Source organism: Stomoxys calcitrans, chromosome 5 (assembly GCF_963082655.1).
Source record: "Stomoxys calcitrans chromosome 5, idStoCalc2.1, whole genome shotgun sequence".
NCBI classification, from domain to species: Eukaryota; Metazoa; Arthropoda; class Insecta; order Diptera; family Muscidae; genus Stomoxys; species Stomoxys calcitrans.
The window spans coordinates 156,706,078-156,994,435 of NC_081556.1; the positions used below are offsets into that span (position 1 = coordinate 156,706,078).

Genomic DNA, 288,358 nt, shown 5'->3' on the forward strand with positions numbered 1-288,358 from the left:
ATTATTATTGTGGTAGTTGTTGTCGTGGCCCTAGTTGCCGGCATGGTTGCGGTAGTTGTTGCCTGCCTTCTTTTTTGTGCAGCCATTGGCAATATGCAGTTGCTGTTTTTGTTGCAGTCACTGTCGTTGCGGCAATACAGTTCTATAAATATTTACTATCAATCGGGACAACAGCAACAGCAGCAACAACAACAACAGCTTTTGATGTTTACAGGCCATACAATCCAAGTTTTTTCCATAACAATTCCATCCCACACACAGTTTTACACACCCATACAGCATATGCCTTGAACATTTACGCTGATGTGATTACATACCCTTACCCCGTTGCTGCTCCCGCAACATAAATATGTCAGTGCACATAACTGCATACCTTGGCTACTCAATTACATGTACAAAATTGTATTGTTTTTCAAACTAATTAAAATCTACACGTCCATATGTTTGTATTCGCCATAACAGGTACAGGGTTGTACATGTGGTTATCGTTCCTAAAGGTATGCTCTATTTAATAATGTTGTGTATTAGGGTGGCAGTTGGGAATAATTGGAGTTGAATGTAAAAAACTACATGTTGATGTTGAATTTGTTTGACCTAAAGGGTGGCCTAATTGTAATGCACGATTTCAGTTGTATGGGAAAACAAACATTTTTCAGAGAATTATTTTTGCAGTTTGTGTAATCACAGCAAGATATTTGACAATTACGTATGAAACCAAATCTAGGCCAAATGCAAGTCACCTTACGCCAAGATTTGACTCACTATGAACATTGATCATTATAGTTTGGCCCAACTTTGCAAGCAGGCGATACAAAATTTTGGCTTAAAATATTTATTTTTATACCCTCCACCATAGGTGGGGGTATACTAATTTCGTCTAAGACTCGAAATATGCGCCAAAGACTCCATAAAGTATATATATTCTTGATCGTCATGACATTTTAAGTCGATCAAGCCATGTCCGTCCGTCTGTCTGAAATTGCGCCTTGTAGGGGCTCAAAAAGCAAAATCAGGAGGTCGATTTATATGGGAGCTTTATCAAGCTATTTATCGATTCAGACCATATTAGACACGTGTGTTAAAGGTCATGAGGGAAGCCGTTGTACAAAATGTCTTCCAAATCAGATGGGAATTGCGCCCTCTAGAGGCTCAAGAAGTCAAGATTCCAGATCGGTCTATATGGCAGCTATATCAGGTTATAGACCGATTTGCGCCATAGATAACACAGTTATTGGAAGTCATACCAAAACACTACGTGCAAAATTTCAACCCAATCGGAGGAGAATTGTGACCTCTAGAGTCTCAAGAAGTCAAGATCCAAGATCGATTTATATGACAGCTGTACCAGATTATGAACCGATTTGAATCATACTTAACACAGTTACTGGAAGTCATACCAAAACTCCACGTGCAAATTGCGCCCTCTACAGGCTCAAGAAGTCAAGACCCAAGATCGGTTTATATGGCAGTTATATCAACAGATGGACTGATTTGAACCATACTTAGCGCTATTGTTGAAAGTGATACCAAAACACCACGTGCAAAATTTGAGTCAAATCGGATGAGAATTGCGCCCTCCAGGGGCTCAAGAAGTCAGGACCCAAGATCGGTTTATATGGCAGCTGCAATCCCAACCGATCTACTTTAATAAAAAGTAATTGTGCAAAGCTTTACTCCTTCGAAAGTTAGCGTACTTTCGGCAGACAGACGGACGGACATGGCAAGATCGACTTAAAATGACATGACGATCAAAAATATATATATTTTATGGGGTCTCAGATGTATATACCCCGATCCTATGGTGGAGGGTACAAAAATCAATTTGTTTTTGTTTGCTGGTTTGTTTGTGTGTTCCTTATAGACTTAGAAACGGCTGAACCGATTTTCTTGAAATTTTCACAGATGGTGCATTATGATCCCGTGGTGAAAACAGGATACTACATTTTTTGATATCTTAAGGGGGGGGGGGGGGGGGGGGGGGCCCTTACCCTAATTTTCAGAAATGCCAGATCTCGGAGATGGGTGGTGCGATTTAAGCGAAATTTTGTGTGCTCTCTTATAGTAACCTACAAACAAAAATTTGGTATCCAAATTTCGGTTGGGATACCTAGGGGGGACGCCCCACCCCAAAAAACCTACCAAATGTATTTATACACCAATCACAACAATATGGGACTCAAATGAAAGGTATTTAAGAGTAGAAAACCTATCTGATATCCAATTGGCGGACCAAGTGTTAGGGGTACCACCCAACCCCTAGAACACCCCTAAATCGGACATATTTAACGACCATGGCAATATGGGACTCAAATGAAAGGTATTTGAGATAAGAAAACGAATTTGATAACAAATTTTGGGGCTATGTGTTTGGGGGACGCCTCATCCTGTGAACTCCCCTTAAACCAATGGAAATATGGGGTCAAAATAAATAGCATTTAAGAGAAGAGTACGATGCTGATATTTTTACAGGACCAAGTTTCTGGGTCCGTTGCACCCCCGAAGATACCCTTAAATCAGACATCATGAGAATATCGGGCTGAAATAAAGTATTTTAAGAATGGATTTCACCTTACATCCAAACTTAAATTCGTTGACCAATAGAGATCATATGGGATTCAGATAAAGGCCTTAAATATTGTTTAACTGTTAGTCAAGCGATATACTATTTTCGTAGCATGGAATTTCACCAGAAGCTCTTAAATAGTCGAAAATAAATATTCCAAGGAAAATTTTGTCCCATGTAAAGTAAAAGAAGGCGCAGCGGAGCGGACCCGGGTCAGCAATTAAGAAATATATGCGACTTCGTTCTGTCAAGAAGCTTATGTAGGCGGCTGGTCATATCGAGAACTGCAACCTTCAATGAGATCGCAGATCGATACTTCGTGGTGTTACAAGTGGAATGACTAGTTGAGTACATTCACCATCCGGATGGAAGCATCCTATGCCACTGCCGCTATAATAACAAACTGTATGAAAAGTTTGATGAGTGTGTGTGTGTGTGATTATTTACCTGTGTTTGCGTTGGTTGTTACACTTAATGATGTTATTTGTGGTGGCAGTGACTGTGATGACGGCGAGTATTGGTAGTGACAGTGGCGTTGTTGTTGATGATGATGGCTGTGTGATATTTAGATTGAACTCACAATAATGAAGATTGCTTTACAGCATGCATTCTTTGTTGTTGTTGTTTTACACATTTTTATTAATTAAATACAATTTAATTAAATGTTGTTATTCATTATAAAATAGATCAAATTCATTTGGTACAAATGAAAAACTAGAACATATTTATAATCAAACTCACTCGCTAGAACTAACATATACTAGGAATGGCGTAGTTGCAAAAACTCAATTGAATTTCTTTTGTTTCAACCTCATTGTTGCCTTTAGCATATTTTTATATCATGAGCTTAGCAGCATATATCCGAAATATCATATTGGTTTAAGGTTGTCAGGTAATGCTGGCAACATAAGCTGGATTGCGATATTAAGTTGCGCATTTGTGTGTGCCTTAAATAGTGAGTGCTTTACAAAAACTGAACTGAAGTCCTTTATTCTTTGTAAATTTTTTAAAGCATTTGGTTTTGCATTGTATTTTATTGGGTGTTTATTACAAGTCTTTGCATTGTTTATGGAGCTATTAAAATATAAGTCTCAAATTTATTAAAAGCAAACTATTCATTGTTCATCCTTATATTTAAGACAATAAAGAAATATATATGTAGACAAAAAATTATATGTGCAAAAAAGAAATTTGCTGTTTTCCATGCAAATGAAACCAGTAATTGAACAACAATTACGGGATAAAATTTTCTCTTTGCCATTCCATAACCAATTCTCCTTTTCAACATCATTCAAAGTACCGTTTTTATACCCACCACCGAAGGATGGGGGTATATTCATTGTGTCATTCCGTTTGCAACACATCGAAATATCCATTTCCGATCCTATAAAGAATATATATTCTTGATCAGCGTAAAAATCTAAGACGATCTGGCCATGTCCGTCCGTCTGTCTGTTGAAATCACGCTACAGTCTTTACAAATAGAGATAATGAGCCGAAACTTTTCACAGATTAGTTCTTTGTCCATAAGCAGGTAAAGTTCGAAGATGGGCTATATCGGACTATATATTCATATAGCCCCCATATAGACCGATCCGCCGATTTAGGGTCTTAGGCCCATAAAAGCCACATTTATTATCCGATTTTGTTGAAATTTGGGACAGTTAGTTGTGCAAGGCCCCTCAATTTGGCGCAGAACGGTCCAGATTTGGAATAGCTGCCATAAAGACCGATCCTCCGATTTAGGGTCTTAGGCCCATAAAAGCCAAATTTACTATCCTTTATTATATTTTGCTGAAATTAGGAACAGTGAGTATGGGCCAAATTGATCTGGGATGTCGACTGGCCTAAAGCCGTCCGTCCTCCCTTCCGTCCTTCCGTCCGTCCTCCCGTCCGTCTTGGGGATTGCGAATAGGCCTTATCGGTTCAGATTTGGATATAGTTCCCATATAAACCGATCTCCCAATTTCACTTCTTGAGCCCTTACCAGCTGCAATTTTTATCCGATTTGGCTAAAATTTTGCACATAGTGTTCTGTTATGACTTCCAACAACTGTGCCAAGTACGGTTCAAATCGGTGAAGAACATGATATAGCTCCAATTTAAACCAATCTCCCGATTTGACTTCTTGTGCCCTTACCAGCTGCAATTTTTATCCGATTTGGCTGAAATTTTGCAAAAAGTGTTCTGTTATGACTCTCAAGAACTGCGTTCAGTACGGTCCATTTCGGTCTATAACTAGATATAGCTCCCATATTTTAGCAGAATCCATGGTGGCGCACAATTGTGGACAAAAATCTGGGGTCAGCAACTTGGGGGAACGCCCCACCACAAAATCCATCGAAAAGCACATGTTAACCGAATGCGAGTATCAAATGAAATGTATATGGAAGTAGAGTATGAATCTAAAATAAAAATTCGGCCTGAAGCGCCCCATCTTTCAAAAGAATTGACATGTAGGCTTATAGGGACAATATGGAACGAAAAGTCTTTAACAGTAAAGTAGAGTCTGATGTTATACAAATCACTCAATCGAATCATTCCCCCAATAAACACTCCGACAGTACATTTAGGCCAATCGGGATGCTAGGGAAATCAAATAAATGGTATTTGAGAGGCCACCGTAGCGCAGAGGTTAGCATGTCCGCCTATGACGCTGAACGCCTGAGTTCGAATCCTGGCGAGACTATCAGAAAAAATTTTCAGCGGTGGTTTTCCCCTCCTAATGCTGGCAACATTTGTGAGGTGCTATGCCAAGTAAAACTTCTCTCCAAAGAGGTGTCGCACTGCGGCACGGCGTTCGGACTCGGCTATAAAAAGGAGGCCCCTTATCATTGAGCTTAAACTTGAATCGGACTGCACTCATTGATATGTGAGAAATTTGCCCCAGTTGCTTAGTGGATGTTCATGAGCAAAATTGGACCATAGAATGGGAGATATACTTATTTCGACATTCCGTTTGTAACACTTAGCAATATTGATCTGAGACCCAACAAAGCATTCTAGTCTAATGTCTGATTTAGTGGTGTTTTCGGGGGAGAGGTGGTCCCCCAGATACTTGGCGTTTGTGGGATATTTCCCAAAATACCCCAAAAACATCAAAATTTGGGGTCAACTTTCAGGGAGACCTTTTTTGGCTGAGAGCTACACAGCCGCAAAAGGCCACCGTAGCGCTGTGATAAGCATGTCCGCCTATGACACTGAACGCCTGAGCTTGATTCCTGGGAAGACCATCAGGAAATTTTTCAGAGCTAGTTATCCCCTCCTAATGCTGGCGACATTTGTGAGGTACTTTGTCATGTAAAAATTTCTCCCCAAAAGAGGTGTCGCTCAGCGTCACGCTGTTCGGACTCGGCTATAAACAGGAGATCTCTTATTGAATCGGACAGCACTAATTTGTTTGTGAGAAGTATGTCCCAGTTCCTTAATGGAATGTTCATGGGCAAATTTGCATTTGCCAAACAGCCAAAGAACCTCAAGCTGATATTTTTGACGATGGAGACAATATGGGACAAAAACAAGTAAGAGCGTGCTAAGTTCGGCCGGGCCGAATCTTATATACCCTCCACCATGGATCGCATTTCGAGTCGAGTTCTATGCGCGAAATCTCTTTTTAGGCAAACAAAGAATATTCAATAAGAACTGTTATGCTAGTGGAGCTATATTAAGTTATAGTCCGATTCGGTCCATAAATGAATGCTGAACATTGTAGAAGCCATTGTGTAATATTTCAGTTCATTCGGAAAGAATTGCGCCTTGTAGCGGCTCAATAAGCAAAATCGGGAGATAGGTTTATATGGAAGCTGTATCAAGCTATGGATCAATTCAGACCATATTAGACACATATGTTGTACAAAATTTCTGTCAAATCGGATGACAATTGCGCCCTCTAGAGGCTCAACAAGTCAAGATCCCAGATCGGTTTATATGGCAGTTATATCAGGTTATGTACAGATTTGCGCCATACTTAGCACAGTTAGTCATAACAAAACACCTCATGCAATATTTCAGCCAAATCGGATGAGATTTGCGCGCTCTATTGGCTCAAGAAATCAAGATTCCAGATCGGTTTATACTGCAGTAATATTAGGTTGTATACCTACTTGTGACATACTTAGCAGAGTTGTTGGAAATCATAACAAAACACCTCATGCAAAATTTCAGCCAATCCGATGAGAATTGCGGGCTCAAGAAGTCAAGGTCCCAGATCGGTTAATATGGCAGTTGTATCAGGTTATCTACCGATTTGCGTCATACTTAGCACAGTTGTTGGAAGTCATAACAAAACACCTCATGCAAAATTTCAGCCGAATCGGATGAGAATTGCGCCCTCTAGAGGCTAAAGAATTCAAAATCCAATATTGGTTTATATGGCAGCTATACCAGATTATGAACCGATTTAAATCAAACTTAACGCAGTTGTTGGAAGTGATATTAAAACACTACGTGCAAAATTTCAGTAAAATCGGACTAAAATTGGGACTTCTACAGGCTCAAGGAGTCAAGACCCAAGATCGGTTTATATGGCAGCTATATCAAAGTTATGGACCGATTTGAACCATACTTAGCGCAGTTATTGGAAGTGATACCAAAACACCAGGTGCAAAATTTCAGTCAAATCGGTTAAGAATTGCGCCTTCTAAAAACTCAAGAAGCCAAGACCCCAGATCGGTTTATATGACAGCTATATCAGGTTATTTGCCGATTTAAACCATATTTGACACAGTTATTGGAAATCATAACAAAACACATCATGCAAAATTTCAGCCAAATCAAACGAGAATTGCGCCCTCTAGAGGTTCAAGAAGTCAAGACGCAAGATCGGTTTATATGACAGCTATATGAAAACATAGACCGATTTCGCCCATTTGCAATCCCAACCTACACGACCTACACTAATAAAAAGTATTTGTGCAAAATTTCAAGCGGCTAGTTTTACTCCTTCGAATGTTAGAGTGCTTTAGACAGACAGACGGACGGATGGACGGACATGGCTAGATCGACTTAAAATGACATGACGATCAAGAATATATATACTTTATGGGGTCTCAGAGGCATATTTCGAGGTGTTACAAACAGAATGACGAAATTAGCATACCCCCCTCCTATGGTGGAGTGTATATTTAAAGGTATTTGGGAGTAGAGTGCTCATATAGTAACAATATTTGGGGAAAAGTGTTTTGGAGGTCGCTTACCCCCAAATGGACACCAATAACGTTATGGGCAATATAGATCTCACATGAAAGGTATTTAGAGGGAGAGTGTAAAATTTTGTATTAAAATTCGGTATTCAAGTGTCTTACAGCATATACCTCATAACCCATCCTCAACACACACTTTAATCGATAGGAACCCTACATCTTATACTCAACAGAGTTTAAGAAAGCCGTCTTTTTTATTCCACGATAAGTGTTTTAAAGCAGCCTATATTATGTCGAATTAAAATCAGTGATTGTGTTCATTTATTATATCTCCTAATTTACTATATTGGCAATGTGTCTCTGTGGTGAATCCATCTGTTAAGTCTCGACTGTCTTTATGGACTGTCTAATGCCTCAGCATGCTATGGTAAACAAAACTGAATTCATTCCAGGCCATATTAAAAAATTGTTTTTAAGGATTATTTGGTCATTTGAATTTTATTTTAAGACCTTAAATATATAAAATGTTGCTTTCAAGAGCTGACACATAATTGTATGCTACAAATGGAAAGGAAAAGTGCTTGAGAATGTCCAAAATGCAATGACATCATCTAATGACAACAATTTTATTTAATTAATTCTTATTTAAAAGCTTTGCATAAATTTTGAAACGTTTTGGTTGACCTTTCACATTTGTTATGTTTGTTTTTGTAGACCATTTAATAAAATTAAATAATCCTTATCTGAAAACTAAAATAAACAATGGGGGGATAGGAATACAATCACATTTATTAGTTTTTCATGTTAAAATTCCCATCATCATCATCGTCATCGTCATCGTCATTCGCATAATCAACGTTTTTTATTCACTCTGCTACCATAAAAACAGTTTGAAAGAATACATGAAAGCCTCTTTTGAGTCCCCTCCCCCTCTCTCCCATTCCATAGCATACTCCGTTTTAAGAAACACATGTATGCTGCCACATACACCTACACCCATCTGCACACACACAGCATACACAAATTGACATTCACACCTACCCTGAACAATGACCAAAGACCTTAGAGAATCTCAAAAAAGGTAGGCAAGGACAGATTTCGTTAACTTTTCACAATTTTGAGTTCGTTTAGGGATTTGTATTTGAATGTGATTTCAATGTTTTGCTTCACTGACTGCCCAATCAACTGGCCAAAGAACTTTTTGGGGTAAATTTTTGCATCTGAAGTAGGGTCAGTTTTTGTGTGTGGTCCAGGTTTTTGTTTGCAGTTGTTAGTGGTAATTGGCATTTGGCATTTTTTGTATTGGCCACACACACACACACACAGATGTAACTCTCTAAACATATGTAGGTATTTATGTGGGAATATCTGTGTATGCAGATTTATCCTATTTGTAATATTTATCCTTCAGTGTTATAACACCAGTTTACAACAATAATTGGCTGCATTAGGAATCTCTATTGTGGTGTCCAGCCAATTATCTTACCAAGTTTATTTGCTTAATTAAAAATCTTTCAATTACTAAGGCATCTGTCATGAAGACAAATATTTTCGGTTTTTATCAATTCAATTGTAGGGTGGATCAACATTTAAGATGCTCTGATAAGTTAGCGACTTGAGAGCAAATAGATGTGATCAAAACCTCAATGGGAATGCAAATATTCAGACAAAATTCTGACATTTCTTAATGGAAAGTGATGTCTTCATAACTCGTGTCCAAGATTGTGGACTCTAAAACCATTCTTTTGTATGCTGAGGTTCTAATCATAGGGAATTTGTTCTTCTAGTCCAATTGCGCAGACCATCGGATGCAAGTGCCTAATAAAAATATCACTACTGGTCTTAGATAGGTGAATGGGCAACCCATCGACACTTGCTACCTTGTAGGCGCTGTATTTTCTATATCTTTATCCAGAATTGGATCATCCTCGAACTCCAACAACTGGGAAGAAAGTTCTTGCCATATGCCAAGAAGAGTGGGATAGAATCGAAGAGAAAATAGTCAAAATTCTGCCGTTTGGAAACGGTATTAACGAGATCATGTGCCAGGTCACCCCGGTATTTCGAAATTTTTTTCGGCATGCCAAATCTTCATAAGTGGTCTGGTTTCTATGTTTATGCCCTGAACCATATGATGGGGGTATACCAATTTCCGTTGTTAAACATCGAAATATTGATCTGAGACCATACAAAGTCCGTCTGTCGAAAGCTCGCAAACTTTTGAAAGAGTGAAGCTAGGCTCTTGAAATTTTGTACGAATACTTCCTATAAGTAAAGGTCGGCTACGTTTGTAAATGGGCTATATTGGTCGATGTTTTGATATAGATGCCATATAAACAGACCTTGGATATTGACTTCTTGAGCCTGTAGAGGGCGCAATTTTTGTCCAAACTTATGCACGAAGTTTTTTATTTTGATTTGTAAGAGCTATGTCAAATATGGTCTGAATCGGTTGATAACCTGATATAGTTCCTATAAAAACCGATCAATCGCGCCCGATTGTTATCTAATATGGCTGAAATTTTGCACATATCGTTTTAGAATGACTTCCAACAGTTGTGCCAAGTATCGTCTAAATCAGTTCATAACCTGATATAGCCGCTGTATAAATCACCTGGTTTGACTTATTGAGTCTTAGGCGTCGCAATTCTTTGGTCGTTTTGGTATGACTTCCAACAACTTTGCCTAGTCTAAATCGGTTCATAACCTGATATAGCTGCCATATAAACCGATCTCCCAATTTGACTTTCTGAGCCTCTTGAAAGCGCAATTATTAATCGATTTGCCTGAAAATTTGAAGGTGACATTTTTATATGACTTGTACGGTATGTCAAGTACGTCCATATCGGTCAATAACTTGATATAGCTCATATATATTTAAAAAAGTCAATCAAAGAACTTGACAAATTCGATCCATGGTGAAGCACTCTAACTTGTTTTTTTTTTTTATAGTTCTACATCCAAACCGGGCCCGTTCCGCTGCGCCTTCTTTAACTCTGTAATATCTTCTTAGGGTGGGGACACTTCGCCTTGAATGCGGATATCGAATTCGTGCCATTGTAGCCTTTGGCGCTGAACGCGTTCGAATCCTGGCGAGAACATTGGACAAAGATGTGTTTATTCCTTCTTAATGTTGGCGACATTTGGGAGGTACAATGCCATGCATGGTCATTTAAAAATGTCCCCAAAGGGGTGTAGCACTGCGGGAAGTTTAGGGGGTGCTTTAGGACGTACCCCAAAACACTTGGCTCCAAAATTGGATATCAAATTCGTTTTCTACTCCCGAATACCTTTCATTTGAGTCCCATATTGTCATGATCGTCAAATAAACCTATTTTTAGGGGTTTTGGGGCAGGGGCGATCCCCCTGGTACTTGGACCCAACATTTATAATGAAATTCGTACTCTACTCTTGAATAGCTTTCATTTGAATCCCATATTGTCCCGATCGGTCCACTTTTATTTTTGGGTAGTACTTTTGTGGTAAGGGGGAGGGTCCGCCCCCCTCCCGATATCAAAAAATTATATAGCCAATGTGTCCTTCCAGACCAACCTACACAAGCTCTTCACTAGTTTTCAAGATATAACACTTGAAATCGGACCAAATTACCTAAAAATTACGTTTCGTTTTTGAATTGAAAGTCGGTCATCTTTGAACGGTCATATCTCTTTAACTTAAAATCTGGCATTATTGTGGGTAGCATTTTTGAAATCGTAGGAATGTTTTACATAAGATAGGCTTTTCTGTGTTTTTTTTGGCCATTGTGCATCGCCTTGATCTTAGCATATGGTTTTCAATTCCTCCTCATGCAGAATCCTTAGTAGACTATTTATGGTGATCACCCATAGCTTCCTACTAAGTGGTGGATTTTGGACTTGCCAAGAAGTAGGTCCCTTATTGAGCATAAACTCTAATAGGGCGGCACTCACATTATAAGAGAGGTGTCCTTGTCCCAGAATGGTTTTAATGTAATAAACAGTACTATGGCTATTTATTCTTGAGAAATATGACCGTGGTCTGTGATCTTCTGTCGGGGTAAGCACTCACAAAAAACTGTTGTGGAAGAGTCTACGCCGCAGGTTTTTTTCCTTATACTTGTACTTACCTTAACCAATAGCCAGTACTGTATACTTACCCTCTTATTTAGCTGTAATAGGATGTGAATCCTAGAAACCCCATTTTGGTAGGCTAGTGTAAACCAATACTTTTGTTGTTGATGGACAGACGGACATTAAGTCACAAGACAAGATGTTATTTTCTTTTTGTATAGTTTTTCTTCATTTATTTTTGGTTTATTTGTATATTTACGTACATTTGTTGGTTTTTTCTCTTTTGGGTTTTTGTTGTTCTAGTTGCTGCGTGTGTGTGTGTGTGTGTGTGTATGTGAATATATGTAATTCTTTTGTTACACCACACTAATACACTTAAGGATATGCAAAGTAAAGGACATTCAGAGAAATAGAAATGGTCGAATAGATGAATACACGATGTGGTGGTGGTGATGGTGATGGTGATGGTGATGGTGGTAATGGGTGGTGATAGTGAGTGAGCGAGAGTGAGAGAGAGAGAGAGTAAACAGAAAAAAAGACCATTGACTTGACACACTGATTAAGAAAACTTCCATCAAAGATTATTTGTTTTTCTTTATACAATTTTACATTAAGTTTTTGTCCATGCTTGCCTTCATTTCAAACACACACACGCACACACACACATACATGCCTGCAGACATTCACAAACATTCATACCATTTAAAATACATACACACACACACACGCGCTTACAAACAAATGCACACACAGTTACAGATACACGTAGAGGTAAATATAAATATTTATTTAGAGACAGGACTTTATCATAGTTTGCAGTGTGTGAATGAGTGAATGAGCAAGTGATTAAGTGGACGCGGGGGGGGTGGGGGGCATACAGAGAGTAAGAATAAATTTTTAGTTAGTAGTAGTAGTTGTGTATTTAACATTTAAATCTTTGTTTAACTAGCCTATGTGTCGTTTTTGTATTACCATATCTTAAGAAGTAGTGAGGGGCGGGTTGGTGTGCGTGTGTGTGTGCTTGTTTGCCATTTAAAATCAATAGACATTTAGTGTTGATGCTCAGGTCCTTAATTGGATTTGAAGAAGTTGGCCATAACCTTCTGCGTTGGCCATTTCGGTTATTTTGGGCTTATATGTACATGCTCAAGTCCTCGTAGAAATCTTGTAAATATGCAATTAATTGTGGAAAGGACGGTCGTTGTTTTGGGTCTACGAGCCAACAGCAGGACATGACGGTAAAGCTGTAACGAAATAACGCAACAAGACAACACAACAACAAATGCTTGTTAATATAATTTTTGCATTTAATGAAAGGTAATTTGGTAAAATCTTATCGACATAAATGGAAATTTTTGCAAAATGTTAATAAATGACTCAAAAGGCTTTTACTTTGAGAATAAATTTAATTTGTATGCTTAAAGGTTGGCTATTTTTGTGTATTACAGGTTATAAATAAAGGTTATGAAATTTGATTTTCTACTCTGCAGCATCTAAAATTATAATTATGGTATGTTGTTAAGAGTAAAGGGTCTCTCAATAAGCCGACCTCATAAAGTAAGGTCTTTAGAAATGCTGGTGGGTGGTGTTGCTATAAGGAAACAACTGATCACCAAAAATGCAGCTGCCGTTTGGTTTATGATATCAGGTCAATTAACTCAAGTGATAGCTTATCTCACAGTACAGGCAGAGGGCATTATGGGTTTAGTTGGGCCAAGCCTTGTGACCCCAGAAACAATGAACTTTATTTATGATTAAAACACTAGAAGCTCGAAATAAACTATGGATGTACATATATCATAAAAATTATTGGTGACATTGTGAATGGTTAGAAAAAATAGCCAAGAATAGAGCTGTCTTTACAAACTTATAGCTCGAGAGAGGTATCGCAATGCTGTTTTGATTGGCACAACGTCAACATATTAAACTACTACAAAAAGTTATTTTTGCCATACAATGCCTTTTTTTTTTGGGGAAAACTGGCTTGTGAGAATTTAGCAATTTTAAATAGCTCAAAAATTAAAAAAAAATATCTGAAATTCCTAGTGGTGAGATTTCTGAAAATCCTGTTAGTTTCTTTGATGGTTTCTATATTCACTTCTTTTGACTGCAAATGCAAATTTGCTTTCCATTAAGGAACAGGGGTATACTTCCTCACATATCAATGAGTGCTGTCCTATTCAAGTTCAAGCTCAACGATAAGGGGCCTCCCTTTTTATAGCCGAGTCCGAACGGCGTGCCGCAGTGCGACTTCTCTTTGTGGAGAAGTTTTTACATGGCTGCCATACCAAATGGTACAATACCTCACAAGTGTCGCCTGCATTAGGAGAGGATAACCACCGCTGAAAATTTGTATGATGTTCTCGCCAGGTTTCGAACCCAGGCATTCAGCGTCATAGGCGGACATGCTAACCTTTTCGCTACGGTGGCCTTCTTTTGACCACGTGTTCGAATTTATGTCAAAGTCATTCAAATCTATCTTTCAATCGCTAAATGGTCACAAGATGTAAAAAAAATATTTTTTTATACCCACCATCATGGATGGGGGTATGCTAATCTAGTCATTCCGTTTCTCCGTCCGTCCGTCGGTCGAAATGAAGCTTGAAATTTGGCACAAAAACTTCTTATTGATGTCGGTCGCTGGGATATAGACCCCATATAAATCGATCACCCGATTTGACTTTCTAGGTCCCTAGAAGCATCAATTTTCATCCGATTTGGCTGAACTTTGAACAAAGACTTTACTTCCAGCATCCATGGCAAATATGACCGTAGTCGGTCTATAAACTGATATAGCCCCCATATAAACCTATCGCCGGATTTGACTTCTTCAGCCTCTATAAGCCTCAATTTTCCTCCGATTTAGCTGAAATATGCATGCCAAGTATGATTCGAATCGGTCTATAAACAGATATAGCCTCATATAAACCAATCCCAGTTTTGACTTCTTGAGCCCTAAAAGCCTAAGATTTCACTGATTTGGTTGAATTTTTACACAAAAAACTTTCTTATGACTTTAAACACATCAGTGCTAAGTTTTATCCGAATTGGTAAATCTGGTGATATAGGCCCCCCTAAGTACCGATATCCGATATGAATTCTGGAGACCATTGAAGCCTTAATCTATTCCCGATTTGATTGCTACACACAGATTCAGATACACATATTCTTTTTTTTTTTCGTCCATAAACGAAGATGGGCTATATCGGACTATATCTTGATATAGCCCCCACAAGACCGATCCGCCGATTTAGGGTCTTAGGCCCATTAAAGCCACATTTATTATCCGATTTTGCTGAAATTTGGGACAGTGAGTTGTGTTAGACCCTTCGACATTCTTCTTCAATTTGGCTCAAATCGGTTCAGATTTGGATATAGCTGCCATATAGACCGATCGGCCGATTTTGGGTCTCAGGCCCATAAAAAGCCATATTTATTATCCGATTCTGCTGAAATTTGGGACAGTGAGTTGTGTTAGGCTCTTCGAAATCCTTCGTCAATTTGGCCCAGATCGGTCCAGATTTGGATATAGCTGCCATATAGACCGATGGGCCGATTTAGGGTCTTAGGCCCATAAATGCCACATTTATTATCCGATTTTGCTGAATTTTGGGACAGTGAGTTAAGTAAAGTCCCTCGACATACTTCTGCAATGTGGCACAGATCGGTTCAGATTTGGATGTAGCTGCCATATAGACAGATCTCGCGGTTTTAGGTTTAGGGGCCATAAATGGTGCATTTATTGTCCAAAAATTGAGACAGTGAGTTGTGTTAGGCTCTTCGACGTCCTTCTTCAATTTGGTCCAGATCGGCCCAGATTTGAATATAGCTGCCATATCGACCGATCTCTCGATTTAAGGTTTTGAGCCCATAAAAGGCGCATTTATTGTCCGATTTCGCCGCGATTTGGAACAGTGCGTTGTGTAAGGGTTTTCAACATATTTCATCAACTTGCCCAAATCGTTCCAGATTTGGATATAGCTGCCATGTAGACCGACATCTCGATTTAAGGTTTTGGCCTTACACTGAAATTTTGATACTGTGACTTATATTTATTAGGCTTTTCGACATCCGCGTCGTCTTTGTTTCAGACCGGTTTAGTTTTAGATATGGTTACTAAAAAGATCAAAATTTTGTTATACGCAATTGAACAATGACTTGTACTTATTGGTATTTGGTCCAAATCTATGGGGCATAGGGTATAAATTTTTCACCGGATTTTGACGAAAGGTGGTTTACATATATACCCGAGGTGGTGGGTATCCAAAGTTCGAACCGGTCGAACTTAACGCCTTTTTACTTGTTTTTTACTTCAATTATGTATCAATTAATTTTATAAACCCCCACCGAAGGATTGGGTTATATTCATTTTGCCATTCCGCTTGCAACATATCGAAATATATATTTCCGACCCTTTAAAGTGTATATATTCTTGATCAGCGTAAAAATCTGAGACGATCTAGCCATGTCCGTCCGTCTGTCCGTTTGGCCGTTGAACGCTACAATCTTTAAAAATTGAGACATTGAGCTGAAACTTTGCACAGATTCTTTTTTTGTCCATAAGCAGATTAAGTCCGATGCAGACCATATTTTTCAAGTATGTTCAATTATAAAAGAAGTCGTTCGGCCAAATCAATTGGGAGATTAGTTTATCCGGATGCTATATCAGATTTTAGACCGATTTGTTGGAGGTCATAGCCGTAGTTATTGTGCAAAATCTCGTCGGATTAGAATTGCGATCTATAGGGGTTCAAGAAGTAGACTCGAGAGAGATGGGAGCTATATTAGGTTATGAACCAATTCATACCAGACTTGGTGTGTATGTTAAAGTTCATAGGAGAATTTTCTTGTGCAAATTTTCAGCAAATTCAGACAAAAACTGAATTCTCTAGAGGCTAAAGAAGTGTTATCTGGAGATCGGTTTATATGGGAGCTTTATCAAAACGGGGACCAATGGCCCATTCCAACCGACCTACACTAATAGAAAGTATTCGTGCAAAATTTCGAGCGCCTAGCCTAACTCCTTGGAAAGTTAGCGAGCTTTTCACAGACGGACGGACATGGGCCCATCAACTTCAAATAGATAACTTCAAATATATATACTTTATGGAATCTTAGACGAATATTTCAATGTATTACAAACGGCATGACGAAATTAGTATGCCTCTATCCTATGTTTACATAGGAGTAATATCGAAAATATCATTAGCCAAAGTAATCCCATCGAATTACGACACTTGTATGTTGCGCTCTCGATACGTTATAATCCACTGCATAGACAAACCTTGAATTTCATAGAGGCTTTCATATTATTCCAGCAAAAACTTGAATCCATTTCCATTATTTTTTCCACGAATTCCACATTTCAATAGTTGCGAACCAAAAACAAAAGGGCAAAAGAATTTGAGGAATTTTGCTGTAGTTTGAAAACTTATTTTTGACCAGCTTTGTTCGAAATTGACCTATTAATGTTAAAATTCCTGAAATTCCCATCGACAGAAATACATGGTCCCTTAAAGATTGACGCTGCAGCAAATAACAAAATGAAACAAAAATGCATTTAAATTAAAATTAAAATTTTATTTGGTACACAATTAAAAGCATTTGAACATACAATTCAATAGTAATCTCGTTTAAAATGCAACGCATAAATAAAACCGTTAATAAAATTATGAAATAAATTAAAAATGTTATTAAGTGGCCATAGATTTCTCTCCAAACCAAAGCAAACTAAAGCTAGAATAAAAACGAAAAAACAAAAACAAGTAAAAGCGTGCAAAGTTCGGCCGGGCCAAATCTTGTATACCCTCCACCATGGATCGCATTTGTCGAGCTCTTGCCACGGTGTCACTTCTTAGGCAAAAAGGATAAAAGAAAAGATTTGCTCTGTTATTAGAGCGATATCAATATATGGTCCAGTTTGGACCACAATTAAATTATATGTTGGAGACCTGTGTAAAATGTCAGCCAATTCGAGTAAGAATTGCGCACTTTTGGGGGCTCAAGAAGTAAAATAGGGAGATCGGTTTATAGGGGAGCTGTATCAGGATAAAGACCGATTCCGACCATAATAAACACGTATGTTGATGGTCATGAGAGAATCCGTTGTACAAAATTTCCGCCAAATTGGATAATAATTGCGCCTTCTAGAAGTTCAAGAAGTCAAGTCCCCAGATCGGTTTTTATGACAGCTATAACAGTTTATGGACCGAATTGAACTATTCTTAACGCAGTTTTTGAAAGTCATAACAAAACACGTCTTGCAAAATTTCATTCCAAACGGATAAGAATTGCGCACTCTACATGCTCAAGAAGTCAAGACCACAGATCGGTTTACATGACAGCTATATCATTTTATGGACCGATTTGAACCATACTCAGCACAGTTTTTGAAAGTCATAACAAAACACGTCTTGCAAAATTTCATTCCAATCGGATAAGAATTGCGCCCTCTAGAGGCTCAAGAAGCCAAGACCCAAGATCGGTTTATATGGCAGCGATTTGAACCATACTTGACACAGTTTTTAGATATCATAACAAAAAACACGTCGTGCAAAAATTCATTCCAATCGGATAAGAATTGCGCCCTCTACATGCTCAAGAAGTCAAGACCACAGATCGGTTTATATGGCAGCTATATCAAAACGTGGACCCATATATAGCCCACTAACAATTACAACCGACCGACCTACACTAATATGAGGTATTTGTGCAAAATTTCAAGTGGCTAGCATTACTCCTTCGAAAATTAGCGTGCTTTCGACAAACAGACGGACAGACAGACGGACGGACGGACAGACGTACGGACATGGCCAAATCGGCTTAAAATGTCATGACGATCAAGAATATGTGTACTTTATGGGGTCTCAGAAGAATATTTCGAGTAGTTACAAACAGAATGACGAAATTAGTATACCCCCATCCAATGGTGGAGGGTATAAAAACAAACGAGAACACTGCGCAAGTATGGGCTACTGGACCACCTGCAGGGCGATAATTAGCAAATAGCACAGCGCACATTTTGCAATTATGCCATGCAGCGAAGTATCATTCAAATGTGTTTTTACGTGACGTTGCATTTAAATGTGAAAAGGCGTAAAAGGAAAAAAAAAAAATGAATGAATAAATAAATAAAAATAATTTTATTATACGTTATTGCATGCTTTTTTAGATTGGCATTAAAAACGACCAACCAACGCAATACTAAATACAAAGTTATAAAAAATTAAAGCTGTTATTGCTTTGAAGCGCAAAAAAAAATTGAATTAGAACAAATATTTCGCATTTAATCCGCAAAATAAATGTTTTCACAGTTAGTTTTAAATAATAATAATAAAATATAAAAGGCAATCATGAAACAAGCATAGTTTATCATCCCACCCCAGCTGCCTTTGAAAACAAAAATTGCTCATATCATAGCCCAACATATTAGGAAATAGTTGCAATGATTTTTTTATTGATTCTCAAATGTCGTTGAAGCTTGCCATGAACATCAAAGTTCAACAAATTTTCCCATTATTCTTTAATTTAACAACTAAGAGCTAGAACTTAGTCATTGCCGACTGTGTGAAACCCTATTCCTATTGGTGAACAATTTATTCAGATTGGTTTTACATATGTGTCATACTTACAATTCATCTGGACAATTGATGGGCTGTGCCAAACGGAAACCATCACTCAGATAAGGTGTCAATTCGAAAATATCCACCTCTTCAAAGGGGGTCAAAGCCAAAGTGGCCAACTCCCAAAATAGAACGCCCAAACTCCAGATGTCCGTCTGTTGGCTATAGAAATTCTTTTGCTGCAATGACTCCAAGGCCATCCATTTGAGGGGACGATTTTCATTGTCACACAAGCAGTGATAGTCATCGGGGAAAAGATCGCGTGATAGGGCATTATCACATATTTTTACATAGGAATCGGAATCCAAACTGGAAAAAGTAAAAAAAGAAAACAAACAAAATTGATTATATACAACGTTTAGGTGTAGAAAATATATGAAATGGTATATTAGGGGTTGAGTCCTTCTTTTTTGATTTTCTTTTTTGTAAAATTTTTTCTCAATACTTACTAGCAATTCCTGGTGGCAATATCCCTGTGTAGTATGCCCACCGAATGCAGATGGGCCAAGCCCTTGGTTACATGCAAACCAAATTCCACCAATTGACGGGTGCTCAAAGGTGTATTCATCTCACGAGACTTTTGTAGGAATCTATGAGAGAAATAAAACAAAACAAAAATAAATAAATAACAAGTGAGAGCGTGCTAAGTTCGGCCGGGCCGAATCTTATATACCCTCCACCATGGATCGCATTTATCGAGTATACCGCGCAGGTATCTCTTTTTAGGCAAACAAAGAATAATGAAGAAGAACTGTTATGCTATTCGAGCTATATCGAATTATAGTCCGATTCGGACCATAAATGAATTGAATGCTGAACATTGTAGAAGTCCTTGTGTAATACTACAGTTCATTCGGATAAGAACTGGGCCTTGTAGGGGCTCAAGAAGCAAAATCGGGAGATAGGTTTGTATGGGAGCTGTATCAAGCTATAGATCGATTCAGACCATATTGAACACGCAGGGGAGAAGCCATTGTACAAAATTTCTGCCAAATCGGATTAGAATTGAGCCCTCTAGCGGCTCAAGAAGTCAATATCCCAGATCGGTTTATATGGCAGCTATATTAGGCTATGTATCGATTTGCGCCATACTTTACACAGTTGTTGGAAGTCATAACAAAACACCTCATGCAAAATTTCAGCCAAAACGGATGACAACTGCGCCCTCTAGCGGCTCAAGAACTCAAGATCCAAGATGGGTTTATATGGCAGCTATATAAGGTTATAAACCGATTTGCGCCGTACTTAACACAGTTGTTAGAAATCATAACAAAATACCTCATGAAAAATTGGACGAGAACTGCGCCCTCTAGCGGCTCAAGATCTCAAGATCCAAAATCGGTTTATATGGCAGCTATATTAGGTTATAAACCGATTTGCGCCGTACTTAACACAGTTGTTAGAAATCATAACAAAATACCTCATGAAAAATTGGACGAGAACTGCGCCCTCTAGCGGCTCAAGAACTCAAGATCCAAGATCGGTTTATATGGCAGCTATATTAGATTATGAACCGATTTGAGCCATACTTTGCACAGTTGTTGGAAGTGATACCAAAATACCTCATGAAAAAATTACAGCCAAATCGGATGAAAATTGCGCCCTCTAGCAGCTCAAGAACCCAAGATCCAAGATCGGTTTATATGGCAGCTACACCAGATTATGAACCGATTTGAACCATACTTTGCACAGTTGCTGGAAGTGATACCAAAATACGTCATACAAAATGACAGCCAAATCGGATAGGAATTGCACCCTTTAACAGCTGAAGAAGTCAAAACCCGGTTTATATGGCAGCTATATCAGGTTACGAACCGATTTTCGCAATACTTAATACAGTTGTTAGAAATCATAACAAAACACCTCATGCAAAATTTCAGCCAAATCGGACGAGAACTGCGCGTCTACCGGCTCAAGAACTCAAGATCCAAGATCGGTTTATATGGCAGCTATACCAGAATATGAACCGATTTAAACCATACTTAACACAGTTGTTGGGAGTGATACCAAAATACCACATGAAAAATTACAGCCAAATTGGACAAATTGGAAAATTGCGCCCTCTAACAGCTGAAGAAGTCAAAACCCGAGATCGGTTTATATGGCAGCTATATCAGGTTATGAACCTATTTCAACCATACCTAGCGCAGTTGTTGGAAGTGATACCAAAACATCACTTGCAAAATTTCAGTCAAATTAGGCGAGAATTGCGCCCTTTAGAGGCTCAAGAAGTCAAGACCCAAGATCGGTTTATATGGCAGCTATATCAAAACATGGACCGATTTGGCCCATTTACAATCCCAACCGACTTACATTAGTAAAAAGTATTTTTGCAAAAATTTCAAGCGCCTAGCTTTACTCCTTCCAAAGTTAGCGTGCTTTCGACATGCAGTCGGACGGACGACGGACATACGGACGGACATGGCTAGATCGACTTAACATGTAATGACGATTAAGAATATATATACTCTATGGGGTCTTAGACGCCTATTTCGAGGTATTACAAACAGAATGACGAAATTAGTATACCCCCATCCTATGGTGGAGGGTATAAAAACACATTGGAGCTGTTATTACATGATCAGACATATCATATGTATCTTATATACATCAAATACGAATAAAGCGCGCTCTAATCGGCATGTATTTTCATATGCATTGTACTTTTTTATACCCACCACCGAAGGATGGGGTATACTCATATTGTCATTCTGTTTGCAACACATCGAAATATCCCTAACAATTTAAGACGATATAGCCATGTCCGTCCGTCTGTCTGTTAAAATCACGCTACAGTCTTTAAAAATAGAGATATTGAGCTGAAACTTTGCACAAGTCCTTTTATTGTCCATAAGCAGGATGGGCTATATCGGACTATATTTAGATATAGCCCCCATATAGACCGATCCGCCGATTTAGGGTCTTAGGCTCACAAAAGCCACATTTATTAGCCGATTTTGCTGAAATTTGGGTCAGTGAGTTGTGTTAGGTTAGTCAACATCCTCCTTCAATTTGGCTCAGATCGGTTCAGATTTGGATATAGCTGCCGTATATACGGATCTCTCGATTTAAGGTTTTGGGGCCATAAAAGGCGCATTGATTGTCCGCTATCGGCGAAATTTGGGACAGTGAGTTCTGTTAGGCCAGTCGACATTCTTCTTCAATTTGGTCCAGATCGGTTCAGATTTGGATATAGCTGTCACATAGACCGATCTCCCGATTTAAGGTTTTTTACTCATAAAATGCGCATTTATTGTCCGATATCGGTGAAATTTGGGACAGTGAGTTGTGTTAGGCCAGTCAACATCCTCCTTCAATTTCGCTCAGATCAGTTTAGATTGGGATATAGCTTCCATATAGACCGATCTCTCGATTTAAGGTTTTGGGGCCATAAAAGGCGCATTTATTGCCCGATATCGGCGAAATTTGGGTCAGTGAGTTATGTTAGGCCAGTCAACATCCTCCTTCAATTTGGCGCATATCAGTTTAGATTGGGATATAGCTTCCATATAGACCGATCTATCGATTTAAGGTTTTAGGGCCATAAAAGGCGCATTTATTGTCCCATGTCGCCGAAATTTGGGACACTTAGTTAAGTTAAGCCCCGTGTCATATTTGCCTGATTTGGTCTAGATCGATCAAGATTTGCATATAGCTGCCCTATAGACCGATCTCTCGATTTAATGTTTTGGGGCCATAAACGGCGCATCTATTTTCCGATTTCGCCGAAATTTTGGGACAGTGAGTTGTATAAGGCCCTTCGACATTCTTCTTCAATTTGGATCAGGTTGGTCCAGATTTGGATATAGCTGCCATATACTCAGATCTCTCGATTAAAGGTTTTGGTGCCATAAAAGGCCATTTATTGTCCAATTTCGCCGAAATTTGGGACAGTGAGTTATGTTAGGCTCTTCGAAATGTTTCTGCAACTTGGCCCAAAGCGGTCCAGATTTGGATATAGCTGTCATATAGACCGATATCTCGATTTAAAGTCTTGGCTCCATAAAAGGCGCATTTAGGACATGTGTCCAGATGAAATAAAAATCGATTTATTTCAATTCCATTTTGATTCCAAAATCCATTTGTATAAAATTTTCAGTGTTGTTGTTTTGAAATAACATGAAACAACAAGGCTGTTTCATGTAATATCAGCTTAAGTTCGGCCGAATTTAGGACACCCGTCACCATGGATGTATATGGTATTCTATTTTGCTATATCTCTACTATTTCTATATGTTTTATTATCCAATTGTGGACCGATTTGGATCATATTTGATTCAGGTGTCGATAAGCCTTATACAAGTGATAGTTTAGAATTTAGGCGTATTCTGATAACAAAAGAGGCTTTTATGGGCCTATGAACTTTAATCGCCAGATAAGTCTATATGAACGCTATACCCAAAAGTGGTCTGATGTGGATCATACTCGTTTCAGATATTGGGTGGTCTATTGCAACTCACCGTAGGCCACGGTAGCGCAGACGTTAGCATGTCCGCCTATGACGCTATACGCCTGGGTTCGAATTCTGGCTAGACCATCAGAAAAAATTTTCAGCGGTGGTTTTCCCCTCCTAATGCTGGCAATATTTGTGAGGTACAATGCCATATAAAACTTCTCTACAGAGGTGTTGCACTGCGACACGTCATTCGGACTCGGCTATAAAAAGGAGGCCCCCTTATCATTGAGCTTAAACTTGAATCGGACAGTACCCATTGATATGTCATGGACAGATTTTCACTTTACAAATAGAGTGACCAGATTAGTATACCCCATACGGTGGTAGGTATAAAAAAAATATAAAAATTCTCTAAAGTTTAAGGATTTCTTTATTGCTGCTCAACTTACATTTTCAAGTTTCCCTTGCAGGGATAAGGATAAGCGATTTCCGGTGGGCCTGGCAACTCGGTGTTAGCCAGCATGGGAGCCATTATATTCTGATGGCCCACTCCTATTAGCATGGAGGCATCCTGCAGCAAACAAGCCACCTGGGTCAGCGAAGCTCCATCCACCACGGTCTTGATCAGCACATCACAGGAATCGCCCAATTTCCCGGCATAAATGCGACCATAGGTGCCCTCCTTGATGAGCTGTTCACACTCCATGGTGCCCGGCTGGACATTGGGTATGCGACGCATTTTATCTTTGCTGCCGGTATTGCTGCCACCTCCGGTACCAGTGCTGGCGCCTCCAAAAACACTGCCATTGCCACGACTTGATTTAGGAGTGGACATGCTGTACACCTACAAGAGAAAACACAAAAAGAGCAACGATTACAATCGATAAGAGGGAGTGGAAATTAATTTTTTTTTTGCTGTGGTCTATCCACCCAGCGAGGCTGGGCCATCAGTTACGCTTGAAGAAGCAGGAAAGCGAAATAGCAGCAACACTTTCCTTTACCCTTGACATTTAATTTTTACGCTCTACGGAAGAGTTAATCTGAACACTAAATCTATGTTGGACACCAAAGATCCACTGCCCTTGGCCTAGCCGTGTCCTGCAATCGAGCACTTCAATATGGAAACTCATAAATCTTTCGGTGTGGCCATTATGTCCAAACCACAGAGGAGAAAGCCGAACGGGAGGTGTAAGTGTAGCAATAAAACGAAAATAGGACCCTCTGAAATATGTTGGCCAATCGTGTGGCAGGAGCCTACAACAACAACAACAAGAAACCAACCCATTCATAATTATAACTGATGGCTGTTGCTCCAACGGCTGGATGACTGGCTAGCTGGCAGGATGTCTGTGTATAAATGTTAAACGGAAACAATAAAAACTACAAAAAGGATATGGCTGGGAGAGTAATAAGAGCCGCCACGTCTTTTGCAGGCACCGGCCACGACGATGACGATTTCAATGCTGATGATATTAATGGCCATAAGGACGACGACGACGACAATGACAACGACAACGGTGATGATGATTATGATGAGCAGACCCAATTTAACCATGGAGCATTGAAAACATTTTGCGTCAGAAATCATAGTCATCCAGGCTCAATGCCATCACTTCATTTGGTTAGGATCATTGCCTTTGTCATCATCATCATCCTCAGAATCATCGTCAACCCAAGTCATTCACTTTTGTTTTTTGTCCTCTACCTCATTCTTATCTTCGTCCATGCGGTGGCTCTGTGTGCGTCTGCTACACCTAGTAGTCGTCGTTGTGTGATTCTTGATGTTAGTGGCTGGCGCGGCATGGTAGCCAACCGTGGCATTATCACTTATGGGTCGTACATTTTCCACGATTAAAGTGTACACGACCACAATATGGACAATTTATTTGTGTTGTGCCACAAATTGCTTAACATTCGCCGCCTGTTGGCATCACTTTAAGTTGCTACATAATAATAATAACAATTCAGCCAGTCAGATGATGGTCGAGTCCTGCAAACACCAAACAATTTCAGCGGCAACAGCAGCAGCTGCCAACGTTGAGGTCAGGTCAGGAGATGAGAGGACATTCATTCATTTTATTCCTTCGTATCCGATGGCCAACAACGGCAACTCAACTATGTGACCCGATCTGACCAATTGTCCTGCAAGCAGCCACATCAGCAACATCACTAACAACAACAATGGCAGCTGGCAACAGCAGGACAATGACAATGAAATCATTTGTTGTCCGGGGGCCCCAGCAACAAAAGCATTCACAGCATTCAAAACAACGGCCGGGGCATAAATGGGGACAAAGCCACAATGACCAGACCATTGCCTGCCAGTCAGTCACTCACTCACTCACCCTGCCACCGAAAATGAGTTTAAGAATCTAAAAGTTGGTCATAACAGCACAACTATGCTTGGAAAGTCGCCTTACAATCGCAATCACAATCACACCAAAATCATCAGCAGCCTTGCCAACTCCACCTCTATTATGGCGGGCCATGTTGGCCATGTTTACACCCTTAGTCTCAGTCTCAACATATTCTACACCCACCATCTCTGGTGGCCTTGTGTCCCTTGCTCATTCCCTTTGCTATCATTTTGAACGAGTGCAATAAAAGAGGCCTGTAGGCCATAACTTTGTCAAAAAGATAACTATCGCCTCGATACAAGGGTGGGCCGAGCGAGCTGTGGCATGTGCAAAAGTTCTACGCAATGGGCTAATTGAAGTGTTAATTTCACAATTTGTTTCCAATTTGATGAAGAAAAGTTATGTGATGACTAGAGCCATTGACTTGGCTAAAAGTTTTGGCTTTTACTTTTGATGGGGAACAAAAATTAATTTCTCATTTCGGTTGATGGCCTTGGGGCGAAAATTTGATAAACTCGAAAATTTTCAGTAGGAGTGGGATAGCAGGGATTTCTCAAAAGTTTGAATGGAAGTTTTGTTACTTATTTTTATCATAATTATTTAAAGCCAGTGAGGAAGGGCAAAAGTCGGGTGGTGCCGACCGCATAATACCCTACACCTACCCTGTGGCACCTATATCCAATTCTGAACCAATTTTGATGGACCTCGGCGAGCAAATATGTTCAAACTGTAAAAACTACGGTCGACAAATGACAGCATTATGGCAAATTACCCAAAATCTGACTAACATATCAATGGAAGCTGTATCTAATTCTGAACCGATTTCGAGCAAACTTCTCAGATAATGTGGTAGTCGTCGAGGAAAGCGTTGTGCAAAATTTTTGCAAGATTGGTCAAATAATGCGCTTGCAGTTGCTCTTGGGGTGAAAATCTGGCGATATACATATATGACAGCTATATCTAAATCTGGGCCGATTTATATGAAATTTGCCAGTTATATTGAGAGTCATACGAAAATTCTTCTTGCCGAATTTCGAGAGAATCGGTTAACAAAAGATGATTTTATTGCAATATTACTGCAAATCGGACGAACATATATATGGGAGCTATATCTAATTATGAACCGATTTCGAGCAAACTTCTCAGATACTGTCACAGTTTCCAAAGAAAGCGTTGTACGAAGTTTTGGAAAGATTGGTCAATAAATGCGCTTGCAGTGGCTCTAGCAGTAAAAATCGGGGGATATATATCTAAATCTGAACCGATTTCCATGAAATTCACCAGTAATGTCAAGAGTCAAGAGAAAATCCTTGCTAACTAATTTCAAGAAAATTGGTTAACACATGACAATTTTACTGCATTATTACTGCAAATCGGGCGAATATATATATGGGAGCTATATTAAAATCTGAACCGATTTCTATTAAATACTTCAATTGTGTCGGGAGTCATAAGAAAATGCTTCCTGCCAAATTTCGAGAGAATCGGTTAACAATTGACAATTTTATTGCATTATTACTGAAAATCGGACGAACATATATATGGGAGCTATATCCAGATCTAAACTGATTTTTCCCAATTTCAATAGGCTTCGTCTCTAGGCCGAAAAACATGCCTGTACCAAATTTGAAGGCGATCGGATGAAAACTGCACCTATAGTGTACACAAATTAACATGGACAGACGGAAAGATAGACGGACAGACAGACAGACGGGCGACAGACAGACGGACAGACAGACGGACAGACAGACGGACAGACAGACGGACAGACAGACGGACGGACAGACGGATGGACAGACAGACGGACAGACAGACGGACAGACAGACGGACGGACACGGGTTAATGCCCACCCTGCAGTAGCCTCATTACCCCAAAGCTAATTTACGCCTGAGTAGTTTGATGGACTGCGTTGGAAAAAAAGTGCAACATAAGGACAATACAACAGCTTCAGAGAACATATTGTCTTGGCATAGGCGGGGAGTTGTGATCTATTTTTAATAGGACACTGGAGACTATTCTAGATATCTAGCCAAGAGACATACAGATTAGAGTATGAGAAACCAACTGTGACTATCAGACTTAAGATGATGGAAGAATGGATAGAGGATAGGAACAGGTCATATCATCGTGGTATAATCGAAGCGAAAATAGGAAACCCGGGTGGATTAGAAGAGGTTTTTTTTCAGACTCCTGCGACGACACTTGATGTGCGAATGCAAGCACTACTGCCACCAGCACGGTGATGGATTTTCATCTGGAAATCCATGCTATACAGATTAATCGAAGTCGTAGGACAGATTGGGCGCGGGAGTACATTAAGGAGCCAGGGACTTAGATCTGTTTCGTGCAGGCGGTGATACGGGCGTTAACGGAACACGTCAGGGGTATGGTGTTGATGCAAAGATGTCAGGCTATAGCAACCAAGACAGTGACTTCAAGGACGGTCTTGGATTATAATAAGACTGCTATGGCCCCAGCGGGCTATAGGGGAATAAAAGGGCAATGAATTGGCTTCAGAGACCAAAGGATTGCCTTCAGAAACTTGCTGAATATGAAGCCTTTCAGGGCGACACTGCTTTGAGGAACAATAAAACAATAAAAAATCGAAAAAATTAGTAAAAAATATGCAGTGTGAGAAGGGATGGGATATCATCTTGAAATTTGGAATGGTGATAACGAGATTGTGTTAAAAATTCATGGTCTTAGGTTGTCCGGGCGCCTTTTAGCAGGACCTTACATTTGGTTGGGGCTGCCAAATATTTGTTTGTGGTCCGATTTTGCTGGATAGTGCTCAAAAATCCATACAAAAAGTCCGATTGGGGTCTACAGGTTTCGGGGATATTCGACTTCTTCTTTCTTGGAAATTTGACCGAGACCTGATTGGCCGGACCGAACTTTGGATACCCACCACCTCAGGTATATATGTAAACCACCTTTCGTCAAATCCAGGTGAAAAATGCATACCTTTTACCCTTATAGCAGCTATATCGAAATATGTTCCGATTTCAAGTGTGTATAACAAAATATTGGTCTTTTTAGTAGCAATATCTATAAATAAATCGATCTGAACCATATACGACGTCGAAATAAGTCACTAATATTAGCCGCTGTGTCAAATTTCAGTGAAATCGGATTATCAATGCGATTTTTATGGGACCAAGACTTTAAATCGAGCTATATCTAATCTCAAAGAGCTTAACGCAACTAACTGTTGCAATTTTCGGCAAAATCAAATCGAGAATTCGGTCTATATGGCAGCTATATTCAAATCTGGACCGATCTGGGTCATATTGAAGAAGGATGTCGAGGGGCCTAACACAACTCAATGTCTTAAAATTCGGCGACATCGGACAATAAATGCGCCTGGTAAGGGCTCAAAACCTCAAAACGATAGATCGGTCTATATGACAGCTGTTTGCAAATCTGGACCGATCTGTACCATATTGCAGAAGTATGTTGAAGGGCTTAACTTAACTCACTGTCCCAAATTTCGGCGACATCGGACAATAAATGCTCCTTTTAAGGGCCCAAAACCTTAAATCGAGAGATCGGTCTATATGGCAGCTATATCCAAATCTGGACCGATCTGGGCCAAATTGAAGATGAATATCGAAGGGCCTAACAGAACTCACAGTCCCAAATTTCGGCGACATCGGACATTAAATTCGCCTTTAATGAGCCTAAGACCTTGAGTCGGCGGATCGGTCTATATGGCAGTTATATCCAAATCTGAACCGATCAAAACCAAATTGAAGAAGGATATCGAGTGGCTTAACACAACTCAATGTCCTAAAATTCTGCGACATCGGACAATAAATCCGCCTTTTAAGGGCCCAAAACCTCAAATCGAGAGATCGGTCTATATGGCAGCTATATCCAAATCTGGACCGATCTGAGTGAAATTGAAAAACGATGTAGGAGACCTAACAAAACCCACTCTCCCAAATTTCGGCGACATCGGGCAATAAATGCGCCTTTTAAGGGCCCAAAACCTCAAATCGAGAGATCGGTCTATATGGCAGCTATATCCAAATCAGGACCGATCTAGGCCAAATTAAAGACGGATGTCGAAGGGTCAAACACAACTCAATGTCTTAAAATTCAGCGACATCGGACAATAAAAGCGCCTTTTAGGGGCCCAAAACCTTAAATCGAGAGATCGGTCTATATGGCAGCTATATCCAAATTAGGACCGATCTAAGCCAAATTGAAGATGGATGTCGAAGGCACAACTCACTTTCCCAAATTTTGGCAAAATCGGATAATAAATGTGAATTTTATGGGTCTAAGTCCCTAAATCGGCGGATCGGTTTATGTGGCAGCTATATCTAAATCTTAGCAGATCTGGGCCAAATTGAAGGAGGCTATGGAAAGGCCTAACACAACTCACTGTCCCAAATTTCAGCCAAATGGGATAATAAATGTGGCTTTTATGGGCCTGAGACCATAAATCGGCGGATCGGTCTATATGGGAGCTATATCAAGTTACTGTTCGATATAGCCCATCTTATAACTTAATCTGCTTATGGACAAAAAAAGAATCGGTGCAAAATTTCGGCTTAATATCTCTATTTTTAAAGGCTGTAACGCGATTTCAACAGACAGATGAACAGACGGACGGACATGGCTTAGATTTTTACGCTGATCAAGAATATGTATACTTTATAGGGTTGGAAATGGATATTTCGATGTGTTGCAAACGGAATGACAAAATGAATATACGGCCATCCTTCGATGGTGGGTATAAAAAAAAAGAAATACTTGTTGTTATTCACATATACATAAGCATATTTGTCCGATTTGGAATAATATTGCAATAATGTGCTCATTTTCTAACCTGTTTTCACGAAAATTTGCGAATTTCATCGAAATCGGTCAAGATTTTGATTTTGAGAGTTTTTGACAGTGAATTTCGTAACAGTTTTTCTCAACAATTGGCAAAGTATTTTGTTCTTATAACCCTTACTGTGTGTACTGGTTTTTGCCGAAATCTGTTCAGATTTAGATATAGCTCCCATATATTTTTTCATCCGATTTTGACTAATACTGTAAAAAGTTTTTGTTTTGTTAACCGATCCTCCCAAAATTTTCCACTAAGATTTCTTCTATGGCTCTTCAGATCTCGGGTGTATTTCATTGAAATCGGTTCAAATAATAATCTCCGCCCGATTTTCACTTTTAGGGCATTTCGTAGCATAATCAACCGATCTTGCACAGCAATTTCCTTTATGACTCCCACAATATATACGAACTTAATTCGAAATTCTTCATTTCAAATTAGAGCACATTTTATTTCCGATGACTTGGCATACATACCCAATGTGGTGTAGGGTATCAAAAGGTCAGCTTTGCCTGAATTTAACCCGTCCCTATTTGTTTTTACTTGTTATCTCTAATTGTTATATCTATAATCCAAAGGTGGTTTAAATCACCTTTGAACTGCTTACTTAACACAATTTAAATACGATCTCTCTTAAACGTTTAATTCAAATCAATTGCTAGGAGTTAAGAAGAAAATCAAACCAACCACCCACTGTGTTTTATTAAATATCCACTGTGATGATGATGACTAAGCTGCACAATAGGCCAAACACAATGTGTTCCCCTGCCCACACACCCACACACACACACACACACGCTATCTTTATATAGGTGGAAGGGAGTGAGAGTCCAATTGTTACACTGCCCACTGTCATTGCCTTTTGTGGCTGGGCATTGTTGTTTTTACTGTTTGTGATTGTTATTGTTGCAAACTTTAACGAAACAAACAACACTCAACCCATCACACACACACACACACAACCAAATGACCAAACAACTCTGGGCCATCTCACTGTTATGTGTCGGATTTGGGTGCGAGAGGGGGGATGGGGGACATCTTCATGTCGTTGTCCGTGCGAGTGTCATTGTGTTGAACAATAAAAAGCCTCTTTTATATCTGTTGTCGCCCAAAACAGTCCAGCCAAGCGTCCAGGAAATGGGATGTCCATTCAATCGGCCTCACTTGCCCCAAACTCGGTGTGGTTTTTATCTTATTCGCAATTTATAGTTGCTGAGTGAAATGAAGAAATTTTCAATTAAAATGAAACAATACTCGCACACTTGCACACTCACTCACACACAACCATCGGCCATGTTCCTTTGTTCTCATACAAACGGAATATAGAGGGCGCTGACGCTGGCAAACTCGCAGACAATTGAACTTCCTCCCCCCTCTCCACAATACTTTCAGCGGCTCACGATTTACTGTGTGAGCAACTGTGAAGAGGAGTCCTTGGTGATAAATCTTTGTCACCAAATAAATACCAAAACAAGTAACGAAACTTCGCGCTTTTTCCATTGCAGAGCAACACAAAAGCCAACGTATCACAGAATCATATAGAGAAGGTAACAAAAACCGAATACTGAACGGTTTGGGAGAAAGTGAAACGGGTAAAAAAGGAACTATTTTGTATAAAAAATAAATTTGTAATCGAGAGTTAGGTTAAGTTGGTTGCTTGATCAAACAACCAGTTCGGTTGAAATGGCATCGTTTCCCACCCAAGGTTTTGGTCTGCCGCTACTATGGTGTCGCAATGGACTAAAATTGACTAAGTTTAAAGACTGTCACTCTAACCTAACTGTAATCCAGACAGTTAAGGTTATAGTGGCTGTCTGACATCAGATCTACTTGGGCAATATTTGATTACTTGGATTCCGCACTAGCCTAGGCCTCTACGGTAATTTTTTTTGGAAAAGTTATCAAAATTTAGTTATCTTAAAAAATTTCGTAAAATTCCCTATTTACAGAAAAACTTCGTAACTTTGGAAATTCCAAGTAAAGGGGTTTTTTGGTAGTTAAAAAAAATCTCAATTTTTTGGGATATATGACCGTTAACAATGAAAATAACATCAACCTAATGGTCACCACGACCACACTTACAGAACCATATCCTTTTCATGAGATTTTCCATAACCAAATCGTTAAGTGGCTGCCCTATGTGTTCAATACCCTCACGAATTCTATCTTTGAGCTGTTGAATCAATGCTGGGCTGTTGGCGTACACCTTATATATGACCCCATAGCAAGAAGTCGCAAAATGTTAAATCACCAATTGTGGAGGTGATCATTTCCGGCCGGAAACTTTTTCCAGTAAAATGGCAATAATTTTGTTGCTTGTGTGGTACATAGTAAAGGCTTACACATGTGACATTTTTATTATACCCTAATTTCGTCTTTCTGTTTATAACTCCTCAAAATAGGCGTCTAAGACCCCATAAAGTATATATATTCTTGATCGTCATTACATTTTAAGTCGAACTAGCCATGTCCGTCCGTTTGTCCGTCCGTCTGTCTGTCGAGAGCACGCTAACTTTCGAAGGACTAAAGCTAGCCACTTTAAATTTTGCACTAATACTTCCTATTAGTGTAGGTCGGTTGGGATTGTAAATGGGCCATATCGGTACATGTTTTGGTATAGCTGCCATATAAAACAATCTTGGGTCTTGACTTCTTGAGCCTCTAGAGGGCGCAATTCTCGTCTGATTTGACTGAAATTGTGCACCTGGTGTTTTGGTATCACTTCCAACAACTGTGGCAAGTATGGTTCAAATCGGTTCATAATCTGGTATAGCTGCCATATAAACCTATCCTGGATCTTGAGTTCTAGAGCCGCTAGAGGGCGTAGTTTTCATTCAATTTGGCTGAAATTTTACATGAGGTGTTTTGGTATCACTTCCAACAACTGCGCTGAGTATGGTCTGAATCGGTTCATAACCTGGTATAGCTGCTATATAAACCGATCTTTGATCTTGAGTTCTTAAGCCACTAGAGGGCGCAGTTTTCATCCGATTTGGCTGAAATTTTGCACGAGGTGTTTTGTTATGACTTCCAACAACTGTGCTAAATACGACGTAAATCGGTACATAGCCTAATATAGCTGCAACATAATCCGTTCTGGGATATTGACTTCTTGAGCCTCTAGAGGGCGAAATTCTTATCCGATTTGTCAGAAATTTTATACAATGGCTTCTCCCCTGCGTGTTCAATATGGTCTGAATCCATCTTTAGCTTGATACAGCTGCCATATAAACCAATCTCCCGATTTTGCTTCTTGAGCCCCTACAAGGCTCATCCTTATCCGAATGCACCGAAATATTACACAATGACTTCTACAATGTTCAGCATTCAATTCATTTATGGTCCGAATAGGACTATAATATGATATAGCTCGAATAGCATAACAGTTCTTATTCATTATTCTTTGTTTGCCTAAAAAGTGATACCCTGAAGAGAACTCGATAAACGCGATCCATGGTGGAGGGTATATAAAATACGGCCCGGCCGAACTTAGCACACTCTTACTTGTTCTCTTTTAATAGCATCTGTCAAAAACTGCTACAATATGCGATCACCAACGCAACGACAACAAAAACACAATGGCACACAGCGAAATCGGGTAATAAATGCAGCTTTTATGGGCTCAAGACCCTTAAGCGGCAGATATGGACCATATTCGGTTTGAATATCGGGGCCCGTTGAACAACTCCCTGTTTCAAATTTCAGCGAAATCTGACAACAAATGCGACGTTTACGGGCTTAAGACCCTTAAATCGCAGATCGGGATCGGTTTACATGGCAGCTATATCTAAATAAGGTCCGATTTGGCCCATTAAAGAACTTAACCTGCATATAGGAGAAGTACGAGTCTGTGCAGATTTCAAATCAATATCTCAATTTTTAAGGACTGTAAAGTTTAGTATTTAGTCATAACTTTGCTATTAACAGCATTTATAGAGATATAGTAATTTATTTAATTTTTTCAAACAATTTTTTAAAATTTTTTTTTTGTAATTTATAGAAAAAAAAATCTTTTGATTTTATCAGTTATCGAAATACGCGAGATTTTTTGCCCTGTCAGCTTTGACAGCATGCCACTGTCTTGTTCAGTCATGCGGTACATTAACTATCAGACCACAGGCCACCGCAACTGCATACTACACTCACAAATGCATGCAGCGAAGTCCAACAGCGGCATGACATGCAATAACAGCGACATGTAGGTGACGATCATCTCAGATCAAAAATAAAACAGCATGCCCCTGGCAACAAATCACGCTTGATGGCATGCTGTTTTTTTTTTTTTTTTTTTGATCTGCTGAGATGATCGTCACCTACATGTCGTTGTTACTGCATGAGTGTAGTATGCAGTTGTGGTGGCCTGTGGTCTGTTAGTGGCTTTGTGCGACATGATTTAACATGACAATGGCATGCTGTCACAGCTGCCCAGGGTTCATTCAATTCGTCTTGTGGGTAGCGCCATCTTGCTAAGTAAACGTTGTCTACACTAATACTAGCCAACTCCCACCATTAAAATTATTAATCATCTCCCGATAGGTCCAACGACCCGGCTGGACCGTAAACCGCACCAAACAGTCACATGTTGAGTATGGAGGGGCTTGTCAACAATAAATTTTGGGTCTTCTGAGCCCAGATTAGAACTCGGGGTGACAATGGGCCTCATCAGTCTCAAGATGTGACTGCTAGTTTTCACCATTTTTGCAGAGACTTTTTAAAAATGAAATGCATTGTTGACGCTGGTATCGTTTTAGTATTAATAATGGCATAGTTTATACCAGAACAAAAGTTTCAAAAGTGATAGTCACCGAAATACCGGCTAATTCAAAATAACACCAATATTTGGAAAACCCTTTACAAACATCTCTAAAACTTGATTTCCACCAACAAACATTTGTCAGTCACCTTTTTGGTGAGTTAAACGAAAATTCGGTTGTTCGGTTACGAATGCAGTGCCCTCTTGTATGCGAAGTGGATAAAGACGAACTGCCTGAAATTGTAAGCCTTTTCACTCTGTGTTGGCATTGTCGCACACCAACGGGAGTGTAATTAAAACTTTTGACTAACGATGATAACCCGAATAAACTGTAACAAGCAGGGAAACTCACACAAACAGACAAACAGCAAAAAAAAACAAAACGTGAGAAGGAATACAATAGCCATGGCACAACGAGGGAAAAAATGGAAAGCATGTTGGTTCCCAAAAGGTATAGGGAGACTAGGGAGGAGCCAGGGCGGCGACGCTGTTGGAGGAGGGCAGGATGCAAACCGCCATGACATTGTCTAGCAGATGGCTGCTCTTGGCTGCTGTGGGCTGTTGGCATGGCATGACATTGGACGTACTGCAATTTCTGCCAGCATTGGTGGCTGCTGTTGCTGCCACATGGCTATGACTTGTGGCATTGGTGATGACTTGTGGCATGCAGTTCTGATAAGCATACAGACGACATACACAAAGAGAGAGGGAGGAAAGGAGGTAGAGAGACTCATATAAATAGAGATATAGACACGCACATTTATTATGGCCCACACCACCCTTTGGCAAATAAAGAGATACACTCAAAAACTCCCCAGTCCCCCCCAACAGGGAGACTGTTACAAAGCCCTGCCGGCAGACAGACATAATAATTATAAAAATTGTTGTTGTTTGGCTAGTAAAACACTTGGGTTACTTACAACAACAATAACAATTGGCACGACCTAAAGTTGCACAAAGCATTGTTTGTAGACACCGAAGCCCCTCATCCACACCTCAGAGGCAGCCAACCTCTGCAATCACTGTAAACTAAACCACCTTTTACAACAACACCTTAACAAATTTCCACACTCTTAGTGGTGGTAGTGGTGGGGATGGTTGTGTGGGCTTGTGGCTTTATTTCTTGTCTGCAAGCTGGGTTGTTGGGTTGCTCAGCTGAATGAAGTGGCACACGGTGACACTTGTTCTCGTTTTAATGGACTTTCATTTTATGACTCTCTTCCGGCAGCAGCAGCAAAAGCAGCATCACCACAAACACAACATTCAAGGATACTTTTTCAATTAAGCATTTACTTGTGTTGTTGTTGCATGAGTTGTAAGAGAAAATTAGCGCATCCTCTTATGAAATATTGCAAAAGAAAGTGATTTATGAGAGGCTCTTGTTGAGGTGTACAAAGATTTTGAATTTCGAGAAGAAAGCGAAAAATTGGAAAAGGATAAAGGCAAGACACCCTTTTGTTGAAACTTATGATGAATTTTAGTTCAAAAGAGTATCGGGTAGAAGCAGGTCGTTGATTGCACAGTGGGATGGGGAATAAGAAAATAGACATTTTATTTTTTACCTATAGAGATATTTTTACGACATTTGAAGAGGGAATAGTTGAAATGATAAGGGTCCTAGATGGTCCGGGGCCCTTTAATGGCTTCTCTGAGTTGGTTTTTTTTTGGTTTTAAATTCCAGAACAGACAAATCATTGCCAACTCTAAGGCAAATACAACAAATCCCGTACTAAACGCCTCCGTTCCACGGGTATTTAGGGGAGGCCATACATTGCATTAGTCAAGTTCTTTGGCTGATATTTTTTTTTATAGGCAAGCAAAGGATAATGGATAAGAATTGCTAAGTTATTTGAGCTATATCAAGATATGGACCGATTGGGGCCATACTTGATTTGGCTGTTGGAGTCCATATTTTTGTTGAAAACTTTTTATAAAGGGTGATTTTTTTGAGGTTAGGATTTTCATGCATTAGTATTTGACAGATCACGTGGGATTTCAGACATGGTGTCAAAGAGAAAGATGCTCAGTATGCTTTGACATTTCATCATGAATAGACTTACTAACGAGCAACGCTTGCAAATCATTGAACTTTATTACCAAAATCAGTGTTCGGTTCGAAATGTGTTCAAATTTTGACAAATTTTGTTCAGCGATGAGGCTCATTTCTGGTTGAATGGCTACGTAAATAAGCAAAATTGCCGCATTTGGAGTGAAGAGCAACCAGAAGCCGTTCAAGAACTGCCCATGCATCCCGAAAAATGCACTGTTTGGTGTGGTTTGTACGCTGGTGGAATCATTGGACCGTATTTTTTCAAAGATGCTGTTGGACGCAACGTTACGGTGAATGAACACATTTCGAACCGAACACTGATTTTGGAAATAAAATTCAATGATTTGCAAGCGTTGCTCGTTAGTAAGTCTATTCATGATGAAATGTCAAAGCATACTGAGCATCTTTCTCTTTGACACCATGTCTGAAATCCCACGTGATCTGTCAAATACTAATGCATGAAAATCCTAACCTCAAAAAAATCACCCTTTATTTCAGGAGTAGAGTTTGAGAAGTTCACCGTGGTGCAGACGTAACAATGTCCTATTATTACGCCGAATGCCTGGGTTCAAATCCTGGCTAAGAAAAACAACAAAAAAAGTTTTTTCTATAGGCAAACCAAGGATAATGGATAAGAATTGCTAAGCTATTTGAGCTATACCAAGTTATGGATCGATTGGGGCCCTGTGTCAAATTTCAGTTAAATCGGATTATAAATGCGTCTTTTTTGGGGCCAAGACTTTAAATCGAGATATCGGTCTATATGGCAGCTATATCCAAATCTGGACCGATTTGGGTCATGTTGCAGAAAAATGTCAAAAAGCCTAACTCAACGCACTGTTCCAAATCTCGGCGTAATCGGACATTAAATGCGCCTTTTATGGCCCAAAAACCTTAAATCGAGAGATTTATCTATATCCAAATCTGGACCGATCTGGGCCAAATTGACGAAGGATATCGAAGGGCCTTACGCAACTCACAGTCCCAAATTTTAGCAAAATCGGACAATAAAAGTGGCTTTTATAGGCCTAAGACTCTAAATCGGAGGATCGGTCTATATGGTAGCTATATCCAAATCTAGACCGATCTGGGCCAAATTAACGAATGATGTCGAAGTGGATATTTCGATGTGATGCAAACGGAATGACAAAATGAATATATCCCCATCCTTCGGTGGTGGGTATAAAAACTATTTGGAAATTCTGACTAAAAACATAGATTTGACAGCCCGAAAATTTTTCGAATTGCCGAGGTGACCTAATTTTGGGACCTGCCAATAAAGGCCCGGACCACTTAGGGCCGTGATGTTTTGCACATGATCTCGAAAGCACCGCAGCTCTAACCATTTAAAATTTCATAGAGTTTTACCTTTACTTTCTCAAATGAAATATTTTTGATTAGTCTCCTCTCCTCATCTTTTCAACATGCCCTAAACACTCTGTCACTGGTCGCACCCATTCTGATTCGTATTAATTCCGAAAGCAATACTGACTTCGTTTTTTGATTCCTATCAATAATAGCCCCGTCTTCTCATGATCAAAACCTCCCTATGGGATTTTCATCGCCTTAAAGACCTTTTAACTTTTCCAAAGTACTACATGCTAGCTCGTCCCCTACGTCTTTAAATCGTACTTCGTCGCCCGAAAGGCTTCACACTTACCAATTTCAAAGATGGCAGCCCTCTGGCACTTATGGCTTGTACGTCTGCTTTTTCGTTCCCCGTTACTCCGCCATGGGTCAGCACTGAAACGATAGGGATCGTGCCATCCAGAGAGAAGGCTAATCTGCCTCTTACACTTTAAGACCGATCGTGACTCTACCGCCCTACCGAGCTCGTTGTTATAGCCCTGATTGCCAGTTACTCTCTGTTTACTCAACGTCCTCGCGATTACTGCATTTCACTTTACACATTTCATGATCGCCGGATCTCAGGCAGTCAGACACAGATCTCAATCCCTAAGTCTTCAATGTAGGGACCCAGAACCACTCTGTTCTCAAGCTTTGATCCATCCGTGTAGCATAAACTTCCAGATGACAATACCAGAGTTCCGTCAATCCAAAGACATCCGATATGTAAAGATGCAGTATTTGATTGCGCCTTTTGGATGACCGATGACGTTAGTAAAAATAAGCCCCATCTTCCAGTTATATTTTAGTTACAAGTGGTGGTCTATAGTTGTCGTTGGTCACGAATTTTCTAAAATTGGATATTTAACCTATAATTTTGCATCAGTGAGCCCTTAAATAAATATATTTATGGGTAAAATTAATCCGGACATGCACTGGGCTAATATATATGTATTTTTGTAGGATATGTGATAGTGGTGCCATCCCAATGAATACAATGCCATCTATGCGTTCAAAATTATCCCTAATCGACTTTTTCAAATGCCATATCTTTAAATATTGAAGATATTTCGTCAAATAAAGTGCATCTGGTAAGAGTGTATCTCACTTGACATCGACTTGCGTCACAGCCACCCAATCCTAAACTTCTTCCATTTCATCCAGATTTCCTATCGCCTCGATTATACCACGATGCTATTATTGGCTTTTTTCGTCTATCCATTTTCTTAACGCCTTAAGTTTCATAGCCGCGGAGGCTGCCTTATACTTAATCTGTATGTCTACGGGTCGGATACCTAGAAAAGTCCCCAGTGACCTAGTGGGTGTGGTCCTCATCGACCAGCTTGTGTCAAGACAACATGTTCTCTGATTCCATTCTAGTCTTTATGTCGGATTTCTTCTCCATCGCCGTACACCAAACTACTGGGACGTAAGGTAGTATTGGTGTAATCATTATCCTATAGAGCCAGTGAACTAAGTGCCTAAAATATGTGAGCCTACTCGGTACGCTCCCGAATTTTTCCAATTTTCTGTCGAAGAGCACTTCTAAGCATTTGACCTTGTCGTATATCGAAATCGTTCTGTTGAGGAAACGTGGTGCTTAAAATAAGCCCACCTTTGTCTTTCTCGTAAACATGCAAATCGCAGTCTTATCTGGGCTTTCGTTCAGATCCCCAGGTCTAGGCTTGTGCTGTGACATCTTAAGATCTTTTCGGGTTCTCTGCAAAGCTGATTCGGATTCCTATCCCTCATAAGTGTTATAATGAGGCCACCGTAGCGCAGAGGTTAGCATATCCGCCTATGACTCTGAATGCCTGGATTCGAAACCTGTCGAAAACATCAGTGAAAAATTTTCAGAGCTGGTTATCCCCTCCTAATGCTGGCGACATTAGGAGGCTGTTATATGGCAGCCATATAACAACTTCTCCACTTCGGCACTCCTTTCAGATTTGGCTATTAAAAAGAGGCCCCTTTTCATTGAGCTTTGGAAGCCACCGGCGCCGAGGTTAGCATGTCTGCCAATGACGCTCTAAACGCCCGGGTTCAAATCCCGGCATATACATCAACAAAATTTTCAACCGTGTTTATCCCCTTACTAATGCTGGCTACATTTGTGAGGTATCCTGCCATGTTAAAACTTCTCTACCAAGTGGTGTCGCTATGCGGCACGCCGTTATGACGCGGCAAAAAAAAGGAGGCCCATTATCACTGAGCATAAACTTGAATCGGACAGCACTCATTGATATGTTTGCCCCTGTTCCTTAATGGAATGTTCATAGGCAAACTTGCACTTGCGGTCTGAATAGCAGACGGGTTAAAAATCCACCTCAGTCTGGGTCCATAGTCAGGTCCCCCCTATTGCATACCCTGTACCACATTGACCCTTATACTTGTGTCATGGTAGGCACAATTTATCCACCTATTCCTTAGCATGTGTTTTAATCCGTCCCTAAGAACCTGATCCACCTGCTACTGGTCTTAGGTTTGGATTAGAGTGTGTCGGGCCTCACATTATTAAAAGCAGGCCTGCGGAGTTTGACCCTCGACTCCGACCTCGGAGTACGGTTTGGTGTCGATGCAAGCATGTTCATCTCCGAATCGTACTCCCACTCCGGCTCAATAGTCAGACTCGCACTTCGATTCCGGTCTCAAAATCTCGACTCCGCAGCCCTGGACCGGTGTCTACAGTTAGAGTACAGGAGTGAATGAAAACTTATGAGGTATATGGGATAGGGTTTAACTCCTGCTGTAGTTTTGGCATATAAAAATCGTTATTGTCTTCAACCTACGGTTTTTTTTCTTAAAATTTCTATGTTCTTTTGCTAGAACATTTTCATATCCAACTGCTGCAAAAGTACTGCTGATAGCCATTTGAAATAATTGACTAAGGAAGTGAAATATCGCACACGTCTTCATACCACTCTTACCTACCCCCCACAATCATGTGGTTGAGATTATCTCATGTTGCCATCAACAAATGGCCCCTTTAAAGCCTATGAGAATTTTTGCTTAAGTCTTCAGCTGAACATAAATCCGAAGTGACAGTGACATTGTTGTTGTGACAACATAACATTCCATGCTATGCGACACCTTTTGTTTGGCTTTGTCTTTGTTGTGCATATCCTGCCAAGGATGCTACTACAAAGGATTCAAGCATAAAATTAAATTGTACAGCCATAGAAATATGGATTGTGTGGTGCGTAAAGTGTGTGTGTGTGTGTGTGTGTTTCAGATAATTTTGCAACTTCATTTCCAAATGGTGTGGCATTGGCACCCACGACCAGTTGGGAGACAATCATAGATTGCCACACTTTATTAGTGGGTGGTGGTGGTGTACGGATGGGTTAAAATCTTGCAAGGAATCTCAGTTTTGGTGTACACTAATTAGAATTGTGATTAGAGATGCTGAGATATCATTTAATGATAAATATGCGGCTGGGCTGGTTGCCAACCAAACCAAACGCCTGCCATCCAGCCCACAATGTCAGATGACACCAGCCGGGAACATAATTTTCAAAAATCACTTTTTGTTCTTGTGCTATGATTCTGCAGGCTGTTGGTAGTCAAGCACATTGTCAAGATGCTGGCTGCAGCCATGGATGTGCTTGGCGTTGGCAAAATCAGTTTGGAGGGGGTGGGACATTTGTTGTCGCAAGTTTCGACAACAGTTTCTAATTTATTTGCCATTATGCACCACGTGACACAAACACTATTCCATATCGCCTCATCCACACACGCACCCACGCTGATGAACCAGGACATCTAGATTTATATGCCATAACTGCGCTCACACAAAAATCTTTAAAGTTGTGAAATTTACCCAAGAAACAAGCAAATGTTCAATGAATACACCAACACCTTCACAGAACCAGAAACAGTAACACTCCTCCTATTCGGATAGATAAGCAAGCATTTTGGGTGTTGCATGCATCAGCCAGCCTGCTGTTACAACCTTGGTGATGTTACTGATGTTGGAGATGTTTTTGTTGTTGTTATTGTTTTCATCATTGCTGGCTGACACATCAACTATGACACATCATCATAATGCGAATGTGTATCAAATCACAATGTCACAACGTCATCGTCATCTTTGCTGCGACATCGTCATCATCATCAGAAGGATCGTCCTCTTTGAAAACACCCACCAAGGCATAACATGAACAACTTCGCCCATCCCCCGTTGCCTCTACTGCTAACATCAAGTTCAGTTTCCATGTCACTTTGTCGGATCCCTGAAGGCGTTTGTCAAACAACACAAAAAAGGACATTCACATTCACATCCACATCCACATCCTTATTCTCTATTCTATGCCATGTCATAAGGCTACGCTGGTTTGTATGAGCGTTTGTGCCTCTGCATGTTATTAAGTGCTCTCTCGCATTGTTCGCCAACACTGGCTGAGTATTGGTTACATAGGTAACCGTTGATTACATGTCCTGCGGATGCTATGAATGGGATGTCTCTATGTTATATACCCGGATTTAGAGTATGGATGTGTGCTGTGCAAAGCTCTGTGGGTGAGTGGGCGAGTGGGTGGTTGGTGTACTTTGACCGAGTGTCTCTTGTTAGCCTTGTTGTTTATGGCTGCAAGTGACACACGCTTATCAAAAAATCAACTTTGGTTTGTCTAAACACTGGATGTCTGAATGCATTTGGGTATTTGCATGGGTCACAAATAAAAAGGGGGGTGGCTATGCCTTCGTTTCGTCAAATTGGAAGAGATTTGTTTCAGCATACCTTGGCACCATAGAGACCATCACCACAAACAAAACACTTTTGACGAATGGTGGATAAAGTTTTGACGAAAATGGAACACAGGCATGAAGTTAAGCACATTTCTGAGATGATTACAACACCGTTGGGTTGTCAGAGCATCTTTGACCTATTTTGTTAATGCCTCGATACAAATGCAAGGAGTTGTATTGAGAAGACAGAAAGAAAGGTACGAAAAAAATTCACTTTAACAAAATCAAGAATGAAAGGATTTAAGAATCAAAGGACTTGAATGAAGTGAATATTTTATTCTATGAACTGTGAACTATGATGTTTGTCATAAAAGAGATTGGAATTGAGGTGTTGACTTTAGGAGTTTGAGTGTCTTCAAACTAGGGTTTTTAGAGTATTTATAAATATTCTATAAACGCCTGAGCGATGCATAGCCCAAATAAGAACGCGTTTAGATACCTCTGCCGTTTATAATTTGAAGTTGTTTTGGGACTCCCCGACATTGCTGCTGAGTATGGTTGAGATTGGACCATATTTGGATATAGCTGCCTTTATAAGCGTAGAAAGGCCTCTAGGGGCACGGGCTTAGCATCCTCCTGAATAGTGTGGAGGAGGGCTTCCAGAGTTTCAAAAACTATTTCGCACAATGATATGGAAAAACAAATAACAAAAAATCTGCCACTTTAAAACGGGTGCAGATAGCTCTTTTAATCGTATTAACGATATCATGTGTTAACGATACTAATGACAGCTACACAATATTTGTATTATTAACAGCTCATTATATATTAACAAGCCATTCAGGAAGACAATTGTTCGTGATGAAGTTCAAGCGTATATCTTTGGCATATGCAAATTTTGCCCATGAACATTCCACTAAGGAACAGGGGCAAACTTCTCACATATCAATGAGTGCAGTCCGATTCAAGTTTTTAAGATCAATGATAAGGGGCCTCCTTTTTTATAGCCGAGTCCGACCGGCGTGCCGCAGTGCGACACCTCTTTGGAGAGAAGTTTTACATGGCATGGTACTTCACAAATGTTGCCAGCATTAGGAGGGGAAAACCAACGGGAAAACCATGGTCTCGCCAGGATTCGAACCCAGGCGCTCAGCGTCATAGGCGGACATGCTAACCTCTGCGTTACGGTGGCCTCCATCTTTGGCTAGAAAATCATTATCAATCATCCATATTTGACTAGAAAATCACAAACGGCTGTTGTTGGCCAACTCAAACACCTTAAAGCATTGCTAAACGCCTTGATGGCGATCTAATAAAAAACAAATAAAAAGGCATTACTTCGGCCGGGCCGAACTTTGGATATCCACCAACTCGGGTATATATGTTAACCACTATTCATCAAAATCCGTTGAAAATTGCATAACTTATGTCCCATAACAGTTATATCGAAATATGTCCAGATTTGGACTGAATATTAATAAGTTCAAGTCATTGTTTAATCGTGTATAACAAAATATTGGTCTTTTTAGGAGCTATATCTAAAAATAAACCGATGTGAACCATATACGACACGGATGTCGTAAAGGCTAACATAAGTCACTGTGTCAAATTTCAGTGAAGTCGGATTATAAATGTGCCTTTTATGGGGCCAAGACTTTAAAACGAGATATCGGTCTATTTGACAAGTAAATCTAAATATGGACCGACTTGGGCCAAGTTACAGAAAAATGTCGAAAAGGCTAACACAACGCACTGTCCCAAATCTCGGCGAAATCGGACACTAAATGCGCCTTTTATGGGCCCAAAACCTTAAATCGAGAGATCGGTCGATATGGCAGCTATATTCAAATCTGGATCGCTCTAGGCCAAACTGAAGAAGGACGTCGAAGAGCCTAACACATCTCACTGTCTCAAATTGCGTCAAAATCTGATAATAAATGTGGCCTTTATGGGCCTAAGACCCTAAATCGGAGGATCGGTCTATATGGCAGCTATATCCAAATTTAGACCGATCTTGGCCAAATTAACGAAGGATATCGAAGGGCCTAATACAACTCACTTTCACCAATTTCAGCAAAATCTGATAATAAATGTGGCTTTAATGGGCCTAAGACACTAAATCGGAGGATCGGTCTATATGGCAGCTATATCCAAATCTGGAACGATCTGAGCCAAATTAACGAAGGATGTTGATGAGCCTAAGACAACTCACTGTCTCAAATTTCGTCAAAATCTGATAATAAATGTACAATAGTTTTTATGGATCTAAGACCCAAATCGGAGGACCTGTCTATATGGCAGCTATATCCAAATCTGTACCGATCTGAGCCAAATTGAAGGAAGATGTCGAAGGGCTTAACCTTACTCACTGTCCCAAATTTCGGCGACATCGGACAATAATTGTGCCTTTAATGGGCTCAAAACCTTAAATCGAGAGATCGGTCTATATGGCAGCTATATTCAAATCTGGACCGATCTGAGCCAAATTGAAGAAGGATGTCGAAGGGCTTAACCTTGCGCACCGTCCCAAATTTCGGCGACATCGGACAATAATTGCGCCTTTTATGGGCCCAAAACCTTAAATCGAGAGATCGGTCTATATGGCAGCTATATTCAAATCTGGACCGATCAGGGCCAAATTGAAGAAGAATGTCGAAGAGTCTTACACAACTCACTGTCTCAAATTTCGGCAAAATCGGACAAGAAATGTGCTATTCATGACCGCAAACCCTAAAACCCAAAGATCGGTCTGTATGGCAGCTGTATCCAAATCTAAACCGATCTGTGCCTTATTGCAGAAGTATGTCAAAGGGCTTAACCAAACTCACTGTCACAAATTTCTGCAAAATCGGATAATTAATTGTGGCTTTTATTTGCCTAAGACTCTAAATCGGAGGATCGGTCTATATGGCAGCTATATCCAAATCTGGACCGATCTGGGCCAAATTGACGAAAGCACAACTCACTGTCCCAAATTTCAGCAAAATCGGGTAATAAATGTGGCTTTTATGGGTCTATGACCCTAAATCGGAGAATCGGTCTATATGGCAGCTATATCAAAATCTGAACCGAAGGGCCCGACACAACTGACTGTCCGAAATTTCAGTAAAATCGGATAATAAATGTGGCTTTATGGGTCTAAGACCCTAAATCGGCAGATCGGTCTATATGGAGGCTATATCAAGATATAGCCCATCTTCGAACTCAACCTGCTTATGAATAAAAAAAGAATCGTTGCAAAGTTTCAGCTCAATATCTCTATTTTTAAAGACTGTAGCGTGATTTCAACAGACAGACGGATATGTCTAGATCGTCTTGGATTTTTACGCTGATCAAGAATATATATACTTTATAGGGTCGGAAATGGATATTTCGATGTGTTGCAAACGGAATAACAAAATGAATGTACCCCTATCCTTCGGTGGTGGGTATAAAAAAAATTATCGTTTGAGTTGGGGTAACTTCGTGGCATCTACCCTATAAGTCGGCCATTAGGGCTACAAAAACGAGGACGGTAAGGTCACGGAGGTTTTGACCCGCTAGAGGGCGCAATTCTCATTTTTTGCATAAGGTGTTTTGGTATGGCAAATCGGTACATAACCTGATATAGCTGTCATATAAACCGATCTGGGATCTTGACTGCTTGAGCCTCTAGAGGGCGCAATTCTCATCCGATTTGGAAGAAATTTTGTGCAACGGCTTCTCTCATGACTTTCAACATACGTGTCTAATATGGTCTGAATCGATCAATAGCTTGTTACAGCTCCCATATAAACGGATCTCCCGATTTTGCTTTTTATCCGAGTGTACTGAAATATTTCACAATGACTTCTACAAAGTTCAGCATTAATTTATGGTCCGAATCGGACTATATCATGATATAGCTCCAATAGCATAACAGTTCTCATTCAATATTCTTTGTATGCCTGAAAAGAGATACCGCGCATAGAAATCGACTCGAAATGCGATCCATGGTGAAGGGTATATAAGATTCGGCCCGGCCGAACTTAGCACGCTCTTACTTGTTATTGCTACGCACCTTTACGGAAAACCCAACAGTGACCATCTGTGGCATAATAAACCCTTAGCTGTATTGCAAATATAAAGCCTGCCTGAGAACACATTCATCTGCTCATAGCAACATTTCAAAAAGACAAAGGATATCGGCATCTATGCATCTCCTCAGCCTCATGTTAATTGTTGAAATCACCTACAGCCTCTCTAACCAAAAATCCAAACGGCAATTACTCTCCCCTGGTGACATGTTTTCTATGTACTAGAGCCAAATTTGAAATTGGAATGTTTAATATGTTGCTTGGGCTTACATTTACGTATGCTCTTCGAGTGACAGCTCATTACCATTCTTTAACTGCTGCGAAATAATTTTAATAATGCCCCCCAGGATAAAGGACGTGGCGCCTTGATAAAATGTGATGACAAGGCTCCAAACGTGATTGCCTTACAGACGAGAGAGGAAAACTCTTTAAAAATTATTTCAATTTCATTTTGGCTTGGCTTGAATCCTTTAACCTGCTGCCTCCCTGGCAGGCGGCAAACATTTCTCACCTCGTTCTTTGTCGGTGTCATCACCTTTTAACTGTGGACCCTTGTGGCAGCGCCATGCGGAGGAGCAGAATGGCGAAACGCAAATTACCATAAATTATAAAACGAGTACGTCGAGGATGAAACATGTTATTGCCTTGGCTTGGTCTTTTCATTGTTGTTGTTGTTGTTGGGCAAATTAACATACGATTCGTTTTAATGTACAAAGGCCGGGAAATGCTGTGGAAACCCCTTTTTTACAGCCATTTAGCTCCAATGGAGATTCCAATAAAATGGGCTGTGTTGCTGGCGCCATTGCAGCCACCCACCACCAACCAAACAAACAGCCAACAACGACATTGTTGGGTTGTTAAGCAAATTGAAAGATAATTGTTCATTGGGGTGCGTGTGGGAAGCCTTAGCAGGACCAACAAAGGGAGGAGGACTCACACGCTCCATTCCTTTGGTGAGCCTTCTAAGAGATGATTAAATCTTTTGCCTAGATGAGATGAGATTTCTGGTTGTAGTGCTTGGCATGTAAATCCAAATGTGGATCTTGATGTTGTCATGTCGAGCTGTCTTTGCTTTGGCAAACACAGCGACACCTTTTTTTTTGGTTTCTTTTCTTAATTTATGCACAGCAAAATGTGTTTCTTGGTGTACACAAATTTCTTGTACATTTTCAACCATTTGGCTTTCCATCTGTCCAGGCGAGTTGCTTTATCTGTGTCTTCTTTGAGTTGGTGTAACCCCTTATAGCCACCACCTCCACACCAACAGCGGCAGAAGCAAGGCAACATCCTTTTTGACATAGTTGTCATTTTCCTAGCGCTTATCCTTTGAAATTGTCTTGGCAGTGTTGTTTTATGCTTCCATTTCACATTTGACTACAAAATATTTAAATTCTCATTTGTCTTTGGCATCATTGTTACCCTGCCATATTCTCTAGCAGCTCTAGCTGGGTCGCCCGTCTTAATAAGGATGCCAAGATGTAGCTGCAGACGATGGTGTGTTGCCATTGTCGTTGTTGCTGAGCAACATAATTTTGTCAAATCTTATAATTAAGTCTCGTGTCGTGTGTCATGTCGTCAGTGTCGTCGTTGTTCATTGTGTCCTGGTGTTGGCTGTTGTTGTTGTTGTTGTTATTATTTGTACATCCTGGTGTTTTACGGTGCCTTTCGTTGTTGTCTCCGGTTGCGTGCGTATATTTATGACAGGCGAAATTTTTAGCACCTCGTTAAGATTTTTTGGGGTTTTACCCCCCACCCCAACAGTTCGCCTTGCTTTTGAAATTATTCAACTCCAAAGATTTTTGTCATTGCGATATTTAAAATTTGTTATTTTTCAAGCTGTGGAGGTCGTGGCTTGTCATGACGTTGCCATGGTAGGTAGCTTCGGTAACGTCGGTGAGAAAAGGGGCGGATGTGTTGTCTGTTTTGTATTATCCCACAGTAGATTTGAATTATAATTTAAAATTTTATGTGCTGAACCATCGCAAAAAGCCACACCATAAAGAAGGGAAATCATTACAAATAGTAATCGCTGCTTAATGATGATGGCTGGAGATATATGAGAATGTATATGGGAGGATGTCATTGCCCAAACATACACGCACGCACATGCATTTATTATAAAACAAGTAAAAGCGTGCTAAGTTCGGCCGGGCCGAATCCACCACCACACCACCTCCACCATGAATCGCATTTGTCGAGCTCTTGCCACGGTATCTCTTTTTAGGCAAACAAAGGATAAAAGAAAAGAACTGCTATAATATTGAACCTATATCAGTTTATGGTCCGAATTGAAGATTGGAGACCATAGTAGAAGTCATTGTGTAAAGTTTCAGCCAAATCTAGTAAGAATTGCGCACTTTTGGGGCTTAAGAAGTAAAATAGAGGAGCTGCATTGGGCTGTAAACCGATTCATGTCATTTTCGACACGTATGTTAAAGGTCATAAGAGAAGACGTTATACAAAATTTCGGCTAAATCGGATAATAATTGCGCCCTCTAGTGGCTCAAGAAGTCAACACACAAGATCGGTTTATATGGCAGCTATATCAGGTTATGGACCGATTTGAATTATTCTTAGCACAGTTGTTGCAAATCATAACAAAACACCTCGTGCAAAATTTCAGCCAAATCGGATAATTATTGCGCCCTCTAGTGGCTCAAGAAGACAAAACCCCAGATCGGATTATATGGCAGCTTTATCAGATTATGGACCGATTTAAACCATACTCAGCACAGTTGTTGGAAGTCATAATAAAACACCTCATGCAAAATTTCAGGCCAATCGTATAGGAATCGCTCCTTGTAGAGGCTCCAGAAGTTAAACCCAAGATCGGTTTATATGGCAGCTATATCAGGATAAAGACCGATTTGAACTTTTCTTAACACAGTTGTTGGAAGTCATAACAAAACACCTCATGCAATATTTCAGCCCAATCGGATAGGAATTGCTCCCTGTAGAGGCTCAAGAAGTCAAGACCCAAGATCGGTTTATATAGCAGCTGTATCAAGTTATATACCGATTTATACTATTCTTAACACAGTTGTTGAAAATCATTACAAAACACCTCATGCTAAATTTCAGATAAATCGGATAATAATTGCGTCCTCTAGTGGCTCAAGAAGTCAAGACCCCAGGTGGGTTTATATGGCAGCTATATCAGGTTGTGGACCGATTTAAACCATACTGGAAGTCATAATGAAACACCTCATGCTAAATTTCAGCCCAATCGCATAGGAATTGTTCCCTGTAGAGGCTTAAGAAGTCAAGACCGAAGAACGGTTTATATGGAAGCTATATCAAAATCTTAACCGATTTCAACCAAACTCTTCAGGTCATGGAGAGCATGGTTAATCACCATCTTGTGAGGTATTTAGAGTCTAAGTGGCCTTCTTTGCGACCAATAGCATGGGTTCCGCAGAAATCGCTCTACGGGGGACATCATGGCACTTCTGTCGGAACGTTGGAGCCGCTCAATCCACCAGTTTGGTGAGAGTGAGGTTGTGGCTCTCGATATTTCCAAGTCATTTGATAGGGTCTGGCACGGTGCACTACTATCAAAGCATGTCGCATTGGTGTCGGTAATGGCTTCGTTCGATTTATTTCAAGCTTTCCCGGAGATCGCACTATTCGAGTCTTTATACATGAGTTCTCATCCAATGAGCACAAATTGACCGCAGGTGTATCCCAGGGCTATGTTCTTTCTCCTTCTCTTTTTCTTATTTTCATCAACGATCTGTTTGGTCAGACATCGATTCCGATCTACTCATTTGCGGATGACAGTAATCTTTGTCATTCGCACTCATTCGACCATAGGCCGAGTCTTCGAGAGGTTGAGGACAAGAGAGGGATTATGGACGATACACTTTGGCAGGATTTGCTGGCCATTTCTGAGTGAGGTCGAATGAATCGAGTAGATTTTGATGCACGGAAAACTCAGTGCTGCATGTTGTCAAACAAACGATTCGCTGACCCATTATCATCATCTTTGTCTATCAACGTAAGAATTACTTCACTGCGTCTGATCTACACCACTTTCATAAGACCGAAAATGGAGTACAACTTACATGTATGGGCTGGAGCTTCAAAATCATCCCTGAAGCTACTGGACCGACGCACTGTGGGTTGTTTGGCGCTTTTCTATGTGTACTTTCATGGTTTGTGTTCGTCTGATATTCGTCTTATTTTATTTCCAGATGTAAGGATGTATGTCAGGGATACTAGACATTCCAGGAACTCACACCCGTATGTAATTGATTGGCCAGCGGACGGCACAATGCATTATAGAGAGAGTTCTTATTTCGCCCGAAATGTTCGTATGTGGAATCGACTTCCGGCTAATGTTTTTCCTAGATGTCGAAGGGCCTAGCCAAAACTCAATGTCCCAAATTTCGGCGACATCGGACAATAAATGCGCATTTTATGGGCCCAAGACCTTAAATCGAGAAATCGGTAGAAATATGGCAGCTATATCCAAATCTGAACCGATCTGGGTCAAATTGAAGAATGAATTCGAAGGGCCTAACACAACTCACTGTCCCAAATTTCAGCAAAATCGGATAATAAATGTGGCTTTAATGGGCCTAAGACCCTAAACCGGCGGATCGGTCTATATGGGGGCTATATCAAGATATAGTCCGATATCGCCCATCTTCGAACTTAACCTGTTTGTGGTCAAAAAAAAAAAAAGAATCTGTGCAAAGTTTCAGCTCAATATCTCTATTTTTAAAGACTGTAGCGTGATTTCAACGGACAGATGGACGGACGGACGGACCTGGCTAAATCGTCTTAGATTTCTATGCTGTTCGAGAATACTTTATAGGGTCGGAAATGGATATTTCGATGTGTTGCAAACGGAATGACAAAATGAATATACCCCCATCGTTCGGTGGAGGGTATAAAAAAAGCTGCTTAAGTCAGTGTAGTGTTAACCTTCACTATTATTGGATAAATTTGCCTGGATTTTCATACTGACCTATGGCAAAGGTTGGAGGCCACCGTAGCGTAGAGGTTAGCATGTCCGCCTATGACGCTGAACGCCTGGGCTCGAATCTTGGGGAGACCATCAGAAAAAATTTTTCAGCTGTGGTTTTCCCCTCCTTATGCTGGCGACATTTGTGGGGTACTATGCCATGTAAAACTTCTCTTCAAAGAGGTGTCGCACTGTGGCTCGCCGTTCGGACTTGGCTATAAAAAGGAGGCCCCTTATCATTGAGCTGAAACTTGAATCGGACTGCACTCATTGATATGTGAGAAGTTTGTCTCCGTTCCTTAGTATAATGTTCATGGGCACAATTTGTAATTTTCTATGGCAAAGGTTACAAGTGATGTTTCTGGGCGAGAAGTTATGACTCCCAACTGGTTGATGTCAACTTTTCAGTTTCCATTCATCTTTTTTAAATGGGCAGCATAGCTTAACAAAAATGATAATACTCGGTCTAATGACCTAATTTCGAATATCCTTTGTCTTATTAAAGTTTGCATAAATCCTTGTTGATAAAAATTTAAATATGGCAATTACTGCGATACAATTTCAACTCAATATCATTAAATTGTCATCTTTTGGCACGACGACAGACATTTTCTCTCCCTCCACTCTATTCCTAGTTGGCATCATAAAAAGTCATTTCAACACTGTCGTTAGAAACTTCAGGAATTTGTTGTTAATCAAATTATCCAAATCTTTAAAAATTCCAACGTGCTCTGTCATTGTTGTCGTGAAGTCGGTCCAAAATGGATGGGATGGATGGGATGCGATGCGATGGTGGGAGATGCCTAAAAGCCTATGCATAATTGAGGCTCAAATAAAATTTAGTTTGCTAAAGACATAATTAACGAGACAGGTCGGTCGGTCGGCTGGATGGCTGGATGGCTGGCTGCCTGGCTGGCTGGCTTTGATGTGCCCGCCGCAAATGAAACGAAAGATAAAAGGGAATTACGGATTCCAATCTGTCTGTCATTGCTATTCAATGGCTGTGTGGTGCGGGTTGAAGTCGTTGTGGGTGTGGGTCGCGATTGTCGCGACAACCACTGAAGCGTGCTGCGTTGGCACCGATGACAGACATGATTGTCAAGCATTGCAAACCAATCAAATGGAGACTAGACCACCAAAGCCGAATAGAATGAAGTAGCCGCGTAATTAAAAGGTGTCACTTAAAGGACGTTCTATACATAAAACATGACCGACAAACATACATCCAACCAGCCAAGCAACCAACCATCTATTCATTTGTTCACACATTCAAAGCGGCAGGCACAACAACGCAAGGTCCCATAATTATTACTCCTCTGCCAAGAGGGAAGAACAGAGATGTACACGCCACTCCAAGGGATAAACGTTTTACCTAATAACACGATTTGGCATAAATATTTAAACGCTCTCCTCCCCAGTACTGAACATTGTAATTTTGGGGGAGTTACATTTGTCGCCGAAACAAATGTTGATGGGACACAATGACAAATAGACTTCCTGCAGGTATTTGGCTGCCTAGGGAGAGATAGAGAGAGAGCAGTTAGACTTTAAATGCCACATAGTGGCATATGTGCGTGTGTGTGTGTGTGTTTGCAAGTGTTTGTAATTATGTTTCCATTTTCAATCATACACCTACAAGTACACCTACTAAACGTAGCGTTTTACCCATCCTATATTTAGATGATGATATGATGGTTACCATCTCCGTTTTGTCAAATGGGCTGTTTCTGTAGTCAAATGTGGGACAGCAATTGGGCAGTGTATAACAACTGATTTAAAACTAAATTGGGTTAGAAAAACAGGTTACGCATTTAAACTCGCCCACGCCCCACATTGGAAATAGGACTAAGACAGGCTTGTTGTGCGCTCTAAATACCGGAAAGTATCCCCGAAAAAAACAATGATGGGAATTGCATGGTGCTCACAAAATCCCTAATCGTTTTTTGGTTCAAGTTTGGAGTGGTAACCGCACCAAAAATTCGGAGTCTGTTAGCCGCGAAAGCTCGGCATTGGCTCATCATCATCCCCAAGCCCTATGGCTTGTAGTTGTAGAACTTTGGATACTTACCACCTCGGGTATATATATGTAAACCAACATTCATCAAAATCCGGTGAAAATTGCAAATTGTTCCGATTTGGACCAAATACCAAATATTGGTCTTTTTAGTAGCTATATCTAAAAATAAACCGATCTGAACCATATACGTCACGGATGTCGAAAAGCCTAACATAAGTCACTGTCCCAAATTTCAGTGTAATCGGATTATAAATGTGCCTTTAATGGGGAGAAGACTTTAAATTGATATATCGGACTATATGGCAGTTATATCCAAATCTGGACCGACTTGGGCAAAGTTGCAGAAAAATGTCGAAGAGTTTAACCCAACTTACTATCCCAAATTTCGGAGAACTCGGACAATAAATGCGCCTTTATGGGCCCAACACCTTAAATCGAGATATCAGTCTATATGGCAGCTATATCCAAAATTGGACCGAACCGAACGAATTGAAGAAGGACGTCGAAGAGCCTAACACAACGCACTGTCTCAAATTTCAGCGACATCTGATAATAAATGCGCCTTTTATGGCCCCAAAACCTAAAACCGAGATATCGGTCTATATGGCAGCTATATCCAAATCTGGACCTATCTGTGCCTTATTGCAAAAGTATAGCAAGGGGCTTAACTTAACTCACTATTCCCAATTTCGGCGACATAGGACAATAAATGCGCCTTTTATGGGACCAAAATCTTAAAACGAGAGATCGGTCTATATGGCAGCTACTTCCAAATCTGAACCGATCAGAGCCAAATAGAAGAAAGATGTCGAAGGGCCTAAGGCAACTCACTGTCCCAAATTTTTACGATATCAGACAATAAATTCGCTTTTTATGGCCCCAAAACCCAAAACCGAGAGATCGATCTATATGGCAGCTATATCGAAATCAGGACCGATCAGTGGCATATTGCGGAAGTATGTCAAGGGGCTTAACTTGACACACTGTCCCAAATGTCGGCGACATCGGACAATACATGCGCCTTTTAGGGGCCCAAAACCTCAAATCGAGAGATCGGTCTATATGGCAGCTACATCCAAATCTGAACCGATCAGAGCCAAATTGAAGAAAGATATCGAAGGGCCTAAGAAGACTCATTGTCCCAAAATTCAGCAAAATCGGATAATAAATGTGGCTTTTATGGGCCTAAGACCCTAAATCGGATGATCGGTCTATATGGCAGCTATATCCAAATCTGGACGAATCTGTGCCAAATTGATGAAGGATGTCGAAGGGCTTAATACAACTTCTTGTTCCAAATTTCTGTAAAATCGGATAATAAATTTGTCTTTTATGGGCCTTAAACCCTAAATCTGAGGATCAGTCTATATGGCAGCTATATCCAAATCTAGACCGATCTGAGCCAAATTGAAGATGGATGTCGATGGACTTAACTTAACTCACTGTCCCAAATTTCAGCAAAATAGGATAATAAATGTGGCTTTTATTGGTCTAAGACCCTAAATCGACCGAGCGGTCTATATGGGGGCTATGTCTAGATATAGTCCGATATAGCCCATCTTCGAACTTAAACTGCTTATGGACAAAAAAAGAATCTGTGCAAAGTTCCAGCTCAATATCTCCATATTTAAAGACTGTAGCGTGATTTCAACACACCGACGGACAGACTGACAGATGGATGGACATGGCTAGATCGTCTTAGATTTTTACGCGTATCAAGAATATATATACTATATAGGGTCGGAAATGGACATTTCGATGTGTTGCAAACGGAATGACAAAATGAATATACCCCCCATCCTTCGGTGGTGGGTATAACAAGTAAAAGCGTACTAAGTTCAGCCAGGGGGAATCTTGGATACCCTCCACCATGGATCGCATGTGTCGCGTTTTTTAAGCGGTATCTCATTTTAGGCGATCAAAATGAATAAGAACTGTTATGTTATTGGAGCTATATCAAGTTATAGTCCTATTCGGACCATCAATGAATTGGATGCTAAACATTGTAGAAGTCATCGTGTAATATTTCATTCCATTCGGATAAGAATTGCACCTTGTAGGGGCATAAGAAGCAAAATAGGGAGATCGGTTTATATGGAGGCTGTATCAAGCTATTGATCTTCTCCGACTACATGGGACACGTATGTTGAAGGTCATGGGAGAAGCCGTTCTACAATTTTGTTTGCCAAATTGGATGAGAATTGCCCCCTCTAGAGGCTCAAGGAATCAAGATCCTGGATGGGTTTATATGGCAGCTATACCAGGTTAAGTACCGATTTGTGCCATACCTAGCGCAGTTATTGGAAGTCATAACAAAACATCTAACGCAAAATTTCTGTCAAATCGGACGAGAATTGCGCCCTCTAGAGGCTCAAGAAGTCAAGACCCAAGATCGGTTTATATGGCAGCTATATCTAAACATGAAACGATTTGGGCCATTTACAATCCTAACCGACCTACACTAATAAAAACTATTTGTGTAAAATTTCAAGTGCCTGGCTTTACTCCTTCGAAAGTTGGCGTGCTTTCGACAGACAGACGGACATACGGACGGACATGGCTAGATCGACTTAAAATGTCATGAGGATCAAGAATATATATACCTAATGGGGTCTTAGGTTTATATGGGAGCTGTATCAGGCTAAAGACCGTTTCCGACCATATTTGAAACGTATGTTGGAGGTCATGGAAGAAGCCGTTGTACAAAATTTCAGCCAAATCGGATAATAATTACGCCCTCTTGAGGCTCAAGAAGTCAAGATCCCTGATCGGTTTATATGGCTGCTATATCAGGTTATGGGGCGATTTGAAACATATTTGGCACAGTGGTTAGAAGTCATAACAAAACACCTCATCGTAATAAAACACCTCGTGCAAAATTTCAGCCAATTCGGATGAGAATTGTGCCCTCTAGTGGCTCCAGAAATCAAGACCCCAGACCCCATATAAACCCCGGTTCATATGGCAGTTATATCAGGTTATAGACCTATTTCAACCATATTCAGCACAGTGGTTAGAAGTTATAACAAAATACCTCATGCATAATTTAAAACAAATCGGATAAAAATTGTGCCCTCTAGTGGCTCAAGAAGTCAAGGGAATAGATCGGTTTATATGGCAGCTATACCAAAACATATATATATATATATAGACATGGCTAAGTCGACTTAAAATGTCACGACGAACAAGAATATATGGGGTCTTTGTCGAATATTTCGAGGAGTTGCAAACAGAATGATGAAATTAATATATGCCAATCCTATGGTGGAGGGTATAATAAACCCTTTAGAAAAACCTCAAAAACTGGAGGAGAAGCACAACAATAGGAAATCGTTTCTAAGTTCTGCTCCGAACTGACCAAACGGAGTAGATTTTAAAACTTAGTGAATTAAATAGTTTGTAACATCCAAGAGAGTGAGAGATAGAGCCATTGATAAGTATACCGATCGACTCAGAATCACCTTCTGATTCGATTTAGCTATGTCCGTCTGTCTGTCTGTCCGCCCGTCTCTCTGTCTGTCCGTCTGTCCATGTTAATTTGTTAAAAAGTAGAGGTCGCAGTTTTCATCCCATCGTCTTCAAATTTGGTACAGGCATGTTTTTCGGCCTAAAGCCGAAGCCTATTGAAATTGAAAAAAATCGGTTCAGATCTGAATATAGCTCCCATATATATGTTCGTCCGATTTTCAGTAATAATGCAATAAAATGGCCATTTGTTACGCGATTCTCTCGAAATTTGGCGGGAAGGATTTTTTTACGACTCTCGACATTACTGGTGAATTTTATGGAAATCGGTTCAGATTTAGATATAGCTCCCATATATATGTTCGTCCGATTTGCAGTAATATTGCAATAAAATGTTCATTTGTAAACCGATTTTCTCGAAATTTGGCAGGAGGGATTTTCTCTTAACTCTCAATGTTACAGGTGAATTTTGTTGAAATGGGTTTAGATTTAGATATACCTCTTATATGAATATATCGGCCGATTTTAAATTCCAGAGTCACAGCAAGCGCATTTATTGATCCATCTTGCGAAAATTTTACAAAACGCTTTCCTCGACGACTGCCACAGTAATTGAGGAGTTTGCTCGAAATCGGTCTAGATTTAGGTATAGCTCTCATATATAGGGTTCCCCAAAAGTAATTGCGGATTTTTCATATGGTCGGCGTTGACAAATTTTTTCACAGCTTGTGACTCTGTAATTGCATTCTTTCTTCTGTCAGTTATCAGCTGTTACTTTTAGCTTGCTTTAGAAAAAAACGTAAAAAAAGTATATTTGATTAAAGTTCATTCTAAGTTTTATTAAAAATGCATTTACTTTCTTTTAAAAAATCCGCAATTACTTTTTGGGCAACCCAATATGTTCGTCCGATTTTGAGAAATATTGCAAAAAAAAGTGCTCATTTGTTAACCGATTCTGTCGAAATTTTGCAGGAAGGATTTTCTTATGACCCTCAATATAACTGGTGAATTTTATAAAAATCGGCCCAGATTTAGATATAGCTGCCATATATGTATATATGGCCATATTTTCGCTCCAAGAGCCATTGCAAGCGCATTGTTTGACCAATCTAGCCAAAACTTTTCACAACACTTTCCTCGACGATTACTACATTATCTGCGAAGTTTTTCTCGAAATCGGTTCAGAAGTAGATATATTGCTCCCATATATATGTTCGTCAGATTTTGGGTACTTTGCCGTAATGTTGCCATTTGTCAACCGTAGTTTTTACAGTTTGAACATATTTGCTCGCCGAGGTCCATCAAAATTGGTTCAGAATTGGATAAAGGGTAGGTGTATGGTATTATACAGTCGGCACCGACCGACTTTTGCCCTTCCTTACTGGTTTTTTTTTTATAAAATCAAAGTTATTCAATAGCTTATCATGGCATGGAAATACTTTAGAATATCTCAATTCCTTTGATTGTTTCGAAAATATTTATGGCAAATGGTTGTTTTGAATATTCCCCATTTAACGACGAATAAACTCCTGAGTTATTTATACTGACTTCTATTTAGGCACCCTCCCATATCATCAACAATTAGTGGCCAATTATAATTTAATGGCCACCAACTGTGGCATTCAACTGGGGCAAATGTTTCAGAGTATCTTCATTTATTAGGAGTTGCATGGCTTGTAAATTGAATGTGCGTGGCAAGGTAATCGCTCACATTCCATGTTAGAGACTGGGTGTTGGGAGTGTGGGTTTGGGTTCGTAAAAGGTCTTTGAAATCCGTTCTTACAAATGATTGTGCACTTAGGCATGTTCTCCCACCCCCCCACCTAATACCATGCTCAATTATGGTGTATGTGTGTGTGTGTGTGAGTGAGTGATTGTATGCGGCATGTTTTATTCGTTACAATTAAAATCAATTTCCGTTGAATTGATAGTAATTTACATAAATAAATAGATGATGATAATAATAATATTGTAATAATAATAATAACAAGCGATGGCATTAAAATTCTATGCTAGTATCTGTGTAGGCCACCAATGATGATGATGATGATTAAGGAGAAGTGTTTGTGTGTGTGTGTGCGAGTGTTTATGTTTCTGTTTATTTATTTGTGATTGCATGTGATTATGATTTCATGTTTGACTACTCTCCCCTTTCACAGGGATTGTTGGTTGGTTGGTTGGTTGTATGGTTGGAAAAAGGCAACAAGACTCTAATGCATAGTCTATTGCTTTTGAATTTGAAATGCTTTTAAAAAAGGATTCATTATTGCCATAATGGCCGAAGCCACCATTTCAACTGACCTCCCTGAAGGTTGAAATGGGTGTAGCAACGGGCGTTTCCCTGTCGCAGTCCTTGGCTTTGTGAATGTGTGGAAACATCCAAAACAAATTTTTCATAATAAGGCAAATCGAAGCTGACAAGAAACATTTGAAACTGTTGCCACTTCGTTTATTATGATAATTTAAGAGCATGCTGCACTGCAACTGAAAGGCCATTTGGATGGTTGTTAGCCACTCACTCAGCCACGTACTCACCCACTCATTGAATCACCATGTTTGTGTGGTGGCGGCTGACTAATGTGCTGGAGTTGCTGGCAATTAAAAGCTTCCGTTTCGCCCCATTAAGCACATTAAGTACACCATTTCAATTAATATTGGCCATAATGAATATCTCTATCATTAAGAATTTATGTGCTGTCCACTCTCTACGCCTAGAGACACTTAAATGTCCCCGAAATAATTTGTGGTTTGCTACATAAAACAGAAGGTGACTCCTAACAGTCGCATAGCCACAATTGATTTGAGTTTGGAAGCAATGTTACATGAAATTGTATTCTATGGTCTCTCTTTTTGTGGGCCATTAAGATTAACATACATCACCCAACCAACCACACATACACTGCCATTTAAGATAACACCACAAACGAGAGGTAATTCATTTAAAGGATATGTGTCCGATATGTTGTCACATATTTTTTGTATGTTTAACGAGTGAAGTGGAGTGCTCTTAGGCCATTATGTATTAGATTTAAATTTGCCAAAAATACAAAGTGGCGTAAGGGATGTTCAACATCAAGCATTAGATCCGATCCGAACCACAGTACCTCAAAGGGAAATTAATATCTGATAATGCTTATAAACTAAATTAAAAAAATTTTACTTATAAACTAGAGTATATACATATCCTCAAAGGAGCCCAATGCTCCCGCAGAAGTCCGCCTACTGGGCAGTGTTGTAGACCAGTTCCTCAATACCGGTGGATACCAACCTCCTATTATAGAACAGGAGTCTGCCATCCCTAAAAAGCAGGCCCTGTTCCTCCAAATCCCCAAGGCACACCGGCGGCCGGTGCGGCACCTCCAACAAACGTCCAGGACTTATGCCGCCCCTCACCAAACCATTGTCCACTGTGGACGCCATCCCCAAGAAACCCAACGCGCACCTGACAAGGAACAAGTATGGAGTAGACCGTCTCACAGGACGGTCGGCGCAGTACCCCATCGGGGCCCATAGCAGGTCTGAGGCCCAGGTAAGAGGCGAGGATCCTCCTCTCCCAGATTTTTAACCTTTCCATCTGGTGGGACGTTTCCGTCGAACCATACCGGAAAGGCGTAGGCGGTGATAGGCCTGATGATCTGCTTAAAGATCAGCAGCTTTACACGCCTACTGAGACCCCCTGAGGTTCTAAAGACCCTCAGGTAGGAGAAGAAGACCCCTAGGACCTTGTTCAGCAGATAATCAATGTGTCTAAGAAAGGTGAACCTTTCCTGGAAGACAATGCCGAGATACTTAATGCTGTCGCGGGTAGCGGAGGCCTGATCTCCAATGGCAAGAGCGGGTTCGTACGCCCGAGAACGGGGGTACAAGTTCGGCCTCTTGCCCTTGAAGATCATGTCTTCGCATTTGTCAACATTAAGCTTCAGCCTCCATCTGTCAAAATAGACAGAGAGCTCCTCCAGGTAGTGGTTCACTCTGGCATCCACAACCGCAACGTCTGGTCCAGATGCCGCAATGAGAATGTCATCGGCATAAGCAAAGAGGAGATCGCCAGCGGGTGGTTCCGGAATGTCAGACATAAAGATGTTGTACAAAATTGGGCCCAGGAGAGCGCCCTAGGGAACCCCGGTTCGCACGTCTACTCGTATTCTAAAGGTTCTGCTACCAAGGAAATCTCTGACCAACCGGCAGAGACTTGTGTCAAAACCCAGGATCCTCATCTTGTACATGATAGCATCATGCCAGACGCTATCAAACGCCCTGGAGAAATCAAGGCCCACGGCAATCGTGACGTGTCGCCGGTTGACAAGACATGTCCGTCCGTCTGTCTGTTGAAATCACGCTACATTCTTTAAAAATTGAGATATTGAGGTGAAACTTTGCACAGATTCTTTTTTTGTCCATAAGCAGCTCAAGTTAGAAAATGGGCTATATCGGACAATATCTTGATATAGCCCCCATATAGACCGATCCGCCGATTTAGGGTTTTAGGCCAATAAAAGCCACATTTATTATCCGATTTTGGTTAATTTTGGGACAGTGAGTTGCGTAAGGCCCTTCGACATCTTTCGTCAAGTTAGCCCAGATCGGTCGAGATTTGGATATAGCTGCCATATAGACCGATCCTCCGATTTAGGGTCTTAGGCTCGTAGAAGGCGCATTTATTATCCGATTTCGCTGAAATTTTGGGATAGTGAGTTAAGTTAAGCTCCTTGACATACTTCTGCAATATGGTACAGATTGGTCCAGATTAAGGCGATCCTCCGATTTAAGGTCGCCGAAATTTGTGACAATGAGCTAGGTTAAGCCCCTCCCGACATACTTCTGCAATGTGGCACAGATCGGTTCAGATTTGGATATAGCTGCCATATAGACCGATCTCTCGGTTTTAGGTTTTGGGGCCATAAAAGGCTCATTCAATGTCCGATGTCGCCGAAATTTGGGACAGTGAGTTAGATTAAGCCACTCCACATATTTCTGCAATTTGGTCTAGATCGATTAAAATTTGCCTATAGCTGCCATATAGACCGATATCTCGATTTAAAGCCTTGGCCCCAAAAAAGGCGCATTTATAATCCGATTTAACTGAAATTTGACACAGTGACTTATGTTAGGCTTTTCGACATCCATGTTGTATATGGTTCAGATCGGTTAATTTTTAGATATAGCTACTAAAAAGACCAATATTTTGTTACACAATTGAACAATGACTTGTACTTATTAGTTTTTGGTCCAAATCGGAACATATTCCGATATAACTGCCATGGGACATAAGGTATGCAATTTTCACTGGATTTTGATGAAAGGTGGTTTACATATATACCTGAGGTGTTGGGTATCCAAAGTTCAGCCCGGCCGAACTTTACGTGTTTTTACTTGCTCTTTCTGTGTATGTGTGTTGATTTTGGTTAAAATTGGTTAAGATTTAGATAAAGCTCCCAAATATATGTATCGCCCGATTTTAGCTTCTAGAGCGTTTGCATGCACATTCAACAATCGATCTTCTCGTCATTTTGCACAATGCCTTTTTCCATGAGTACGGTAATGTATATGGAATGGGTTCTGCTTAACATAGATGTAGCTTCTAGTATAGTTTCATTTTTCATTTCATTCCATTTTTACTAATAATGCAGTAATTTGGGATTTGTCAAATGCCATATAGACCGATCCTCCGATTTGGGTCTTAGGCCCATAAAAGCCACATTTATTATCCGATTTTCCTGATATGTGCGACAGTGAGTTGTGTTAGGCTCTTCGACATCCTTTGTCAACAAAATTTGCCACGAAGGATTCACTTATGACTCTTCAGGCCATTGGTGAATTTCATAGTAGTCGTTTCAGATATTGGTTACATAAATATACGCTCTCAGATTGCACTCATCTTATCTTTCTGATGTACGAAGCAAGGTTACCAGCCCTATGCTTGAAGCTAAATATTTGTTATGGGGAACTTGCGGCATACAAATCTTAAAGAACAATCTTCTAAATTAGATACCGCTGCAATTTTATGTCAGGGCATGTTTCTTCGGAATGAAATGAATAACCAAAGCCCACAACTAATTTTAACCCACTTTGATGAATGAAATCCTTTGGAATATCTGTGTATTGTTACGATTAGTTCAACTACTTATCCTTTTGCTACAGTTTATGTTATAGAAATTCATCCTTATACTCGTACCTAATTTGGAATTTTCTACGAAAAATCCAAAACATCCAAAGTGTTTCATTTATGCATGTACTACATCTGTGTGATATCACTTTGTCACATAAATAAATCACATCTCTTGGTAGGGAGTCTCTATGCAAAGTCACCCACCTTCACTACCATAAATGTTTAGATTTGCTTTCTCACAAACACCAACAAGTTCAAGTGAAATAGTATTTCAGTCTATTGAACAAATAAAACTTTCTGTAAGCAAAGTTGACAAGTGTACACAAAACAAAACAAACTGTACAGCAAGAAAAGTTTTAGTTTTCTTTTTTCAACTTTTGACATTTCTTTTCGACTGGAAAAAAATATGGGAATTAATTAATGCAATTTGTTTTAAATTCTGTCAGTTTTGGGTATAAGAAAGGCAAAACTTTTTTTTTTCTTGCTGATTCACACTTTTCCTTCTTAGTAATGTCCTTGTGCTGGCAACAGAGAGTGGGGTAATTGTGTGAGTGTGACTGCTTAAATGTCAACATTGCTTGACAACTTAATATTCAGACATTTTGGGTTTTTTACTACAAATGCAGTGAGTTGTTACTGCTGTTGTTGTTGTTGTTGTTGGTAGTGAGTAACGAGTCAGTGTATGGTGGTTGGCAGTCAGTGGTTGCCTGACGACTGCCCTCTCTCGCTCTCTCTCTCTCTCGCTCTCTAATTGAGTATTTTGCAATTTCAACAAAAGTGATCATTTGCAGTTTTCTTGCACTGACCTTTGTGGGGAGGATGGCACCGGGGGCAGAGAAATGAACTAATGTTGAACATTACCATAGACCACATGCATTCATACTTCCCAAAAAGAGACACAGCGCTGACAAAGCCACAGAAACACGTAACCAAAGACATGCACACACGGACATGCCAGCATACATATGTGCATGTAGTGCATTTAGCCACAGATATACAAAATACTAACAAATGCATGCATGCGAGCGCAAAGCTACCTTAACCAAACTGAACTCAACTGAGCACATGTGAAATGAACCGAGTGAGAAACTGACCTACATAATTTAACATCACACATTGATTTCTTTAGAATGAACAAAACCGACCGAAATAACAAAACCGCACAAAATTTACATGAAAACTAACCGACACTCTTTCCACCACACATACCCACATACTACACTTCTATACACATACATACATACACTTGTGCATCTGCCGGCTACATTTGAGTTCTTGTGCTCGTATGCTGGCACGGACACAAGGACTTGCTAGACTACACACAGGGCTTGGATTCGGAAACGAACATAAGAGTAACAAACCACTTGTCCATGCCTGAAGCCTTTGAGATACACAGAGAAACAAAATGAGATTGCTGTTATTGTTGTTGTGGTATTCTTGTTGTTATTCCATATTCGGCTGAGTGAGTGTTGTTGCTGTTGTTGTAGCAACTAAAGTGTCGAGTGAGCGAGTGGTAAGGTTTCAGTTTATGAAAAAAGTTCAGAGCAAAAAAAACAAAACATACAAATCAGATAGACACACATACTGAAATCAACATTCCAGTATGCATGAAATGCATGCGTACATTTGCCTATACACTGAAAGAAATACCAGCATCTTCTTTCGTTATGTACAAGTCAAAGTGTTGCGCTTTGTTTTCTTGTTTGTCTCTCTGTCTCAGAAACATCTGATGTCGATTTTCTTGACTAAGCGGAATTTTCACTGATTGCGTAGGATTTTCTAGAACGAATAATAGGCTATATCATTTTTTGATATTGGAAAGCGGCGAACCCTCCCCCTAACTCAAAAATACCACCAAAACTGAAAAGTGTAACGAATCTAGTATGGTCAATATGGAACTCAAATGAGTGGTGTTTAGGAGTAGGATACGAATCTGATCTCAAACTTTGCCGCAACATATCAAGAGGCGGCAATTAATTTTTTTATTCATCCAATTTGAACAACTAAAAAGGCGTTAAGTTCGGCCGGGCCAAACTTTGGATACCCACCACCTCGGGTATGTGTAAACCACCTTTAGTCAAAATCCGGTTAAAAATGCATTTCTTATGCCCCATAGCAGTTATATCGAAATATGTTCAGATTTGGACCAAATACTAATAAGTACAAGTCATTGTTCAATTATGGATAACAAAATATTGATATTTTTAGTAGATATATCTAAAAATAAACCGCTCTTAACCATATACGACACGGATATCGAAAAGCCTATAAAATCGCCTATAAAACCTAGCCATATAAAATTTCACCAAAATCGGATAAAAATGTGATTTTTATGGGCCCAAGACCCTAAATCGGCGGATAGGTTTATATGACCGTTATGTCCAAATCTAAACCGATCTGGGTCAAATTGAAGAAGGATGTCGAAGAGCCTAACACAACTCACTGTCCCAAATTTCGGCGAAATCGGACAATAAATGCGCCTTTTATGGTCCCAAAACCTTAAATCGAGAGATCGGTCTATATGACAGCAATATCGAAATATGGGCCGATCTAGGCCAAGTTGAAGAAGGATTTCGAAAGCACTTACACAATTCACTGTCTCAAATTTCAGCAAAATCGGATAATAAATGTGGCTTTTATGGTCGAAAGACCTCTAATCGAGAGATCGGTCTATATGGCAGCTATATCGAAATCTGGACCGATCTGGACCAAAGTGAAGAAGGATATCAAGGGGCCCAACACAACTCACTGTCACAAGTTTTAGCAAAATCGGATGACAAATGTGGCTCTAATGGGCCTAAAACCCTAAATCGGAGAATCAGTCTATATGTCAGCTATATCCAAATCTTGACCGATCTGAGCTATATTTAAGAGGGACATTGACTGGTCTATCACAACCCATAACTCACCCAAATTTCAGCAAAATCGGATAATAAATGTGGCTTTCATGGGCCTAAGACCCTAAATCGGAGGATCGGTCTATATGGCAGATATAACTAAATCTGGGCCGATCTGCGCCAAATTGAGGGAGGATGTCGAAGGGCCTAACGGAACATACTGTCCTAAATTTCAGCAAAATCGGTTTATAAATGGGACATTTATGGGCCAAAACCCAAAATCGGAGGATCGGTCTATATGGCAGATATAACCAAATCAGAACCGCAATTGAAACAAGTAAAAGCGTGCTAAGTTCGGCCGGGCCGAATCTTATATACCCTTCACCATGGATCAGATTTGTCGAGTTCTTTTCCCGCCATCTCTTTTTAGGCAAAAAAAGGATAAAAGAAAACATTTGCTCTGTTATTAGAGCGATATCAAGATATGGTCCGGTTCGGACCACTATTAAATTATATGTTGGAGACTAGTGTAAAATGTCAGCCAATTCGAATAAGAATTTGGCCCTTTGGGGGTTCAAGGAGTAAATAGAGAGATCGATTTATATGTAAGCTGTATCAGGCTATAGACCGATTCAGACCATAAAAAAACACGTATGTTGATGGTCATGAGAGGATTCGTTGCACAAAATTTCTTCCAAATCAGATGAGAATTGCGCCCTCTAGAGGCTCTAGAAGCCAAGATCCCAGATCGGTTTATATGGCATATCGGGTTATGAAACAATTTGAACCTTATTTGGCACAGTTATTGGAAGTCATAGCAGAACACGTTGTGCAAAATTTCATTCCAATCGGATAAGAATTGCGTCCTCTAGAGGCTCAAGAAATCAAGACCCAAGATCGGTTTATATGGCACCTATATCAAAACATGGATCGATATGGCCTATTTACAATCCCTACAGACCTACACTAATAAGAAGTATTTGTGCAAAATTTCAAGCTGCTAGCTTTACTCCTTCGAAAGTAAGCGTGCTTTCGACAGACAGACGGACGGACGGACATGGCTAGATCGACATAAAATGGCACGACGATCATGAATATATATACTTTATGGGGTCTCAGACGAATATTTCGAGTAGTTACAAATAGAATGACGAATTTAATATACCCCATCCTATGGTGGAGGGTATAAAAATCTCAGATTCACTTGGAAATGATTGAATCAATTAATTTTTTACTTGCAAACAATTTTCTGTTTGCGCTCTTTTATTTTGACCTTTAAAATCTTTTCATGATTTTTTGAACATCTTTCAGCTCTAGATCATATTCAATGCTTTTTCTTCAAAGAATAGCATGGCAAAGAACTGATAAAAGTTGATCAAATGCGTGTTATTTATTCAAAACACCTGGACTGATGATTTCTGATACGCCATGTATCTTCATCAACCTCCTTGTCAAATTGATTAAGGTGCCCTACATAAGCAAAGTCTATTGAGTACGGTGTAGAGCACGCTTTTGTTCTGAAACAGGGCTCAATAAATCCTCTGAAATTTTTAATTGCAAAAATGTTTGTGATATTTTTCTATGTACTGTTCTTTTGTGATTTCGAACACCACACAATGGGATAGAATCAAAAAAAAAATTTACAAATATGCCGCGAGAACGGATACAGCTATCTCTTTGAAGTTTGGAATGGTTAGAGATGAGGTGTTAGCGAGATTTTATGCAAAATTTCAAGGTCCTAGATTGTTTGGGCATCTCTTGGCAGGCCGCTAAAGTTGATCATCTCGGTATTCCAAAAATTTGCTGGGGCTGCTAAATCATTGTTTGTTGGCCGATTTCCAAATATTTCTTTGCTGCATAGTGTGGCAAAACTCCAAATAGCCCGCTTTGGGTCTACAACATCTCGTCTTGTTTCGGGGATATTAAACTTTTATTTTTATTTGGAATTTTGAACAGATCGGACCACAAACGAAAGTTTCGCATCCCCATCAAGTTTTTTTCGAATACCGAGGAACCAACTTTAGCGGCCTGCCAAAAACTGCTCGGACAACCTAGGATCTTCAAATTTTGCACACGATCTTTACCAATAACTGTTCCAAATTTCAATAGGATATCTATATGCGTTCTCACACGGCATATGTTTAATAATTTTTGCGGTTCTATTCCACTGTGCGACAGTGTCAAGAAAAGTCCAAATAGTGTAAGTTGCGTTAGATTTAAGTGGAAATCTACCATCAAGCTCATTTAGACGTTTTTGTCCATTGTGATACCACAGGAGAAGGAAGATGCCTTATCGTTCCAACCGTAGAACCATCCAGATAGCTTCAAAAAGCCCAAAAACTTAAGTATGTTCAGAAATGAGAACCTAAGGTGTGACACCCTTTGACTGCCATTGCAGCACATACACACAGCAGTTGTTCCATGGTCTCTTCTTCCTCGGCTTACTAGGTATATAACCTGAAAGAGCCCCCATTAAAACAGATTTCAGATATCGAAATTTTTATCCGATTTAGCTGAAATTTTGCATGTAATGATTTATTATAACTACATCTATGGTAAGTCTTGTCCAAATAGGTCTATAACCTTATATAGCTCCCATGTAAACCAATCTCCCGATTTGTCTTTGAAAACCCCTGGAAACTTAAATTCTTGCTTAATTTGGCAGAAATTTGGTATACAAAGTTCACATAAGGCCTTCAACTAAGTTCTTTTGTTTAAACTTTTCATCAGAATCCATGGTTGTGTGTTTCCAAGATTCTGGCTGGGCGAACTTATTATGTTTTTACTTGTTAGTCCTTACGTTGCTTTTGAAAATGCCCCGAATAGAAAAGTCCATCGAATTTCTAACCGGAAAATTGGCCAGCCACTGTGTGGAAGAAATAAAGGGCGGAACATGTTTTTAAGCCATTTTGCGTGCTTTATGCGGTGCTGAAAACGATTTCGTTGAATTTGAGCCTTCTCTCGCCGAACCATTTGAGGTGTTGTTGCGGTTTTTTGGACCACCCAATGACCTTTGGCAAGGCCACCATTATCATTTTAACGTAATATGGTGCGATGCACAAACATTTTGTTCACTTTCAAGTGCTTAAGTTCACCAACAATAGCCGGTTGTAATATTCCAGCCAAATGTAACGCAATCACAGTATTACACTTGAACTCTCTATAATTTGCGTTTTGCTGGCGCGAGCAATAGTAAGAAAACCGCTACCACTAAAAATTTTTTCTGATGCTCTCGTTAGGATTTGAACGCTGAAGCTTAGAACCATATGCGGAATAATGGCAAGGATTTTTTTTATGCCTCAAACCTCAAAATCCTCTTTATGAATTTTTATTTTAAGGTTAATTATTTTGTTTTCCATAATGATTTAGAACTATTCCGTTTTCTTTCAAATTTTCTCAGTGTATAAACCTTCACATATTAGTCCATGTTCACTTTTATATGTATGCACATACCGCTGACTAATGGAAGACTGTCTCTTTGAGTTGCAGTTATTTTCTGTTGTTTTTGCTCTTCAACAGAAGCATCAACTTTCTGTTGCTTAAAAAAAACACACACAAACAAAAAAGCAGAAGAAAAAACAAGAGGAAATAAAAACAGCACAGCAACAACATTGACAAAGTGAAGGCAACAACAACAGCTACGGGCAAAACCACAAACATAACAACTTTATAAATAATGCATACAACAACAACAACAACAACAGCTACAACTATACGAAGAACAGCAACCGTACAACAATCGACTGCACAATGGAATTGCTCAAAATCGTTTTAACACTTTTCAAATAAACACACATACATGGACACTTTCGTATTCTCATTCACACACACACACACTCTAACAAAGCAAAACGGAAATGGCAATAACAATGCTACAGCAACAACACCGGCATTTGGCAAATGTGTACAAAACACTAAACTTTCACTCCACTTGATATTCCCCCCACATTTGTGGCAAGTTCGCTTCATTTGTTTGTTTGTTGGCGTAGTTTTTTTCTGCTGCTTCGTCAAAAAAAAAAAAATAAATTTGTAAATTACAACAACAATGCCACCACTATGACAACCACAAGTATTATGAGAAATAAAAAAACAAGGACAGACAGGATCGTACTAACATACTGACATTCATAATGAAGTGACATCTTACAAGGTACAGCGGTTGGCTTACTAATCAACTTGAGCAGGAAATACGTAGTGCAACACACACAGTGCATCAAAATTGAAAATTTCGGTAATTTTGAAACTTTTTTAAAGGTTTGCAGGATGGTTGGTGTCGAGTTGGTCAGGGGCGGATTTTTATACCCTCCACCATAGGAAGGGGGTATACTAATTTCGTCATTCTGTTTGTAACTCTGCGATATATTCGTCTAAGCCCCATAAAGTATATATATTCTTGATCGCCATGACATTTTAAGTCGAACTAGCCATGTCTGTCCGTCTCTCCGTCTGTCCGTCCGTCTGTCCGTCCGTCTGTCCCTCCATCTGTCCGTCCGTCCGTCTGTCCGTTCGTCCATCTGTCCAACACATACGTTAAAGGTCATGAGAGAAGCTGTTGTACAAAATTTCAGCCAAATCAAAGAATACTTGCGTCCTTTAGAGGCTCAAGAAGTCAAGACCCTAGATCGGTTTATATGGCAGCTATATCAGGTTATGGACCGATTTGATCTATTCTTAGCACAGTTGTTGGAAGTCGTAACAAAACACCTCATGCAAAATTTCAGCTAAATCGGATAATAATTGCGCCCTCTATTGGCTCAAGAAGTCAAGACCCCAGATCGGTTTATATGGCAGCTTTATCAGGTTATGGACCGATTTGAACCATTCTTAATACAGTTGTTGGAAGTCATGACAAAACATTTAATGCAAAAGTTGAGTCAAATCGGATAGGAATTGCTCCCTGTATAGGCTCAATAAGTCAAGGCCCCAGATCGGTTTATATGGCAGCTATATCAGGTTATGGACCGATTTGAACCATTCTTAACACAGTTTTTGGAAGTCGTAACAAAACACGTCATGCAATATTTCAGCCATATCGGATAATAATTGCGCCCTCTAGTGGCTCAAGAAGTCAAGACCCCAGATCGGTTTATATGGCAGCTACATCAGGTTATGGACCGATTTGACCCATTCTTAACACAGTTATTGGAAGTCGTAACAAAACATCTCATGCGAAATTTCAGCTAAATCGGATAATACTTGCGCCCTCTAGTGGCTCAAGAAGTCAAGACCCCAGATCGGGTTTTATATTTATATGGCAGCTATATCAAAACGTGGACCGATTTAGCCCATTAACAATCCAAACCGACCTACACTAATAAGAAGTAATTGTGCAAAATTTTAAGTGGCTAGCTTTACTCCTTCAAAAGTTGGCGTGCCTTTGACAGACAGACAGACGGACTGACAAACGGACGGACGGACAGACGGATGGGCAGACGAAAGGACAGACGGACGGACAGACGGACGGACAGACGGACGGACAGACGGACGGACAGACGGACGGACAGACGGACGGACAGACGGACGGACAGACGGACGGACGGACAGACGGACAGACGGACAGACGGACGGACAGACGGACGGACAGACGGACGGACAGACGGACGGACAGACGGACGGACAGACGGACGGACAGACGGACGGACAGACGGACGGACAGACGGACGGACAGACGGACGGACAGACGGACGGACAGACGGACGGACGGACAGACGGACGGACAGACGGACGGACAGACGGACGGACATGAAGAAATGAACCATGACTTGATATTGTTCCAATAACATGGCAATTCTTATACATTATCCTTGGTTTGCCTTAAAAGAGATACCGTGGCAAGAGCTCGACAAATGCGATCCATGGTGGAGGGTATATAAGATTCGGCCAGGCCGAAATTAGCACGCGTTTACTTGTTTAAACTGTTAAAGAACATCAGGGATATTTCTCTCAAACTAATGCTGTATGGTAAAATATTTTAGATCAATAATTAGGTACCTTCTTTTAATAGTCGATTACGAACGGCGAATCGTAGAGCAACATCACATAGTCAAGAAGTTTTACAAGGCTTAATACCTCATATACGTATGTAGTCTGCTTTAGTATGGGGATATTCGACGCTAGACATTTTTCGTCTGGATTCGAACTGAGGCGTTTAGCACACTGACAAGGTAACCTCGGTACCACTTTGGCCTCTAACATGCATACACATAAAACACATGAGAAATATTTTTCAAAATTTTCGCCGGGGTTTGAACCTAGGAGTTCAGCGTACTAGACGGTTATGTTATCTGTGCAGAATTTTTATTTTTAAAAAGTTTTCGAAATCCTTACACCTATTCTCCCTAATAAATGTCCTTTGTGCTAGTTTCCATACCCGTCATGAACTTTACATATCTTGTCCTTATTCACTGACCCAAGGCTGTGAGGGGAAACAAACAAAAAAAAAAAAGCAAGAGTCTTCATGCATTAAGTAAATGTGGACACATTTAAGTGGAATATTCATATCGCAGATGATGACAATGATGGCGATGATGGTTGGCAATGTTGAGCTTCACGATGGTGTTGAGTGACGTTAAGGCAGGAAGTGGAACAACAGTTTTTGCAATTGCCAACTCTCCGCCAAGCGGCAATACAACATTAAAAAAGTGAATTGCATTTGCTAGCAAGCAAGGAATTAAAATGTCGACAACGACAGCAGCAGCAACAACAATCAACAGCAAGCATTAGCAACATGCCACATCTTTTTGGGGTCAAAAGTTTTTTTTTTTCGTTTCGCTTCGTTTTGCATACAAAAATGTTGTTCAGACCATCGCTTAGTGTATTGTTTTGGACTCTGGAGGACACTCAACAAAACTATGCTAATTGCAGTGACCGCCATCGTTATGATGTTACAACCATTTCATGGCAGCAGTGCAGTACTGCATGTTGTTTTCAAATTCCATTTTGCTGTGATTTTTATTTTCCACCGTAAAAAATTATTCGAATAGTTTTTGAGTTCATGGACATTAAAGACTTTGCCTTTCTTATGGTTGTGTCGTTGCCTTTTAGGCAACTCCTCCTCTCTGGTTTACTTGGAACGGATGGCACAATCCTATACCTATGGAAATGGCGAATCAATTTGCGTTCCTTCGCAAGGTTCATAAAAAGCTTCTGCCAAATGACAATTTAAATGCCAAAAATATTATTTGAATGCAAAATTATGCATAGTGCGGCAAGAGGGGAGAAATGGTAATGGATGTTTGGTTTCCACTTGGGTAAAAGGACAATTTCGATTCGAAAAAAGACGTTTATCAAGAAATTGAAAAAATTGTATATTAATTCAGTGAAAATTGCCAATAATGAGGTGATCTGGGAGTTGAGGCGAAGAAGGTGATGACAGTAACTCCCCAAGAATGACCGTGGGAAATGACAATAAAGCCACATAATGAGAATCTCTAAGAAAAATAAATGCTGCATGTTTATATACAGAAAAAAATATTGACCGAATATTTTAGATTTTTCCTTAATCGTAGGATTTTCGCCGGTCCGGACCATATCTTAAATTATATGTTGGAGACCTATGTAAAATATCAGCCAATTCGAATAAGAATTGCGCCCTTTGGGGGCTCAAGAAGTAAAATAGAGAGATCGATTTATATGAAAGCTGTATCAGGCTATAGACTGATTCAGACCATATAAACACGTATGTTGATGGTCATGAGAGGATCCGTCGTACAAAATTTCAGGCAAATCGGATAATAATAACAACCTCTAGAGGCTCAAGAAGTCAAGATCCCAGATCGGTTTATATGACAGCTACATCAGGTTATTTATCGATTTGAACTTAACTTAGCACAGTTGTTGGAAGTCATACTGAAACACGTCGTGCAAAATTTCATTCTAATCGGATAATTATTGCGCCCTCTAGAGGCTCAAGAAGTCAAAACCCCAGATCGGTTTAAATGGCAGCTAAATCAGGTTATGATCCGATTTGAACCATACTCAGCACAGTTGTTGCATATCATTCCAATCGGATAAGAATTGCGCCCTCTAGGGGTTCAAGTAGTCAAGACCCCAGATCGGTTTATATGGCAGCTATATCAGGTTATGATCCGATTTGAACCATACTTAGCACAGTTGTTGAAAGTCACACTGAAACACGTCGTGCAAAATTTCATTCCAATCGGATAAGAATTGCGCCCTCAAGTGGCTCAAGAAGTCAAGACCCAAGATCGGTTTATATGGCACCTATATCATGTTATGAAGCGATTTGAACCATACTTAACACAGTTGTTGGAAGTCATAACAAAACACGTCATGCAATATTTCAGCCAAATCGGATAATAATTGCGTCTTCTAGAAGCTCAAGAAGTCAAGACCCAAGATCGGTTTATAGGGCAGCTATATCAAAACATGGACCGATATGGCCCATTTACAATACCAACCGACCTACACTAATAAGAAGTATTTGTGCAAAATTTCAAGCGGCTAGCTTTGCTTCTTCGAAAGTTAGCGTGCTTTCAACATACAGACGGACGGACATTATTGATATATACTTTATGGGGTCTCAGAGGAATATTTCGAGTAGTTACAAACAGAATGACGAAATGAGTATACCCCCATCCTATGGTGGAGGGTATTAAAATTCTATGCTTGAGGCATACCATTATGTTTTTGCCTCACTACTCTTTATACCCTACACCACTACTGTGGTACAATGTATTATAACATGGCGAATTAGTTTGTAACACCCAAAAGGAAGGGAGAAAAAGCCATCCATAAGTATACCGATCGACTCAAAATCACTTTCTGCTTCGATTTAGGTATGTCCCTCTGTCTCTCTGGCTGTCTGCCTGTCCGTCTGTCCATGTTAATTTGTGTACAAATTACAGGTCGCAATTTTCATCCGATCGTCTTCAAATTTGGTATGGGCATGTTTTTCGGCCTAGAAACGAAGCCTATTGTATTTGGAAAAAATCAGTTCAGATTTGGATGTAGCTCCCATATATATGTTCGTTCGATTTGCAGTAATACTGCAATGAAATGGTCATATATCAACCGATTCTCTAGAAATTTGGCAGGAGCGATTTTTTTATGATTCCCAATATTATGAATGAATATCATTGAAATCGGTTCAGATTTGGATATAGCTTCCATATATATGTTCGTCCGATTTGTAGTAATAATGCAATGAAATGGTCATTTGTTAATCAATTCTCTTGAAATTTGGTAGGAAGGATTTTCTTTTTACTCTCGATTGAATTGTTGAATTTCATAGAAATCGGTTCAGATTTAGATATAGCTGTCATATATGTATATCGCCCGATTTTCACTTTTTGAGTCACTGCAAGCGCATTTATTGACCAATCTTCCCTAAATTTTGTACAGCGCTTTCCCCGACGACATTCACAATGTCTATGAAGTTTGCTCGAAATCGGTTCAGATTTGAATATAGCTCACCTATATATGTTCGTACGATTTGCAGTAATATTGCAATAAAATGATCATTTGTTAACTTATTCTCTTGAAATTTGGTAGGGAGGATTTCCTCTTGACTCTCGACATTACTGGTGAATTTCATGGAAATCGGTTCAGATTTAGATATAGCTGTCATATATATATATATATATATATCGCCCGATTTTCACTTTTAGAGTCACAGCTAGCACATTTATTGACCAATCTTGCCAAAATTTGGCACAACGGTTTCATCGACTACTACTACAATATCTGAGAAGTTTGCTCGTAATCGGTTCAGATTTAAATAAAGCTCCCATATATATGTTTTTCAAATTTTGGGTAATTTGCATCCTTTGTCAACCGTGGTTATTGCAGTTTGATCTGTATTTGCTCGAAATTTGATAAGGATTGTTTAAGAACCCATTTGAAAACGTCCACCGTGGTCCATCAAAATTGATTCAGAATTGGATATAGCTTCCACATTGTACTTATAGTGTAGGTGTAGGGTATTATACAGTCGGCACCGCCCGACTTTTGCCCTTCGTTATTGGTTTTTTAATCAATCCGGGTTTCAACTTTCTACAAACTCGCAACTGTTATTGCTCCCATTTTGTAGGTTATTAAGGTCAAATGGATTTAATTTTGGCCTTCATAATACAAAAGCATAATAAGAAGCCTACTCAATGTGATTGTATTGCTGTTCACACACACACACACACACACACACACACACACAAAGGCATTTGAATGCCAATAAAGTGCTTATTACAGTCCAATAATCAATTCCTTCAAAGTTCAGTAATCTAAGCTTTGGCGCTGATTGATTAATGGCTATTGTTGTTGCTACTCCAAGAAGACCTTTTTCTCAATAGCCAGCCATTCATTCAGGGAATGGATAAGTTCCAGATACATTCAATCCAATCATGTTTACTGTAAATAACACTAATCCAATTAATTAACGCAGCGACGAGTAATTTAAAATGACTTGAAACTGCCATTCTTCATTCACTGCCGCTGCCGCTGCTGCTTTCACTTCTTCTCAATCTTAAGTCATTGCCTCTTTGGGATTGTTTGTTGTTGGCACAGCAGATTATTTAATGGCCCTGCAAGGATTAAAGGGGAAATGAGTTCCATTCAAAAGTTCAGTGAAAGGAATTGAATGCGTTTATGCTAATCCTGAATCAAATTTCAAGTATTGCTGCTAGCTGAGTGGGAGGCGCACCGAGTAGAGAGCAGATGTCGGGGGCAAAAGGCTATTTTAAAGCTAAATTGGTGGCATGAAATCCTTCACTTGCCCTTGTACACGCTGCGATCGTCGTCGTTGCCTTTGAAGGCCATTATAGGGGCATTATTCCATTTAAGCTTTTGTTCGCTCAAAGTGGGAAATTGAAAATTCAACCGCATTATTTAACACTTTAATTCCCGGCCATTGTTTCGCTGAGCGCAGCATTGTGTTGCCTGCTTTGTTTGTGTTTTTTCTTTGTGTTACTTGCCTTCTCTTTCATTGTAGCTGTTGTTATCCTTAGCATTTACTTCAGATTCACATTCGGTTTTATTCCTTGTGCTTTGTGCCAAGGCTTAACCTTGTTTCCAGCAAATGTAAGCCATTCGAAAGGAGAACAAAACAAGAAAAGGAACGCACAGGGAAGGGGCGAAACAAGTACAACATAAGGACCATGTTCAAAGGATTTTCAACACTGAACTTGAACTGAAGCCATTTCCTTGTAAAACAACTCGCACAAGATTCCTACACATGCTCATGTGTATGTAGGTAAGCGTGTGTTTGAGTTTAAAGGGACACATGAGCATGCTTCTGTGCTTTCGTTAAAGGACATTTGTTTTGTAATGAGAATTATTGCTTGACATTCAACATAACTTTTTATTTCAATTGTCTAATGTATGTTGTATGTGTGTGTGTGTGTGTGTGGGAATGGAGGATTTCCAGATTGGCAAGGAGTAGGTAAACTTTCACTAGGCCTGTGTTTTGTGTTTGAGTTTTTTTTTTTTTTTTTTGGATCGAGGTACCAAATATTTACAGGTCCTACTCTGTGTGCCCCAGCAAAGTTCATAAGAAAGGCTTCTCCATTGCCAACATAAGCAAGAACTCTTTGGGCTGCTTGCAAGTATGTCCTTAGCAAGCAGGAACCCAATGATTGCCTTATGTTGTTGCTGTAGAAGCTTTTAACAAACCCTTGCTTTCGTTTTTTTTGTACGCAGCCATTGCTGATAGACTCCTAGAATTGTAGCCTTTAGTAAGGAACAATGAAAAAGGAAAAAAAGTTCGGTGGGGGAATGCCCATTAAGTGGATTTAATGGGGCGACAACATTTTTAATTAGCACCTGTTGTTGTAGTTGGTATGGTTGTCGTTGTTGTTGTTCTTGTTACCCTTAATGATGAAAACATAGACAAACATTAAAAGTGTTTCTTTGTTTGCGTTTTGGTTGGAGCCCAAGACCTCAATTACTTATCCTTGCACCCCATTGCCTCAGACAAGACGGCACTTGCTGCTGTCCGGCCAAATGGATCAACTAGAAAACATATTGCCTGCACCCAGGGGGAAAGACTCCAAGAAAAAACAAAATCTTGCTGACTTATAAGCGACATTGTTTGCTGTTTTATGTCCTCATAGTCATTTTATAGTTTAGTATAGTCGCATTAAGTGAACAATGTAAGGAAAAATCTAGCAGATATCGTCTTTTAGAGTGTTGGTCGTCATGGCAATGCAGTTCACTTTAATTTCTAAACGTTTTACTGCATTTACCCATTTTAATTTGTGCCATTACAAATGGCAATAAAAACAAGTCTTGGTTAATTTGCTGAAAATTGCCTCAAGGATGACATTACAGAGGGTTGATGTAATAACGCGTGGAGATGAATGTAGTAAAAATGTACTAAAGACAAGTAAAATATTGCTTAGTTAGGCCGGGCTGCACGGTTTCTCCAAAAAAGAAACTTAAAAATGATAGTTAGATGTGAAACATTAAAGTCCAAGGATTTTTTATACCCACCACCATAGGATGGGGGGTTTACTAATCTAGTCATTCTGTTTTTAACACCTAGAAATATTGATCTAGGACCCCATAAAGTATATATATTCTTGATCGTCTGATTCGAACTAGCCATGTCCGTCGGTCGAAATCACGATAGCGGTCGAACCCGTAGAAGTAGCCGCTTGAAATTTTGCACAGATACTTCTTATTGATGTAGGTAGATCGGTTCAGATTTGGATATATCTCCCATGTGAAATTTTGCACATAGTGTTCTGATATGACTTCCAACAACTGTGTCAAGTACGGTCCGAATCGATGTATAATCTGATGTAGCTTCCATATAAACAGGACACTATATTCAAAATTTCAGCCAAATCGGATAAAAATCGCGGCTGGTAAGAGATAAAGAAGTCAAATCGGGAGATCGTTTTATATGGGGTTGTTGTTGTAGCCAAATGTCTATATGTGGAGGTGGCGTTCCTCATCTAACTCCTATAGGTGAGCAAGCTCGTTCCGGTCCAAAGAACCGATGACATTATGGCCATTGGTTATTTAAAGGCGCCACCAACTCGCCTTGCCATATCGAGCATCATAGACACTCAGTATTTAAGCAAGAGCCGGCGCCACTCGGCCTCTCACTGAGACTCTCCGTTCCATACCGCAGATTGTGTGCGACTGCAATTGCAGCTACTCCGTATGGAGTATTCCACTATCCGCAACCTGTGGATGCGACCGGAAGCTCGCTGCTAAGCTTCTCGTGATAACAATGAACGCCACACAGATCGTAGCTCAAAGTGCCAGCCTGTGTGATGCTCATAGTTATGCCGTGCTGGACTTATATGGGAGTTTTATCAGGTTATGAACCAACCGGAACCATATCAAGCACAATTGTTGGAAGTCATAATAAAACGTGATGTGAAAAATTTGTAGCCAAATCGGATAAGAATTGCATCCTCCAGAGGCTAAATAAGTCAAATCGAGAAAAAAGGTTAAGGTTAACAGGTTTTGGACCAATTTGGAAGAAATCTCACTCAGTTGTTGAAAGTCATAATAAAACGCCACATGTATAACTTCGACCACATTGGATAAGAATTGAGTCCGCTAGAGGCCCTAGAAGACAAATCGGTTGATAGGATTGTATGGTAGCTATATCCAAACATGGAGCGATTTGGCCCATTTACAATCCCAACTGGCCTACACTGATAAGAAGTATTGGTGCAAAATTTCAAGCAACTAACTTTACTCTTGTAAAATTGAGTGTGCTTTCGACAGATGAACAAACAGACGAACGTAGATAAATCGACTTAGAATATCAAGACGATCTACCCCCATCCTATGGTGAAAAGTATGAAAACAAATCCAGTAAAATTTGAAAAAAACGTTGGAATTGAGGATATTGAACAGAAAATTTAAACAAAAAAGTTTCTTACCATGAATACCTTAACTTGAACTTTATCCCCCAATACAGGCCCATCTACCTATGTAAAGTCTTGAGCCCATAAAAGACGCATTTATTATTTGATTTTACAAAATTTTGGTGTGGAGAGTTGAATTCGACCCTTCGTCATCCAAGTATGGTATGGATCGTATCATATTCGGATCAGCCCCCATATTGACCGATCTCGAGATTTTAGATCATATTCCATAAAATTAATCGATTTCGCTGAATCTAAGCACAGTGAGTTTTGTTATGCCTTTTGACATCCTTGCCAAGTAAAGATTATTTAGCACCATATTTGGTGATATATAGACCGATCCCCCGAATTAAGGTTTTGGCTCCATAAATATAAAATTGTTTACCAGATTCTGTCAAAACTTGGTGTAGTAAGTTGCGTTAGGCACCTTGCATTCGCACAGTGTACTACTTTATTCTACTCTACCCTACTCTACTCCTACTCTACTCCTACTCTACTCCTACTCTACTCCTACTCTACTCCTACTCTACTCCTACTCTACTCCTACTCTACTCCTACTCTACTCCTACTCTACTCCTACTCTACTCCTACTCTACTCCTACTCTACTCCTACTCTACTCCTACTCTACTCCTACTCTACTCCTACTCTACTCCTACTCTACTCCTACTCTACTCCTACTCTACTCCTACTCTACTCCTACTCTACTTCTACTCTACTCCTACTCTACTCCTACTCTACTCTACTCTAAAAAGTGTTTTTACAACCGAAATAATAAAACCTAAAAACATTTTATGTGTGCCAAAGAATGATTATTCAGCCACCCCTTTTTGTTAAGGTCTAATTAAAGCGGAATGCTCATTTGCCACTACAATTAAACACTCTTCAATTAAGCTGGTGCTGTTTACTTTGAAAGGTCTTGAGGCCGGGCCCCATCAATTATCCTTCAATGGCATTTGCTAGCCGAGTAAACAGCACTGCACTCGGCTCAGACATCTAAATCCGGTAAATATTTAGAAAATCATGTAAAACTCCAGCTATTAGGCATCGTAAAACAACTTTATGGGCAAACATGATGGTGGAGCACCCTCCAACCCCGCCCCAAGCATACATAGCTCCAATGCATAAACATTTCAATGCCGCCTTCTGTTGCAATGTCTGGCGAAACACAGGACGATGACTGAGTGGCAAAAAGTCATGTTGCAACAGATGTGCGGATTGTTTATTTAGCACACAACGCCGACACAACCTCTGGCATTTTGGCCCTTTTCTGCTGCCGCGGCACATACCTCAGGCATCTGTCTGCCACCGCCGCCACCCCTGCTGCTGCAACATAAACAATACACTTGACTTCCCTTTCCGGGCTCCATATGTGCCGCTCCATGTGACGTGCTTGTATGCGTGTTAATTTTATTATGGAGAGTTTTTTTTTTGCCTTTCCTTCATTCGTTCTTTGCTTATTCTTCTTCATTCCTTCCGGTTGCTCTGTTGGTCGGTAATTATTGCCCTTGTTGTTGCTGTTATTGTTGTTCTTGTGATTGTTTTTGTTGCCGGGGGTTTTCATTTCATTTTCGTTCTGGTGCTAAATTCTTAAACGTTTATAGACTGATTTAATGGCAAGTAAATGTTGTAAATGACTCCTAGAGTTAATGGGGGGAAATGAGCTCATTCTCTCTCTACCACTCCACTCCACTTCTTTCTCTCTGCTACACAGACAAAGGTTTATGCATTGCAAGGCTCGGAACAGACAAACATATGCACACAACTCCCGCTATTACAATGTCGCACACACACACACACACACATTCTCTGGCTGTCGCCTACTCACTATTGTCAATTGAGAATTGAGAACGATTGCAAGTCGAACAAAGTTTCTGCTTTTGACGACAACAATTACAGTTTAGTCTAATTTCATCGTCAGGACATGGCATGCTCTGGCAGCAGAATGGGTAACATGAAAACAATAACGAAACAACATTTACTCCATAAACCTCATTACCCCCCACCAGCTATGCTTTTAGAGCCAGAGGCTCAACCCTCATCCCTGACTCCCTTGCCCCACTAAATCTCATTAAAGGATCCTTCGCCATGCCGACTTGACGCATCGTTGCTGCTCTTTAGGTTGGTTTAAGTTGTTGACGACAATGGTAGTCCTCGTATCCCCTTCTCCCCACTGCAGCCCATCCTTCAGTGGCATCATCCTAGTAAGACTTTTTGTATGTGTGCTAATAGTGTGGGTGGTTGGTTCACGGTTGGGCCAGCATGGTTTTCGTTCTTCTTTGCGCTGAAAGTCTAGAAATTCATTAAATTCTCTTTCGACTGGTTGAATGGGAAAGTACAGGAGTAGGCACGAGAATATGTTTATAAATTACATGCGCCGCCAACATCCGCACAGAGAGTGAGTGATACGCGTTGCAATTACATACGAGAGAGGTACGACCATTTGGGTTAATGGCTTTAATTTGTATGATTGTTGGAAATCTAATTTTTTGGATTAATTAAAATAATGACGGGCATAATGGTTAAAGGTTATGGAGTACGAAAACATTTAAAGAGTGCTTGGTTGAATGGAAGGGGAGCAAAGTTTTGAAAATGCCCATAATGTGAAAAGCCAACAAGATTTAAAAGCAATAAAAGTCGGTTGGGCCGAATCTGATATACATTTCAAAATGGATCTTTTTAAACCTTTCCTCTACTGTCGTAGATTCGTTTGCCAGGAAATGTTATAGACCTATTAAAATTGGGTTGCCCAAAGAGTAATTGCGGATTTTTCATATAGTCGGCGTTGACAAATTTTTTCACAGCTTGTGACTCTGTAATTGCATTCTTTCTTCTGTCAGTTATCATCTGTTACTTTTAGCTTGGTTTAGAAAAAAAGTGTAAAAAAAGTATATTTGATTAAAGTTCATTCTAAGTTTTATTAAAAATGCATTTACTTTCTTTTAAAAAATCCGCAATTACTTTTTGGGCACCCAATAAGTATACGGATTGACTTGTTATTCAATCTAGCCATGTTCGTCTGTCTATCTGGCTGCAGGTCCATGTGAATTTGGGAACAATGTCAAGATGTTGTTCGTATGACCGGTGAAAACAGCGCCAGGGTTGTTGCTGTTGTTGTAGCCACATTTGCATATGGAGTTGGTGATCTTAGTCGAGCTCTTATAGGCGAGCTCGTTCGGTCCATATGACCGATCGCCGCGAGCACATGATGGCCGTTGATTATTTACAGGCGACAATAACTCGCCTTGTCGTATCCATCATCATAGGCACTCAGTATTTATGCATGAGCTGGTGCCACTCGGTCTCTCACTGAGACTCTCCACTCGATACCGCTGATTGTCCACGACTGCAGTTGCAGTTACTCCGTATGGAGCAGTCCACTGTTCGCAACTTGTTGACGCGGCCTGTAGCTCCAAGCAAAGCCTTTCGTTATAACGAAGAACACCATACAGATTGGAGCTCAAAGTTCCAGCCTGTGTGATGCTCATTGTTATACCGTGCAGGGAGGGCCAGGGTGCAATTGCTTTGCTAATTTATTTAGCCTATCTAAATATTATTCTTCGTTTTATTCTCCGAGGTATATAAAAATTGCTGACTTTCTGAAGCTTGTAGATCCCATCTTTCGTTGAATGCCCGAGTTCACTTAGCCGAGCATTAATACAATCTACTTTGTTTTAACTCCATTTACTTGCAGACTTACCTTCTCGACCTTTTCAACAGGGCGGTGACTGTTTTCAACGACCGACCCATTATAACGATGTCGTTGGCATAGGCGACCAGTGAGTCATGCCTAGTTACACCTGCATCTCATATAATCTTCTAGAACAAGATATTAAGGAGATCACCCCATTCGCTGCCTCTCTTTTTGAAACTCAGTTTAATTCTAAATGTTTGGAAAGGAAAAGTTGGGATACCTTTCTCATATCAATTGTTGTCGGATTCAAATTTTTGTTCAATGAAATGGAACCATATTTGTATAGCCGAGGCAGAGAGACTTACCATTAAGGGAGGCAACTTTGAAGGGAAGCTTTGTACGTCTGAATATCACATAAATACCGCCAGCATTACTGTGAGGATAAAAACCGCGAAAATTTGGTTCTCATGTTAGAACCCGATCTCCCGATTTAAAGTATTGAAGGCGTAAAAACCGAATTTATTACCCGATTTCACTTTGATACAGTTGGTTGAATTCGAATCTTTGATATCCGTGCCAAGTATGGCCCAGATAGGACCATTTTTGGATACATGTGCACATGTAGCGGTCATATCGCGCACTTATTACTCGGCTTGGCGGAAATATGGATGTCTTAAGCACCTTGCGGAGTATGGTCCAGATCGAACCAAATTTGGATATGCGGCCATATATTCCGATTTAAGGCCGTGGGCCCATAATTATTGCCGATTACTTTGAAATTTTCACAGATAGTGTAGGTTGGTCTGGAAGGAAACATATGATATATAACTTTTTATATCGAGAGGGGGGGGGGGGGGGGGGGGCGGACCCTCCCCCTTACCACAGAAGTACTACCCAAAAATAAAATTGCAACGTTCGGGGCAATATGGGATTCAAATGAAAGGTATTCAAGAGTAGTGTACGAGTTTCATAATAAAAGTTGGGTCCAAGTACCTGGGGGGCCTCCCAGCCACAAAACCCCTTAAAATAGGTATATTTGACGATCATGACAATATGGGACTTAAATGAGAGGTATTCGGGAGTAGATTACGAATATGATCAGGAAGTAGGAATAGGCTTTATAATTTATTGATAACGGAAGGGGGCGGACCCTCCACCGTTATCCCAAAAACACTACCCAAGATCAAAAGTGGACCGATAGGAACAATGTGTGTATCAAATGAAAAGTATGAGGGAGTAGATAACGAATCTGGCATACAAATACATGTCGAAGTATAGGGGGTCACCCCACACCCACAAAAACGACCAAAATAGGCACATTAGCCAATAACGGATATATGGGGCTCAGTTTGTTTGACTGAAAAACGACAGAACCGATTTTCTCGACATTTTCGCATATTGTGTAGGTTGGCCTGGAAGGAAACATAGGCTATATAATTTTTCGGTATCGGAAGGGGGACGGACCCTCCCCCTTATGCCAAAATCAAAAGTGGACCGATCGGGACAATATAAGTAACAAATGAAAGGTATTGGAGAGTAGAATACGAATATGGTATTAAAATTTGAAACTTGGGTACTTAGATTCGAACCGGTTGGGTACTTAGATTCGGTTCGAATCCTGGCGAGACCATCAGAAAAAATTTTCAGTGGTGGCTTTATCCTCCTAATGCTGGTACTATGTCATGTAAAACTTCTCTCCAAAGAGGTGTCGCACTGCGGCACGCCGTTCAGACTCGGCTATAAAAAAAGGAGGCCCCCAATCATTGAGCTTAAACTTGAATCGGGCAGCACTCATTGATAGGTGAGAAGTTTGCCCCTGTTCCCTAGTGGAATGTTCTTGGCCAAAATTTGCAAAAAAAAAACTAGCAAATTGCGAGAGAGTTCTTTAAGAAGCCTGTGTTTATCAAACATAACTCCAAGCTGCCAAAAACATATGCAACTACCTTCGGATGGGTGATCCACGGCATCTGGTCAGGATGCGCTCGTGTCAGGCACGAGGACAAGAACCCCATACGCTTGCCATCTCGACGCGGGAGTATGTTAAAGCCAGTTCAACAGCATTGAAATGCCCAACTCTGCAACTACTAAGCTCACAGAGAGCATCCATGGATTCGCTCCAATTTTCATTTACTTTCCTCTCTTTGAAACACCGAATTTATGCTCGTGAAGAGCGGCTCTTACTTACTTTGATTGATTGATTACCTTGATTGTCATTCTTTCTCATTTTAATTTTTTTGAAATAAGTTAGTTAAGTGTATCACTTCAAAGTGTAAAGTTTTAAGTCAATACAGTCCACTCAAACCAGGGTCCCATTGGCCTCGTAATAAACCACATAAACCGTTTCATTTCATAAAGTTTGCTTGCGGTCTCAAGTGCATCAATTAACCAAGGGAAATAGAAGACCCTACGATCTATCAACCGCTTGTCGAAGGCCTCTCAACATACACCGATATGCCGATTTAAGTTCTTGGGCCCATAAAGGCGCATATATTGTTCGATGTCCCTGAAATTTGAGACAGTGGGCTGTGTTAGGCTCTTCGACTTTCGTAATCCATATGGCCGAGATCGTTCTCAATTAGATATAGTTGTCATGCAGACTGATCTCCCGATTTAAGGTCTTTGAAGGCGCATTTATTGCCCGATTTCGCTGAAGTCGGCTCTTCGATATCCGTGCCGAGGTTAGCCCTGTCAAACTTATTGCCTTTTATCTTGTAACTTGTTAAGATAGGATTGAAATCATTCATCCGGTATGCTCCAAAGTATTTTGTATGCGATGGGAAGAAAATTTTTCACCATATGGTTGGTACATAACATCTGGTCTATTTCTTCGCGTTCGGAATAAAATATCGAAGGCTTCAATCATTGGCTATGAGTACTTCTAGTCAATGAGCTGATGCGTGCGCTTCATTAGCGTATCGTATCTGGTCTTAAAAAGTTTACCTGGTAACCCATCGGCTCCAGTTGCCTTGTGGTTGTTCTTCTGTCGGGTTAGTGTTAGGCTAATCTTATTAGATTATTTCTGGCATATCCTCGTTAGCGGTAAGGTAAAAGTCGGGTCGGACTAGATGATACCCTGAATCTACTCTATAATTGCTAATTGGGCGATTTAATTATATAGACGCTATATCTTATTCTGAACAAATTGTGATGAACTTCGCCAGAAGCGTTCAGATGGGCAACAAAACCTCTGTACCAAATTTCAAACAAATTCGTTCAAACTAAGGCTCTGTAAATGTTTATTGGGCAATGTACATAAATGGGAGCTTTATATTTATCTAAACCGATTATGGTTAGAGTAATAAGAGTACCATAGCAGTGGTGTGGGATAAAAATTTTCGTTCCATATCATAAGCTCACCATTTGTATTTGTTTCCGGATTTTCTTCTCTGCCTCTTCGGGTGCCTGCTGAAGCAAAGCCACCGGTTTGATGTTTAATTTTTGGGGAGAATATCCTGGCAGGAACATCAGAAAAATTTTCAGCGGTGGTTATCCCCTCCTAATGATATTTGTGAGGTACTTTGCCATGTAAAAAACTTCTCCCCAAAGAGGTGTTGCTCTGCGGCACGCAGCACTCATTGATTTGAGGGAATTTTGCCCCAGTCTTTTAATGGAATGTTCATGGGCAAATTTCCAATTTGCATTTGCATTCGGACTTCAATCTGATCCTAAACATCTAATTTCGCTCTCACGCATGTCTTTCCATTTATCTCTTCTTTCTGTGGAATAGATGTTGCTGCTCTTCTCTTGAGACCTCTTCGTCTGGGTGGTTGCTACTAACTGGAGGGTTGCTTCATTCTTGGCCATGGAGTGGGCAATGATGCCATGCCATGGCACCGCGATATATATTGTGGGTAGAAGTGCTTTTTCCAAGCAATCGGTTCAGTGAAGTGGAGTATGTCACCTATTTTGAAACTTTTCAACGTCCAACTTCCTTTCAGAATCAGATCGTTTGTTATTTTCTGCGCTCTCCTCCGCTGCAAGAAGGTAATGAGGCAAAAAATGCCTTTATGAGGATGTGGCTAACCTTTCTACCCCGGAGTACTTAGTCTCCAAGCCAAACTCTTGTCTCGTATCATAGCAACCATAATAAAATGCGTCAGCTTTCGTTGCTTTTCAAGAAACAACTCCCAAACCATTGCACTACAATTAAGGCCTTAATATTGGCCTTGTAGTTTTCGAATACATGCGCCATACTGCATCGCGTTTAGATTTGGCCCATTCAATAATCGACTATTTAAGGTTAAGGAACATTTAGCCACTTGTTTACCCCAGCCTCGAAGAAGGCAGTGAGTGTTTATTAAATTCTAAAAAAATAAAATTTTTTCTTCATAATTAATGATATGCTTTAAAGCCAATTAACCTTCCCGAACACTCTGCCACCTCAATCTGAATTTCTTTCAAAACTTCATCAGAACGTGCAGGAATGTTTCGTCTTTTATGAGTTCAGTATGTTATTGTTCGGGTGCTAAGGGAGGTTGGTAGAGCTGCTGTGGCTGCTTGTTGCCATGGATGATTGTGTGCAAGGCAAGCATTGCAGTCAGTCCCTACTAGAATGCTTTCAGCAACGACTGAAACTCTAAATCCCATGGAGTATCACAAGAGGCAGCTACTTTAGCAAAACCCACATAGCCATCTTCCAAACAAGCGAAACGCCAAAACCATTCATCCATCCAACCGTCTACACAATCCATAGCTATTTGTGCAATCTGCTTGAGCTAGACTTTCAGCTAACCATTCAAGCATTGAGTCGATGCATGCGTCGGTTGATTGCTACAAAAGTATGATGAGAGTCCATGACTAAGTAGATGTGTGCGAGTATGTATGTGGTTGGATTTACACACATACACGTGTGTGTGTAAGTGGGTCGCTGTGTATCCTGGCATTTCTTTTAATTTCTGGATTTATTAAAAAGGCATAAAAGCCCAAGAAAAAGAAGCAGCTACATTGCACTGTGGCCTATGTGGTGGAGCTGAAGGCTAATCTTACGAAATGGGGGTGACACGGTAGCGTAGTGATGGTATTTGTGTTAAAGCTTGTTCCCCTAAGCCTATGCCGTTGCCGTTGCCTCTGCCCATGTCTTTATTCTTAGGCTACAAATGTATGCGTCTAACGTTGTCCTAAGTAATGAGGGTGAAATTGAAATCTAAACAAATACAAACAGAAGCAGTCACACACACACACACACTCACACACTGGCAAGGCTACGATTTAAGCAAACATTGTTGGCAGAAAATTTTTCCAGAATTTTGTATCCTTATCCCAAGGAATTGCCAAATAAGCATATGCATAAGGGAGATGCAAATGTTTTTGTGATAAACACAGCCACACACACACACTTACACACTTACTCATACATAAACATTTATAAGCATAAAGACGCCGCAAACATAATCAGCCTGATATGAACGAATTTCAAAGGAACTTTGCTTAATATGTTGTGCTTATTCGTCTGTAGAGAGAGAGAGAGGGAGATGGAGGTTGCATGTCAATGGCAGCGGCCAACAAATACCGACAGACGGACGGACGGACGGACTTGAATATTTATGCATGTAAAGTGTTTGAAGTCGTAATGATAACCTACAATTCACTCATGTCCAGGCACATATGAATGGTCTTATTTACACTCACACACACACACTTACTTGCCCATGTGTTGTGGTCTATAGGCCATTAATGCATTTCGACGAGCAGGCTCTGTAAAGCAGAAAAATATTCCGACTTTATTAAGAAGGAAGTATCCTTGCTGAAGCATATGCTTATCCGGCTATGCCAAGGGGGTGACAAACGGAGAAGCCTTAATGGGAATTCTGTTTCAACGCAATCTACAGTCCTAAGATATACTACAAATGAAACTTATGGATATATGTTAATAAGTGTTACTCTATGTCATGTTGCCAAAGCCATGTTCCAGATAAGCCTGCACTAGAGACAATGTTTGGGGGGGGGGGCTATACAAAATTTCTATGAATTTTAGAAATTCTCTTTAGGCTATCCTAAAGTGGGGTTGTCATATTATCACCATGTACGCATAAAGATAATGCAAAGACATTTATTTTAGTAGTTTGATATGGAGAGTAGTTAAAACATGGCCATGACATGTGGGAATGGGAATTAATAGGATTTGTATTTGTAAAAGTGGTTCAAGTGGTTTGGTCAAACCTTATCAGGGGATGAGGGTTATAAAAACGTCTGGATCTGTTTAGGGGTCTCATGTCCATCCATCTTTATTTTTAGTCGATGTTGCGATAGCGTGGGAAGTTCCAAGGCACCAGCTTTAAGTATGCCACAGATGCTTCTTTGTAGTGTAGGGTTTTGCGACTGAAATACCGGTAGGCCGCCCCATTCTCAAATCACAAATGGTTGAATTTCTATTAATAGCAGATGATAAATATTTGGTAGTTGAGTGTAAATAAAAAATCATATTTTGGGGATAGAGGTTCTGGGGGCCGATTCATACCCCAAACCTCACAATCGCATATGTGGCCGGTAACTGACTTTAAGGGGCTTTAGTTTTATGTGGCAGTCTGCCATCCGACCCACTTTGACCGTTTCGTCAATTGTGATACCACAGGAACAGAAGAAGGAAGATGCCTTCTAGTTTCTACAGTTGGACCATCCAGATCGCCTTAAAAAGTCCAACAACTTGCGTATGTTCACACCGCTAACTCAGACAGGTTCTCAAAGAAATGAGAACCTAAGGTGGAACTCCTTCTAAGTCCCCACAGTTTCTGCAAAAGTCGTTAATGGCAACCTTCAGTCTGTCGGCATGATTTCCAATTAGACAGTGACCTGTCATGACGGACACTATGACTGAGACATCTGTTCTAGCCCAATGACAGCAAATCGGTAGACCTCTTCAAGTCAAGATAGGGCCACATGGTTTTGTAATGATCACTGCCCACTCTATGTGACGATCTATCATTCGTTGCCCTTCGAGCCAGATCCTGAAAACTTAGCATTTATGTAGCTAGAGGCATACCCACAGATTAAAGTTTCCCTGGAAGGGAAATCTGAAATCTTCTCAGTCGAAAAAATTTCCAAGGAATAAAGTTCAATTACATTTTCTACAACCAGAATCATGTCTACCATGAATTGTCGCTGGAAAAAACTGTCATTACACGAAAACACATGCACTGGTAAAAGTACAGCTAATAAGCAGGGTTGTCGAGCGTGGTTAATGTGGTATTTGTATCATAGAGGCGTTTTTGCATAAAATTCGATTCAAATACAACATAAAAATTTCCGATTATGAGCTCGCCTCGAAAGAGAAACAAACCAATATTGTAAAATTCGATGATGTTCGCCTTAACAGGAAAAAAAACTTGAAAATGAAAAAAATCGGTATAACCCGGCCGGAATTCCATCCTGAGCACACGTAGCGACGGCGAGAGCCGCTGCCGTTGTCTAGCGTTCGAATACATCAATATAACTTCCAACAGATGCACAAGTCATGTCTATCATGAAAGTAGTGTAATTGTCGCAGGAAAAAAACTGACATTACACAAAAACACATGCACTGGGAAAAGTACAGCTAATAGGCAAGGTTGTCGAGCGTGGTTAATGTGGAAATTGTATCATAGAGGCATTTTCCCAATAAATACGAATCAAATACAACGTACCAACCCACGGCCCTTGAAGCCATCACACGTAATATGGTTGAAAGTCTTCTTACCAAAGACGAAACGCGTTCCATAGGGGTTGGTGTGTTGCTATCTCTGGCTTTCCTTTTCCATTTGCATCTTCGATCATCGAGTTCGTCTCGAAAGAGAAACAAAACAAGTATAAAGGCGTTAAGTTGGGCCGGGCCGAACTATGGATACCCATCACCTTGGGTATATATTTGAACCACCTTTCGTCAAAATCCGAAAAATGCATACCTTATGCCCATAGCAGCTATATCGAAATATGTTCCGATTTGGAGCAAATATTAACAAGTACAAGTCATTGTTCAATTGTGTATAACAAAATATTGGTCTTTAAAGAAGCTATATCTAAAAATAAACCTATCTGAACCGATCGAAAATCCTAACATAAGTCACTGTGTCAAATTTAAGTGAAATCGGATTATAAATGCGCCTTTTATGGAGCCAAGACTTTAAATCGAGATATCGGTCTATGTGGCAGCTATATTCAAATCTGAACCGATTTGGTCCAAGTTGCAGAAAAATATCTAAGAGCCTAACTCAACTAACTCTCCCAAATTTCGGCGAAATCGGACAATAAATGCGCCTTTTATGGCTCGAAATCTTAAATCGAGAGATCGGTCTATATTGGTCAGAGGATTGGTCCATATGACAGCTATATCCAAATCTCATCCGATCTGGGCCAAATTAACGAAGGATAGCGAAGGGCTATCTAACTGTCTAAAATTAAGGCAACTAACTGTCTAAAATTTCAGCAAAATCGGATAATAAATGCGCCTTTTATGGGCCCAAAACCTTAAATCGAGAGATCGGTCTATATGGCAGCTATATCCAAATCTGATCCGATCTGGGCCATATTAACGAAGGATGTCGAAGGGCCTAAGGCAACAAACTGTCTAAAATTTCAGCAAAATCGGATAATAATTGTGGCTTTAATGGACCTAAGACCCTACCCGAGGATCGGTCTATATGGCAGCTATATCCAAATCTGAACCGATCTATGCCCTATTTCAGAAGTATGTCGAGGGGCTTAATTTTACTCACTGTCCTAAATTTTGGCAACATCAGACAATAAATGCGCCTTTTATAGGCCCAAAACTTAAAATCGAGAGTTCGGTCTATATGTCAGCTATATCCAAATCTGAACCGATCAGGGCCAAACTGAAGGAAGATGTCAATGGGCCTAAGACAACTCACTGTCTCAAATTTCAGCAAAATCGGATAATAAATCTGGCGTTTATGGGCCTAAAACCTTAAATTGGAGGATCGATCTATATGGCAGCTGTATCCAAATCTGCACCGATCTGGGATATATTGCACAAGTATGTCGAGGGGCTTAACTTAGCTCTCTGTTCCAATTTTTGACGACATCGGACAAAAAATGCGCCTTTTATGGGCCCAAAACCTTTAATCGAGAGATCGGTCTATATGAAAGCTATATTCAAATCTGAACCGATCTAAGCCAAATTGAAGAAAAGATGTCGATGAGCCTAATACAACTCACTGTCCCAAATTTCAGCAAAATCGGATAATAAATGTGGCTTTTATGGGCCTAAGACCCTAAATCGGAGGATCGGTCTATATGGCAGCTATATCCAAATCTAGACCGATCTGGGCTAAATTTACAAAGGATGTCGAAGGGCCTAAGACAACTCTCTGCCCCAAATTTCAACAAAATCGGATAATAAATGTGGCTTTTATGGGCCTTAGACCCTTAATCGGAGGATCGGTCTATATGGGAACTATATCCAAATCTGGACCGATCTGGGCCAAATTGACGAAGGATGTCTAAGGGCCTAAGGCAACTCCCTCTCATATATTTCAGCAAACTCGGATAATAAATGTGGCTTTTATGGGCCCAAAACCCTAAATCGAGAGATCGGTCTATATGGCAGCTATATTCAAATCTGGACCGATCTGGGTCAAATTTAAGATGGACGTCGAAGAGCCTAACACAACTCACTGTTTCAAATTTCGGCAAAATTGGACAATAAATGCCACATTTATGGCCCCAAAATCTAAAACCGAGAGATCGGTCTATATGACAGCTATATCCAAATCTGAACCGATCTAAGCCAAATTGAAAAAAGATGTCGATGAGCCTTATACAACTCACTGTCCCAAATTTCAGCAAAATCGCATAATAAATGTGGCTTTTATGGGCCTAAGACCCTAAATCGGAGGATCGGTCTATATGGCAGCTATATCCAAATTTAAACCGATCTGGGCCAAATTTACAAAGGATGTCTAAGGGCCTAAGACAACTCTCTGCCCCAAATTTCAACGAAATCGGATAATAAATGTGGCTTTTATGGGCCTAAAACCCTAAATCGGAGGATCGGTCTATATGGCAGCTATATCCAAATCTGAACCGATCTGGGCCAAACTGAAGGAAGATGTCGATGGGCCTAAGACAACTCACTGTTTAAAATTTCAGCAAAATCGTATAATAAATGTGGCTTTTATGGGCCGAAGACCCTAAATCGGATCGGTCTATATGGGGTCTATATCAAGATATAGTCCGATATATCCCATATTCGAACTTAACCTGCTTATGGACATGAGAAGAATCTGTGCAAAGTTTCAGCTCAATATCTCTATTTTTAAATACTGTAGCGTGATTTCAACAGACAGACGGACGGACATGACTAGACCGTCTTAGATTTTTACGCTGATCTAGAATATATATCCTTTTTTAGTCGGAAATGGATATTTCGATGGTTTGCAAACGGAATGACATAATGAATATACCCCCATCCTTCGGTGGTGGGTATAAAAAGAGCTAATTATCACGAGATATGTTTAGAGTTGAACCATTAGTAAGAAACCCGTTACTATTGACAAGTATACGATTTATAAAAAAAACCTGAAAAATGGCTTCAAACCGAAAATCCGATTCTCAAAATCCAAACTGATCACCCTACTACCAAGAACCAACTTTTGATATAAACTCCATTCTTCCTGGTTTCCTGAACTAAGTATCAGTAATTTAGGTTAATAACTAGTGGCTAAGAAAAACATTTAATACGTCATTTGAAAGTTTTTACATCTGATCCTTGGCCAAACTTCTCCACAGGGGCTAAATGTTCTCATTTGCCATCTTTGTTTGTTCAAGGCAAACTTTTAACGGCAGCAGTTGGAAGTAAAAAAAAAAACAAAAATAATTCTATCATTCATTGGTACTGTGGTATCTTTAAACTGGGGTGCTTGCTAATTGTTGAGGTTAGATTCTAATCGTGGCCAGTTTTCGCTCCTGCAGCAGCAACAGAAAAGGACAACCAAGAGAAACAGGGGGAGAGAGCAAAACTGAACGTAGTTACGCAAATCGTTTTGAAATGTGCAATGCAAGCAAGAAAATGCACATTAATAAAAGATTTTCACTCTTCCTATCTTTTTCGTCGGTCCCCCCCATGAACATTTGTGGCGCCATTTATCCCCATCAAAAGACAAATAATAAACTAAATTTTCATTTAGAAGAGCAGGGCAGTGCACAGCAGAGTAGAGTAGAGTTAAGCGGTAAAAGAACACCCAAACATTTGTTATCTTTGTAAAAAGAGCACCAGCCAAAGGCGGAAAAAAGGACTTAAAAAGCATTCACACACACACACACACACTGCCATGGACAGGAGACGTAGTTAGTAAAAGTGGAACACAGATTGGTAGGAAAGGCACAAAAACGCGATGGAAATTAAATAGCGATATATGAGATGAAAATTCCCAAAAGGGAATTAAATATAACTGCTTGCTACAACCCCCAACCCCAACCCCTCCAGCACCCTTGATTCCGCTTGCATTTTCAGGACTAGCATATCTATGTGTTTATCAGCTCTTCTTCCGCCAGAGCTGGGGTAAGGTTGTAAGACTTGGGTTTGTGTGCCTTTCCTTTGTTGGTGTGTGTGTGTGTGTGTGTGTTTGTATGCTATTTTTTGCTTACAGGTTTCACTTGTACGCGGTCTGAATGAAAAGGAAAAAGAGTTAAAGTTCAAATGTTCAAGTGAATTACAAAAGGATAACCCACCGCTTGAATTCTCTGCTGCTGCCGCTGTTGACGATGCCGTCTTTGTGTGTGAGGTTCTATAAGTGGAAATGTTCTTTTGGTGTTTTCCGCCACATTTTCCCTTGAAGAGGCAACGAAAGGCTACATCCGTCGTGCACAAAAAAAAATGACACTGTTGTTGTTCACAATGTAATGCTTGTTTTCGCTTTTGCCAGGATATTAAGTATGTGTTACGCGGAGCTGAGTTACCATTAAGATGAATTTCCAACGAACTCGGAAAAGTACAAAACCTACCATAAACCTATTAGTGGTCGTAGTTAAGGGAAATTTATTATGTTGAAGGATTTCTTTTCGACAACAAATGTGAAATTTGATATTAAAATTAAGTTTTGTCGGAGGTTTAAGCTTAATTTGATAATTTCCTTTACATACTTCAAAGCTGGTACCTACACGCAAAAAAACTAGTTTGAGATATTTTTACAGAAATCAAAATACTTTTATTGCAAAGTTTTTCTTTTGTTGTAACTGTGTTACGTTTCGTTTCAACATATCGAACATTTGCCATAAACGTAGTATTACTGAACGTAAACTTTAGCTCCATCTGAACAGAAAGTACTAAATGGTACGAATTTTAGTACAAAAATGTACGAATTTTTGAAAAAATCATTTAGTCAACCATCATTTATTTCTTAGTTGTACCTATATGCCAGATTTCGAACCTCCAGCTCCATCTATAAAGAGAGTACCAAATAGTACCAATTTTGGTACCAAAATTTACGAATGGTGAACAGTCCATTTAGCTACCCATCATATAATTCTTAGTTGTACCTACATGCCAAATTTCGGACCTCAAGCTCCATCTGAGCAGAAAGTACAAAATGGTACCAATTTTGGTACCAAAATGTACGAATTTTGAATAAATCATTTAGTCATCCATCATTTATTTCTTTGTTGTACCTTCAAGCTAAATTTCGGACCTCAAGTTCCATCTGAACAGAAAGTACAAAATGGTACCAACTTTGGTACCAAAATGTACGAATTTCGAATAAATTATTTAGTCAACCATCATTTATTTCTTAGTTTTACCTATATGCCAGATTTCGGACCTCCAGCTCCACCTATAAAGAGAGTACCAAATAGTACCAAGTTTGGTACCAAATTGTTCGAATTGTGAACAAAACCATTTAGTCGCCCATCATATATTTCTAAATTTTACCTACATGCCAAATTTCGGACCTCAAGCTCCATCTGAGCAGAAAGTACAAAATGGTACCAATTTTGGTACCAACATGTACGAATTTCGAATAAATCATTTAGTCATCCATCGTTTATTTCTTAGTTGTACCTACATGTCAAATTTCGGACCACATAAAGAGAGTACCAAATAGTACCAAGTTTGGTACCAAAATGTTCGAATTGTGAACAAAACCATTTAGTCGCCCATTATATATTTCTAAGTTTTACCATGTGGCATGTAGCCACATTTCCAGCAACCTTCAGTCTGCCAGCATGTTTTCCAACTCGACACTCTCTAATCGGAAAACATGACGGACACAATGATTGAGACGTCTGTTCTAGCCAATGACAGCAAAGCAGTGGACCTCTTCTAGTCTAGATGAGGCCACATAGTTTTGGAATGCTCACAGCCCCCTCTTTGTGACCATCTATCATTCGTTGTCCTTCGGGCTTGGTCCTGAAAACTTAGCTTACATGTCATACCCACAGATTCCAGTATCCCTGGAGTGTGTAAGGTAGTTCCTAGTCTGCAAGCTCGTAATGCAAAAAAAGCCACCCTTTGGATCCGGTTAAGTTTTGAGCAGAAGGCGGACTTTTGAAGCGCTGTCCACCATTCCACAACACCATATAACATTATAAGTTTGACAACTGCAGTATATACCCAATGCATTATACGCGGTCTAAATCCCCAACTTTTGCCAATGGCTCTCTGGCAGGTGTATAGGGCAAGATTGACCTTTCTTGCCCTTTTCAAAATTTTGGATTTGAAGTTCAATTTCCTGTCCAGCAAAACACCCAGGTGTTTTGCGCATTTCTGTAAATTGAACATTCTCTTCACCCAAGGAGACAGTTTCCACTGTAGGCAACTTGTATTTCCTGCTGAAAAGAACTATTTCGGTCTTGCACGGATTAATACCTAGTACACTTTTGATATTGGTACCGAAATCTACAAATTATAAAAAGCTCATAGTCACCTATCATGTTTTTCCTAGTTGTACCTGCATGCCAAATTTCAGACCACTAGTACCAAATTTCAGTACCAAATTTCAGAAAGTACCATGTGGTACCAAAATGTATGAATTGTAAAGAGCTCATAGTAACCCATCATATATTTCCTAGTTGTACCCCATGCCAAGTTTCAGAGCTCTGGCTGCATCTGTAATGAAAGTACCAAATGGTGCCAATTGCGGTACTAAATGTACGTTTCCTCCCATTACTAGTACTATTTTCCTTCTTTTCTTCTCACTCTCATCCTTTTGCATCAGATGTCAAATATCAAAATTCTATCTCTATCCATCCGCCCTGTACAAAGTCCACTCATTTCGTACCTTTTTGGTACTTTTTTAGTACTTAAATGTACAAATTTCCAAAAATTCTTATAGTCACCCAATTATGGTGGCCAAAGTGTACCTAAGTTCCAAAATTCAAAGCTCCAGTTCAATTTCCTTAGAAAGTACCAAATAGTAACAATTGCGGTACTAAACGTAATATTTCTCCCACTTCCGGTACGATTTTCCAAAATTTTTTCTCCAAACCCTATTTTTTCAAGACGCTCTTTAATTTGAGCCCAAGAACATAATTCAAGCCCTCTCCGTTCGTTCTGGCCAAATATATACCAATTCGTACTTTTTAGTACCTAAACGTACGAATATCACCAAATCCAGCCCAGCTCGTGCCTATCACCCAAGACCAACATTCGTGCAAAATGTCATGATTCTAACTTTAGCCGTTTGGGCTGGGCTATGATCAGTCAGTTAGTCAGCTAGTCAGCAATCGGTCACGCAACTCTTTTGTATATACAGATGGCCCCGGTCGCCCCCTATGCCCATATCGGATTCGTAATCCACTCCTTAATTGGTCGCAATTTTTTTTTACAAGTTTCATGTTTTTAGGTTACCATTAGGTTGCAAACACCATTTCGCTTAAAGGGATCCATTTGACTTGTTTTGGAAATTGTTGTAAATAGGACGGAAGAAAAATGATCTCTGAAAAGGTTTTTCTTCAAAACCCTCTTCAAAAAAATAGACCGATAGAATTTTCCTGAAATATTTTTGGACAGTAAAAAAGTCAAACTTTAGTTGCATCATTGTTTCATAAATTCCCCACCTCCAATTCAAAAGCCACAAGCACAACGGCAACTCTGTTTCGGAGCCAAGTATGCTCTGCATTTATCTGTGTGTGCGTGTGTATGTGTTTAAACGAGTGTTGCGAAATACAATATTGGTGGATAAATATTTGCTGGCCCATTGAGCAGCAGCAACAACAACAACAGCAGGAACAACATCAATATGAGAGTGGATACACTTACTATGAACAACTTTTTTCATTGTTGTTGTTCCGTCCTCTCCACATCGTACAAGTAGTCATAAAAGTAATCGCCTTTGGCACGTTTTCAAGTTTACAGATCTTCTCAAGTAACAACCAACAGCAGCAGTCAGCAACACATCCGGAGAACCACAACACTCTGTACACTTTGCCGAACTCTCCGCATCAAGATACGAACGAAGAGGGAGAAAAAAAACCGAATCATTTAAACACCGGCACGTGTTGAAAATTTAAATATTTTTGTTTTAAAAGCTCAACAACAAAAACAACTCGACGGGCAACAGCAACAGTCCTGTGGGCCAATATTCTCATACCATACTCACCCACCACCGACCGACCAGCCACTATCACAATTTTACGTACGTTTCGTTTTTTGTTCTTGTTGTTATTTCCCTCAAAAACGGGGAAGCCATTGCAGAGTGAAGCCAACAAATCGTCCAATACAAATGCTTACCCAATAACCCCAAGACCTCAATAAAAAAGAAGTGCAAAACGAAAATAATAAAAAAAAAAATATTTTAAGTAGTTTTGATAATAAAACAGAACAAATCAAAGACGATCTTTAATTTGTAGCCCATGGGAAAAAGAGGCGGGCGGGTGAAAGATGGAAAGTTGGTTGGTCCTGCAATCAACCAGAATAGGGCAGCCAACCTCCCTTGAGTCTTGTAATCATGCTAGAAAATCTCTATAATAATGGTACCATGGACTGCCCTTGCAGGAGACACTGGAGCATTTAAAGGCTGCAATATTGGCAAATGAATTTTATTGTCAGATAAGAGAAATTAAAAATTAAAGGATACTAAAAATAAGACTAAATGGTTGGGCCTATTCAAAGATATTTCTCTAAATGCATTCAGATATAAATAATTACTAGCATCATTAAAAGTTGGAAATTGAAATTAGTTCATAAATTTAAGGGTATTAAAATTTTTATCTATTGAGGGACTGCTGGAGAATTTTGTCTAAAGATTTGATTTTGTCTAAAGAAAAATTTTTTAAAAACAAAAAATTTTGTCGGTTTGTTTGTTTGTTCCGTGTAAACTCAAAAACGGATGAACCGATTGCCTTGATATTTTCATAGATTGTGTAGTATGGTCTTCGAGGAAACATAGGCCATATAATTTTTTGATTTCGGGAGGGGACGGACCCTCCCCCTAACCCCAAAAGTACTACCCAAAAATAAAAGTGGACCGATCAAGACAATATGGGATTCAAATAAAAGGTATTCGAAAGTAGAGTACAAATTTCATAATAAAAGTTGGGTCCAAGTACCTGGGGGGCCGCCCCAGCCCCAAAACCTCTTCAAATAGGTTTATTTGACGATCATGACAATATGGGACACAAATAAAAGGTATTCGGGAGTAGATTGCGGATTTGGTCAGGAATTAGGAATAGGCTTTATAATTTATTGATTACGGAAGGGGGCGGACCCCCCACTGTTACCCCCAAAACACCACCCAAAATCAAAAGTGGACCGGTAAGGACAATATGAGTATCAAATGAAAAGTATTCGGGGGTAGATAACGAATGTGGCATACAAATACATGTTGAAGTATAGGGAGTCACGCCACCCCCACCAAAACCCCCAAAATGGGCACATTAGCCCAATCACGGATATATGGGACTCAGTTTGTTTGTTCCGTATAGACTGATAAACGGCAGAACCGATTTTCTCGAAATTTTCACATATTGTGTAGGTTGGTCTGGAAGCAAACATAGGCCATATAATTTTTCGGTAACGGAAGGGGGACTGATCCTCCCCCTTATGCCGAAAACACAACCCAAAATCAAAAGTGGACCGATCGGGACAATATAGGTATCACATGGTAGGTATTGGAGAGAAGAATACGAATATGGTATTACAATTTTAGTCTCAGTATCCATCAGGCCGCCCCAACCCCGTAACCCCCCCTCCCCAAACAGACGTTCATTTCAATATGGGTCTCAAATGGAAGTTATTCAGGAGTAGATTTCGAATCTGGTATACAAAATCAGATCGAAGTAAAGGGGGGCACGCCATTAGACCAAGTATGACTTTATGATACTTGGCTGAACCGATTTTTTTAAAATTTTCATAGATTGTGTACGTTTGTCCGGAAGGAAACATAGGCTATAAAATTTTTAGATATTGGGTGGAGGCGGACCCTCCCCCTAACCCCAAAAAAACGCCAACCAAACCCGAAAGAGGTCTGATGGGCACAATAACGGTATCAAATGAAAGGTATTGGAGAGTAGATTACGAATATGGTATTAAAATTCGGGTCCAAGTACCCAGCGTGCCCCCCCCCCCCCCCCCTCCCCAATCCCAAAACTCCTCTAAAGAGATATATTCGAAGTTCATGTCAATATGGGACTCAAATGAAAGTATTAGGCAGTAGATTACAAAATATGGCATACAACTTTTGGGTCTTAGTAATGGGAGGTCGCCCACCCCCAAATACCCCCAAATGGGCATATTAGCCAACCATGGCTATATGGGACTCAAATGAAAAATATTGGAGAGTAGATTACGAATATGACATTAAAATTTGCGTTCATGTCTAGGTGGCGCTTTTCCTCCGAGAGATACGTCAAATGAATTATTTGAGCCATTATGACAATATGGAACTCATATGAAAGGTATTTGAGAGTAGAAAAGGAATATGATATTCAATTTTGGAGTCAAGTGTTTTGGGGTACCTGCTAAAGCACCTCCTAAACTGAACTTCATTTCCGTTGGGAATAAAGAACGAATTTGATATCCATATTTGAGTCGAAATGTCTGAGGTGCCATCCCTCCTCTAATGCGAACATTACTCTAAGAAAGAACATTACCACCAAAAACTGAGAAGGGGCAAATCCTCACACATCAATGAGTGCTGTTCGATTCAGGTTTAAACTCAATGATAAGGGACCTTTTTTATAGCCGAATCCGAACGGCTTCCCGCAGTGCGACACCTCTTTGGGGAACATTTTTTAAATGACCATGTATGGCATTGTACCGCGCAAATGTCGCCAACATTATAAGGGGATAAACACCGCTTTGTCCGATGTTCTCGCCAGGATTGGAACGCGTTCAGCGTCATAGGCTACAATGGCACGAATTCGATATCCGCATTCAGGGCAAAGTGTCCCCACCCTAAAAAGTTATTAGAGAGTTGAAGAAGGCGCAGCGGAGCGGGCCCGGTTCGACTAGTCTCCCATATAAGACGATCTTCTAATTTAAATTTTTGAGTCCCTGGAAGGCCCAATTGTTATCCGATCTGACTGGAATTTTGCACGGAGTGTTTTATTGTAACATTCAAAAACTGTGCCAAAGACGGTCCAAATAGGTCAATAACCTGATATAGCTCACATATAAGCCAATCTACCGATTTGAATTCTCGAGCTCATGAAAGCCGCAATTGTTCTCCGATTTGGCTGAAATTTTGCTCTAAGTGTTTTGATATGACTTTCCACAACTGTGTTAAGTACGGCTCATAACTTGATAAACCGATCTCTCCAATAGTCATTCTTGGCTCTTTGAACAATTTAAAGTGCTGCAAATGGAATGAACAACTTGGTATACCTCACAAGGTGTAGTATTTCAATTGTGGAAGCAACATTAAAATTATTTTGCCCATAGGAAACAAATTTTGGCAATTTTGAATTTTTTTCAAACAACCCACAAAAATGTTTAAAAGTTTTTATTTCAGCATGGTGATTGGATGCATATTTGGAAAGGTTTTGTTTGTTTTTTGTTGCCCGAAGTCTCTGACTATTTTCCTTCCACTACCATTCGTTAGATGTTACCATCTTAATTAGTTTTGAATAGGGGTTAAAAGGAAAGAAATTTTATCTCCGAATAAAGTCATGCATATGTGAGTCAAATTTGTTATTCTTAAGTTTTTTTCCGCTCATCTATAAATGTGTAAATATTTCTTTGCCAAACTTGCCAAACCCCGTACGAAAATTTAAAAATCCTTTTCTTTTCGCTCGAGTATTTTACTGCAGATTCCGTTTAGGGATTACTACGTGCCACTGTGCGTCACGCACCAATGTTTATCTTTAAAAATTTCATAATTGCTTTTTCCCCCTTTCAGCCACTATTCTGTTGAGAAGATAGACTGACTCTAAGATCTATTGCTGTTACATACCTGGGTTAGTTGTGATGAAGCATAGTAGGATATTCTCGAGGGACATACCGACTCTGGTTTGGAATAAATTGTCTCTGCTATCTGATCGCCCATGGGCAGCAGAGCTGTTGCATATGGCGATGGAGTTGGGGAGCTGCGGAACTCTGTAAAAAAAAAGACACAAATAAACGCACAAACACAATTAAACTCGGACGCATAGACAGCATGAGAGCGAAGGAGGTTGAGGGAAAGAGAGGAAAGAAGGAAAAACATGTTGTCAACATTAGTGGCACTTTTATCCTTTTTATGGCTTCAGCAAGGACAAAAAATATGAAAGTCAATGTTGTGGGGGTAGATTTGCATGCTTGTGTGTACGAGTGAGGATAACTTACTTTCAAATATGTTGCAGGACTTCTTGGTCTCCAGGGGATACTTATTGAGGCTGGCTATGGTGGCATAGGAACCACTGTTCGCACTTGGGGGCCGTCCCAGGGGATCCAGGCGTATGAAGACATTCTGGTGACTGCCATAGGCAGCTGTCGTAAAACTGGTGCTAAATAAACAAACAAACGAACGGACGAATGAATGAACGCAAGGAACAGAAAGGACACAAAGACATAAAGAAGAAATAATCAGGATTAATTAGGCCAATTAATCAGAGGGCAAATCTTTCTATGGGTAATACTAATACTACTGATACTGACAACCACAACAGCAACAGTATACAGCGTATGCAGTGATTTAAGACAGTTTAAATGTGTTTGCTTAATACGTTAAATAAATTATAATAAAATATAATAATAATGAAAATATGTTCCTAAATGACCAAAATTGCTTACAAGCCATTCAAGGTAATTTGTTCGACTTGCTAAGCCAAATGGCCGGGTGGGGGAGAGGTCCTTTGGCAACATGTTGGTTAGCGGTTGGCAATTTGTACGGTCGCCTAATCAAAAAAAACAGAATTAAGTCTGTGGTGGGAAACCAATATCACTGTCACTGAGTTGTCGTCCTACGAAACGCAAATTATTTGTTTTTTTTTTTATATTCATAATCTCAAGAAGACTTTTTATTTTATTTCGTTTATTCACAATAATGATGTTGCTTGGGTTTTGCAAACAAATCGTAAAGCTTTCTCTCTCTCGCCCCCCCCCCCCCCCCCATCACCCATGCTGCTTGTTTGAGAAGTTATTCCCTGCAATCATGAGCTTTAATGGGAATTTTTTACACTAAAATCTCAGTAATCTGGGAATTATGTGGCCATAAAAATCTCTGATTATGGTCTCCTCTCTGAAGCAACATAAAAGAAATATTTCTACTTAGTGCCCATTTCATAGGCAAATTTTTATTTGCTCTATTAAAGATGATTTTTAGTTTAAGAAGCAGTAAAATTCAATTATCCTTAGGTGCAGAAAGGCGAAATGATATTCGGTAGCAGCTAAATGGCAGTAGGTCCCTAAGGGACATTACGGAATTATTTAATAACTTAAAGCTGCCATAAGGTCTGATGTTGCTGTGACTTCATTTAAATGTAGCAAATATAAAAACCAAATAAAATGCATAGTAAGTGGAATTTTATGGAGGGTAGAATGGTAACTATCCCAATAAATAAATTGTGGGAATCTTCATTAAAAATAGATTTAAAAAAAGAGATGAAAATATTTGAATAACTGTTTAAAAAAAGGCATAAGGTTCGGCCAGGGCGCACTTTGGATACCCACCATCTTGGGTATAGGTCACAATCCGGGGAAAAAAAAAGGAATTTTTTATGCACCCATAGCAGCTATATCGAAATTTGGACCAAATTCGGCACGGATATTGGGTAACCAAATAAATACGTGTGACTATTCAATTTTGGCTCAATGTTGGTCTTTATGACAGCTATATGCAAAAATAAACTGATCTGAACCATGTAGGACACGGATGTCGAAAAACCTAATGTAAGTCTCTGTGTCAAATTTTAGCGAAATCGTATAATAAATGTGTCTTCTGTGGGGCCCAGACCTCAAATCGAGAGATCGGTCTATATGGCAGCTGTATTCAAATCTGCACCAATCTGGCCCTTTTCTAAGAAAGATATCAATGGGCCTTACACAACTCACAGTCCCAAAATATAAGCGAAATTGGACAAACAATGCGCCTTTTATGGTTCCAAGACCTTAAATCGAGAGAACGGACTTTATGGCAACTATATCCAAACCTCGACCGATCTGGCCCAAATTGAAAAAAGAAGTCAAAAGGCCTAACAAATCTCACTGTGCCAAGTTTTGGCGAAATTGGACAATAAATGCGCTTTTTATGGGCCTAAGACCCTAATCCGAGAGATCGTTCTATATGGGAGCTATATCAAGTTATAGTCTGATATAGCCCATCTCAGAACCTGCTTATGGACAAAAAAAAAAGAGTCTGCGCAAAGTTTCAGCTCAATATCCTCATTTGTCTTCTTGATTTCAAGAAGAAGACAAAGAGACGGACGGGCGCACAGATGAAAGGACGTACAGACGATCAAGAATATATTGTGTTGCCCAAAAAGTAATTGCGGATTTTTTAAAAGAAAGTAAATGCATTTTTAATAAAACGTAGAATCAACTTTAATCAAATATACTTTTTTTACACTTTTTTTCTAAAGCAAGCTAAAAATAACAGCTGATAACTGACAGAAGAAAGAATGCAATTACAGAGTCACAAGCCGTTGAAAAAATTTGTCAACGCCGACTTTATGAAAAATCCGCAATTACTTTTTGGGCAACCCAATATATACTTTATAGGATCGAAACTGAATATTTCGATGTGTTGCCAAAGAAATGACAAAATAAATATACCCCCATTCTTGGGATGTGGGTAAATATATCCTCAATTTCAAGGAGAACATCTCAAAAGAAAATTTAAGCGGTGGTTGTCCCCTCCTAATGCTGACGACTAGTGACAGCAGTGAGACACCTCTTCTTAACGAAGAGGTGTCTTACTGCAGCACGCCGTACGGATTCGCCTATTAAAATCAGGCGTCTTTTCATTGAGCTTTAACTTGAACCGGACCGCACTCATAGTTATGTGAGAAGTTTGCCCCCATTACTTAATGAAATGTTCATGGGTAAAATTGCAATATCATTCAAAATATCTTTCACCAAAGGATATGTTTCCTTAAAAAGTTGCAAAATTGATCATCTTTAAATTATGTTTGCTAATGTTAGGTTTATAGCCGAGTCCGAACGGCGTACCGCAGGGCGACACCTCTTTGGAGATAAGTTTTACATGGCATAGTACCTCACAAATTTTGCCAGCATTAGGAGGGCAAAATCACCGTCATAGGCGGAGATGCTAACCTCTGCTCTACGATGGCCTCCGTTTGGATCCATTATCGGATTAAATTTTCCAATTGTTGGACCAAATATTGGACCTTCCATATCTTCGCATTAAAATCGCCCAGAATGATTTTAATATCATATGCTCGGCAGACGTAGTAATGTCTCTCTAGGTGCTCGTTGAAAATATCATTGGTCTGCTCGTCCTTGTCTTCAGTCGGGACATGGGGGCAAATAAGGTTGATGTTGAAGAATTTGTGGCTAGCCTCTCATCTAGCGGTGTAAACCTGGAGACAAGGTGTCTCTCCTTCACTTCAAATAACCACAAATCCACAGCTAAATTCATGCCTGGTATCATGGCACCTATAGAACAGTTCGTCAGGGTTTATTTTGACGCCTTAGTCCGATCCATCGCACAACATCCACCTTTTCTATAAAGAACCCGGATATTTCAGTTGTCGATCGTTTTTTCGTTTGCGTGGGACGTTAACGTTAAGGGGCTCAGGGTGCACCTATAATCCTATAGCGGCCAAATAGATATTTGACAAGTTAACGTATGGAGATCTCTTACAAGCTGTAACCAGTTCAGGCACTCAAGCAGATCCAAATCTTTTCCAAGATATACTTGACCAATTCGACTTTGTCACCATTTTTATACCCTCCACCATAGGATGGGGGTATATTAATTTATTCATTCCGTTTGTAACTCCTCGAAATATTCATCTCAGACCCAATAAAGTATATATATTCTTGATCGTTATGTCGATCTAGCCAAGTCCGTCCGTCCGTCCGTCTGTCAGTCGAAAGCACGCTAACTTCGAAGGAGTAAAGCTAGCCGCTTGAAATTTTGCACAAATTCTTTCTATTAGTGTAGGTCAGTTGGGATTGTCAATGGGCCAAATCGGTTTATGGTTTGATATAGCTGTCATATAAACCGATCTTGGGTATTGACTTCTTGAGGCTCTAGAGAGCGCAGTAAATTAGCGTTATCTGAGTCGAAGACACCTATCACAGCCGGACCGATATGTATTACGATAGTGCATGACGAAGATGACCTAACCACTCATCGAAACGCGTCTACCAGTGGTGTCATATGTATACTGTTTTGTCTGAAATTACTGCCAGTTTCTTTTCTTCAAAGATCATTTAAAAAAGAATCTCTCCTTTGTGTGTTACATTCGCTTGGTCATTCAGCTTGACTCTGAAAACACTAATAACTGCTTCACATGACCGGCTATTACAGGCCAAACAAATAAACGGACGATTTACCAATAAACTTAAAGTAAAATTTCATAAAAAATCAATTGTGACACACGTAGCAAATGGCAAATCAATGACGTTAGTTGAAATTTCGCGATATGAAATGCCTACATTTCAATGTGCAGACAATATAATTATGAATATTATTTTTAGTAACAGCTCCATTCAAAAATCAGTTTCAATTAATTGAAGCTCCAGCAATCAAAGTCTTCTTTAACAATTTCGAAATTTATTATTCAACATGCGATGCATAGATTTAAGGTCCAATGGTCATAATAAATAATACAAATGGACGATACGTTTGTTGTGCATACTTTGTAAGCACTACGTCCAACTATCGGATAAATAATTGCCACTAACATAATCTAATTTATTTGCATTGCAATGCATCCTTAATTGATTTCTGTGCCATTGCATGCGCATGAGATGAGGGGGGAGTAGAGGGAGGGGGAGGATACTTACTGCAACGAATCCTGGCGTATCTGTTTGCGTGCCCTCAGATACATGGTGCTGGCGATGAGGCCCACAACCAACACCAAACCCAAGGCACAGGCGGCAGCACCCAGCAACGCAGGACCCTGCGAGGGAGCATGGGCGGGAGCCGGTGATTGATTGGGAGCTGGAAATAGACCTTGAATTGAATAAAAGAAACGTATATTACTCCACAAAGCGATGAGATGATTTCCACATGCGTCCGACTCGGATGGCAACATGAGCAGAGATATTATGGTGAAATATAAAATTGCAGCAGCCACAACCGCATCGGCTATGGCCCTGCCACTTACCTTTGATACAAATTTTATTACGTTTAAAATGTAATTTGGTATCGTTGTGGCGCGGGGGTCCCCGCACCAGCATATTAACACTCAGGGGGACCTGTTCGCTAACATTGCCACTACAGGGCAAATGTACGGAGAATGTTTCCACCTGCTGTGGCACATAGCCCTTCTCGGGTATACTGAGGGTGGGTGCGGCCAATGCCTCCTGATCATGGTCATAATCGATGGTAATTGCATATGGAAGCTACACACACACACACACGGACACAATGGAGCGAGTCGGGATACAACACAATGGAGCAGGAGGGAAAAAAGTAAATAGAAAAAAATTGGTGGTTAATGGAGTGCAAATTGGTTTTTGAGTGGTTGGATGGATGTTCGGTTGGCTGAATGCAAGCAATGGCAGCAGAAGCAGCTCTAACAACACCCACCAAATTCAAGCAAAATTGACAATCAAAACGGAGAGTGCGAGCTTGTGAAGGAGGGCACCAAAGTACAGAAATTTATAATAAAGGCAAACATTTACAAACACCAAAAGATACATACAGCAACGTCAGGGTTGTCGTCCTTAGGGCATTTAGGAATGTGACTGAATATTAAAGAAATTTTACAATAAAATAATGTCAATGAAATGAAATAAAATAAAACTGAAATTAAATAAAATTAGTTACATAAAAAAAATGAAATAAAATAAACATAAAGATATAAAATATGAATGAAATGAACGGAATCCATTGGAATCAAATAAAATGAAAGAAAAGAAAATGAAATGAAATGGAATGGGGCGAAATGGAATGAAATAGAATGGAACGAAATGGAATGGATTGGATTGAAATGGAATGGATTGGAATGAAATGGAATGGATTGGAATGAAATGGAATGGATTGGAATGAAATTAAATGAAATGAAGTGGGACGAAATGGAATAGAATAAAAATAAATGAAATGGAATGAAATGAAGTGAAATGGAATGGAATGGAATGGATTGAAATGAAATGGAATGGATTGGATTGGAATGGAATGAAATGAAATGAAATGAAATGAAATGAAATGAAATGAAATGAAATGAAACGAAATGAAACGAAATGAAATGAAATGGAATGGGTTGGATTGAAATGGAATGGATTGGAATGAAATGAAATGGGGCGAAATGGAATGAAATGAAGATAAATGGAATGAAATTAAGTGAAATGGAATGAAATGGAAAGGAATGGAACGAAATGGAATGGATTGAAATGAAATGAAATGAAATGAAATGAAATGAAATGAAATGAAATGGAATGGAATGGAATGAAATGCAATGAAATGAAATGAAATGAAATAAGGTGAAATGAAATGATGTTAATTGAAATGAAGTGAAACGAAATGGAATGAAAAGCAATGAAAGAAATGAAATGAAGTGAAATGAAGTGAAATGAAGTGATGTGAAGTGCAGTGGAATGGAATGGAATGAAATAAAATGAAGTGAAATGGAATGGAATTGAATAGAATAAAATGGAATGAAATGAAATGGAATTAAGTGAAATGAAATGAAGTTAAATGAAGTGAAATGAAATGAAGTGAAGTGAAGTGAAATGAAGTGAAATGAAATGAAATGAAGTGAAGTGAAATGAAATGGATTGAAATGGAATGGAATGGAATGAAATGAAATGAATTGAAATAAAGTGACATGAAATGAAATGAAATTATATGAAATGGTATGGAATGAAATGAAATGGAACGTAATGGAATGGAATGGAAGGAAATGAAATGGAATGGAATGGAATGGAATGGAAAGAAAAGAAATGAAATAAAATGAAATGGAATGAAATGATATGAAATGACATGAAACTAAATAAATTAAAGTATTAAACAAAATAGAACTAAATTAAAGTTTGATAACAAACAACCAAAGACTAATGTATATGGTGAAGTGTTTCCCAAACCTCCCATATCTGAGCAAATCAGAGGGAAACTAACTTCTCACAAAATTAATTGAGCGAACCCCCCTTTTTATGCCGAGCCCGAAGGACTTGTCTATGAAAAGTGACACCTCTTTGTTGAGAAGATGTACATAGCTGAAATAATCACAAATGTTGCCATTATTTGATGAGGGGATACCCAGCCCTGAAAAATGTTTTAAGGTGTTCTTGCCGGCGGGCTAGAAAACTAATATAAAACCAAAAACTAATATAAAACAAAATAAGTAAGATAACGATAGTTTTATATGCTCTGCCACGGGCAAGTTCTCCTCACGATTTCTGGGTTTAGTAAAGTGTCCTTTAGGGCCACATGAAGGCAAATCTGGAAATCAGTTTATATAGGTGTTACCAATAACTACCGACTCATGGGGCATTTGCAAATCACAACCAAGTTATATTAGCAAAAAATTTTAGCTTTATTCTTTCTAAAGTTATCGTGCCTTCAACAGTTAAACGGATAGCGCCAGATCGGCTTTAAATATTGTATAATGGGGTTCACAACTACATAAACATTCTAGGGTTTGATATCGAACAGAACGATACCCTTTCAGAGGCTGTGGTTATAAAACCTTAAACAAGTTTTTGTGCCCATGGATTGTTGGGTTGTACGGTAACACTGGGTATTGTCTCACCCACATAGAAAGATGAACTGAAGAATAGATAAACAGACAGACTGTGAGATAGGCAAGCAGACGACAGTGAATGGGAAATAGATTCGTACACACATGCAAACATTAATGGATACAAATGTTTAAACCAGCCCACAAACATAAATACTCGCTCGCTCACATATCATTGCAATCATCACACACACACACACGCACACACATAACTCCCCACACCCAGAGCCATGTTTGATGTTAAGTTGGGTTTGTGGAGGAAAAATGTCGTGAGGAGAACGACAATGGTGAGGTGTGAGCTCGCACTGTTGAGTAGTTGTGTTGGGTGGCTTGCATGGGTTGCTGCGTAAAGTCAGCTAAAGGAATGGTGTTTGTGGTGAGAGTTTAAATGCTTTGTGCGGTTAATGTTTGTTTGTTGGCTGGCTGGCTGGCTGGCTGGCTGGCTGTCTTTGCCATTACATGCGAGTGAGTTGCTCTGTGTGGGAGTGTATTTGATAAATGTTGCTCCCATTATTGGTGTTATTGTTGTTTGTGGTGGTGGTGCTGTTGCTTTGTGGTTGTTGTATTAAAAACTTACCGGATAAGCTGTGAGACTTTGCCATGAGAATTCGAGGTCGTGTACATCTGCCGGCACTGGCACCGTAAAATGCATTGCGTATGTGTTTATTGTTCCCTCGTGAACATAGAATAAATCCGCTTCCAATTCTGCCAAGAACAACAACAATAAGTTTTTGGGCAAATCACACATTCGCGTCGTCGTTGTCGTAGTCGTCATTGTAGGTGTTGCGTTGTTGTTGTTGTTGTTTTTGTTGTGTGGTGTTACGTTGTTGGTGATATTATTTTCACACCAAATATGCCATTGCCATTGTTGTTGTTTGCCACAAAGTTTGGTAGTTTGTAAACATGAAGCAAAACGGAATATTTTGCCATGTTCCCGGCCGCCCGTTTTACACAACAATGCCAAACACACGTGGATGTTGATTATACGCCACCAGCGCGATATCAGGCAGCAAGGCAAAAGATGATATCGGTGAGAAAAATTCCCATGTAACGCCATCCGTGTTGCAAGACGAACGCAAAGTAGCAGAGACCAACAGCATCAACGAGCACCATTGTTTAGCAGCATCACCATCAGCGCAGCAGGAAGCAGAAAGGACAAAAGAGACGAAACAGAAAGAAAATATAAATAAACAAACAACTCACATAAATTTGTTGTCATCCTAGTTTTATTGTAATTTGCGTTTCCTCCCAGTGCTTCAATGGCGTTTCTATCAATTCAACAAAACAAACTTGGTGCCTTCCACCCACCACCATACAGTGTACGTAGTTGGAAACTTACAAACTATCTATCTTTAGTTGCATCAGTGGGCTAAACAGTGGTCTCAAGTAGGACATGAAATAATGAAGAAGGTTAATGCAATAAATTGACATGTAATTTATTGGTCTCCGATATAAAAACAGAATTTTTATTAACCTAATTTTTAAATCCGATTTAAGCAAAAATTTTGTTTTTTTGTATTTCACTCCCCCCTTACCCTAATTTTCAGAAACGCTAGATCTCGAAGACGGGTGGTGCGACTTAAGCGAAATTTTGTGTATTCTCATATAGTACACAAATTTCGGATGGGGCACCTAGGGGGGCCGCCCCACCCTTAAACCTACCAAACATATATTTTGTCCAATCACAACAATATGGGACTCAAATGAAAGGTATTTAGGATAAGAAAACGTATCTAATATCCAATTGTCGGACTAAGTGTTAGGGGGATCACCCCAACCCCCAAAACACCCCTAAATCGGACATATTTACCGACAATGGCAATATGGGACTCAAATGAAAGGTATTTGCGAGTAGAATACGAATCGAGTATCCAAATGTGGCACCACGTTTCTGGGGGTCCACCCCTTCCCCAAAATACCCCCCAAACTGGACTGATTTACTGACCATGGCAATAGGATTCGAATCTGATATCCAAATATGGGACCAAGTGTTTGGGGCTTCCCGAGAACATCCCCCAAAAAGGACAAATATACGACCATATGGGGCTTAAATGAAAGGTCTTTGGGAGTAAAGCACGAATCTGATATCAATATTCGTCTATGGGGCCACCCCACGACCCAAATAGGAAGAATTTGCTGACTATTGCAATATGAGGCTCAAATAAAAAGGTTTTTTAAAATAGAACACGAATCCGATATATATTTTTAAGCCAACTCACTGAGTGGTCGCCCATCCCCCAAAACACCCCCCAAGCCGGTCATGTTTGCCGACTATGGAAATATGGGACACAAATTAAAGGTATTTGGGAGTAGACCACGTATCTTATATCAACATTAGGGACCAATTGTCTAGGGGACGTTACACCACTATAACAACCCCCAAATAGGACGTATTTGCTCACCAAGACAATTTGGGTCTTAAAGAGAGTGGAACTAAATATTTACTGACTTTTGCAACAAGGATTTTAAATTAGATTAGAAAACGAATTTGATATCCAATTTTGGGGTATGGGGTTCAAATAAAGGTATATGAGAATAGAGCACGTTGCTGATATATTTTCAGGGCTTTATGTTTGGGGGACCACCCCAATCCCCAAAACACCCCTTAATCGGGTGCTCTTACAGGCACCAAAATCCATTGTTTTGCGATATCGCATGAAAAATGTGCAATTTATTGACTGAAGACCTTAAATCTGCAGAACGGGCTATATAGTAGCTAAATATACTTAGGGTCCGATGGTTTTTATTGCCAAGATGTAGGCAAAATCATAAACACCCAGTTTTTGTGATTTTTTTGGCAAATATCCGGGTATTGACCCAATTTACCGGGTAAATACTTTTTGGATCTTTGCATATCGTCCATCTCTAATCATACCCGATAATTTAAATTGAATTATTTATAAAAATATTTTATATTACATTGTATGATACTTTGAACTATTACATAAAATCAAGAAAATTATTTATACAACTACCAGGCATATTCCCTGAAATCCGTGATATAATCAAATAATCGATAAGCTGTTTAATAGATCTATTAAATGGACTAAAAATTGATAGATAGTAAAGGTATTTTAGTGGACTTGCCTCTTTTGCTGTAGTTCCATAAAGGATTTTCATTTAATTGCTTTGCTACAAAAAATATTTCAATTTGCCCTTTTTTATGAACTCAACCCTTAAAATTACTTCCACTTAATAGAGTCTAGTTTGATAACTGTAATGAAATATTGCCATTGTTCCCTTTATTGCTATGGCAATGATAAGTTACAGTTAATGAATATCAATAACCCTCTAAAAACAGACAATTATCGTAAAGGTCTCAAGATATCTCTGCCAAGGATATGCGGATACGCTCATGTGATTCTCAACATAACAGATGGTGTTTTATTGCTCCACATTTAGACAAGGTGACCACAAATTGTTCCAAGAAAATGGAATTTCCCAAACTTAAATATGTCCGCCACATTTAATGTGAGTCCTTTTCGGGGAATAGCCATTCATGTTTTCGCTTCACGGACACTGTGACAAAAGCCTTGCTGGCAAACTTCAGTTCACTTCAGTGGCCCCACCCTTAGTAAACCAAGGCAAGGTGGTGACTGCAGCAACATCCATGGATAAATGAAGAATGGCTGAGTGAAGAATGAATTACTATGTCGGTAGATTGTCGTAAACCAAACGAGAGGAGTACCCCGACACGACAATGTCTTAAATCAATTTTCGCTGCACACAAAAAAGGACTATACTAAACTAAATAGAAATTAACTGTTTACTCGCTCTCACACTATCTTTGCCTTGGCTTTCCCTTATGTCCATGTTCTTCAACGTTTAGTCGTTGCTCCGTAGTCCTTGTTGTACAGCCGGAAGAGGGAAATGTTTTGTGTTGTTTTTTTTTTCATTGTTGTTGTTGTTGTCAACCAAAGTGGATATGCGGAGGAAGCTTAGAATGGAATTCTTGAGAGATTTAATGTTTCCTCCTGCTGCATCCTTATATTGTGAAATTGCGCTTTGGCATCCCGAAAATATGTGGCAAGCAAAACAGTAGCAGCACACAAAGATTGTGTGGCGACAAATAAAAGTCACACAACACAACTATCAACAAGAATTATGGCCAGCATTGAGGAAGTTGCCAGCGATATAAAGCGCAGACATGGTAAAAGTTTGGTTGGGGAGCTAAAACTCTCCCACAAAGGTGTGTTCTGGGGCAATGGCTAAGGGGGCGATGGCTCATTCTGCCTCCTCAATGGGACCAAGTAGTAGTTGTGCCGAATAATAAATCAAGTTTGATGAACTGCGAAAGATGTCCGCCAAATGGTCATTAGTCAGAAAATGACAATCCTCAAAGAACAAACGAAGGGACAGTAGTTGAAATCGAGGCAGCGGGAAGGTGATTGCCAAAAGTAGTTGTTACAATTATTAATCTATCCTTTTGAGGTTTTCTATTCCGAGCTGTCAACGTGAAAACATACATCATGTGGCTTTTGACGAGATGTTGTATGATTTATTAGCAATTGATGGGCAACTTCAAGAAAGTCTGCCCTAATGGCCACAAATACATGAGGAAAATATTTGGAAATTTATGTTCCAAGGCAGTGCTAAAGGTTAAAAATTTAATTTATCATGGAGCGTTGAAGAGATGGCAAATTCACTGCTGAAAAGGAAAGTTTTTTAGGAAGTAGTAGTTCAAGGAGCATTGAAGAGATTGGTAATTCACTGCTGAAAACGAAAGATTTTTAGGAATAAGTTGTTTAAAGACGTTTTTGGAACGGAGGTATGAGAGAGAGACAAATAACTTAATAACAATAGAGGTGTTTTATTTGAGCACTAAGCGGATTTTCTTGCTAAGTTTGTATGGAGATAAATGCATGCTAAAAGGATTGGTTTATCCCCGTTTATTAATGACATTGTTGGTAAGCGGGTAAAATTGAAAACACATGGTGGCATCATACAATCGGAATGACAACACCCTATAAGTATTGTACAATGTGGGACCTGTATCCAATTTTGAACCAATTATGATGGACCTCGGCGAGCAAATATGTTCAAACTGTAAAAACTACGGTTGACAAATGACAACATTACGCCAAAATCTGACGAACGAATATATGGGAGCTATATCTTATTCTGAACCGATTCCGAGCAAACTTCTCAGATATTGTTATAGTCGTCGAGGAAAGCGTTGTGCAAAATTTTGGCAAGATTGGTCAATAAATGCGCTTGCAGTGGCTCTTAAAGTGAAAATCGGGCGATATTCATATATGACAGCTTTATCTAAATCTGGGCAGATTTCTTTGAAATTCACCAGTAATATTGAGAGTCATAACAAAATCCTTCCTGCGAAATTTCGACAGAATTGGATAACAAATGATCACTTTTTTCCAATATTTCTCAAAATCGGACAAACGTATATATGGAAGCTATATCTAATTCTCAACCGATTCCGAGCAAACTTCTCAGATATTGTCATAGTCGTCAAGAAAAGCGTTGTGCAAAATTTTGGCAAGATGGATCAATAAAGGCGCTTGCTGTGACTCTAGAAGTTAAAATCGGGCGATATATATATATACGAGAGCTATATCTAAATCTGAACTGATTTCCATGAAATTCACCAGTAATATTGAGAGTCAAAAGAAAATCCCTCCACTACTGTGGTACAGGGTATTATATCTTAGTGCATTTGTTTGTAACACCTAGAAGGAAGAGAGGAAGACCCATTGATAAATATACCGATCGACTCATAATCACTTTCTGATTCGATTTAGCTATGTCCGTCTGTCTGTCCGTCTGTCTGTCCGTCCGTCTGTCTGTCTGTCCGTCTGTCTGTCTGTCCGTCTGTCTGTCCGTCTGTCTGTCCGTCTGTCTGTCCGTCTGTCTGTCCGTCTGTCTGTCCGTCTGTCTGTCTGTCCGTCTGTCTGTCCGTCTGTCTGTCCGTCTGTCTGTCCGTCTGTCTGTCCGTCTGTCTGTCCGTCTGTCTGTCTGTCTGTCTGTCCGTCTGTCTGTCCGTCTGTCTGTCCGTCTGTCTGTCCGTCTGTCTGTCCGTCTGTCTGTCCGTCTGTCTGTCCGTCTGTCTGTCCGCCTGGCTCTCTGTCCGTCTGTCCGTCTATCTCTCTAATTTGTGTACAAACTACAGGTCGCTATTTTCGTCTGATCATCTTAAAAATTGGTACAGCTATGTTTTTCGGCCTAGAGACAAAGACTTTTGAAATTGGAAAAAGTAAGTTCAGATTTTGATAAAGCTCTCATATATGTAATACTAGTCGAACCGGGCCGACTCCGCTGCGCCTTCTTTAACTCTCTAATATCCTTTTAGGATGGGGACACTTCACCCTGAATGCGGATATCGAATTCGTGCCATTGTAGCCTATGACGCTGAACGCGTTCGAATACTGACGAGAGCATCGGACAAAACGGTGTTTATTCCCTCTTAATGTTGTCGACATTTGCGAGGTAAAATGTCATGCATGGTCATTTAAAAAATTTTCCCCAAAGAAGTGTCGCACTGCGGGACGCCGTTCGGACTCGGCTATAACAAAAGGTCCCTATTCATTAAACTTGAATCGGAAAGCACTCATTGATGTGTGACAATTTGCCCCTTCTCGGTTTATGGTGGTAATGTTCTTCCTTAGGGTAATGTTTTCATTAGGGGAGGGATGGAACCTCACACATTTCGACTCAAATATGGATATCAAATTCGTGATGCACTTATAAATCTCTTTTATTTGAGCCCCATTTTGCCATGGCAAAAGACAAGTCATTGTTCAATTTGTAGCACAAAATATTGTTCTTTTTGGTAGCCATATCCAAATATAGACCAATCTGAACCATATACGACACGAATGTCGAAAAGCCTTACATACGTCACTGTGTCAAATTTCAGTGAAATCGGGTTATAAATGCGCCTTTTATAGGGCCAAGATTTTAAATCGAGGGATCGGTCTATATGACAGCTACATCCAAATATGAACCGATCTAGGCCAAATGGGCGAGGGATATTGAAGGGCCTAACACAACTTACTATCCCAAATTTCGACGAAACCGGACAATAAATGTGACTTTTATGGGTTCAAGCCCTTAAATCGAGAGATCGGTCTATATGACAGCTATATCCAAATCTGAATCGATCTGGGCCAAATTGCAGAAAGATTTTGAAGAGCCCAAAACATTAATTCGAGAGATCAGACTATATGGTAGCTATATCCAAATCTGGGCCGATCTGAGACAAATTGAAGAAGAATGTTGAAAGGCCAAACACAACAGACTGTCCCAAATTTCAGAGAAATCGGACATCGGAATCGGAGGATCGGTCTATATGACAGCGATATCCAAATCTGGACCGATCTGTGCCATTTTGCAGAAAGATGTCGAGGGGCCTAACTTAACTCGCTGTCCCAAATTTTGTCGACATCGGACAATAAATGCGCCTTTTAAGGGCCCAAAACCTTAAATCGAAAGATCGGTCTATATGGCAGCTATATCCAAATCTGGACCAATCTGTGCCATTTTGCATAAAGATGTCGGGGGGCCTAACTTAACTCACTGTCCCAATTTTGGTCGACATCGGACAATAAATGCAACTTTTATGCGCCCAAAACCTCAAATTGAGAGATCAGTCTATATGGCAGCTATATCCAAATCTGGACCTATCTAGGCCAAATTGATAAGGATGTTGACTGGCGTAACACAACTCACTGTCCCAAATTTCAACAAAATCGGATAATAAGTGGGGCTTTTATGGCCTAAGACCTTCAATCGGCGGATCGGTCTATGTGGGGCCTATATCAAGATATAGTACGATATAGCCCATCTTCGAACACAATCTGCATATGGACATGGCTAGATTGTCTTAGATTTTTACGAAGATCAAGAAATGGATATTTCGATGCGTTGCAAATGGAATGACAAAATGATTATGTCCCCATCCTTCGGTGGTGGGTATAAAAATATTAGTCAAGTAGACAAATACGTCCATAGGTTAGGTTAGGTTTAAGTGGATCTGGAAAATAAAATGTTTCCTCGTTGCTATCGTTGATCCCTTTAGATCGCCTTAAAAAGCCCCGAAACCTCCCGAATTTTCACTTTCGGTAAATCATACAAGAAATGAGAACCTAAAGTGGAACTCCTTTTGACTACCAGTGGGGTACATGCACAGTATATGTTCTACATTCTCATCTTCTTTGATATCCCCACAGCTTCTGCTAAAGCCGTTACTTGCAACCTTCCTGTGATGGTCATAATGACTGAGACTTCAGTTCTTTATAGCCGATCCGATCGTAATGACTGAGACGTCAGTTCTTTATAGCCCAGTCCGAACAGCTTTCCGCAGTGCAACCTCTCTTTGGGTAGAAGCCTTCATATGGCATAGTACCCCACATTGTCGCCAGTCTTAAGATCAATACAACTTCCAAAAGATGCACACAAATGATATGCGTATGCCAAGGAAGCTTGGTAGTCGAATAGAGAAAAAGTCTATCACTACAAAGGAAATACGTGCAGTGGAAAAGAACAGCTAGTGTGAGTTGTGTTAGGCTTGTGTTAGTGTCGTGCTTAAATCGGAGACAGGTTATCGCGATATAAGTACCATCTACCAATGTATGGCCCTTGAAGCCTCCACACCTAATATGGCCGATGAGTTATTCTAACCAAATTACGAAACGCGTCCCTCAGTGGTTGGTGTGTATTGTTATCTCTAGCTTTCGTTTTGCAATGCAAAAATCTCCGATTATTGAGCTCGTTTCCAAAGAGAAACAAACGAAAAAAGGGTATAACCAGCGCTGGAAAAGTTTCTAAAGTTCTCGCCAAGATTTGAACCCCGCCGTTCAGCGTCATTGTCGGGTATGCTAGCCTCTGCGTTACAATGGCTTCGAAATTTGCAAAATTAAAGTTTCCAACATTGCTTATTCACTTCTTATCAATGTTTCAATAAAATTGAGTGCTGGTTATAACTAGGCCTAGATATGGAAATTAGACAATTTATTCTCTCTTCGCTGTGTTGAAGCTCAAATCGCTTTCTAGACACTTTTGATGAAAAAAATCGGCATAACATTGGCAAAAGCCACTTCCGATTGTGATTGCCCATTAACAGTCGAATAGTTGATGGCACAAGCAGCATAAGGACTTTGGCCATTGGCTTGGCTGTCAAGGTTGTATCCACCACTTGCAAATGGAGCAGTGACACCAAGGCTTTCAAGTAGTTTTTCAATTTCGAACTTTTGTGGCAAAGAAAAGTTTATCGGCACAAAAACCAACAAAACAGCCGAGGTACAGAGGAACACAATGTAAACAACCTTGCGAAGAGATGAAAACACCATGCTAAGGTAATAAAAGCATCAAAAGATAGCACTGGAACTAACAAACAGCAAAAAAAAAAAAAAACAACCAGAACCAACCTACAGCAACATTGGAGTGATAAAATAAAGTGAAAAACTGTTTGGGGGGGCTTGCAGGGCACTCATAGAACATGGTACTGCCCCAACACACTCTGGCAAAAAAATAAAACGACAAATTACATTCATGGGCCAAAAGTAGACATTTTTCGTTGGAAACTTCCTATCCCAGTGGCCAAGGCAACCAAGGAAGAACAAGAAGAAGAATGCGTAATAAGGAAATGGCAGACCATGATAGAGCCAACAACAGCAGCAACAGCGACACTGCCAACACAGGAAGAAGCTGAGACAGCGACTGGCAGCCAGTCAGCCATTCAGCTAGCATGCAACAACAAGGAAGTTTTTTTTTTTTGAGAATGAATTTTTAAATGGCAACAGTTTTATAAACATTTCTCGCATGAATACAAAATAGTCTGCGAACTCGGCTAGCAGTTGGTCACAGCACGCAAAAAAAAAACACAGAAAACGACCACAACAAGGACTATTTTCAAGACAACAATGAGAAGGTGAGTTGGTAGAATGAATATTAATGAAAAAACTTGGTGGTGTCAATAAGACATTGGCGTAGGAAAAACGGCTAAATAAGCTACAGTCTTCTGTCTTGAAAGGGAAGCTTTCAACGAAGATTCTCACTATTGAGTTTGACACTTGCTGATACGCGTGCCTCAGTAAGAATACTCGCCGAAGGTGAGAGAGATCTAACGTCGAAGAACTTCAGGCATAACTCAAGTGATGCTTGAGGTTGAGACGTCTCTCCAACTGAAGGAGTACGCAATGGCGGCCTTCTCGAATATTGAAAGGGCATTTAACAACTAGGATATTGGTCGACAGTCACCGACCTGAGCAGCACGGCGAGACAGAATACGGCCAAGTTTCTTTATGGACACAATGGATGCGGTGGGCAGACTGAGAAGGGTTTGTTATTACATGTGTCTCATTTTTTATACCCACCACCGAAGGATGGGGGTATCCATTTCCGACACTATAAAGTATATATTTTCAAGATCAGCGAAAAGATCTAAGACGAACTAGCCATGTCCGTCCGTCTGTCTGTTGAAATCAAGCTACAGTCTTTAAAAATAGAGATATTGAGCTGAAATTTTGCACAGATTCTTTTTTTATCCATAAGCAGATTAAGTTCGAAGATGGGCTTTTTCGGACTGTATCTTGATATAGCCCCCATATAGACCGATCCGCTGATTTAGGGTCTTAAGCCCCTAAAAGCCACATTTATTATCCGATTTTGCTAAAATTTGGGATAGTGAGTTGTGATGGGCCCTTTGATATCCTTCTTCAATTTGGCTCAGATCGGTCCAGATTTCGATATAGCTGCCATGTAGACCGATCCGCCGATTTTGGGTCTTAGGCCCATACAAGTCACATTTATTATCCGATTTTGCTGAAATTTGGTACTCTGAGTTGTGTAAGGCCCTTCGACATCATTTTATTTATATCCTACTTCTATTTGGATCAAATCGGCCAAGATTTGGATATAGATGCCATATAGACCGATCTCTCGATTTAAGGTTTTGGGGCCATAAAAGGCGCTCTTATTGTTCGATTTTGCCAAAATTTGGGACAATAAGGTAAGTTAAACCCATCGATATACTTCTGCAGTATGGCACAGATCGGTCCAGATTTGGATATAGCTGCCATATAGACCGATCCGCCGATTTAGGATCTTAGGTCCATAAAAGCCACATTTATTTTGCTGAAATTTGGTGAGCTGTGTAAGGCCCTTTGACATCTTTCTTTAGTTTGGACTAGATCGGTGCAGATTTGGATATAGCTGCCATATAGACCGATCTGCCGGTTTAGGGTCTTAGGCCCATAAAAGCCACATTTATTATCCGATTTTTCTGAAATTTGGGACAGTGGGTTGTTTAAGGCCCTTCGATTTCTTTCTTTAATTTGGACCAGATCGGTCCAGACTTGGATATAGCTGCCTTATAGACCGATCTGCCGGTTTAGGGTCTTAGGCCCATAAAAGCCACATTTATTATCCGATTTTGCTGAACTTTGGGACAGTGCGTTGTATTAGGCCCTTCGATATCCCTTTTCAACTTCGCCATGATCGGTCCAGATTTGGATATAGCTGTCTATAGCTGTCATATAGACAGATCATCCGATTTAGGGCCATAAAAGCCACATTTATGATCCGATTTTGCTGAAATTTGGTACTCTGATTTGTGTAAGGCCTTTCGACATACTTTTTTAACTTAGCCCAGATCGGTCCAGATATGGATATAGCTGCCATATAGACCGATCCGCCGATTTAGGGTCTTAGGACTATAAAAGCCATATTTATTATCCGATTTTGCTGAAATTTGGGGCAGTGAGTTAAGTTAAGCCCCTCGACAAATTTCTGCACCTTGGACCAGATCGGTTTAGATTTGGATGTAGCTGCCATATAGACTGATCTCTCAATTTTAGTTTTTGGGGCCATAAAGGCGCATTTATTGTGCGATTTCTCCGAAATTTGGGACAGTGAATTGTGTTAGGCTATTCGACATTTTTCTTCAACTCGGTCCATATCGGTCAAGATATGGATATAGCTGCCATATAGACCATTATCTCGATTTAAAGTCTTGGCCCCATAAAAGGCGCACGTATTGTCCGATTTCACTAAAATTTGACACAGTGACTTGTGTTAGGCTTTTCGACATCCGTGTTGTATATGGTTCAGAGCGGTTTAGTTTTAGATAAAGCTACATAAAAGACCAATATTTATACCCTACACCACTATTGTGGTACAGGGTATTATAACTTGGTGAATTAGTTTGTAACACCCAAAAGGAAGAGAAAGAGCCATTGATAAGTATACCGATTGACTCATAATCACTTTCTGATTTGATTTAGCTATGTCCGTCTGTCTGTCCGTCCGTCTGTCCATGTTAATTTGTGTATAACGTACAGGTCACAGTTTTCATCCGATCGTCTCCAAATTTGGTATGGGCATGTTTTTCGGCCTAGAGACGAAGCCTATTGAAATTGGAAAAAATCGGTTCAGATTGGGATATAGCTCCCATATGTATGTTCGTCCGATTTGCAGTAATATTGCAATAAAATGGTCTTTTGTTACCTGATTTTCTCGAAATTCGGCAGTATTTTCTTGTGACTCTCGATATTACTGGCCAATTTCATGGAAATCGGTTTAGATTTAGATATAGCTGTCATATATGTATATCGACAGATTTTTACACCAAGAGCCACTGCAAGCGCATTATTTGACCAATCTTGCCAAAATTTAGCACAACGCTTTTCTCGACGACTACCACATTATCTGAGAAGTTTGCTCGAAATCTGTTTAGAATTAAATACAGCTCCCATAGATATGTTAGTCAGATTTAGGGTAATTTGCCATAACGTTGTCATTTGTCAACCGCAGTTGACAAAGACACTTGACCAGGCCGTAAGTGCAGCATTAGTGTAACATTTTTTTTTTTTCAGAATCAAAATCACCATTGATTTTTTTGAAATATGATTGCCATAAAAAATATTATTGTCATTTGGTAGGAAGAAAAATCGAGCTTACTGAAACTGCAAAATATTTTGTGTGTTGAAGCAAGTCCGAAAAAACATCTGTTGTCCTATACGCCTGGAAGACGGCTAAAGGCAATAGTATTAGATTTTAACCAAATGCCATTTGTTGGCCATATACTGCATTTGACATCAGAATAGTGCTACTCGTATATGGTGTTGTAGTCTGGTGGACTGCAATACTATTTAATGCTCAAACGGTTTTTTGTGTATCATTGGCACATGGAGTACAACACCATTTTACGGGCTGAATGTAATGCTACATTAAATACCTCGGAACATAGTGGTCTGTGAATTACTACCAGGGCTCCAAACCTCAATGGTTAATAGTATCAACATTCATCCTTTTATGTACTTTCTTTCAGAATTTTAGTTTCTTTGCAACTACGCCATTGGAAAGAAATTTCATAGAATTTCTTAATTTCTTGCCTTTTGATTTGTGACAGCTGAAGCATTTTGAGGTCTTTCAAGTCGTGTTGCAACAGTGCTACAAAGACTCCCAACTGCCAGCCTTGGCTTATAAGGCCGCTGAAATAACATGGAATTTGTGCCGAATATCCCTGTATGTAGAGGTACTTCTGTGTGTGTGCTCGGTTTGACAAAATTGTTATTGGTTCTGTTGGGGATTTTTCGCACAAAGCAAAATCTTATAAAACTCAACAAGCGTTTTGCAACATCAAGTGTCCTTTACACAAGTTTCCAACTCGAGAGCTTGTTACGTCGTCATATTGAGCAATTAATAAATATGAAGATGAGGAGAGGCATTGCGAGAGTGGGAGAGACAAACAGAGAGCACAAAAAGTAAAAGGAACAGCAAACAAAAAGAAAATAAATCAAATGTCGAAAAAAGGCACACAAATTCAGTGTACGTCGGGCCTTTACAAATGGCAGTGACTGCCGCAATTGGAACAGTGGACACAAAACAGCCATCACATTCCATATAACCTGTGACGGTGAGAGAGAGAGAGCGAGAGAGGTGGACACCTCCGAGTTTTTTTTTTTTTTTTTTTTTTGCAAAAAGTCGTCAAAATATGAAAATTCTTAATTATATTTATAGCCATTTGCCCTGTTTCGTGTAGGCAATCAGTGTTGGCATTTCTTTTATCGCAGTCCATAAATCACCAATTATTGTTGTTGTGTAGGAAAAGTAAGTGTCGACCAGGGCGGTATAGAACATTACAACACTGATTACAATGCGGGGGCTTTGGAATGACTACTTCCGCTACAATAATTTGCACGCGAAAGCGGATAAATTTCGCTAATTTTATGACCTTGTAAATGGGGATAAGAACAAAATCGTTTGCTTTCGACTTGATTTCTTAGTGTAGGATTACTTCAAATCACAAATACATATGAATGAAAATTAAAGAGGAGTTGAGACGATTCAAACATTGCCATAAGTTGTTAAAATTACATAACTTCTAAACGTGGCAGGACTTTGGCTATTTTTAGCACTAAAAGCAAACAATTCTCAATTAAATTCAATTGTTAAGTATTTTTAGGGTCTCTTTACTTGAACACGAAAAAAATGATAAAAAACGCACACACGAAAAGGCAAGGACAACTTTATTTTTTTTTTTTATAAATATATACAACGTTTGCATTGGCTAGCTACTGTGGCCAGAATGAATGAAGAAATAGGAATAGGAAGGCCAACATTGTGGTATCCAAAATCCCATTTACCTTTCCTATCGACCTACGCTAATAGGAAGTGTAAAATTTCAAACGCCTAGCTTGACTTTTACGAAAGTTATCGTAGGATGGGCGGTATACTTATCTAGTCATTCTGTTTGTAGCACCTCGAAATATTGATGTGCAACCCCATAAAGTATTTATATTTCTGATCGTCTAGATAATCTTAGTCGATCTAGCTATGTCCGTCCGTCCCTCGGTCCGACCGCCTGTCGAAATTATTCTCATTGACGTAGTTTGGTGATTGCAAATGGGCCAATCTTATATATAACAAGTAAAAGCGTGCAAAGTTCGGCCGGGCCGAATCTTATTTACCCTCCACCATGGATCGCATTTGTCGAGTTATTTTCCTGGCATCTATTCTTAGGCAAAAAAAGGATATAATAAAAGATTTCCGATGCTATTAGAGCGATATCAAGATATGGTCCGGCTTGGACCACTATTAAATTATATGTTGAAGACCTGTGTAAAATGTAAGCTAATTCGGATAAGAATTGCGCCCTTTGGGGGCTCAAGAAGAAAAATAGAGAGATCGATTTATATGGGAGCTATAGACCGATTCAGACCATAATAAACATGCAAATCGGATAATAATTGCGACCTCTAGAGGCTCAAGAAGTCAAGATCCCAGATCGGTTAATATGGCAGCTATATCAGGTTATAAACCGATTTGAACCATACTTGGCACAGGTGTTGGAAGTCATATTGAAACACGTTGTGCAAAAAAAAGTCCAATCGGATAAGAATTGCGCCCTCTATAGGCTCAAGAAGTCAAGACCCAAGATCGGTTTATATGGCAGCTATATCAAAAGATGGACCGATTTGAACCATACTCGGCACATTTGTTGAATGCCATAACAAAACACGTCGTGCAAAAATTCATTCAAAGCGGATAAGAATTGCGCACTCTAGAGGCTCAAGAAGTCAAGACCCAAGATCAGTTTATATGGCAGCTATATCAAAACATGGACCGATATAGCCCATTTACAATACCAACCGACCTACACTAATAAGAAGTATTTGTGCATAATTTCAAGCGGCTAGCTTTACTCCTTCGGAAGTTAGCGTGCTTTCGACAGACAGACGGACGGACAGACGGACGGACGGACAGACGGACGGACATGGCTAGATTGACATAAAATGTCGCGATGATCAAGAATATATATACTTTATGGGGTCTCAGACGTATACCCCCATCCTATGGTAGAGGGTATAAAAATCAATTTGTGTTTGTTTGTGTGTTCCTTATAGACTCTGAAACGGCTGAACCTATTTTCTTGAAATTTTCACAGTTGGTGCATAATGACCCCGTGGTGAAAATAGGATACTACATTTTTGATATCTAAAGGGGGTCGGACCCTCCCCCTTACCACAATCTTCAGAAACGCCAGATCTCGGAGATGGGTGGTGCGATTTAAGCGAAATTTTGTGTGCTCTCATATAGTACCCTGAAAATAAAAATTTCGTATCCAAATTTCGTATGGGGTACCTAGGGGGGCCGCTCCACCCTAAAACCTACCAAACATATATTTAGACCACTCACGACAATATGGGACGCAAATGAAAGATATTTAAGATTAGAAAACGTATCTGATATCCAATTGTCGGACCAAGTGTTAGGGGGACCACCCCAACCCCGAAAATATCCCTAAATCGGACATATTTTCGGACCATGGCAATATGGGACTCAAATGAAAGCTATTTGCGAGTAGAATTCGAATCTGATATCCAAATGTGGGACCACGTTTTTTGGGGGCCATATCACCCATAAAACATACCCCAAAGGGGACAAATTTACATAGCTCAAATGAAAGGTCTTTGGGAGTAATGCCCGAATCCGATATTAATATTCGGGAAAATTGTCTATGGGACCATCCCACGTCCCACAACTCTATCCAAATAGGAAGTATTTGCTGACTATTGCAATATGAGGCTCAAATAAGAGGGTTTTTAGAGTAGAACACGAATCTGATATATATTTTCAAGACCAACTCACTGAGTGGCCGCCCATCCCTCAAAACACCCCCAGCCGACTATGGAAAAATGGGACTCAAATTAAAGGTATTTGGGAGTAGACCACGTATCTGATATCAACATTAGGGACCAACTGTCTAGGGGACGTCGCACCATCAAACAATCCCCAAATAGGACGTATTTGCTCACCAAGACAATTTGGGTCTTAAAGAGAGTGGAACTAAATATTTATAGTTTTTAGGGACAAAACCCCAAACCGGACATATTTGCTGACTTTTGCAATAAGGAGTTTAAATGAGATTAGAAAACGAATTTGATATCCAATTTTGAGGGCAATGGCAATATGGGGTTCAAATAAATGATATATAGATATATGAGAATAGAGCACGTTGCTGATATATTTTCAAGGCATAGAATTTGGGGGACCACCCAAATCCCCAAAACACCCCTAGATCGAGATATTTAGATATTTAGCTCCATTTTGTAAACTGCCCCTCAAAACCATGGCAGTATGGGGTTTAAATATATGGTATTGGAGAGAAGAGCACAATGCTAATATTTTTTCAGGACCAAGTGTTTTGGGGACCCCCGAAAACACCCCTAAATCAGATATCATGAGAATATCGGGAGGAAATAAAGTATTTTAAGAATGTAGTACACCTTACATCCAAACTTAAACTCGTTGACCAATAAAAATCATATGGGATTCAGATAAAGGCATTTATATTGTTAAACTGTTAGTCAAGCGATATACTATTTTCGTAGCATTGTATTTCACTAAAAGCTCTTTAATTGTCGAAAATAAATATCCAAAGGAAAATTTTGCTCCATATAAAGTAAAAGAGGAAAAGCGGAGCTGGCCCGTATCAGCTAGTACTCTATAAAATTGATAATTGATATTTCGATGTGTTGCAAACGGAATGACAAAATTAATATATCTTCATCCTCCGGTCGTGAGTATAGAAATAGATGGTTAAAACCAATTCATCGCTTCGAATAAAAATGTGGTATCTACGATGCAAATTAAAGTGTTTTAAGAATTCTTAGAAATGTAATCGGGATATCGGTTTATATGGAAACTATATCTGGTTATTGGTACTATATCTGGTTATCTGGTCTAAATAGGTTAGACCATATCTGGCATAGCTGTTGCAAGATAAGGTTGAAGAAGTCAAGATCCCAGATATGGTTGCTATATCAGGTTATGGATCGATTTTGGCCATACTTAGCACAATCGTTGGGAGTCACAACAATATATCTCAAGTAAAAATTTCAGCCTAATTGGAAAAGAATTGCGCACTCTAGAGGCTCAAGAAGTCAAGACCCAAGATCGGTTTATATGGCAGCTATATCAAAACATGGACCGATATAGCCCATTTACAATACCAACCGACCTACACAAAATTTTAAGCGGCTAGCTTTACTCCTTCGAAAGTTAGCGTGCTTTCGACAGACAGACGGACGGACGGACAGGGCAAGCGGAATGGCGAAATTAGAATACCACCCATCCTATGTTGGTGGGTATGCCTAAAAACCTCCCTTTGTCTTAGTCATTTCACTACTTCTTTAAGTGAAAAGATTTTCACTTGATACACTCTGCAGTGATTGTCCACGTCAAACTTCATCAGAGTGCACCCCAATGCCCACATTGACGTCTAGTCACGAATTTTCTGTAGTAGAAGATTGAGTACCTTCTACGAGTATTACATGGGACATCGTAGTATCTCTTACACTGCCTCTGATATGGGGCATTGATGGTGCTGTGCTCAGTGCTGACGCCAATGCACCAACAAAACATGCGTTTGATTTGGATGAGTATTGCATAGTAGCCTTTTCAAGTGCTGTTCACCAGATCACAACCCCTTATGGCATTATAGGTCTGACAAGTTTAGTATAAAGCCAGTGGAAGACATCGGTTTGAACTCTTCAACTCTTACTAATGGCTCACTTATGGGTGTATGGGGAGATATATACCCACACATATAGTGTGGGTATAGGGTCCTATATAGTCAGCACCGCACGATTTTTCCCTTTCCCTATTTGTTTTCTTTTTAATATATATGATTGACCCAGATTGCCCTCATATAACTATTTGTCGAAAGAAAAAATCAAAACTGATTTTTTCTCATAACAATCCGATTTAAGTCCTCATAACAATAAGCCACACTTGTATGTGTCCTATGCAACAATAACATGCCTTATTTGATTTAACCATCATCGATCTTAGACAAATGGCTTTAGAATAATCCCAACATGGATTTGCTTGAAGCTATTTCAACTAATCCCATTTCGTATCACTTTCGAGGCGTTATGAAGAAGTCAAGCCAACATCCTCCTAAGCCTATGTGACTGCCAGCAACGACCACTGTGCGCGAACAGCACGATACAAAGAAACCCTTCGAATGTTTTTGACATTTGTCAAAGCAACAGAAGATGAGCCAGCCAAAGCCCGAGGAGTACCATTCGAATGTCAATTCAAAAGAAATAAATTCGTTTCTAGCCATCAATTTTCATGTAACAATTTTAGCGAAAGAAGGAAAAAAACCGAGGAAAAGAGCAAGTGGAGTTGGGCTGGCGAGGGCGGGGAGACAGCTTTCAGAAGTGGCGGTGAAGTGAAGGCACTTGACTTGAAAGAAAAACAAAAAATTCGATTTGAAATGAAAGGAAAATTAGTTTTAGGACTCAGGCACACACAAAAACCTACCTACGCCCATACACACACACACACACACACACGCACAAATACTCTCACGACAAGTCGAAATAAATCTTAATCTTAAGGCAATTGCAGACGACGAATGGCAAGGCATGTGAAAAGGACCTTCAATGCCATGCAACAGCAACAGCAAGAACAGCAGCAGCAACACAAACAACGGCATCAGCAACAGCTACAGCTACAGCATTGCCAATGCTGCTCATGAACTTTTGACGCAGGAAATGAAAAGAAAACTAAACGAAAATGAATATGACAACGGGGTGCCAAATGAGATTTATTGAGAAATCCGGCATCATGAGCTGCGATGACAGCAGGAAATGCTTTGGGATGGCTAAAGGTTCCGTTCGCACCGCATCCCCACCGCACTCACGACGACGAAAAAAACCCTTAAGCTAAACTCCAAGAAAATGAAATGAAACTGACAAGACTAAAGTTGAGTGAAGAAAATGTACGCTTCAATGTTCTATAATTGGATTTAAAATTCTCTCAAATTGTTTCTCTTTGTTCTACTTAAAAATCCATTTTACAAGACTATGAATGCCATCTTATAAAAATAGACGAACCAAAAGCGAAAATGCTAAGAAGACGACATCGTAGACCTCCGCCTGCGAAAGGGGAGGGGGGGGCAGGAACCACATCACTCATGAAGGCGTCAATGTTACACACTTTGGCCCCATACCCTAAGCTTTGTGGCAAAACTATTGAAAGAGCAGTGCCCTTTTGCACTGAGAGGGAGAAGGTGTACGTACCTATACCCCCTGCTGCCACTGGCTTGTGTTACTTATTTCCGTTTTTCGTTTCAGTTTTTGAAGGATTCTACGAAATACTTAAGTAAACATCCTTAAACACACACACACACACAAACATGCACACTTGCACTCGCATGTTGTAACAAACATTTATCCACACATACATCAATTGCTTCCTTATTCCCATACAAAGGCGCCAAGCGAAGCACAGGATATACTTATCTTCACATACATATATACACACTTGGGCATATGCACTCTTCTCAACATACTCAACTTTGTGCATTTTCCTTTAAAAACGGTGGCATCACGATTGGCAAACGAGGTCAGTATGATAAGAGCTTCTTGTACTTAGTTTTAGCCCACAGTTTTAGGGCTTGATTTTCTTTTGCGATTAGTTTTCTCTTTTATTTGTCCTTGAGTTTATCAAGTAGGGGAAGATGTGTTCGAGAAAGATTGCATAGTGGATGCATATGTGGAGAAGGGTGGGTCATTTTTTGGTCTACCATGCGAATTTGAGGATGACTACCACCCATGATCGTTGAGAGATAGATTGCTAAAATAATTTTTTTTAGGTCAAAAATGGGTTACGTATATTGAAAGGATACTAGTCGAGTTCTTTTCCCGGCATCTCTTCTTAGGCAAAACAAGTAAGAGCGTGCTAAGTTCGGCCGGGCCGAATCTTATATACCCTCCACCATTATTCGCATTTGTCGAGTTCTATGCGCGGTATCTCTTTTTAGACCAACATAGAATATTGAATAAGAACTGTTATCCTATTGGAGCTATATCAAGTTATAGTCCGATTCGGACCATAAATGAATGCTGATTGAAATTGTAGAAGCCATTGTGTAATATTTCAGTTCATTCGGATAAGAATTGCGCCTTGTAGGGGCTCAAGAAGCAAAATCGGGAGATAGGTTTATATGAGAGCTGTATCAAGCTATTGATCGATTCAGACCATACTAGACACGTATGTTAAAGGTCATGAGAGAAACCCTTGTACAAAATTTCAGCCAAATCGGATGAGAATTGCGTTCTCTTGAGGTTCAAGAAGTCAAGATCCCAGATCGGTTTATATGGCAGCTATATCAGGTTCTATATCGATTTACGCCATACTTAGCACAGCTATTGGAAGTTATAACAAAACACCTCATGCAAAATTTCTGCCCAATCGGATGAGAATTGCGCCCTCAATTGGCTCAAGAAGTCAAGATCCAAGATCGGTTTATATGACAGCTATACCAGATTATGAACCGATTTGAATCATACTTAGCACAGTTGTTGGATAACATAGCAAAATACGTCGTGCATAATTTCATTCAAATAAGAATTGCGCCCTCTAGAGGTTCAAGAAGTCAAGATCCCAGATCGGTTTATATGGCAGCTATACCAGATTATGAACCAATTTGAATCATTCTTAGCACAGTTGTTGGATATCGTAGCAAAATACGTAGTCCATAATTTCATTCAAATCGGATAAGAATTGCGCACTCTAGAGGCTCAAGAAGTTAAGACCCAAGATCGGTTTATATGGCAGCTATATCAGGTTATGAACCGATTTGAACCATACATGGCACAATTATTGGATATCATAACAAAATACGTCATGCAAAATTTCATTTAAATCGGGTAAGAATTGCGCCTTCTAGAGGCTCAAGAAGTTAAGACCTATGATCGGTTTATATGGCAGCTATATCAGGTTATAAACCGATTTGAACCATACTTGGCACAGTTGATGGATATCATAACGAAACACATCATGCAAAATTTCATTCCAATCGGATAAGATTTGCGCCTTCTAGAGGCTCAAGAAGTCAAGACCCAAAATCGGTTTATATGGCAGATATACTAAAACATGAACCGATATGACCCATTTACAATCCCAACCGACATACACTAATAAGAAATATTTGTGCCATATTTCAAGCGGCTATCTTTATTCCTACAATAAACAAAGTTAGTTACGTTGAATAATATTTCGTTTATGACTAACATTTGATTTGTGAAGCGAAACATTACACGGTCACAATAAAAGCAAAACTTTGTGATAAAAGTATTTTGTTTGTCAACAAGAAGTATGTGTGCAAAATTTCAAAAGGATATCTTTATTTGTTCGAAAGCTATCGCAATTTCCACAAATGGATGGATATGACTAGCTGGACTTGGAATGTTAAGAAGATTAAAAATATATGGACTTTTTAGGGTTCCAGATTAATATTTCGATGTGTTATAAGAGGATTGACTAGACTAAAAAACAAAGAAAGATAAAAACGGACTAAAAATGTACTGGAAAAGTACAATGTCGGCATCAGAAAGACACCTTGCGTTATATTAAATGCAAAATGCAAATTTGCCCCAGAACATTTCCTGAAGGAAAATGGACCAACTCTCACATATTACAGCAATAAGTGCCATCCGATTCAAGTTTAAGCTCAATGATAAGGAGCTTTCTTTTAATAGCCGAGTCCGAACGGTGTATCGTAGTGCGACACCTCTTTGGTTAGAAGTTTTTACATGACAAAGTACCTTACAAATGTCGCCAGCATTAGGTTGGTATAACCACCGATGAACATTTTTTCTGACATCCTCGCTAAGATTCGAACCTAGTCGTTCAGCATCATAGGCGGATATGCTAACCTCTGCGCCACGGTGACCTTCATGTATTAAAGCTGCTATGGTAAAAGACATGGGCTTGACAGGGATTTGCGGTAAGACAGAGACTTAAACACCTGGTCTGCAGATTTTCTTCGGTGAATGAGAGTCGGAAATGTCCGAACGTCTTATCATCTTTTCCACACCTCCAAAACATGCTATCACTTGTCGCACCTATTACGCATAGGTGCGTTCATAGTCCTATGTGGCCCGTTATGATGCCGAAAGCTATACAGATCTCCTTTTTACATCCTTTCAGTAATAGTCTCGTCTTCTCGTTTTCGTCGTCCTACCGACCTTTGGCGTTCGTAGCCCATGCCCTTAACTCGGACTGCATCGCTCCGAAAAGCTTCGTGTTATCCAAATTTTTTGAGGCAGGTGCCTGGCCTTCACTGCAAAATCATCTGCTCTTCAATCCCCTTCAAACCGCTATGGCCTGGCACCCAAACTATGCGGATCGTGCCGTTATCAGAGAGGGCGTTAGTCTCCTTTTTATATTCCAAGACTATTCGTGACCTTACCATTGTAGTTGTTAGTGCCCTGATGGCCAGTTTACTGCCCGTTAGGTGTTCTCACTCGACATCTTGGCGTTAACACCACACCACCTCACTAATTCCATGATGCGACTGCTGGACAGTATTATGGTGAGACAGTTGAAAAAAGATCTCAGTCCCAGGGTTCTCCATATAGACCCCCACGCCCCATCTGTCCTCTAGCTTTGATCCGTCTAAGTAGCATGATCTTCCAGGTGGCAACATCAGAGTTCTGACAATCCAAGATTGTGCCTCGCACTCGACTTCAAATATCGTCTCTGACATCATATTGGAAAACTCTTGCATTCCTTTTAGATTTCCTATAATCGTGGCGATTATACAGCGATGGTATGACCTGCTCCAATCCTTTATCCATTCCCCCATTACCTTAAGTCTCATAGTCGCAGTGGCTGGCTAACATTTAATCTGTATGTCTATGGCTTGGATATCTGGAATAGTCTTCAGTGCCCATGTGAGCGTGATCCTTATCGCTCGGCCTATGTCAGAACCTGTGGTATTATCCTTACGTTGGAGTTCCCCTCCTTCGCAGTTCACCAAATTACTGGTCTAATCACGCTCCTGTAGAGCCAGTGGATTCTCTCCGGATTCAGGGCTTATTTCAGGCTTACGGCCCAACTTCTGTGAACCTTCTCGATACTCTCATGAATGTGACACTTCCACGGACCCTCCCCTTTACCCTAAAAGTACTACCCAAAAATAAAAAAAAATGGACCGATCGGGACAATATGGGATTCAAATGAAGGGTATTCAAGAGTAGAGTACGAATTTCATAATAAAAGTTGGGTCCAAGTACCTGGGGGCCGCCCCAGCCTCAAAACCCCTTCAAATAGGTTTATTTGACGATCATGACAATATGGGACTCAAATGAAAGGTATTCGGGAGTAGATTGCGAACATGGTCAGGAGGTAAGAATAGGCTTTATAATTTATTGATAACGCAAGGGGGCGCACTCTCCACCGTTACTCCAAAAACACCATCCAAAATCAAAAGTGGGCCGATAAGGACAATAAGGGAATCAAATGAAAAGTACGCGGAAGTAGACAACGAATCTGGGAAACAAACGCCCACACAAATGCCCAAAATGGACACATTAGCCAATCATGGATATATATGGGACTCGGTTTGTTTGTTCCGTATAAACTGAAAAAGGCAGAACCGATTTTCTCGAAATTTTCCCTTATTGTGTAAGTTGGTCTTTAAGGAAATATAGACTATATAATTTTTTGGTATCGGAAGGGGGACGGACCCTCCCCCTTATGCCAAAAATACAAACCAAATCAAAAGTGGACCAATCGGGACAATATAGGAATCAAATGAAAGTTATTAGAGAGTAGAATACGAATATGGTATCAAAATTTGAGTCTAGGTACCCACCGGGCCACCCAACCCTAAAACTCCCCCAAAACAGACATATTGGACGTTTATTTCAATATGGGGCTTAAATGAAAGGTATTCGAGAGTAGATTTCGAATCTGGCATACAAAATCAGATCGTAGTATAGGGGGTCACGCCACCCCTCAAAAAGACCATTAGACCCATTATGATTATACGATACTTGGCTGAACCGATTTTCTTCAAATTTTCATAAATTGGGAGGGAAACATAGTCTATAAAATTTTTAGATATCGGGTGGAAGCGGCCACTCAAATCCGAAAGTGGTCCGATGGGCACAATAAGAGTATCAAATGAGAGGTATTGGAGACCAGAAAACGAATGTGGTATTAAAATTTGGGTCCATGTTCCTAGCGGGCCCCCTCCAACCCCAAAACTCCTCTAAGCAGATATATTCGAAGTCCATGTCAATATGGGACTCAAATGATGAGTATTAGGCAGTAGATTACAAATATGTCATAAAACATTATGTCCATGCAATGGGAGGTCGCCCACCCCCAAATATCCCCAAATGGGCATTTTAGCCAACCATGGCAATATGGGACTCAAATGAAAGGTATTAGAGGGTAGATTACGATTATGATAATAAAATTTGCGTTCAAGTCTAGGTGGCGCTTTTTCTCTTATAGATACGTCAAATGGGTTATTTGACCCATTATGACAATATGGGACTCAAATGAAAGGTATTTGAGAGCAGAAAACGGATTTGATATCCAATTTTGGAGCCAAGTGTTTTGGGGTACCCCCAAAAGCACCCCCTAAACTGAACTTAATTTCCGTTGGGAATAAAGATCGAATTTGATATCTTTTTTCAGTGCAAATTGTTGGCGGCGCCCCACCCCAAAACACACTCCAAACAGTTCATATTTACCGGCCATGGTAATATGGGGCTCAAATTAAAGGGATTAGGAAGTGCAGCACGAATTTGATATCCATATTTGAGTCGAAATGTCGAAGGTGCCATCCCTCCTCTAATGAGAAAATTACCCTAAGTATGAACATTACCAACAGGAACCGAGAAGGGGGCAAATTTTCACACATCAATGAGTGCTTTCCGATTCAAGTTTAAACTCAATGATAAGGGACCTTTTTTATAGCCGAGTCTGAACGGTGTCCCGTAGTGCGACACCTCTTTGTTGACAATTTTATAAATGGCCATGCATGGCATTGTAACTCGCAAATGTCGCCAACATGAACACCGCTCTGTCCCATTATCTCGCAAAGAGTCGAATGCGTTCGGCGTCATAGGCTACAATGGCACGAATTCGATATCCGCATTCAGGGCGAAGTGTCCCCATCCTAAAATGATATAAGAGAGTTATAGAAGGCGCAGCGGAGGGGGCCTGGTCGTTCGTGTAAACTTCTCTTCTAAGTGGGGTCACTCTGCGGTAAGCCGTTCGGACCCGGCAATAGAAAGCAGGTCCCTTATCATTAAGCTTAGACTTGTATCAGGCAGCACTCATTGATATGAGAGATGTATACCGGATGGAATGTTCATGGCCAATTTTGCAAAGACAAGCTTTAAATTTGTGCCACTACTTTCATCGTTCTTTGTTTGTGAGCAGTTATTCCTCAGTTAGCTACCGTTTGTGGGCTTAGAAGATTATCTGGAGACTACAGTACATGCAACCACACAGACCCTCGTATAAAATTGTATACTTGATTCAAAAACTTGTTCGACACTCTACTCAAAGAATGTTTAAACACTCTCATCGACTTGTATGACGTTGTATTTGGTGTTGGTGTTTTTGTTGCTGCTTCTGTTGCTGAATTTACAAAAGACAACATATTACTAGTACATGATTCTGGGACGAAGACAAGAACAAGGATGAGAAAACCCACTCTGGGCCACTAGTAGAGTATACTTGTTATTAGTGTAGCACTTTGACTCTGGGCCGTGGTTGCTGCTGACTTCCATGCCATGAAAGGCAACAGCTACTTTTAGCCCACTCTCGAGTGTTGCATCATCCGCATCACCGCCCCAGCTACCACCCTCAAAACGATGACAAGAACATTGTCGTACTCAAGCGACTCATAGGACAAATTCCCTGGAAGAGAAAATATCCTTCTTATTTGTTATTCGATACCGAGATAAAAAAGATGCGTTTATTCTAGTATTTGGCTTCAGCAGCTTCGAGGGCGAGGACAACCAGCTGCGGCAGCGGCAGCGTGGGTGTACTGGTGTCCTGCTCCCAAGACGATGATGACGAAGACAAAAACCCCACAAGTACATCCGCGCACTTGCCTGTGCACAAGAATCGCAGGGCTTTGTCAAAGCGAAAGCTATGGGATTACGTCTAGATCCCAATGAGTAAATAATGCAACAAAGAAATTTAATTTCGCGTCTTATTCCTTTCAATATATCTCTCGCTTTATGCGCTCCAATGTTTGTTTCTCCCATTCCCATGCAGTCATTCATTCGTTCTTTTGAATGGGGCTAAAAGAGGCGCGGCGAGGCGAGGCGAGGCGACGCTATGCTCGAGCGCTTCATAGGACAAAGCCGAGATCTTGGGAGCAAGGACAATAGATAAAAAGTAACACCTCATTCTATTACACGCTTTACAAAACAAATCGTCTAGGAGCTGTAAGCACTGATGCTGGAATGTTTTTGTTGCTCTTGCCACATGCACAGCAACAGCGAACTTTGGGTTAGGGACTGCGACTGGGTCTGAGGCAAATAAAATGATGATGAAGTGACATGTCATTAAGTTCGAAGGTTGTATTTTTTGGTTTGGAGTTTTGACTCGTTTTTCTCCCCCCCCCCCCTCTCTCTATCTCTTTTAATTTTGGCCAATGAGGTTTTTCTTTCAAATATGATGTACTTCAAATGAAGAGCTTACCGTGCATATGTGTGAGCAATCCGTATGCAGGAATCTGTGTGCGCACAGTGGAGAACTTGAGTTTGTGGTGTTGCCACTGATGTTTTGTCGGTTACGTTATCTTTATTGCGTTAATCCTGGCACTCCAAAATAACAGAGAATTGGAAGTGAAATATGAGGTAAAACCTCATTTGGGAATCGAGCGTTTAGTGATGCTTATGACAATGTAATTGGAAAAATTATTTGTGGTGATGGCAAAGCTCCTCCGAAATGTGGCATCTTGCGAGTGCCAGGATACATTGGTAATATGCGTCAGGATGGGGGATACGAGTGTTGTCATCTCATTTGTAGTATCTCAGAACAATATCGATATGTGACATATGGAAGTTTTTAAAGTAATGACGGAAATTTTCTTAATAAACTTCTGCGAAAAAGAGGTGGAGACAACGTCGACTAGGGGATTAAATTAGTTTTTCTTTCCAAGTAAGTTGAAATTAAAGAAGGTGGGATCATTGTAGGTGGTTAGGCAAACTAAATCATTTTTAAGGTATGTAATCTTCTTTGGTAGTTTGGTTGTGGTAAGGAAATAAATCAGCAATAATACAGTTTTCCAAACAGACACTTCATCTCTGCCTTGTTAGGCGTAGCAGACTTCTATGCTCACAGAAAAACCGCCATCCATATACAATAAATCACCAAATTAGTTGATTCAATTAATTTTTTAATTGTAATTGGTTCAATCACGCAAAAGGATTATAATCATTAACCGTTTTTGGAAAAGGCAATTGGAATATTTTTCAACTTAAATGTTATTAATGCCAACCACCATAGGATGGGGGTATACTAATCTAGTCATTCCGTTTGTAACAACTCGAACTATTTGTCAAAGACCCCATAAAGTACATTCGATCTAGCCATGTCCGTCTGTCCGTCTGTCGAAATCTTGATAGAGGCCTAAACGCATAAAGCCAGCCGCTTAAAATTTTGCACAGATATTTAGTACTGATGTAGGTCGTTGGAGATTTTAAATGGGCAATATCGGCTCAGATTTAGATATAGCTCCCATATAACCCAATCTCCCGAGTTGACTTCTTAGGTTCTGAAATTTTACAAGCGATGTCCTGATACGACAAATCGGTCTATAACCTGATCGCATTCAGGGTCATCTTTATTCGGTTCCTAGAAATTTAAATTTTTGCTGGTTTGACAGAAGTTTGGTATGTGGAATAAAATAATGCCCTTCAACTCGATTTATTATACCCGCCACCATAGGATGGGGGTATACTAATTTCGTCATTCTGTTTGTAATACCTCGAAATATGCGTCTAAGAACCCATGAAGTATATACACTCTTGATCGTCATGTCATTTTAAGTCGATATACATAGCCATGTACGTCCGTCGGTCCGCCAGTCCGACCGTCCGTCTGTTTGTCGAAAGCACGCTGACTTTCGAAGGAGTTAAGCTAGCCTCTTGTAATTTTTGCAGAAATACTTTTTATTGGTGTAAGCCGGTTGGGCCAAATCGGTCAAGAACCTGATATAGCTCTCATACAAACCGATCTTGGGTCTTGACTTCTTGAGCCCCTAGAAAGCGCAATTCTTGTCCGATTTGACTGAAATTTTTGCACGAGGTGTTTTGGTGTCACTTACAACAACTGAGCCAAGCATGGTTCAAGTCGGTCCATGTTTTGATATAGCTGCCATATAAACCGATCTTGGGTTTTGACTTCTTGAGCCTCTAGAGGGCGCAACTTTTGTCTTTTCCAATGACTGTGTTAAGTATGATTCAAATCGGTCCATGTTTTGATATAGCTGCCATATAAACCGATCTTGGGTCTTGACTTCTTGAGCCTCTAGAGGGCGCAATTCTCATCCGATTTGACTGAAATTATGCACGTGGTGTTTTGATATCGTTTCCAATGACTGTGTTAAGTATGATTCAAATCGGTCAATGCTTTTATATAGCTGCCATATAAACCGATCTGGGGTCTTAACTTCTTGAGCCTCTAGAGGGCGCAATTTTCATCCGATTTGACTGAAATATCGTTCGACGTATTTTGGTGTCACTTCCAATAACTGCGCTAAATATGGTTCAAATCGGTCTAGGTTTTAATATAGCTGCCATATAAACCGATCTTGGGTCTTGACTTCTTGAGCCTCTAGAGGGCGCAATTCTCATCCGATTTGACTGAAATTTTGCACATGGTGTTTTGGTATCACTTCCAATAACTGCGCTTAGCTTGGTTTAAATCGCTCCATGTTTTGATGTAGCTGCTATATAAACCGATCTTGGGTCTTGACTTCTTGGGCCTCTAGAGGGCGCAATTCCCATCCGATTTGACTGAAATTTTACACGTGGTGTTTTGGTATCACTTCCAATGACTGCGCCAGTTATAGTTTAAATCGGTCCATATTTTGATATAGCTGTCATATAAACAGATTTCGGTTCTTGACTTCTTGAGCCTCTAGAGGGCGCAATACTCGTCGGATTTGGAAGAAATTTTGTACAACGGCTTCTCTCATGACCTTCAACATACGTGTCGAATATGGTCTAAATCGAGCAATAGCGTGATGCAGCTGCTATATTAACCAATCTCCCGATTTTGCTTCTGGAGCCCCCAGACTTTTTGAGCCTCTAGAGGGCACAATTCTCATCAGATTTGGAAGAAATTTTGTACAACGGCTTCTCTCATGACCTTCAACATACGAAACTAATATGGTCTGAATCGAGCAATAGCTTGATTCAGCTCCCTTATTTTGCTTCTCGATTTTGCTTCTTGAGCCCCAAGAAGCCTTAAGCCTCTAGAGGGCGCAATTCTCGTCCGCTTTGACTGAAATTTTGCTCGACGTATTTTGGTATCACTTCCAATAACTGCGTCAAGCATGGTTCAAATCGGTCCTTGTTTTGATATAGCTGCCATATACCGATCTTGGATCTTGACTTCTTGAGCCTCTAGAGGGTGCAATTTTTGTCCGATTTGCCTGTAATATAGCATGTAGTGTTTTGGTATCTTTTCCAATGACTGTGTTAAGTATGACTCAAATCGGTACATAACCTGATATTACTGCCATATAAACCGATCTGGGTTCTTGGGTTCTTAACTTCTAGAGGGCGCAATGCTTAAACGATTTGGAAGAAATTTTGTACAACGGCTGCCTAAGAGATACTGCGCACAGAACTCGACAAATGCGATCCATGGTGGAGGGTATTTAATATTCAGCCCGGCTGATCTTAATACCCCCTTACTTGTTTTGTATAAATTTTTACCAGAATCCATGGTGGTGAGTTCCCAAGATTCAGCCCGGCCTAACTTAGCACGCTTTTACTTGATTATTTTAAACCACTTCAGATTCAATGATAAACTTAACTAAGTTGTTAATTGATATCCACAAACGTGTAGTATTAATTAAAAAAAAAAAAACTTTTGTAGCTCTCTTATTGAGAGACCCTATATTTGGCAGAATCCATTAATTTCCAAAATTCGGCCCAGCAAAATTAAACACATTTTTACCTCTTTTATATGAAACATAAAATGGAGCTAAAGTACACACAGATAAGGTTTTATAAAGGATTATATTACTTTCAATGCAATTAAAATTCCTCTAAATAAGTTCTGTTTTACTACGAGAAATTTCTTATTACGGGTTTTATTTCAAAATAGAACTTTAAACTCAAAGATGCAAAAGAGCTTGCGTTAACCCCACGCAGTATATGCTGCAGTATGAGGGTGAGTTCAAGTTTTACTTTCTACTACCAATACACTCATAGTGTGGAAGTAAAGGAGGTGAGAGGAAAGCAAGGACTTTTTGTGTGATAGCTGCCGTTCATCTTGGTGCTGTTGATGCTGTTGCCATTGCTGTTATTATTGTCATGTTAGGAATTTCATTTAAGAATGTCTTCATCCAAATTGACAATCAGGGATGAGGGTGTCAGTATTAATGCTTAGGTATTCTACCGAGTGATAAAAAGGAGTACGACAGCGTTGACACTCTTGATGATGTGGATGACAACAGTTTCAAATGTCATCCAATAACGGTGCAAATGACGCACGAAGTAAACACCAAGGACTCCAGCAGTAACAGCAACGCATCAAAATTGAACTCATAAGCTTCATTTTTCTGTTTTACTGCAGATGGCAATTGAAATGGAACACAGCAAGAAGAATGGAGCAAGTTTTACACTTTAAGGGGTCGAAGGGTTGAACATTGATATTCATAAAAATAAATTTGTAAAAAATCTGTCAAATGAAAGAAACTCAAATTTCAGCCAAATAATTGAATTACCTTCATTTATCTACGATGAAAGCTCCATGAATTTAAAACTCAATTTTCTATGAAAATCGAATTTAAAGGCAACATTATTAATTTTTATTGATTGCACTTTTTTGTTGGGATCGATTTGTAAAAGTTGAGTTATGTCCATCACAATTCAAGATCCAGATGCTGTATGGTATATAACTTGAAACTGATGTCGGATTATTCCCCAATGATAATGCTATCAATATAATTTAGGAAAATACAATTTGTTGATTTTTATTTTTGTACTTCTTTCACTTGAGAGGATTTTTATTTCATCATTCGTTCATTCATCCGTACAATCGAAAAGCAACGAATGAATGAATGAGCAAATCTCAGACGGTGTATGGCAGCACAGCAAAAAAGCTCCGACAAGGGAGGACGGCAAAAACAAACGGAAATGACGAAATGTAATAATTCCCAAATTAACATTTGATCTGTAACTTGAGGAGATGCATGAAGTGCTTGTAAGGAGTTTACCAAGTGGTGCTTGCGATAAACTGAGCGTGAGTGAGTGTTGAGGAAGGGAGATGTAATGAGAGAAGGGAGGATTAACAAACACAAATTTTAAAAGATTTTGTCTTTATTTGCAGGGTAGGGTGGGTAAACGCTGTGTTCTGCTTAATTTGCCAACAAAATTGCTGCGAATTAAGGCAAACAAAACGCTTATTCAATGTCTCCTACACTTGCACAAGAATGCGCATAATTGTCGAACAAAGTGTGTAATTGTCATTTGTTGTTTTTTGGTCTTATATGGCTAGCGTTCATGCCCGTTTTGATGTTCGTGGTGTTTGTGTTGGCGTTGCTGGTGGTATGGTGTGTGTGGTGTGGTGTGGCGTGTTGGTGTTAGAGTTCACTTTGCTCCTTTGAGCTCTTAATACCCTTAAGATATGCATACTCAGTTACTATTACTCAGTTGCAGTTCATGTAACGTAACGTGTCAAACAAAAACGAAAAAAAAAAACTGTAGGAAAATAAAGCTCAAATACACACTTTGTTACTCACTCACACCATAGCAAAAACACGCACGCCGCTATTCACTCATTCACAAACTTATGCAGAGTCAGTGAGCCCCGTTTCCGGTTTCGTTTTGCTCGTAATTCATAAAAAGCCTTTTTGTTGCTGCAACAGTGATGATAAATCGGATGATTAAAAAGGTACCATATACGTTAAGAAAAAACTACTTCAAGCGTTTTAAAAGAAAACTACGTTTAATTTAGAATTTCTTACAAAATATGGCAAACATTTTACAACAAAAATTGGTGAAAATTGATTTTGAAACAAATCGGGCCGAATCTTGGGAACCCAACACCATGGATTCTGCTAAAAATGTATACAAAAATTTCAAATTTAGTTGAAGGGCTTAATTTTATTCTACATACCAAACTTCTTTCAAACCAGCAAAAACTAAAATTTCTAGGAACCGAACAAGGATGATCGAAAGACCGGTTAAATGGGATGTATTGTATATCAGGTTATAGACTGATTTTGGCCGTATTTGTTGAAAGTCGTAATAGATCGGTTTGCATGGGAGCTATATCAGGTTCTTTACCACTTTGGACCGTACTTGGAATAGTTCTTAGAAGTCATAACATAGCAGTATATGCAAAATTTCAGCCTAATCGGACAAAAATTGCGGCTTGTAAGGACTCAAGAAGGTACATCGGGAGATCGGTTTATATGGGAGCTATATCAAGTTATACTCCGATTTGGACCGCACTTGGCACAGTGATTAAAAGAACACTAAATTAGATAAGAATTGCGGCTTCCAGGGTCTCAAGAAGTCAAATCGGGAGATTGGTTTATATGGGAGCTATATCAGGTTATAGACCGATTTGGACTGTACTTGGCACAGTTGTTGGAGGTCATAACGGAACACTACATGCCAAATTTCAGCCAAATGGGACAAAAATTGCGGCTTCCAGGGGCTTAAGAAAGTAAATCGGAAGATAGGCTTATATGGGAGCTATGTCAGGTTGTAGACCGATTTAAACCGCACTTGACACAGTGCTTGAAAGTCATAAGGGAACACTATGTGCAAAATTTCAGCGAAATTAGACAAGAATTACGGCTTCCAGGGGCTCAAGAAGTCAAATCGGGAGATCGGTTTGTATGGGAGCTATATCAGGTTATAGTCCGATTCGGACCGTACTTTGCACAGTGTTTGGAAATCATAACGAAACACTATGTGCAAACTTTCAGCTAAATTGCGGCTTCCAGGGGCTAAAGAAGTCAAATCGGGAGAACGGTTTATATCTATATCTAAATCTAAACCGATATGGCCCATTTGCAATCCCCAACGACCTACATTGATAATAAGTATCCATGCAAAATTTCAAGCGGCTAGCCTTACGCGTTCGACCCCTATAGCGATTTCGACAGACGGACGGAGGGACATAGCTACAATAGATCGAATCTGAATTTGAATTCCAAAGACAAGTTTAAAAAATTTTTATAGGGTGTATATGCATTTAGTCATTCCGATTGCAACACATAGAATATCAATTTCTGACCCAAATATATATATTTTGGATCGTCGCAAAATTCTAGGACGATATAACGATGTCCTTGTGGCTGTCCGTCTGCCCGTTATTGTTATAGACCGATCCTCCGATTTAGGGCCTAAGGCCATAAAAGCCACATTTATTATCCGATTTTGCTGAAATTTGGGACAGAGAGTTGTGTTAGGCCCATCGACATCTTTCTTCAATTTGGCCCTGATCGGTTCAGATTTGGATATAAATGTCATATAGACCGATCTCTGGATGTAAGGATTTGGGCCTATAAAAGGCGCATTTATTGTCCGATGTTGCCAAAATTTAGGATAGTGAGTTAAGTTAAGCCCCTTGACATTCTTCTGCAATATGGCACAGATCCAAATTTGGATATAGCTGCCATAAAGACATATCTTTTGGTTTTAGGGTTTGGGGCCATAAATGGCGCATTTATTGTTCGATTTACATGGCAGCTATATACAAATCTAGGCCGATTTGGGTCAGGTTGCAGAAAAATGTCGCAAAGCCACAACACTACAATAAATGCTTCTTTTATGGGCCCAAGACCTTAAATCGAGAGATCGGTCTATATGGCAGCCATATTCAAATCTGGACCGATCCGAGCCAAATTGAAGAAGGACGTCGAAGAGCCTAACACAACTCACTGTCACAAATTTCAGCGAAATCGGATAATAAATTTGGCTTTTATGGGCCTTAGACCCTAAATCGGAGGATCGGTCTATATGGCAGATATATCTAAATACTGTGCGATCTTTACCATATTTGGGTCGGATGGCGGGTGGCCTAAAAATACTCACTGTTTCAAATTTCAGCGAAATCGAATAAAAAAATAAAGCTTTTATGGGCTTCAAAATATTGTCCGCTACAAACCATATTTAGATCGGACGTCGGGAAACCTAAAACTACCCACTGTTTCAAATTTCAACGAAATTGGGTAATAAATAGAGCTTTTATGGGCTTCAGACCCTTTATCGGCAGATCGGTCAATATGGCAACTTTATCTAAATATAGTCTGATCTGAACCATATTTGGGTCCTATGTTAAGAGTCGTAAAACTACTCACTACTCACTTTTATGGCCTTCAGAACCCTCACCGGGAGATCGGTCTATATGGCAACTATATCTAAATATAGTCCGGTCTGAATCATATTTGGGTTCTATGTTAGAAGGCCATAAACTACTCACTGTTACAAATTTCGACGAAGTCGGTTAAAATATAAAGCTCTTATGGGCTTCAGACTCTTTATCTAGAGATCGGTCTTTATAGCAGCTATACCTAAATATAGTCCGATCTGAACCATACTTAGGTCAGATGTCGGGAGGCTTAAAATAACCCACCGTTTTATATTTCAGCGAAATAGGGGTATAAATAAAGCTTTTGTGGACTTCAGACCCCTTATAGGCACATCGGTCTATATGGCAGCTATATCTAAATACAGTCCGATCTGAACAATATTTGGGTCAGATACCGGGTGGCCCTTTATCGGCAGATCGGTCAATATGGCAACTTTATCTAAATATAGTGTGATCTGTACCATATATAGGTCGGACGTTGAGAGGCGTAAAATCACTCACTGTTTCAAATTTCAGCGAAATCGGATAAAATATAAAGCTTTTATGGCCTTCAGACCCTCTATCGGGATATCGGTCCATATGGCAGCTATATCTGAATATAGTCCGATCTGTACCATATTTAGGTCGGACGTTGAGAGGCTTTAAACTGCGCACTATTCTAAATTTCAGCGAAATCGTATAAAAAATAAAGCTTTTATGGCCTTCAGACCCCTCATCGTGAGATCGGTCTATATGGCAGATCGGTCTAAATATAGTCCGATCTGAACCATATTTGGGTTACATATCGGGAGGCTTAAAATAACGCACATTTTTAAATCTCAGCTAAATCGGTTTATAAATAAAGCTTTTATGGGCTTCAGACGCTTTATCGGGAGGTCGGTCTATATGGCACTTATATCTAAATATGGACCGATCTAATCTATATTTAGGTCAGATGTTTGGAGGATTGAAATAACTTATTGTTGTAAATTTCACCGAAATCGGGTAATAAATAAAGCTATATTGGTCTTCAGACCCTTAATGGCAACTATATCTAAATATGGACCGATCTAATCCATGCTTTTATGGTCTTCAGACCCTATATCGGGAGATCGGTTTAATTGATAGCTATATCTAAATATAGTTCGATCTGAACCATATTTGGGTCAGTTGTCGGGAAGCCTTAAACTTCTCACTGTTTCAAATTTCAGCAAAATCGGATGAAAAAAAAAAAATTTTTATGGGGATCAATATCTCAATTTTTGAAGCCTGTAGAGTGATTACGTGAGACGGACGGACGGACAAACGAACATCGTTAATTCGTCTTAGAATTTTACGACGATCCGAAATAAATAGACTTTCTAAGGTCGGAAATTGATATTTCGATGTGTTGCAAATGGTATGACAAAAAGAATATCCCCCCTTCCTTCGGTGGTGGGTATAAAAGGTCAAGTTTTAAATTGTTAAGGTCCCCACAAAGTGCAATCTTCAATCTAAGCGTCAAAGACGGATTCAATAAACTATGATTATCTGCCTCAATAGTTGATAGTCGTTTAGAAATTCGTTAGAATTATCTTTTCATAGATAATGCTGTTGGTTGCATTCGAAATTTCCTAAAATTCAGATTATCGCCGACAATTTCATCTGGAAAAGTGCTGAGGTTTACTTTTTTATCAACCCTGCATTGCACCGTTTCTTGTTAAAAACTCGTTGCAGTGTTTAGTAAAAGAGCTAATGGTGTGGTGGGGTGGGGGTGCAAAACTTCAAGTTCTTTCAATGAGCTTGAAGTTAATGGCTGTAATTATGAGTTTAATCTTTATGCAAACTTTGTCTTCAAATGAGATGAAGTAAAAGAGTATTAAAAAACGTTTTTCCAACTTTTTCCCCAAGGATTTTTTTCTTTGTTTTTTGTTGGATTTTTTTTTGAGGTGGGTGGTTGGGTGGTGTTTGCTGGTTTAAGGCAAAAATAAAGTTTATGACATATGCACACGAAGGCGCACGCATGGCGGAGGCGGGGAGTTGTCACAAAAACACATGCACAGTCACGTTAGAAAAACCCACACAAAAACGCTTGAGAGATTAATTCGACACCAGTGGCAGAAAAACCAAAAAACGAAGGAAGCAAGGCTGGAAGGGTTACACCACTCCACACCACACCATACCATGGTTAACAAAGTGTAGGTGGGCTGGTGCTGCATCTACGCCTTTTCCAAACCAAAGTTTTCTAATAAAAGTTTTCCATTTTCCGAAATGACATCAGAGGCGATGTCAATCCGCTCGCGCTGCTCGCATTTACGTAATGAACTGAGCGCGTCTTGAGAGGTTAATTGTTTAAATAAATCAAAAGCAATGGGACACATATGCGAATGTGGTTGATTGCCACCCCCAACGCACTCACTCGCTCACCCACCCACCCGCTCGCTGCCTCGCTCTGTTTGCTCGCGTCCCAATAAATTTCATTAATCCTTTTTTAATGGGCCAAATACTAATAAGCTTTTAATGGGAGGAAACTCGCTGACTGCCTTTAAGATAAAGCTTACGAAATCAACTAAATATGTAATTTAAATATCTTCCACATGATGTCGACGTCAGCTATGTGGCCTTTTTTTCCTGCTTAAATGGGGGTGCGAGGGTTGCAGAATTTCAGAGGATGCCGAAATATGACTGCGGCACTTGAAAGTGTCCGAAAAGTGTAAACAAATCTGGGGGGATTTCTGTGCTTTAATATTTGATAAGAGCGCAACAAAGCCTATTAGAGAAATGTCGCAATTAATGTTGTCACACTTGCCCAGTGCTGCAGCAAGAGCAGGAGCAGCCAGAGGAGGCAATAAAACTTCTTCTCTTTAGAATAAATATCGAAATCTTTTCAAATACGGCCCAGAGCACAAAACGAGATTTGTCTTTCAATATTAAAAGCAAACACAAAAGATATCTGCCTCCAGCGATGTTTAAATAAAATCTTAAATGAAGTCTATCTTTGATTGGGGAATTTCAGCTATCACAGTTTTATGGCATGGCAAAAACTCATTTCCACATTTAATGTTTAACTAGAAGAACAATAAACTAAAACAAAGAAAAGTCTTAAAGTCAGCATGGACTTGAAGTTTGAAAGATAAATATCCAAAGAAATGTTGAAATTTGGATATTGATTCTAGCTGGACTAAATTTCAAGTGTCCATTTGGTAGCTCGCACTGTATGCAGAGTAGCCAGGCAAATTTGGGAATTTTTAAGTGAATATAAAATTAATACAAAAATTTTTTTTTTGAGATATATTAAATTACCACGAACTATGGATACCCACCACCTCGGACATATATGTAAACCACCTTTCGTCAAAATCCGGTGAAAATGCATACCTTTTGCCCCATATCGGTTATATAGACATATGATCCGATTTGGACCAAATAATTATAAGTACAAGTCATTGTTCAATTGTGTATAACAAAATGCTGGTCTTTTTAGTGGCTATATCTGAAAATAAACCGATCTGAACCATATACGACACGGATGTCGGAAAGCCTAACTTAAGTCAATGTGTCAAATTTTAGTGAAATCGGAGTATAAAAGCGCCTTTTTTGGGGGCCAAGACTTTAAATCGAGATATCGGTCGCTATATCTAAATCTTGACCGATTTGGGCCAAGTTGCACAAAAATGTCGAAGACCCTAACACAAAGCACTGTCTCGGCGAAATCGGACAATAAATGCGCCTTTTATGGGCCCAAAACCTTAAATCGAGACCTTAATATGGCAGCTATATCCAAATCTGAACCGATTTGAGCGAGGTTGCAGAAAAATTTCGAAGAGCCTAACACAACTCACAGTCCAAAACGTTCTATGATAGATCGGTCTATATGGCAGCTATATGTAAATGTTGATCGATTTAGGCCAAATCGCAGAAATATGTTGAGGGGCTTAACTTAACTCACTGTCCCAAATTTCAGCGACATCTAACAATAAATGCGCCTTTTATGGGCCCAAAACTTTAAATCGACAGATTGGTTATATAGCACCTATATTCAAATCTGGACCGATCTTTGCCATATTGCAGAAATATGTCAAGGGGCCTTATATAACTCACTGCCCTAAATTTCACCTAAATCGGCGGATCGGTCTATATGGCAGATATATCCAATTCCAAACCGGTCTTGACAAAATGGGATACAAATTTCGTCATTCTGTTTGAAACTACTCGAAATATTCGTCTGAGACCCCATAAAGTATATACAATATATCCTTGATCGCCGTGACATTTTATGACAATCTAGCCATGTCCGTCCGTCCGTCTGTCCGTCCGTCCGTCTGTCCGTCCGTCCGTCTGTCCGTCCGTCCGTCTGTCCGTCCGTCCGTCTGTCAGTCTGTCGAAAACACGCAAACTTTCGAAGGAGTAAAGCTAGGCGCTTGACGTTTTGCACAAACACTTTTGATTAGTGTAGGTGGGTTGGGATTGTAAATGGGCCAAATCGGTCCATGTTTTGATATAGCTGCCATATAAACCGATCTTGGGTCTTGATTTCTTGAGCCTTTAGAGGTCGCAATTCTTCCCGATTTAGCAGAAATTTTGTACAACGGCTTCTCTTATGACCTTCAACATGCGTGTCCAATATGGTCTGAATCGATCAATAACTTGATACAGCTCCCATATAAACCGATCTCACGATTTTGCTTCTTGAACCCCTAAAAGGCGCAATTCTTATGCCAATGAACTGAAATATTACACAATGACTTCTACAATGTTCAGCATTGATTTATGGTTCGAATCGGCCTTTAACTTGATATAACTCCAGTAGCATAACAGTTCTTATTCAATATTTTTTGTTTCCCTAAAAAAGATAGTACTCGACAAATGCGATCCATGGTGGATGGTATATAAGATTCGGCCTGGCCGTACTTAGCAAGCTCTTACTTGTTTTAGTGAACTTAGTGCCACCACCACACATACAAGCCGAAGCTAGAAAAGACACTGGGCTCGAACCGTTCTGTGTCCCTAGATTTTCCAAAGACACATGGTTCGGTCAGACACACCCCCCCTCCCAATGACATCAAGTCTAATCTCCCAAAATGAACTTCATGTGCCGTTGGCAGTCATACGTAGAGTATAAGATCCCTCCACCACAAATGACTGCTCTGTCCTGCCGAAGTGGAGTATTACTATAAAGTTTGTGACAGAATAAATGTTTGTTTCCAAGATCTAGCAGAAATTTCTGCAGGAGTGGAAACTTGGAACTTTGGAAAACTAACAGACCTTTAACTTCTACCTCTCTAAGATCCCTCCACAAATTGGCGTGGTCACAAAAACATACGCGGATGACTGCTCTGTCCTACCGAAGTGGAGTATTACCATAAAGTTTGTGACAGAATAAATTTTTGTCTCCAAGACCTAGCAAAAATTTCTGCAAGAGTGGAAACTTGGATCTTGGAAAAACTAACAGACCTCTCAAAACGCAGCCATAATAAGGAACAGAGGTTGCCTACAGATAACAAACATCGACAATCTACACAAGGAGATTGAGATTCTTAAAGATAAATATAACAGGAAGAGTATCTGAATGTTTGGAGGCGTTATCCAACAAAACATCACCGATCCTTTTTTAACCTCCTCATTCATCAGTATTCTCGACTTCATCATGTCAGCCAAATATAGGCCTTGTTTACATGTGGGCAAAGCGGCTCTAGGTCAAGGGTGTGCGGCTCTAGGCCAAAAACATATCTGTGCCAAACTTGAAGAAAATCGGTTGATTGCGATCTTTGATTTATACACATACTAGCTGGACCGGGCCCGCCCCAAGATTGGTTATCAAATTCGTTTTCTTATCTCAAATACCTTTCATTTGAACCACATATGGGCATGGTCGAAAAATTTTTACCCTTTGGGGGGTGTACTACATAAAATACATGGTACTACATTTGGATTGTGGGTTATTTTGGGGAAGGGGTAGACCCCCAGAAAATTGGTTCCGAAAGTGGGTATCAATTCTTGCTCTACCCCCCAAATTCTTTCATTTAAGCCCCACATTTATATGGTCGGTAAATATGCCCGATTTAGGGATGTTTTGCCACTCCCCAAAACACCCCTAAATCGGGTATATTGTGGTCCCCCAAACACTAAGCCCTGAAAATATATCAGCAACGTGCTCTATTCTCATACATTTGAACCCCATATTACCATTGGCCTCAAAATTGGATATCAAATTCCTTTTCAAATCTCAAATACCATTCACTTAAACTCCTTATTGAAAAAGCCAGCAAATATATCCGGTTTGGGGTATGGGGCCTAAAAACTATGAACATCGAGCTCCACTGTTTTGAAGACCCAAATTGTCTTGGTGAGCAAATACTTCCTACTTGGGGGTTGTTATGGTGGTGGGACGTTCCCTTGACAATTGGTCCGAATGTTGATGTCAGATTCATGGTCTACTTCCAAATACCCTTTATTTGAGCTCCATTTTTCCATAGTCGGCAAACATGTTCGGTTTAGGAAGTGTTTTGGGCGGCCACTCAGTGACTTGGCTTTGAAAATATACATCAGATTCGTATTCTACTCTAAAATACCTCTTATTTGAGTCTTATATTGCAATGGTCAGCAAATACTTCCAATTTAGGTGGTGTTATGGGGGTGGGGTGGCCCCATAGACACTTTTTCCGAACATTGATAACAGATTTACTTACAAAGGCCTTTCATTTGAGTCCCATATTGCTATGGTCGTAAATATGTCTTCTTTGGGGTATGTTCTCGGAGATGGGCGGTCCCCCAAACACTTGGTCCCACATCTGGATATCAAGATTCGTATTCTACATTAAAATACCTTTTATTTAAGCCCCACATTCCCATGGTTAGTAAATAGGTCCAGTTTGGGGGTGTTTTGGGGAAGGGGTAGACCCCCAGAAACGTGGCCCCACATTTGGATATCAGATTCGTATTCTACTCGCAAATACCTTTCATTTGAGTCCCATATTGCCATGGTCGGTAAATATGTCCGATTTAGGGGTGTTTTGGGGTTTGGGGTGGCCCCCTACCACTTGGTCCAACAATTGGATATCACATAAGTTTTCTAATCCTGTATACCTTTCATTTGAGTCCCATATTGTCGTGATTGGTCTAAATGTATGCTTGGCAGGTTTTAGGGTGGGGCGGCCCCCCTTGGTACCCCATCCGAAATTTGGATACCAAATTTTTATTTTTGGTTACTATATGAGAACACACAAAATTTCGCTTAAATCGCACCACCCTGTCCGAGAACTAGCGTTTCTGAAAATTGGAGTAAGGGGGAGGGTCCGCCCCCCCTTCAGATGTTAAAAATGTAGTACCCTATTTTCACCACGGGGTCATTATGCATCATCTGTGAAAATTTAAAAAAAAATCGGTTCAGTAGTTTCTAAGTCTATAAGGAACACACAAACATACAAACAAACAAACAAACACAAATTGATTTTTATATATAAGATTTGTTTGAAACCTAAATATGAACTGTTTTGATATTCTACCGGAAATTACGAGTCTATGGTGTACAAGAAAACACAATTAAGGGTCCTAAATGTGTAGAACATTGACTTAGGTTAAAGTTTTCATTCATTTTTTTCCAGCTTTTTTTTGTTAATGGATTTTTTGCTTCGCAGAAACCTTAAGTAACTAATGGAAAAATACTTCCTCTTGATAATTAAAGTCTAAGCAATAAAACATGCTTAAAATGATATATTTAACCATAATGTTATGCGGTGGAAACGCTGTCGCACTTCCCTGCCTCTCTCTCTCTCTCTCTCTGCAGGCCTCTAACCCAACCAATTGTATGCTCTTGTCGAACTTGTTGATGTGTTTCCTTGTTTTGTGTGTTTGTGTGTTTTTTTTTTTTCGTCTGAAGGGGGGCCTTTGTAAAGCACTTTGGTGGAAACATTTTAGCAAATCGTAATCAAATCAGTGGCACATCAGCTATTCCCTTGTTTTTGGGCTGCAAAGGAAATAGGCTTTCCTAATTACATTTCGGTCTATGCCCGTAGATGTCGTTCTCCTGTGCCAATACCAACGAATGGAAACGAATGTAAGGCCCCCACTTGCCGCACCGCACCGCACTACATCGCAACGCAGCATAGCAGGCTGGGCAGTGGCGTTTATAAATTTTCATTTCAAATTATGGCTAAGTGCCGGAAAATGTTATAAATCTGGGTTAGCCAGCCATTGAGGCAGGCTATCCAGCTAGCCAGCCAGCAAACCATTCAGGCAGCTAGCCAACCCACCAACCAAACAACCTACGCCTAGCAAGCCACCTCCGACCCAGACCCACCGTGCTGTGTGTTATTCAGGCATGGCGGCCGGCATTCATATCTGTTCCACAACCACTTAGAATTCCCTCATCCATTCATTCCGTTCATCGTTTGCCCATTCGCTCGTGGCCCCTCAATGAGGCTTTTAGCTTAGTTAGGCACTTATGGCACCATTAATCAATTTACAAATCAAAATGTTTCATTTTTTTCGACATCTTCGCTTTTTCGATGTTGTTGGCTTTTCATAGGGTTTCGGGGTTTTCTGGTTTAGTCATTTGCGTTGAGTTGCGTTCTCACTGCTGCTCTTAGTCTTCGTATGGCACATTAGCATTTGTTTTGGGCGGAAAGAAAAAAAGCTCAGAAATGCCATCAAACACCAACAACTCTCAAGTATTGAGGAAGAAGAAAGGGAAATGGGCTTGAATAGCGAAACAGCGACACCAAGGAGAAAAAAGCGAGCGCGAGCTTTATACCTTAGAGGGTTTCCCATTACATCCTAAGCCAAAGCGGCGCTAGAGTCATTTGTTTATGGAGAGCTCCCAGCTCATCCCACAATGCAGCACCGCAACACAATCCAAGGTCGACAGGATATGACAACACAAGAACGACAACAACAACAGCTCTGTGCTCCTGTACTTCTGATTAGGATACAAACAACATTTGTTTGCCATTGTCCCAAGCAGCGGCACTTCCTTTGCCATCCATGGTTGGCATGGCATGGCAAAGGCACAGTTTCGAAGCCCCCCCCCAAGTTAAATCTCAACTAGCACCAGGCGAGGCCATTAATATTAAGGATATCCTTACATTATTATTCGTTTCGTCTAAAATGTTTGTAAGCTGCGTTCGTTAGCTGTTTTTTCCGTTCGTTTTGGCGTTTTGCCTTTATTCGAAGGAACCTTGGTGTTGTCTTCCTGCCTTGCGTTTTAAAGGAAACCCAAAATGTCGTAATACATCAATGTTAAGGATATCGATGTGTGCTTATATACATCCATAGAAATGCATGTGTGTTTGATTGTGTGGCGGTGTGTCTGTGCTTGTGGCTGTGCCCGATTCCAGCCCCCAGTGAAGTGTGCCTAAGTGTGAGTGTATATTTGATTGAAAGCACTTTTTGTCTTTCCGTAGACAATAGGCAAGGGTCACATTACCGGATAATTTGTTATTTCTGCCACTTCTATTTCTGTTGTTGTTTTCATTTCTAGTTCCACTTCATTCCAACCATTCATTCCATCATCCTGTTGCTGTTGTCATTGTTGTTTTTGCCATAGACAAACACTGCCTGATATGGACAGATGTGGCGTAGTGTGGCAACAAAAACAAAAAGAAAAAAAAAAAACAGAAAGGACGAAAAAAGCGCACACGTTCCAACAAATAAATAAATGAAACAAATAAATAATGATACAGATGTCCCAGGAATTGATGGAATTTGTATCAATTTTGGGTCAATGGCGTAGTCACGAGTGCAAAAAAAAAAAAAAATAAACAGAGCAACCAGGAAGATGATGATGAGATATAACATTGAACGAAAACACCTTTGCACTAAAATAAAGAGAAGTGTTAACGGGTAATTCAATAAATATTGTATCCTTACAATAAATTCAAAAAGCAATAAAATAAAATCTTATAACTATATCAGCTTATGAACCGACCATCAGACCATATTTGGCAAGTATATTAGAGGTCATACAAAGAGTCACTGTGCAAAATTTCCAAAAAATTGCCGAATCGGATAAGAATTACGCCCTCTATAGGCTCAAGAAGTATAATCTGGAGATCGATTTATACGGGAGCCATATCAGGTTTTGATCCGTTTCAGACAACATTTGGCACGTATGTTGAGGGTCACAAAAACCGAAATAGGTTTTTTTCAGAAAAATCGGATAAGAATTGCGCTCTTTAGAGGGTCAAGAAGTAAAATCGGGAGATCGGATTATATTGGAGCTATATCAGGTTATGGACCAATTCAAACAATATTTGACACGTATGTTGAAGGAAATCATAAGGGAAGTTTCAGTCTGCGCCCTCTAGGGGCTCAACTGCGCCCACTAGGGGCTCAACCGCGCCCTCTAGGGGCTCAACTACGCCCTCTAGGTGCTCAAGAAGTGCATTCAGACCATATTTGGCACGTTTTACGCCCAATAGAGGCTCAAGAAGTATAATCTTGAGATCGGTTTATATGGAAGCTATATCTGAATATCAATTGTTATGGCCCATTTACAATTCTAACCGACCTACACTAATAGGAAGTATTTGTGCCAAATTTAACTCCCTCTAGAAGCTCATAAAAATCAAGTCCCCAGATCGATTTATATGACAACTATATCAGGTTATGGACCGATTTGAACTATACTTAGCATAGTTATTGGATACCATAATATGGCCCCATTTCTATGATTTCTATAGTTCGCAAGTTTTCTGATAATCGTGCAAGAAAGCGTAGTGCAAAGTTATAAGAAGATTGGTTGATATATGCGCTTGCCAAGGCATCTAGAAGTTGATATCGGGCAATAGATATATATGGCAGCTATATCTGTATCTGAACCAATTTAAATCAAATTCAATTGTAATGTCAAGACTTATGCCAAATTTCGTGAGAATCGGTTTACAAATGACGATACCATTGCAGTATTAGTTCAAATCAGACGAACTTATATATGGGATCCATATCCAGTTCTAAGCCGATTTTTTCCAATTTCAATAGGGTTCGTCTCTAGGCAAAAAAAATGCCTGTGCCAAATTCGAAAACAATCGGATCACAACATGAGCATACAGAGAGACTGACAAAGCTAAATCGAATCAGAAAATTATTCTGAGTCGATCGCTATACGTATCAATGGGTCTAGCTCTCTTCTTTCTTGATGTTGCAAACAAATTCCCTAAGTTATAATACCCTGTACCAGAGTGGTGGAGTAGGGTGTTAAAACGGCTAAACCGATTTTCTTGAAATTTCCACAGATGGCACATAATGAGCTCATGGTGATAAAAGGGTACTACATTTTTTAACATCTGAAGGTGGTCGGACCTTCCCCCTACCCAAATTTTCAGAAACGGCAGATCTGGGAGATGGGTTGTGTGGTTTTAGTGACATTTTGTGTTCTCTCTCATATAGTAGCATAAAATCATAATGTTTATATCTGAATATCGCATGGGGTATCTAAGGTAAGCCTACACTACCATTGTTTTTTTGATATATTTAACTATGCTACTGTAGTTATACAGCTCATACAGTTCATGGTTTCATTTCTATTCTTCCTGAGGAACTCGTATCAGCAAGACTCATCGTGCAGAGTCTTATTAATTTTGCAGGAATATCAAACTCATCATATGAAAGATATTTAAGATAAGAAACGATCACCCCAACCCCCCAAAAACACCCCTAAATCGGACATATTTGCCGATCATGGCAATATGTGAGTCACATGAAAGGTATTTGCGAGTAGAGCACGAAATTGATTCGCACTTTCGGGACCAAGTTACAGGGGTTCCATTCCTTGCCCAAAACACCCAGCAGCCAGGACTTATTTACGGACCATGGCAATATGGGTCTCAATCAAAAGATATTTGAGAGAAGAATACGAATAGGATATGCAAATATGGGACCAAGAATTTGGTGGCCGCACCTCCCCTAAAGGTAAATTTACCGACCATAGCAATATGGGGCTCAAATAAAAGGTTTTTAGGAGTAGAGCACAAATCTGATGTACATATATTCGGCACAAAGTGTCTATGGGGCCACCCCACCCCATAAAAACCCCAAATAGGACGTATTTGGTGACCATTGCAATATGGGGCACAAATCAAAGGTATTTTGGAGAAGAACACGAATCTGATATATATTTTTTGGGCCAATTTGGGCCAATTCTAAAGATGTTCACAACCGACGTCCTCGCGTGAGCACCACACCATTTCACGCATTCCGTGATCGCCCACCAGATGGAACTCCGCCTGCAGCACCCGATTATGGTCAGGCAGTCTAAAACAGATCTCAGTCTCTAGGTTCTCAATGTAGAGCCCCAGGCCCACTCTGCCCCTAGCTCTGATCGATCCATGTTACATGATCTTCCAGATGGCAATACTAGGGTTCAATCAATCCAAGACTGTGCCGATGGCAGTAGTGCCTCGCACTCGACTTCAAGGTTCATCACAGGTATCGTTGCCTTGATTATACCGCGATGGTATGAGCTGCTCCAATCCTCAATCCATTCTAACACCGCCTTAAGTCTCATAGCCGCAGTGTCTGCTCACACTTAATCTGTATGTCAATGGGTCGGATATCTAGAATAGACTCCAGTGCCCTAGTGGGTGTGGTTCTCATCGCTGCGCCTATTCCAAGACAACATGTTCTCTGAACCTGTTGTAAGGTCCTTTTGATTCAATTTTTCTCCATAGCAGTTCACCAAACTAATGAGACGTAAGTAAGTATTGGTCTAAACACGCTCCTGTAGAGCAGGAGCGTCCATAACAACTCCCAAATAGGACATATTTGCTCACCATGACAATTTGGGTCTCAAAGAGAGTGAAGCACGATGATGTCCCAAACTGGACATATTTGCTGACTATTACAAAAAGGGGCTCAAATGAAGGGTATTTAAGATTAGAAGACAAATTTGATAATTAATTTTGGGGATAAGTGTTTGGGGGACGCCTTATGCCATGAACTCTCCTTAAACCAATGGGAATATGGGGGCTATATCATGATATAAGAAATAGTTGCCATATAGACCTATCTGTCGATCAAAGGTATTTGGCCCATGAGAGACGAATATATTGTCCGATTTCGCCGAAATTTGGGACAGTGAGTTGTGTTAGGCTTCTTGACATCTTTCTACGATTTGGCTCACATCGGTCCAGATTTGGATATAGCTGCCATATAGACCGATCTCTCGATTTAAGATTTTGGGGCATTAAAAGGCGCATTTATTGTCCGATTTATACGAAATCTTATCTGATGATGATTTTTTTAAAATGTGATTTCTATTCAATTCCAAGTTATCGAGTATGACCTCAAACTCAACTTCAATTTGGTCTTTTTTGGTCTTTAGTTTGATTTCACACGCCATTGTCGAAGTCTCGCTGCAAATATGAATACCAAATTTATGTAAATTTTCCAAATCTCGTAACATCATTAGGCTTGACATAGAACCAAATTAGGCATGATATCAAACAAAAGCAGGTTCAGTGTCAGACGCATAGGATAATGTGCGGAGAATATTTCGTGATAAATATGAGTTTGACACGAAAACCTACTTTGTATGTGAATGCAATGAAAATATTGTCAAAATTACACATCTCTCGACTCACGTACTTCACATTTGGTGATTTCTACACACATATGTGCTCTTGCAGGTGAGTCATGTTCATATGTTTCGTAATGGATATGCAAAACACACATGACGCATATAATGAGACTATTTATATAAAATTTTATAGAAACATCTTGAAGACAGTGGGCAAGAGTTGAGAATCAGCTTAATAGAGAAATATTTCTTAGTACTATTGTAACACAGGTCTGATTCGCTTCCCAGTTTTAGTTTAAGGCTCCTGAAAAACGTTTTATTCAGTTTTATTGTATCATCGTAATATCCATTTCCGACCTTATACATATATTCTTGATCAGCGTAAAAATCTAAGACGATCTAGTCACGTCCGTCCGTCTGTCTGTTAAAATCACGCTACAGTCTTTAAAAATAGAGATATTGAGCTGAAACTTTGCAAATTGCAAATTTTGCCCGTGAATATTCCACTAAAGGACAGAGGCAAATTTCTCACATATCAATGAGTGCAGACCGATTCAAGTTTAAGCTCAATGATAAGTGGCCCTCATTTTATAGCCGAGTACGAACGGCGTGCCGCAATGCAACCCCTCTTTGGGGAAAAGTTTTACACGGCAAAGTACCTCACAAATGTTGCCAGCATTAGGAGGGGAAATCCACCACTGAAATTTTTTTTTCTGATGGTCTCACCCGGATTCGAACCCAGGCGTTCAGCGTCATTGGCGGACATGCTAACCTCTGCCCTACGGTGGCCACCTAAAACTTTGCACAGATTCTTTTTTTGTCCATAAGCGAGTTAAGTTCGAAGATGGCCTATATCGGACTATATCTTGATATAGCCCTACATATAAACCGATCCGCCGATTTAGGGTCTTGGCCCATAAAAGCCACATTTTATATCCGATTTTGCTGAAATTTGGGACAGTGAGTTGTGATAGGTCATTCGACATCCTTCTTCAGTTTGACCCAGATCGGTCCAGATTTGGATATAGCTGCCATATAGACAGAACCGCCGATTTATGGTCTTAGGCCCATAAAAGCCCCATTTATTATCCGATTATGTACCGCCCAAAACTACCGGTAATAATAACTGGTATTCAATACAAATGCAGTATTGTATTTGAATTTCGAAGGAGATTCGCTGCAAATCTCCTCAAATGAGTAGATTTGCTCACACTGAAAATGTATGGGAAAATTCGTTGCAAAACACGAGATTTCCGAAATCTTGTCGCAAATCTAGAGTTGTTCCAAGTGTAAACATGGTTTTAGACCATATGATTTGTGATTGTTATACAAATGAGATCACCTTTTAAATCCTTCTTGAGTTGTTCGGGAAATCAGGGAAAAATTCCTTAGACTTTTATGAACTCAAGATTTCTCATCGGGAGATCGGTATAAAGAGAGCTATATCAAAATAAGGGACATCTTTGAACTCTAGGCTGTAGATGGATTTCAACAAACAAACGAACGGACATGTCGTGATCGTCTATGAAGATAACGACCATCTAGTATGCATACTTTGTAGAGTTGAAAATTTATAAATTGATGTATGAAAGATGGAATAGTAAAATGACCAACTCTTCGTTAGTGGGTATAAAAACGTACCGCATTTTCGGCTTGTAGAACATTTGGTCGGATTTGGTAGGATTTTTCTTAAATTTTGATAGGAAATAATTTTCTTGAGTGGCAACGCTGGATGTATTACTCATCATCTTGGCATAGAACTTAGACTTTATGTAGCCCCATAGGAAATAGTTAAACGGCGTCAAATAGCACGACCGAAGCAGCCAATCGATTCGACCATTTCGTGAGATATCACGTTCTCCAAACTTGGTTTCCAATTCGTTGTGTGACTTGTGGCGCCCTACAGTTTGGAACCACATGTTCTTCAAGTCCATATCATCCAATTGGGGGCAAAAGTATTGTGCTATCATTGAACGTAGCATTTTCCATTCACAGTAACGTGCCGCTCTTGATCATTACGGAAGAAGTACGGCCCAATGACGCTGCCGGCCCATAAACAGCACCAAACCGTAATTTTTTCGGGATGCAATGATGACTCATGGAGTACGTGAGGATTGCTTGCTTATTGACGATGCCATTCAGTCAGAAATGAGTCTCACCGATGAAGCTCTTAACACTTAGGCCACAAACTCAGAATTTTGGTAGTAAATTTTAACAAGTAAAAGCGTGCTAAGTTCGGCCGGACCGAATCTTATATACTCTCCACCATGGATCGCATTTGTCGAGCTCTTTCCACGGTATCACTTTTTAGACAAACAAAGGATAAATGAATATTGAATATTGGAAAATTTCAGCCAAATCTAGTAAGAATTGGGTACTTAAGGGGCTGAGGAAGTAAATAGGGAGATCGGTTTATAGGGGAGCTGTATTAGGCTATAAACCTATTCATGCCATATTCGACACGTATGTTAAAGGTCATAAGAGAAGCTGTTGTACAAAAGTTCAGCCAAATCGGATAATACTTGCGCCCTTTAAAGGCTCAAGATGTCAAGATCCCAGATTGGTTTATATGGCAGCTATATCAGGTTATGGATCGATTTGGACTATTCTTAATCCAGTTGTTGGAAGTCGTAACAACACGTCGTACAACATTTCAGCCAAATCGGATAGGAATTACTTCCTGTAGAGGCTCAAGAAGTCAAGACCCCAGATCGGTTTATATAGCGGCTATATCAGTTTATAGATCGATTTGAACCATACTCAGCACAGTTGTTGAAAGTCAAAACAAAATATATCATGCAAAATTTCAGGCAAATCGGATAATAATTGGGTCCTCTAGTGGCTCAAGAAGTCAAGACCCCAGATCGATTTATATGGCAGCTATATCAGGCTATAAACCGATTTGAACTATTCTTAACACATTTGTTTGGATGTCATAACAAAACACGTCGTGCAAAATTTGAGCCAAATCGGATAGGAATTGCGCACTATAGACGCTCAAGAAATCAAGACCCCATATCGGTTTATATGGCAGCTATATCAGGTTATGAACCGATTTCAACCATACTCAGCACATTTGTTGGAAGTCATAATAAAACACCTGATGCAAAATTTCACCAAATCGGATAAGAATTGTGCCATCTAGTGGCCCAAGAAGTCAAGACCGAAGATCGGTTTATATGGCAGCTATGTCAAAACTTTGACCGATATAGCCCATTTAAAATCCCAACTGGCCTACACTAATATTTGTGCAAAATTTCAAGAGGCCAGCTTTACTCCTTTGAAAGTTATCGTGCTTTCAACACACAGACGGACTGACGGACAGACGGACGGACATGGCTAGTTCGACTTAAAATGCCATGACGACCAAGAATGTATATACTTTATGAGGTCTAAGACGAATATTTCGAGAAGTTACAAACAGAATGAGAAAATTAGTATACCCCATGGTGAAGGGTATAAATAATTTTGAGTCGTTATTAGCTTGTATATCATGAAATGGCAAGCCTTACCGAAGAGATATGTTAAAAGAGCGTCAAAAAATAGGGCGACATTTGCTGTGTCCACCGGTTTACTTTTGTAGAGTCCCCGAAACAAACCCTGTATAAATACACCCAGAGAAATAACTCGTCTGATGTCAGCAAACACTGTCTGCTGATGTTAAATTAAAAATATTAGACTTTGGAATGAATCCATAAAAATGTTGTTAACTTTTTAACAAAAATTGAGTCGTTTGCTTTATATTGGCAAACAATTCCTTTTAAGAGTTAATTTCTTGTTGAAGAGCATAAATTGGTTAAAAAATTAGAATTACGTTATATGCTTGAAAAATTAAAAGATTGGAATATTATATATAACTTTTTTTAACTGAGTTTTTTAAACTTTTTACCATTTGAAAAAAACAGAATGTGTTTGCTGTTTTAGCAAAAACAAAACTTCTGCTGTCCCATTTTCAGCAGACTTTCTGCCGTTGCAGCAAACATTTTTGCTGATTTTAACAAAAAAAAATTGTCTGAGTGTAGAGATTGAAAAAAGTCCCTCCTATTGCTGAATGGGAGAATAAAAATTCTAATTAATAAATACTCCCAATTCAACTTAGATACTCCATGCCATTAGAAATTCAATCGCCTGATTAAATGATACGGTAAATAAAGCCTCAAACTTCTTCCCCAAAGAGTCATCAAAATTTGGCCTTGGAATATTTTTTGTTGCCGTTTTTTCCTATTAATTTTAAAGTTTCATCTGCATAATAGGCCCAACATCGAAATTTACATTGGATAATAAATAAAAATCATCTCCATCCCCTTAAGGCAGGCAGGCAGAGACCCAAGGGTCCTTTCCATCTTAACACTGCTGCTACGCTAGTGTCCTCATACTTTGCGGGTAGACACACTATCATCTTCGTCGTCATCGCCATCATCATCGAATATGTCATTTTATAATCAATCACTTTGGCATTTATACCAAACCCCCTCCGAACCCCCCCGAAACACATTCCTTTGCAATCACTGGTCCTTACGATAGCCATGCTAGTCAGTCTTGGCTATTGTTTTACGCAAAGAACTCCCCTTCAGTTTTCACTTCCTTTCTTTTGCTCTTCCTTGCTCTTGTTACCCGCTCCGTGGGAATAGTGAAATAATAGGAAAACCTTTAATAAATTGGTTAAAAGCTTAAAAAAAGGAAACAATAGCCTTGAGATAGCTAGCGTAGGCTAATGGAAGGAGAAATGATGAGAGCCGAATGTCTCTCATTGCCCATGGTGATGCCGCCGACTATGCTATGTTGAGGGAATGGTAGGCAAGTGGAAAAAGTGAACAAGCAGTAATCTGTACTTACGCATAAGTTTCATCACTTCTTTGTGGCTTATGAACACGTTAAGATAACCACTTGACAACAGGGGATACCAGGCAACCATTAGGCCCCAATAGAGTAACCAAAATTTGGCCATTTGTTGGCTTAGTCAATGCTCTGTTTGGATGGATAGATGGATGCCAATGAGAGCCGCTCCTTTTGAAGGCTCCTAGGATAGTTGGGATGTTTGGTAATGGATGAACTTCTTGTTGTTCCACAGGATAATGCCTCTGTCTTCACAGATTGGATAACTCTCTGGCTGAGTGTTGGAGAAAAGTCGTTGGGAAATTTAAAAAATCATTAAAAGCATTTAAATTGACAATTTCTTTGCCTCCTTGTAGATGAGGCTGTAAAGCCAGCCAGCCAGTCAGTCAGTCAGTCAACTGCTATGTGCTGGCCCCAGTCGTCACTCAGTGGATGGTGTTTGTTGTCTCGACTAGGTTTTAAATTTAAATTTTGTTGCTGATGTCGATGTTGCAGCTGTGGTTGTTGTTGGTGTTGTTGCTGCTGCTGTTGATTTTGGTGCTGTTTGTCTTGCACGAGTGTTTGTGTGTGTGTGTGTGTGGGTTTTTTACGTACTTTTTTCAGACAGAGCTTTTTTTCATTCCCGTTTTGGCTTTGCCACATTAAATTCAGACCAGTCAACAATTTAGAGTGACAGCATTTGTTTCCCTTTTCCGGCTTATCCAGCCAGTCAACAACTAAGGGCCAGGAGGTCTATGGAGTCGAGATAAAGAGAGTGTTGCAGAAAAACCCAAGCGGGACGGGAGGGAGTCTGGCGCCCACTTGAGGCTTCAATGCTGCGAGTGTGGAAAGTGCGGGTGTAAGCATATGTTGTCTCGCCTGTCACGTGGTTGTTGCTTTGACAATTCTCTAAATATATGCTGAACGCAGAGCGTCACAGTACGTTAAACGTTGGCCGAGAAGGGGTAGTAGTATGTTGAGGTGCCCAACGTCAAAGAGGGGAGGGGTATGTGAAATTGCTGCCTTGATGGCTGGTGTTGCAGCTGCTGTTGCTGTTGCTGTTGGTGATGCCGATGCCAATGCCAATGCTGATGCTGGTGATTTGGTTGCTTGGAGACAGACCATCACCATGTTGGTAATGTTTTCATGTTCCCAGAATGTTGCTCCTGATGCTGTCGTTGCTGTTGTGCTGCTACTGTGGTTGGTGTTGTTTCTATTTCTGTTGCTGGTGGTGGCAGCCTGTCTGAGTGTCGTACCCACGACTGACTGTTGTGAGACTTGACTTTAGCATATCAGCATGCTTTCACTCAAAAATGTTTGTGAGTTGGTCTTTGCTTCGTTCCCTTTCTATTTTTTGCTTTGTGTGTTTGGTTGCAATGCAGCTCTGTCACGTTTACATGTGTGAGTATAAGGATATTTACCAAGGATGAATCCCAATTGTTGGGTTAAGTGACAATATACGAAGGGGTTGCTGTATCGTTGCCGGTGTTTTTGTTTCAACTTTTACAACTCTTTGGGCTGTGCCTCACTGTGGACGGCTTGAAGATCTACTGCTGCTGTTCCTGTCAGCCCTTTGTCGTTTTTTCTTTGTTCTGTACAGAGAGAAAGGAAGAGAGAGAGAGAGAGAAAACGGAAAAGTTTAATACAAAATTTCAACATTTGGCATAAAATAAAGACTGAACGAATATGTTTTTTCCATTGAAAAGTCAAATGCAGTTTTAAGCAGTCACCAGCAGGTCCATGCTATGCCATAAGGACTCCCACAGACACATACGTGCACTCAAACACTCATTCACACACAAATGCATGCTGTCATATATCCATATAACTTTTATGGTATGCATGGTTGCCTAGTTGCTTTGGTAATTCAAGGCAAAATTATGGAATAGTGATGATGGAAAATTATTAAAGAAAGCTTCCTAAGAAATGACTCTCATCTAGGTTTTTGCCTTGAAAGATTGTCTTAATTATAAATTAAATAAAAGTACATCAATCCGGACATCAATCCGCCCATGCCTCTGTGGACATACACCTAGGCCAGTAGTCGGTTTGCTGTGCGCTCTAAATACTAAAAAGTAACCTCGAAAAAGAAAATCCAAGTCAGGAATTCGGTGCTGCTTAAAAATCCCTAATTGTTTTACATACCACTCCCCTAAGTTGGTTCAGGTCTTGTATTGTGTCCCCACCTAAGTACTGGTGTCTGATAGCTGCGAAAGCCGCACAAAGACAGACACCGGCTCTAACGCGTGGACACAATACCAGACATGAACCCACTAAGACTTAAATAAGAGTAGCGCTTTGGTACACTCTAAACCTTTTTGTTTAAATTTCATCAAAATCGGATGAAAAATATTCCTTTTTTGGGCCCAATACTCTATATCGGGAGATCGGTCTATGTGGCAGCTATATCGAAATATGGTCCGATCTGGACGATATTCTACAAAAGGTTAAGAGGGGTACCAAAACTCGCTGTGCCAAATTTCATCGATGAAAAATGCTCCTTTAATTGACTCATTACACTATATCGAGAGATTTGTCTATATGGCAGCTATATCCAAATATGGTCCACATTTGACAGTAATGGGTAGGGGTCTACCAGAATACACTGTGCCAAATTCAATCGAATTCCGGTAATAAATGGATATTTTATGGCCTCAATACCCTATATCGGGCGGTCGGTCTAAGGGCAGCTATATCCAAATATAGTCCGATCTGAACCACACTTCAAAGACATGGCTTGAGGTCTATCAGAACTCGCTGTGCCAAATTTCATCGAAATCGAATGAGAAATGACCAATTGATTGCCTCAAGACTTTAAGTCTGGAGATCGGTTAATATAGCAGCTTTATATAACTAAAATCCGATTTTATGATATCAGGATCAGGAATACGAAATCATTAAAAAATTTTTGCAAAATGTTTTTATACCCAAGATATCTGCAAAATTATAAATTCCCAGCTTTTGGGTATAAATGGGTAAATACCCGGGAATTTACCCAATTTACCGGTTACGTACCTTTTGGGTATATATACCAGGTACATACCTTTTGGGTATTTACCCATCGCCCATCTCTAGAAATACTGCAACTAAGTGCTCATTTATTAACAGCTTCTCTCGAAATTTAGCAAAAATGATTTTCTCTTGACTCTTGACATTACTGGTGAATTTCATAGAAATCGGTTCAGATTTAGATGTAGCTGCCATCTGTATATCTCACGATTTTCTCTTCTAGAGTCGCTGCAATTGCATTTATTGACCTATCTGGCCAAAATTTTACCTAGACGACTGTCACAAAATTTTAAAAAGTTTGGTCGCAATCGTTCTGGTAATCATAAATACCCTATTACAGATCGTTATTGATGGGGGGATTTGTATCCGTCTGCAGACTATGTTATAATAGTTCTAAGAGGTAGGGATCCCAATCAGCTATCCGAAAAGGCCGAAAGGGTTTAGAGACTTAAGGGTCTGAGAAGACTGTCTGCCTGTTCACGAGGAAAACGAAGCGAACTCAATTTGACTCGCCACATATCCCAAAAAAAAAAAACTATTTCAATATCAGACAATGTCAAATACCTTGAAGTGATCTTAGACAGAAAACTGAACTAGAGGGCCGCATAAACGGGCCATACACTCGAAGTGGGAGCATGATAAGACCAATACAAATATTCTCCTCAGTAGTTTGGTACACTGCGATGGAGAAAAATTCACACATAAGGATAATACAAGGAGCTTCACAGAACATATTGTCTTGGCATAGGCGGGGTCACTCCAGACTATTCTAGATATTCGACCCATTGACATACACATTAAGTGTGAAGCAGCCACTGCGGCTATGAGACTTAAGACGATGGGAGAATGGTTTGAGGATGGGAGCAGCTCATACCATTGCGGTATAATCGAGGCGACAATAGAAAATCTGGTAGGAAGGGAAGAGGGTTCCTATCGGATACCTGAGATGAACCTTGAAGTCGAGTGCTAGGCACTGCTGCTATCGGCACAGTCTTGGATTGACGGAACCCTGGTATTGCCATCTGGAAGATCATTTTACACGGATGGATCAAAGCTAGAGGACAAAGTGGGCTTGGGGGTCTACATTGAGAACCCAGGGGCTGAGAACTGTTTTAGACTGCCTGACCATTATACGGTCCTGCAGGCGGAGATTCGGGCGATCACGGAATGCGTGAAGTGGTGTGGTGGTAACGCGATGTCCTCGAGTGTGAACATCTTTAACGACAGTAAAATTGCCATAAGGACAATAACGACCAGGACGGTAAGGTCACGAACAGGTTTGCAGTGTAGGAAGAAGATTAAAGCCTCCTATGAGGATGGCAAAATCCGCATCTTTTGGATGCCGGGCCATAACGAAGTAAGGGGAAATGAAAGGGCAGACGATTTGGCGGTGAAGGCCAGAGGACTGCCGTTAATAAACTTGGTTAGCCTAAAGCCTTTCGGGTCGACGTAGTCCGAGTTAAGGGAATGGGCGACGAATACGCATGTCATATTATGGAGCAGCGAAACGGTCGGTAGGATGGCGAAAATCCTATGGAGGGATCCAGATCGTGAAGACGAGGCTATTACTGAAAGGAAGTAATGGGACACATAGGACTACGAGCTCACTTATGTAAAATCGGTGCGGCATGTGATAGCATGTGTAGAGCATGCGGGGAAGATGATGAGCCGTTGGAGCATTTCCTTTGTCATTGCCCGGCTTTCGCGTCTAACAGATACCGGCACTTAGGTGGAGACACAATACCAGACATGCACCAACTATGGGGAGTGGTATTGGAAACAATTAAGGATTTTGTAAGTAGCACGAAATTCCTAACTTAAAATTTTCTTTTTAGAGGTTACTTTATAGTTTTTAGAACGCACAACAAGCCGATTACTGGCTTAGGTGTATGTCCATAGTGGCATGCGGCGGATTAATATCTGCACCCTTTTTTCAACCTAACCTAACCGATCTTAAAACTTGACTTCTTGAGCCACTAGAGGGCGCAATTCTTATCCGATTGGGCTGAAATTTTCCATGATGTGTTTTGTTATGACTTTCAACAACTGTGCTAAGTATGGTTCAAATCGGCTCATAACCTGATATAGCTGCCATGTAAACCGATGTGGGCTCTTGACTTCTTGAGCCCCCAGAGGGTGCAATTTAAACCAACCTCCCGAACTTAGCACACTTGAACTAGTTTATTTTCAAATTTTTTTGCCTGTTATGGCAAAGATCATTTTACTTCGCAATTTTTCATTTGTTTGTGCAATGCAAAAGGAGAGTTAGAGATCACAGCACACTTACCACTATGGGACGCGTTACGTCTTTGGTTAGTGCCAAGTACGTTTGAAATCGGTCTTTAACCTGACATAGCTCCCATATAACCTGATTTTCGGATTCTCATCTTGAGCCCCTGGAAACTGCGAATTTTGTCCTCATGTAGCTCCCATATAAACCGATCTCTCCAATATCCATGTTCGGTTCCTAGAAGCATTTTTTTGCCTGGTTTGGCAGAAATTTGCTACGTGGTGTAAAATTGTGCATTTCAATACCAATATCGTCTTAGTGCTGTATACGACATATTCGCTTGTACTACGGTTCACAAAGTCAGTCACTATTAATTTTATTAATAAATTTAAAAAAAAAAAAAATCCTAAAAAATACAAATGTGACCAAGCACCAGTTATTTGCTGCCTTACTGATGTAGTCGTTGTTATCTCTCTTTTGGAGTACTCACATGTCGCATGTTGGTGGCTGTTGCTCCATTCTGGTGTGGCTATTGTAGTGGAAATGTTCTTCCATGGAACTCGAGGAAAAACACCAAAGTTTTGGCAAAACAATTTCCAAATATTTTTATTATAATTATTATGGCTTTCTTGGTTTTCTGTTCTGTTCCGTTTCTTTTCTTGTTTTGGGAGCGTTTTTGTGGTGTTTCATTGTTTTCTAGCTGACTGGGTTGTTGATTTTCTTGTTGTTGTTGTTGTATTTATTTAAAGTTCTTGAAAAAGTAATTAAAACTTCGTAAAGATTAACAGTCTCTCGAAATGAACACAACACGCAAGTGGCAAGTGGTAACTGGCAAATGCCCACATTCCACATTTTGCAGCTACTATAGTCAGCCAATGGGTTCAAAACAGAAGTTTAAGCAGATTTTCTACTGTTATGGCCATGGTGGTCGCTTCCCTACTCCGGCACTCTCGACTCAACTTTTCTTATGTTGGCCAGGTCTGAGGAACCGTTACGCCTTTCGTCGAACTTTCACGTTCTTTGAAGCGACCTTTTTAGAAAGTTCTGCTTTTTTCTCCACAAATAAATTTAATTGAATTCTTTGTGAGGACCAAACGCACTTGGCGAAACACAAAAAAAGTGACCCTTTCTGTGTGGCAAAGCAATTCCGCCTCAGGCAGGCAGCCTTTGCTACTACCACTCTGCCATTCAGCATGTCCTGGGAAATGCTGTACAAATTCTTAGTTTGTCTGAGTGTTGCTTGGCCCATGATGGGGATAAGACAATTTTAAAGTTCTTTAAAAAGATAGACTTTGCCCTTTGCCGCAAGACTATGGCAGTGACGCTGGCCAAGTTTTATATGTTTTTGATAACTTTTATGGATTAAGCCAAAGTGTTGATTTTTATTTTCAAGCTAGTCATTCCAGCAACATCATTAATTTCGATAACGCAACGAGGTTGTATCAAAAAAAAAAATCCTGTTGGTTGAAAATGATTATCTGGCTGGTTCATTGAAATTCCTCGGAGGCGAAATATGAAAATCATTATCAATTTTTTAAATATAGAGATGTCAGTGTGTCTGTCTTCAAAGTCTGTCTATGGGAGCGCAAATAGTGAATGTTGAAGAATGGAGGTGAAACTTGATACGGGTTATTTTTGATCAAAGTTCTAAAATGGGCTGCATCCTACTACAAAGCGCAATTATTCTGAATGCATCAACCGCCTCTTCAGTTGTCGAAAAACGTTGACCGTCGACAAATGTTCAAATGTAATATTGCCTCAATCTCACGATAGGTCACATGACGATCTTGCAGTATCAGTTGGCGCACAGCATCAATGGTTTTCGGAGCAACAACTGATTTTGGATGACCTTCACGAAATTCGTCTTGGAGTGAACTACGACCTTGGTTGAATTCACCATACAATCGATAAACTCTGGTCCTTGATGGAGCTTCATCGCCAAAAATTGGATTAAATTCATCAATGCACTGTTGCTGAGCTAATCCACGTCGAAAGTTGTAAAAAATAATCGAACGAAAATGTTTACGATTTAATTCCATTTTTTTGTGCGTTATGAATCTTTTAAGTTACTGTAAACAACACAAAAAACGCCCGTATGTCAAAACGTTTTGAGTACGTATAACCTAAAAAATGTCAAGCTTTACGATAGAGCTGTAAGTTGACAGATTGCAACACAAGGGTTGTCCAATCCCGAAATATAAAAGGCAAACCTCCGAAAAACTTCTCTACAGAGAGTTATCCATGGCACAAATTGGAGGCCCCTTATCATTGGCTTAAACTTGAATCGGACAGCATTCATTGAAATGTTAGAAGTTTGCCTTTGTCCCGTTATGGGGAGTTCATTGGCAAAAATGTGAATTTTTATACCCACCACCGAAGGATGGGGGTATATTCATTTCGTCATTCCGTTTGCAACACATCGAAATATTCATTTCCGACCCTTAAAGTATAAGTATACTTGATCAACGTAAAAATCTAAGACGATCTAGACGTCTGTCTGTTGAAATCACTTTACAGCCTTTAAAAATTGAGATGTTGAACTGAAACTTTACACAGATTCTTCTTTTGTTCATAAGCAGGTTAAGTTCGAAGATGGGCTATATCAGACTATCTCTTGATATAGCCCCCATATAGACCGATCGGCAGATTTAGGGTCTTAGACCAATAAAAGCCACATTTAAAATCCGCTTTTGCTGAAATTTGGGACAGTGAGTTACGTTAGGCCCTTCGACATCCTTTGTTAGTTTGGCTCAGATCGGTCCAGATTTGGATATAGCTGCCATATAGACCGATCGGCAGATTTAGGATCTTAGGTCCATAAAAGCCACATTTATTATTTTGCTGAAATTTTGAACAGTGAGTTGTCTTAGCCCTTCGACATTTTTATACCCTCCACCATAAGATGGGGGTATACTAATTTCGTCATTCTGTTCGTAACTACTCGAAATATTCATCGGAGACCCCATAATGTATATATATTCTTGATCGTCGCGACATTTTATGTCGATCTAGCCATGTCCGTCCGTCTGTCCGTCCGTCCGTCTGTCTGTCGAAAGCACGCTAACTTCCGAAGAAGTAAAGCTACCCGCATGAAATTTTGCACAAACACTTCTTATTAGTGTAGGTCGGTTAGTATTGTAAATGGGCCATATCGGTCCATGTTTTGATATAGCTGCCATATAAACCGATCTTGGGTCTTGACTTCTTGAGCCTCTAGAGGGCGCAATTCTTATCCGATTTGGCTGAAATTTTGCATGACGTATTTTGTTATGATATCCAACAATTGTGCCAAGTATGGTTCAAATCGGTTTATAACCTGATATAGCTGACATATAAACCGATCTGGGATCTTGACTTCTTGAGCCTCTAGAGGTCGCAATTATTATCCGATTTGCCTGAAATTATGTACTACGGATCCTCTCATGACCATCAACATACGTGTTTATTATGATCTGAATCGGTCTATAGCCCGATACAGCTCCCATATAAATCGATCGCTCTATTTTACTTCTTGAGCCCCCAGGGCGCAATTTTTATTCGAATTGGCTGACATTTTACACAGTTCTCCAACATATAATTTAATTGTGGTCCAAACCGGACCATATCTTGATATCGCTCTAATAACAGAGCAAATCTTTTCTTATATCCTTTTTTTGCCTAAGAAGAAATGCCGGGAGAAGAACTCGGCAAATGCGATCCATGGTGGAGGGTATGTAAGATTCGGCCCGGCCCAACTTAGCACGCTTTTACTAGTTTTTCAATTTGGCCCTGATCGGATCAGATTTGGATATAGCTCCATATAGACCGATCCCCCGATTTAAAGTTTTGGGCCCATGAAAAGCCCATTTATTGTTCGATGTCGCCGAAATTTGGAACAGTGTGTGAAGTTAAGCCCCTTGACATACTTTTGCATTATGGCACAGATCGGCCCAGGTTTGGACATAGCTGCCATATTGACCGATCTCTCGATTTAAGGTTTTTGGCCCATAAAAGGCGTATTTATTATCCGATTTTGCTGAAATTTGGGGCAGCGAGTTAGGTTACGCTCCTTGACATACTTTCGCATTATGGCACAGATCGGTCCAGATTTGGAGATAGGTGTCATATAGACCGATCTCTCGGTTTTAGGTTTTGGGGCCATAAAAAGCACATTTGTTGTCCGATGTTGCTGAAATTTGGGACAGAGAGTTAAGTTAAGCCCCTCCACATATTTCTGCAATTTGGTCTAGATCGATGGCAGCATATAGCTGCCATCTCGATTTGACTAAAGGTGTTGTACATATATACCCGAGGTGGTGGGTATCCAAGGTTCGGCCCGGCCGAACTTAACGCCTTTTTACTTGTTTTTCATCTTTTTGCTACCTTGATAAACTTGAATGGAATGTTTTGACCATGTTAAAAGTATGTATTTTGGGAAAAATTAAGAGCATAATGATTTGTAAGAAATTTTTCGAATTTAACTCTCAAATAATTAGGATATTAAATTTTAAAGTAATTTTGACTCACACAAAGATCTTTTTGACATGGCCGCAAATATGGAATTACTTTCCCAAAATTAATATTCATGTTAAAATTGAATTTTACCAAGTTCCAACTTATAGTAAGGTTTCTTCGCTCACCACCAAATCAAATATGTGGTGCCATTGGCTTTTGACTCCTGGAATATGAATTCTTTCTTTGAATATCTGCTGCATTGGCGGTGTCTTGAAATACCAGGCGCCTTAGGAATATTCCTAAAGAACAATTTTTAATCAATTACACGTGGCTTGATTCAATTCGCATAATCGTTCAAAATGTAAATTAATCACCTGGCTAGGAGCAATTTAAATTCAAATTAATCCATACAACCACCCTACTACGACCACACCATGACAGCGTATCCTTGGTGCGAGAGCCTACTGCCACCTGTTGGTGGGGGTATATGGAAATTAATTTCCAATTTGAATAAATCTACAAGTGTGTGGGTGTGTGTGAGTGTGTGTGAGTGAATTGAATGAATTGATCTAGACCGGTTGTTAGTCATAATGTGTTCACATTTAAACCCACTTTGGGAAATTTTTAAAAGTTGCCGTTGTGTTGTGCGTCATTATGGCCACATGTTAAATGATTTAAATAACTTTTTGGAAAGTGATAGTAATCGCTTTTAAATTTAGTTCAGTTGCTAGCAAAACACAAAAGTTTCGAAAAAAAAAAACTGTTGAATACAATAAAGAAGACATGCCCCTATTGAAAAGGGGGAATACAAACGCCTCCTAGTTCTCACACCCAACAAAAAAACCCATAAAGGATTTAATGTTACAAATTCTGTTGAATCATCATCATAGGGCTGGCTGGTTGGTTGGCTTTATGACCATAAATTGTATACATTCGTATAATTCACTTTGACTTTATCGAACGGAAATCCAGGACTTATAAAACTTAAATAAAATTCCAAAAGTTCACAAAAGGGATGTAGTATGCCACCTCCGAACACCATCACCACTACCACCACACACAAAGGCATCGGACTTGTGCTCCATTTTTCGTAGATGCTTGTTTTTTGTTTTCTTTTTTGGATGTTGTTATTTAACAAATTCCTGGATTTCATAGACCAGTAAACATATGAAATTTATGCATGCTAAATGTTAAAAACAGAAACGAAAACTTTATCATACCTCTCCCCCCCCCATCACCCAAAAGCTACAGACCAACAGATCTACTTCTGCTAAAGTTCCTTAACACTCTATATGGGAAATGAATTGAAAAATAAAAAAAAACGAAATCCCTACAATTGAGCAGCATTGCCCAAAGTTTGTAGGTGAACATGGGGGGTGTTCGAATGATGGAAAATGAGTTGTTCTGCCTTAAAAGTCTCGAAGCCTTAGAGATATTGGGTAGGCACTTCTCCCTCTCCTAGCCACTGCATGAAGTATTACAATGCGGTGCGGCTTTATCATAACTTGAAACTTTATGCAAAACAAGCCACACAAAAAAAGTTTAAAATCAAATTTTCTATTATTTCGCAAATATACATACGAAATATAATTCATTTCATTCCTTGAGTTATTCGTTTTTGTTTTTTCTCCGTTTTCTTTTCAAACACCAACGTGGGGGGGGGGGGGGGGGGGGGGCTAAGAGGCCAACACAATTTATTTCAGTTCATAATTTTCCATGAAATGTGGAGCAAGGAATTCGTATGCATATCACCTCCGCTCCCCTATGCTAGACTACCAATTCAGCCAACGACTTGCTAATTTACCCTAAGGGAAAACATCTTGGCAGGCCTTCGCAAATAGGGCCCAATGTGAAGAATTGCAAGCAACTTGCGTGGAAAAATTATACACAGCATCAATGACGAATATATTGGGTTGCCCAAAAAGTAATTGCGGATTTTTTAAAAGAAAGTAAATGCATTTTTAATAAAACTTAGAATGAACTTTAATCAAATATACTTTTTTACCTTTACACTAAAAGTAACAGCTGATAACTGACAGAAGAAAGAATGCAATCACAGAGTCACAAGCTGTGAAAAAATTTGTCAACGCCGACTATATGAAAAATCCGCAATTACTTTTTGGGCAACCTAGTACACTCACCATTTTTATACCCTACACCACTGCTGTGGTACAGAGTATAATAACTTAGTGCATTTGTTTGTAACACCCAGAAGGAAGAGAGATAGACCCAATGATAAGTATACGGATTGACTCAGAAGCACTTTCTGATTCAATTTAGCTATGTCCGTCTACCTCTCTGTCTGTCCGTCTGTCTATATTGATTTGTGTACAAAGTACAGGTCGCGGTTCTCATCCGATCGTCTTCAAATTTGGTATGGGCATGTTTTTCGAACTAGGGACGAAGCCTATTGAAATTGGAGAAAATCGGTTCAGATTTGGATATAGCTCTTATATATATGTTCGTCCGATTTGCAGTAAAATTGCAATAAAATGGTCATTTATTAATCGATTCTCTCGAAATTTGGCAGGAAGGATTTTCTTATGACTCCCGACATTACAGATGAATATATATATATATATATATATCGCCCGATTTTTACTCCTTGAGCCACTGCAAGCGCATTTATTAACCAATCTTCCTACGCCAGGTATGGTTCAAATCGGTCCATGTTTTAATATAGCTGCCATACAAACTGCTCTTAGATCTTGACTTCTTCAGCCAATATAGCGCACAATTCCCATCCGATTTGGCTGAAATTTTGCATGAGGTCTTTTGCTATGACTTCCAATAACTCTGCTAAGTATGGTGCAAATCGGTCCATAACAATATATCTCTGCCATATAAACCGATCTGGGATCTTGACTTCTTGAGCCTCTAGAGGCAGCAATTCTCATCCGATATGGAAGAAATTTTGTACAATGGTTTCTCTCGTGACCTTCAATAATCGTGTCTAATATGGTCTGAATCGATCTATAGCTTGATACAGCTCCCATATAAACCTATCTCCCGATTTTGCTTCCTGAGGCCCTACAAGACGCAATCCTTATCCGAAAGAACTGAAATATTACACAAGCTCCAATAGCATAACAGTTATTATCCAATATTCTTTGTTTGCCTAAAAGGAGATACTGCGCATAGAACTCAACGAATGCGATCCATGGTGGAGGGTATATAAGATTCGGCCCGGCCGAACTTTGCACGATCTTACTTGTTGTTGATGCCTTTAACATGTGGCGTTTACAGATAAAAAGTCTGTTGTTTTAAATAAAAAAAAAATACTGCTGACTAAAAATGTTATGCTATTTTTATACCCACCGGCATATGATGGGGGTATACTAATCTAGTTATTCCAAATTTTTGATCGTCTCGACGTCCTGAGTCCATCTACCCATGTCCGTCCGTCTGTCAGCTATATCAGGTTATGAACTTCTTGAGCCTCCAGAGCGCAATTCTCATGCGATTTGGCACATATTTTGTACAACGGCTCCTCCCACGGCCTTTGACATACGTGTGCAATATGGTCTAAATTGATCTATAGCTTGACACAGCTCCCATATAATCCGATCTCCCGATTTTGCTTCTTGAGCCCCGAATCGGACTATAACTTGATATAACTCCTCCTCCTTCTCCTCCGTCCATATTCATTATTCTTTGTTTGCCTTAAAGGAGATACTGCCCAAAGAACTCGACTGATGCGATCCATGGTGGAGGGTATATATGATTCGATCCGGCCGAACTTAGCACGCTCTTACTTGTTTTTTATTAAAAAAAGGTTTTTTTTCAAATATATTCCAGCTCAAGATCATATTTAATGCTTTCTTTTCAAAAAATAACATAGCAAAGAGCTTACAAAAGTTAGGCAAGTGTGTGTTGATATTCAAACAACTTTGACTGGCATGGCGGATCATGATTTCTGATACACCATATATCTATGCAAGGTTTCATCAAAATCGTTTCAGATATGGTTATAGCTCCAGTGAAGATTTTGATATACCTCTCATATGCATATAAAGGGTGATTTTTTTGAGGTTAGGATTTTCATGCATTAGTATTTGACAGATCACGTGGGATTTCAGACATGGTGTCAAAGAGAAAGATGCTCAGTATGCTTTGACATTTCATCATGAATAGACTTACTAACGAGCAACGCTTGCAAATCATTGAATTTTATTACCAAAATCAGTGTTCGGTTCGAAATGTGTTCATTCACCGTAACGTTGCGTCCAACAGCATCTTTGAAAAAATACGGTCCAATGATTCCACCAGCGTACAAACCACACCAAACAGTGCATTTTTCGGGATGCATGGGCAGTTCTTGAACGGCTTCTGGTTGCTCTTCACTCCAAATGCGGCAATTTTGCTTATTTACGTAGCCATTCAACCAGAAATGAGCCTCATCGCTGAACGGTGAATGAACACATTTCGAACCGAACACTGATTTTGGTAATAAAATTCAATGATTTGCAAGCGTTGCTCGTTAGTAAGTCTATTCATGATGAAATGTCAAAGCATACTGAGCATCTTTCTCTTTGACACCATGTCTGAAATCCCACGTGATCTGTCAAATACTAATGCATGAAAATCCTAACCTCAAAAAAATCACCCTTTATATATTGCCCGAATTTATAATTGTGGGGTAGGTGTAGGGTATTATATAGTCGGCTCCGCCCGACTTTAGCCTTTCCATACTGGTTCTGTTGAGCATTTAAACATTTTTTGAATGTCACTGCAAGTGCTTTTTGCCACATATGTTGGTTGGTCTGTTTGCGCTCTTTTATTTTGATCTTTAAAATCGTACCGCAGTTTTTCGAACACATTCCGGCTCGAGTTCACATTCAAGGTTTTCTATTGAAAGAATTGAATAGCAAAGAACTTATTAAAGTTGGGCAAGTGTATGTTGTTATTCAAAACACTTTGACTGGCATGGTGGATCTCGATTTCTGATACACCATGTATTTTCATCAACAACTTTGTCGAATTGGGTATGTAGGGCATCTTAATCAATTGGACAAATTTGTTGAAGCAGATACATGGCGTATCAGAAATCGCGATCAGTTTTAATAAACATTTCTTTTTAGAAACAAATTTGGTCCGAATTGTCATCAGAAACGTAATTTGGATATTCTTTCAGATTTTTTTCAAGAAACTTTTACGGAACTTGTAAAGAATAAATCATTTGTCAAAACTTTTATGAAAGGAAATTTTTAATGAGTTTTTATGGAATTAAAATGAAATAAAGTTTTCATTTCTTTGAAGACAAAGTCAGTTGCTCTCAAAGGCCTTAAAGTTTTGCTCCCTATTTAAGAGGTGTAACCAAAGGCATATGTAGCAAGGATGCGTGTGGGTAGGTGTATTGTTATGTAGAGCAACGATGTCGGTTGGTAGGTTTATATATCAAATGGAAACGGGATGAAAATCAGCATCAGCATCTTGTTGTTGTTGCCCCCGATGATGCCGACGATAACAATGCCTCTGAATTTGCTGTTGCTACGGAGTTTTTGATTCATTCTTCAGTTTTTGTTTCCTTTACGGAAAAAGTTTTACAGCAATAGCAGCGCAACAACAACAGCAACACAAGAAGTAGTACTCTTTTGAGGTTTTTGCCTGCAAAGTGAAATGTTACCAAGAAACTCTTACTTAACATGGTGCGCTGCAAGGAGCAGCAGCAGCAGCCAAAAGCAGCAACAACAACATTTTCACAAAACAACAAAAGTTTCAAATGAATTGTAATAAATGCACGTTCACATTAGAGAAACCTTAGTAATAATATGTAGTATGTACCCTACGAACGCATGATATACGAATGCAACGAGGGTAGAGTGAGAAGTTTAGAGCATATGAAAACCGCATAAGATTGTGGAATGGAACCCCCTCCATGGTTTCTGCTAAAAAAATTACACAAATGAACTAAGTTGGAGGGCGCTAGGTTTCTACAAAAACAGCCAGTAATTGAAACTTCTTGGGGGTGTAGAAGACTCATCGAGAGACTGGTTAGTATGGCAGCTATGAAAAGTTATAAACCATATCTGACAACAATTGTGGCTTCCAAGGTCTCAAGATGTCAAATCGGGAGTTAGGTTTATATGGGAGCTATATGAGTCTATAGACCCATTTGGATTGTACGCGGCACGGTTGCCCAATAAATAAAAATTGCGGCTGCTAGATGCCTACAAGGTATTTTCGAAGGACCATTTTAATAGAAAGGCCATGTCTAAAATTTAAAGCGAATATTTTGATTTGTTCGACCGCTATCGTGATTTCAACAGAAAAGAGGGCGGACTTAGCAAGATCGGTTAAGAATTTCGATATTTATACACTCATGAAATAAAACAACAGAAAGTCTGCAGAAAATGGGACAGCAATAATATTTTGCTGAAATAGCAAACATTTTCTTCTGTTTTATGTAGGTAAAAAGTTAAAACAGAGCCTAATAGTACAAACAAGTAAAAACGTGCTAAGTTCGGCCGGGCCGAATTTCAGCCAAATCGGATAATACTTGCGCCCTTTAGAGGCTCAAGAAGTCAAGATCCCATATCGGTTTATATGGCAGCTATATCAGGTTACGAACCGATTTGAACAATTCTTAATACAGTTGTTGGAAGTCATAACAAAACACATCATGCAACATTTCCGCCAAATCGGATAGGAATTGCTCCCTGTAGAGGCTCAAGAAGTCTAGACCCCAGATCGGTTTATATGGCAGCAATATCGGGTTATGGACCGATTTGAACTATTCCCAGCATAGTTGTTGAAAGTCATAACAAAACACCTCTTGCAAAATTTCAGCCAAATCGGATAATAATTGCGTTCTCTAGTGGCTCAAGAAGTCAAGACCCCAGATCGGTTTATATGGCAGCTATATCAGGTTATGGACCATTCTTAATACAGTTGTTAGAAGTCATAACAAAACAAGTCATGCAATATTTCAGCCAAACCGGTTCGGAATCGCTCCCTGTAGAGGCTCAAGAAGTCAAGACTCCAGATAGGTTTATATGGCAGCTATATCAGGTTATGGACCGATTTGAACCATACTTGGCACATTTGTTGGATATCATAGGAAAACACGTCGTGCAAAATTTCATTCCAATCGGATAAGAATTGCGCACTCTAGACGCTCAAGAAGTCGAGACCCCAGAAAGGTTTATATGACAGCTATATCAGGTTATGGACCAATTTCAACCATACTCAGCACAGTTGTTGGAAGTCATTATAAAACATTTCATGCAAGATTTCAGCCAAATCGAATAAGAATTGTGCCCTCTAGGGGCTCAAGAAGTCAAGATCCCAGACCGGTTTATATGGCTGCTTTATCAAAATGTAGACCGATATAGCCCATTTACAATCCCAACCGACCTACGCAAATAAGAAGTGTTTGTGCAAAATTTCAAGTGGCTGGCTTTACTCCTTCGAAAGTTAGCGTGCTTTCGACAGACAGACGGCTTATCGTCATGACTTAAAATGTCATGACGATCAAGAATTTATATGCTTTATGGGGTCTTAGACGAATATTTCGAAGAGTTACAAACAGAATGACAAAATTTGTATACCCCCATTCTATGGTGGATGGTATAAAAATATATTTCAAATAAATTGTATGTTGCATCTTATCTTTTATTAGACTTCTTTGCTGGAGCTTCTTCATCCATTCTGACAACATGACCAAGCCTACGCAGCCGTTGATTCTGATAGGAGCAACTATGCTATCATCGTCATACAGCGCATACAGCTCATGGCTCATACGACTCCTTTATTCCCCATTAACGCATACTGGTCCATATATTTTAAGAATAATTTTTCTCTCGAATACTCCAAGAACTACCTCATCTGCTTTAACAAGTACCCATGTCTCAGAACCATATAACTACACAGGTAGCATCAGTGTCTTATATAGTGTTGTCTTCGTCTGTCGAGAGGTGGCCTTGTTCTAAACTGCCTACTTAATCCAAAGTAGCAACTGTTTGCCAGTATTATTCTCCGCTTTAACTCAAACCTGGTGTCATTCGTTTTGGTTACGGCGGTGCCGAGGTAGGTAAAGTCGCTAACTATCTCAACGTTGTGGTTCCCAACTTTCTCTATTTTCCTTATCTGCTCGGTTGTACAAAGCGTTTTGGGTGTTGAAACCATCCATATCGTCTTATCTCCATTTGCTGCCAGACCCATTTTCACTGACTCACTTTCGATTCTTTCAAAGGCTGCAGTTACTACTTCCGGTGACCGACCTATGATAACGATGTCGTCGGCATAGGCTAGTAGCATGTGTTCTCTTGTGATTAGTGTGCCACATCTACTCGCATCGGCATCTCTTCTTCTGCATTCTTCTACAGCAGGATATTAAATATGACATGATAAGCTGTCTCCTTGTCTGAAACCTTGTTTGGTATTAAATTGTTCGGAGAGATTCTTTCCTATTCTTACTGAGGAACGCGTATCAGCAAGCGTCATCCTGCAGAGTCTCATTAATTTTGCAGGGATACTAAACTCAGACATGGCTTGAAATATCTTTTGAACGTTAAGGAGTATCGAAGGCGGCTTTGTAGTCAACAAAGAGAAGGTAGGTTTTGCTTTGTCCTTCTTGATTCCTTTCCAGGATTTGGCGCAGTGTGAATATCTGGTCTAGTGCGGATTACCAGGTCTAAAGCCGCATTGATAGGACCCAATTATTTCATTGAGTTTAGGTTTTAATCTTTCACACAGTAAGCTAGAGAGTCTCTTGTATGCGATGGGGAGGAGACTTATTCCTCTGTAGTTGGCACATTCCGTCTTGTCTCCTTTCTTGTGTACGGGACATAGTATGCTGAGGTTCCAATCATCGAGTATGCGTTCTTCTAGCCAGATTGCGCAGATAAGCTGATGCATGCGCCTTCATAGAGTGTCGCCTCCGGTTTAAAATAGTTCAGCGGGTAGCCCTTCGGCTCCTACTGTCTTGTTGTTCTTTAGTCGGGACACTGCTGCTTGGACCTCATTCTGACTAGGAGGTAAATATTTTATATCATTATCAGGGATTAGTTCTGCGGTATCCTCTTCGCCGCCATCGTCGGACACTAGCATATTCCATGGAAACTTTTGTCCCATACAAAGTAAAAGAAGGCACAGCGGAAGGCGGGCCCATATGAAATTTTTAATATTGTGATATGAAAAGAATATTCACATATGTACATGCATGCTGCAATTGATGATAACAAATCCATGTATTGTAGTTTGTCATATAAAAATTGCAAAGCAAATACATTTCTGTGATGACCTTAATTTGCCTGCAATTGATTTCGCTGAATAAAAATTGATTTTATTTTTTATTGCAAATGACCCAAAAGCCTATTTGGCTACAACTCATCAAAAGGATTTGTGCATACAAAAATTCATAAATAATTCTATGAAACTTAAAATATGGCCAGAAAAAAAAAACTCAATGTGATGGCAAAATAAATTTAATGCACCTGTATCGGCGCTTAAGCCATTCAAGGCTTTTTGGCCCTAACCCTCGTTGGCCATTCAATCATGCCACAACTTCCTCATTCATTCATTTATTCATTTCACTCACGCAAATTTATTAAACTCTAAACAACTTTTCATCTTTTCGCCCCCACCCCCCTCCCCCACACTCGTCTACACAAATTTTAGCTAGAATAAGACGTAGTAACCGAGAGAAAGTAGAAAAAAAGACTTTTAGCCAAAAAGTATGACTGCCGAAAACATTTGTGAGGTTGATTTGCAGCAGAAGAAGCAGAAAACAAAAACCGAAACCCCAAAGAATGTTTTCTGGAGAATAGAAATGTAGAAATGCTGCTGTTGTTGTGTTGGTGCCCAAGCCATGCCACAGAGAAAATGAATTGGGTGGCCGCATTATGAAGGATGTTCCGAACTGGGGGGAGGGCGTTTGGAAAAAGTTGAAAAGTTATGGCTGGGAAAATCATGCTCGCTGTCAAGCACTAGGATACACTTGCAACCCATGGGGAGGGAGCTGGTGGAGCTGGGTGGAAATGTAAAATTGTTTTTTAAATACCTAATGACAAGTTCTACTTAATAATTAACATATTCATGCTGCTTCATTGTTGTCGCGTTGTACTCTTCGTCGTCGTCGTCGTCTTCGTCTTCTTCTGCCTTTGCCTTCTTCAAGTCCTTTAACTTTTTTTTTCTTGGCTCTGAGTTTTTATTGTTGATGTTATCATAATTCTGCGGGGAACTAGGAGAAGTGGGAAACTTTTTCTGCACATTCCAAATTGATGAAGGCAATATGAGTTGGCATAAACTGGTTAACCACATTTCAATAGATTTCCTTTTCGCCTTGAAGTGACGGGCAAAAAAATGTTACTTGATTTCGACAATAGGAGATATGCAATCAAAGGACTAAAAACTTGACTAAAAACACAGCAATGATATGCAAGTAGAGTACACTGCTTTCAATAAACAACTTGGAGAAAAGCTTTTGCATAAAGGGTGCTCAAATGAGAATGATAAAAAATAAGTTTTGGTAGGGTGATTTTTAAGCTATTATCTTTTTGGCAACACTGGTTTAAACAGCTCACACATGCTTCATGTTTGGTTTCACTGTCAAACATCTTCAGTTAGGTGAATAATTTAATCATGAATCGTCTTACAAACGAACATAGCTGGCAAATTATTGAGCTTTATTATCAAAATGCGTGCTTTGTTAGGAAGCGACGAAGCTCACTTTTGGCTCAATGGGTATGTTAATAAGCAGAATTGGCGAGTGAAGACAAGCCATAAGCATTACAAGAGCTATCAATGCATCCAGAAAGTCAGAGTTTGGTGCGGTTTATGGGCTGGTGGCATCATTGGACCGTACTTCTTCAAAGATGAGACGAATCGCAATGTAACTGTGAATGGTGATCGCTACCGTGAGATGATATCCAACTTTTTATATCCAGCACCGAAGGATGGGGGTATATTCATTTTGTCATTCCGTTTGCAACACATCGAAATATCCATTTCCGACCCTATAAAATATATTTATTCTAGATCAGCATTAAAATCGAAGACGATCTAGACATGTACGTCCGTCTGTCTGCTACAGTGATATTGAGCTGAAACTTTGCACAGATTCTTTTTTTTTCCATAAGCAGTTTAAGCTCGAAGATGGGCTATATCGGACTATATCTTGATATAGCCCCCATATAGACCGATCGGCCGATTTTGGGTCTTAGGCCAATAAAAACTACATTTATTGTCCGATTTTGCTTAAATTTCAGACAGTGAGTTGTGTTAGGCTTTCGACATCCTTTGTCAATTTGGCTCAGGTCGGTCCAGATTTGGATACAGCTGCCATAGAGACCGATCCTCCGATTTATGGTCTTAGTCCCATAAAAGCCACATTTATTATCCGATTTTGCTGAAATTTGGGACAGTGAGTTGTCTTAGGTCCTTCGACATCCTTCGTCAATTTGGCTGTGATCGGTTCAGATTTGGATGTAGCTGCCATATAGACCGATCTCTCGATTTAAAGTTTTGGGCCTATAAAAGGCGCATTTATTGTCCGATGTCGCCAAAATTTTGGACAGTGTGTTAAGTTAAGCCCCTTGACATACCTCTGCAAATATGGCACAGATCGGTCCAGATTTGGATATAGCTGCCATATAGACAGAACTCTCGGTTTTAGGTTTTGGGGCCATAAATGGCGCATTTATTGTCCGATTTTGCTGAAATTTGGGACAGTGAGTTGTGATAGACCCTTCGACATCATTTATCAATTTGGCCCAGATCGGTTCAGATTTGGATATAGCTGCCATATAGACAGAACTCTCGGTTTTAGATTTTGTGGCCATAAAAGGCGCATTTATTGTCCGATTTTGCTGAAATTTGGGACAGTGAGTTGTGTTAGGCCCTTCGACATCCTTCGTCAATTTGGCTCAGATCGGTCCAGATTTGGATACAGCTGCAATATAGACCGATCTCTCGATTAAAGTTTTGGGCCTATAAAATGCGCATTTATTGTCCGATGTCGCCGAAATTTGGGACAGTGAGTTAAGTTGAGCCCCTTGACATACTTCTGGAATATGGCACAGATCGGTCCAGATTTGGATATAGCTGCCATATAGACCTATCTCTCGGTTTTAGTATTTGGGGCCATAAATGGCGCATTTATTCTCTAATTTCGCCGAGATTTGGGGCTGTGCGTTGTGTTAGGCTTTTCGACATTTTTGTGGCAGTTGGCCCAAATCGATCAAGATTTGCATATAGCTGCCATATAGCTGCCATTTGACTCAGTGACAGTGAATTAAAAAAAAAATCGGTTCAGATCTGGATATAGCTCCCATATATATGTTCGTGAAATTTTTTGCAATAATGCAATAAAATGGTCATTTGTTAACCGTGTTTCTCGAAATTTAGCGAGAAAGATATTTTTACGACTCTCGACATTACTGGTGAATTTCATGAAAACCGGTTCAGATTTAGATATAGCTCTCGTATATATATATCGCCCGATTTAAACTTCTAGAGTCACAGCAAGCGCATTTATTGACCCATCTTGCCAAAATTTTGCAAAACGCTTTCCTCGACGACTGCCACAGTATCTGAGGAGTTTGCTTGAAATCGGTTCAGATTTAGGTATAGCTCTCATATATATGTTCGTCCGATTTTGAGAAATATTGCAAAAAAGTGCAGCAAGAATTTTCTTATGACTCTCAATATTACTGGTGAATTTCATAGAAATCGGCAGAGATTTAGATGTAGCTGTCATATATGTATATCGCCAGGTTTTTACCCCAAGAGCCACTGCAAGCGCATTGTTTGACCAATCTTGCGAAAATTTTGCACAACTCGACGACTACCACATTATCTGAGAAGTTTGCTCGAAATCGGCTTAGAATTAGATACAGCTCCCATAGATATGTTAGTCAGATTTAGGGTAATTTGCCATAACGTTGTCATTTGTCAATCGTAGTTTTTACAGTTTGAACATATTTGCTCGCCGAGGTCCATCAAAATTGGTTCAGAATTGGATATAGGCTCCACATTGTACTTATAGGGTAGGTGTAGGGTATTATACAGTCGGCACCGCCATGAAACAAAACACGAGACGTGCGTGAACTGTTTAAATCAGTGCTGCCAAAAAGATAATAGCTAAAATATCACCCTTTAGAGCCAGTGGCCCATTTTACATAGTGACCAGCATCTGTGGTGCTTCTCATTACACTACTGAATCTTATACTTTAGATCAGTTTTCTATTCAAAATGGCTCCCAAGTATGATACTTTGTTTGAACAGAAAATCGATCTGTTTAGTAAATGTCCAAACTTCTTGATCTAGCCCAGATGTTGTTATTGTGGTTTTTGTAGCTACATTTTCATGAGAAGGTGGTGATCCTCATCAAGCTCTTATATGTGAGCAAGCTCGTTCCGGTCCAAAGGACCGATCGCCGTGACAACAAGGTGGCCAATGGTTGTTTAAAGGCGCCTATATCTCGCCTTGCCATATCGAGCATCATAGGCACTCAGTATTTGATCAAGAGCCAGTGCCGCCCGGCCTCTAAATGAATCTCTCTGCTCGAAACCTTTGTTTGTCCGCTGCAGCTACTTCGTATGAAGCGTTATTCGCAACCTGTGGATGTGCCCGGTAGCCCGCACCTAAGCTTTTCGTGACAGCAATGAACAGATCGGAACTTAATGTTCCAGCCTGTGTGGAGCTCGCAACTTATCCGTGCAGGGATCTAGCCTAGTCGTATGCCATAGCCAAGACCCCATGAGACGTCCTCCATCAAAGTTATTCTTATCTCAATTGCGGGTATGAATTCCTGCCTACAAATGTTTCTAAAAACGCTTTTTATGGTGTTCAAAGTGGAGAGAAATACATTTCGCCTATAGGGACCCACAATTACCATATAGCTGTAAGGACTCGGTTGACACGGTGCGTGTCCAAGGATCTTATCAGTGCGTCGGTGATCAGTTTGCTAAAGTCCTCTCTATTTTATTGACATGCCGTCAACGTATACCTATTGGTGTCTAAGGATATTTCTATCCTATGTACAATCATATGCAGTATGGTTTTCCATAGCACTTTGCCATAAATATGCTGTTTATTGCTGAGGAATTTGAAAAATGTCCTACTCTTTATTATGATATCTAATCAGCTGTCCAGCTCCTGGAGGCCATCGTAGCGCAGAGGTTAGCATGTCCGCCTATGACTCTGAACGCCTGGGTTCGAACCCTGGCGAGACCATCAGAGGAAATTTTGAACGGTGGTTTTGCCCTCTTAATGCTGGCGACATTTGTGAGGTACTATGCCATGTAAAACTCCTCTCCAAAGATGTATCGCACTGCGGCACGCCGTTCGTACTCGGCTATAAAATGGAGGCCCCTTATCATTGAGCTTAAACTTGAGAGAAGTTTGCCCCTGTTCCTTAGTGGAATGTTCATGGGCAATATTTGCAATTTGCAATCAGCTCTCCATGGTTGTAGTGTAAGCGAGTTTTAAAGAAAAACTGGGATTCTTATGTGAAGTAACATTTTGAACGATCAGTTAGCGAAACTTAACGTCCAGGCTTGCTATGGATTAAAAAGATCTACCATTATTTTGAAGTCTTGAATTCAAGGTCTTTGGATACAAGATGTGATACCCTTATCGCGATATGAAGCAGAGGAATGGGTGGGTAGGGGCTAACCAGCTAAAATTTCAATGGGTAGGTGTACACCCGCTTAAATTTGAAGACAATTCCAATTTGAAGTCCCCCAACTTTCTGTGAATTCTCTTTAGCCTAAAGGGTGTAGAATTAACTTTTTTCCCCTGATTTTACTCTTTTTTAAGCGATTGGTTTCCACAAATTATTCATATTTTCCATTTTTTTTTTTTGGAGGGGATGGTATTTCTAAAGAATATGAGTATGTGGAAAAAGCCAATCATTGTTTATCCCCAATACCAAAGTAAAGAATGAGCGGCGAAAAAAACGAAAAAGAAGAATATTGTATACAAACAAAACAAACAACAATCAAATGAAACACACAATTCTAACATAACAAAAAGAAAAAAAAAAACTTTTTCTTAGCTCTACGACGTGAAATTGTTTTTGATTTACTGCTAAAGGGCGCTCATTCCTCAACATTGCCATAACCATTGCCACCAACACCAACTCGAGCCCAAAAAGCCAATGTTTTTCATATTGGAAACAACATTCATTAATAATTCAAAAGACAAATTTCCCTCCCCGCTCCACAACCAAACCCACGCGAACAACCAGAAATACCGACATCCCTTCCGACAATTCAGAAAACCCAAACGGCAACCAAAAATTGCCAAAGCAGAAAAAAAGTTTATCAATTGGTTTTAAGGATGAGCTGCTTTTAATAGACAACATACATACGCACACACACACACCCACACACATGCAGTCGCAGCAGCAGATATGCTCAATGTAAACACATGTATGGCAGGATATAGGAAACATACGTTCCATATGTGTGTGCTGTTTGTCTATATGAATATACTTTTGACATGCTTACTCACCACTATGTGTGTGTGTGTGTGTGTGTGCTAAAGATCTTGTGTGAAGTAAGTACTTCTTACGCTCATCGGTACGTATCAATATTCGCAAATAAAACGAAACCAATTTGTTTGCGTGTATGTCTGTGTGTGTGTGTGAGTGTTTGCTTTTGAGTAACCATCATCATAACCATCCCTTAAACACCATTAAAGGCGATAGCTTTCCATAATGCCATCCATGATTGTTAGCGTAGGGGGGACGTGCCAGCGATATGGGGCGTTAGGCAATTGGGGGCCATGGTGTTTGAGCCTCATGGTCCTTATGTTTTTCTGTGTTAAATTCTCATTCAGTGGCAGCCGCGTCAACGTCAGCGCTCGCATATTAGCAACGTCATCGCAATCATTACCGAAATGATGGAACGTCTGTCTGGCTGGCATTTCATTCATTTTGATTTCGTAGTTGTCAGTGACAAATTTATTGCCGAAATCGCTGCAAAAACAACAAGAAAAAAGCCAACTTTTCAATTACTCTAATGGTTTGGGGTAAAGGCACTTGTGTTGCTCTTCTTTTGCGCCTTGTAGTTGGGGAGAAGCGCCAGCAGTAGTACCACCACCACCGCCGTCACCACCAATATGCCAGACAAAACAAAAGAGGAAATGCAAAACGTATTTGAGGAGGGGCAGGCAAGCAAGCAAGCAACGAGGGCTAAATAACATCCGCAACGACTAATGAATATAAATTGAGCTAATTTCTCCCCCCCCCCCCCCTCCTAACAGTCCTCAAATATTAAAATTAAGGTGTAAAATATTTAATGTTTAAATGCTTGAGATAGGTACGTACTTGAAATCTTGTTAAGGCAACAATAATCTTGGGAAGGCATGCCAATAAAATTCAATAAAATATGCAATTCTACTGTCATGTATTTAATGGCCAATGTTGTTGCTAAAAGGGAGGGAGCAAGAAGTTAGGTAAGTAAGAAAGTAATGTGTTCTAGAATACAGATACAAACTTCCCCCGAAATAGTTCGATTCAAATTTTAGGACCAATGATGACAATAAATTCACTTGCAAAGGCCCTTAAAGTGAAAATCGGGAGATATGTATATACAGAGGCACAGATATGTCTACATACCTTTTCATAAATCGCAGTCACGTTAGCTGACAGTAACGTAGCTAGGATATGTTTTTACCCTTAAAATGTTAACTAATGATGATACTGGGTACTGTGGTAAACAATTTTAGCAGCAATAGATACTTGGCACAAAAACTTTTTCCTACAAAAATTTGGTTTTTGAAAAACTTATTTTTTGAGTGGGGTATGTAGACTTTTTTGTGCCACTGTACATATGGAGGCTATATCTAAATCTGAATATCACCAGTTATCAACTTGAGAATCATAAGCGAAACTTTTGTGTCAAATTTTGTGAGGATTGGTAAAAAATTTCCAAATTAGCTATATCTAAATTGTAACCTATTTAGACCATCATTTTGCGTAGTCGGCCGATCTAAGGTCTTAGGCCCGTAAAAGCCACATTTATTATCCGATTTTGCTGAAATTTGAGGCAGTGAGTTGTGTTAGGCCCTACGACACCCTTCGTCAATTTGGCCCAGATCGGTCCAGATTTGGATATAGCTGTCATATAGACCGATCCTCCTATTTATGGTCTTAGGTCCATAAAAGCCACATTTACTATCCGATTTTGATGAAATTTAGGACAGTGAGTTGCCTTATGCCTTTCGAAATTCTTCGTCAATTTGGCTGTGATCGGATCAGATTTGGATATAGCTGCCATATAGACCAATCCTCCGATTTAAGGTTTTGGGCCCATGAAAAGCGCATTTATTGTCCGATGTCGCCGAAATTTGGGACAGTGAGTACAATTAAGCCCCTTGACATACTTCTGCAAAATGACACAGATCAGTTCGGATTTGGATATAGCTGCCATATAGACCGATCTCTCGGTTTTAGATTTTGGGGCCATAAAAAGCGTATTTATTGTCCTATGTCGCCGAAATTTGGGACAGTGAGTTGGTTTAGGCCTTTCGACATCCTTCTTTAATTTCACTCAGATCGGTCCAGATTTGGATATAGATGCCATGTAGACCGATCTCTCAATTTAATGTTTTGGGCCCATAGAAGGCACATTTATTGTCCGATGTTACCGAAAATTGGGACAGAGAGTTAAGTTAAACCCTTCCATATATTTCTGCAATTTGGTCTAGATCGATCAAGATTTGCATATAGCTGCCATATAGACCGATATCTCGATTTAAAGTCTTGCCCCATAAAAGGCTAATTTATAATCCGATTTGACTGATATTTGACACAGTGACTCATATTTTTCACCGGAATTTGATGAAAGGTGGTTTTCATATATAACCGAGGTGGTGGGTATCCAAAGTTCGGCCCGGCCGAACTTAACGCCTTTTTACTTGTTTCATATGGCATAGTTCCTCATAAAAGCTCGCCACCATTAGGGGAGGATAACCACAGTGGAAATTTTTTTCTGATATTCAAGCCAGGATTCGAACCCTGGCGTTCATCGTCATAGGCGCACATGCTAGACTCTACGCTATGGTGGCCTCCAGTCAAAGATAAGCCAACCCTATGGACAGATTCGGACCATGTTTGACAAATATGTTGAAGGTCATGGGAGAACCCGTTGTTCAAAATTTCAGCCAAATCGGATAATAATTACGCCCTCTAGAGGCTCAAGAAGTCAAGATCTCAGATCTGTTCATATGTCAGCTATATCTGGATATGTATCGATTTGAACCATATTTATCGCATTTATTGTAAATTGTTACAAAATACTTCTTGCAAAATTTCAGCCAAATCAAATAGGAATTGCGCCCTCTAGAGGCTGAAGAAGTCAAGACCCCAGATCGGTTTATATGGGTTATAGGCTATGGCGCAGTTGTTGGAAGTTATACCAAAACACCATGTGCAAAATACACGGATCGATACACTGATTAGTGGCTACGTGGCACACCGTATTAAAGGTGCGAAAGATCGCACCGAAAGATCGAAGCAAGCTATTCGGGGACGGGAAGCAAAAGCAGTAACACCATCATATACGGTAAGAATAGCGATTTGGTGGCTACGAGGCATACACTAATACACGACCTTCTTTGGGTTCAGTCCCCACTGATGATGATTGCACTCTTTGGACTTAAAATGGCGTTTTGGGCTCGGTGGCGAGGAGGCAAACCCTATTATATGGGACATTATATGGATTGTTGGCTAGGTGTCAAACCTCACTGGGTGATGGCACGGGATGGTGAGTGAAGGCACTCCGTTGTCATAAAGCAAGTTTTCGGGTTCGGTGACCAGAAAGTATCAAGGAGGCAGACCCTAATATACAGCACTCTTTAGATCACGTCACGAGTAGTAGAGAGAACACATGTTGGTACACAATGAGGATTAGCGCGATGCGAAATGCAAAGCGATGCAAACATGATTAGCAGGGAGGCACACCCGATCACAATCACGAAGGCAAGTGGGCACTCTGAATGGGCCCACCCTGATGTGATTGAGGCAGTAAGCCACTCTTAGATCACGCTTTTCACCACGTCTGCTCGGCTTATATACCGTGAAAACATTTGGAAGTTGCTTTGGTGCCATGAGAACCCAAACATTTTGCACATAAAGCACGTGTCTACCAAGAACTGCAAAAGAGCCGCATTCCGTACTTCATTTCGTCCACACAGTGGCTGCCCAACTAACTAGATGCCTATCCGATAGGCTTTTCTACTGAACCGATTTTCTTGAAATATTCACCGATCCTATGGTGAAAATAGGGTACAATTTTTTTTATATCTGTAGGTAGAGCAGAACCTCCCCCTTACCCTACTTCACAGAAACGCCAGATCTCGGATCTTGGTATTCAAATTTCGGAGGGTACCTGGCGGGCGCCCCACCCCATAACCTACCAAATATATATATACACCAATCACGTCAATATGGAACTCAAATGAAAGGTATTTTAGATAAGAAAACGTATCAGATATCCAATTGTCTGACCAAATGTTTGGGGGACCACCCCAACCCCCAAAACACCCCTTAATCGGGCATATTTACCGACCATGGCAATATGGGACTCAAATGAAAGGTAATTGCAAGTAAAATACGAATCTGATATCCAAATTTGGGACAAAGTTTCTGGTTGTCAACCGATTTCCCAAAACTCGACCCAAACAGGACTTATTTACTGACTATGGCAATATGGGGCTTAAATAAAAAACATTAGGGTGTAGAATACGAATCTTATATCCAGATGTAGGGCTAAGTGTTGAGGGGGCCGCCCATCCCCGAGAACATACCCCAAAGAAGACAAATTTACGACCATAACAATATGATATAGCCCCCATATGAACCGATCTCTCGATTTAATGTATTGGGTCCATAAATGGGGCATTTATTGTCCGATTTTGCCAAAATTTGGGTCAGTGAGTTGTGTTAGGCCACTCGATATCCCTCTTCAATTTGACACAGATCGGTCCATATAGACCGATCTCTCGAGTTAAGGTTTTTGGCCCATAAAAGGCGCATTTATTGTCCGGTATCGCCGAAATTTGGGACAGTGAGTTAAGTTAGGCCCTTCGACATCTTTCTTCAATTTAGCTCAGATCGGTCCAGATTTGGATATAGCCCACATATAGACAGATCTTTCGATTTAAGTTTTTGGGCCTACAAAAGGCGCATTTATTGCCCGATGTCGCCGAAATTTGGGACAGTGAATTAAGTTAGGCCCCTCGACATCTTCCTGGAATGGGGCACAGTTCGGTTCAGATTCGGATATAGCTGCCATATAGACCGATCCCTCGATTTAAGGGATTGGGCCTATCAAAGGCACATATATTCACCGATTTCGCCGAAATTTGGAACAGTGACTAATGTTGGGGTTTACGACATCCGTGTCGTATATGGTTCAGATCGGTCTATATATGGTTCAGATCAGTCTATAACAAAAAAACAAATATTTTTACCCTACACCACTAATGTGGTACAGGGTATTATAACTTGGTTAATTAGTTTGTAACACCCACAAGGAAGAGAGATAGACCTATTGATAAGTATACCGATCGACTCAGAATCACCTTCTGATTCGATTTAGCTATGTCTGTCTGTATGTCTGTCCGTCTGTCCATGTTAATTTGTGTACAAACTACAGGTCGCAATTTTCATCCGATCGTCTTAAATTTAGTACAGGCATGTTTTTTGGTCTAAAGACAAAGCCTATTGAAATTGGAAAAAATTTCAGATTTGGATATAGCTCCCATATATATATTCGTCCGATTTGCAGTAATAATGCAATAAATGGTCATTTGTTAACCGATTCTTTCGAAATTTAGCAGGAAGGATTTGCTTATGACTCTCGAAGTTACTGGTGAATTTCATAGAAGTCGGTTCAGATTTGGATATAGCTCCCATATATATGTTCGTCCGATTTTCAGTAATAATGCAATTAAATTGTCATTTGTTGACCGATTCTTTTGAATTTCGGCAGAAAGGATTTTCTTATAACTATCGACATTACTGGTGAATTTCATAGAAATCGGTTCAGATTTGGATATAGCTCCCATATATATATATATATATGTCTGATTTCCAATAATACAGCAATAAAATGGTCATTTGTTAACCTATTCTCTCGAAATTTGGTAGGAAGGATTTTCTTATGACTCTCGATATTACTGGTAAATTTCATAGAAATCGGTTCTGATTTGGATATAGCTTCCATATATATGTTCGTCCGATTTGCAGTAATAATTCAATAAAATGGTCATTTGTTACCCGATTCTTTCGAAATTTGGCAGGAAGGATTTTTTAATGATTCTCGACTTTACTGGTGAATTTCATGGAAATCGGTTCAGATTTTGATAGCGCTCTCATATAAATATATCGCCTGATTTCCACTCCTACATCGCATTTATTGACCAAGCTTCCCAAAATTTTGTACAACGCTTTCCTCGACGACTTCCACAATATCTATAAAGTTGACGTGAAATCGGTTCAGATTTAGACATAGCTGCCATATATATGATCGTCCGATTTGCAGTAATATTGCAATCAAATGGTCATTTGTTAATCGATTCTCTCAAAACACTAGGAAGGATTTTTCTCTCGCTTCTCGACATTATAGATGAATTTTAAATAAATCGATTCAGATTTAGATATAGCTGTCATATATGTATATCGCCCGATATTCACTTCTAGAGCCCCTGCAAACAACATTTTTTGACCAATCTTGCCTAAAAAACAAAACATTCTGCGAGGTCCACCAAAATTGGTTCAGAATTAGTCATAGCTCCCACTTTGTACCTATAGGGTAGGTGTAGGGTATTATCAAGTCGGCACTGCCAGACGAGTTGGTAGGAGGTCACCGTAGCGCAGAGGTTAGCATGTCCGCTTATGACCCTGAACGCCTGGATTCGAATCCTGGTGAGACCTTAAGAAAAAATTTTAGCGGTGCTTTTCCCCTGCTAATGCTGGCAACACTTTGAGAGGTGTCGCACTGCGGCTCGCCGTTCGGACTCGGATATAAAAAGAAGAGTTTAAAATTGAATCGTACTGCACTCATTGATATGTAAGAAGTTTGCCCCTGTTCCTTAGTGGAATGTTTATGGGCAAAATTTGTATTTGTATTTGACGAGTTGGTAGCGTGTTCTATTTATAAGTCAGGGGGTAGTGGGTTCGATTCCCACCAGATGTCTGGTTTGTCATTACTGTGTTATCACAATGGACTAAACTAGTCTAAATGAGTTTGTTTCGAAAATAGACCGCCATCCTAACTTCACCTAACCTACCTGGAGAAAAACCTTCGAACTTTTACCAGCAATAGTAAGAGAAGAACCACCGCCGAAATTTTTGATAATGCTCTTAGAACTCTTCAAAACCAGACTTTTAACTTTATAGGACACGCAAAGCTCTGACCAAGGGTGGCCTCTGGCCCACCCTAATTAAATTATCTTTCCAATGCCCTGTTTACAAGTTTTATTGTTATTCTCTAAACTTTTACTATTTTCATTGACATGCATGGCGATTATCAAAATACGCGAGTCAATTCCATTTGCACTTCATATTAATAAATAGCACAACTTTTCTTAGCAACAAAGTTTAACTACAAACTTTCTCATATGGAAAAAGCTCCCCAATATGCTCAATTTAGCCAAGAAATTAAAATAAATTGGATATCCTTCCCTTGCAGTCGAGCGCATGGGGATCTCTTCATTTATTTACTTACTTGGCGGCGTTTCGTTGCGAAATGTTTTTCCCTTCGAACATCGGGGAGGGGAGAAAAAATTAAAATGTACATAGATTCAGGCTCGAGGCCCTCAGCTAGCAGATTGAATCGAAATTAACAAAACAGGAGCAGAATAGCACCAGCACTAGTCACAGACTCTCGACAACAGCAGCAGCAACAAAAACAACAACAGAGGAGACTAATGCTTCAATTATAAAATGGCTTTTAAATCAAATCGGAAGTTTGTACAGAAAAAGGCAAAAACAACAGCGACAGCAACGGCAACGGCAACGGCAATGGGAACGGGAACAGAAAGTAAACAAACTTTAGAATATTTCGTTTCTTCGGTGGAATACTCCTCATTCAATATTGGGGCATGGCAAATGCTAGAAATTGAGGACAGGAAGGAAACAGGCAGACTGTGGGGCGGCTGGGGAAGAAATAGCCAGTGGCAGGATATAGATGACTACTCTACATCTCAATATTATTGGACTTGTCTTGCATGTCTTAATACTCGCATATTCGCATCCTGCTTGCCAATGCTGCAGAACTCTTCAAGTTTGTCCGCTTCCCAGAGTCGTTTCCAATTCTGTTTACTTGCCAGCATACGTTTTGCCAGTTTGGCAGTGGGGATGGAAGAAAAAAACCAACTCTACTGCAGCAAAATTGAGACTGAACAAAATGCCAAGTTGAGCCAAAGCTGCCCAAATGAAGAGTGAAACTGTGTATGTGTGTGTGTGTGCAGCACTTACAAAGTTTAAACATTAAACAAATAAACAAGTGGCAAACTCTTGAGTAATGTTCTCGAAAAAAAGGTATGGATATTCTGTTGTGGCTTGCATGATTGTTGCGCTACTGGGGCTGGTGCTGGTGTTGGTGCTGGGGCTCTCTCTAAACTTATGATAATGCACCATGCTATCGTTGCATGAATAAAAAGCCTGGCTCCTCGGTGTGTCGAATGTTGATGGCAATTTAACAAATTCACAAACCTATTCTCTGAGCTTAATTTGCCACTCAAAACCCAGGCACGATGGTTTGGTGGCCCGCCAAAGCCTGTTGGCAAGCACAGTGGTTTGCAACAATAACAGAGCTTAAAACCAGTGTTTTGCGGAGGAGGGGTGTCTTCGCACTTAATGGCATTCTAATGTATTCAAAACAATTGGAAAACAATAATATTTACTATACGTTTTCAACATTAGTGGAGTGGAGTTAATCAAAATTCATTTGAATTAAGTTGATGGATTTAAATGGATTTCATTAGCTCTAGCGCTCAGTCCTGTGGGTATGAGTTCTTTTTCTCATTTTTAAGAAATTCATAGAACTAAATATTAGTTTGGGACCAAAGTTCACGGGGCCATATGCAAATATTTCATTAGTCAATTCCACAAACTGCTTCCTAATGGAATAGAAGCTATGTGAAATTGAAGTATGAGCATGAAATAGAAAACAGCTTGAATCAGGGCTGAGGATGGGGAGTCGAGCCTTTGGCCCGGAGTCAGAGCCGGATTCGAGAAAATTACCTAAAATTTTTTAGCAAAAAAAAAAAAAAAATAAAAATAAAAGTTTGTTATACAAAACAGCAAAAATGTTTGCTAAAACAGCAGTTTTTGTCTTCTGAAAATGGGAAAGCAGACATTAATGCCATTTCAGCAAACATAGGGCTGATGTATTAGCAAACATTTCTTACTGCTATTTCAACTAACAAAAGCTGCTGTATTGAGTATACAAGTCTGCTGAAGAAAATATTTGAATGCCACTCTTTATGGTTACCTGTTACTTGTTTTAATTACTTTAGGCATTTTTAAGAATTTTTTTTAAATTTCGTTGGAAGATTTGATTTTAATTTGTGGAATATTATTGTAAAGAAGCTACCTGATCGATCCATTGGTATACATTTTGAAATGTGGCTGAACATTTTTATACCCACCACCGATGGGGGTATATTCATTTTGTCATTCCATATGCAACAAATAGAAATATCCATTTCCGACCCTATCTTCATCTTATATATTAAAATCAATTTGTGTTCGTTTGTAGGTTTGTTTGTTTCTTTGCATGTTTGTGTGTTCCTTTGAGACTCAGAAACGCTGAACCAATTTTCTCCCCCCGTGGTGAAAATAGGGTACTATATTTTTTGATATCTGAAGGGGGGGAGGGACCCTCCCCCTTACTCTAATTTTCAGAAACGCCAGATATCGAATATGTGTTGCGATTTAAGCGAAATTTTGTGTGGTCTCATATACAATAACACCCTAAAAATAAAAATTTGGTATCCAAATTTCGGATGCGGTACCTAGGGAGGCCGTCCCACCCTAAAACCTAACAAACTTATATTTAGACCAATCACGACAATATGGGACTCAAATAAAAGGTGTTTAGGATAAGAAAACGTATCTGATATCCAATTGTCGGACCAAGTGCTGGGGGGACCACCCTAAGCCCCAAAACACCCCTAAATCGAACATATTTACCAACCATGGCAATATGGGACTCAAACGAAAGGTATTTGTAAGTAGAATACGATTCTGATATGCACATTTGGGACAAAGTCTCTGGGAGTCCACTCCTTCCCCAAAACACATTCCAAACAGGACTTATTTACTGACCATGGCAATATGGGGCTTAATTAAAAGATATTTGAGTGTAGAATACGAAACTGATATCCAGATGTGGGACTAAATGTTTGAGGGGCCGCCCCGAGAACATCCCCAAAAGAAGACAAATTTACGACCATGCCAATATGGGGCTCAAATGAAAGGTCTTTGGAAGTAAAACACGAATCTGATATCAATGTTCCGAAAAAGTGTCTATGGGGCCACCCCATCCCAATAACACCACCCAAAAAGGAAGTATTTGCTGACCATTGCAATATGAGGCTCAAATAAGAGGTATTTTAGAGAAGAACACGAATCTGATATACATTTTCAAAGCTAAATCACTGAGTAGTCGCCCAAAACCTCCAAAAACACCCCCCAAACCCGTAATTTTGGCAACTATGGAAAAATGGAGCTCAAATGAAAGGTATTTGGGAGTAGACCATGAATCTGACATTAACATTCGAGACCAACTATCTAGGGGATGTCGCACCACCATAACAACCCCCAAGTAGGACGTATTTGCTCACCAAGACAATTTGGGACCTCAAGACAGTGGAACTCGATATTCATAGTTTTTAGGGCCCATACCCCAAACCGGACATATTTGCTGGCTTTTTCAATAAGGAGTTTAAGTGAATGGTATTTGAGATTAGAAAACGAATTTGATATCCAATATTGTGGCCAATGGCAATATGGGGTTCAAATATATGAGAATAAAGCACGTTGCTGATATATATTATAAAAGTAACAGCTGATAACTGACAGAAGAAAGAATGCAATTACAGAGTCACAAGCTGTGAAAAAATTTGTCAACGCCGACTATATGAAAAATCCGCAATTACTTTTTGGGCAACCCAATATTTTCCAAGATTAGTGTTTGGAAACCACCCCTCTCCCCAAAACACCCCTAAATCGGGCATATTTACAGACCATGTCAATGTGGGACTTAAATGAAAGGAATTGGGGGTAGAGCAAGAATTGATACCCACTTTCGGGACCAATTTTCTGGGGGTCAACCCCATTCCCAAAATACCCCACAAACAGCATTTTTTTTACTGACCATCGAAGTATGGAGCTCAAATAAAGGAATTTTTGAGTAGAATACGAATTTGATATCCAAATGTAGGACCATGTATTTAAGGCATCACCCCTTCCCCAAAACACCCCCAAAGGGTATACATTTTTCGACCATACCAATATGTGGATCAAATGAAAGATATTTGAGATAAGAAAACTAATTTGATAACCAATTTCGGACCATGTGTTTGGGGTGGGCCTCATCCTGTAAACTCCCCTTCAAAACCAATGGCAATATGGGGTTTAAACAAATGGTATTTGAGAGAAGAGCACGATGCTGATATTTTTTCAGGGCCAAGTGTCTGAAACGCTATGTTCCTTCGGCGGAGTATATGGCACTCGCCGACGGAACCATCCCGTCCCGTCAACAAATCTCAGGAGATCTCCCAGAGGTACGTTCGCAAGATCACCCAAATAGCAGATGACCGCCTCCCTAGAAAGGAGAGCTTGCGTCCCTGAAAACCCGGACATGAACATAGCAAGTGCTTGATAATCTCCTCCTCATCTTCATCAAGGCAACTACTGCAGAAATCAGTGTGTAGAGTTCCTTGGCGCGCCGTCATGCGGCCTATCGCACAGTGTCCGGTTATGATCCCTGTTAAGGTGCTCATCGACCACTTATCGAATGCCAGTAACTTGCTCGTCCTCCTCCGGTCGATAACTGGCCAGAGCGTCCTAGCAGTCCGGCAACCGGCAAGGTCGGTGACTGGTTTGCCCGGTGCAGACTAACCCCTCCTGGAGCATTCGTCCGTTCCCTGATTTCGTGGAATCCCCTCATGTTCGAAAACCTATGACGGCATCACATCGTCAAATCGGATCATATCCAGGGATACCAAACTTTATGCCACGCGCACCTCTACCTTACCGTCCTCGAACGAAAGGCCTTGAGAGCCGCCATACTGTCCACATAAATCCTAAGTTTTGAGGGCTTTAAATCCCTTACCAGAATGTCTCTTGCGACTACTGCAGTACCGGTATTGAGTGCGTCTGAGTAGACCCCCAATCAAGTCACTGACTCCTTCTAGGAGCCATCAGTGAAGATCAAGGTCTCATCCTCCTCAAACACAACATTCGCCATTTATTCATCCTTTCCAGGAAATCGAATCCTGAACACCCTTTCTCAGTCGCTACCGGTGACTGAAGTTGGAGATCCTCCTCAGTCTACCCTCCGCATCCAGAATGGAACTATGGCCGTAACTGTCCTCCTGCAGCATGCCGATGGTCGCGCTTAGGCTGATGGAGCATATACAGCATCGTTTCCAGACCTACCAGCGATGCGGATCTCAGTGCCCCTGTGACCTCGACGGCGTATTAAAGCAATTTAATATCTATTAGAGATGTGCTTAAAAAATCCTTTCACCACTACTGTTTAATAGTAGACTCATGCATCCACAAAACACTGTTTCCCCTCAGTTGACTAATGGAGACAAACACACAGTCGGTCAGATGTTTGGAGCGTAACGCCTACTCTCTTGCCCGCGAAGGTGGAGCAGTGGCCGTAATACAACTCTGGCCTTTAATCTAGTTATGCCTGTGCACAATTGTCGCATTCAAGCATATCCGTTTCCGGTAATTTTTGCAATTTTGTCGTTTTTTATTCGTTGATTTTTCCTTCTTTTTGTTTGCTACAAAACGGCTTCATGTACATGACATGGCCAGTGGGTGTGCATGCGATGGTTGGCAAATCAGGGGGGCAACACTGTGGCATCTCCACCATCAGCCACGGACAATGGATGGTTTCATTGGTGACTAGGCGAAAGGCAGGCGCGGAGTGGCTTAGTGGCGAGGAGCTGGACAATGAGTGTTCGTTCGGTAAAAATGACAGGAAACATAATGTAGTTGTGTTAAAGATTAATTTGAATTTTGTACTTTGCACAAAAAACCTACACACATACTGGCACAAATACACTAACACTTGTATACCACCAAACAGAGGGAGAGAGAGAGATGACTAAAAATAACCTTAGCACGAGAAGAATAGTAGCCCAACGATTGGCAAGTGCAAACTCATGGCGCAACCACCTGCAAACCTGCAACTCACTGGTGGGAGGAAGACTTCTGGAACTTTGACAGCATTGGGAAGTAGACAACCATGTGTGAACAATGAGTGGAGTGGTGAACACACACCCCATGGCCATTCCTTTTGGTCATTTCTTAGACTAATGCGATTGCAAGCTGCACACCCAACCTGCCTCCGGCAATACCAACGGCATGTAGCACATTGACGCCGTCTCTCTTCCGGTGCTGCAGTTGGAAAATGGACCATTGTTGGCTGGCGACTACAACGTTAACGGCGGACATTGACAATTTGTCCTTTCCTACAAATGCTGTATGCTTCTGGTGTATGTGTGTTGGCCTCATGTTACCGGAATTAAATAACACCGACAAACTGAATGTGAATTATGATTGTAGCACCTATAACAAATTGTTCGTTACCTTCTGGGAGCACAGCCATCATTTGGTAGCCCAAGGCGACTGCAACGGAAATTCTGGTTACTATGTTGCAGTGATGTTAGATGACCGACCGAACCATGCCGTACCACTGAAATCTGGCGATGTCGCCTAGACTAATACGAGCAATAATCATAAATTCCCTTTGCCAATGCCAACAGGCCACGGAGATGAGGCTACCGTTGTTGGTGCTGGCGAGCAAGCGAACGAAAGTCAAGGAAACTCCAATGACAAATCTTATTTAATTATAAGGAATTTATAACATTGCAATAGCCGTAGAATTGCAGTCAGCGTGTTGCCTAATTGAGGCATCCTTCAGGAAGTTTTTTTTTCTCTTTGATTTTCCAACATTTTAAATTGCCAGAAAGAAACATTGAACAATGATTGCACTTTTCTAGCCATGACGTTTGCCAGTAAATCTTCAAATTGACAAAAATGGATTGGGAAATGTGTTCTTTTGCTCAAGCACAGAACATCATAAGTTTTCGGAAGTGAAGTAAAAAACTTCTCCACATTTGCCATAAAAGTTTTTATATTCATAGGAAGTTTCTTTTTACTAAAATTTACTGGTTTTCAAAGTAAATATTGACGAAAGTCGACTTCGATGGAGAAATTTGTTGGAAGCGTTTCATTTCATAAAAAATGTTCAACCTTTCCACCTTAAAATTGAAACTTTGTCATATGTGACATTTTTATACCCCCGCAATATGGAATGGGGGTTATCAACTCCAAATTATGGGGCGTATTATATAGGGTTGCCCAAAAAGTAATTGCGGAGTTTTTAAAAGAAAGTAAATGCATTTTTAATAAAAATTAGAATGAACTTTAAACATATATACTTTTTTACACTTTTTTTCTAAAGCAAGCTAAAAGTAACAGCTGATAACTGACAGAAGAAAGAATGCAATTATAGAGTCACAAGCTGTGAAAAAAATTTGTCTACGCCGACTATATGAAAAATCCGCAATTACTTTTTGGGCAACCCAATAGATACCATGAAAAAAGTAGGAGATCTAAGGAACTGTTCAAATACGAACAGAATTCTTATGTCAAAGGAAGGTCGTTGGAGACTGCCCTGCACTAGGCTGTGCATAGAAAGAAGAATCCTTTGATGCCCAGACGAACACATTGGCGATATACATTGACATCGAGACTGGATAAACCAAATGCTAAGAAACAGGTTGATAAATTGTAGGTTGTATGAAAAAAAGGACAGGAAGAATGTGGCACAGGGCAGGAAAGAGTTTTGGAGATGGCTAGAGCTAGCGCTTTATGTTAACCCAGAGACTGACATCTGCCAATAGGACGAAGGTAGACCAATTTAAGGCACTACGTTGCCTCAAAGGAACGATTGTCATATCTGACAAGATCAAATACTTAGGACTTATCTTGAACAGGAAACTGAACAGGAAGTGCCACATTCGGTAGCTTACCAAGAAGGCTTACATATGTTGGGCAGTATGTATACAGGCACAAAATGGGGCCTGAATTCAATGATAGTGCGCTGGCTCTACAAGAGCTTGATTAGAGCAATAATTATTTACGGCTTATTAGTTTCGTGGATTGCTATGAGGGGAAACTGTAACGTACAACAGGTTCATTGAAAATGTTGTGTTGGCATGGGTGGGGCGATGTAAACCACACCAACAAGGGGTTTGAAAACTATTCTAGATATCCGATGAGAATGGATAGAGGATAGGAGCATGTCGCACCATCGCGTTATAATCAGTGCGAATGTAGGAAACCTGGAAGGAATGTAAGAGGTATACGATCGGATACCTGAGACGACACTAGAGGTCAAGTGCAAGACACTGCTGCCAGCGTCACAAACTAAGATTGTAGAAACTTTGATATTGTCATCTGAAAGTTAATGACACACTGATGAATCAAGGCTGGAGGACAGAGCGACCCTTTGCTCTACTCTAATCGTTTCCTCAACATGGTCAGATATTTAGAAGTGATTTTGGACAGGAAACTGGACTGGAAATGTCACATCGGAAGGGTTCCGAGAAGGCTCACAGATGTTGGACCGTATGTAGACGAGCTCGAAATGGGCCTGAATTCGAGAATAGTGCACTGGCTTCACTAGACCATTACTTACTTATCCCTTAATAGTTTAGTGGACTGCGATGAGTAGAAACTGCATCGTAAGGATATTACAACGGGTTCATTGAAGATTTTGTGTTGGCATAGGTGGGGCGATGAAGACCACACCAACAAGGGCGCTGTAGATTATTCTAGATATCCGATATATACAGATGCAGTGTGAGTCACCCAATGCCGCTATGAGACTTAAGGAGATTGGAGAGGATAAGAGTAGGTCGTACCATTGCGTTATAAACGGCGCGAAGATAGAAAAACTGGAAGGAATGTAAGTGGTTTCCGATCGGATACCTGAGACGATACTTGAGGGCAAGTGCGAGGCACTGTTGCCAGAGTCACAAAATAAGATTGTGGGAACTCTGATATTGCCATCTGATAGTTCATGTTTCACTGATGAATTCTCTACTTTACTCCTACTCTACTCCTACTTCTATTTCTACTTCTACTTCTACTCCTAATCCTACTCCTAATCCTACTCCTAATCCTACTCCTACTCCTACTCCTACTCCTACTCCTACTCCTACTCCTACTCCTACTCCTACTCCTACTCCTACTCCTACTCCTACTCCTACTCCTACTCCTACTCCTACTCCTACTCCTACTCCTACTCCTACTCCTACTCCTACTCCTACTCCTACTCCTACTCCTACTCCTACTCCTACTCCTACTCCTACTCCTACTCCTACTCCTACTCCTACTCCTACTCCTACTCCTACTCCTACTCCTACTCCTACTCCTACTCCTACTCCTACTCCTACTCCTACTCCTACTCCTACTCCTACTCCTACTCCTACTCCTACTCCTACTCCTACTCTGCTGTTCTCTTATTACCGGTTTTTAAAAAGATTTATTTTTTGTGCCCCTGACACTTAGTGCCAATAAAATTATCGGCTTTGCTCAGACTACTAACCGAGTCAGCAGGTGGAGGGGTGGTGAGCTGCCTTTAAAGATGAAGGTTAGCACCGAAGTATGAGCGGTGTAGCGTATGACCAGTAGCGTATGACCCATATTATGCGACTTCCTGTTCTGCGTCCGATATCTCCAGGTTAGGAGCGGCTGTATCAAATGTCCTTGCGACTAGACGAAAAATGTAACGGGTTGGATCCCGGAATAACGGGAATGGAAAACACTCAAGAGCAAAATTTTGGTTACTGTGAATGGACCGGCGGCTGAGTGTACTGCGCAAGCAGGCTACCCGTCGCAGTCATCCAATGACTGCAATGTTTCAGGGTTGGCTAGTATAACAGCTTATGCTCCGACGAAAATTATGCATTTGGTGCATTGGGAAGTACAAATCGCCAAACTGATTGATTATGTAAAGTGCAGAAACAACGTGCAACATGCAATCAACCAACAGTTCAAGGCTATCAGATTAACGTACAACAAGGTCCGTGACCAACGGTATAAGAAATGATCTGGAGAAAAAATGGAAAGAGTTGGGAGAGCCATCGACAAAAGTTTGGCCATCAAAACGGGGCCCAAGCGAAACCGTAAATGCCTAAATCAGACTAGATCAAAGGAGCGGTTTCCACAGCAGAACCCCCAATGAATCAACAATCAACCAGTGAAGCCCACAAGGACAAAGGAGGTTGGAAATTCGTCAAGAAGAAACGGAAGGTAAGACCACGAAAAGGTAAACCAGACACAATGGTCAAATCTTGCAAGGAGGGAATTTCATTCTTCCTTTTCAAATAGGAAAGTAAAAAAAAAACAAAAACCCTTTAGAAGTCAAGTCAATTGGTGAATAAATGCGCGTGCAGTGGCTCTAGGAGTGGAAATCGGGCGATGTACATATATGGCAGCTAAATCTAAATCTGAACAGATTTCTATGAAATTTACCAGTAATGTCTAGAGTCAAGAGAAAATCCCTTCTGCCAAAATTGAATAGAATCGGTTAACATCCTACTCCACATTATTGCCATATAAGTCCAAATCGGACGAACATATACATATGGGAGCTATATCCAAATCCGAACCGCTTTTTTCGAATTTCAATAAGCTTCGTCTCTGACCACAAAAGATGTCAGTGCTAATTTTGAAGACGATCGGACAAAAATTGCGACCTGTAGTTTGTTGACAAATCAACATGGGCAGACAGACAGACGGACATAGCTAAATCGAATCAGAAAGTGATTCTGAGTCGATCTGAGTGGAGGATCAGCTTGTAAATTTTCTTCCTATACATGAAATTCAATTTGTGTTTGTTTGTTTGTTTGTTCCGTATAGACTCAAAAACGGCTGAACCGCTTGAAATTTTCTCAGATTGTGTAAGCTATATAATTTTTTGATATCGGGAGGGGGCGGACCCTCCCCCTTACCCTAAAAGTACTTCCCAAAAATGAAAGTGGACCGATCGGGATAATATGGGATTCAAATGAAAGGTATTCAAGAGAATAGTAAGAATTCCATAATAAAAGCTGGGTCCATGTACTTGGGGGGGCAGCTCTAGCCTCAAAACTCCTTAATATAGGTTTATTTGACGATCATGACAATATGGGTCTCAAATGAATGGTATTCGGGATTAGGCTACGAATATGGGCAGGAAGTAGGAATAGGCTTTATAATTTATAGATAACGGAACGTGGCGGACCCTCCACCGTTACCCCAAAAATACCACCCACAATCGAAAGAGGACCGATAAGGACAATATGGATATCAAATGAAAAGTATTCGGGAGTATATAACGAATCTGGCATACAAATTCATGTCGAAGTGTAGGGGGTCACCCCACCCCCACAAAACGCCCAAAATGAGCACATTAGCCAATCACGGATATATGGGACTCGGTTTGTTTGTTCCGTATAGAATGAAAAACGGTTTTCTCGAAATTTTCGCTTATTCGGTATTGGAAGGGTGACGAACCCTGCCCCTTATGCGAAAACACAACCCAAAATCAAAAGTGGACCGATCGGGACAATATAGGTATCAAATGAAAGGTATTGGAGTGTAGAATACGAGTATGGTATTAAACTTTGAGTCTAAGTACCCATTGGGCCGCCCCAACCCCAAAACTCCCCCAAACAGACATATTGGACGTTCATTTCAATATGGGGCTCAAATGAAAGGTATTCGGAAGTAGATTACAAATGTGGCATAAAACATTGAAGTAAAGGGGGTCACGCTAACCCTTATAAACGCCTTAAGACCCATTATGACTATATGATACTTGGTTGAACCGATTTTCTTAAAATTTTTTTTAGATTGTGTACGTTTGTCTGGAAGGAAACATAGGCTATATAATTTTAAGATATCGGGTGGAGTCGGACCCTCCCCCTAATCCCAAAAAACGCCACCCATATCCGAAAGTTATACGGTGGGCACAATAAGGGTATCAAATAAAAGGTATTGGAGAACAGAAAACGAATATGGTATTAAAATTTGGGTCCAAGTACCCAGAGGGCCCCCCAAACCCCAAAACTCCTATAAACAGATATATTCGAAGTTCATGTCAATATGGGACTCAAATGAAAATATTAGGCAGTAGATTACAAATGTGGCATAAAGCATTAGGTCCAAGTAATGGGAGGTCGCCCACTCCCAAATACCCCCAGATGGGCATATTAGCCGACCATGGCTGGGCCATGGGACTCAAATGAAAGTTATTAGAGAGTAGATTACGAATATGACATTGAAATTTGCTTTCAAGTCCAGGTGGCCCTTTTTCTCCGAAAGATACGTAAAATGGGTTATTTGACCCATTATCACAATATGAGACTCAAATGAAAGGTATTTGAAAGTAGAAAACAAATTTGATATTCAATTTTGGAGCCAAAGGTTTGGGGTACGCCCTAAAGCACCTCCTAAACTGAACTTCATTTCCGTTGCGAATAAAGAACGAATTTGATATCCATATTTGAGTCCAAATGTCTTTGGTGCCATCCCTCCCCTAATGAGAAAATTAAGTTTAAAACTCAATGATAATTGACCTTTTTTATAGCCGAGTCCGAACGGCGTCCCGTAGTGCAACACCTCTTTGGGGATAATTTTTTAAATGGCCATGTACCTCGCACATGTCGCCAACATTAAGAGGGGATAAACACCGATGTTCTCGCCAGGATTCGAACGCGTTCAACATCATAGGCTGCAATAGCACGAATTCGATAACCGCATTCAGGGCAAAGTATCCCCACCCTGAAAAGATATAAGAGAGTTAAAGAAGGCGCAGCGGAGTGGCCCCGGTTCGGCTAGTAGCTATATATGGAGCAATTCTCAATGACTTGTTTCATATAAATATATGTGTTTGGAAATTCCTAAAAATTAACTACGAGCGAATATGGCTGAATCGATTTTTCACCCTAAATATTCGTAAATAGGTCCGCAGATCACTAGTTATCGTCCTCTAACATCTTCTTGATTTTTAAATGTAGGAGGATTTTATAATTATTTTGAACCTGACATTCCTCAAAAGTTAAACTTTTTTTTGAAATTTTTTCAAGATTATGCTTCCGCAAAAAAGTTTTGTTAAAACGGTATTTACATAGACGATTTCATCGCAATAAAAATGCTGATATTTCTCCCACTTTTTGTAATTTTTTTTATATGAAACTTCTCCTGATGCCGTCTACAATTCAACGTAATTATTTTCCACTTGAAAATAAAAAAAAAACACAGAATTGAATAGCATCAGGCTTTAAAACCACTTCCACTACTTGGTGGCACCTTGAATTATTAAACAAACAGACCGTGATAAATGCGCAATATAATCATACTTCAAGACTAAATAACTTTTTAATAAACTTTGTCATAATATTGAGAAGAGAGCGAAAGCGCAAAGCAAAGCCCGCGAGCAGTCAGCAGCAGCAGCAGCGGCAAGCTACAACACAATACGCATTGCATCTACAATTTAATTAAAGTTACAATGTTCCATTTGTTATGGCAAATCGTTAAGTAAACCATTCTTAAAATGAAATATTTCACAAAAGTTTCAAACATTTTTGCATTTGTGCGCAACGCATGGGGTCCTTGGAAATCTTAACCAACTTCTTGCGTGGCCGTTATGAATATTCGCCAGAGCTACACCTAGTGGGGTAGGCCCACTTCTCCATTGTCAAGACATGGGGGGGGGGGGCACTCTTTGTGGTAACCTTCGAAATTATTAATGCGAGTAATAAAAACTTTTCAACTTTAATTTCGCTATAATTACACACGTAAATCTTGTCCCTCCATTACCCCGCTGCCAACAGAATTGGCATTTAGCAACCAGTATATGTCCCCCCACCTGGCCCCCCTGTTAAGAGAAGAACGTATGTTAATATCATCATTGAGCTGGTATAGAATGACAAAGAGAAAGTTCTTTTTTTTTGGCTGTTGTGTATGAGTATGTGGGGAGGCCACTTCCTTTATCTAGCACTCAATGTGTGTAGGTCTGTCTGTTTTGCCCATATGCCTGCCACCCTGGCTAACTGGCTTTTAGCCACAAAATTCCTGTTTTGTGGTAAAGGACTCCCTACTTTTGGCAAATTGAAATATATGACCATTAACACTGAAACAATAACACACCAATGAATATTGTATTAGGTCTGATGACAATGGCTGCTGCACAGCATACAAAGCCGGTGTCTGTTGTTCATATGCCCGTGTGTGTGTGTGTGTTGTGTAGGTGTGTGAATAACAGAATATCTATGTAAATAAAATTGAATATGTGTGGATGGTATTTGCTTAAAAGCGTAGTTGATTTCAAATGTACCTAATATTGTATGGAAATGTAGGGATGCCATTTGGGATTGAAGATTATGCGAAGAAATATTTTCATGATTTTTTTTTAGTTGTGTGTGCCGAGGATACTTCTAAAGCCCTTTGGTACAATGATAGAAATGTAATTTTATTCAATATCGCCTCTATGGTTTAAGGTATTTTAACTTTGTGAATTTATTGCAACAGACCGTGGTCCAAAGGGCAAAAAAGTGAATAACTTTGGATTTGTTGTTTAGAGCAGTATGAACAAGTAAGAGCGTGCTAAGTTCGGTCAGGCCGAATCTTATATACCCTCCACCATGGATCGCATCTGTCTAGTGTTTTGCGCAGTATCTCTTTTTAGGCAAACAAAGAATAATTAATATGGACGGAGAAGGAGGAGGAGGGGCTTTATCAAGTTATAGTCCGATTCGGGGCTCAAGAAGCAAAATCGGGAAATGGGTTTATATGGGAGCTGTGTCAAGCTATAGATCAGACCATATTGCACACGTATGTTGAAGGCCATGGGTGAAGCCGCACACATAATTTGTGCTAAATCGGATGAGAATTGCGCTCTCTCAAGGCTCAAGAACTCAAGATCCCAGATCGTTTTATATGGCAGCTATATCAGGGTATGGACCGATTTGGACCATACTTCGCATAAATGTTGGAAGTGATACCAAAATTCGTCGTGCAAAATTACAGCCAAATTGGATAGGAATTGCACCTGCTAAAAGCTTAAGAAGTCAAGACCCAAGATCGGTTTATATGGCAGCTATATCAGGTTATGGACCGATTTGAACAATACTTAGTACAGTTGTTGGAAGTAATATTAAAACACTATGTGCAAAATTTTAGTCAAATCGGATGAGAATTGCGTCCATTAGAGGCTCAAGAAGTCAAGCTCCAAGATCGGTTTATTTGTGCAAAATTTCAAGCGGCTAGCTCTACTCCTTGGAGAGTTAGCGTGCTTTCGACAGACAGACGGACGGACGTGGCTAGTTCGACTTAAAATGTCACGACGATCAAGAATGGGGTCTTAGACGCATATTTTGAGGTGTTACAAACAGAATGACGAAATCAGTATACCCCCATCCTATGGTGGAGGGTATAAAAATATTCTAGACGCGTAGGTTAGGTAAGAGTGGCAGTCCTTTACAGACTCACTAAGACAATTTTTGGTCCATTGTGATACTACAGTAGCGACAGACCATGGCTGGCGGGAGTCGAACCCACGACCACTGCACTGGTAATCCGAGCACGCTACCAACTCGACTACTGGGGCGCCTTTCTAGACGAGTATGTAGAAGAGAAAATAGTCTTTTATAAACCCATATTATGTCGACTCATATCTTTAATACATTATGAGACACGGGGTAAAAAAGCATGCTGGTTTCGTCTTTCCAGAGGCTTTTACTTTTTGTGCTCCCCACCATAAAACGTGGGGTATACTAACCTAGTCATTCCGTTTGTAACACCTCAAATCTGATACTCTGTAAAATATGTAAATTCTTGATCCTCCCTACATTCTGAGTCGATCTAGCCATATCCGTCAGTCCGCCTTTCGAAATGACGATAGCAGTCCAACGATATTCGACAACGACCTTGTCGTTGGGTATTGCAAAAGGGCTATTTTGGTACAGATTTTGGTAGAGCCCCGATATAAATCGATCCCCAAAGTTGCCTTCTTGAGCACCTAGAGGGCGAAATTGTCATCCGATTTGGCTGAAATTTGGCATAAACACTTGTTAAGTGATAGAGGGGGCTATTAAAACCGATCCCCAAAAATTGACTTCAAGAGCCCATAGAAGCCTCAATTTTCACCTGCTTTGGCTATAACGCGGCACAGAACCTTTTTTTCGCTCAAAATATGATTCAAATCGTTTTATAAGCTGATATAACCCCCATATAAGCCAATTCCCGGTTTTGACTTGTTGAACCCCTAAAAGAATCAAAAAATATCCGATTTAATTGATTACAAAATAATTCAAATACAAACTCAGATTTTAAGGGGTGAGTTTTTAGTGGGATCGATAGTGGTTACCAAGATTCGGCCCGGCCAAACGGCATATGTGAAATTTATGCACAAAATTTCTGAAAATCAGCCAAACATTGAAACTTTTTGAAGCCATAGAAGACTAATCGGGAGATCGGTTTATATGAAAGTTATATTAGGTTCTGGAACGATTTGGATCACACTTATTACTGGTGTTAGAAATAATGAAAACAAGTAATAGTGTGCTAAGTTTGGCCGGGCCGAATCCTGTATACCCTCCTCCATGGATCGCATTTGTCGAACTCTTGCCACGGTATCTCTTTTTAGGCAAACAATGAATAAAAAAATATTGTATATTGGAGACCATAGTAGAAGTCATTGTGTAAAATATCAGCCAAATCTAGTAAGAATTGCGCACTGAAGTGGTTGAAGAAGTAAAATAGGAAGATCGGCTAATAGGGTAGCTGTATTAGGCTATAAACCAATTCATGCCATATTCGACACGTATGTTAAAGGTCATAATACATGCGCCTTTTAGAGGCTCAAGAAGTCAAAACTCAAGGTCGGTTTATATGACAGCTATAACAGGTTATGGACCCATTTGAATCATTCTATTCTTAGCACAGTTGTTGAAAGTCATAACAAAACACCTCATGCAAAATTTCAACCAAATCGAATAATAATTGCGTCCTCTAGTGGCTCAAGAAATCATTTACAATCCCAACCGACCTACACTAATAAGAAGTATTTGTGCAAAATTTCAAGCGGCTAGCTTTACTCCTTCGAAAGTTAGCGTGCTTTCGGCAGACAGACGGACAGACCTATGGACAGACAGACGGACCTACGGACGGACAGACGGACCTACGGACGGACCTACGGACGGACCTACGGACGGACCTACGGACGGACCTACGGACGGACCTACGGACGGACCTACGGACGGACCTACGGACGGACAGGCGGACGGACGTGGCTAGATCGACATAAAATGTCACGAAGATCAAGAATATATATACTTTATGGGGTCTCAGATGAATATTTCGAGTAGTTACAAACAATGGTGGAGGGTATAAAAAATATTTTACTCTCACGAAGTCTTTAGACCTTGAATTCAACTTTGTTTGAAGTAAAAAGATAACAATAAGATAGGCTACATAGATTCTGTTGCATTTTTATACCCTACACCACTACTGTGGTACAGGGTGTTATAACCTAGTGAATTAGTTTGAAACACCCAAAAGGAAAAGAGATAGATCCATTGATAAGTATACCGATCGACTCAGAATCACTTTCTGATTCGATTTAGCTATGACTGTCTGTCTTTCCGTCCGTTTTCATCAGTTTTTCATCCGATCGTCTTCAAATTCGGTACAGGCATGTTTTTCGGTCTAGAGACGAAGTCTATTGAAACTGAAAAAAATCGTTTCAGATCGGGATATAGCTCCCATATATATGTTCGTCCGATTTTCAGTAATAATGCAATAAAATCGTCATTGGTTAACCGATTCTCACGAAATTTGGCAGGAATGATTTGTTTACGACTGTCAACATTACAGGTGAATTACATAGAAATCGGTGCAGATTTAGATATAGCTCTCATATGTATATATAGCCCGATTTTAACTTCTAGAGTCACAGCAAGCGCATTTATTGACCCATCTTGCCAAAATTTTGCAAAACGCTTTATTCCATGACTACCACAATATACATAGAGTTTGGTCAAAATCGGTTCAGATTTAGATATAGCTCCCATATATATATATATATATATATATATATATATATATATATATATATATATATATATATATATATATATATATATATATATATATATATATATATATATATATATATATATATATATATATATATATATATTAGCCCGATTTCCAGTAATATTGCAATAAAATGGTCTTTTGTTAACCGATTTTCTCCAAATTCGGCGGGAGGGATTTTTCTCTTGACTCTCAATATTACTGGTGAATTTTATGGAAATCGGTTCAGATTTAGATATAGCTCTCATATATATATATCGCCCGATTTTAACTTCTAGAGTCACAGCAGGCGCATTTATTGACACATCTTGCTAAAATTTTGCAAAACGCTTTCCTCAACGACTGCCACAGTATCTGATGAGTTTGCTCGAAATCGGTTCAGATTTAGATATAGCTCTCATATATATGTTCGTCTGATTTTGAAAAATATTGCAAAAAAGTGATCATTTGTTAACCCATTCTGTAGAAATTTTGCAGGATGGATTTTCTTATGACCCTAAATACTACTGGTGAATTTTATAGAAATCGGCCCAGATTTAGACATTGCTGTCACATATGTATGTAGCCCGATTTTCACTTTATGAGCCACAGCAAGCGTATTTATTGACCAAACTTGCCAAAATTTTCTACAACGCTTTCCTCGACGACTACCACACTATCTGAGAAGTTTGCTCGGAATCAATTCAGAACTAGATCTAGCTCCCATATAAACGTTCGTCAGATTTTGGGTTATTTACCATAATGTTGTCATTAGTCAACCTTAGTTTTTACAGATTGAACATATTTGCTCGGCGAGGTCCATCAAAATAGTTTCGGAATTGGATTAGGTCCCTCATTGTGCTTATATGGTAGGTGTAGGGTATTATACAGTCGGCACCGTCCGACTTTTGGTCTTCCTTACTAGTTTAACATTAAACTGTCCTAGTCGACTTGTTTACTCAATTTACTTTGCTGCCGAAACATTGGCTACAGCAAATTTGTATCTCAGATATCTAGCGTTTTCAACTCTATACCTTTTTCCTGATACCCTGAGATTGCATTTCAAATTCTAATGCTTTTGGGTATTTCATGTACTCGCAAACTGCAAATTCCCCAAAGGACATTCCTATCAAGTTCGTAAATTCGCTTGCAATGGAATGCTTAAGGTGTATTGTGGTGCTTAGCTTATTTTTGAAATGTGTGTGTGTGTGTGGGTGTGTGTGTGAGTGTCTCCCTTCATATATTGTAGCCATGTAAGGGCAAATGGTCTTTTGTGTGATCTGGTTAAACTTATTGTGGCTGCGTTGACAGTTGGGTTTTGTGTATTGGCGTTGGCTTTGGAGGAGCCAAAAGTTGGAGTTGGATTTGCCCGGCACTCAGTTGCAGGAGTGCTATGGCAGTGATATTGGCAATTGTTGGGCGGGGGAGGGGGGACAAAAAAAGATATGTGTGACACAATGGGCCATAAAATTTGATTTACGTTTAGCATTATTAAAATGTTTTGTTCATGCGAGTGGCGAAGGCGAGGAGTGCTGGTGCGGGACCTGGTATGGTTGTCTAAACGATGCATATGTACCATAGTTATAAATTTTGATTTGAAAATTTTCCTTTTATTTTCCAAATGCTTTGCTGCTTTCCTTTTTTCCCCATTTCTCATTTTTGTTCCATTCGATAAAAGAAAAAAAAAAAAAACAGTGCCTAGCGACTGTCATCATCAGGGATTATTTGAATTTGAATTTTTAGCCAGGCAGTGGTGGAGGACTTCCTTCCGTCCGTCCCTTTGTCCGTATGCCTGGCCATCCCAAGACACATTGGAGAATTGTCCTACGTGTGGTACTTATCAGATGGTATGCATCTATGCCATAATGATAAAAAACCAATTCAGAGTCGAACGTGGTGACAGTTATGAGTCATTTGCCAGGAGGCCCTTTGATGGGGGTGAGCGTTTGCCCTGTGTGCAATGTGTTAATGTTTTCTTTTGGCTTTTAAAAGACATTAATTCATTGTTATTTTGGCTATTGTCGTTGTTGTTGTTGTTGGTTAGGACCAAGGCAATAAAGCCCCCCACAAACGAGTCCAAGGAATGCCTTACCAAAAGGCAATGCGCTCTTTGCAACTTTACTGCTTGGAAAGTGAAGTGAAAAGTTCATTGAATAAGTTCAGTGTTATGGCCCAACGACTTGGACTGCCTGCATTGTCCTTTTTTTCTCCGACTAGCTTTGGCCGGGGGTGAATTGTTTTTATGGCAACGCTAAAAACACAAACAACGTGTGGGAGTCCTTGCACAAAACGTCTGTCTGCATGTATAGAAGTGCTTTTAGCCAAATTAATAGAGACTTCAAACAAGCGGCATGTAACTCATAAACACCCACACTCACTCACACAGACACACACCACCCATTACGGGATAACAAGCAGTACAAGCTTCCTCCAAGAACATAGGAAATTGCATTGGCCGGCCTGTTAACAGTTGTCTAACATGCCAGGAAGTGAAAGAAGTGGCCCTTATTTTTTAAGCCACGACAAAAAGGTGGGTAATGCGAATGGGGGTGGTTTGGTGGGTGTTCTGCTGTTGCCTTCAATGTGATGTGAACTGAAACATCAGCTGTTTACTTTCGCCAATTTCGTTACTTTAGCTGGGCTTTCTTTCTAGGGAACTCATAAAAATGAAAACAAACAAAATGTAACGATAGACACACACACACCTATACGCGCACTTCGAAGAAGGTATGACAAAAACAACAAACACTGCCACCATCACAACCACCACCAAAACAAATGATTTACTAAAGTACCGATTGAATGTTTTTTATGGGTGGGGAGAGGGGTTGAACGGTGAGGAGGGGAGTTGGGTGTCCTTTTATTTTTGTTAAGTCCGTTTGTCCATCTGTTTGCCCCCCCCCCCCACTCTCACTTTCACTCTCCCTTAACTCTCTTTGTTTCCTTATGTAAATTATGACCATGGATGGCGATGACTAAATTCCTTGGAAATTCACAATATTAACGATATTGTTAACGGTTTCCCCTCTTCTCTTGGCCCTTTTTAATAAGAAGGGCGTTCGGTGGGCGGTGTAGGGAATGCTGTCCAAGATGTTATGATGTGGCCTTGCTTTGCCTCGAATGGGACCACTTCCAATGGCTTTGAAATTTATATTCTTGAAAGCTAATAAAACCATTAGAATTTATTGACAAATTGCACACAAAGTTACTTAAAACTTGTCCAAGCGTTTAACGACATCTCCCTCAATAAAAAATCAATTTTGCTTCATAAAAATGGAGATTCTTGGTCAACGCTTTGCCATTGCCATACATTTGAAAGGGCATTTATCCCCATGAGGCATTTTAATGATGGTACATAAAAATGGACGATATTTATTTTTCATTGGGAATTTTAATGAGTCAATAATGCGTTTGGGGGAAAACCACAAGGACAACGGAACCAGGCTCCAACATTCAGATGAATTGTTCAATAAATGGAAGCAACAGACATGAATATTTCCCGCATCGCTTGACAAATGTGAGAGCCATTTACAGAGATGACTCAGTGTGATGGTTTAATAGCTGCAAAAAGCACACATAAAACTGAAATCTTTTAGAGCAAATCAATAAAACGATTGTTGGGAAAGTTTTTTAAAGAGATCTAATTGGCGAACTCTGAGGACAGAAAATAAGACCAAAAGACTAGTCAGCAGGAGGCCATTACAGGGAAATGTTTTTTTGATACTCTTGCATTCGATGGGATATACTTGGCCTCGACCATCAGCTCAGCTACCTGTCTTGAGTTTTAAAGATTCCCCAAATTCCCTTGAAGGTATTGTACCTTAAGCGAAGGTAGGTATTGTAACTCCCACGATGGACTTATAGATTTCCAGATTACTAATCAAGTAAATCTTGGAATTTTAAGTTTCATGACATTTGTTTTATTGGCAGCTCTTCATATTGTTTAGAAGCAACCAAATGCACATCATAAAAAAAAAGTAAAAAGGCGTCAAGTTCTGCCGGGCTGAACTTTAGATACCCACCACCTCCGGTATATATGTAAACCACCTTTCGCCAAAATCCGGTGAAAAATGCATACCTTATACCCCATGGCAGCTATATCGAAATATGTTCCGATTGTGTATAACAAAATATTGGTCTTTTTAGTAGCTATATCTAAAAATAAACAAATCTGAACCATATACGACACGGATGTCGAGAAGCCTAACTTAAGTCACTGTGTCAAATTTCGACAAAATCGGACATTAAATGCGCCTTTTATGGACCCAAAACTTTAAATTGAGAGATCGGTCTATATGACAGCTATATCCACATGTGGACCGATATGAGCCAAATTTCTGGAAAATGTCGAAGAGCCTAACACAACCCTCTGTCCCAAATTTCGATGAAATCGGACAATAAATTCGCCTTTTATGGGCCCAAAACCTTGCATCGAGAGATCGGTCCAAATGGCAGCTATATCCAAATATGAACCGATATAGGCCAAGTTTCAGAAAAATGTCGAAGTGCCTCACACAACTCACTGTCCCAAATTTCGGCGACATCGGACAATAAAAGCGCCTTTTATGGACCGAAAACCTTAAATCGAGAGATCGGTCTATAAGTCAGCTATATTCAAATCTGGACCGATCTTTGCCATGTTGCAAAAGTATGTCGAGGGGCTTAACTTAAATCACTTTCCTCAATTTTGGCGATATCGGTAAATAAATGCGCATTTTAGGGGCAAAAAACCTTAAATCGAGAGATCGGTCTAAATGGCGGCTATATCCAAACCTGAACCGATCTGAGCCTAATTGAAGAAGGAAGTGGAAAGGTCCTTTTTTCGTTTGCATGGGTCGTCAAAGTTGGGGGGTTCCGTTTTTACTATTCCTTTGTTTTTCATAGTAGTTCTATGTTTTCCGGAGGCGGGTTACTGGCCCAGATCCCCAACCGCATGGGTTTGTGGGATTGCATGTATCCCTTTGTTGTTGTGGCGAGCCGCTTGCTCCAAGATCCGACGCTCGCCCCCAGCCGCCCCTAATCTGCGAACAGACGCTGATGTTGGCCATTGGTTATTTGAAGGCGCCAATAACTCGCCTTGTCATCTCGAGTATCATTGGCACTCAGTATTTAATTAAGAGCCAGTGCCACCTGACTCCTCACTGAGACTCTCCTCTCGCTGACTGCCCGCGGCCGCATTTGCAGCTACTCCGCATAAAAACGGAGCTTTCCACCATCCGCAACCTGTGGACGCGCCCGGTAGCTTTCAGCTAAGCTTCCCGTGATAACGATGGGCACCACACAAGTCGGAGCTCAAAGTTCCAGCCTGTGTGGTGCTCATAGTCATCCCGTATCGGCCCCCATATAGACCGATATAGCCTCCATATAGACCGATCGCCAGATTTAGGATCTTTAGCCCATAAAAGCCACATTTATTATCCGATTTTGCTAAAATTTGGGACAGTGAGTTGTGTTAGGCCTTTTAATATCCTACCTCAATTTGGCTCAGATCGGTCCAGATTTGGATATAGCTGCCATATAGACCGATCTCTCGATTTAAGGTTATGGGCACATAAAAGACGCATTTATTGTCCGATGTCGCCCAAATTTGGAACAGTGGGTTGTGTTGAGCCCTTCGACATTTTTCGTCAATTTGGCGCATTTATTGTCCGATTTCGTCGAAATTTGGAACAGTGTGTTATGTTGGGCATTTCGAAATTCTTCTTCAATTTGGCTTAAATTGGTGCAGATTTGGATATAGCTGCCATTTAGACCGATCTCCCGATTTAAGGTTTTGGGCCCATAAAAGGCGCATTTATTGTCCGATTTCGCCGAAATTTGGGACAGTGAATTGTATTAGGCTCTTCGACAACTTTTCCCGATTTTACTGAGATTTGACACTATGTCTTTTGTTAGCCTTTTCAACATCCGTGTCATATATGGTTCAGATCGGTTTATTTTTGGACACAGCTACTAAGAAGACCAATATGTTGTTATACACAATTGAACAATGATTTGCACTTGTTAGTATTTGGTCCAAATCTGAACATATTTCGATATAACTGCTATGCGATATAAGTTATGTATTTTTCACCGGATTTCGACGAAAGGTGGTTTACATATATTCCCGAAGTGACGGGTATTCAAAGTTCGGCCCGGCTGAACCTAACGCCTTTTTACTTGTTGGATAACTAATTTGGTTGAGTGTGTATGGACATACAAAGGATATACTTGGCTTGGATGTTGGAGATCATTCGAAATATCAACCAAAATGGATAAAAATTGCGCCTTATAAAAGCTCAAGAAGTAAAATCGGGAGCTGTATGATGGACCAATTCAGACCATATTTGCCAGATTTGTTAGGTCGTAGAAAAAGGCACAGTACAATATTTCAGCAAATCGAATAAAAAATTATGCGCTCTAGATGCTTAAGAAATAAAATTGGGATATCGGCTTATATTGGAGCTATGCCAGGTTATGGATCGATTCAGATCATATTTAGCACGAGATCGTTTTATATGGCAGCAATAACAATTTTGAACCGATTCGGACCATACTTGACATAGAAGAAAAGAATTGCACCCTCTGGAATCTCACGAAGTCAAGACCAAGGATCAAATTATATGGCAGCTATATCAAAACATGGACCGATATAGTCCATTTACAATTTCAACCGAGCTGCACTAATAAGAAGTATTTGTAAAAATTTTTCGACAGGAAAACAGACCGACGGGCGGATGGATATGGCTAAATCGACTTAGAATGTCAAGACAATCATGAAAATATATTTCGACCAATATTTCGATGTGTTACAAACAGAATGATGAATTTAGTATACCCCCATTCTATGTTGGAGGTTATAATAAATTCTTAGATAGGCACAAATTAAATTATTCTTAACTTTTAGGATTTTATTTGAATTATATATCCCATGTTATTACGATGCAAATAAAAGTCAAGTTGGCGAACTTTACAAAAACTATGTCAACATTTTACAAAGAATGCTTGTCATGAGGACTCCTCATTTTCCAAAAAAAAAAAACGCAAATATTTGAGATCCTACTGGCAATTTTCCTCTAGTTCAAGCACCTAATCACATATTCAGGTTTCCACAATTAAATGGGGGTTTTTATTTCACTTTTGTGGCTAATTTCGAGGTGCTATCACTTGCGTTGGCTTCTACACAACGCTTAGGGACTGTATCTTCAACCAGAAATTGTCATTTAGGGTTAATAAGCGCCCCCTCACGACTCTAAATGAATTAGGTGAGCAAAGCTTTTTCGCTCGCTTGGAGGAAAACAAAACAAAAATTTATGCAAACATAACCCCAACAAACAACAACAACGGCGAACAAAATTAAATTATCTTAAAAAAATGTTTCACAACATGCGAATAAACAAGGAATGTATAATTTTTCTACCTGTTCTGAACCATTGCGAAGTCTTTTTTTTTGGTGTTTCATATTCAATTTATATGTAAAAGAGTGCGGCAACAATATGAAATGGCATGGCAGGGCTGAAGTGTGAAGGTGTGTATCTGTGTACTCCTATTTGCTTACATTGGTGTACGTATATATTTTGCATTTAAAATGTCCTTTTGAACACATTTTAATAAAATTTAATTAAAGCATTTTAACATGTCCTTTTTGCGCTACATGAACGACAAAGTCTACAACAACAACAACAACAACAACAACGACAGCGTATAAACTCCTCTTGTTTGATAAGCTTCAAAGGATACGCTTGGAAACACACGACAACCACAAGTAAATGTAGCATTTCCGTTAACACACACTCTGCGCTCACCCGCTCACACTGCATGGCTGGCTGCTACATTGGCATCATAGTCATGATCAACACCAGCAGGCGGCTAAGGTTCCTACACCAGCACTACACCATGCGAAACCATACCACACCACACCATACCCCTGCCATAAAGCCGGTTATGGCTTGGTTAAGTGCTGCGTTTGTGTGAGTGCATGAGATGAAGAGAAAGAAATTACATTATAACAACAGCAGCGGCAGCGGCAGCGACAGCGGCAACAACAAAAACATCAGAACATGCCGGCTGAGAGAAAAATGAGAAAATGTTGAAAACTGCTCTTGAAATGAATTTAACAATTTGCATATCAACTTGGCTGATATGGACGTAGACAGGCCCAAATGTAATGCAGCACCAAGCACCAAGAGCCGTCCACACTGGTAGGTGGCCGCACCAATGCCAACTTGAGGAGCAACCAAATGTTCGAGCCGGTTAACGTAAGTGTTAGACCATGACATCTTCCCACCATTCTCACCCAGGCAGAGCTAAGCACATCATGTGATGGTCCGAGCACTTGTTTCTGCCACACAATAATTAACAATGATCCATGCATATATGTAGCTGGAAAAAATGGGGTTGGACAGACAGACAGACAGACAGCCTCGACAATGCCGAGATAAGCCACATGGTAAGGTTGCAGGCAGCAAAATTTCCTAAATTACTTTATGGAATGTTTCCTAATGGACTTTGCTGCAGCTAAAATGAAAATAATTCAATAAAGAATCTCGTTTTTTAAAAAGGGTGCCGCATTCTTTTTTACCCTCGCTAATAGTGGACGGTTTAAAAGCTATTCCACCTCTGAAGGTGGAAGTTAACTTTGTACCCATATGCCTTTGCATGCAAAGCCAGAGATGATAAAAGATGAAGTGGTTGTACTGATAAACTGGGACAGCAATGTCTATCTATGACAATTTATGAGTAGTTTTCCCCATGAAACCCAAGTCAGAATGCCCTAGTGCCAGGCCAAGGGGCAAACAACGACCGCCATGGTGGACCCTAGAGCTGGTTGGTCTAAGGAAGGACTGCAGAAAACCCTTCCAACAGAGCAAAAGCCACAAGAGCCCCACACGATTTGGACATCTATAAGGCTGAGCTAAGAAAATATAAGGGCGAGCTGAGAAAGGCTCAGAATAAATCCTGAGTAGAATTCAGCTGCTCCATGGAGGATACATGTGGGGCTTCTAGGCCAAGGAAGATTCTGTACTCGAGACCTATTACGGTGGGGTATATTCAGAAGTCAGAGAATGTATGGACAATGTCTAGTGAAGAAACACTAGAACTACTCGTTGATACACATTTTCTGGGAAATTCTCCAACGTGCGCCAGAAGAGGTTGTCACCGGTATGCATTGGTCGGAAGCTATTAGGGAAATTGTGTCCGAGGCGAAAATCCTTTGGGCAATAAGAAGTTTCGACTCCTTTAAGTCGCCAGGCCCCTATGATGTATCACCGGTTGAATTACAAGCTGTGTCTGATAGACTGGTTACCTGGCTTATATACCTGTAGTATGGAGGGACCCGAAGGTAATTTTCATTCCGAAAGTAGAAAAATCCTACCACACCAAAGCGAAAAATTTTCGTCCTATTAGTCTGTCATCCTTTATGCTGAAGACTCTTGAGATTGCTAGAAACATATGTTAGGGCAAAGATCCCTGGAGATCGCCTGTCCCGGCAGCAGCATGCATCAAGTAAAGGCAAATTCACAGAAGCAGCCCTTCACGACCTAGTCGGCTATATAGAGGGTTCTCTCGCTGTCAAGGAATATACAATGGTAGCATTTCTTGACATTGAAGGTGTTTTCAATAACGTAACTCGGACATCAATCTTGAAGGAGTTGGAGTTTCTAGGCATCAACTCTACCGTAAGAACGTTTATTATTAACTTGCTTAGTGCATTACGGCAGGCTTGGGATCTGTGGATCTAAAAAGATGGGTCAGCAGAGCAACACTCTACTTTGTTAGAGGAAAGTTTCCCAGCACCCTAAGAGATATACTTCTGGAAGCTCTACGTGCAACAGCAATGTGGGCTAGGTATAAATCCGCGCAAAACACTGGTAGTTCTTTTCAACAGAAGATACAAGTTACCTACTGTGGAACTTGTCTCCTTGGGTGAAAAGAATGTTCCATTTACAGAATGTGCAAAATACCTTGGGTGTTTTGCTGAAGAAGAAACTGAGCTTCAAGTCAAACATTTTCGAAAGGGCAAGAAAGGCCATTCTTGCCCTATACAACTGAAAGAGAGCCATTGGCAAAAGTTTGGGGTTTAGACCGCTTGTCATGCATTGGGTATATACGGCAGTTGTCAGACCTTGGCTTGTTTGTGCCACACAGCCGCACTGAGGACGACAACATCTGATGCACTGAATTTAAGAGCTACATCTTATGACTCTGCACATTGTGGCTACCCAAATTGCAGCGACCACTGCCGTGAGGTGAAGGGAGCTTTTTTATTGGTCATGTGGCGGCTACGGACACTGTGTTATCCTTGCTGCAATATCCTATGTTCCAAGCAGTGTGGATTATATCCTACCTTGAACATCGGATTTTGTATCTATTGTAGTATAGATAGTTCTATAGATAGATGTCCGATGTTGTATCAAGTATAGATAGATCTATAGATAGATCTATACCTGATACAACAACCGATGTTCGAGGTAGGGTATAATCCACACGGCCTGGAACATCGGATGTTGTATCAAATATAACACAATGTCCGTAGCCGTCACATGACCAATGAGAAATCTCCCTTAACCTTACGGCAGTGGTCGCAGCAATTTGGGTAGCCACAATATCCAGTGTGGATTACACCCTACCTGAGCCGCTTTTTGATAAAAATTACTGTACCACTATAGCAGATAGAACCGATTGGAACTACGATATCCCTGGTAATAGAAGTTACATAGACTTCTATACGTATGGTTCCAAACTAAACGACCAGGTGGGCTTTGGGGTGTACTCTAAAGATCCAAAACTGGTCATATGGAAAAGGTTACCCGACCACTGCAGTGTGTATCAAGCGAAGATCCTTGCAATTAAGGAAGTGGTGGAATGGCGACGATTGGCATAAATATCTTCTCAGACAGCCAGGCAGCCACTAAATCCCTGGAGAACGTATTTCTCAACACAAAAACCGCCCTTGAGTGTCGCAGATCTCTCAACGAGTTGGCTGAACAGTTCAAAATTCAATTGTTCTGGGTGCCGGGCTACAGAGATATCATAGGGAATTGTAAAGTGGATGAGCTTGCGATACTAGGAACTACCCTTCACATTCCAGGGATACTGGAGTATGTGGTTATCCCTCTAGCAACATGTAAGCTAAGTCTTTAAGAACTAGGCCTGAAGGACAACGCATGATAGATGGTGACAAAGTGGGGGCTGTGAGCATTCCAAAACTATGTGGCCTAATCTAGACTTGAAGAGGTCTACTGCTTTGCTGTCATTGGCTTGAGCAGATGTCTCAGTCCGTCATGACAGGGCACAGGGTCTAATCGGACAACATGCTGACAGACTAAAGGTTGCCAGCAAGGACTTTTGCAGTAGCTGTGAGGAGGCTGTGAGAACGAAGAAGAAGAGACTATAGGACATCTTCTGTGTGTGTGTGTCTCGCACTAGCAGTAAGAACGAGTTCCACTTTAGGTTCTCATTTCATTGATGTCATTGGCAAAAACAGATGTCTCAGTCATTGTGTCCGTCATGACAGGGCACAGGGTCTATTAGGAAAACATGCTGACAGACGGAAGCTGTTAGGACATCGAAGAAAAAGAGACTATAGAACACCTTCTGTGTGTGTATCCCGCACTAGCAGTTAGAAGGAGTTTCACTTTAGGTTCTCATTTCTTTGAGAACCTGTCTGATGTGAACATTCCCAAGTTATTGGGCTTTTTAAAGCGATCTGGATGGTTCAACGGTAGCCATCTTCCTTCTTCTGTGGTATCACACTGGACGAAAACGTCTCAGTGAGTCGGATGGCAGACTACAACTTAAACCTAGCCTAACCTTCCCATTAAATCATGGATGTGAGACCAACTTAGAGATAAAATTGGTTCCGATTTCGTCGAGTTTAATTTACGACCCATGGAGAAAACTTCTTTGGATCTGTCGTATATTACGATTTTGACAACCGCCGGTATTAGTCGGGGATGACAGCGCTTAAAATTGTTGTATATATTTCTTCAAGATTCCACCGTAGGCGTTCAATGTCATGGGTAGCCATGCTAACCAACGTTATACACATTTCTTGGAAGAGGGTATCTAAGATTCGGCCCGGTATTACTGATATTGTTTTCAATTTTTGCTTAATGCCTATTTTTTTCTTTTCAAATTCATTTTTCTTTCACGTTTCGTTTCGTGAAACATTCAATACTTACTTCTTTCCCCTCCCCTCCCCCCACATAATAACAAGTGCTTATAATTCCTGCAATATTGTATTCAATATAATGCAGATTTTTTTTCTTCTTCCAAGAATTTATTCTTATTTTTCTTTTTTCATTGTTATTTTCATATGAAAATATTTTCGGAGAGTTCTTAAAGTGAGATTTAATTTCCGTTTCAATTTGGCTTACGACACATTAAATTAAAGATGAAAATGGCTATGCATGTTTTGTTCTTAGATAACATAGACTTACACACACACACACACACGCATAAATTAAACGATTTCTCTCTTGGCATATCCTTAAAGGAAGGTCATTCTAATTTGCCACAGTCCATAGACTACAAACGTTAAGGCATATATGGAAGTTGAAAGGTGAATTTTGGCTACACTATGATGAGGATTTTGGAATTCTTCTTTTTCCTTTTGAAGGACATTGGGAAAATTGATGAATGATAATTTATGTTCAAACTAAATCGACTTTTGTCCCCTCCTTGAGGCTTAAAAATTTTAATAGAGATTTGATGGTGACGAGGAGGAAAGAAGAATACTCGCGTGTGGGTGGGGGGGGGAGGATTTTAAGAAAATATCCTTGGAATACTGATAAATAGTCCATATCCCCCAGAAATAGCCCGTAATAATCATCATCAATAGCAAGGGCTTAGTATATAATAGGGAGCTGGGCGGGGGATGATATTGGAATCACATTCCATGGGGAGATGGATGTGTGAACATTAAGACAATCTTAGCCCTTCTCTACAACACTTCAGCTCAATGTGTGTGTGTGTGTGCATGGGTGTCAACAAAGGCCTAAGCAAACTTATTATGGTGCTTTACAAACATTCAGCATCCTCCTTTTGCCAAAGGATGACCCAGGTTCGATGGAATGGGGAGACGAAGTGGAGGAGTTGTAGGTAAAACCACTATAAAAACAAACTATGACAATACATTTTCAATTAATAGACAACCAAAGAAGGTTTCTGGGAAGCCTTTATCACATAAAGGAAAACTAAACTCAATCTCACTCTACATGCTACCTCTCGCCCTTAGCAATGATTAGATGTGTGTGTGTGTGTGTGTGTGTGTGGGCGCGTTTCAGTTTAAGTGTGTGCCTTTATACGTTTGGCTGAGGTTTCCTTTTGTGTAAAAAGGATTCCATTTCATTATTAATAGCAGCCGTCACTGAGTAAGGATTTTAAAGAAAGTGAGTGAGTTTGCCAGTGGAAAGCTCGCCATGAAAATCGAAACTGAAAACGAAAATGAAATACAATGTCCACAGCACAAGGTATGCTCTCGCTCTACAAGGGTATTAGATTGACTAAATCAACTGATAGGTGATACAGATGGGTGTTTATGGGTGATATATGTTATGCGAGTGCATGTGTCTTTGTGTGTGTGTGTGTGTGGGCCTGCGAATGAGTGTTAAACACAGAAAAGGTGTCAAATGTTGTAAAGGATATGTAATTGAATCTGTGTTAAGTATGTTGGCATTGGGCAAAACAAAATAGCAAAAAAAACCCACCCACACACATACACACACTCTCACAGACCAAAGAAGAAAACTTCAAAAGTATTTCTTTTTTTCAGAAGGTAGGCAGGGGTGTTGGTTAGAGGTGGTGGCAGTAATCCAAGAATGTATTGTTTGTGGGTTTATTAGTGTGTATTACAGTATTATCGACAGTGGCGTAATCTCCAAGGCCTTTCATTGCAAAGGCTAAGAGAAAATAGGCATTACAACATGCAACATGAAGCTGCGAGTAATGCTTCAGCTACTCCATAAAAAAAAAAACATTGATTATAAACTTCAGGAAGATATCAGATGGGTAACTTAAGAAATGATATAGTCAGTAAAATAGGTTTGATATGAAGAGCAGAGAATATCTGCTCAAATTTAATAACCATGTAGAAGAAAGTTACACCTATAGAGTGGCACCTTTAGTTTATCTCAATGTTCTCTCTGTCTAAGGAGTCACAATGAGTAAGACATCTGTTCCGGCCAAAGACATAAAATGATTTCGAATTAAGACTGAAGTAAATGATGTTCGCTATTCGGGCTCCCCATCAAAGAGGAGGTTCCCTATCATGGAGCTAAACATTGACGCCGCCTAGATGAAAAGTTTCTCTCAAAAACACATGTCCAAACTGAAACGTTAGTAGACGGCATGGGAGTGAGAGCAGAGACAACGAAGGACACGTTGAGGCTTTGGATGAAATCTCATTATCCATAGGATACGGCGGGACTCACGGCGACACCGGAATTTTGGAATAACGAGATTGAGCGGAGGCTTATGGAATTTATGTTCAAGGAAGCCTTGAGGAGCTTCAAACCATTTAAGTCACCCGGACCTGATGGAATATTTTCGCCGTTAGCACAGAAGGAGGCGCTATCTGGCGCTCCATCTGGCCTGTATTTTCACAGCGCTCCTAAGACTTGCCCATACTCCGAAAGCCTGGCAAGAGGGAAGGGAGGTATTTATACCCAAACACGGCAAGGCAAGTTATGCGACACCAAAGGCCTACAGATCTATAAGCCTTGCGACCTTTCTATTCAAAACCATGGAAGGTATTGTGGACACCATGATAAATAGTAGGTCACCCAGCGAACTGCTCAAATACAAAAAGCATGCCTATGCCTATGGGAAGGTCGGTGGAGACAGCCCTGCACGAGGTTGTGCATAAAATAGAAGAATCCTTCGATGTCAAGACGTACGCATTGGCGGTTTGCATTGACATCGAGGGGGCGTTTAATAATGTGCGGACCAACACATTGATCCAACCCTTAGATCAGTACCGAGTGGACCGGGTCCTTAGAGACTGGATAAACCATAGCCTGAGAAACAAGTGAATAAATTGCGGGAGAAAGTGGCACATGGCAAGCCACAGAGGGGCATTTTATCGCCACTCCTACGGGAGACCACCATAAATGGCCTATTCAGAATGCTGACTAAGGGGGGATTTGATCCTGTCTGATACGCAGATGATTTCACAATACTTCTAAGGGGTAAGTATCCAAACCAGCTATGCAGAAGGGCCGAAAGGGTCTTGCATATGGCATATGACTGGGCTAGACCCAGGGGTCTCAATGTTAACCCACGGAAGATTGATATATGACAGTTCATGAGGAAGACGAAGGTGGGACAATTTGACGTACCACATTTAATCAAGAGAATGATTTGGATATCTGACAAGTTCAAAAATTTAGGAGTGATCTTGGATAGTAAACTTAATTGAAAGTGTCACATTCAGAGGCATACTGAGAAGGCTCACAGATGTTGGGCACTATGTAGGCTAGAAATGGGGTAAGGACCGAAACCAGCTATGCAGAAAGGTCGAAAGGGTCTTGCATATGGCATATGACTGGGCTAAACCCAGGGGTCTCAATATTACCCAGAGGAGACTGATATATGACAGTTCACGAGGAAGACGAAAGTGGGGCAATTTGACGCACCACATGTTCTCAAGAGAAGAGATTTCGATATCTGACAAGTTCAAAAATTTTGGAGTGATCTTGGACAAGAAATTTAATTGAAAGTGTCAACTACGGAGCATACTGTGAAGGCTTACAGATGTTGGGCACTATGTAGGCTTGAAATGGGGCCTGGAAAGTCCACTGGCTCTACAGAAGCGTGATAAGACCAATACTTACGCCTCAGTAGATTTGTGGACTACAATGGAGAAAAGGTGCAACGTTAGCACCATGCAACAAGTTCAGAGAACATGTTGTTTTGGCATAAGCGGGCTCTGGAGACTATTCTAGATATCCGCCCCATTGACATACACATTAAGTGTGAGGCAGCCACTGCGGCTATGAGACTTAAGGCGATGGCAAAATGCGATTCTGAGTCGATCGGTATACTAACCAATGGGTCTACCTCTTTTCCTTCTGGGTGCTACAAACAAATGCTTGATATAATACCGAGTACCACAGTGGTGGTGTAGGGTATACAAATTATTATTCGCTTCATGGAAAAATATTTGTTTAACTGTGAGCCTGTGAGCCTTCCTTGAGCCGTGAGTCGCGAGTGCTCATGAGTCGTGAATGGTGAGTGCCTCATGAGTCGTAATTTTCTCCTGAGTACTCCGATTTTCTCGTGAGTCGTGCGTAAATAAATTGTAAGTAGAGTGATAAATTGGTGTAGAGTGATTACAACATTCGGACAGACAGACACACGGATATCGTTAAATCGTCTTAGATTTTTACGACGATCCGAAATACCCCCTACCCTACGGTGGTGGGTATAAAAAGCAATGTAAGTATCACTTCGTTGCAGTCAGTGGTGATAATCTGTTTAGGTCAACAATCAAAGTATCTTTGTTGCATCTATTACTCCAGAGTTTTTAGATGGTTCATACTGCAGCCGTTTGTTCCGAACAAAAAATGGTTCAACTTTCCCCAATGCCATGATATTTGTCTTCTTGTCTTTTGATTTACAAATCGGACGAGAATTGCGCCCTCTAGAGGCTCATGAATTCAAGACCTCAGATCGGTTTATATGAGAATAGCGCCCTCTAGAGGCTCAAGAAGTCAAGATCCTAGATCGATTTATATGGCAGCTATATCAAGTTATATACCGATTTGCGCCATACTAAGCACAGTTATTGAAAGTCACAAAATAACTCATAAAGCAAAATTTCAGCCAAATCGGACGAGAATTGCGCCCTCTAGAGGCTCAAGAAGTCAAGACCCAATATCGGTTTATATGTCAGCTATATCGAAACAGGGACCGATTTGAGCCATACTTAGCACAGTTGTTGGAAGTGATACCACAACACCATTTGCAAATTTTCAGTCAAATCTGATGAGAATTGCAGAACATTGTAGAAGTCATTGTGTAATATTTCAGTTCATTCGCAGGATAAGAATTGCGCCTTGTAGGGGCTCAAGAAGCAAAATCGGGAGATCGGTTTATATGGGAGCTGTATCAAGCTATTGATCGATTCAGAGCATATATTGACATGTATGTTGAAAGTCATGAGGGAAGCTGTTGTACAAAATTTCTACCAAATCGGATGAGAATTGGGCCCTCTAGAGGCTCAAGAAGTCAAGACCCAAGATCGGTTTATATGGCAGCTATATCAAAACATGGGCCGATTTGGCCCATTTACAATCCCAACCGACCTACACTTATAAAAAGTATATGTGCAAAATTTCAAGCGTCTAGCTTTACTCCTTCGAAATTTGGCGTGCTTTCGACAGACGGACGGACTAGCTAGATCAACTTAAAAAGACATGGCGATGAAGAATATATATACTTTATGGGGTCTGAGAAGCCTATTTCGAGGTGTTACCAACAGAACGACGAAATTAGTATACCCCCATCCTATGGTGGAGGGTATAACAATTACATTGCAAATTTTTAATAAATCCTCCTTTAAATATAAATAAAGAATTTTCTGTGTCCAAAATCCCCCCTTTAACAGGCCTCTTCAAAAAGCCTTACCTTAGGCCAGACATCACCTGATATCGGCCATTGCTTAGTTCAGTTTCAAGGTGTAAATGTATGTGAGTATGGGAGAAAATTTTCAAAATCCTTACTTATCACTTGGTTCGATGTAAGCAGCTTAATGCGGTCACATTTCCTCGGGCTGTGTCGCAGACAGCAATCAGCCTTAGTGTTGTAATTGTATCCAGTTAGTTTTTCCCTTGTTCCAAAGTGTCTGGCACTGGCCTGTGCGTGGCGTTCTTGTGTGCTGGGACTTGAAGGACGTTTTATGTAAATTTGATACTTTTTCTCACTTTTCTTGGCAAAGGACTTTGCCTTTTCTTTGAGGCTTCTTTGAAATTAATTTTAATTGATTTGTTTCGTTTCGTTTGCGAGTGGGATGATGCAGAATGGCGAATAGGGATGGATGCTTGCGGTGAGTTGTGGGCAAACTTTTTCTTTAACGTTTTCTTTTCTTGCTTAATTATAATTCCATGCTTTAAGGCTATTCGTTTTGGCTGTAGTAATCCTTTTTATCTACCATACAAACACCAAAGGATATGCCGAATATACATACATACGCACACACACTCACATAGAATCATTCACTGTTTGACACAGACAATTTGTCGACAAAAACACGTTCAATGAAAAAGTTCATCAAAGTTTTGAACGCTGTTGCTTTGCCACCACACAAGGATAATAATGATTGAACTCGGATTTTATGACACTTTAATGAGTTGGTTTTATTTTGTTGTTGTTGCTTTTTTGTTTCATATGCTCCCCGAAGACTTTAGAGGACGTTATTAGGAGGGCACTAAACGCCTTTGACAATTTAGTAACTTTGCGTTCATTAATTTCTGTCGTTGTTCATCTTGTTTTTGTCATTGCTCTTTACTTTTTGTAAATTTGTTGTGCTCTAAATGATGTAAAGAAAAAGATATTTTTTTTTTCATTTTTTGCTCTTAGACACACAAACACACACACATATATAGACATTAATACCCACACGGCGACACGTACGAAATAAATAAAGACACTCATGCACTGAAACAGGATGTCATGTAGGGATCAAAAAGGATTTTCACACGGTAATGAATGTTACCGTTACATCTGCAACCATGATGGGAGAGGGAATTAAGGTGTAACAGAGGGAAGGAGAAAGTAGTTGGGGTGTTGGACACACATAGTACATGCTTCATAATCAACTGAATCAAATGATGACAAAGACATGATGCAGGTTGCCGTTGCCGTTGCTCATTCTCTCTGCGTTTACAAAGCAATCAGCAAATGACAAAGTGAATTTTTCTATTAATCCGATCCCATGATGAATTTTCAATTCCGACTCAGACGCACCAAAGCAAAGCCCTCCAAACAATAGAGGGACTAATACACTTCATCAATAGGATGGGTGGATGGTAAGGAAAATTCTTGCACACATACTCCAGAGTCTAACAAAAGGACGATGATGACAAGGATAGATGAAAACAAAAGGGCAACCTTTGAAGCTTTGCCATGCATGCAAGAATGGCAAATTATGAATCTATACCTCAATGTGCCTTTTGGGTTAAGGCTTTAGAACATTAGCACTGATTTAAACTTGCAATCAAATATTAGTTTTTTGTCATAGTTCTAAGCACCACGAGAATGTATAGCACAGTGAGCAAAGCTTGTACCGGAAATTAGAAAATTTTCTTTTAGCTTGAAGTCAAAGTTTAGATGGAGTCAGCCGATAGTGGAGTGGAGTGTAAGTGTGTTCGGAAGAAAGTTTTTTGATTTCTTGTTTTTCTTTATTTTTGTTATTGCAATTTCAAATAGTTTTGTTGTTGTTGTTGTTGCAGTTTTGGATTAACGTAAAAAAAAAACAAAATAACACAAGTGAGAGCAGTTGAGATGAATGCACGTAACACGAACGCGCGCGAGAGATTTAGAAATAAAATCCGTTAACGGTATAGCCACGAAAGCTTTTGTATTCGCCTGTTTCGCTCGCCGCCAGACCACAACCGTTAGCTTTAGAGTTTCAAGAAAGACTGACTGACACAAATACACTATGCCATGCATATCCAGGACTTAAAAAGGATATCATTCTTGCTAACCAGCACTCACCATGCATACAAGAGACACTTTTCATAAGTTCAGGGGGTCACATGCGCACTATACACCCTCTCACACTCAGAGTTATTTTTTGTTATTTACTCTCTCTCTCTCTCTCTCTCTCTTGCTCACTGTGCAAATTTTTGTTATTATTAAGCCACTGTTGCGGCGCTGCAAAAATGGGCGGTTTCTTGTTTCAATATTTTGGCAATTTTTTCCACTGTGTTTCAGAGGTTATACTAGATCACAAAACGTACCATATTTTTTAATAAAAATATTTTAATTTAATAAAAGTTGAAATCAATGTATAGAAATAAAAATTCATCACTTAAAACAAAATTCAAATATTCCTTCTTACGAATTTCTATCCCGGCACAGGATAACTATGAGCAGCATACAGGCCTGAACTTTGAGCTCCGATCTCTGTGGTGTTCATTGTTATCATGAGAAGCTTAGCTGCGAGCTACCTGGCGCGCGGATAGTGGTATGCTTCATGCGGAGTAGCTGCAATTGCAGTTGCGGACAATCAGCCTTATCGAGCGGAGAGTCTCAGTGAGAGGCCGGGCGGCACCGGGTATTGCATAAATACTGTGTGCCTATGATGCTCGATATGACAAGGCAAGGCCACCCTGTTCCAGGGGCGATCGGTTCTTTGGTACCATATTGAAATGAACGTCCAATATGTTTGTTTGGGGGAGTTTTGAGGTTGGGGCGACCCAATTCTTATTCTACTCTCCAATACCTTTCATTTGATACCTATATTGTCCCGGTCGGTCCACTTTTGATTTTGGGTTGCGTTTTTGGTAAAAGGGGGAGGGTCCGTCCCCCCTTCGATACCGACAAATTTTATAGCCTATGTTTCCTTCCAGACCAACCTACACAATAAGCGAAAATTTCAAGAAAATCGGTTCTGCCGTTTTTCAGTCTATACGGAACAAACAAACCGAGTCCCATATGGATATTTTGGCTAATTTGTACTCCGACATGAATTTGTATGCCAGATTCGTTATCTACTCCCGCATACTTTTCATTTGATTCCCATATTGTCCCTATCGGTCCACTTTTGATTTTGGGTGGTGTTTTTAGGGTAACGGTGGACGGTCCGCCCCTTCCAATTTTAAATAAATTATAAAGCATATTCCTTCTTCCTGACCATATTCATAATCTACTCCCGAATACCTTTCATTTGAGTCCCATATTGTCATGATCGTCAAATAAACCTATTTAAACTGGTTTTGGGGCTGGGGCGGCCTCCCAGGTGGTTGGATCCAACTTTTACTATGAAATTCGTACTCAACTCCTGAATACCTTTCATTTGAATCCCATATTGTCCCGATCGGTTCACTTTTATTTTTGGGTAGTACTTTTAGGGTAAAGGGGAGAGTCCGCCCCCTTCCGTTATCAATAAATTATAAAGCCTATACCTACTTCCTGACCATGTTCGTAATCTTCTCCCGAATACCTTTCATTTAAGCCCCATATTGTCATGATCGTCAAATAAACCTATTTTATGGGGTTTTGGGGCTGGGCGGCGCCCCATCTTCATGGACCCAACTTTTATTATGAAATTAGTACTCTACTCTTCAATACCTTTCATTTGAATACCCTATTGTCCCGATCGGTCCAATTTTATTTTTGCGTAGCACGTTTGGGTTAAGGGGGAGGATCCGCCCCCCTCCCGATATCAAAAAATTATATAGCCTTTGTTTCCTTCCCGACCAACCTACAGAATCCGTGAAAATTTCAAGGTAATCCGTTTAGTCGTTTTTAGTCTATACAGAACAAACAAACAAACCGACGAACGAACAAATTGGCTTGGCAACACTGTTTTCCTTTTGTTTATGTTGCAAAAAAAGCAGGGGTTCCGATGGCTACAATCAAAACAAAAACAAATCATTAAAACAACCGGCAAAGGACTTTTTCACCATGCCAACTCTCTCTGTTTCTAATTGGAAAGTCTCTCCATAGCTCTCACTATTCACCACATTCTGTGTTTGCTCTCTCTCTCACTCTCTCTCTCTCTCTATGCTACGCTGGCTTAGTAGCGGTTTTTGGCAAACACTTTAGAGAAAAGTCTAATGAAATGTTTTTACGGAGCATGATAAAAAAATGCAACTGTTGCGCATTTTTCAACACACACGGCCGCTCAACGCTTGAGTGCCAAACCAGCAAAAACACAAAAACAACAACACCAATAACTGTAATAAATGTGCTGAGCAGCAACTGCACGAAGAGCTGGAATGTGCCGGGGATGGATTGTTGTTGTTGTTGTTGTTGACGCTGTAGTCTTTGACGCACCTAATGAAATGCTAATCATCTCAGTTATCTCTGCAACATGCAGTGCCAGCCAGTTCAGTTGTTCAACACATTTCAATGCATTGCTCGCAAGGCCTATGAACAACCACCAGCCTGAGCCTTCTCATCACCAGGGTGGATGGCATAGCGTCAGATTCTTTCATTCTCTTCCACAATCGATGGGTTGTAAACATCGAAATGCCTTTAAACTTCAATGGACAATTATGTGAACTTGTTTGATAATGACGATAATGCCGGGGTGTTTGTTGGCCATGGCCACTAGGAACAATACTTGTTGTCACCCACACAACGTTTCCCCCGCCCCCACCCTTCATCCTAAGGGAGACTATGGCATGCCAGAACTCATTTGTGACGTCCGAAATACTTATGCATTGTCAAAAATCAATCTAATTACATTTCACAGCAGCAGCGGCGACAGAGTTTGGAGTCGAGCCGATTGCGAGTGCTGGCTAGCTAAGGGGAGAGCCTTGCTAAAAATCTAATTTCCGCTTTGTTTTCGCCCCAAAATGTTCGCCAATTAAAATTTTAATGAAAAAACTTTCGTTGTTGTTTGGTATGTTGATACTACTGTCCTATGGTAGAGAGAGCATGGTGGGGGACTACAACGGAGACCCTTGTCGCTTTTAGTGGGCAGGCGGGTAGTCGAGCAATAGTCCCATGATTTGAAAAGGATGAGAATGCCTACGAGTAGGGGAGAGTATGGCGTGCGTGTGTGTATGAGAATTGCGAGCTACTTTGTCATTCTGAGCCTTTTTGGGGCTGTTTCATACTCCATCTCCTGCATGCACAGCCCAACATGATATCAATAAAATGTAAGCCAGCATTCCTTTGGTGCCTCCTCCCGAGAGCTGAAGCGGGATTTGTAAAAACAAAAAACGAATCAAATTAAAAAAGGTTAATTAATTTCTATTGACATGAGGTAATGCCTTTGAATGTCCAAATTGATGGCAAAGCATTTTCTGCTGAGAGCAGTCATTTTCTCAGCTATTTTTTTTTCCTTTTCTTATTTCTCTGTTGATTTTCTTTTTAATTCCATTACTGGGTAAAATTCGTTTGGTGTTGCTAACATTGTGTTTATCGTCGATGTTGTTCATTTCACACAAAAATGATGCCTAAATTGCCATCAGCGCCGGGGGTGGAGGTGGAGGTGAGGGTGTTATAGCTGGTGCTGATGTTCATGATGATGATGATGGTATCCAATGTCACCCCATGATGACATCCATACAGCTCAGACTTTGGTGTTATTGCAAACTTTTGCAAAGAGACATTAAAAGTTAGAAATTCAATAAATTTTCTTTGAAAAATTCTGTTTAATTAAATTAACACAACTCTCAGTGAGAACAAGCTAAGGCTGACACTTGGCTCTATGGGCGGATGAATGAATGTGTGAATGGATAGATGGATGGAAATATGTATGGACAATGTGTTTTTGTATGCAAAGTTGACAACGACGACAAGTTCTGAAATTGTTTTTCAATAGCAAAGCAAATCCTGCTGCACTGCAGGGTATTGTTCCCTCTTACACACACACGCACACACTCATACTAACTGGCAGCTTGAATGAGTACTTGGCATGAGTCAAAACAATTGTTAAATCTGGTGACGTACATAGGAATGAAGTCACTTTTTTCTTATAGAGTGAGAATGGCCTTTTCCAATTAACGTTTCTTCCAACTTTGACCTTTCGTCATTCCTTTGGAGAGAAGGAAAATTTCAAGTAGATTTCAATTTAAATAAAAAAGCCCAAGTATGAAACAACGTCTCTGAAAGGTAATTAAAAATGTTGAACAATTCCAAAGAAATAGTTTTCTTTTGTATCAACTTAAAGAAGTATTTAAAAGGTTCATGAGAAAAACAATAAATGAATGACAGCTGAAACGTAGGAATTACGAAAGTGTTCAATGGAAATGTCACAACAGGAAGAGATGTAAATTAATTGACAAAACAATTAAATGACAAGTAAATATACAAAAATTTCTCAAAATTCTATTATCAACATAAAAATAGTAAAAGTGTGCCAAGTTCGACCGGGCCGAACTTTGGATACCCACCACCGTGGGTATATATATAAACCATCTTTCATCAAAATCCGGTGAAAATTGCATACCTTATGTCCCATAGCAGTTATATCGAAATATGTTCCGATTTGGACCAAATACAAGTACAAGTCATTGTTCAATTGTGTATAACAAAATATTGGTCTGTTTAGTAGCTATATTTAAAAAAAAACCGATCCGAACCATATACGACACGGATGTCGAAAAGCCTAACACAATGCACTGTACCAAATCTCGGCGAAAACGGACAATAAATGCCCCATTTATGGACCCAAAACCTTAAATCGAAAGATCGGTCTATATGGCAGCTATATTCAAATCTGAACCGATCTGGGCCAAATTGAAGAGGAACATCGAAGAGCCTAACATAACTCACTGTCTCAAATTTCAGCAAAATCGGAAAATAAATGGGCCATTTATGGCCCCAAAACCTTAAATAGAGAGATCGGTCTATATGGCAGCTATATCCAAATCTGGACCGATCTGTGACATATTGCAGAAGTATGTCAACGGGCTTAACTTAACTCACTGTCTTAAATATTGACTACATCGGACAATAAATGCGCCATTTATGGCCCCTAAACCTTAAATCGAGAGATCGGTCTATATGGCAGCTATATCCAAATCTGGACCGATCTGTGACATATTGCAGAAGTATGTCAAGGGGCATAACTTAACTCACTGTCTTAAATATTGACGACATCGGACAATAAATGCGCCATTTATGTCCCCAAAACCTTAAATCGAGAGATCGGTCTATATGGCAGCTATATCCAAATCTAAACCGATCTGTGACATATTGCAGAAGTATGTCAAGGGGCTTAACTCAACTCACTGTTCCAAATTTTGGCGACATCGGACAATAATTGCGCCTTTTAAGGGCCAAACACCTTAAATCGAGAGTTCGGTGTATATGGCAGCTATATTCAAATCTGTACCGATCTGGGCCAAATTGAAGAGGAACATCGAAGAGAATAACACAACTCACTGTCTCAAATTTCAACAAAATTTGAAAATGAATGCGCCATTTATGGCCCCAAAACCTAAAACCAAGAGATCGGTCTATATGGCAACTATATCCAAATCTGAACCGATCTGCGCCATATTGCAGAAGGATGTCAAGGGGCTTAACTTAACTCACTGTCTTAAATTTTGACTACATCTGACAATAAGTGCGACTTTTATAGGCCCAAAACCTTAAATCGAGAAATCGGTCTATATGGCAGCTATATCCAAATCTGATCCGATCAGGGGCAAATTGAAGAAAGATGTCGAAAGGCTCAACACAAGTCGTTGTCCCAAATTTCAGCAAAATCGAATAATAAATGTGGCATTTATGGGCTTGAGATCGGTCTATATGGCAGCTATATGCAAATCCGGACCGATGTGATCCAAATTGACGAGGGTATGTCGAAAGGCCTAACACAATTCAATGTCCCAAAATTTCACCAAAATCGGCTAATAAATGTGGCTTTTATGAGCCTAAGACGCTAAATCGGCCGATCGGTTTATATGGGGGCTGTATCAAGATATAGTCCTATATAGCCCATCTTCGAACTTAACCTGCTTATGGACAAAAAAAGAATCTGTGCAAAGTTTCAGCTCAATATCTCTATTTTTAAAGACTGTGGGTTTAAAAAAATAAAGAGCAGAGAGTAACACCGCCCATGGACAATGACGATTGTAATGAGTCGGAGAATTGTTGGAGAACCAGCTCCTATTGGTTTCTTTCAACATTATTTGGAAAGAGGCAGCAAGTCGTTGCGGCCTACCGAATCCATAATCCTCTTTTTGTTCTAAATTTGCAATGAGTAGGTAAATTGTTTGAGGAACAGCAAATATCACTGTGTCTTTTGCGAATGCACATCTATTCGTTTCGTTCGACATTACTTGGAAAGAGGCAGCAAGTCCTCGCAGCCTACCTACCTAACAATAAACCATTATCCCCTTTTTGTTCTCAGTTCTGAATTGCAAAGGTTGCAGTTACCCGCAAATACCTATATCGTATTCGATGGTTAATGAAAATCGAACGAAAAAAACTGAACTAACTAAAAAATCGACATACAAGCTACACAGCAGTTGATAGCAACTTGAATAGCATAGGAGAAATATTGAAGTGAAATGGTGAATTTTCCAAAATTTTATGTAATGTTCTATTATTGGGTTGCCCAAAAAGTACTTGCGGATTTTTTAAAATAAAGTAAATGCATTTTTTATAAAACTTAGAATGAACTTTAATCAAATATACTTTTTTTACACTTTTTTTCTAAAGCAAGCTAAAAGTAACAGCTGATAACTGACAGAAGAAAGAATGCAATTACAGAGTCACAAGCCGTTGAAAACATTTGTCAACGCCGACTATATGAAAAATCCGCAATTACTTTTTGGGCATATGGTGCCCATGTTTATTTCTTCAGAACTAAGTTCTATGAAAATGTTTAGCTTGCCTTTTAATTAAAGTTCAGTTGTATTCGCCAAAGTTATTGTAATTTTCCGATGACAGTGTTTGATACGCTTGATGCCTCGCACGTTTTTATGTTTTTTTTTTATCAAAACTCGTAAATCAGCGACTGAATTTAATAAATTGTGTTTATTCATAAACGCAAATATATCAAAGCTCACTCAAAGAAATTACCTAAAGTTGTTTGGGCATGTTCCCCCCTCCCCCAATGCTGGCATAGAGACTTTCAATGATACGGTCTAAAAATAAACCATTTAAGTTTTATGTCCATTATAAATTTCTATACCTGGGATGGTGGGCAAACCAACACCAACACTTGCAGCCAAAAAGCCTTTCATGGGCAATCCTTTCAAATTTTACCAAAAGAAAGTAAAATAGAAGAGGGAGCAAAGAAAACCAAACAAATTATCTGCTCGAGACACGCAAATGGAAGACGAAACGCATGCATGGAACCATAAATCGATTAATCGGACCTCACAACAAAACTGGTCAGAGGCAGACGGCTCACTCATATGTATGTCTGCCAGCTCCTATCTAACACTTGCACACACACACACACACACGCGACCCGTTCCACCTATAGAATGTCCTCCATTATTGACCTATTACACCAACAAAAGGCATGTCTAACACGTTTTTCATAGGCATGTGTTTTTGCAGGGAAAGTGTCATCCAAGAAAATGTGGGGCCGGCCCAAAAGAAACTCCAAACATTGAGTCCTTGACAAGCCCATGAATTAGAATAACAAAAAATGAAAACACAACCACTAGTCTGTGATGGCTAAAGGTAATGACGAAGGAAACGCGTGGAATTCATTCCATCAAAGGGTGGAGGAGATGGCATTTAATACGATGGGCCCAAAACCACATTTGAAATAAACATGGAAAATTTATTGGGCAAACAACACCACGATTTGTGGGGTAGGGGGCGGGGGTAGAAAAGAAATGATGTAGGTGTTGTGCTAATGGATGGTGTTGGTGGCGGTGGTTGTTGCTTGAATGAATTTGGAGTGCGGTAGGGTGGCCGTTTGTAAAGTAGGTGGTGATGGTCAGTTATGCCCATATACTGTGTGTGTGTGCGTGTGTGTTGGAGTGTTTAGGGGGAACGAGAGTATCTGCCCATTCAATACTACTCAACGCTAATTGGAACTGACCACGCAGCCATGTTCCAAAACTTAGGTCTACTCCTAGATGATGATGATGATGATATAGATGGCCATAGTGTGATGACTTTGGCGATGGCGATTGTGATAGTTGATGGCCACCTTACAGACGCTAAATCTAGTGGCAATGATCATTATCCGAAAACTAGCGATTATGAAGTTTATACAGGTACATGGAAAACTTTTATTTATATTAGACGTGGCCTACCCAGTGAATCTATTGAGCAATGATATCAAAAATAAGATCAGAGTGAAAAATCGAATCTCAACTCCAGAAACCCGTAGGTGGAGTAAAGTGAGTAAAGCTAACCAGTATCGGAATGAAAATAAACCAGTAAGGAAAGGCAAAAATCGGGCGGAGCCGACTATATAATGTCCTACACCAACTGGAGTACGTAGTACTTGTTATATGTAAAACTTATCTCGAGATCGGACCAAAATTGAAGCTTCTACAACCTTAAAAGGCCATATCGAATGAAAGTATATATGTGAGCTATATATAAGTCTGAACCGATTTTGTGGTGCTTATTGGCCGAAGGATGTGGTGTTTATTGACATTTGTCTTAAATTATTGGATGTCAAAGTGGATGGGAAAAACATTAGCCGGAAGTCGATTCCACATACAAACGGTTCGGGCGACATAAGAATTCTCTCTATAATAAATTATCCGGTCCGCTGGCCAATCAATTATAAACAGGTGTGAGTTCCTGGATTGTCTAGTATCCCTGACATACATCCATACATCAGGAATAAGAAGACGAATATCAGACGAACACAAACCATAAAAGTACCGATAAAACAGCACCAAACAACCCACATTGCGACGATGATCAAGGGAGGAAATAGGGTTGGATATCCTACTGTCCCCAATCAACGTCATCGCTCTCCTCTGTACACGGTCCAGCAACTCCAGGGATGATTTGAAGCTCCAGCCCATACATGTGAGTTGCGCTATATTTTCGGCCTTATGAAAGTGGTGCAGATAGAGAAGATCAGACGGAGTGAAGTAATTCTTACACCATTTAAGGAAGCCTGAACACTTGAATGCTTCTTTCGACACTTCGAATACATGTTTAGCCCAACGGACATCACTTTGTATTTTCATGCCCAGAACATCAAGAGCTTCTGATTGCTCAACATCTACACCGTTGATAGACAAAGATGATCGTAATGGGTCAGTCAATCGTTTGTGTGACAACAAGCAGCACTGAGTCTTTCGTGCATTAAAATCAACTCGATTCATTCGACCCCACTCAGAAATGGCCCGCAAATCCTGACAGAGTGTATCGTTCATAACCCGCCTCTTGTCCACAATCTCTCGAACACTCGGTCTATGGTCTAGTGAGTAGATTCGGATTCGATGTCCGACTCAAAATACCGTTGATAAAAATAAGAAAAAGAGAAAGAACAGAGCCCTTGGGTATACCTGCGGTCAATTTATGCTCATTGGATGAGAACCCATCTATAACAACTCGAATAGTGCAATCTCTGAGAAAGCTCGAAATAAATCAAACGAAGCCATTACCGACACCAAATGCGACAAGCTTTGATAGCAGTGCACCGTGCCAGACCCTATCAAATGGATTGGAGATATCCAGAGCCACAACCTTACTCTCACCAAACTGATTGAGTGGATTGAGCGACTCCAACGTTTCGACAGCAATGCCATGAGATCGCCCATAGAGCAATTTCTGCGCAACCTATACTGTTGGTCGCTAAGAAGGCCATTAGACTCTGAATACCTCACAAGATGGTGATAAACCATGCTCTCATGACCTGGAAAGAGCGGAGCAAATCGCAATTGACCGACAATTCGCTGGGTTGTTTGCCTCACCCTTCTTGGGTTCGCAACCTTCCAAAGCTCCGGGAAGACTCCCGCACGGTAGGCAACGTTGAAAAGGTTGCGTAATGGACGAGCGAGCGTCGAAGAACACCTGCGTAGAACAAGTGTTGATATGCCATCCGGGCCCGGGTATTTATTTACGTCTAGATTCTCAAGAGCCCTTTTAACTCCACGAGTTCGAAAATATATTTGGGGCATGACGCCAGGTGAGTGGTTGATTGCTATCCGGCAGGGAAGAGTTCCCTGTAAATATATCAGCCAACAGGTTAGCCTTATTAAGCTGATATGTTGGAAGACAGACGGACAAAAATTGTGACTTCCAGGGGCTCAAGATGTAAAATCGGGCGATCGGTTTGTATGGGAGCTATATCTAAGTCTTAACCGATATGGCCCATTTGCAATCTTCAATGAAATCGGGTAATAAATGCGGCATTTACGGACTTAAGGCCAGAAATCATGGGATCAGCCTATAATTGCAGCTATACCCACAAAATTTGGATATGTGCTGAATTTTAGCTCAATGTGTCAAATTTTGATGGCTGTAGCGTCATTACAACTGTAGGCCAAAAGGACGGGAAGATAAAAGGAGATCCTAAAATCGGTTTAGAATACTACAACCTTTGTAGCATCGGAAATTGGTATTCCGATGTGTTGCAAACAGAATGACAAAATGAATTTACCCCCATCCTATGGTGGGGGTATAAAAGTCGTCTACAAACGTCCTTATAAGGAATAGTGGCTCTTCACGGAGTATTGGTAAGGATAATTTCACATCAGCTACACATTAAACGACACCCGTACACAATTCTCCTTTCCGATTTTTTAAATATCCTATCCAATTCGAACAACAGCTAAATAAACGCCCACACATCATACCTTTGGTATCTTTTTCATTATCTTCTGACATACAGGGTGGCTGATGAAAGCCGCTACCAAAAAAAAATGTAATAACTTTTTTTCTATTTAATAATAATAATTTAATAATTAATTTAATTAATTAATTAATTAATTTAATTAATAATAATTTAATAATTAATTTAATAATTTAATTTAACATGAATAAAAGAAAAATGTATTCCATACACCGAAAAAAAAATGTAGCAATATTCATCATTGTAGCAATATTCATCAGCCACCCTGTATGAGGGAAAATAAAGGTTTCTCTCATCCTCCAAGTTTAACTCGAATTGTTTGCTGGGTTAACATTTCTACAGGATAAAGACCAACATTGAGCTAACAAAACTAAAGTTGGAAACAACTAGAAGAGTGGAAGGTGTAACAAAAATGACAAAGAAAAGGGGAAAAGGAATAGTGAAAAATATTTTGTTCGATTATGAATAGCGTGGTCTGCCACACTTTTATCCATTGACCTAATGATCCATTAAGGAGAACTCCATTAGTGTTAATATCTTTTAACTTCTTTACACAGGTCCAAAGATTTCTTATGGCCAACTCCCTCACCCTAAACAACACTGCCATAATCACCATTCATGCTCCCCTAGACCTTCATGACATAGTAGTTGATGGAGGGCAGGGCGTCTGCCTGCCTTGCTTGCATATGGGGACGCCTAGCCTTACGGAAAACTACAGGAATAACTTTAAGTGAAGTGGCCAATCCAACAAACTTTCTCAATAGCTATGACATTTTATTTTGCCTCTTCACCCTCTCCCCAACGCCGCATTACTTTCCCTATCACATTGCTGCAAGTGCTGTTAGGTGTTGGGTGAAGTAGTTGAGTGCATGCCGAAGAGATTTTGTGCATTCCAATCGAGTCTGATGGATGTTTGGCGAAAGTTTGTTAAGAGCACAGCACCACCACTTGTCATGTGGTGGCCCAAAGTGTGCCAGCATTGGGGTAAAGGCAAAACTAACTAAAGCTCAAATGCTTCGACAAAGATCCATCTACTCACGGCTGATTTTTCCTAAATGCCTCTTGGACGCTTTAACGCCGAATTGCTGGTCGATATTCACGTGCCGCCCCGTACGTGATGTACTTGATGGCTGGTGTTGCACAACTTTTGGCAACTTGGCCGCCATGGCCAGAAGGAAAATCGCCCCGATTTTCGAGTTTTGTGTGCTTGGAACTTTCGTTCATCACAACATCATGCCGCACATAACAAGTCACTCAGCATGAATTCATGAATTCATTGGCAGATTATTGAACACTGACGTTGACTTTGAATGGGAATGCTGGACGGGACACTGCACGATGGATGGGAATGTGAAAATAGAGCATAACAAATATGGGCTGTCAAACAATTAGTGGTAGCGGCAGTTGCACTCGTGTCTCCGGCACTATGCTCTCGCTTGTTTGTATGTCAGTCTGTCCGTTCATCCATTTACTGCTGATACTCTTGACATTTTAACGACGACTTTACCTCACAGATAGCAGGCATTCACCCATACTCAATGCCAATGCTGTTAAAATCATGCCTAAAATTCTTTGCTCAATAGTATGAGCAGGAAAATGGGATATTAACGCCGTTGAAGTGGTTTTAGGGATGAAAGTGTGGAGATTTCCTTAAAAAGGATAATAGGGTGAACATTTCATTAAGCAACTGGGCATATTTCTCTCTGGTTGGGGACCCTCTTTTTTATGATGAGTCCGAACGGATTATGCCATACGTGTTTATTATGATTCGGTCTATAGCCTGATACAGCTCCCATATAAATCGGTCGCTCTATTTTACTTCTTGAGCCCCCAAAGGGCGCAATTCTTATTCGAATTGGCTGACATTTTGCACAGGTCTCCAACAAATAAATTAATTGTGGTTCGAACCGGATCATATCTTGATATCGCTCCAATAGCAGAGCAAATCTTTTCTTTTATCCTTTTTTGCCTAAGAAGAGATGCCGGGAAAAGAACTCGACAAATGCGATCCATAGCACGCTTTTATTTGTTAATATCTATACTGGCATCCCTAATATCTACAAATGGTGGGTATGAATTTGGAGTAGAAATTGGTACACAAGTATTGAATGCATGTGACGTTCATGGTGACAAAGTTATGACATTCAAGTAATTTGAGTAGTCACAAATAAGAATATATGAATGTCCAAGGCAGAGGCGTAACTATAGGGAGGGTAACTTTGTGGAGATGGGGAAAAAATCGAAAATTGAAATTCGCGAAGTACAAATACATGAGTCTGCGCCGTCAAGCCTCCAAACATCCCAAAAGCTAAAATATATACATTTCGTCATTCCAGGTTCCCAGAACGAGACAAAGTCTGAATTCACCCCACCACCGCGACAAAATCTCAACTATACTTTATAAAATGACACGGGGGACCCTCCCCTTACCACAAAAGTACTACCCAAAAATAAAAGTGGACCGATCGGGACAATATGGGATTCAAATGAAAGGTATGCAAGAGTAGAGTTCGAATTTCATATTAAAAATTGGGTCCAAGAACCTGGGGGGCCGCCCCAGCTCTAAAACCCCTTAAAATAGGTTTATTTGACCATCATAACAATACGGGACTCAAATGAAAGGTATTCAGGAGTAGATTACGAATATGGTCACGAAGTAGGAATAGGCTTCATAATTTATTGATAGCGGGAGGGGGCGGACCCTCCACCGTTACCCCAAAAACACCACCCAAAATCAAAAGTTGACCGATAAGGGCGATATGGGTAGTATGCGGGAGAAGATAACGAGTCTGGTATACAAATTCATGTGGAAATATAGGGGGTCACCCCACCCCCAAAAAAACACCCAAAATGGGCACATTAGCCAATCATGGATATATAGGACTTGGTTTGATTGTTCCGTATAGACTGAAAACGGCAGAACCGATTTTCTCGAAATTGTCGCATTTGAGTCTAAGTACCCATCGGGCCGCCTCAACCCCAAAACTCACGCCACCCCTCAAAAACGTCATCAGATCCATTACGACCATATGAAACTTGCCTAAATCGATTTTCTTACAATTTTATAGATTTTTTACGTTTGTCTGGAAGGAAACATAGGCTATATAATTTTTAGATATCGGGTGGAGGTGGACCCTCCCCCTTACTCCAAAAACAAATTTTCACACATCAATGAGTGCTTTCCGATTCAAGTTTAAACTCAATGATAAAGGACCTTTTTTATAGTCGAGTCCGAACCGAGCGTCAGGCAGTGCGACACCTCTTTGGGGAAAATGACCATGCATGGCATACCTCGCAAATGTCGCCGACGTTAAGAGGGGATAAACACTGCTTTGTCCGATGTTCTCGCCAGGATTTGGCACGAATTCGATATCCGCATTCAGAGCAAAGTGTCCCCAACCTAAAAAAATATTTGAGGGTTAAAGAAGGCGCAGCGGAGCGGCCCGGTTCGGCTAGTTTTTTACAATGATCAAATTTAAATTTTCTAAACACATTTACTCTAAGGATAAACTCATCAAGATAACAAATTCAATTGTCCTACAAAACTTCTTCGCTTCAAGACAAGACACACCTCGTGTCAATGATTCACTAAGTATTGGGATGCTGATGCGACGCTTTAAAATGTCAGATTTGGATTGTCAATCTCTATTTGACTTTAATAGTTTTTTATAGCTACGACCCTGCTTGAGGTTAACTCAGTGGGGTGGTTGATTTTCAAGTTCATTTGGTCGACCAGAAAAGGGTGAGTATGTATTTCATTTGCTGAACGACTTTCGAAAACAATTCGGTAAAGAATCATCCACTTCACGACTCTGTTCAACCACTCAGGCGACAAACAAAAATTAGGGTAGGAGAAGAGGTTTGAAGCCTTAAATGACCATACAAACCGGGTTAACGAGCCTCTGCCAAACTGAAACAAGGATACTCGTTCATACATAATTGATCCTTCATTCATATACAGGCACACACACACACACACACACAAGGGCCATATGTGTGCTTGTGTGTATATGAATGTTTCCAACACAATCTACAATTGCCATTAAAAATAGTTACGAATTTTTGACAAATTGATTTTTCATGCTCTCTCTGGGGAGGGGGTTGATTGGTAGATTGGTAAGAGGGTCGATAATGAACTGAATCTAGCTCAACATCATCAAATGCGAACAAGAAACAAGAAAAGAGGACACTTGCAACATTAGTTCGACATTGACATCAAGTCATAAGAAGGAATAATCTTTTAATGAACCGTGGATGATTGTGATGTTGCCGATGAGAATGACGTCGTCATTCCATTTCACCCGAGACAGGCGGGATGAATAACAATGACATACGAGTTTTGTTTTAATCCTTGAGGGGTTCATGCTACAAGCATTCATCATTACTTTGTAGTTCAACGCACACTCTTTTCTCACAAGAAGTTGATTAAGGCCAATGTTATGCCATTTCGAAAAAGGTTAGAATGAGTTGGACTTTTTCTTTGTTCCAACTATTTAAAGTTGGGTGAAGAATGCGGGGAAATTGGAAATATGTGATACATATATAATTATTGCAAAGGCAAACCTCTTGACTTGCAAGAAAAAACTAAGGAAAAAAGTCTTGAAGATTCAAATTTCCATCATCTCATTCAGGCTGAAGTGGTGCTCAAAAGGGTTAAAAAACATTTCTTCAAAATTTTGTATAAATAGATAATTTTGTTTTTTAGGAATTTTCCAAGATAGTTTCATAGAAATTTGTTTTTTGGAGAAGATCCTAGAAGTTGTCTGTAGAGAAAGAAATTGAATAGAAAATTTTATAGAATTTTTTTTCTTAAAAAATTTTTTGAGCAATTTTTAGAAAATTTTATGCAGACAGCAATTGATTTTTATGCCCACCACCACAGGATTGGGTTTACATTCATGTAGTCATTCCATTTGTAATACATCGAAATATAGATTTCTGATCATCAATATTCTCTCCGATGCAAGTTTAAGCTCAATGATATAGGGCCTACTTTTTATAGTCAAGATCGAACGGCGTGCTGCATAGCGATACCTTTTTACGGAGAGGTTCTGGCGCCAGCATTAGGAGGGGAAAACCATCGGGCGAAGGAGAAGATGACTGGAGTAGCCGGTATGGTTAAGCGTGTTCTGAGAAGCGATTCGGGTTCTGGCGCCAGCATTAGGAGGGAAAACCATCGGGTGAAGGAGAAGATGACTGGAGTAGCCGGTATGGTTAAGCGTGTTCTGAGAAGCGATTGGGGTCTTAGTCGTCACGCTGTTCGGTCCATATATGGTGGTCTATTTGTTGCTTGCGCAATTTATTGAGCGCCTGTACGGCACGGAATTGCTGCGACTGTCTTAGGACGAAAGAAGATCCTCTCTTGTCAGAGGGTGGCAATGCTGGCTTGCTTGCCTGTGTGCAGGCTGTTTCGACAGATGCACTACAGGTATTGCTTGGCGCGCCCCCGCTTGATTTAAGGAAATTCCATTAGTGCGTGAGGATTGGCTCACCGCCTGGGAGCTTGCGGATGGGGATATTAGGCGGCTCAAGACACTCCTTTTGGAGCGTCTTAATGATAGGTGGAGGACTAGATGGACGAACAGTTGCAATGGTCGGGTGACTTACGAATTTATTCGTGACGCGACGTTCGTACGAGACCGCCCGGACTTTGGCTTCGGCCTAAGTCTGGGCTTCATACTGACGGGACATGGTTTCTTTAATGCTTTTTGCAACAGAGGAACTTGTCCGCGACTGATTTGTGGGACTGTGGGAGACCTGAGGACTGGAGGCATGTACTGACAGAATGCCAGTACTATGCAGACATTCGAGATTTAGTCGCGATGGGGAATAGCGAGGGTGTGTGATTTTAGTAGGGCCCTTGAGGAAGAGACGACTGTTGCAAGGCTGACCACCTTTTCCCGGGAAGTATTTCTTAGGAGGCGGACAAGACTAAGTGGAGGCATGAATACACGCTAGTTATCCATAACGAGGTGTTGCGGTACTGGCGCGACTGTGTGATTTGGTGCTGCGCATGACATGCCCTGGCACCTGCCTTGCCCATGTTGATGCAGCGGTGTTTGCCCATTGTTGGTTCCCTTAGCTGTTGTGTTGATTGTAAAGTCCCATGTTGATGCTGATTTATGTGGCGTAGCCCGTGAGGGCTGCCGTGTCCTGTTTGTGTTTGTGTATATCGTCCCGTTGCATGTTTGATGCATACTTTTGTATGCTGGCTGAGGCTGGCTTAGGGCGATTTTTCCCATTCAGGTGACCAGTCCGGAACTGTTTGGGGTTCAACTGGTAGTAGTCTTTTAAGGCTACGAAGTCTGACCGGGGACTTTAATCTGGTAACACGGGTGTCAGGAGCCCCTGGAACTTTGGTTCCAGCCTGACAATGGTGAGGTGAGGCCCCATTGGGGAGCAACGTGGTGGCTGTGGTTTGTACCCAAATCGCGGGTAGAGCATAAGCTCGGCGTGGAGTTGCGTTTTCAATCGGGTGCCGTGACCCATAGATCGGAAGGAGTTTTAGTTAGTGCTCCGCTCCTAACCAAGGAGGTGAACACGTCCAAATACGTGGGATCAAATTGGTACTCACGTGTGGGTTACCACATGTGGGGCCGTTGGTAGACGCATTGTATTCACCCTTGGGCCTTGGGCCTCGCAGGTTTGGGCCGTGATGGCAGGTATCTGCGTAAAACTCGACATTCGTGTTCTCGCCAGGATTCGAACCAAGGCGTTCAGCATCAAAGGCGGACAAGCTTACTTCAGCTACGGTACGGTGGCCTCTGTAGCAAATGTGTGCCACCGTAGCACACAGGTTAGCATGTTCGCCTATGACGTTAAATGTCTGGGTTCAAATCCTGGCGAAAACATCAAGAAATATTTTTTCAGCTATGGTTTTTACATCCTAATGCCGGCGAAATTTGTGAGGTGCTATGCCAAAACTTTCCAAATAGGTGTTGCACAGCAGCACGCAGTTCGGACTCGGCTTTAAAAGCACCTCCCTTATCATTGAAAAGGATAGTACTCATTGGTATGTGAAAAGTTTGCCCCAGTTTCTTAATGAAGTATTCATGTTGTACTTGCCAGAATCAAAGCCTTTTAATTGCGCTTTAAATTTCGTAACTTAGACAATGAAAATTGCTCTATAGGCACCATATAAGTTAATCAAATAAATTAACTTGGCATCCCTGACGGCAATAAACCACAGTACAATTTTTCCAAATTAAGATTTAGTGTCTTCCCAGTAATTTCACTGTGAGTTATATACTCTTCTCTATATCTTTTATGCAAACGTAAATAAATTAATGGAGACATTTTTCCCAAGCAAAACCACATTCGTATAAAAAAAATGTGAAATAAAAAAAGGACATATTTTCCAAATCATTTCTTTTTATGCCAAGCTTTTGTAGAAGGAGGAAGCGCTCATAAAATCCTGTTTAACATAATCATCAGCAACAACAACAAAGGCGACATCGACAAGCATGCTGGAGGCTGTGACTACATCATTGAACAGTGAACGGTTGTGTGCTGCAATACTGAATCAGAGTCTGATTCAGGCAATCATTGAACTAAACTTCCACGGTGGGTAATATACTCCCACACAGAGAAACACCCTCGCACAAACAACGACAACATAAACCATGCATGCAAAATAAGCTCCATGGCATCATACGATATGAGGAGCAAATAAGCGAATAAAAAAATTTTGTTTAATTTACATCCTCCGCCGTCACCGTTGGTCGACAGCGAACTGCAACTGTAGGGTGGCAACGAATGTAACCCAGTGAACAATTTCACAAGCTAATGATTCACAGGAGGAATATTAACAATAACGCTTCATTATAAGCTTCTCTTTTATTCAAGCTCTTTTTATAACCACCACCGAAGGATGGAGGTATATTCATTTTGTCATTCCGTTTGCAACGCATCGGAATATACATTTCCGACCCTATAAAGTATATATATTCTTGATCAGCGCAAAAATTTAAGACGATCTAGACATGCCCGTCCGTCTGTCCGTCTGTCTGTCCGTCTGTCTGTTGAAATCACGCTAGAGATATTGAGCTAAAACTTTGCACAGATACTTTTTTTGTCCATAAGCAGGTTAAGTTCGAAGATGGGCTATATCGGGTCTTAGGTCCAAAAAAGCCATTTATTATCCGATTTTGCTCAAATTTGGGACAGTGAGTTGTGTTAGGCCCTTCGACATACTTCGTTAATTTGGCTCACATCGGTAAAGATTTGGGTATAGCTGCCATATAGACCGATCCTCCGATTTAGGGTCTTAGGTCCATAAAAGCCACATTTATTATCCGATTTTGCTGAAATTTGGGACAGTGAGTTATCTTAAGCCCATCGACATCTTTCTTCAATTTGGCCCGGAGCGGTTCAGTTTTGGATATAGCTGCCATATAGACCGATTTCTCGATTTAAAGTTTTGAGCCCATAAAAGGCGCATTTATTGTCCGATGTCGCCGAAATTTGGTGCAGTGAGTGAAGTTAAGCCCCTTCACATACTTTTGCAATATGACACAGATCGGTCTAGATTTGGATACAGCTGCTATATAGACCGATCTCTCGGTTTTAGGTTTTGGGGCCATAAAAGGCGCATTTATTGTCCGATGTCGCTGAAATTTGGGACAGTGAGTTGTGTTAGGCTCTTCGACGACCTTCTTTATTTTGGCCCAGATCCGTCAAGATTTGAATATAGCTGCCTTATAGACCGATCTCTCTATTTAAGCTGCATTTATTGTTTGGAACAGTGCTTTGAGTTAGGCTTTTCGACATTTTTCTGCAACTTGGCCCAAATCGGTCCAGATTTGGATATAGCTGCCATATAGACCTATATCTCAATTTAAAGTCTTGGCCCCATAAATTTATATTCCGATTTCACTGAAATTTGACACAGTGATTTATGTTAGGCTTTTCGAAATCCGTATCGTATATGGTTCCAATCGGTTTATTTTTAGATAAAGCTACTGTAATTATTAGTAATTGGTTCAAATCGGACCATATTTCGATATAACTGCGCAATTTTCACCGGATTTTGATGAAAGGTGGTTTTCATTTATACCCGAGGTGCTGGGTATTCAAAGTTCGACCCGGTCGATCTTAACGCATTTTTGCTTGTTTTTCAATTCTTTTAGTTTGTTTTTTGTCTGGTATAGCCTTATTTTTGTATTTCTAAATGAGGATGGCCCCCTCCGTTACCAATATATCTAAAAATTAAATTGGGGGTGGATTCATCAACAGAATCATCGGAATCCATCATCATTTGGGTGTGAGGGCTTCCAAGGTTGTAAGTTAAAATGGTTGTATTTATCTCACGGAAATTGCGAAGAAATCTCTATGAAGTGCATAACCAATCCCGACAAACTCTGGAAAACCAAAAAACAAAATATTTTATTAATTTAACAGCTATAAAAAATTTTAAAAATTATACAACTCGTCAACTTGGCATTCAGTTTCCCAAACATTTTTTAAATGTTTGCTGGTAATCTTTTCGCGTTTGTGAGTGTGATAATATGTCTCCACATAGAGGAGTATATTATGATCGAATGCTAATAAACTTGTCGTCTATAGTTAGTGTGAGTGAATCTTTCCCACATACAAACATTCTTTCTCTCACACTTGGAGCAAAGCCTCATCAACGATTCAACGATGGGGAATATAACGCCAAATCGGGAAGCCTGTAGGATAAATGTCCTACGCGGTGGTGCGATGATGTATGCGGAAAGGGATCTGCTGCCATGCCTTGCTCCCTTTCGGCTATTGTGTATGTGTACGTGTGTTGGTGAGTGTTGCTCCAGCTTGGCGCCACAATGCATAATTCAATTACATCCGATGTAGACTCATAAAACTAAATCAAAGGAAAACAAAGCGTCACGCTTCATTTAGTTTAATGCTCCCGCATTGTTAACTGCTGGCTGACGAGCCGCCAACACTACAGGATGCTATTTTGCTATAAATATGCACAACAATGGCAACAACAACAACAACAACAGCAATACCACTCGCTATAGTCACAACAAGGACCTCCAACAATAAGAAGGAAACCACTTATAAACTAACAAACATGAGAGTACATTATATTCCTTGCCGGCTGCTGGCTGCTGCTGTCGATGCTGATGCTTCTGTAACTTTGCGCCTCCCTGGTAAAACTTGGCTAAAAGCAAGCAACAAAAAATACTACCAATATTTCAAAAAGCCGGGGGAATAAAAAAATCCAACTAAAAGGAGGCGTACTAAACTACTTCCAACTATTGAAAGCATAAAACTACATTTTAAGCTATCAAATGAAAGCAAAAGAGATGGAGTAGAAGCAGCAGAGAAGAGGAACTAGTAACAAGGGACAAAAAAATTAAACTAAACGAGAATAATACAAAATGGAACTACAATAGCATCTACAATCCCTGACATGACTTTCATTCGATGGCGTTAAGCTTTGTGGTAAACTTGTCGTCACACTCCATGAACAAGGAAAAGTAGCAGCAAAGGCGGCAACTACAACGGCATCTTGCAATATAAAAACTTTTTCGCTACAGTTTTTGAGAACTTGTGCGATAAGGCAGGGTTGCCAGACGGGAAAAAATGGCACAACACACTGAAGAACTACTAAATAATGTAAGGGCTTAAAGCAGTGATGGGCAAATGCCCATTATTGTGTATGTACTCCAGAACTTATATGATTACTAGCTGAATCGGAAGGATGGGGGTATATTAATTTTGTCATTCCGTTTGAAACACATCGAAATATCCATTTCTGATCCTATACAGTATATATATTCTTGATCAGCGCAAAAATCTAAAACGATATAGCCATGTCCGTCCGTCTGTCTATTCGTCTGTCCGTCTTTCCGTCAGACCATCCATTCGCCTGTCCGTCCGTCTCAACATCCATTCGTCTGTCCGTCTATTCGCCTGTCCGTCCGTCTGGCCGTCCGTCTGGCCATCCGTATGGCCGTCCGTCTGGCCGTCCGTTTGTCCGTCCATCTGTCCGTCCGTCTGTCCGTCGGTCTGTCCGTCCGACCGTCCGTCTGTCCGTCCATCTGTCCGTCCGTCTGTCCGTCGGTCTGTCCGTCCGACCGTCCGTCTGGCCGTCCGTATGGCCGTCCGTCTGCCCGTTCGTCTGTCCGTCCGTCCATCCGTCCGTCCATTCGTCTGTCCGTCCGTTTGTCCGTCCGTCCGTCTGCCCGTCCGTCTGCCCGTCCGTCTGTCCGTCCGTCCGTCTGTCTGTTGAAATCACGCTACAGTCTTCAAAAATAGAGATATCGAGCTGAAACTTTACACAGATTCTTTTTTTGTCCATAAGCAGGTCAAGTTCGAAGATGGGCTATATCGGACTATATCTCGATATAGCCCCCATATAGACCGATCCGACGATTTAAGGTTTTAGGCCTTAAAACCCACATTTATTATCCGATTTTGCTAAAATTTGGGACAGTGAGTTGTGTTAGGCCCCTTGGCATGTTTCTTTAATTTGGCCCAGATCGGTCCAGATTTGGATATAGTTGCCATGTAGACCGATCTCTCGATTTAAGGTCTTGGGCCCATAAAAGGAGCATTTATTGTCCAATATCGCCAAAATTTGAGACAGTGAGCTAAGTAAGGCCCCTCGACATCTTTCTGCAATATGGAACAGATCGGTCCAGATTTGGATATAGCTGCCATATAGACCGATCTCTCGGTTTAAGGTCTTGGGCCCATAAAAGCGCAATTATTGTCCGATGTCGCCAAAACTTGGGACAGTGAATTAAGAAAGACCTTTCGACATATCTATGCAATATGGCACAGATCGGCCCAGATTTGGATATAGCTGCCATATAGACCAATCTAACGATTTAAAGTTTTGGTCCCGGGCTTGTATGTATAGACATAAGCTTTAACATCGCGAGATAATATCCAATGCATTACCATTTTGTCAGTTTACTAAACCTATTTTATATTTTCTCCTAAATACTTAGATTTTTAAACTGAAAACCTTCCTTTTCCCTCCAATTGAGATGCAATGGCAACATTGGTTTTCACTAGGAAATTAGTGTGTAAGCTTGTAGACTTGTCCATGTTTTCTTGTCTGATGTTGAGATGTCTGTCTGCATAGAGCGATACTCACTGCGGTTAAAAGTGTTCCCCAAACTCAATGGGAATAACAAAAATTTTTGAGTGACTGCCACTGCACTGAGGCCAAAAGCAGTCATAGCCCACACTGGCATGAAATTCACCGACATTGGACCGACAAACCAAATGTTACCGGATGGACAGACAGTGTATTCTTTGTCAGAGCAACTGTCTGTGATGCACAATCTGTACAACGCATCTTTCTTACATATGGATAGATGGATGCAAAAGCCTGGTTATGAGATTTCTCCAGGAAACCAAAAAATTCAAATGGATTTCCATTGGTCGATGTAATCATGGAAGGAGTTGGAGAGGTTTTGGCCTTTGAGGCCTTATTGAAGCAAACAAATATTCTTTGTATGATATTTTCAACTCATACTAACGCTATTTTAGAAAATTTAAAGGAGCGTGTTTTTTCGGAAAAATAATTTTCTGATAATGGGATATTTCGACGAAATTGACATTTATGGGATATTCTTTATGGTATTTATACTTTGCACCACTACTGTGGTACAATGCCCTGTACCACACCATACCTTAGTGAATTTGTTTGTAACACCCAGAAGGAGGAGAGATAAACCCATTGATTCAGAACCTCTTTCAGATTCGATTTAGATATGTCATTCATACTGTCTGTTTGTCTTCTAAGATATCCATGAGAGGGGCCAGATTCAAGTTAAACTTAATGATGCTGACCATCCAGCTGAGTTCGATTCGTTCTCAAATGGCATAATTTTTACTAGATTTTTTTTCGTTTCTGTCCCACTGTGCAGCAGGGCGACAGCTATGTGAGGCCAAGAGTTTTAAATGGTTTAATACAACAGAAATATCGCCAGTATTAGGAGATGATAACCACCGTTAAAAATTTTGTCTGATATTTTCGCCAGAATGTCAACTCAGGCTTTCAGGGTCATGGGCGAATATGATACCCTCTGGCTCATTGCAAGCAGTTTTCCCAATTTTTATACCCTCCACCATAGGATGGGGGTATATTCATTTTGTCATTCCGTTTGCAACACATCGAAATATCCATTTCCGACTCTTTAAAGTATATATATTCTTGATCAATGTAAAAATCTAAGACGATCTAGACATGTCCGTCTGATCTGAAACTTTACACAGATTCTTTTTTTTTGTCCATTAGAAGGTTAAATTCGAAGATGGGCTAAATCGGACTATATCTTGACATAGCCCCCATATAGACCGATCCTCCGATTTAGGGTCTTAGGCCCATAAAAGCCACATTTATTATCCGATTTTGCTGATATTTGGGACAGTGGGTTGTGTTGGGCCCTTCGACATCCTTCTGTAATTTGGCCCAGATCGGTCCAGATTTGGATATAGCTGTCATATAGGCTGATCCGCCGATTTAGGGTCTTAGGCCCATAAAAGCCACATTCATTATCCAATTTTGCTGAAATTTGGGACGGTGGGTTGTGTTAGGTCCTTCGACGTCCTTCCTCAATTTGGCCCAGATTTGGTTATAGCTGCCATATAGACCGATCCTCCGATTTAGGGTCTTAAGCTCATAAAAGCCACATTTATTATCCGATTTTGCTAAAACTTGGAACAATATCTTTCTTCAATTTGCCCTTAATCGGACCAGATTTGGATATAGCTGCCATATAAACCGATCTCTCGATTTAAGGCTTTGGGCCCATAAAAGGCGCATTTATTTTCCGATGTCGCCGAAATTTGGGACAATGAGTTAAGTTGAGCACATCGACATTCTTCTGCAATATGAAACAGATCAGTCTAAATTTGGATATAGCTTCCATATATTCCCATCTCTCGATTTAAGGTTTTCAGCACATAAAAAGCTCATTTATTGTCCGATATCGCCGAAATTCGGGACAGTGAGTTAAATTAGACCCTTCGACTTCATTCTTCAATTTGGGCCAGATCGGTCCAAATTTGAATATAGCTGCCATATAGACCGATCCCTTGATTTAAGGTTTTGGGCCCATAAAAGGCGCATTTATTGTCCGATTTCGCCGAAATTTAGGACAGTGAGTTGTGTTAGGCTCTTCGCTATGTTTCTGTAACTTGGCACAAATCGGTTCAGATTTGGATATAGCTGCCATATAGACCGATATCTCGATTTAAAGTCTTGGCCCTATAAAAGGCGCATTTATAATCCGATTTCACTGAAATTTTAAACAATCACTTATGTTAGACTTTCCGACATCCGTGTTGTATATGGTTCAGATCGGTTTATATTTGGATATAACTGCCAAAAGTTCACTATTCTGTCATACATAATAGAACAATGACTTGAAGTTATTAGTATTTGGTCCAAATCGAAAAATATTTCGATATAGCTGCTATGGGGCATAGGGTATGCAGTTTTCACCGGATTTTGACTAAAGGTGCTTTACATATATACCCGAGGTGGTGGGTATGCAAAGTTCGGCCCGGCCGAATTTAACGCCTTTTTACTTGTTAGAGCTGCTACAGTTTAAGGCCCTTAATTGGCAACCGCAGTCTGGCGATTTCTTACCCTTACTTTGCGTGGGCATAACACTTGGTTATAGTCGTCCAAGTGTTTCATTCTACTCCAAGCAATTCAACAATTGCTAGAAAGGAATATGACAGCCAATATACAAAACCAAACTCATTTCCATGTTTCTTCCGTTGTTGCTGTTGCCATTCTTTCTTTCATGCACGTCATTTGATTGCTTTGTACAGAGTCCCAGAATCTCTTAAAGAAAGTGGTCTCAGGCCAAGCATACATGCGGATACACTGAGAAATAACAATAAAAATTTAAAGGATTATGGTTAAGCAAACGAATGCATAGCCGATTTTGAGAATACCAATTTGAAAAATCGAAACGCATTTGGCAAAAATTTTTATGGGGCTATTTAAGAATAAAATATTTAAAAGTTCACAACTTTTATTGGGACAATAAGGTTGTGGTTGATGTCAGCCAATCACAAAGCAATTGAAGTGAAATTGTGCTACTAAGAAACAAATGTGGGAAATAAAGTTTTTGTTTGTATAAAACTTTCCATTAGACAAAATATGTGGAGTAGGTTGCATTATGCATAATACTTTGCAGTTGGTAATTTTAAAGGCTATGTTTGAAGTTTTGTCAGCAAGATATGGGTATTTTAAACGTTTTATCTCCTCTACCATAGGATGGGGACTGGTCTATGACCCCACAATGTAGGCATTGGCCTTGATCGTTACGACCTTTCATGTCAATCACGCCATATCTGTCCCCCTGTTGAAACTACGCAAACTTTCGAAGAAGAAAAGCTAGACGCTTGAAATTTGTGCACAAATATTTCTCATTAGCGCGGGTAAATGACCCAATCGATGCATGATATAACTGCCAGGTAAACTGATCTCCAATTGCACTTTTTGAGCCTTTAGATTTGGCTGAAATTTTACACAATGGCTTCTGCTATGACTTTCAACATCCACTCCACGTATGGCCTGAATCGATTCATAGCCAGATATAGCTCTAAAGTACCTAAAATAGGGGTTTCCAAATATATAAAAAAATTCATGGACTTTATTGTTTGATATCTCGTTATCATTTTTATACCCTCCACCATAGGATGGGGGTATATTCATTTTGTCATTCCGTTTGCAACACATTGAAATATCCATTTCCCACCCTATAAAGTATATATATTCTTGATCAGCGTACAAATCAAAGACGATCTAGACATGTCCGCAGGTTAAGTTCGAAGACTATATCTTGATATAGACCCCATATAGACCGATCCTCCGATTTAGAGTCTTGGGTCCATAAAAGCCACATTTTTACTCCGATTTTGCTGAAATTTGGGACAGTGTTTTGCGTTAGGCCCTTCGACATCCTTTGTCAATTTGGCCCAGATCGTTTCAGATTTAGATATATCTTCCATATAGACCGATCTTCCGATTTAGGGTCTTAGGCCCATAAAAGCCACATTTATTATTCGATTTTGCCCAAATTTAAGACAGTTAGTTGTGTTAGGTCCTTCGATATCCTTTGTTAATTTGGCTCGGATCGGTCCAGATTTGGTTATAGCTGCCATATAGACCGATCCTCCGATTTAGGGTCTTAGGCCCATAAAAGCCACATTTATTATCCAATTTCGCTGAAATTCGGGACAATGAGTTGCGTTAGGCCCATCGACATTCTTCGTCAATTTGGCCCAGATCGGTCCAGAGTTGGATATAGCTGCCATATAGACCGATCCTCCGATTTAGGGTCTTGGGCCCATAAAAGCCATATTTATTATCCGATTTTGCTGAAACTTGGGACAGTGAGTTGTCTTTGGCCCGACATCTTTCTCCAATTCGGCCCTGATCGGATCAGATTTGGATACAGCTGCCAGATAGATCGATCTCTCGGTTTTAGGTTTTGGGGCCTATAAAAAGCGCATTTATTGTCCGATGTCGCCGAAATTTGAGACAGTGAGTTGTGGTAGGCCCTTCGACATCCTTCTTCAAGCCTTCTTCAACTTGACTCAGATCGGTCCAGACTTGGATATGGCTGCCATATAAACCTATCTCTCTTTTTAATCGATCAAGAGTTGCATATAGCTGCCATATAGACCGATATCTCGATTTAAAGTCTTGGCCCCAAAAAAGGCGCATTTATAGTCCGATTTAACTGAAATTTGACACAGTGACTTATGTTAGGCTTTTCGACATCCATGTTGTATATGGTTCAGATCGGTTTATTTTTAGATGTACCCATGCTGAGGACACAAGCTGATGTACTGAAATTAATACCACACCTAATGACTCTGGAAGTTGTAGCTAGGCAAATAGTTGTTGTTGTTGTTGTAGCAGTAACTTGTGTTTTATCTTTCGTCTGCTTGATTCTGTTGAGTGTCAAGAGCCAGGATCTCTGCGACTAAGGATTTCGGTATGACTCGAATGGGTCTGACCAGGCAGTTAAACAGGAGACGTGTATCGTGCGGTCCCTGATTACAATCGGGACATACATTTTGCACGACGGCAACAATTCTTGCTCTATAGGAGTTGAGGCGGTCCAAATCGGAACATATTTCGATATAACTGCTATGGGATATAAGGTATGCAATTTTCATCGGATTTTGATGAAAGGTGGTTTACATATATACCCGAGGTGGTGGGTATCCAAAGTTGGGCCGTGAGGAACTAAACGCCCTTTTACTTGTTTAGTTTCGGCCTTAAAAGAGAAACTGTGAAAGAAAATTTCTCAAACATGGGATCCATGGTAGAGGCTGTATTAAATTCATGCCGGGAAATCTTGGCTTGTTATACCCTCCACCATAAGAGGGGGGGTATACTAATTTCGTCATTCTGTTTGTAACTACTCGAAATATTCGTCTGAGACCCCATAAAGTATATATATTCTTGATCGTCGTGACATTTTATGTCGATCTAGCCATGTCCGTCCGTCTGTCCGTCCGTCCGTCTGTCGAAAGCACCCTAACTTCCGAAGGAGTAAAGCTAGCCGCTTGAAATTTTGCACAAATACTTCTTATTAGTGTAGGTCGGTTGGTATTGTAAATGGGCCATATCGGTCCATGTTTTGATATAGCTGCCATATAAACCGATCTTGGGTCTTGACTTCTTGAGCCTGTAGAGTGCGCAATTCTTATACGATTGGAATGAAATTTCACATGACGTGTTTGCTATAATATCCAACAACTGTGCCAAGTATGGTTCAAATCGGTCCATAACCTGATATAGCTGCCATATAAACCGATCTTGTTTCTTGACTTCTTGAACCTCTAGCGTGCGCAATTCTTATCCGATCAAAATGAAATTTTGCACAACGTGTTTTGTTATGATATCCAACAACTGTGCCAAGTATGGTTGAAATCGGTCCATAACCTGATATAGCTGCCATATAAACCGATCTTGGGTCTTGACTTCTTGAGCCTCTAGAGTGCGCAATTCTTATCCGATTGAAATGAAATTTTGCACGACGTGTCTTGTTACGATATCCATCAACAGTGCCAAGTATGGTTCAAATCGGTCCATAACCTGATATAGCTACCATATAAACCGATCTTGGGTCTTGACTTCTTGGCCCTCTAGAGGGCGCAATTCTTATCCGATTGGAATGGAATTTCGCACGACGTGTTTTGTTATGATACCCAACAACTGTGCCAAGTATGGTTCAAATCGGTCCATAACCTGATATAGCTACCATATATACCGATCTTGGGTCTTGACTTCTTGACCCTCTAGAGGGCACAATTCTTATCCGATTTGAATGAATTTTTGCACGAAGTATTTTGTTATGATATTCAACAACTGTGCCAAGTATGGTTCAAATCGGTTCATAACCTGATATAGCTGTCATATAAACAAATCTGGGGATTTGATTTCTTGAGCTTCTAGAGGGCGCAATTCCTATCCGATTTGGCTGAAATTTTGCATGACGTATTTTATTTTTACTTTCAACAACTGTGTCAAATAAGGTTCAAATCGGTTCATAACCTGATATAGCTGTCATATAAACCGATCTGGGATCTTGACTTCTTGAGCCTCTAGAGATCGCAATTATTATCCGATATGCCTGATATGATGGATCCTCTCATGACCATCAACAAACGTGTTTATTATGGTCTGAATCGGTCTATAGCCCGATACAGATCCCATATAAATCGTTCTCTCTATTTTACTTCGTGAGCCCCAATGGGCGCAATTCTTATACGAATTGGCTGAAATTTTACACAGGTCTCCAACATATAATTTAATTGTGGTCCGAACCGGACCATATCTTGATATCGTTTTAATAGCAGAGCAACTCTTTTCTTATATCCTTTTTTGCCTAAGAAGAGATGCCGGGAAAAAAACTCGACAAATGCGATCCATGGTGGAGGGTATATAATATTTGGCCCGACCGAACTTAGCACGCTTTTACTTGTTTTTACTTATAATAATTTACTTGTCTTTATAATTTTCTTTCAAACACTTCATTAATAGTCTTCCTGTGCCTTTAAACTTAGCGCACCCAGCCCTAATTTAGTAAATTCTCAAATTTTGCTTAATTATCTGGCTTCATTATTGCGAAATATTTTCCTTCAACACTTTCCTCCGAGGGCATATAATCGAAAATAACTTCAACACCTCTGTTAGAGACATTGCAATTTACAAAGCCACAGAATAATTTCCTCATTATAATTTCCGCAACAATTTTCGTTCCATGTAACCACAATTCATTTTTGTCGCCTTTGTTTGTCTGATTATTAGTGATGGGAAGTAATTTTAGCTCAACTGATTGTTCCGCAAGTTGTCACATAATGTTGCCAGACAAACAACAATGAAAAGCAAACCAAATACCCAGGCAAATACCATTCGAGATATTCAAGATAGCAGCAGGCAGACACACCTACAGATATGATGCAGCATCCTGCATACTTGGAGCATGCCAGCGGACAAACAGACAACTCCAAAAATGCAAAACTACAACTCGAAGCAGGAGAGAAGAGATATGCAGCCTGGCTGCCAAAGAAACAACCAAACCGGGATCCTCCTTGTGCACTAAATGGATTTGGACCAAACCAGAAAGCAGCCACCTCCTACTGTAACATTCACTTCTCTCCTTCATTCACGGCACATTTAACCACTTCCATTAGAGGGAATTCTTCCTCCTTGTCAGATTTGTGATGATGCCAAAAGTATTAAGTGTTGGCGCATTATTATCTTTAGGACTTCATAACTTTAAACTCGTAAAGCAAAAGATGAGAAATGCGAGTTGGCAGCCAACATACGAAGCGCATACCACCGCATGGGGAAGAATGCCCGGTGATGATGGAAAGCCACCACAGCCCTTTTGGGAGGCTACATTCTAGCGCGAATAATGGAGCTCAATATGACCCTGGAGTAAATTTTTAGAATATTTACGATGCCAATGTTACAAGTCGGTTGATATTGGTCGCCAGCAATTAATTATGCCCTTCACATTTATGGTCTGGAAGTTAAAAAAGATAAGTGGGAGTTTAATTGCCTTAAAAAAAAAGAGAAGCATAGCTGATTTTACAAAGAAAAAGAATAAAGGAACTGAAAAAATAGAAAAAATTAGAAAAACAAGTTACAGCACGTTAAGTTCGGCCAAGCCGGGTCTTATATACCCTCCACAAAGGATCGCATTCGCAATGGGTTGGTGTGAGATCAAGCAATATACCATTTTGTCATTCCGTTTGCATCACTTCGAAATGTCCATTTCCGACCCTATAAAGTGTAAATATTCTTGATCAGCGTAAAAATCTAAGACGATCTAGCCATGTCCGCCCGTCTGTCCATCTGTCTGTTGAAATCGCGCTACAGTCTTTAAAAGTTGAGATATTGAGCTGAAATTTGGCACAGATTCTTTTTTTGCCCATAAGTAGGTTAAGTTCGAAGATGGGCTATATCGGACTATATCTTGATATAGCCCCCATATAGACCGATCGGCCGATTTAGGGTCTTAGGCCCATCGAAGCCACAATTATTATCAATTTAGATGAAATTAGGGTGAGTGAAATATGTTAGGCCCTTCGACATTATTCTTCAATTTGGACCAGATCGGTTCAGATTTGGATATAGCTGCCATATAGACCGATCTCTCGATTTGAGGTTTTGCGCCCATAAAAGCCACATTTATTATCCGATTTAGCTGAAATTAGGGACAGTGAAATATGTTAGGCCCTTCGACTTCCTTCGTCAATTTCACCCAGATCGGTCCAGATTTGGAAATAGCTGCAATATAGACCGATCTCTCGATTTCCGACGCCCCGAAAATTTGGACAGTGAGTTGTTTTGGGCCCTTTGATATTCTTCTTCAATTTGGCTCAGATCGGTTCTGATTTGGATATAGCTGCCATATAGACAGATCTCTCGATTTAAAGTTTTGGGGCCATAAAAGGCGCATTTATTGTCCGATGTCGCCGAAATTTGGGACAGTGAATTGTGTTGGGCCCTTCGACATTCTTCTTCAATTTTTCTCCGAGCGGTCCAGATCAAAGTAGCTGCCATTTAGCCCGATCTGCCGATTAAGGGTCTTGAGCCCATAAAAACCGCAATTATTATCCCATTGCGCAAATTTGCGGAATTTGACATAGTGACTTGTGTTAACCCTCCGAACTTAGACCGATCTTCCAATTTAGGGTATTAGTCCCGTAAAAAGCAAATTTGTTGCCTGATTTCACTGAAACTGTGACTTGTATAAGAGTTCTCTTGGCCTGAATCAAATATGATCCAGACCAGCCCCCATTTGCATAATACTATGGATATGGTAGTGGAGTTGTTATAAAAGGGGATGGTTAATTTATCCATGGTGATGGGTAACCAAAGTTCGGCTCGGCCGAACCTAACACGTTTTTACTTGTTTTAGACTCAATCATGATTTCCAGAGAGTACGAAGGGACGGACGGGCATGGATCGATCGACTCACAAGGTAATGACGATCATTTCGAAGTGCTACAAACGGAGTGACTAGATTAGTAGACCTCCATTCAAAGGTCAAATGCTTGTTTATGAACATAAATTGGTGGCGAATTTTTTAAAATTTTTATACCGTCACCACTACAGCACTACGGAGGCACCCGTAGTCCGCCTATAACGCTGAACGCCTGGGTTCAAATCCTGGCGACATTTGTGAGGTAGTGTACCATTCCGTATGGCAACCATGTATAAACTTCTCCACAAAGAGATGTCGCATTGCGGCACGGTGTTTGGACACGGCTATAAAAAGGAGGTCCCTATCAATGAGCTTGAACTTGAATCGGAAAGCACTCATTGATATGTTAGAAGTTTCCCCCTGTCCCTTAATGGAATGTTCATGAGTAAAGTTTGCGCATTTTACACCACTACTGTGGCACAGGGCATTATAACTTAGTGAATTTGTTTGTAGTACCCGGAAGAAAGAGAGCTAGACACCTTGATAAGAATACGGATCGACTCAGAATCACTTTCTGATTCGATTTAACTTTGTCCGTCTGTCTGTCTCTTCTTGCGTATTTATGTACAAAGCAGGGTCCAAATGTTCGATAATTTTGTTTGCCCAAAAAGTAATTGCGGATTTTTCATATAGTCGACGTTGACAAATTTTTTCACAGCTTGTGACTATGTAATTGCATTCTTTCCGTCAGTTATCAGATGTTACTTTTAGCTTGCTTTAGAAAAAAAGTGTAAAAAAGTATATTTGATTAAAGTTCATTCTAAGTTTTATTAAAAATGCATTCACTTTCTTTTAAAAAATCCGGGCAACCCAATATGATATAGTTTCCCGAATTGACTTAGTCATGCTATAAAAGGCGCAATCATAATCCGATGTGGCCATATCGGTCCATACCTTGATGTATATCCTATATATTTGAAAAAGTCATTTAAAAAACGTAAGATTAGTCCCGGGCCGAACTTAACGCATTTTAACTTGATCTTTCAGATCTTTAACCACTTAACTACTACTGATGCGTGAATTTCGTTAAATTCTAGTCTTCTCTCGCCCAAGGTGTTGGTGCAGATTTTTTCGACCACTACCATGTCGTTGGGCAACGGTACAAGTATAATTATAACGTTTAACGGTGCGATACACAAACACTTTGTTCACATTGAGGTGTTTGAGTTCGCAAACAATAGCCGGTTATGATTTTCCAGCCAAATATAACACAAACGCTATATTAGGTGGCTTGTAACAAGCTGTCAATAAAACAAAGATCTTTCATTTCTAGTTTTATAGATATACTAGCGTGGACATGGTAGCACTTCGTGTCAACTACCGTGTCTTGCAATAGCGATTGACCTCATTTGGTGGGATTAAAACCATATTTAATGACAAGCACAGGTAAATCGGGCACGCTTTCCCATCGGCTGCCGAAGCACTTTGCTGTTAGAGTTACGGAGATCAGCAATGGTTCATGAAGCTTGAAATTCTTATTTCTAAGGTTTACAGACGAAATGTCAAGGGAAATGTTAGGGAGACAAACCTGCCTGAGTATGTAGTTTAAAATACCCAAAATTTATTCTTAGCTTTCAAATTCAAAATCCACCCTTCAAATCCTCTGTTTGAAATTCATCGGACAGGACATTTGAACCTTCTCCTTTTCCATAGAAGGGTGTTTTTTAGACAACCCTTAAAAATAGGCCATTTAACCTTCAAACTAGGTTATGTCAAGCTTTGACAGAACAATTTTACATTTGTAAGTGCTACAGAGATAATGCAATTACTTCAGACAATAAAGCCAATTGTAGCCCAACTGATTTCACCGCCTATGCATTTTAAGCCACCCCTTCCAGTGATGGCATAGTGTCAGAAGCTCTTTCTCCATCTCATGCGCTTAAGAGGTTAAAAATGATGATGTTGCTGCGATGGTGTCGCTCGTCTCCATTGAAACAAATGCTGTTAACTTCAATTTGAATGGGATTAGAACAAGACTCAAAGTTGGCGACAATCACGGGCACATAAACGGAAATGGAGCTGAAGATGGCATTGCAGACGGTGGCTTGGGCAAGGGACGATAGTGGAGAAGCTACCAACAATGGGGGGTGAGTTTCAATTTGAAGGATAAAGTGATGCTTTTAAATTGGTTTTTATTTGAGAGTTCATATCTTTATTGTTGATTCAATTTCAAGTGCTTGCATATACACTAACATCAAAAGGACGAAGAAACACCCTCTAAACGCACACTTACATATGGGTGTTCGTTTGTGCGTGTTCACATGCAGACGATAGACTGTAAAGCGCTTGCTGGCACAGACAGCCAAACAAGCAAATTGTCATAAAACGGCAATGAGTGTTAAATGTAATGTGAGATATTTGTCATAACTCACACCCTCCCACACACGTATTCTCACACACACACACACTCGCACTAAAAGGGACAAAGTAATTTCCTTCTCTACTCAGGGTGATGGAGTTGGCAGGATATTTCAGCGGTTTTAAAGAATTTTCTTAAAAAGAAAGGGCACTTTTAAGCCAATGATGTGATGGGGGAGGGGGAGGGGGATCTTTGGGGAACATAAAGTATATTAGAGTTGAATACCAAACATCAGCAGCATGTTGTAATTAACAGTTAGACAAAATATTGGAACACGTCCAAAACATGGCAGCTTTTATGACTCGACTTGTGGCCTCTCCTTTGGAAAACCCCATATGAAACTCCCCAAACACTGAAATTCGCACACAAACCAGTGTTTGTCTCCGGTTGTTAGGCATGGGTTCCACTTCTCCTCACCCGTATGTGGCTGTGAGTATGTGTTTTGGGCCAAAAAAGTTGTAGACGTAAAACAAGTCGTTATCACACTTTAATTTACGTTACGTGATCACCATGTGAACCATGTGAGCAACAGCAAAACACACCGCGTTGGGAACTTCAGGGCAGTCAGACAGCCAGCGTTCTTGTCGTTTTGTTTTATTACCTCTCATCACAAAAGGCAACCGGCGCTTCAACAAAATGGAGCAAACGAAAACAAAAAGACTTGGCACTTCCTACATTACTTCCTGCTCCTGGCAAAGACAAAGGCAAGGCAACGCCGAAGAGCCATATCAACACTCAGTGCTGGCGGCCCCAGACAGACAAAGAAGCTATTTAGTCTGTCTACCAGACTGTGCAACACCACAGACATTCGACCATGGCAAATGAAATGAATGGCAAAGGCAAATTCATTAAAAAGAAGAACACAATAATTTTGACACATAAAGCTCAAACAAGAGCAACACAAACTAAAACTCAATGGAATGAAAGGAATTTCGTGCAATTTGAAGTACAGAAGGCAAAGAAGTTTGAAATTGTATATCAATTTGTAACAAGTGTCTGTACAAATATTATGTGAAAAAATATTTCCATGCAATGCCATTAAGAGAAGAAAAAAAAAAAAGATTCTTCTCTTTAGTTCTAGGTAATTTCTTTCAGTTGATCTATCCTTAGATGTTTTGGGGTGCATGAACCTTGTTCAGAAGCGGTATCAAATCATTATCTGGTTAAACCGTCTTCCTTTATGTTTACAATATGACCAATAGTCATTGACCATCCACTGAAATTAGAAGAATTTTTCTTTTGAACACTCCAAGCACTCGCCCGAGTTCGCCACTGCTTCTGCACCATGTGAAAGTGCAAGTATTTTCAATCCCTTCTGAGTATTAATGTTGCACGTAGAGTTGACCAATGACCAGTTCATAGTTATGGTCTGGAATGTGATATGCCGATATTTTGATCCTTTCTCTTACAATGGTTTTCTTTAGCGCATACATCGCAAGAACTGCTTCATCGCCAGAATTCCTTCCCAGCGCAGAATCCCTTTGCTCTTTTGTTTCAAACCGTTTTGCTTTGATCGTGTGCCTTTTGGAACTTGCAACACCACCTCATCAAAATGTTTTATGGTGCGATATGCTAACATTTTGTTCACTTTGAGGTGCTGAAGTTCGCCAACAATAGGCTATTTTCCAGATAAATACAACGCCACGTGACTTGTAAACAATATAATTAGCTGTTAATAACACAAATATCATGTTTGACAGATATACCAGTTTGAAGGTGATAACACTTTCTATCGCCTAAATTCCACATTCTTGCGATGCAGCAGCAACAATCACCATTGTCATAACATCGTGTTAAAATATTTGCTCATAGTCTAATTATAGCTATGATAATTGGCTATGACAGAATGTTTGTTCCACTAGCCGAACGTAGAATAGCGTTCCAAGCGCCTCGATCTTCTGCTATCATTCAATTTTGCAGGGATATTAAACTCAGACATTGCTTGAAATACCTTTGAACGTAAAGCAGTATTGAATGAGGCCTTGTAGTCAACAAAGAGATGGTAGGTGTCAATTTGTCCTTCTCGGCTCTTTTTCATGATTTGGCGCAGAGTGAATAACTGGTCCAGGGTGGATTTACCAGGTCTAAGGCCGCATTGATAGGGTCCAATTTGACACTGACTTTAGGTTTTAATCTTTCACACAGTAGGCTCGAGAGTATCTTGTATGCGATGGGGAGGAGAGTTATTCCTCTGTAGTTGGCACATTCCGTCTTGTCTCCTTTCTTGTGTACGGGACATAGTATGCTGAGGTTCCAATCGTCGGGTATGCGTTCTTCTAGACAAATTGCGCAGATAAGTTGATGCATATGCCTTATCAGTGTGTCGCCTCCGATCTTAAATAGTTCAGCGGGTAACCCGTCGGCTCCTGTTGGCAACATGTCTCAAGGGAAGTTATATACTGAGTTTTCTAATTAAAACATAGATTTATTGGTCTGATCCTCTCAGATCACGGTACTCAAACCCATTAAAAAATCTCCGGAAGCTTTGGGTGGGGGACAACAAGTTGAAATTCGGCTAAGTTATTAAAAAATGTGCAACAATTTTACCTAAATTTCTTTCAGGTTGGCTAAAAAAATTAGTTGCATACCTTCCCCTTTGGGGGTCTACATTGAGAACGCAGGGACTGTGATCTGTTTTAAACAGCCTGACCATAATAGGGTCCTGCAGGCGGATATCCGGGCGATCATCGAATGAGTTAGGTGGTGTGGAGTTTACGCGAGGACTTCGAGGACGTTGCGGAGGCTAAACAGGCAATAACAACCAACAGTCCTGAAATGTAAGAAGGAGATTAACGCCTTCTCTGAGGATGACACGATCCGCATCGTATGGTTGCTGGGCCATAGTGCAGTAACAGGGAATGACAAAGCAGACGATTTGGCCATGAAGGCCAGAAAACTGCCGTCAATAAACTTGGTTAACCCGAAGCCTTTCGGGTCGACGCAGTCCGACTTAAGGGCGTGGGCGACGAATGCCCATGTAACCCTGCGGAACAGCGAAACGCTCGGTAGTAGCATTAGAGCATTTCCTACGACAATGCGCGGATTGCGCTGCTAACAGATACCGGCTCTTAGGTGGGGACACAATACCAGACTTGAACCAATTTAGGGGCGTGGCATTGAAAACATTTAAGTATTTGGAAGTAGCACGGAATTCCTAACATAGATTTTCTTTTTCGAGGTTTATTTTTTATATTTAGAGCGCTCAACAACTCGATTACTGGCTTAGGTGTAGTCGCATGGGTTGGATTAATATCCTTATCCCCTTCTTAACCCAACCTAATCTAAGCCTTCCCCCAAGTAGAATAGCTGTACTTACACTCCCCCATTCACCAATTTTCAAAAACACCAGATTTCGGAGATGCGTGCACCGATTTAAGTGAAATTTTGTATGCCTCCTTATGATACCCCAAAACACGAAATTGGAAAAAATTTGGGGGTCAAATAATCGGGGGGGACGCCCCTTCCCAAAACCTACCCGAACGGACATGTGCACTGCTTGGGACAATATGGATATCAAATGAATGGTATTTAAGAGTAGAGTACGAATTTGGTATACAAATTTCACTCCTAAGTTTCGGGGAGGTCTCCCACCCCTAAAAAAGCCCAAAAAGGACATTTTTACTGCTTTGGGCAATATGGGTATCAATTGAAAGGTTTTTTAGATTAGAGTACGAACTTGGCATTAAAATGTTACCCTAAGTGTCGGGGGCCCCTACCCACAAAGTCCAGAGTCCAATGCTGATATAAAAATGTATTCCTTGGTGTCTGAGGCGCGTTTCGTGGCCAAGTGTTTCAGGGATGCATCACCTCATAAACTCCCCCTTAACCACACATATATACCGACTATTGGAATATGTAGCTCCAATGTGATTTTCGGGAGTGGAATATGAATCTGATATCCAGTTTTGGGGCAAATAGTTTGGCTACTCCAAATCCAAGAGAATGAAGTAGATCTAACATCCAAACTTTAATGGGCGGACCCTCTCCTTACCATATTTCCAAAAACGCCAGATTTCGAAGGTGGGTGGGATATAAAGAGGGCCGCCCCACCTTTAAAGCCATCAGCCAAATGGAACATAAACCAACAAGTAAAAGCGTGCAAAGTTCGGCCGGACCGAATCTTATGTATACTCCACCATGGATCGCATTTGTCGAGTTCTTTTCCCGGTATCTCTTGTTAGGCAAAACAAGAAGTAAAATAGAGAGATCGATTTATATGGGAGCTGTGTGAGGCTATAGACCCATTCAGACCATAATAAACACATGCGTTGATGGTCATGAGGGGATCTGTCGTACAAAATTTCAGGCAAATCGGATAACAATTGTGCCCTCTAGAGGATCAAGAAGTCAAGACCCAAGATCGGTTTATATGGCAGCTATATAAGGTTATAAACCGATTTGAACCATACTTGGCACAGTTGCTGGGTATCATAACGAAACACGTCGTGCAAAATTTCATTCCAATCGGATATGAATTGCGCCCTCTAGAGGCTCAAAAAGTCAAGACCCAAGATAGGTTTATATGACAGCTATATCAGGTTATGGACCGATTTGAACCTAATTAAGCACATTTGTTGGAAGTCACAGCAAAACACGTCATGCAAAATTTCATTCCAATCGGATATGAATTGCGCCCTCTAGAGGCTCAAAAAGTCAAGACCCAAGATCGATTTATATGACAGCTATATCAGGTTATGAACCGATTTGAACCATACTTGGCACAGTTGCTGGAAGTCACAGCAAAACACGTCGTGCAAAATTTCATTTCAATCGGATATGAATTGCGCCCTCTAGAGTCTCAAGAAGTCAAAACCCAAGATCGGTTTATATCGCAGCTATATCAGGTTATGGACCAATTTGAACCAAACTCAGCGCAGTTGTTGGATATCATAACGAAACACCTCGCGCAAAATTTAATTCCAATCGGATATGAATTGCGCCCTCTAGAGGCTCAAAAAGTCAAGACCCAAGATCGGTTTATATGACAGCTATATCAGGTTATGGACCGATTTGAATCTAATTTGGCACAGTTATTAGAAGTCGCAGCAAAATACGTCGTGCAAAATTTCATTTCAATCGGATATGAATTGCGCCCTCTAGAGACTCAAGAAGTCTAGACCCAAGATCGGTTTATATGGCAGCTATATCAAAACATGGACCGATATAGCCCATTTACAATCCAAACCTACCTACACTAATAAAAAGTATTGGTGCAAAATTTCAAGCGGCTGGCTTCACTCCATCGAAATTTAGTGTGCTTTCGACAGACGGACGGACATGGCTAGTTCGACATAAAATATCACGATGATCAAGAATACTTTATGGGGTCTCAGATGAATATTTCGAGTAATTACAAACAGAATGACGAAATTAATATACCCCCATCCTATGGTGGAGGGTATAATAATGACAATATGGGAATCAAATGAAAGGTAAATATTTGAGACCATAGCACGAATCTGATATATGGGGATCCGCCTCACTCTCAAAAACACCCACCCTACCGTACATATATACCGACCATAGCAATATACGGCTCCAATGAAAGGTATTTGGGAGAAGAGCACCAATATAATATCCACATTGGCGCGAATTATCTGAAAGGCCATACCAGTACCCCCAAACAGGACTTATTTCCTGACGTGGGCGTATATGGCACAGATAAAATAAGAGAGTGAAAGAAGGCGCAGCAGAGAGGGCCCTGCCCAGCTATTGTACATAAAAACGAAAGATGTGCATCAATGTCTCATTTTGTTCATTTGTTATGTGGCTTTTCGCGAAGGTTATAAGCCATGAATAATATTTTTGTGAATTTTGTGAAGGCCGCACGGCTTGGTTCGAATCCTGACGGGATCATACGCAAAAATATGATTTTTTGGATTTATATGATTTAAAAATAAAGAAAAGATTTAAATTTTTTCACAAAAATATTACTTCTTAGTGGTTTGTGCGTGACGTCATTTTAGTCATAAATGGGCAAAATCCCATTCATCCATAATACATGAAATTATTATTCAGAAAAAAGTCCTCACCCTAAGGTATGTATAAAGGTTGGCATTTCTGCCTATGATGCCGCACGCCATGGTTCGAATGCTGACTGGTTGTCCTTTCTAATACTGAGGACATGACGACTTAAACTGACATTTGAAAATATGGTATAAAGCCGAGTCCACGCCATTTGGACTTGGCTTTAAGAAGGGGATTCCTTACAAATGAGCTTAAACTTGAATCGGACAGCACTCATGGATTTGTGAAAAGTTTGCCCTTTGTTCCTTAATGGCCTATTCGTGGGATATTTTGTATTTGTTGTTGTTCTTCTCGACTTAATTGAAAATTCTCAATATCATTAAAATTTTTCATGTTGACATTTTATTGATACATGTGTTGATAAATACAATTCCATTCATATGAAAATGATAAATTTCTTTATCATTTTCATATGATTTGAGATATATACAGCTGCAGTGAAGATTCCCCCCTTTACTCAAACAATAATAATTACATCATCTTAAAGATGGCATTTCCCGCAGAGGTTTGAGAAGAAGTGTCCAATGTCATTATGGCATCGAATACAGTACCAAGAACATTGAGCATATTAATCTCTTAATAATATTTATCTGGGAAAATGCTCTTTCATGCAGAAGCTATTTGTAAACACAATACGAAGGAAATGTTAGGAAAAGTTGTGTATTTAAATTTCAATTAAAAATCGTCTCCCCCCCCCCCACTCACCAACCCACTTGGCCTTTTGGTACAACATGGTTCACATGGAAGCAAGCCATGGCCCAAAAGTGAGAAGTGTTGCTGTATTGTTGTCTTAAATTCAACTCGAAATCCATCCCTGAGATCATTGTTAAATATGCTTTTGTTGGGCAAATATTTGCAGAATTCTTGAGTTTATTAAATAGAAACACAAGAAATCCATAATTAAACTGTCACACACAGAAGGAAGTTTGAGTTTGCTTTGCCGTTCGCACAGCCGTTTGAAAATTGACGACAAAAGAGACGCTTTTGCCGACGCTGGCAAGTGTGGAGTGATGGCAGTGGGGAGAGCTCAAACAATTTAAAATTCAATCTGAACAAGCGAATGAACTCGTTGCCTCTGCCACCCCCTGCTCCCCCCCCCCCCCAACCCAACGAAACGGGTCAGACCGGAGATCAGAACATAAAATGATGACAGGCATCCAAGCAGCAGAATCTGCTTTGAGCCCCCTCCCATCAAACACCCAATTATTCCAGCACCCTCCCCCCCTCCTAGTCCATAAGCGATTGAAAGTAACCATAAAATGGGGTTTAACCACGGACATAACTTTTGTTGACAACAGCAAAAGCACCAAAATCATCAACGCAAAGGACACATCAGTAGGCGGCGATGGCGCTGCCGAATGACAGTCAGGAGGCAAACAATACAACAAAATTGCACGTGTTTAACACTTTCGAAAGGGACTACAAGGACATGGTGAAGTGCTTGAGTGTGTGTATGTGTGTGTGTCGAGGTCTGTGTGCGTGTGTATTTCAATACAACAAAACTGTAACGTTTATACCATGTCCAATAATAGCGACAGAGAGATGCCATACAACTTTCAACCACAGCTCCAGATGACAGCTGTGGTAGTTATCGAAACATTCGGATTTTGATGCTGCCTCCGTTGCGATATGATAGCGCTGGGACCACGAGCGAATCATTTCAGTTGGAAAAAGCTGATCAAAGTGCATTATGCCGTGATAACAGGCCACTAATCTACCCCAAATGCCTGAGAACAGCGTTTAGGGCTTATCTCTTGACTAGCAAACACAAACAGACGCACCGTGGAATATGGCACACACACGGCGCAACTTGCATCAGACCACATAATATTGGACTAAGGGGATGGGCTTACAACAGGGAGGTGTGAAATGTGTCACGAAAAGGAAGAGGGAAAGTGCACTAAAGAAAATTACACAAAGTGTAATGGCTGTGGAAAAAAACAATTCAAGCGAGGGTGTTATAGGCAGTGATGTTGAATGTGGGGTTAGCATACCCGGCTATAGAGAAGATTGTATGGTTTCGGACCTTAACTAATGGTGCGAAATTTGTTCCCTTCTTGCGTTTTTGGTTTTGAAATATCCATCAACTCAACACGTTTCTAAATGTTTACTATTTTGGTAATACCCAAGCATGCAGGGTAACTTATGCGACACCAAAATCCTACAGACCAATAATCCTTACAACCTTTCTAGCAAATTGCTCAAATGCATGGCTATGTCAAAGGAAAGCTGGTGGAGACTATCCTGCACGAAGTTGTGCAAAAAATTTAAAAGTCCTTCGATTCCATATAGGCGGTAAGTTCATATAGGCGGTATGCATTGACATCGAGGGGGAGGACCAACACACTCACACAATCTTTAGACCAGTACCGGGTGGACCGAGCCCTTCGGGACTGCATAAATAGAATATGGTTTATTTAGTCTCTAAGGGCCCGGAATTAATTTTAGGTCCCATAACATAAAGATAAGAACGCCTCAGGGTAGCATTTTATCACCACTCCTGTGGGTGACCACCTATTAGGGATGTTGACTAAGGAGGGACTTGAACCCATCTTTTACCCGTGCTTTAATACTACTAAGGTAGGGATCCGAATCAACTATGGGCAAACGTCGAAAGGTTCTTGGAAATGGCATGCGTCTTGGATAGACCTAGGGGTCTGAACGTTAACCCGGAGATGACCGAAATCTCCAGGATAGAAAACTGAACTGGAAATGTCACATTCGGGAGCATACCGAGAAGGCCCACACGTGTTAGGCATTAGGTACATTTGGGGCACTATAGGTCGTAGGCTAGAAATGAGAGGTAAATCCGAGAATAGTCCAGGGGCTCAACTGGAGCTTGATTAGATCAATTGTTACTTACCCCTCAGCACTGGAGACTATTCTAGATATCCGACCCATTGACATGCAGATTAAGGGTGAGCCAGCCACTGCGGCAGGAGACTTAAGGCGATGGGAGAATGGATTGAGGATGGGAGCAGCTCATACTATCAAGGTATAATCGAGGCGATGATAGGAAACCCGTTCGGATACCAGAGGTGAACCTTGAAATCGAGTGCGAGGCACTGCTACCATCGGCACAGTCTTGGGTTGACGGACCCCTAGTATGGCCATCTGGAAGATCATGTTACACGGATGGATCAAATCTAGAGGGGTCCTAGGGTTTACATTGAGAACCCAAGGACTGAGATTTATTTTAGACTGCCTGACCATAATATGGTCCTGCAGGCGCAGATACGGGCGCGATCACGGAATGCGTGAAGTGGAGTGGTGCTAACGCGAGGACATCGAATGTGAACATCTTTACCGACAATAAAATTGCCATAGTGAGCAATAATAACCTGAACGGTTCTACATGGAAAATCCAGGGATTGACATTTGTTTTCGACTCCTTTACTAAAATACGTTCCTGCAGGCGGAAAACAAGCATTCACGGAATGCGTGGGGTGGTATGATATTAACGCGAGCACGTCGAGTGTTAATATCTTTGCGGAGTGTAAACTGCCAGTAAGAGATAAAACAACCAAGAAGATAAGGTCACGGACGGTCCTGGAGTGTAGGAAGAATATTAACGCCTTCTCTACGGATGGCACGATCCACATTATTTTGTTAGAGCAGGATGGGGGGTCGAAGCGCGTCAAATCATGGTTGGAGTGGTGTATCTCCTGTGGCTTTCATTTTCCCATTGTATAAAATTTTCGTTCATTAAGCTCATCTCGAAAGAAAAATTAACACAAGTGAGGACAGTAAACTTGGTTAATCCCATGCCTTTCGGGGCGATGCAGTCCGAATATAGTGCGCGGGCAGCGTACGCACATTTATCACTTGGAACAATGGCACTGTCGGTAGGACAAAGAAATACCTATGGAGTGAGGAGGATGGTAAGTAGACGATACTTTTACTGAAAGGAAAAACGAAGGAGATCAGTATAGCTTTCGGTATTATAAGGGTATACATAAGACTACAAGAGCACTTTTGCAGCTTACTATGACTTCCAACAACTATGCTGAGTATGGTTTAAATCGATCCATAACCTGATATAGCTGTCATATAATTTTATATGGGGTCTTGACTTCTTGAGCGTCTAGAGTGTGCAATTCCTTTCCGATTTGGTTGACATTTAGCACGACGTGTTTTGTTATGACTTCCAACAACTGTGCTCAGAATAATTCAAATCGGTCTATAACCTGATATAGCTGCCATATAAACCGATCTGGGATCTTGACTTCTTGAGCTAATAGAGGGCGAAATTGTTACTCTTTTTGTCTGAAATTTCGCACGAGGTGTTTTGTTATGACTTCCAAACACTGTGCTGAGTAAGGTTCAAATCGGTTCATAGCCTGATATAGCTGCGATATAAACCAATCTGTGGTCTTGACTCAGAGGGCACAGTTCTTATCGGATTTGGCTGAAATTTTACACGAGGTGTTTTGTTATGACTTTTAAGAGATGTGCTATGTATGGTTTAAATCGGTTCATATCCTGGTATAACTGTCATATAAACCGATCTGGGGTCTTGACTTCTTTAGCCTCTACAGAGAGCAATTCCTATCCGATTTGGCTAAAATTTTGCATGACGTGTTTCGTTATGACTTCCAACAACTGTGCTGAGTAAGGTCCAAATCGGTTCATAACCTGATATAACGGTCATTTAAACCTATCTGGGATTTTGACTTCTTGGGCCACTAGAGGGCGCGATTATTATCCGATTTTACTGAAATTTTGCATAAGGCGTTTTGTTATGACTTTCAATAGATGTGCTATGTATGGGTCAAATCAGTCCATATCCTGGTATAGCTGCCATATAAACCCATCTGGGGTCTTGACTTCTTTATCCTCTGCAGGGAGCAATTCCTATCCGATTTGGCGGAAATTTTGCATGACGTGTTTTGTTATGACTTCCAACAACTGTATTAAGAATGGTTTAAATCGGCCAATAACCTGATATAGCTGCAATATAAACCGATCTGGGGTCTTGACTTCTTGAGCCACTAAAGGGCGCAAGTATTATCCGATTTGGCTGAATTTTTGTACAACGGCTTCGCTCATGACCTTTAACATACGTGTCGAATATGGTATGAATCGGTTTAAAGCCTAATACAGCTCCCCTTTAAACCGATCTCCCAATTTTACTTCTTCAGCCCCTAAAATGCGCTAGATTTGGCTGAAATTTTACACAATGATTTCTACAGGGTGGCTGATGAAAGCCGCTACCAAAAAAAAATGTAATAACTTTTTTTCTATTTAATAATAATAATTTAATAATTAATTTAATTAATTAATTAATTAATTTAATTAATAATAATTTAATAATTAATTTAATAATTTAATTTAACATGAATAAAAGAAAAATGTATTCCATACACCGAAAAAAAAAATGTAGCAATATTCATCATTGTAGCAATATTCATCAGCCACCCTGTACTATGGTCTCCGATATTCAATTCAATTTTCTTAAAAGTTAACATTAAAATATTTTTTTTGTTGAGGGCCTAGTAGTTTTAGTATAATTTTTAATTTTCTTGTCCCAAAAAGAACTCATATGAGAAGTCTTTTATTTTCTAGTGGTGTGGGCAGTTAAAACATCCATAATTTTTGAAGTGCATAATTTTGTGATATTCATGGAAACATTTTGTAATGCTTTACTTGACTTTTTAAAGTCTTTAAACTTTAACACACTAGCCGAATCCTTTGGGCATTGACGATCCTTGAGTCACGTAACTCTGAGTTAATACTTACACTAGCAAAAGGCAATTGCCATAATTATCATACCACCTGGTTCGAGCGCAATCTACGTTCAACCCATATTCTGCATATGTGGCTATAGCTGCCGCTTTTACATTGTTGGCGAGTGTTGATGGTTGAGAACGTTTAGAGCAACCCTCTGTTGCATCATCGCCATCACCATCAGCATCAACATCATCAACAGAATCTGTGTCCTCATATTTGTATAGTTCTTAGGATTTCATTTTGTTTCCAGTTTTTTGCAGTTTTATTGTTGTTGTTGCTGTTGTTGTTGAGATTACTATTTGTTCAACGGATATGCCGTGTGTTATGCCGCTGTTTGTTGTTGCTGTTGCCTTTGATATTTAAATCTCCGTCTCCGGTTTTGTTTGTTTTCTTCGTTCCTTTCGTGCCGGCCATGGTGATTCCAGGCGGAAGACAACAAAGTGCTAAAATTCACACTTACCCTTCGTCGTCGTCGTCGTCATCATCGTCGTAGTCGAGGTATACACAGAGTGTGTCTCATAATGTTGTTGTATTTGTTGCTTGTGTCGACAACAATGCCGTTGTGTACTCTTCTACTTACAGTCAACAATGGCACACTTCAATATCCTTGATTTGGTTTGTTATTCTTTTTTTTTCACATTCACTCGCTCACTCACTCACTCACTAGTCTTTCCACTTTGTCCGTCGGTCGCTCAGCCTGCATTCATGCAGCAACTCTCGTACTGTTTTCTGTCTTGCCTCTTCCTGGTCTTCTTCGATGAGTTTCAGTTTTCATTCTCTCTGGTGAGTTGGCGGCTTTAGATTTCAATGCCAACTGATGGCTGGTTTGGCATCACTAGCCACAACATCATTCTGCATCCTCCACTTCATGAACTGCCATGGCATTACCCGCATGGAGCAAGACCTTTGGTAAATAATATCAAAATCGAATCGATTGAAATCGAAGCGAATTGTGTGGTATGTTCTCCCTTTATGCCACCGATTGCCTGGCAGTTTCCTTTTTTTTTGTACACATTTCATTTTTGCACACAGATTGGAATCATATCAAATGCTATTGGACGAATTATATTCTCAAAGATCGATTTTTTTTTTGCCGCAATTTCTCCTGGAGCTGCATTCGAGGATACCCAGTGATGTATTTTGAGGTGGTAATATTGATAGAGATAAAGTTTTCTTATACCACTTTATTTTTGACAAGAACATTAGTTTTCTAAATCTTAGGAACCCACCGACATGGATTCTGCTAAAAATTTATATAAATTTTGTTGAAGGGCATAATTTTATTCTACATACCAAACTTCTCTCAAAGCAGCAAAAATTAAAGCTTTTAGGAACCGAACAAAGATGATCGCGAGTCCGGTTTACATGGGTGTTATGTCAGGTTATAGACTGATTTTGGCCGTATTTGGTACAGTTGTTGAGTCATAACGAAACACTACATGCAAAATTTCAGTCAAATCGGACAAAAATTGCGGTTTTTAAGGGCTTAAGAAACCAAATCGGGCAATCGGTTTATATGGGAGCTATATCAGGTTATAGCCCGATTTGGACCGTACTTGGCACAGTTGTGGAGAGTTATATCAGAACACTACATGCCAAATTTCAGCCAAATCAATTCAATTCAATTGCGGCTTCCAGGAGATCAGGAAGTCAAATCGGGAAATTGATTTATATGGGAGCTACATCAGGTTCTTAACCGATTTAAAACCATACTCGGCACAGTTGTTGAAAGTTATAATAAAACTCTATGTGCAAAATATCAGCCAAATCGGATGAAAATTGAGGCTGCCAGAGGCTCAACTATATCAGGTTCTTAACAGATTTGTTGGAAGTTATAACAAAACACCTCATGCAAAATTTCAGCCAAATCGGATAATAATTGCGCCCTCTAGTGGCTCAAGAAGTCAAGATCCCAGATCGGTTTATATGGCAAATGTACCAGGATATGGACCGATTTGAAACATACATAGCACATCTGTTGAAGGTCATAAGAAACACCTCGTGCAAAATTTCAAGCCAAATCGGATTACAACTGTGCCCGCTAGTGGCTCAAGAAGTCAAGATCCCAGATCGGTTTATATGGCAGCTATATCAGGTTATGAACCGATTTGAACCATACTCAGCACAGTTGTTGGAAATCATAACGAAACATGTCGTGCAAAATTTCAGCCCAATCGGATAACAACTGTGCCCGCTAGTGGCTCAAGAAGTCAAGACCCCAGATCGGTTTATATATGTCAGCTATATCAGGTTATGGACGGTTTTGAACTATTCTTAAAACACTCGATGGAAGTCATAGCAAAACATGTCCTGCAAAATTTCAGCCAAATCGGATAAGAATTTCGCCCTCTAGAGGCTCAAGAAGTCAAAACCCAAGATCGGTTTATATGACAGCTGTATCAAAACGTGGACCGATATGGCCCATTTACAATCCCAACCGACCTACACTAATAAGAAGTATTTGTGCAAAATTTCAAACGGCTAGCTTTTCTCGTTCCAAAGTAAGAGTGCTTTCGACAGACAGACGGACAGACAGACGGACGGACAAACGGACGGACAGACAGACGGACGGACACACAGACGGACGGATGGACAGACGGACGGACACACAGACGGACGGATGGACAGACAGACGGACACACAGACGGACGGATGGACAGACAGACGGACACACAGACGGACGGATGGACAGACAGACGGACGGATGGACGGACAGACGAACGGACAGACGGACGGACAGACGGACGGACAGACGGACGGACAGACGGACGGACAGACGGACGGACAGACGGACGGACAGACGGACGGACAGACGGACGGACAGACGGACGGACAGACGGACGGACAGGCGCACAGACGGATGGACATAGTAAGATCAACATAAAATGTCACCACGATCAAGAATATATATATTTTCAGACGAATAATTCGAGTAGTTACAAACAGAATGACGAAATTAGTATACCCCCATCCTATGGAGGAGGGTATAAAAAAACATGCCAAGCGGTACAATATGAAATGTCTGCCTTCTATAAACAAATTCCTAGTAAATCGGAACCGATTTAAAAAAGAATTAACAAAAACAGTACAAAACACTACATGCACAACCTTCATTTAACCAAATTGGATGTTAGTTCAAAGCTCTTAGGGTTAAGAAACTACAATCTAGAAAATTTGATTAAAACGGCGTAGGTTTAAGAAACATTTTAATAGTACCCTGCCCAAATTCCAACTTGTAAAGGTTTATTTGTTTGGGTATTTGTGTTCTTTGAAAATTGTTGACAAATTACTCAACTCCTTACATTCACAATACTCCCCTAAACTGTTGATTTTCGTAGAGATTATAGCAAAATCTTATGCTTGGCAATGGGACACTAGCAGAGGCTTAAGAAGCACCGCAAACATATCCTGGATGCATGTGTGTAGCCACCCAACAGAGGCAGAGAGTAGAGAAATGAAAGGCATTTTTAATACGTAAAGTAAACAAAGGAGGGCACGTGACTCCATGTGACTAGTCGGTGTGCGGCACATTCATTACGTCAGAAACACATTCCATATTTGCACTCTAAAAGGTAGTGGCGGCCAACTCCTTCCAGAGATTGTTTTGAGAAACCCGACAACAGCGTCATCATGATGTGGCAATAAAAACGTGTAAGGCTATGTCTACATATGTGCACTCTCAGTGGGCCCCACAATTGCAGTGATACATAAATGGCCCAAAGGACCATAACCACCCACACCGATGTCTGCTGCTTGGGCCAAGTGGCCATGTTAACCAACAATTAGTTTATGTTCTACCGTATTCCGAGTGGGCGTAGCCACCGAAATGGCTAAATGGTGGCTAGCTACAACATGGGCCCCTTTCCCTCGCACAGGGGCATCATTGCTGAAGCAGAATAGCCCACCCCCAACCAGCATGTCCCATGTCTGCATGGCTGGTTGCCACATGTTGAAAGGTTTCCTTCTTATCAGCATCTTTGGTATGTGGTCACTCAGTGTTGCGAGTGCTGGAACGGCATCAGCGATAAACGCAAAACGCCCTGCCCTGCCACTGGAGCAGCTTGGACAAAGCACTGCACCAAAGTGCAGATGAAAAATTATATTAAAACCATAAATTTTACTTAAAACTCAAGTTCAAGATAAGGACCATTTACGTTGGTCATTTTGCTTGCTTTTTGGCTAGATATGTGAGCTGAGATAAATCTTCGCCCACCTCCTTACTCAACTTCCAGTCCAGACACAGACACATGGCATATGTTTTCTGGACAAATTGATCAGAGCAAAGCATGCAGAGGTGATAAAAGCCTCAGAAAGTCATATTTATTATGAAGTTTATGGGCTCTTATGCTTGTTATCAGAGTGGTACGTAGAGTAGAGCCATGTTATTTTCAATGCTTTTGGAAATATATGGCAGATCTTTATCAAAATAAATTCTTATTGAACTATTGCATCATAGCTCTTTTTTTGGCACGATTGCAATGGCAAGTAATTTTTTCTTAAAATATAAATTGATGTGTTCAATTCATTTTGAGATGTCAAAATCTTGGGTTTTATTTAGAAAGGCAAATCCAGAAAAATATTTGACGGCATTTAATACAAAGGCTCAGGGGATCAGTTTATATAAGGACTACTACATCTCCTTATAACACCATCCACCATGGGATGGGAATATACTAAAATCGTCCTAAGACCTTATAAAATGTATGTACAGGCTAGCTGACATGAAATGTAACCAAGTTCACGGTGGCATATCTATGAAAGTAGAAATGACAGCTTCAGTAATTAGGAATGCAAGCCACCAAAAGCATTTGCTTCTGAGTCTATTTACAAGGATGAAGATTAAGCGTAATAGTATGATTGCGTTATATATGGCTAGAAATCACAATCGGCTGTTGTCGGCGAACCCGAACACCTTAAAGTGATCAAAATGTTTTGATGTTGTACAACAAAACGACTTAATGATATTGGTAGCGTTGCCAAACGACATGGTGGTGGTTCAAAAATAACTGCAACAGTACACAATGGAAGAAAATCGAAAAACACTTGTAGAGATATGAATATTTTGTTTGACCAAAAGCTGCAAAAAATACACTTTTTCACATTTTTTGATTTCCAGATGTTTAACTTTTAACTGAATAATAAAAAGTGGACACTTTTCGCGGCAGTTGTAAATTTTTGTCTCAAATCCAAAATATGCATAACAAGTAATAAGGCGTTTATTTCGACCTGGCCGAGCTTGGGATATCCACCACCTCGGGTACATATGTAAACAACCTTTCATCAAAATCCGGTGAAATTTGCGTACCTTATGTCCTATAGCAGTTATATTGAAATATGTTCAGATTTGAACCAAAGTCATTGGTCAATTGTGTATAACAAAATATTGGTCTTTTTAGCAGCTATATCTAAAAATAAACCGATCAGAATCATATACGTAGTAAAATCGGATTATAAATGCGCCTTTTATGGGGCCAAGACTTTAAATCGAGATATTGGTCTAAATGGCAGCTATATAAAAATCTGGACCGATCTGGGCCAAATTGAATAAGGACGTCAAAGCGCCTAACACAACTCACTGTCTCAAATTTCGGCAAAATCGGACAATAAATGCTCCATTTATGGCCCCAAAACCTAAAAACGAGAGATCTGTCTATATGGCAGCTAATCCAAATCTGAACCGATCTGTGCCATATTGCAGAAGTATGTCAATTGGTTTAACTTAACTCACTGTTCTAAATTTTGGCGACATCGGACAATAAATGCGCCTTTTATGGACCCAAAACCTTAAATCGAGAGATCGGTCTATATGGCAGCTATATCCAAATCTGGACCGATCTGTGGCAAATTGAAGACAGATGACGAAGGGCCTAACACAACTCACTGTCCCAAATTTCAGCAAATTTGGATAATAAATGTGGCTTTCGTGGGCCTAAGACCCTAAATTGCAGGATCGGTCTATATGGCAGCTATATCCAAATCTGAATCGATCTGAAGCAAATTGAAGACAGATAACGAAGGGTCTAACGCCGATCTGTGCCAAATTGAAGAAGGATGTTGAAGAGCCTAACACAACTCACTGTCTCAAATTTCACTAAAATCGGATAATAAGTGTGGCTTCTATGGGCCTAAGACCCTAAATCGGCGGATCGATCTATATGGGGGCTATGTGAAGAAATAGTCCAATATAGCCCATCTTCGAACTTAGCCTGCTTATGAACAGAAAAAGAATCTGTGCAAGGTTTCAGCTCAATATCTCTATTTTAAAGACTGTAGCGTAATTTTAACAGACAGACGGACGGACAGATGGACGGACATGCCTGGATCGTCTTAAATTTTTAAGCTGATCAAGAATATATACTTTATAGGGTTGGAAATGGATATTTCGATGTGTTGCAAACGGAATGATAAAATGAACGTACCCCCATCCTTCGGTGGTGGGTATAAAAATGAAAATCGGACCACCTTTCTTAATTGCAAAATACGAAACCAAAAAGAAAAGTTGGATATCCCCGAAACCTGTAGAGATATTTTGGACCTCAAGCTGAGATTTTTGTAGGGATTTTTGAGCAGTTTACCGCAAAGAAAAAATTGGAAGCCGAACCACAAACGAAGATTTGGCAGACCCAAAAATATTCGAAATACCGATGTGACCAACTTTTGGGTTCTGCCAACAGGCGCCGAGACAACCTATGCCCTTAAAGCTTCGCGCATGAACTAACTAACATCTCAGCTCTAACTATGGCAAAATTTAAGAAATATCTTTTCCCCTT

General features: G+C 40.2%; 1 protein-coding gene across 2 annotated transcripts; it reads right to left on the bottom strand.

Moving 5' to 3' along the window:
• Positions 1-12,813: 12,813 nt before the first annotated feature.
• LOC106081947 (tyrosine-protein kinase Dnt) lies at positions 12,814-233,795 on the bottom strand. Of its 2 annotated transcripts, none has more exons than XM_013244225.2 (11): positions 233,302-233,795; positions 165,609-167,179; positions 112,521-112,648; positions 109,370-109,607; positions 109,047-109,203; positions 104,418-104,578; positions 104,047-104,189; positions 24,221-24,615; positions 19,825-19,965; positions 19,385-19,684; positions 12,814-12,997 (listed from the first exon to the last, which is right to left on the bottom strand). In XM_013244225.2, the coding sequence occupies exons 2-11, from the start codon at positions 165,718-165,720 to the stop codon at positions 12,886-12,888; spliced, it is 1,887 nt and encodes a 628-aa protein (XP_013099679.1). In that variant the 5' UTR covers positions 165,721-167,179; positions 233,302-233,795; the 3' UTR covers positions 12,814-12,885. The 2 variants fall into 2 exon arrangements, with proteins under 2 accessions (XP_013099679.1, XP_013099678.1); XM_013244224.2 differs by having other exon boundaries at positions 109,047-109,215.
• Between the last annotated feature and the right edge of the window lie 54,563 nt (positions 233,796-288,358).

Excerpts from the sequence above, each read along its gene's own strand:
- LOC106081947 (XM_013244224.2), bottom strand. The coding sequence starts at position 165,720 with ATGGCCAAATTTTGGTTACTCTATTGGGGCCTAATGGTTGCCTGGTAT. Across the intron at positions 109,608-112,520 it reads AAAGTCTCACAGCTTATCCG|CTTCCATATGCAATTACCAT; the intron begins GTAAGTTTTTAA and ends GTGTGTGTGTAG. Across the intron at positions 12,998-19,384 it reads ATCAATTGTCCAGATGAATT|CTTTACCGTCATGTCCTGCT; the intron begins GTAAGTATGACA and ends ATTTCGTTACAG.